This window comes from Chelonia mydas, chromosome 27 (genome assembly GCF_015237465.2).
Source record: "Chelonia mydas isolate rCheMyd1 chromosome 27, rCheMyd1.pri.v2, whole genome shotgun sequence".
NCBI classification, from domain to species: domain Eukaryota; kingdom Metazoa; phylum Chordata; order Testudines; family Cheloniidae; genus Chelonia; species Chelonia mydas.
Window position 1 is genome coordinate 5,793,173 of NC_057860.1, and position 255,321 is coordinate 6,048,493.

General features: G+C 48.0%; 4 protein-coding genes and 2 long non-coding RNA genes across 17 annotated transcripts; 5 read left to right on the top strand and 1 right to left on the bottom strand.

Moving 5' to 3' along the window:
• Positions 1-79,413: 79,413 nt before the first annotated feature.
• EFCAB13 lies at positions 79,414-89,408 on the top strand. Its single transcript, XR_005223490.2, has 10 exons — positions 79,414-79,474; positions 80,813-80,875; positions 83,269-83,373; positions 84,941-85,012; positions 85,554-85,658; positions 86,319-86,390; positions 88,077-88,181; positions 88,700-88,771; positions 88,971-89,075; positions 89,329-89,408. It is a non-coding gene; the product is annotated as an EF-hand calcium binding domain 13 (long non-coding RNA).
• Positions 89,409-91,140: 1,732 nt separating this feature from the next.
• On the top strand, positions 91,141-96,395 carry LOC122463899 (calmodulin-4-like). Its single transcript, XM_043536572.1, has 7 exons — positions 91,141-91,235; positions 91,878-91,949; positions 93,109-93,237; positions 93,771-93,842; positions 95,124-95,228; positions 96,078-96,149; positions 96,331-96,395. The coding sequence occupies exons 1-7, from the start codon at positions 91,175-91,177 to the stop codon at positions 96,393-96,395; spliced, it is 576 nt and encodes a 191-aa protein (XP_043392507.1). The 5' UTR covers positions 91,141-91,174.
• A 13,935-nt stretch (positions 96,396-110,330) lies between these two features.
• On the top strand, positions 110,331-123,122 carry EFCAB3 (EF-hand calcium binding domain 3). Its single transcript, XM_027824465.3, has 8 exons — positions 110,331-110,402; positions 112,594-112,737; positions 114,869-114,940; positions 115,681-115,807; positions 117,201-117,412; positions 119,460-119,644; positions 121,033-121,155; positions 122,634-123,122. Exons 1-8 carry the CDS (start codon positions 110,387-110,389, stop codon positions 122,925-122,927), a joined length of 1,173 nt encoding a protein of 390 aa, XP_027680266.3. The 5' UTR covers positions 110,331-110,386; the 3' UTR covers positions 122,928-123,122.
• LOC119564554 lies at positions 112,729-117,321 on the bottom strand. Of its 2 annotated transcripts, XR_006287692.1 has the most exons (4): positions 116,295-117,321; positions 114,862-115,775; positions 113,186-113,285; positions 112,729-113,080 (listed from the first exon to the last, which is right to left on the bottom strand). It is a non-coding gene; the product is annotated as an uncharacterized LOC119564554 (long non-coding RNA). The 2 variants fall into 2 exon arrangements; XR_006287691.1 differs by having other exon boundaries at positions 112,729-113,285.
• Positions 123,123-124,384: 1,262 nt separating the features above from the next.
• Positions 124,385-160,064, top strand: METTL2A (methyltransferase 2A, methylcytidine). 6 transcript variants are annotated; one of them, XR_005223498.2, is made up of 10 exons: positions 124,385-124,674; positions 127,045-127,136; positions 133,033-133,412; positions 135,504-135,553; positions 138,263-138,323; positions 139,935-140,074; positions 143,306-143,412; positions 143,629-143,694; positions 146,122-146,422; positions 147,631-148,686. XR_005223498.2 is itself a non-coding variant. In XM_043536834.1 (10 exons), the coding sequence occupies exons 1-9, from the start codon at positions 124,400-124,402 to the stop codon at positions 146,292-146,294; spliced, it is 1,344 nt and encodes a 447-aa protein (XP_043392769.1). In that variant the 5' UTR covers positions 124,385-124,399; the 3' UTR covers positions 146,295-146,298; positions 150,398-150,981. The 6 variants fall into 6 exon arrangements, 5 of the variants coding, with proteins under 5 accessions (XP_043392769.1, XP_037742757.1, XP_037742758.1 ...); XM_043536834.1 differs by lacking the exon at positions 147,631-148,686 and adding an exon at positions 150,398-150,981 and having other exon boundaries at positions 146,122-146,298; XM_037886829.2 differs by having other exon boundaries at positions 146,122-146,298.
• A 5,259-nt stretch (positions 160,065-165,323) lies between these two features.
• TLK2 (tousled like kinase 2) lies at positions 165,324-217,973 on the top strand. 6 transcript variants are annotated; one of them, XM_037886860.2, is made up of 22 exons: positions 165,324-165,856; positions 167,792-167,880; positions 177,377-177,448; positions 179,871-179,940; positions 181,110-181,153; positions 182,465-182,560; positions 186,221-186,388; positions 189,026-189,121; positions 190,595-190,687; positions 192,374-192,484; positions 193,472-193,608; positions 195,822-195,974; positions 202,234-202,300; positions 203,655-203,752; positions 204,149-204,230; positions 205,706-205,797; positions 207,309-207,398; positions 208,417-208,586; positions 210,147-210,285; positions 212,333-212,444; positions 213,470-213,577; positions 215,271-217,973. In XM_037886860.2, the coding sequence occupies exons 2-22, from the start codon at positions 167,800-167,802 to the stop codon at positions 215,442-215,444; spliced, it is 2,253 nt and encodes a 750-aa protein (XP_037742788.1). In that variant the 5' UTR covers positions 165,324-165,856; positions 167,792-167,799; the 3' UTR covers positions 215,445-217,973. The 6 variants fall into 6 exon arrangements, with proteins under 6 accessions (XP_037742788.1, XP_037742789.1, XP_037742790.1 ...); XM_037886861.2 differs by having other exon boundaries at positions 167,795-167,880; XM_037886862.2 differs by lacking the exon at positions 182,465-182,560.
• Positions 217,974-255,321: the final 37,348 nt, after the last annotated feature.

The window sequence follows — 255,321 nt, forward strand, 5'->3', positions numbered from 1 at the left end:
ACCTCCCTAGGTAATGCATTCCAGTGTTTCACCACCCTCCTAGTGAAAAAGTTTTTCCTAATATCCAACCTAAATCTCCCCCACTGCAACTTGAGACCATTACTCCTTGTTTTGTCATCTGCTACCACTGAGAACACTCTAGAGCCATCCTCTTTGGAACCCCCTTTCAGGTAGTTGAAAGCAGCTATCAAATCCCCCCTCATTCTTCTCTTCCGCAGACTAAACATCCCCAGTTCCCTCAGCCTCTCCTCAAAAGTCATGTGTTCCAGTCCCCTAATCATTTTTGTTGCCCTCCGCTGGACTCCTTCCAATTTTTCCACATCCTTCTTGTAGTGTGGGGCCCAAAACTGGACACAGTACTCCAGATGAGGCCTCACCAGTGTCGAATAGAGGGGAACGATCACGTCCCTCGATCTGCTGGCAATGCCCCAACTTATACATCCCAAAATGCCATTGGCCTTCTTGGCAACAAGGGCACACTGTTGACTCATATCCAGCTTCTCGTCCACTGTAACCCCTAGGTCCTTTTCTGCAGAACTGCTGCTGAGCCATTTGGTCCCTAGTCTGTAGCGGTGCATGGGATTCTTCCGTCCTAAATGCAGGACTCTGCACTTGTCCTTGTTGAACCTCATCAGATTTCTTTTGGCCCAGTCCTCTAATTTGTCTAGGTCCCTCTGTATCTTATCCCTACCCGCCAGCGTATCTACCACTCCTCCCAGTTTAGTGTCATCTGCAAACTTGCTGAGGTGCAATCCACACCATCCTCCAGATCATTTATGAAGATATTGAACAAAACCGGCCCCAGGACCGACCCTTGGGGCACTCCACTTGATACCTACCGGCTGCCAACTAGACATGGAGCCATTGATCACTACCCATTGAGCCTGACAATCTAGCCAGCTTTCTATCCACCTTATAGTCCATTCATCCAGCCCATACTTCTTTAACTTGCTGGCAAGAATACTGTGGGAGACCATATCAAAAGCTTTGCTAAAGTCAAGGAACAACATGTCCACTGCTTTCCCTTCATCCACAGAACCAGTTATCTCGTCATAGAAGGCAATTAGATTAGTCAGGCATGACTTGCCCTTGGTGAATCCATGCTGACTGTTCCTGATCACTTTCCTCTCCTCTAAGTGCTTCAGAATTGATTCCTTGAGGACCTGCTCCATGATTTTTCCAGGGACTGAGGTGAGGCTGACTGATGCACAAGATGATTTTGTTTTGATCAAATCAAAACAACTGGGGCCATTTTTAATTATTTTTTTAAAATTAATTTAAAGGAAATTTGGAACTGAAAAATTGGGATTTGGTTTGTTTGTTTTTGTCAGAGCCCTGATGCACTCTGCTTCCTGCAGCCACTTGCCTCTTTATTAGTGGCTGGGGAAGCCCCAGTCAGAGATCAGGCTCCGTCTGAACCCCGGGCCGGATGAACGAAAAGCCCCAGGGTGCAAAGAGAAGGGAAGCGCAAGGTGGGAGGGGATTCGCCTGCTCCTTCCGTGCCAGGCTGCAGCTGGCTTCTGGCCCCTCTAACGAGTGCGACTCCAGGTTCAAATGCTCTAAACTTTGGGGCAGATCCACACTGCGATGGTCAGCCCATGCTCTGGCCTGCAGGAACTGGTATTTCGGCTGAACGTTATGGGCCAGAACAATGGGGACATCTAGTGGCCACTTAGGGCCATGCTGGGCAGGTTTTAAGACTGCAGTTTGGAAAGCCTGCTGCTCGATTGGGGAGATCTGCAACCCTCCCTCTCCTTTCCTGCACGAGTAATGCCGGCGTTAACAATGTTGACATTTAAAAGCTAAGATTCTGGAGGATAAACAGCAGCAGCTGCCGAGAGGGGCCCCCAGGCTGCACCGCCGGGTGCCAGACCAAGCCAAGCCCTGGCAGTGAGGGTCTGGCTGAACCCAAATTGACCCTGGGTTTCTCTGCAACAAGCAGCCAGTGATGGAGAGGATGTGGAGTGCAGAGAAGAGTGAAACGGGGTAGATGCTGAGATAACGTTATGTATTGAGTTCCCCTTCTTGCACTAACCCAGGATTCTGCCTTCTCAGGCCTGGGCAGAAAACCACAGAGTTAAACCGCAGGGCAATTGTCTGAACACCCCAAGGGTAGGCCTTAACAGTCCCCAGTCGGCTTCAGAAAGAGTCCTGCACAGGGACTTAGGACACAAACACACAATATACACAGAGTACGTCGTGAATCGCATTTGGAATCCTTCCAGAGCCCTGTTAAACAACAGCTACCGGGCAGGGAATCTACTGGTCTTTACACAGCCTGCCTCGCTGTGTTACTCTGACCAACCTCTCTGCAAAGTTTCAGCATAACATTTCCCCAGCTCTGCTTTAGCAAACCAATTCCCCTGGGCTCTTCTGTTGGAGGTGAGTTCCCAGTCTCCATGTGGGGCCATGCCAGGAGGCGGGTGTCACTGGGACCTTTCAGAGCCGGGAAGAGGGGCAGCCTCTCTCTGGTTTTTCCAAACACTGCAGAGGCTTGTCAGTAAATCAACCAGCCAGGGGACCCCCAAAGCGAGCAGCATCCCAGCCAGAGGGTTAACAGCTTACTGGTCTCCTCAGTTGCTGGTGAAACAAACCTGTAGCCTGTGTCAAAGCAGTACAGGGACTAGGACTCACACTATGCAGTATGTCAATCAGCCACTGGGTCCACAGGTGCTCTCTTTAACAGTTACAGTTATAACTTCTCCACCCAAGGATCTGCTGGGCCACTCCCTGATAGCAAATGTGTGGAACATGCAAGACTGCTTACCCTCAATGAACACTGCGCCGCTTCGGAAACATAGTCCATGTAGCAGAATGGTCATGATAGGGTTACCCTCCCCCTCCCCCTTAGCTCCTGTTTGCTCAGTGGGAGTTTCCCATTCAGACATACATTGGGCTGCGGTTAAAGAAAGCAGCCAGTGCCCAGCCTGCAGTCCTGTGAGTGGATTTCTCTTTGGTGAGCTGCCTGGTCCCTTTACAAAACTGGCACTGAGGAAAAACCTGAGAATTGCAACAGCTGGAGGCGGTTCATGCTGAGAATGAGGAGCGGCAGCAATCTAGCGAGAGATTGGGCCGCTATTGTTTTGCAAATGAGACTTTAGATAAGGAAAATTGTTCTCTGATTGTCCTTAGGGGCCATGGCAGTAAAACCTGAGGCATGTGTCACCCCCTCACAAACCAGAAGATAACAGGTTAGAAGAGGTGCAAAGCGTCTCGCAGGCCACAGCCAAGCATTCCTGTGTGGCCTGTCTCAGATCAGGGTGGAGCTGTGAAATGCCCTCCAGGGTGTGCTGCGGGGGAGATTAGCTGGGGCTCTGCATAAAGAGACAAGTCAGGCCCCGGTGCTGGCGAAAGGGAATTGAACCCGGCTCCAGGCAATGTAGAATTAGCAACATGGAAGCAGCAGTGAGACCCTGCCATGATTTGCAGGGATAATAACACTGACTCGAGCAACCAGCTGCAAGGGACTGGTGGTGCTCCCCAGGGGTGTTTCCGCTGTGGAGGACTTTCTTCTGCAGCCGTTTGTACATTTCCAGCGGCCCAGCGTCATAAACGCCCCCAAGACTTAGCCAGAAAAGGCAGCGTGACTATGAAACAGCATCTCAAGGCCGGGAGGGGAGAGCCCAAAGGAGCAGAGGCCAGGGAAGAAAGCAGAGGGCATTTTGGCTGGCGCGGGGGCGGCTCTGCATACCGTCTGCAGGGGAAGAGAGTGGGACCTTGTGAAATGCCACCAGCAGAGTTCAATAATCTGCCAGGGCCAATAGAAGTAGCTACAGAGCCTTCAGCCGCTGTGATCAGTGGGCATGTGGCTTGCTGTGTCCCAGCTGTTGTTTTGACTGGCGGGGGGCGGGTAATCAGGTTTCTGGGCCTGCTGGGAGTCCTGTGTGTTCACAGAAGGGGGCCGGGGGAATAGCCAGGAGGACAGAGCGGGAGAGGGACGCCCACCCGTCCACAGATGGTGAGCCCTCGTCCTTGTCCCACAAAGGAGAGCTGCCCCTTTCAACGCTTTCTGGGCACTACCCAGGTCCTTTCGTTGGCCTGTTACCGGGGGCCTCCCGCCTCGCTCCTCGTGCGGGGATGGATCTGTCACATACCTCATTGCCTGCTGGGGGAGACTGAGTGGGAGCTGCTGAGCCGGGAAGCGTTCGCCATGATCGCCCTGGCAACTCAAGGCTGGATCCGAGCCCCACCCCGGCTGCTTTGGGGCACCCTGGCCATGCAAAGCTGGCCAGCTTCCAGACGTCTCCCCAGGAATGACACACAAGGCTCTGCGCTAGCGCCCAGCCTGGCCCCTGGCATATGGGGTGTTTTGGGGTGAGCATGGGGACCAGGGGGAGTGGCCACAACTTCCAACAGATCTTGTCTGTTGGAAAGGCCCCTGGGGGCCATGGTGCAGCGAGGTGTAGCTAGGACAGCCCTGAAGCTGCACTGCATTGCTCCCAGGCTCCGGCCAGTGAGAAGAAGGCAGAGCCCTAGAGCCCTGCTGGATACAACCTGGCCAGGCACCAGGACCTGCCCCTCCAGCTTCTCTCTGTCACCCGGTACACTGTGACATCAGGCCGGAACAGTGACATCAGGGAGCCAGGAGCGAGCTCGGGGCTGCACGTTCATCTCCTTCATGCTCACGAGGGGCTGTCACAAGGCTCCTCTGGACCCTGCCCTGGTCCCCTGCACGGAGCCAAAGCTGATGTCCTTTTCATGATCTTGTGGCAGGTGAGTAGGGCTTGGGGCATCCGCCCAGCCCTGCCACACGGTGCCAGCCGTGCCCCCTCACCCCGCCTGGCCAGTGCCACCCTCCAATATTCTGCTTTCAGCCACCCAGCCTAAGGCAGGCTGTTGCTCAGGAGTGTGAGTGCCAGGCAAAGAAGCTCCTGGAAGGTAAGTTGGGTTCTCGCTCGTAAACCCAGGGTGAGTTTAGCACTAAAGGTTTAACGTGGACCTGTGGATTTGGGTGGCAGGGCCTTGTCCATTCTCCCACGGAGAGCTGAGGATCTCAGTTCAATCAGGAATGAGGGACCTGGTGTGCTGTACGTGACGACTCCGAATTGGAACAGTTTGGGAGCAGTGGGTCAGGAGTGAGGGGCACCGGCAGAGCTGGGTGGGGGGAGCCCAGGGCTGGGGTAATGGGGGGCTGTGAGTCGGGATTGAGGGGCACCGGCAGAGCTGCGTGTGAGGAGCCCAGGACTGGAATAGCAGGGGGCTGCGGGTCGGGATTGAGGGGCACCAGCAGAGCTGGGTGTGGGGAGCCCAGGGCTAGGATAGCAGGGGGCTGCGGGTCGGGATTGAGGGGCACGGGCAGAGCTGGGTGTGGGGAGCCCAGGGCTGGGGTAACGGGGGGCTGCGGGTCGAGATTGAGGGGCACCAGCAGAGCTGGGTGGGGGGAGCCCAGGGCTGGGATAGCAGGGGGCTGCGGGTCGGGATTGAGGGGCACCAGCAGAGCTGGGTGTGGGGAGCCCAGGGCTGGGCTAGGAGGGGGCTGCGGGTCGGGATTGAGGGGCACCAGCAGAGCTGGGTGGGGGGAGCCCAGGGCTGGGATAGCAGGGGCTGCGGGTCGGGATTGAGGGGCACTGGCAGAGCTGGGTGGGGAGAGCCCAGGGCTGGGATAGCAGGGGGCTGCGGGTCGGGATTGAGGGGCACTGGCAGAGCTGGGTGTGGGGAGCCCAGGGCTGGGATAGCAGGGGGCTGTGGGTCGGGATTGAGGGGCTCTGGCAGAGCTGGGTGGGGGGAGACCAGGGCTGGGGTAGCAGGGGGCTGCGGGTCGGGATTGAGGGGCACCGGCAGAGCTGGGTGGGGGGAGCCCAGGGCTGGGATAGCAGGGGCTGCGGGTCGGGAGTGAGGGGCACTGGCAGAGCTGGGTGGGGGGAGCCCAGGGCTGGGATAGCAGGGGGCTGCGGGTCGGGAGTGAGGGGCTCTGGCAGAGCTGGGTGTGGGGAGCCCGGGGCTGGGACAGCAGGGGGCTGCGGGTCGGGAGTGAGGGGCACTGGCAGAGCTGGGTGGGGGGAGCCCAGGGCTGGGATAGCAGGGGGCTGCGGGTCGGGAGTGAGGGGCACTGGCAGAGCTGGGTGGGGGGAGCCCAGGGCTGGGATAGCAGGGGGCTGCGGGTCGGGAGTGAGGGGCTCTGGCAGAGCTGGGTGTGGGGAGCCCGGGGCTGGGACAGCAGGGGGCTGCGGGTCGGGAGTGAGGGGCACTGGCAGAGCTGGGTGGGGGGAGCCCAGGGCTGGGATAGCAGGGGGCTGCGGGTCGGGAGTGAGGGGCACTGGCAGAGCTGGGTGGGGGGAGCCCAGGGCTGGGATAGCAGGGGGCTGCGGGTCGGGATTGAGGGGCACCAGCAGAGCTGGGTGGGGGGAGCCCGGGGCTGGGATAGCAGGGGGCTGCGGGTCGGGAGTGAGGGGCACTGGCAGAGCTGGGTGGGGGGAGCCCAGGGCTGGGGTAGCAGGGGGCTGCGGGTCGGGAGTGAGGGGCACTGGCAGAGCTGGGTGGGGGGAGCCCAGGGCTGGGCTAGCAGGGGGCTGCGGGTCGGGATTGAGGGGCACCAGCAGAGCTGGGTGTGGGGAGCCCAGGGCTGGGATAGCAGGGGGCTGCGGGTCGGGAGTGAGGGGCACCGGCAGAGCTGGGTGGGGGGAGCCCAGGGCTGGGATAGCAGGGGGCTCCATCCCTCTAGCACATATGAGCCCCCTGACTGGCCGCCTGCCCCACCTGCCTGCTTCCTTGGGTTGAGCAGCCTGCCGCCAGCAGAGCTCTCACCCCATCTCCCTCCCCTCAGCAGCCGCAAGCCGCTCGCACAGGAGCAGAAGGGGGGAGCTAAGGAGCCCAGCAGCTCAGGGCATCCTGGCCCCCTCCCTCCTGTGAGCAATGGGGTCAGGACGGTAGCTCTGCTCCTTGCCCTCCCTGCAACACCCAGCCTGGGAACTGGGGGTAAGAGCCCTGGAGCTGCCTCCCCCAGCCCAGAAGGGACATCCCGGTACAGCCCCCTGGAGCTGGGAGAGGGGTGCGAAGAGCCCCAGGGGAAGCAGTGGGGAGACGGTGGGGCTGAACTCCTGGGCGCTGGGGGGGTTCTTTGGAAAACGTTGCCCATTATCCTTACAATTGGTTCGGGCTCATTATGAAGAACTCTGACCACTGTGTGCTTACCCCTGTCCCAGCTCTGTGTGTGCCGGGGTAAGTGCTACGGAACATAGATTTACAGCGAAGTAACAGCTGGGGCAGGACAGCTTGTCACACCCCCGGGGGTGTTTATTACTACACACAGTCATTCCTGAAGCTGCAGGACCCTTTTCAGAACGCCCCTCCTAAAGCCACACAGGAATTAAACCAAACAAAAGTTTCCTCAAATTTAAAGATCGCTTTATAGGTTTGGTTGAAGCCCCAAGAAGCTACCGCAATGCAAACTAATTGCAGTAACCCCTAGCTCCGATCTAGCGCCTTTCATTTGCCAATCTCAACGTGCTTTACCCAGGACGGGGGCAGTATCATTGTCCCCATTTTACAGATGGGGAAACCAAGGCACAAAGTGGGGGTGTGAATTGCCCAACATCACCCAGACGCTATTGGCAAAGCTGGGCATGGAAACCAGGTCTCCTGAGTGCCAGTCCAGAGCTTTATCCCCTAGGCCACATAATCTATGCAGGTGGCACCTCGCTGATTTAAGGGTCCACCCGTGCAGAGCATTATGGTACGAGCTGCGACTTTTCCAGCTGGCCACTAGATGGAGCCATTACACCTCAAGCACCCAGCCAGCAGGAGCCTTTACTTAGCTGCAGTTCAGGGAGCGAATTCTGGCAGGTGGATGGCGGCCTTTGCAACATTGCTGCGGGATGGCGCTTCACAAAGAGGTTGGCTGTCAGTGGCCTGACTTCTGCTTTGTCGCACTAGCTGGTGGAGGAGCCCTTTGGGAACAGCCTCCTCCCTGCGTCAGGACTGCACTGCAGCTCCAAGCACCCGTTGGCCTGACTCGCAGAACAAAGAGCCCCGAGTCATTGCAACCCAGAGGCGAATGGGAATTGGTGCGTTTGCACCGAGGCTGGGTGGGAACCAGATTTCCCGTCCCGTCTGTATTTGTGAGAGTGGGACACGCTTTTCCCCCCCATCTCAAATCGGGACAAAATGTCCAAGTCTGATTGCGAAGCAGAAAACCAAGTTGTTGTTTTGTGTTGGGCCGATCAAAGCATTTGGTTTTGATACGTTTGAAATGTTTTGTTCCAGTTTTGACCTTTTCTTTTTTTAAAACCTTTCTCTCAGTCTAATCGGCTTCGGTTTCTAAACAAAAAGGGGTTGCGAGCCAGAAATCCAGATTTTTTTTTGAAAATGTGGAAATGAAACCTTTGGACAATTTAGGAAAAAAAAACAAAACCCCAACATTTCTCAAGTTGGGAATTTCATCAAACCTGGCTCTGTTTCTGTTTTTTCAATGGAAAAACCGCTGGGTCGGAAAATTCCTGCTCAGTTCTTGTTTGTCTCCAGAGGGTGTGCCAGCCAAGTCCTTCCAGACACGTGGGGGCAGATCATCCATTTGTGTCAATTGCCCGCTCCACTGACTTCACAAACTGGGCAGTTTCTATATAGAAGTCTCGGTGCAGATGGGCCCTAATCACAGCAAGGGGGAAATGTACGTTCTGGAGTTCAACATGGGTCTAAAACCTCAGCCTCTAGAAATCCAAGTGGTGGCCAGGTGACCATTTTCCCCAGCTGAGGATCTGCCCCAGAGATCCCTGCCCCTGCTTGCAGTTTAAGGACCCAACCCTGCAATCAGACCCCTGCAACTGATTGCCGAATCAGGCTCTCGTCTCCTGCCAACGTTTACTCCCCAGGGTAGTTCTCACTGTAGCGAGCAGCCTGCATGCCCTATACCTGGGAGTGAGTGTTCTCAGGGCTGGACTTGGCCTTGCAACATCTCTTCCTAGCGGGTTCAGGCAGGCATCTCCCGTTGAAATTAATGGGAAATGTGCATCTAAAGTCCTAAGCCGCTCTGAATGCCTACCTCCTTGTTAGTCACCAACACATACACAAAGGAGTGACCTAGAGGGTGCAGGACAATTGCTGTATTACATTCCTTCCTGTTTTCACAATGATCGCCCCCTCCCCTTTGCATCATTAACCCTTGCTGGCCCAGCCCCTGCTCACAGAGCTATTGTTTATCCCAGGCTGAAATTCCAGATTGCTAGTGTCAATTAACCGTTTATTTTCTAGCTTGCTGCAAAAATCAATCCGTGGCCCCTGGGTGCTGAAGGCCATTGGCCTTCCCTGGATGTTCTAACAGGCTTTGTGTCGCCTTAACCCTGCCAGGTTTCTCCTGGAGGAAAAGCCTCACTCCAGTTCCGGTCAGTCTACTCGGGGAGGCTTGCCGGATTTCAAGCAGAGGTGAGTCAACCCTCCAAGTCCAAGGCAGAAGGATGGAGCCAGGGGCGCTCTTAGGCAGACACAGCTCCGGCCATAACAGGGGACAGGTGTAATTAGCAAAGCAAGGACATGGCTCTGGTTATCAGACCCCCACCTGGGCTAGGACATTGCAAGCAGCCTCCAGCCCCTCCCTGGAGAGAAGACAGGAGTGGATGGTAACAGGTCTAGAGAGGGAACCCTGGACACAGACTGACTCTCTGGCTCAGCTTGTGTTGCCCAGTGTCGCAGCTCAGGGTCTCCCAAAGTTCTGGCCCAGACTCAGCAGTCACAGAAGGGACTCTGGTGCCTGAAGCCCATGGGCTAAGTGTGACCAGAGGAGTCCAAGCTCTGCACTGGGCCACGTCCTGAGGTCGCTAGTGGAAACCCACATCTGAGGAGCTGGGGTGTTCGGGAACATAAGTGACATGTGAGAAATGAATGAATTCCGCCAACTGCAATTAACAGAGATCTAAGCAGGGTCATTAAACACGGAACTGCCATGCACTGGGGTGTGCGTGTGTGTGTGCATGCACGGGCATGAGCACACGCATGTATGTGTGGGCACACAAGCCACCACTGGCCCCTACAGGATGGAGTCGGAACAGCTCAGCTGTGAGCAATGGACCGCACCCTGCCGTCAGCTAATGGAGATTTGTAGGTGTCCGTCCATGAATACAGAGGCTCCTGTATCAGCCTGTCTCCCTCGGGTGGCTGCTAATCAGCTCCGGAGCAGGCTGACCTCCCCTGGGTGTGTGGGTGAGGAGGCTGCCTAGGGAATCCCCCATTGAGGCACTTCGCCCTGGGCCTCACTGAGGCTGCCGTGTGTCGGGCTGACGTGGGAGTGCGGCTGGCCATGGTTAGGGGATGTTTGGTTCTTGCCCCTTTGCTCAGATTTAAAGGGGCCGAGGAGGAGATGGAGCTCTGGGAGCCGCCAGACCAGCAGACCCTGCCGCAGCCACCCCGCTCCTCCGTCATGCAGGCTTGGCAGGAGAACTCCGGCCATGGAGCAACCAAGGGGAAGCAGCAGCCCAGAGGCTCTCGCCCGAAAGCAAAGTAAGCGGGAGCAGCGCGATGCGCCTTGTGGGCTCGGTCCATCCCTTCGGGGGCCTGGGGTCGTGCCTGGTGCGGGGTCCTTTCTCTTGCACCCAGCCCCAGTGATGTGTGGCTGTCAGCAGCCGAGCCCCCAGCACGGGGGCCTTAATGTTAAACTCCAGGCCTGGGAGGGGAATGGCCAGACCCGTCCTTCCATTGAAGCCGGGGGGCTTTCCCGTCCTTGAGGTCTGGAGGCCCCAGGCAGAGGTAACTGGGCTTCCCACCCACCTTCGGGTCTCCCATGTGCTGGCAGGCTGACGCTGGCTCTCTGGGGCTGTGATGGCCGTTCTCTCCGGAGATGTGCAGCGAGCCGGGATTGCGTCCGCACAGCTATCCCGGCCACCCGTGGGGAGGGAACCAGGGCACCCCGAAGCCGAATGCATGGGTCCCTCTTGCTGCAGCCACAGGCCCGACGCCGTGGGGCATACACAGCAGGCCGGAGTCCCACATTGTCCGGCTGCAACTCTTGATCAGTCTGGCCTCCCGATTCGGCCATCGCTTAGCTCAGGGTGATCCCATTGGCTTTTCCCCAGTGTGAGTTAGAGGGCTTGGGTTTCTGCCTGCGTGACAGTCCACAGCTTCCCCTGTGAAGATGCAGCTGGAGGAACGCGCGTTCTCCTGGCCTGGTCAGGGAATGGCTCGCTGAGCCCAGGCCGCAATGTTCAGGTCCAGAGCGGGATCCCTCGTGAAGTTTCCCCACAGCTCAGGCTCTTTGGAGTTGGGTTGTGGTTCGGCCCATGGTACAGACAGTCCCAAGCCAGGATCTGGTAGCTTGGCTGGGACCCAAACTTGCCCAAGATTTGACAAGGCCAGATCCAGCATCCCTGCATGGGCTCCTCTCGGGTAAAACGCAGCTGGCCTGAAAGACAAGGAGACACAAAGAGGCAGAAAATAATGCCCCGGCCCTAATCCCTGGGGTTTCTCGGTAATTCAGGCGAGATTCCGCGCCGGCGACGCCGACGAAGCACGTGAGACGCAGGGAGTGTGTACCAAAGGCAGATAAAGCAACTGAGGTGAGAACCAGCACGGCTGGTCCGTGTGCACACACGCACAAAAACACACGCCTGCATGTACACAGATGGAGACGCAGGGGCACACACGCGTTCACACAGTGATGCACGCATGCTCACACAGACACGCCCCCCAGCTCACATCGGCGTGCACGCACAAACTGCCGTGAGCACATACGACACCTCTGCTCCCATGGGGCCCCATGCACAGACAGATAGGCATTCGTGCGCCCAGGCGTGCTTACACGGTGAACGTGGCCCCCAAAAGGCTAGAAATGATTTTCCCTCACGGTGCTCAGGGGTCCCACCCTGCTCATGTTGCTCCCCCCTTTGTATTCCCTTCCCTGCTAGACTCTCCCCACCTCCCCTGTCACCACAGCCCTGGGCTACATGCTGGTTTTGTACCGGGATCGCTATGGCAGGTCGGGTGGGGTTGTTGTTTTGGTTTTTTTACTGAGATCCTTACACCAGTACAAGCCCTCGTGTGGATGCAGTTGTACTGGTGAATGTTGTACTGTGCAAGTTGCTGGCCTGTCCCTATGGCCCATGATGGGCTCCCTGCCACACCCAGAGTCTATTTCCAGTTTTATTCTCCTAACGCTTGGTTCTCGGGGGCTTTTCCCCTTTGCCCCTCTCAGTTCATTCTACCCTCCTCCTGAACCTCCTCCAGGCCATTGGCCTGGACGTTACCCTTCTCCGGGGCCTGCCAGAGGAGCCAGCCGCCTCTCTGCAGCTGCTCCTGCTAACGGAGCGCTCTCACCTTTGGGAGGGCAGTCCAGGACCCTTTCCCAGCTGGGCCTAATCATGGAACCGGGCCAGCCAACCCCCCAGCCGATGGGGTCAGCTGGGAGGGTAGCCGGTCCACCAAAGGCAAGGCTGGACCTGACTCCCCTTAAAGGGCCATGCTGGTCTAGCTTATTCCCCCATTAGCTATGCTGGTCTAGGGCACTTTTCCCCTCTATGCTGGCGTCATAGGTCCAGCCACTCCCCAGGGAAGCTGCTCCACACCAGGGGCCTCTGCATGAGCCGCTGACTGGTGCAGAACCTCTGTTGTTGGCCCTAGATCACCCCCTCCTTTGAGGCGATGCTGAAGCAGAGAGCAGCGAGCAGGAGGAAGAAGAAAAGTGCGGACAAGGGGTTCGGCCGGACTCGGCCACGGAGGAGCACGGCCCCCTCGCCCAGCTATCCCAAGCAGCACTTCTCTCAGGCATCCAGGTACCGAACGGCAGGTGTCCGGCATCCCTCCGGGAGCAGGAGACACTCCCTCTCCCTCTGTGCCTGGTGCGAAGCGTCTCTGGCCGGCCCGCGGCCTGATCCTCAGCGTTCAATGGCTGGGTGGGCTGAGCCGGAGCATCCCGTGCGAGATCAGGGGGGTGGCTCGGGGAAATGAGAGGCGGCCTTTTGCCCAGGGCCAGTGGTTCAAAGGCAGTGTAGCAACCAGCCAGTTCAGCTGCCGTGGTACTGGGGGACAGAGACAGGGAGACCCCACGGCTGTTTGCTGGCCTCTCTGCTCAGCTGGTGAGTCTCCGTCCAGACAGATATCCACATATCTCCCTGCTCCTGGCCCTGTTCGGGGCCGTCTGGGGGGCGCCGTGGAGCGGGAATTCCTGGCGGTCTCCTTCCCGCCAGACCCCTTTGGCAGCAGTCGCCACCGGCAGAGCACGGAGGAGGGCGGCTCAGCCTGATGCTGCTGCCCATGCTGGGCTTGTCCCCACCAGGCTGTGAGCCTTTCACAGTGACAAGGGGGTCTGAGATCTGCGTCCCCGGAACCATTTGCGGTCAGTGACCCGGGCCAACGCCGAGACTCCGTGTGCGTCTGCTTCTTTGACAGGAGGAGTAAAGTCTTAAATAACCTCTACATGAATCTGTATGAGGAGGTGGGGGAAGACGAGCCCTGGGCAGTGCAGAGAGTTGAAGGTAACCCGGACTTGTGGGTCGCACGCGTACTCCCTCATACCCCAGAAATTGAATCAGTTCAGAGAGGCTGATTGCAGCTGGCTGGGAAATGATTTCTTTGGTCCCTTCCACCAAAAAAAATGCTCGACAGAAATGAACGGGGTTTTTCATGTGCGGTGAAATTTTTCAGGTATTTGTTGAAAAACTAAATTTTTGTGGGGGGTGGAGAGGGCAGGAGCGTGGGGGGGTTTCACCATTTTAAATCGTAACAGATCTGTGTCCCCTGTTCACAGGCTGTCCGTGCACTCAGACGTGCTCAGGAAGATGATCTGAATCATGTCCGAGTTTCTGAGGGGCGGGGTAATTGGGAACAGTAAATGCTTTAAGAAAAACCCACGATTTTTGGAAGGGATGGTTCACTCTAGCTGGGGAGGCCGGGTGGCCTAGGAGAAGGAGGCCTGGGTTCCATTCCCTGGTCTGCTGGGTGACTTGAGCAAGTCACTTCCCTGCTCGGTGCCTCAGTTTTCCCATCTATCAAATGTAAGGCTTTGTAAAGCTCTTGGAGCTGGACAGAGGAAAAGCCAGCAGGCCCTAGGCAAGCGGCAGGTATTAGCTGTTGGGGGGTCGGGAGGAGACTTTACCTGGGGACAGGTATCCACAGCTTCCTGTTGCAGGGGGTCTTATACCTTCCTCAGAAGTAGCTGGCACTGGCCATTGTGGGGGGGCAGGATTCGGGGTTAGCTGGGCCTTGGGTCTGACCCAATCTGGCCATTCCTGTGTTCCTAAAAGGGCTGAATTGAAGTAAATTATGGACAACAAAGAGATGGCATTTTCCTGTTCCCTCTGTTTTCTTGGGTTCATTCAGGCTGTTCACAGGGCCGCAGACTTGTCTTCACTGCAGATTTAGTTTGGGTCCACACATACAGACCCTTAACTGGAGTGCGGACTGCTGGGGCTGGCCCATTGTGTGGACAGGCTACAGCTGGATTTAGCACAACTTGTCAGCAGCTACCACAACCGCTCTGCGCAGCGTGAATGTTATTTCTCAGTGTGGCCACTGTCACTCAAGCCAGAGGAGTGAACTTGAGTGGAGGGAACTCACGGTGACTCTGCAGTGAACTCTGCATCAGGATGGGGCCCCAGGGTATTTGCTTGTCTCTGCAGCAGTCTGAATCATCGCTCACAAGTAAAGATTTCCCTCTCGCTTCTCCCCATTGGCTTTTCCAAGCAGCCCCTTGGTTCTGGTAATGAACAGCCTATTTGCATGCTGCTGGGGAGTCTTTTGGCATTGCAGGCTGGTTTGAATCTCGGGTCTGAGTCCACAGAAATCAGTAACATGAGCCTGCGTTTACCCTGGCTGATGAGATCAGGAGCTGATTCTGCATTGCGTCTGGTGGGACCCGTGCTAACACCGTGTGCTCTTTGTCCCCATCTAGTGGCTAGAGGCTTATGAGGCTGCTACTTTCAGTGGCTAACGATAGTCAGTGAGTTAGCTCAGTGAGTCAGTAGAGGCTCCGGCTTTTGTACCCAAGGGCCCAGGCAGCTCCCTGAAGGATCGTGCTTCGTGCCATCATTCGCACCCTGTACATAGCGGGTGAGAAATGGGACCAGTCAGATCTGGTGGCCTCGTGCACCAGCTGGGCGTAAACGGGAGGCCAGAGGGAATCAGTTCCCAGAATCTGATCTGGAATTTCGAAGTGTGGTGTTAATGATCTCTGCTGATGGCCTGGGTTGTAGCCTCCTTGGTAAGGCACATCGGTTCCTAGAGCGAGCCTTGTGCAGATCCATGGCCTGCCCTTCTCATTGCCAGGCTCCTGGGAGCAGATTCTGAGTCCCTGTGGCTAGCTCCAGAGCCTGCATTCTGGCCAAGAGCAGGAAGATGCCCTCTGCCTTGGGCGCGTGCCCCCAGCCTTGGGCGCATGCCCTGACCCGCTATCCCCCGGCTTGCCTGCTCTAGGATTGCCGAAAGCCCGCTTCGTCTTCAACACCATCCGAAACGGGAGAATTCACGTCAACGACCTGCTCCTGACCCTTCACACGCTGGGGATCCTCGTGACCAGCACTGAGATGCGGAACGTGCTGAAGGCCATTGACATCGACGGTGAGTGGCCCCGCTTGGTGTCTCGCTGGCTTTTCCCAGCACCTCCCCCTCTGACCCGCTCTTCTCTGTTGCAGCAAATGGGAACCTAAGCTTCACCGATTTCCTGGAAGCTTTGGATGAGACCTCGCCCTTTGCCCAGACTGAGGGTGAGTGAGGGGAAAGGAGGAGGAGACAGGGAGGCCAGAGATAGAGAGAAAGCAGTGGGACAGAGCATTGCATTGCTTCTCTGTAATTATCCATCCATCCACCACAATAACCTAGCTGAATGTCATTGATTTTTTTTCCCAATACACCTAGTTATATTTCCTAGGGTAATCTGAACACTGCACAAGGCCCGGACCTCATTAGGGTGAGAATACAGTTGATACCAGCTGGATTCTACCCTGGTCTCTGCGCCAGTGTCCTGGGTGATATTTCTCCAGATACAAAGAGCAAAGAGACTTGCAAACCAACAGAACCAAATGAGGAAGAACTCGAGTTCACCTTGAAGGTCCCATGAAAGAACACACTGTGATTATATGTGTGTGCTCATGCACGCATGAGTGTGTACGTGGCCCTTCCAACAGTCTGCACTGAAATTTAAATGCACAGTATGTGAAAATAAACTACTCTGGTACGTAACTCGACCAGAGCTGGGCAAATACCGGATTTTTTATTTTGCAGGAAAATGCACAATTTTGAAATGTTGTTTCCATTCTAAAACAGAACAAACATATAAAATGATGGGATCTAAATTAGCTGTTACCACTCAAGAAAGAGATCTTGGAGTCATCTTGGATAGTTCTCTGAAAACATGTTTTCTCTGAAAACATCCACTCAATGGATGGAAAAAATTTTGAAGGAGAAAGTAGTTAAGGACATTGAGGTCAATGGTAAATGGGACAAAATACAACATGGTTTTACAAAAGGTAGATCATGCCAAACCAACCTGATCTCCTTCTTTGAGAAAGTAACAGATTTTTTAGACAAAGGAAACGCAGTGGATCTAATTTACCTAGATTTCAGTAAGGCGTTTGATACCGTGCCACATGGGAAATTATTAGTTAAATTGGAAAAGATGGGGATCAATATGAAAATTGAAAGGTGGATAAGGAATTGGTTAAAGGGCAGACTACAACGGGTCCTACTGAAAGGTGAACTGTCAGGCTGGAGGGAGGTTACCAGTGGAGTTCCTCAGGGATCGGTTTTGGGACCAATCTTATTTAATCTTTTTATTACTGACCTCGGCACAAAAAGTGGGAGTGTGCTAATAAAGTCTGCGGATGATACAAAGCTGGGAGGTATTGCTAATTTAGAGAGAGACCGGGAAATCATACAGGAAGATCTGGATGACCTTGTAAACTGGAGTAATATTAATAGGATGAAATTTAATAGTGAGAAGTGTAAGGTCATGCATTTAGGGATTAATAACAAGAATTTTAGTTATAAGCTGGGGACGCATCAATTAGAAGTAACGGAGGAGGAGAAGGACCTTGGAGTATTGGTTGATCACAGGATGACTATGAGCGGCCAATGTGATATGGCTGTGAAAAAAGTTAATGCGGTCTTGGGATGCATCAGGCGAGGTATTTCCATTAGAGATAAGGAGGTTTTAGTACCATTTTACAAGGCACTGGTGAGACCTCACCTGGAATACTGTGTGCAGTTCTGGTCTCCCATGTTTAAGAAGGATGAATTCAAACTGGAACAGGTACAGAGAAGGGCTACTAGGATGATCCGAGGAATGGAAAATCTGTTTTATGAAAGGAGACTCAAGGAGCTTGGCTTGTTTAGCCTAACCAAAAGAAGGTTGAGGGGAGATATGATTGCTCTCTATAAATATATCAGAGGGATAAATACCGGAGAGGGAGAGGAATTATTTAAGCTCAGTACCAATGTGAACGCAAGAAAAAATGGATATAAACTGGTCATCGGGAAGTTTAGACTTGAAATTAGATGAAGGTTTCTAACCATCAGAGGAGTGAAGTTTTGGAATAGCCTTCCAAGGGAAACAGTGGGGGCAAAAGACCTATCTGTCTTTAAGATTAAACTCGATAAGTTTATGGAGGAGATGGTATGATGGGATAACATGATTTTGGCAATTAATTGATCTTTAAATATTCATGGTAAATAGGCCCAATGGCCTGTGATGGGATGTTGGATGGGGTGGGATCTGAGTTACTACGGAGAATTCTTTCCTGGGTATCTGGCTGGTGAATCTTGCCCATATGCTCAGGGTTCAGCTGATCGCTATATTTGGGGTCAGGAAGGAATTTTCCTCCAGGGCAGATTGGAAGAGGCCCTGGAAGTTTTTTGCCTTCCTCTGTAGCATGGGGCACAGGTCACTTGCTGAAGGATTCTCTCCTCCTTGAAGTCTTTAAACCCTGATTTGAAGACTTCAATAGCTCAGACATAGGTGAGAGGTTTATCGCAGGAATGGGTGGGTGAGATTCTGTGGCCTGCATTGTGCAGGAGGTCAGACTAGATAATCATAATGGTCCCTTCTGACCTTAATATCTATGAATCTATGAGCAGCAGCAGTCAAAAAAGCGAACAGAATGCTGGGAATCATTAAGAAAGGGATAGATAATAGGATAGAAAATATCATGTTGCCTCTATACACATCCATGGTACGCCCACATCTTGAATACTGTGTGCAGATGTGGTTGCCCCATCTCAAAAAAGATATATTGGAATTGGAAAAGGATCAGAAAAGGGCAACAAAAATGATGAGGGGTATGGAACAGCTTCCGTATGAGGAGAGATTAATAAGACTGGGACTTCTCAGCTTGGAAAAGAGACGGCTAAGGGGAGATATGCTTGAGGTCTATAAAATCATGACTTGTGTAGAGAAAGTAGATAAGGAAGTGTTGTTTACTCCTTCTCATAACACAAGAACTAGGGGTCACCACATGAAATTAATAGGCAGCAGGTTGAAAACAAATAAAAGGAAGTATTTTTTCACAGAACGCACAGTCAACCTGTGGAACTCCTTGCCAGAGGATGTTGTGAAGGCCAAGACCATAACAGGGTTCAAAAAAGAATGGATAAATTCATGGAGGATAGGTCCATCAACGGCTATTAGCCAGGATGGGCAGGGATGGTGTCCCTAGCCTCTGTTTGCCAGAAGCTGGGAATGAGCGACAGGGGATGGATCACTTGATGATTTCCTGGTCTGTGCATTCCCTCTGGGGCACCTGGCACTGGCCACTGTTGGAAGACAGGAGACCGGGCTAGATGGACCTTTGGTCTGACCCAGTAGGGCCATTCTTATGTTCTGAACAAGAACAAACATTCTCAACATTTCCTGTGCAATGAAATTCTGGAAAAGAAAAATCCATTTCAGGCTAGTCGAAAAGTTTTGTTTTGCTAAAATAGAAATGTTTTGTACTGATTCTGATTTTGATTTAATTGGACATATTACATACCATTTAAAAAGGGAAACAAAAAGTCTTTTCGGAGCAGGAAATCGAACCGCTTCATCCCTGAAGGAAGCAGAGTGTTCAGATTTTCTTTCTAAATCAAATCGTGTCAAAATTGACACACATCCCCAAACCATTTGGCTTTCGACGGCTCGGCATTTTCCTTCAGAGAATTTCTGACCCGCTCTAAACTAGACGCAGCTCAGCAGCTGGCGGTTGTGTCCTGCTGCTGCACCATCTTCCTGGACCTCTCTGGGGCTCAGTAAGCTGCTGTTGTTCCCTGCATTGCCTGCAGCCTTCCAGAACACCTACCAAGCCCTCAGCAAGATGAGGAAGGGCCTGATCGCCGTCGACGACCTGCAGCCTGCTCTGAGCAGCATGGGCATTGGGTTAAGCTTTGAGACGCTGCAGGAGGCCCTGAAACACGTTTACGTGAACAGTGAGTCTCTCACCTGCTGGTGCGTGGACACGGTCCCTGTGTGGAAGAACGTGTGATCCCTTTAAAGTAAAATGCCAGCGCCTAAGGCCAAATCCTGCATTGGGCTGGAAGAGCCTTTTGCCTCCTGACCCCATGCGGGTAGCAAAGCAAGATCTTCCCTTAGTGCTCTCAACAGGTCCTGCTTTCATGATCCCTGGTGCTACCTGCTAGAGGGGTGAGTGAGGCATGCACACTGCAGCTGGAATCATGCATGGTTCCTGTTCCAGGGAGCAGTCACGCACTGCGTGGGCAGGGTGGCTTTCAGAGCCCCACTGCAGAGGTAGAGAATCCCAAAGCACATGGAGTTGCTAGGAGGCTGCTGGAAGGAGACAGCATTACAGGGCTAAATCCTGACCTGGTTTACACCAGTGCAAACTGGGAATGACTCCACTGAAAAACATGGCGCTGCCCTGGTCTGAAACCAGCGTAAGCGAGAAAAGAAGCAGATACATAAAGTCCTCTGTGTGTAGGAGGCTCTGGGATGGGAGGGAGATGCCCCTTCCCCTTCCCAGCGGCTGATGGGACTGGAAGTAACCTCCAAAGGACAGAATCTTGGCCCTCCCTGCTCCCAGCAGATGTGGCTGGGGAGGAGCCAGAGTCCAGTGCTTAAAGTGATCTGATAAAATTGAGCGTGGGGGGAGTGGGGACCTGTTGTAATCCGGGAACAGCAGGTGTGGTAAAACAGTGCCTGACGGGCATCCCTCAGCCACCCAGCTCGGGTTTTCATTTTTTTGAGTATATATTTTTGGCAGGGTCTGTGACCCCTTGCGCCCTCTCCACACATCACTTGGAGCACTGGCAAAGCTCCCCACCCAGGTATGGCTCCTGGATCTCATCTGCAATCTTTTTTAGGAGCCGCTGGCCGGTAGGCGTCTGGTAAACGTGCCATGTCCGGTTAGGGTGACCAGATGTCCTGATTTTATAGGGACAGCCCCGATATTTGGGGCTTTGTCTTATACAGGTGCCTATTACCCCCCACCCCCGTCCTGATTTTTCACACTTGCTGCCTGGTCACCCTACGTCCGGTCTAGCCATTTGCCTTTCACTCCTGCTCTAGGTTTCTCTGCCTGAAATACTCTATTGCTTGTGCCCCCATATACCACCCAGCCCATGCTTTCGGAGCTAGCTACCCCTCTGCCGTGTAGTGTCACCTCCCTCCTGGGGTGGGGCCCTCATGCAGAGATCCCGGCTCCAAGCCTGGCCGGCTCTTTTCCTTGCAGAGGACAGGCAGCTGAACATCTTGGATTTCCTCATGGCCACGAGTGACCTCGAGCATCACTACGAGGATGTGGGTGAGTGAGAGGCCAAGGCTGGCCCAACCCTGGAGCGCTGCGTAGGGTGGCTGCCATCTGGAGGCTTGAACCTGGGACCTCCTGAGCTGCTACAAGCTGAGCTGTCAAGCTCAGAACTGTCGTCGACTCTCGGCATCCGTGGATCTGGCGCAGAGAGGGACTGGGGCGTCGCACAGAGCCGAAGTCCCTGCGAGGCCAACTGGCCCTGGCTGCGGGTGTCAAACCTAGGTCCAGATTCACCCAATCCAGGCACCAATTTTATGCCACTGCACCGGGCTCGATGCACCTTTCCACGAGGTTTCAGTGCAGACCCAAGTGAGGCTCATTGGCTGTCACTCAGCTTCACGGTGGCACTTAGGCATCAAACTCAGAGCAAACCGGGGCAGGCGTGACCCCCAGCAGCTCCGGCTCAAAGCAGTTGCCTGCCTGTGCCCCTGTAGAGTGACCGTGACCCCCTTTCAAAGCTCATGCTGCCTGGATTTCACACCAGCCTGTTGATTTAGTTTCCTCACCAGTCCTACTCCATATGCTCCTGGCTCAGGTCTCAAACTCCCTCCCTGCCAGTCCCCAACCAAGGCCTCCCCTCCCGCACAAAGACCCAATGGGAGAACACCATCTGCCAATCAGCAAGCTATCCGGAGTGTTCTCCGGTGTTTTGACTCCCGTCCCCCAGCCCCTGGAGCTGTGTCTGCGCTGTGGGTGAGGCCCGCCTGTTGTCGTGGGGTCCCTTCAAATAGCTAGGCCTTGAGCAATGTCCTCCCTTTGCCAGTGATGCAGATGGACTCAGGCGAGTGCCCCTGCCCTGTATCTCCACAGAATCCCCGGGCCTTTACGACACTTTGAAGCCGAAGAAGTCTTGGCGTGAATCTGACTTCGATGCAAAGCCCAGGGTTAGGAGGCGGACGCGGTTGTCCTTTGACGTCAAGTACCTGCAGAAAGGTGATGCGTCTCAGCCGGATTCCTCCTTAGCTCGTCAGCAGAAACCACCCAGGGCTGGTAAGCAGCCTTCATCCCCGCGACCAAGGTTCCTTTCCTTCCAAGAAAAGCTCCCAACTAGATTTGATGTGGAAGACAGGCTGGAGGAATCGCCTAAAACCACCAAGAGGCGTTTGACCCAACAGAAGCCTGCTTGGAGCACTAGTATTGATGAAGACCTAGATGAATCTCTGGAAGAAGCGGAGAGCCCTTTCTGCCAGGAGAGGATCCAGAAGTCACTGCGATTCACTGGAGCCAGGGGTGAGCCTTTCAGCAAGTGTGCCCTGGTAGAGCACAGGTGGGCAGTCCAGCATGCACAAGCGTGTCCACGTGCATGGCTGGCATCCGCTTGAGCATCCGAGTGCAAAACGAAGTCGGCTCATTCGGAAACAAAATATTGTGTGTGAGTCCTAAAGTAGCCAGCTGATTGGCTTGGAAGGAGAATTGCCTAGTGGTTAGGGCATAGAGCGGGAGTCAGGGCTTCTGAGAACCATTCCCAGCGCTGCTACTGCCTTGTTTCGTGAACTTGGGTGAGCCACCTCCCAGGATCTCAAACCCCTCTGGCCCCAATCCGGCCGAACGCTTAAGCATGTGCATAACTTTAAGCATGCGAGCCGTGCCGGTGAAGTCAGGGGGTCTATTCATGTTTGGCGGGGGGCAGCACAGAATCCTAGATGTGGCCCAGGGCACTTGCGAGCCAGGAACCATCCCAACTGCCCTGGTAAAGGTCGCGCACTTTCTGCTTGGCTAGGCACAATGTTTATTTACAAATAGTACCCAGCTGGGCAAAAATTATAGGCAGACAGGGAAGAGGCCCGTAAGGATGTTCCCTGTGGCCCGTGCTTGGAACAGAGCATCCCATTCAGTTCACCTCTGGCATTAGTGCTGGAAACGCCTGCTGGATTGGCTCGTCCGTCTCCCTGCCAGGACCCGACAGTTCCCTGCAATACGTGTCCTAGGGACTGCATCCAGCCCCCATCCTGGATAGGGACCCCATTGTGCTAGGGGCTGTACAAACACAGCCCAAAGAGATGGCCCCTGCCCCACAGAGCTTCCAATCCAACTCCACCTCCGAGTCCATTTGCCTCTCACTCCAATCCCCTGCGCTGGTACGTGACCGTGCATCTGGAACAGATGCCTTCTCCTGGCTTTGTGCCAGCAGGACGGGCTTTCGGGACAGGGCACAGAATGCATTCTGCTCAGCATGCCTTTGTCACTCCTAGTTGTACGCACGGTCCGCATTTCAGCTGGGAGGGAGCCGTCGCAGGTCTCCCCAGAACTGACCTGTTCTTTACTCTGCAGGGCCAGCGGGGATGGAAGAGCCAGGGATGGCTTCTGCTGGTGGCGAGTGTGTCAGCGATTATGAAGGTAACTGAAGGAGCAAAGGCTGAGAGAATTCACGTGGATCTGATTTAAATCTACGGGGGAGGGGGAGCATTTCTCTAAAGGGGCCTCAACTCAGCCTCCAATTTATGTGAGCAGTTTTACACCCACCAGGAAGTTAATTTCAAACACACTGTCTAGTTGATGGCAATGTCTAACAGCTAGATGGCCGTGTTGCCTGAGATAGAGCGCTGGACTGGGCCGTGGGTGACCTGGTTTCTGTTCCCAGTTCTGCCACTGGCCTGCTGGGTGACCCGGGGCAAGTCACTTCCCCGCTCCGTGCCTCTGTTTCCCCATCTGTACAACGAGGATCATGATCGTGACCTCCTTTGTCAAGTGCATTGGGATCTACTGCTGAGCTCCATACGTGGGTGTCGTTATGACCCTATGTGCAGGCCCTGTAAAGCAGCTAGATGGCTCCAATCTGCCACCTGCCTAGATGGAGGTAGGAGATACGAACCTGAGCACCTGTGACATGACAGAGGATCTGGCCTAATCTCTCTACGCATACCTCCATCCACCCATCTAGCTATCTTCAGTATTTAGGTGACCGGAGTACCTGAGCACATCCCATCTTTAATTTACGTGCAATACGTCTGTGATGGAGGGCAGGCCAGGGGTGAAAGTAAGTTAGAGGACTTACCGGTACGCCGGAGTCCTGAGCAGGGGGCATGGCCTCAACCGGAAGAGGCAGGGCCTTAAATCCCTGGGCCCTTTAAATCAAGATTTAAAGGGCCAGGGCTCCAGCTGCAGTAGTGGTGGCTGGGAGCCCGGGGCCCTTTAACTCACCCCCGAGCTACCAGCTGCAGAGGCGGCTGGAAACCCCGCGGTTCGGGGGCGATTTAAAGGGCCCAAGGCTCCAGCTGCCGCTACCGCAGCAGAGCCTGGGCCCTTTAAATCACTGAGGAGCCCTGGGGGCTCCCGGCTGCCATCGCTACCCCGGGGCTTTGGGCTCTGGCAGAGCTTTAAAGGGCCTGGGGCTCCGCTGTGGTAGCGGTTGCCGGAGCCCCAAGCCCTTTAAATCCCCGGCTGAGCCCTGCTGCCCGAGCCCTGGGGTAGCGGCAGCCGGGCTCCATCGGGGATTTAAAGGGCCCCGGGGCTCCAGCCACCGCTACCGCCCCGACCTTTTAAATCCCCTCCGGAGCCCAGCCGCCGCTACCCCAGGGCTTCGCAGCAGGGCTCAGGTGGAGATTTAAAGGGCCGGGCGGTAGCAGCGGCTGGAGCTCCGGGGCCCTTTAAATCCCTGCTGCAGCCCCGCTCACTTTCACCTCCGGGGCAGGCCCATTACCCCATTGTACAGATCTCAAGGGGTCTCAGGTGAAGAGAAGCTCGGGGACTAGTCCGCGGTCATGCGGGAGTCGGAGGCAGAGCATGGAACTGAGCTGAGATCTCCTGGCTCCCAGGCAGTGTCACATTGCACCATCCCACCTCTCATCTCAGTGGGCATCGGCTTTGTGATTTCTCCAGGATTCCTCTTTTGCTAGAGGTTTGACAAGTCCAAGATGGCCTCACAATCCTAGCGTAGTCTACACTGCAATGCAAGCCCAGGGTTTGAACACAGGCTCAAGCCTGACTCCCGTCCATCTACACACAAATTGCATTAACCGAAGGATCGGGAGTGGAGCCTCCAAGCCTGAGTCAAGCCCTCTTGCTTTGTAATGTAGATGCAGCCTCATAGAATCATAGAATATCAGGGTTGGAAGGGACCTCAGGACATAGGCGCCGACTTCTGCTGGCGCCGGTGTGTACTCGACCCCCCTTTGTCCCCGATGCTGTCCCGCCCTCTTCCGCCCCGTCCCGCCCCCATTCCAACCCCTTCTCCAAAGTGCCCCCCCAACTCCGCTCCCTCCCTGCCCCTATTCAACTCTTTCCCCAAATTCCCGCCCTGGCCCTGCCTCTTCCCATGAGCATGTCACATTCCCACTCCTCCGCCTTCCCTCCCGGAGCTTGTTACGCCACGAAACAGCTGTTTTGCGGCAGCAAGCGCTGGGAGGTAGGCAGAGGAGCAGGGACGTGGCGTGCTCCGGGGAGGAGGCAGAGGTGAGGTGAGGTGGTGGGGCGGAGAGCTTGGCTGTCAGTGGGTGCTCCAGCACCCCATGGAGTTGGCACTTATGCCTCAGGAAGTCATCTAGTCCAACCCCCCTGCTCAAAGCAGGACCAATCCCCAACTAAATCATCCCAGCCAGGGCTTTGTCAAGCCTGACCTTAAAAAGCCTCACTGAACTCGTGCTCTGGGAGGCTGCCAAAAAGTATCCCGCAATCCCAGGAGCCAAAGTACTGTCTGAACAGTCAAGTTTGGTGGACAGTCAAGTTTTCCTACATTGCACCATGAACAAAGGGCTAGAGCGTTTTGGGAGGGCGCTAGGAAGTCTGGGATACGGGTAGACTTGGGCTCGCATAATGCAGTGTGGTCATTGGAGCACCAGGTTGGAGCCAGGGTTCAGTAATTCCTAACCTGGGTTTACAAACCAGTGTAGACCCTCAAACCCTAGGGCAACAAACCGAGGGCCTGCTCACTCAAGTTGTACTGACCCTGGGTTTCCACTGCAGTGTAGCCAAACCCACAGATTTAAAGGCCGGGAGGAACCATGCTGATCCGCTAGCCTGGCCCCCTGCAAAACACAGGCCAGAAAATCCACAGCCACGTCTCTGCCATGAGTAGGGGGCTCGCGCCCCGTCGGGGCAATGGCGAGCGCACACAGAGCGTTCCAAGGGAGAGCGGTCACTATGGTGAGAGCAGAATGCTGGGCTGTCACATGGAATGCGGCTCCCCTGTGGCCGGCACCAGCAGCAGTCTCAGGGCCCCGGGTGCTCCCCTCTGATGGCAGCGAGCCGGCCAGCAGCTCAGGATGGAAAAGGCGCAGGAGAAGCGTGGCAGGGCACGAAAGCGGCTCAGCGTGGCAGCCGCAAAGAGGAAACGGTCATGAGTGTGATAGCGAGCCCGACTGGCAGGACTCCTAAACTTCAGGGTGAGAAGGACCTGCCCAGCCTGGCTCGCATGGGACTCTTGGTTTAAAAGCTTGTGAGGGAACCCAGGGGAGGAGAGTCAAAGGTGTCTCTTGGGTACGACTCTGGCTCTCTTACCATAGTATCTGCTGCTCTTTTAACAGATTTCTCCTCACTGCCACCCTGTGTGATTAGCCCCATTGGAGCTGGGGCACACAGAGACTAGGGGACGTGTCCGAGGTCACACAGCAAGCCTGTGACAGAGCCAGCAATTGTACTGGGGTCTCCTAAGTTCCAGGCAAGCTGCCTAGCCACGGGTCATCCTTCCTCACTCACTTCTTCTGCCAGGACTTGAACCTGAGTTCCGCTGGGTTACAAAGCGAGTGAGACTCTTGGGGCCAAAGCGTTAGCAGATGCAAATGCCATAGACAAAGGACCGAAGTCTGCTCTCATTCACAGTGGTGTAAATCTAGGGTAACTCCATTCACTGCAGTAAATGATGGCAGGATTTGGCCCCAGGAGTGCTGGGGTTGGTGCTGGGATAAATGGGGGGAAAATGCAGTGTGGGGCTGCACTAGCTTATGCCCTCCTGTCAATTGCTTTTCATGCTTCCCCAATGCTGAGCCTGATTCCCCCACCCCTGCCCTGCACCTGGTGTCGTTGCTCACTTCTCTGCACAGGGGGTGCCACATGATACCAGTGCAGAACAGTTGTGTTTCATGCTCATTCTAAATCGGTGTGAATGGCATCCCAAGATGCAAGGAATCAGACACACTTAGTCTGAGATGAATTGGGCACGAGCATTTTGATAGACACCTTTTGCCTTTGCTGCATTTGAAAGGACACATAGTGAACCCTGGTGCCCTGGCATAGCGGTATGGTGCCTCCTGAAAGTCGTCCTGCTGTTTCAGTTAAATACAGCACTGCTTTTCACTTCCTGTCGAGAACCATTGCATAGCGTATCTGTACACTGTCATGCAGCTGTTGCATTCCACTCCAGAGATGCTCCATTTCAGTGGTGGATGATGTGTTTTATTTATTCTCACGCGCACACACACACACACACACACACACACACACACACAAAAATCCTCTAAGATAAAAGACTCTATAAATATAAGTTTATTATTACTCAATAACGAAATTGGTAACTTCACTGGACCCAACTAGTGCCGACTGGGAAATGTCTGGGTTTTGTTCTCATGGAAAATTTCAACTGCTCAGCAAAAAGTAAAAGGCTGAACTATTTCACCCCAAACGTTTTGACTCCAAAACCCAGCCATGATGCCTCATGGGAGCTGTAGTTCTGGAGCTTCATTCTCCTCTTATAGTCCAGGCTCCTTGATCAGACGACCTCTCCTGTGTTGCACCACAGTCTCCCCTCATGCTGAGGGGAGGCGGTGCATCATGGGAGCCCCTGGCTTTGGTGTATCATGGGAGATGTAGTCTAGCCCATAGACAAGACTATGGGCATGAGACAACTGAACTACAACTCCCAAGAGGCACTGAGATGGGCTAGCTGAGTAGACGTTCGCAAAAGAAAAGGAGTCCTTGGGGCACCTTTTCTTTTGCCAATACAGACTAACACGGCTGCTACTCTGAAACCTGCGCAGACATTACTTGGTTTGGGGATATTTGGCTTTTTGATGAAAACAGTCATTTTTCAGAAAAAATTCAATGTAATCAACAATCCGATTTTTCTGTCACAAAACAGTTTAGATATGTAACCCTTCTGCCCGTCAGAGTTGGCAGCAACAAGGGCCAGGTTCAATATCTAGGGGATCCATTCCAATAACACAATGCAAACCGGCTCGAGCCCCCACCCAGTGACCTGGAACAAATATATACCACCCCCGCTGGGCGCCTCCAAGAGGCAATACTTCCCCTCTCGCAAGCACCTAGTCTGAGTGTAGCAAAAAGCCTTTTAATAACAGAGAGAAACAATGTGGCATTATGTTGGGGAAACACCACCAACAGGATTCATAACACAACCCATGAGCAAAAAACCCACCCCAAGCAAATTGGGGCATGCCCTTTCCCTTTGGTTCTTGAGTCCAGCAACCCCAAATCACCCAAAGTCCCAAAAGTCCAATGACCCAAAAGTCTCTGTCCCTGGTCAGGGCAGCCCCAGAGTTCAAAAGTTTATCTGCAGAGCTTTACCTCCCAACCTGGGTGGAGATGGGGGCGGGGATAAAAGGCACCTTACATGATCTGAAGCTGACCGCCCCACAGCTCCATAGGCCTTCGCTCCGCTCCGCCAGCCGCCCCACGAACTGCTTTGCTCAGCTCCGCTCCGCTCCGCGGCCCACAAGCAGCTCCCGCCGTCCCACGAACTGCCCCATCAGCCGGTCCACAAACTGCTCCATGTCCCACCAGCAGCTCCCGCCATCCTATGAACTGCTCTACCAACCTGTCCACAAGGCACTCCGGCCATCCCACAAACTTCTCCACAATATATCTTCAGGCTCCCCCACTACTTAACACAACACTCAGTGATTTCAACTCTTTGGTGAATTCAGCTTATAGTAGGGGAGCCTCAGTGTTGGTATACCATTAGCCCAAAGGGAGCTCAGCAGCCTGTAACTAGACTCCTAATAAAATCAAAATTAGCTCTGATATTCCACAGTGGAGAGAGGAGGAAGTGCAATTAGCATGTAAAGCCTTCACCCAGGGGCCCATGCCACCAAGTATTAATACTTGTCCCCAGCCCCTCTCAATTCACAGAGTTTTGGAACCCATGACTCTTGCCTAGCGAGTGCTACTTAGTTGATGGTGAATCCCTCCATCATAACAAAAGGCCAAGTACAGTTCCAAGCACAGTTCCCATAATCAGGGTAATAACAATTTATTCTTCCTGCCCCAATCACAGAGACACTGGGGATCCCACAGCAGCCAAAGTGACCATTTGGGCAGCTATGGCCTCATTCTAGGCGGGGTGGGTGTGCCTCTGCAAATGAGATCAGCCCCTGAAGTTCTTCTCCACAACTTGCCACACCTCACCACCAGATGTCAGGGTGAAGCTCATCCTGACACTGCTTACAGATGGAAAAATTTTGAGCTGCCAAGGAAGCAGCTAGTATCATGGGCACGGACATAAATAAATAACAACAGCGATTGAATAACCTGCTGTGTGTTCTCTGCCTTGCAGCCTTACAGGACGCCTTTGAGATCGTCAGCAAGATCAAAGCGGATAACATTGAGGTTGGTGAACTGCGCTGTACGCTGCAAACCATGGGCATCCCTTTCAGTGACGAAGAGTTCCAGGAAGCTCTGCAGAAAGTGGAACTGGAAAGTGAGCTGTCTGTCTGTCTTTCTGTTTTAGTAGAGCATGTGTGAGGGGAGGCGTGCACACAGGTCAGAATACAGCCAGCTGGTGCGTGCAACCGTTCCAACCACCATGAGACCCCTTTGACATAAAGTGCCAGGGCTGGATTCTAATCTCAGTTACACCAGGGTGCAGGCTAGCCGCAGGGGTTTTCAGGACAAATATTTTGGTGGCTTCAGAGGGTTGGTGGCCGCTCTCACACTTTTTCCTAAAATACTTAATTAGCTTTAGGAAAAACAAATCAATATGCACGTATACATGTCCAAATCATTGTAATTTTTTTATCGCTAGCTAGTAAGTCTGTTGTGAAAAGTGATATTAACAAACACACAAGTATTGCTTTTCACAGCAGACTTACTCAGCCCTGTCAAGCCTCGGGACAAATTAAGCCCTGGATTTGGGGGGGGAAGGGGTCGGGGGAGGCAGCAGGGGCCAGGAGCAATGGGGGGGGGGCAGTGGGGGGCTGGAGCTCGAAGCCCTGTGGCCAGAGCCTGTTGCCCCACCACTCCAAGGCTGAAGTCGGAAGCCTGAGCCCAATCGCTCCTGGGAAGGTGGGAAACTCACCAGCAGCCTGGTTCTCCAGCATTGTGCCCCAGGTTTCTCCAAAGGCGAGGGAGCAGGGCCCAACCCCTGCTGTGCCCCAGCAATCAACACCAAGACAGAGCATCCAGGAGCAACAGGGAGGGAGAGGGGCCACTTACCACTCTCCCTCCACCACCCCCTCCTCCCCATAACAGCTAAGGAGGCTGTTACCACAAGAAAAGCCTTTGGTTCTGGAGCTTGAGTTACTCCAAATCTGCACCAGGGTTGCTGAGAGCAGGACTGGCCCCCTGGACTGCAAAGCAGAGGATCCAGAGTGCCCATTCACTGCAAGCTGTCATTGCTCTCTTTGACCAGACTAACACATTGTCTCTATGTAACACATGTTCCACGTGTGGACAGAATGCCTTAGCAGACGGAAATGCGAAAGTCCTATGTAGTGGAATTAAGCTCTGGCAATCGTGACCTGGGTTGACTCCGCTGGTGTAAATTGGAATAGCTCCACTGAAGTCAGTGCAGCGACACCTCTTTACACCAGCTCAGCATCTGGCCCGTTGCTGGGTTTGCCCTTTGCTTGTGTAGATCAGGAGCTGCCGTATGTTACGGTGAGGCCTTGTCCACGTGTGAAAAGCTGCACTTTATTATCAAAATTGGTTTTAAATCAGTCTAGTAAAACCTTGCAAACCTATAATGTTGACTCACTTAATCCAGTTTAACGCTTGTTTAAATTGGTTTAGCTTAATTCAGTAATTTACTGATGCAAGATAGGTTTAAACTGGGTTAAGTGCATTCAAGATGTGTTTTTAAAATCAATGCAGCTAGCCCACTGCAGGTTTTCTGAGATAGACCAGCCCTAAATTCTCCTCTCACAGCACTTTGATCCCAGTGTAACTCTGTCGACTTCAGTGGAGTGACTCCAGATTCATGCCAATTTGCGAACGCATCCAGGTCCAGAGATCTGGCTTCTAGGCACATGGCTGAGTTGAACAAACAACCCAGTTTATAGAGCTGGGTCACCATTCAGTATGGTGATCCAAACAGGTATATCCTGTCCATCGTTAGAGCACGTGCCTGTTGTTGATCATACAATAAAACTGCTGGAGAAAATGGTCAGACAATCAATAAAAGGCCAGATCCTCTGCTGGCATAAATCAGTATAGCTCCACTGAAGTCTATGCAGTGACACTGATTTACAGCTTCTGAGAATCTGGCCCAAAATGTCTATTTCAGATGCTAGCCTGATTCCAGTGTGTTCCACAATCAACCCCTCTGTTTGTCTCTCTCCTCCTGTCTCTGTGTCTTCCCCATCACCTTGCATTTTGACCCGTTCTGTACACGGCAGAAGATGGGATGGTGAACTTCAATCGCTTTATGATGGCTTTGGCCAACACCCGGCGCTTCTCTGAATTTTCAGGTGAGTGGGGACCTGATAGGGCGGGAAGATGGAGAGTCAAACTGTGCTGTGCTCCATAGCCCTGCCCTGCCCCCTGTACACTCACTCGCACTGGTGCAAAGTGGGTCCATCAGCTCAGAATGAGTGTGTTTCACATCCACTTTGCACTGGTGTAAATGACGACACACTGTGCAGGGGGTCGGCGATCACTCAATACTTAAAGTGCTTGCAAGAGCTCTGCCTTATTCGGAGTCTGGTTCCAACCGGCTGTGCATAACAAGATCTTCACAGGGCCCTGCCCAGACTCTGGCTGGGAATCTCAGCCCTTAATGGCACAGCCCTTGACACCATGCAGGGTAATGGAGAATCTGGTTCCATGGGATTTTCATTCTCTCCGTATAGAGTGGAGGGTCCCCACACGCAAGTGCTGGCAGGGAATGGGTTAAGTCCCCCTGCCTGGATAGCGAAGGGACTCTGCTAACAGGGCGAGGGGTCCCCGGGGAATGATTCACTGGCAGGAGGCGGCTGATTGCCTGACGGCAGGGTGGAACCCAGAGGAAGAGGAGCTGCTTAGGGATCGCTCCAGCAAACGACTGTTCTCTCTTTGCTTCTCCTGTCATTGGGCCCTAAGAAACGGGGCATTTTGCAATCACTCCTGTCGGTGCATAAACCGCACCACTGGGATGCTTGAATTCAGGTGAGGGGTGCAGATGCTGGAGTATTATTTATTATCCGCCTTGTAGTCATGGACCGGGACTCCATCGCGCCAGGTGCTGTACAGACACGGAACAAAGAAACAGTCCCTACCCTAAGTCCCAGTGTAGACAGCGTTAGGTCAGATTCTGCCCTCGAGCTAGCTACTGCCTCCCGGGGAGGTGTCTACACTGAAGCGCTGCAGCCGCGTCACTGTAGCGTTTTAAGCGTAGTTAATGTATGTTAAATTAGTAATTATATAATTAAACCTGCAGTTAGAATGTATACACTACCCTAGTGCTTCCCTTGCATTGCACACCCAGAAGGGCGTAGTCCCCATTTAGGCACCCAAAAAAGTGGCCAGATTTTGCAGAGTTCGGTACATCAGGTACCCTAGAAAACTGGGCCTCATTTAAATGCTTAAATGGGAGCTGAGACCTCTGGAAAACCAGGCCCCTCCTGAACATCTGGGCCGCTTGTTCCCTCTGCATGTCCGCAGTGCTGAAAGACGCCATTGCCGCCCTCAGCAAGATCGAAGGTGACAAGGTGGCTGTGAGTGAGGTACTGTCCTATGTGAAGAACATGGGGATCCATTTATCCGACAGAGAATTCCAGCAAGCGTTGAAGCTGGTTTCTGTGGATGGTGAGTGCTTGGGGTCAGACAAGAAATTGACTTAGGACCACAGTCCCAAGTCAGTGTTGGCAACTCTTGCAATATTCAGTGGCTTTCTTAAAGCCCCAGCTCCTTGAGTCATGTGATTATGTGAGAAGCCTGGCTTTCGTTCTTTAAAAAAGTAAGTTGCTAGCCCTCGCGGTTGCAGGGAAAAGCTTGAAAATGTGGCCTGAGTGCAACCTAGAGGCTTAGAACCCGGAAAGGAAATTAAAACCACCTAGCATTTCACCGGCTGTTCTGTGGAAAGTCAGCGTAGGAAGCCGAGGACAGGAGTGATGTGTTGGTCGGTGGTAGCCTATGTTGCTGTGGAGACATGCTTTGGTGTTCTGTACCAGCGGGAGTGTACTAAGCACTGAAACTCCTCATGCCGCTCTTCATACCACTTCTGGGATGCTCTGCCTGCTAGCTCCTGAGTGAGGCATCCTGGCCCAGGAGACGGCACTAGGCTAGGATGTGGTACAGGCTGGTTCTGTTCCCAGCTCTGCCACTCTCCTGCGACGTGGCCTTCCATGAGACACTCCTTTGCCTCTGTTTCTCCTCCCACCCTTCGCTAGACTGTAGGGGACTCTCTCTCTCTCACTGTGTGTTGGTCCAGGGGTGCCAGAACGGGGGGGCCAGGCCCCCCCTTGCTTTTTACTGATTGTAAGGACGAGCGATGGGGGGAGAGGAGCAAGCAGGGGGCAGGGTCTTGTGGAGAAGGGCAGTGTGAGAGCAGGGCCTTGGTGGGAATGGGCAGTGTGGGGGTTCAGAGATGGGGCAGGCGGGACCATGTTTCGGGCACCTGTGGCCCCCCCACTTTTAGGGCGCTTTCGCTACTCCTGTGTGGGTCCAACGCCTTGGAGGCCCTGTTGATTCGTAATCTGAGCTCTTCTCTCTATTGCAGCTAACGGGAAGGTGTATATTAAAGATTTTATTGAAGTCCTGACCAAAAGCCCGCGGTTCTCCGAGCTGTTAGGTGAGTGGGAGCTCGGGCGGATGGGAAGGAACGCATGACATGGGCGTGGGCTCTTTCTGAGTGGGCTCGGATGCTCGTTTGATTCAGCAAATCTATTTCCAGCGTTTGGTGACATTTGAAACCAGCTCCATTAGGTGCTTTTAACACAAGGGGCCTGAATTTCCCCTGCTGTACGCTCCAGGCAGTGAGGTGGGAAACAGGGCTGAATTCGGCTGTAAAAACCAGGTAGATTTTCAAGCTGTTGCATGCAATCTGGGTGTACAGTCCTGATTCCAGATCCTCAGCTGGGGTAAATCAGCCATAGCTCCACTGAGGTCAATGGGCCAGATCCCCAGCTGGTGGAAATTGATGTCGCTCCAGTCAGGTCAATAGAGCTACACTGATTTATGCATGATTTACATCTGACCCCTGGGGTCTTAAAATGACTCCTTTCTTGCCGGTTAAGGGGTGTCTGTTAGCAAAAACTCAGTGTTAGCCAGCAAAACTCTTCCTGTGGATCAGCAATCCCCCAGCAGGACAAGAGGGATTTTAAGGCTCTGGGACTGCACAAGAAATGGGAATTGGGCGAGCAGAGGCACATAATCGACCAGACTGTGCTCTCAGTCACACTGCTGCAAACCAGGCCTGACATTCACAGAATTATCCCTGATTTACGCCAGTGTGAAATCCCAATCAGGCCCTTGATTTCGAAGAGCATGAGGTGGTGGAAACTTTTATTGCTCTTCAATTAAATATCCAAGCAGGGAAGGTAAAAAGGTGGGTTTGCTTGTCAGAGGAACCTGTTATGCGTTTACTTGTCACCGAAGACGAGCCGAGAGCTTTGATCCGAATATAAAAACAGTCTCTGAACATTCCTAGCTACCTGCTCCCAGGGTGAGGGAGGTACTGCAGTGTGCATGTGTCGTGTACACGTCGTCACTCACCTTCTGCCCAATGGGATGTCGGAGCTGCTCAAGTGTGGGTGTGTGTGTGTGTGTGAGTTTGATTATGTCACCCTTTAGCGGCTGCAGCCTACAAAGGTGGCTGGGTCTAATATCAGTTGCAGCAAGAGAGATTCTTCTTTGCTGGAGTGCTCGAGGCTTGTGCTCTTGGAGCAGGCGGCTCTCAGTTCTCCGTCCAGTCCCACTCAGGAATTCGATGTCCTTTTCTTGACTAGCAAAGGCGGTCATGTTGGCTAACTCAAATTGGAGAGAATCCAGCAGAGGGCAACGAAAATTATCAGGGGACTGGGGCACATGACTTACGAGGAGAGGCTGAGGGAACTGGGCTTATTTAGTCTGCAGAAGAGAAGAGTGAGGGGGGATTTGATAGCAGCCTTCAACTACCTGAAGGGTGGTTCCAAAGAGGATGGAGCTCGGCTGTTCTCAGTGCTGGCAGATGACAGAACGAGGAGTAATGGTCTCAAGTTGCAGTGGGGGAGGTCTAGGTTGGACATTAGGAAACACTATTTCACTAGGAGGGTGGTGAAGCACTGGAATGGGTTACCTAGGGAGGTGGTGGAATCTCCTTCCTTAGAGGTTTTTAAGGCCTGGCTTGACAAAGCCCTGGCTGGGCTGATTTAGTGGGTGTTGGTCCTGCTTTGAGCAGGGGGTTGGACTAGACAACCTCCTAAGGTCCCTTCCAACCCTAATCTTCTATGATTCTATATTATCTACCTTGACTTCAACCTCATTTCACCCCTAGCAAACGTGTTCAAAAGTGTTAACCTCCGTCTACCCTAGAGGCAAAATCACAGTTGCTTACATGATGCCAACCACAACTTCTTTCCCTCATTCAAGACAAGGCCAGTGCAATGCAGCTGATGACAGTAAAGCCTGTATTGAGGGGTCAGATAAGAGCAGAGAACAAACTGGTCAATTTCCCATAAGCTAGTCAGCTCAGTGTGCAGAGTTCCCTGGTCTGGACCCGACACTGGGCGTTCCACTAGGGTATTGACCCTGGATTGGCTGCCATGTTCTATCTCCCGTTCCTACGGGCGCTAGTTTCCTACAAACGGCCCGGCTGCTGTGTGCTCTCTCCATGTCTGCAGTGATGCGGGACACCATTAAAGCCATGAGCCGGATTCGGGGGGATCTGATTGATGTGCAGGACCTGGAGAGAACCCTGACCAACATGGGCATCCATTTAAGCAAGACAGAGTTCCGGGAGATGCTGGAGTCTGTGACTGTTGACAGTGAGCATTGCTGGGGCTGCCCTCTTTGCCTGGGGGAACCAGGCGCTCCTGCTCCTCGGCCTCGCATCCCCAGGCAGCACGGAGCCATGGAGCATCTTGACCCCCCCGCTGCATGTGCTGACACACTCACACTCTGGAGGCAGAAGGGTCCCTAAGTCACAGCCCTGGGTGTTTATCAGTTTAAGGGACTAATTACCCATCTGGGACCTTGTAAGCACCAGTCAGAAGCCCCAATGTGCCTTACGTATGGCCGTTTTTGGAAGTCAGTCCCCCTGTGTCCAGGGCCACATCTGCCCCACGGCTGAACCTCCTTTGCCTTGCAGAAGATGGGAGAGTGAAGTTGGAACAGTTCATGACGTTGATGTCCAAGATGCGGCGCTTCTCTGACCTAGGAGGTGAGTGAGGGCCTGGATGGGAGAGAACATCCAGCTGGGGAATAGGGGGTCCCACGGTGCCTGGGAATAGGGGGTGCATGGGCTGACAGCCAGGACATCTGGGTTCTAGTCCCAGCTCTGGCACTTACCTGCTGTGTGCCTCGGTTTCCCCTCTGTCTGTCTTGTCAGGTCTTCAGGGCAAAGAGCGTCTGTTCAATGCCCAGCGTGATGGGGTCCCGATCTCAGGTGGGGCCTCTAGGCCACTGAAATGCCAATAACTGAGCCTGTGCTTCACAGAAAGGTCCTTCCCTGGCTCCCCCCATGCCTGCACAGCTGAAATGCTGGCAGACTTTTGTACCTGGAACCTACTTCTTCTCACGGCTTTCTGGGGCTGGCAGCACATGAGTTCTGCAGGCTTGGTCTCTATCTGCCCCAGGAGCCCTGTTCTTGGGGAGCGAAGCTGGGTTCCTACCAGCTGGAGCAGCCAGCATGTTCACCCTGTGGGGGCTGCCTTCTGTGGCTAGCTTCGCCTGCTCCATTTCTTCACTTTCAGGTAACAGAGCTGCTGGCCTCAGACGGACAGTGGGTCAGTGGTTAAGGTCGTAGACTGTGACTTGGAATTGAACCTGGCTCTTCCCTCCTCTGCCCCAAACTTCCTGTGTGTCCATGGTCATGTCACTTCACCTCTCTGTGCCATAGCGGGGCTGGAAGGGTAAATACATTAAAGATTGCCAGGTGATCAGGCACTAGGTTGATGGGGGGGCATGGACTAATCCATTTTGCCAACACACATGGCTCCAGGCTATATAACACGGCTCTACCCGCTCCTGCTGGCCGGACCTTACCTTTATTTTCTGTAGAGGGATGAGCCTGTTCTGTTTCCCCTGGGTACCGCTGTAGCCATCCTGTTCTAATCTGAGGAAAGAATGGAGCCCTCTCTTCTCATCTGGCATCAGGGCTGCAGGCAGGGCTTCCTAAGTGAGCGCTCTGGGCCGGAGTCACTGGCCCCCTTACACCAGTGCAGAGCTTCCTCGGCACGGGGGTAATTGGCTGCGTACAGCATCAGGCAATGGAGAAGCACCCCCGGCGCTAGGCCCCAATCCCAACGCCACCTCTCCCTGTCCGCAGCCCTGAACAACGCCATCAAAGCCTTCGGTCAGATCGAGGGGGACCAGGTGAAGATCTCGGAGCTGGAGTCATTTCTGAGCCACATGGGGGTCCACCTAACCAAAGAGGAGATAGAGGAGGTGGCCAAATCCCTTTCTGTTTCCAGTGAGTATTTCAATGACCTCAGTCAGAGGGTTCTGTGAGTCCCAGCATGTGCTTCGGCTTCCCTGCATTTGGCTGTCTGAACACACGGGGGCTGGCTCTTTGCGGGGAGGACAAACTGACTCCTTAAAGACAGATGTCTGAACAGGCAGCATTTAACTCTTGCCATGCCTTTAGCTATGACCTTGTGTTTCCCTGGTTCCTGCCGGCTGGAGTAGGAAATGGTCTGAGTTCTTGAAGCCTACCTCTGCTGCTTGTGGGATTCCTTCTCCTCCAGACGAATGGAAATTGATGTGAAGAACAGAGGAGGCCACAGAAGAAAATTCTGAGGCTTAAATCACCCTGGCTCGTGCCCCACCCCCTTGGGTAACCCAGGCCTGCTTGGTTTTGGGAGCAAGCTACCCCACTTTACATGACATGAGATGCAGCCTGCTAAGATCAAACCCATATTCATACACCAGATTGGATGATGTCACTCATCACTCTGGGCCTGATTCTGGTCCAACACTGGTGTAAACCCTAGATTAACCCCATTGGCTCCAGTAGATTTACTCTGGCTTGACTCCTGTCAGAGGTTAGAATCAGGCCCTTTGTCTTCCCTCTGTTGCCACTCCTCTCTCTGAACATCTGAACTGTGCTTTCCCCTGCAGAAGATGGGACCGTGGATATTAAAGAACTGATGTCAGCCTTGACGGGTACCAGGCGGTTCTCCAACTTCGTAGGTAAGAACTTCCCAGTGCAGAGTGGTGTGTGGAAGGCCATCCAGGGGATTGGGTTCTCTGTTTTCATATGGGTTTATATGCTGCAATTCACCTGTTGCTATGGGATGTTGTGGTATCCCGGGCCTCACCCCATCTGACCCTTACACCAGTGTAAGTTGGGAATAGCTGCATTGAAGCCAAAGCAAAGCTGGTGGGAGATCAGAATCTGGCCCCGTTTGTCGTCTTTGTATGCCAGCTGCAGCCTAGCGTGCAGTTTAATCTCTGAGTTATTAGGAGCATTGAACACGTAGGGCCTGATTCTCCATTAGCCAGCCCCTTGGGTGGCCACTGACACCAGTGCAAAATGGGCGGGTCAAAGGCCACACTCGCTTTGCACTAGTGTACATGACGGGACAAGGAAGGAGCAGGCCCGAAGTGGGTCCTAGGACTGCGGCACAGACTAAGGCCCTTTGCACCCCTCTGGCAAGTTAGCAAAGGGACCTTAAAGTGAGGGTAGCTGACCCCCCACTCCAAGGCCTCTTGCACTGCCAGCTAGGTGCCAAGCAGCCTGAGTGTTAACGGGAATGAGGCGTGCGAGGAAGTGTGGGGCCTGTTGGATCTGTGCTGATTTGGAGGCAGGGGCTCTTCTCTTCTCCCCAGCCCCCGCCGTCCATGTTTCCGTGCAGTGCCTTGCGTCAGAAAGGCACTCGCTGAGTGTGCTATCCCACTGGCACGTCCCTAGGCAAGTCGGCATCTTTGGTGCTGGAGCCCAACAAGCCAAGGTGGGCACCTCGTGGCTGGCGACATCTCTGAGTGCCGAGTCACAGCCAGGAAGGCGTCTCCAGCCGTCACGGCTGAGCTGCCTTGGATCAAACAGAGCTTTGTGCATGTGGGGCAGGGACTTATGTCCACAGAGCTTTGGGCATGCGGGGCATACGGGTGCGGAGTGTCACACACAGCCACTACAGCTGGAAATCGGCATAGCTACGCTGACTTCCATGGCCCTCTGGGGGTTTTCACCAGCTGGGATCTGGCTCGGGTCTATGCACCAGCTGAGCTCCATTGAGCAGGACGGGGCATGCAGGGGACTCCTGTCCTGCAGCCCCGAAAGCACTGCCCAGTAAGGGCTGAGGAATTTTGCACATGCTCAGCACCCACAGCCAAAGGCAGATCTTCAGTGGAGCTCAGCACATCCAAGGCACGTTGTGGACTGAGCTCCTGTGAAAATCTCCCCAGCTTATGGGTTCTGAGCCCTTGGGAACCTAGTCCAATGAGGGGCATCCCCCAGGGGCATGGTGAGGCTCACACTTGGCCTGAGTCCGATCTCCTCTACCCCAGTGTGTCTGGGGGCAGAATCCAGCCTCACGTCCTGTGACATGCCCGTCCTCCACCCCTTCCCCCACGCTCACGTGTGAGCTCTGGAGCAGGTGCGCAGGGCGCTAGAGACTGACTCCATCTCGGGGCAGAGTGCATGACCATATCCATGTCCACGGGGCATCTCCTCCCACGGCGACCTGCCCTCTGCAGGGTGCCATGCTGGGCCAAGGCCCCTGAAGTGTTACCCTCCCACCTCTGACTTCTGGGGACAGGTCTGCTCCTGCAGGGGCAGGGAGTGCTTCCCGGTCAGTGGCGGATTACTTACTGGGCCAAGGGACGGCCGGGGAGCATGGTAAGCCCTCCATGCCCCAGCCCCGCTCCGTGGCAGGAGCACCAGACAGGCGGGGGAAGCCCCCTGTGCTTCAACCCCGCTGCTCGGCAGGCACGCCAGGGGGAGGGGACTGCAGGCGGAAGGGGTAGGGGGGGTCCCCACTTGCTCTGGCCCAGGGCTGCACAACCCCCTAATCCACCTCTGTTCCCAGTGATCCGCTGGGACCCTCTGGATGGGTCTCAGAATGGCTGTGAGAATGTGCTGATTCAGCATCCTCCAGGAAGGCTTCTTCAGAGCCCCATCCCCAGCTGCTGGCTGCCCTTCCAGGGCGAAAGCAGCAAGGTGGGGACAAGTGGCCAGTACCAGCCTCCGGGCAGATCTCGCTCCGGGACATAGGAGTGCAGCCTGGGAGGTGTGACTGGCACCAGCTAGGGGGCCTAGATCTGAAGTCCCTGGTTTTGGAACATGAGCACTCACGTGCCTCCCGTTCTGTGACCCTCTGCAGCGGTGCAGGAGGCCATCAGGGCCATCAAGCATGTCAAAGAGGACGAGGTTGAGGTGAGCCACCTGGCAACCAGCCTGAGCACCTTCGGATTGCGCCTAGCCAATGAAGTGATCGGGCAAGTGCTGAAGTCGGCTCACGTGAATGGTAAGCAGAGCGGGGTGCGGCATGCGCTTTACTAATGCTTTGCTGGTGTGCACAGACCACCTCTCGAGGTTTGCAAACCTCTGAGATGCTCCGGTGGTTTGCAAATCTCAAGTGTTACCATCCCAGCATTACAGCTGAGGGGGTTGCCAAGGGGACAGTGGCAGAGTTCGGCCTGGAACCCAGGAGTCCTGACTCCCAGTCCTGTTCTTTCACACTGAACAACCCTCCCGCTGCACCGTGCTTCCAGGAGTTCAGTTGAAGATACACCAATAAAACCTCTCTGAATTCTTGCTGTTTGCAGTCCAAATGAAATGTTCCTTTTGTTAAATTTGCCAACTCACCTTCCAGGACAAATCCGCTGCTGCATGAAGGCAGCCAGCCAGTTTGGTAGAGTCATAGACTGATATCGGGTAAACAGAATCAGGAATATCTGACGTCTTCACACCAGATTTCACTTCTCAGTGACAGCTTTTTGTGATTTCAAAATGTGAAGAGTAGTGGGGGAATGAATTTGGGGAAGGGGGGATTGTTCCAGTTTTTGGATATAAACCAGGAAAGGAATCCGATTAAGAGCACTGTACATGTCCAGATGTTTCCTAGCTGCTTGTGACACAGTTATTGGGAATGTTCGGAGGACAGAACTGCAGATTAGGACTCCTGGGTTCTGTTTCTAGTTTCCCCACTGACTTCTTGTGTGATCCCAGGCCACTCACTTAGCCCCAGATCCTCAAAGGTATTTAGGCACCTAGCTCCCAGTTGAAATTAATGGGAATTGAGCACCTAAATACCTTAGAATCTAGGCCTTTATCTCTCTATGCCTCATCTTCTCTATCCGTAAAATGGATGTGATGACATTGGCTGACCCCACAGAGAGTCAGTATATAAAGTGTTACACGCCAAGTGTCCGAAGAGCTGAGTGTTACCGTTACGGGTTCCCCTAGAATGTGTGGGGGGAGCGTCAGATGGGTTAGGATTTTGTTACTTCCTCTGGTGGTGTGAGTTGGGGCTGAAAGTGTTACCAGATGAGAGAGCACAAGAGACAAAAATGGGGTTTGCCTGCTGAAGAGCAGCGTGAAGCAGATAAAACGGGGTGCCTGGGGGAAGGCTTTGACTTCATGGGATAACTTGGATGGCAGGACATTGTAAGAGACCACCCAGGCTTGTTCTCTGGCTGATCCCCTGGGCCAATCTCCCAGCTTTATATCCAGATCTGCATTCGAACTTTCCCATACTCCAGCGGTGTTGAGATCAGGGGCCATGGTGCTCTGTGCAAGGCCAGGCAGGACAATGCCTTCTCCCCAGACACCCACCTTAAGTGCTAGTTTGCCACGCTGCCAGGGTTCAGCCAAGGTTCTTCAGCTGGCAGCCACTTCTGTGAGGTTCTAAATTAAGTTCCTAGGGAGGCACGATAGGACTCAGAATGATGTGAGTTCAAAGCAGAGGCGATTCCAGCTTCCCCGTGCTGTGCACTCTTGAGATACCATAACTCCAAATGGTCCCTAGTTCCTCTTGCCAGGCAGGATGAGAAGATGTGTGCCAGCATTCTGGGCACTCCTGGGTCGCATCTGATGTTTGTTGGGAGCCTGTTCCCTTCCCAGCTGTCCTGTCTTTCTCATTGCAGAGGCCGGGAGGGTCAAATTCACCAATTTTGTGAGAGCTCTGTCCAGGAGTCAGCATTTCATCACATCGCCAGGTAAGAGCCAGTCTCCTAATGAAGGGTGGATGATGGGCAGGGAAGCTACATGGGCCTTGGGTGTCCTTGGAACAGCCCCGTTCTTTCCGTGTGCAAATATACCCCACAATTCTTCACTTTGCTGCCCCATGAGTGTGAGGACTCCCAAGACATCCAGCATGCCAGGCAGAGAAAGACAGGAGCCTGAAGCTCATCCCACAATGCCCTGCAGCTTTGGGTCCTGTCTGGGGTGAGTCTTGCATTGCTCACGTCAACTAGGTCATTTGGGCTCAGCGATCCTGCTACCTCAGCTGTCCCGCCTGCTTTTCGTCTTCAGTGCTGGTAACGAACGTATCCAGAGCCATTTCTCTGTAGTTACGTTGCTGTGCATTGGCATTCAGAGACAGGCCAGAAGGGACCAGCTAATCGGACCTCCTGCCCAATGCTGACCATAGAATTTCAGGATGGCACCTGTGGCCCATCCTCCTGCTCTCCCTGTAGCTAATCCGGTAGCCTTTGTTTGCAAGAGGTAAGTCCTGGCCACTTGCTGACTGCATCCGGCCTGTTGTCTGTGCGCCCACAGCCCTGCAGGAGGCCTTTAGCATCATCAGCAAGCTGGAGGATGAGAAGATTGGCGTTCAGGACCTGAAGTCCGTGCTGAGCAACTTGGACGTCAGTTTGTCCAGCGAAGAGCTCTCCGATGCACTCCAGTTATGTCCTGTTGACGGTGAGCATTTACCTCAGGGGGACGCCGTTTCTACTCACTGACGTGCATCCATGGTTTGTAGTAACAGAAGATCCTTGACAGTCTATAATCCCGCCGCTGTGGCCAATCACCTCCCACCATGCCGTGTGCTTCCTGATGTTATCATTCCTCTTTCCCCAGTGTTATGTCCTGGCTGGCGGGTAGGGGTCACTGCCACCTTCTTCCGGGGAGGAGCAGCGCTGCTCTGTAATGCTTCATAGACTCTATACTGCTAAGGAGACTCTCCCGTAGGTCCAGTGGCCAGGCTTTGGGCTTATGGCAACAGGGAGCATCTGATTTCGGTCGTTGCTATGACGTTCCGAGCTGCTGTGGCTGCAGGCGTGTTGCAGCAGGCAGAGACGGTAACGTTAGAGCGTTAGCTCGTCACTAATCACAGTCTCCATGCGTGTTCTTTATCCCGCAGACAGTGGGAAGGTGGATCTGAAAGATTTCATCAGGGGAGTGACCTCCACCAGGCGCTTTGCAGAATCTGTGGGTGAGTGAGCGCTATGCTGGGCAGAGAAAGGAGCTTTGGTAGGAGGACAGGTTCGCTGATGCGCTCTGGCAATGCAAAGCAGCCATGCAGTTGCTCCAGCCAAGGTCCCGGCTGCTTTGCATGGGAGCAGTCACCCAGAACAGCTGGAGCACACTGGGGAATTTAGCCCCTAGACTGCAGCTGACGTGTCGTCTAATTGTCACTCTTTCTGGTGAGTTCATGCAGGCAGGCCCTGCTGCGGTCTTCAGGAATGTTTGTAATTCGGGCTGAGCTTGGCAGGGTTTCCAGAACCAGACTGAACAGCTGCCTTCTGATCCTGTGGCAAAGCCTTTGCTCCCCTGGAGGCCTGAATCTGCATCTTTCCCTCTGAGGCTCCTAAATCTCTCTACTGCGCAAAGCATTTTCCAGGTGCAACACTGCAAAGATGGAGCCAGCCCCAATCCCACCCTCTCTCCCCCTTTGACCGATGAGCAGCCATTGATCTAAGGCCCTGATCCAGCACTCGTTGAAGACAGTGGGAATCTTTCCATTGACTTTTTAATGCAGCTGGCTCAAGCTGTGGCGAGGGGAAAGCGCAGGGGGGTCATGCGCTCTAGCTGGGCCCACTGCAGCCCTGGGAGGCCTGGGGCTGGCATTGATTTCCGTGGGGTGATAACGTTTGAACTACAGGTTTCTGGACGATTTTTAAGCCTCGGGAGCAAACGTACTCTGTTACGTGCTGTTGAAGTATCAAGAAGAGGCATCGTGAACCAGCCAATTACAAAACTCCCAGCAACTTCAGGGAGGCAGAGGCTATGGGGGAAATTCTGTCCTGTGCAGAGAGCCCAACGTGAGGTCCGCGCATCACTTAAGTCCCACTGAAGTCCTCCGAAGGGAATGGCAATGGTGCAGAGGCCTGTGCATAGGGTGAATTTCACCCTGTAATAGCAAGATCCCCTCTTGGCCCCCATTTAGCAGCACACTTGGGCATGTGCTTGGCTTTCAGCACGGGACTCGAGTGCCTGCTTAAGCACTTTGCTTGAGCACTTCCACAGTATCCCCGTGTTGATGACGTCAAGGACTGGTTCGATCATGGAGTCTGAGTCGTGTCCCCCCCAGTGCCCCACCCCGAAGTAGTCCTCCCCGTGTAGGCACAGAGACTTTCTCAGGACAGTGTATAGGAAGCTTCCTCTGCCATTGCTTTGGCCGTACCAGCCTCCAAGACTGTCTGGCCACCCACTTCTCTTTGCTGTCCCTGATGCCATAGCAGTTATGTTTCATGGGTGCCCCGCCATGCGTTGGCTGTGTCCCCGCAGGGCTGCAGCTCACCTGCCTGGCCATCAGCAAGCTCAAGGATGACCAGATTGACCTCCACGACCTTGAGTCCACCCTGAGCAGCATGGGGCTCCATCTAGCGAAAGAGACACTGAAGGAGGTGATGAAGACAGCCAGTGCTGACGGTGAGCATTTCAACCCTCCGCGTGGGCTTCAGTGGGGCACGTCTTGCTTAAAGGTATGTGGACTTATGTCCTATCCCCTAGGGCTGGCGTGCACATGAACGGGCTCAGGCGGGGCATACCTCTGCAATGGATGTATGGTACAGGGGTGAATTTCAGCTATACCTACGTCCCTGTACATGTTTGGCCTCGTCTAGCAGGAGAAGTCCTCTTGTGAGGTCTGCCCGTTTGAACCCATTGGTTTGTGATGGTCTAGCTGTGTTCCTCAAACGTTCATAGATCATAGAATCATAGAATTATAGAATATCAGGGTTGGAAGGGACCTCAGAAGGTCATCTAGTCCAACCCCCTGCTCGAAGCAGGACCAAGTCCCAGTTAAATCATCCCAGCCAGGGCTTTGTCAAGCCTGACCTTAAAAACCTCTAAGGAAGGAGATTCTACCACCTCCCTAGGTAACGCATTCCAGTGTTTCACCACCCTCTTAGTGAAAAAGTTTTTCCTAATATCCAACCTAAACCTCCCCCACTGCAACTTGAGACCATTACTCCTCGTTCTGTCATCTGCTACCATTGGGAACAGTCTAGAGCCATCCTCTTTGGAACCCCCTTTCAGGTAGTTGAAAGCAGCTATCAAATCCCCCCTCATTCTTCTCTTCTGTAGACTAAACAATCCCAGCTCCCTCAGCCTCTCCTCATAAGTCATGTGTTCTAGACCCCTAATCATTTTTGTTGCCCTTCGCTGGACTCTCTCCAATTTATCCACATCCTTCTTGTAGTGTGGGGCCCAAAACTGGACACAGTACTCCAGATGAGGCCTCACCAATGTCGAATAGAGGGGAACGATCACGTCCCTCGATCTGCTCGCTATGCCCCTACTTATACATCCCAAAATGCCATTGGCCTTTTTGGCAACAAGGGCACACTGCTGACTCATATCCAGCTTCTCGTCCACTGTCACCCCTAGGTCCTTTTCCGCAGAACTGCTGCCTAGCCATTCGGTCCCTAGTCTGTAGCGGTGCATTGGATTCTTCCGTCCTAAGTGCAGGACCCTGCACTTATCCTTATTGAACCTCATCAGATTTCTTTTGGCCCAATCCTCCAATTTGTCTAGGTCCTTCTGTATCCTATCCCTCCCCTCCAGCGTATCTACCACTCCTCCCAGTTTAGTATCATCCGCAAATTTGCTGAGAGTGCAATCCACACCATCCTCCAGATCATTTATGAAGATATTGAACAAAACCGGCCCCAGGACCGACCCCTGGGGCACTCCACTTGACACCGGCTGCCAACTAGACATGGAGCCATTGATCACTACCCGTTGAGCCCGACAATCTAGCCAACTTTCTACCCACCTTATAGTGCATTCATCCAGCCCATACTTCCTTAACTTGCTGACAAGAATACTGTGGGAGACCGTGTCAAAAGCTTTGCTAAAGTCAAGAAACAATACATCCACTGCTTTCCCTTCATCCACAGAACCAGTAATCTCATCATAAAAGGCAATTAGATTAGTCAGGCATGACCTTCCCTTGGTGAATCCATGCTGGCTGTTCCTGATCACTTTCCTCTCATGCAAGTGCTTCAGGATTGATTCTTTGAGGACCTGCTCCATGATTTTTCCAGGGACTGAGGTGAGGCTGACTGGCCTGTAGTTCCCAGGATCCTCCTTCTTCCCTTTTTTAAAGATTGGCACTACATTAGCCTTTTTCCAGTCATCTGGGACTTCCCCCGTTCGCCACGAGTTTTCAAAGATAATGGCCAATGGCTCTGCAATCACAGCCGCCAATTCCTTCAGCACTCTCGGATGCAACTCGTCCGGCCCCATGGACTTGTGCACGTCCAGCTTTTCTAAATAGTCCCTAACCACCTCTATCTCCACAGAGGGCTGGCCATCTCTTCCCCATTTTGTGATGCCCAGCGCAGCAGTCTGGGAGCTGACCTTGTTAGTGAAGACAGAGGCAAAAAAAGCATTGAGTACATTAGCTTTTTCCACATCCTCTGTCACTAGGTTGCCTCCCTCATTCAGTAAGGGGCCCACACTTTCCTTGGCTTTCTTCTTGTTGCCAACATACCTGAAGAAACCCTTCTTGTTACTCTTGACATCTCTTGCTAGCTGCAGCTCCAGGTGCGATTTGGCCCTCCTGATATCATTCCTACATGCCCGAGCAATATTTTTATACTCTTCCCTGGTCATATGTCCAACCTTCCACTTCTTGTAAGCTTCTAAGATGCTAAGATGCTAAGGCCAGAAGGGACTGCCTTGATCACCTAGTCTGACCTTCTGTGTAACGCAGGCTGGAGAAGAATTTCACCCACTGCTTCCTGAGTGGGCCCTTATCCTTCCAGAAAGAAGAGTGTCTTTGATCTCAGGAACTCAGTGTTAATCAGTGGAAGCCACCCTGCAGGCCAGCGTGAATTTAAGGCTAGAGGACTGTGTAGTTTAGGGGAATATTTTCAAAGGGACCAGGAGCAGTGAGGGGTGCAATTTCTATTGGAAAGAGAATGGGAGCCAGACACCTAACTCCCGTTTGTACGTTGGAAAATCTCCCCCACGCTCCTTAACGTCCCTCCTTGTTCTCCCTTTTCCCCTCTCTCCATTGCTCCAGGTTCTGTGGGCAGTTCTTTGGGACAGGGACCTTGCCTTCCTACCCATCTGTAGGGCAACTAGCGTGACTGCTACTGCTGTGTAAATAGGGATGCACAATTAATAATAGCGCTCTATGTGCCTGGGACACGCATCCCCGATGGCAGCCTTTGGTTGCCTTACCTTGATACAGGTTGTCATAAATATAAAGGGAAGGGTAAACACCTTTAAAATCCCTCCTGGCCAAAGGAAAAGCCCTTTCACCTGTAAAGGGTTAAGAAGCTAGGATAACCTCGCTGGCACCTGACCAAAATGACCAATGAGGAGACAAGATACTTTCAAAGCTGGAGTCGGGGAGAAACAAAGGGTCTGGGTCTGTCTGGGTGATGCTTTTTGCGGGGACAGAACAGGAATGGACTCTTAGAACTTAGTAAGTAATCTAGCTAGATATGCGTTAGATTCTGATTTCTTTAAATGGCTGAGAAAATAAGCTGTGCTGAATGGAATGGATATTCCTGTCTTTGTGTCTTTTGGTAACTTAAGGTTTTGCTTAGAGGGATTCTCTATGTTTTGAATCTAATTACCCTGTAAGGTATTTACTATCCTGATTTTACAGAGGTGATTCTTTTTACTTTTTCTTCTATTAAAATTCTTCTTGTAAGAAACTGAATGCTTTTTTTCATTGTTCTTAAGATCCAAGGGTTTAGGTCTGTGGTCACCTATGCAAATTGGTGAGGATTTTTATCAAACCTTCCCCGGGAAGGGGGGTGCAAGGTTTTGGTGAGGATTTTGGGGGGAAAGATGTTTCCAAACGACTCTTTCCCAATAATAAACCCGGTTAGACGTTTGGTGGTGGCAGCGAAAGTCCAAGGGCAAAAGGTAAAATAGTTTGTACCTTGGGGAAGTTTTAACCTAAGCTGGTAAAAGTAAGCTTAGGAGGTTTTCATGCAGCTCCCCATATCTGTACCCTAGCGTTCACAATGGGGAAGGAACCTTGACACAGATAATTTCCTCTTTAATTCAGAGCGTCCCTTGGAAGGGCAGGGAAATTCTAAAACAGCATTTGTAATAGCAGTTGACATGCTGTAATATTGCTACCATGGTGCTGTGGTTCTCAGCCTTTTCCATCACAACACCCCTCTCACGCAGCTGTGATTTTCCAATCTGAGCAGAGCTGGGTGACTGCAAACCCTTGACTCCTCTCCATCACCGGGGGGTCCAAGCTGAGAACCCCGAGATACTGCACAAAGGTTTTGTCTGTCTTTCTGTCTGCTAGTTTCTGTCCATCATTCTTTCCGCATCTGAACTTTGCTTTACCTTGCAGACAACGGGAAGGTGGATTTCAGAGAATTCATAACAGTTTTAACCCAGCTACCTCATTTTCCTGAAGTTACTGGTGAGTGCAGCTTTCAAGGAAATAAGGAGCGGGGGGATCAGATGTGGAATTTCATTTCAATCATTTGGGGCCAAATTCTGCTCTGTGACACCAGTCTAGATCTGGAGTTATTCCACCAACAGCAGTGCGGTTATACAGTGCAACAGTTGATTGCCCAGAACTTTCCCATCTACCCTGTCAGCAGGTGTTGATCCTGCTGGGAAAGGGTTAAGCAGAACTTACTCTGAGGCAGGTAGCGCCCGGATATAAGGGAGGTGGGAGTGGCTCTCTGCGGAAGGAAAGGATCAAGGGTATGGGCTGAGCAGTCCTCTGGGAGGAACCCTAGAAGCAGCCAAACATGATGAGAAGGCTTGAGCAGAACTTTATGGGTCTGACCCAAAGCCATGAAGTCCTTCCCTTGGCTTCAATGGGCTTCACATCAGGCCCTTTGTTGTTTTATGGTTGGTTTCTTTGGGTGAGGTCCTCAAAAGGGGCCAGTGCCCAGCAGGAGACACCACAAAGGTTCCTGATGTTCAGAAAGTGCCCCGCACCCACCCTCTGAAAATCACTCCCCTTCTGTGGGTGTCTCAAAATGGGGGCCCCAAAAATCACTGGTTTCTTTTGAAAACCTCACCCGAAAACCAGACCTCAGGACGGGGAGGTGAGTTCGGATTCAGCGCAGTATATGGGCTGTAATTCTGGGGGGGGCACCTGTGCATGTGGGGGAATGGGGAGGGACGGGATTGTTTGGCTCCTGTCTTCCCCAATCCTCTCAAGAGTTAAGCAAGACAAATTTTGCACTGAAGCTCTTGTGTGGACAGAACTCTTTGTGTTCCCCACGCATGTTGCAGTACTGAAGGACACCTTCGATGCAATGAGCAACATCAAGGACAATAACATCTGTGTGGACGTGCTGGACTCCACCCTGGCAAGCATGGGAATCATTTTAACGGAGGAGGAACTACGTGAATTACTGGCGTCGGTTACGATTGCTGGTGAGCATGCCAGCTTGCTTTCCACTGGTGAACTGTGTGCTTAGGCAGGCCAGAAGTGAGCACGTAGGGCCTTTCCAGATGTCCGTGTGTACGAGAGCACGTGCCAGCCTGTAAAAGAGAAACCTGATCTGTCATAAGCCTTCTGTTGTGCAGTTAGAATTCCTGATTAGCTAGTATATGAGATTGTAATAATAATACCCAGCTCTTCTATAGCGCTTTTCCTCCATAGATTTTAGAGTGCTTTACAAGGGAAGTCAGTAGCATTATCCCCATGTTACAGATGGGAAAACTGTGGCACAAAGTGATAAAGTGACTTACCTAAGGTCAGTAGCAGAGGTGGGACTAGCACTCAGCTCTCCTGAGGCCCAAGCTTGTGCTCTGTCCACTAGCCCAAACTTCTCTCTGAAGGTCGGGCGGTACACATCTCCTGCTTACGGAGGTCTTCACCATAGCTGTGACGGTAAATTCATACAGATAAAACCAGCCAGAATTCTGGGCCTGATTCCCTCTCGCCTTGTGCCGACATTTATACCGGTACGAAAGGCAGCCGTTCCGATCTGATAACATTGTACACCCCCAGCGCTGGCTGTCTGCGTCACCTCATTCACCCCCTGTGCTCACTGTGTTCAGCAGAGCAGGTGACCACGCAAGGTGCTGGGCGATGGAGTATTGGGCCCAGAGTGAGCTTCAGTGGACTGACTCATCGGGCCGGAGTCTCATTGATACGAAGGTCCCTTTAGATCTCCCTGGCAGGAGTGAAGGGTATTTTACTGGCACGTTCAGCTCCCTTTGCACTGCCAGAGTGGGGTAAAGGGACCTTCATGTCGCTGAGAAGTGAGCTCTAAGAGAGAAGTGTCCCACTGAATCTGGACCTTTTGCAGGGCCCCTCCCCCTGAAACTAGTTGTGATGATGATAGCGCTGTGCGACCCACACGTCTCTGCATCCCCCCCCATAATGTCTCTGCGGAAAAGGACCTAGGGGTGACAGTGGACAAGAAGCTGGATATGAGTCAGCAGTGTGCCCTTGTTGCCAAGAAGGCCAATGGCATTTTGGGATGTATAAGTAGGGGCATAGCGAGCAGATCGAGGGACGTGATCGTTCCCCTCTATTCGACACTGGTGAGGCCTCATCTGGAGTACTGTGTCCAGTTTTGGGCCCCACACTACAAGAAGGATGTGGATAAATTGGAGAGAGTCCAGCGAAGGGCAACAAAAATGATTAGGGGTCTAGAGCACATGACTTATGAGGAGAGGCTGAGGGAGCTGGGATTGTTTAATCTGCAGAAGAGAAGAATGAGGGGGGATTTGATAGCTGCTTTCAACTACCTGAAAGGGGGTTCCAAAGAGGGTGGCTCTAGACTGTTCTCAGTGGTAGCAGATGACAGAACGAGGAGTAATGGTCTCAAGTTGCAATGGGGGAGGTTTAGATTGGATATTAGGAAAAACTTTTTCACTAGGAGGGTGGTGAAACACTGGAATGCGTTACCTAGGGAGGTGGTAGAATCTCCTTCCTTGGAAGTTTTTAAGGTCAGGCTTGACAAAGCCCTGGCTGGGATGATTTAACTGGGAATTGGTCCTGCTACGAGCAGGGGGTTGGACTAGATGACCTTCTGGGGTCCCTTCCAACCCTGATATTCTATGATTCTATGATTCACTATTCTGTGCCTTGCAGAAGACGGGACGGTGAACTTTAAAGACGTCATGATGTGCATGACCGGGACCCAGCGGTTCACTGAGTTTGAAGGTGAGCGGGAGCTTAACAGTAGCTGAAAATGGATGGAAGGTCAACACTGAGCTGTGAACGCTCCCTGGAGAAGCACCAGGAAACTCCAGCTTGGGGAGAGCACTGGTGTTTTTCACACACTCGACTAGGCTGAGCAAGATTAGATTTCTTCCTTGTGGGCCGGTTGTCGGCCATGCGCTGGCCTCAGTCCAGGCTGGGATTTCCAAAGCCGCTTAGAGGACTTTGGTGCCCAATTCCCGTTAGAAACCCATGGAAATGGGGAGTCCAAATCCCACTCCAACTCCTCCGCCGTCAGGATGGTGGGGTGCATGCGAGAATACCGCGACAGCCCAGGGGCGCCAGAAAAACCATGTGCTGCTACAAAGCCCCTAGGTTGGGCTACAACGGACGCAGTGGCCCTGGCGCGAGGCGGCTCCCGCACACATTCAGCTCGGTGGCAAGAGACGCACCGGGCATGGTTTGCAGCCATCAGGGCCCCCAGTGACGAGACAGGTTTCGCTGACTCTGTGGCTGGTTGTGGAGCCTCGTTTTAAAAAAAAAAATAAGGGAAGAACAGAAAAAAAAAAGACAAAAGTAAAGAAATGAGAAGGGAGGGGGAGAAGAGGCAAAAGGAGAGCAACGTCTCCATTTCCAGCTGCTAGGAATTCATCTCTTCCTGTGAGTCTGAGGTGCGTCTTCTCCGACACGATACTCACTCATTAGCTGTCTGGCAGCTGTGCCAAGCCGCTGTCCCTGGAGGCAGTCTGCTCTTCCAGCTAAGCTATCTGAGCCCTTTGGCTGCAAGCACAGGTCTAGAGAACCAAGCTCTCTGTGTGCTGGAGAGTTCCCAGGAGGATGGGCTATAGCCCAGCCCACAGCTCTGGGAAGTCATCTTTAAGGAGGTATTTGGAATCGTAGCAGTTCTGTTGCCTGGCCCAAATCACTCTCTGTTGATGTAACAGCAGAGGAATTGCCGGACTGGATTCGACCAAGGGTCCGTCTAACCCGGTATCCTGTCTCTTTCAGGAACTAGTATCTGATGCTTCAGAGAAAGATTGAGATGGGGGCCGGGGGGAACAACCCATCATGAATTACAAAGAGTGATCACTTTACATAAGCTATTACCAGCAGGAGAGTGGGGTGGGGGGAGAGAAAACCTTTTGTAGTGATAAACACCCATTTTTTCATGATTTGTGTGTATAAAAACAAACATCTTCTGTATTTTCCACAGTATGCATCCGATGAAGTGAGCTGTAGCTCACGAAAGCTTATGCTCAAATAAATTGGTTAGTCTCTAAGGTGCCACAAGTCCTCCTTTTCTTTTTGAAAATAATCCAGGAAGTTCCTTCCTAGCCCACTCACCCCGTGGCTGCCTTCTGCCCTGCAGCAGGAGGGGATTTAGTGCTGAGAATCTGTTATCCAGTTTAATGGAGGAATCGATGTTCTCATCCATACACCTCTCATCAAAGAAGGTTCTCATGTGGCTCGTTAGTTTTCTCTAATGCTCGTCTGTGCAGGGAGTGATTCCTGAATATCTATTCTGGATTAACTCCATATTCTAGAATAAGAGCGTCCACACATGGAGTTAATCAGGAATAGTTAATCCGCTTTAAAATCACACCCTACTTTATTCCAGATTAAGTTGCAGATGTAGACACACCCTTACTGTTGCCTCTGCATTTAGAAACCAGGGCTCCCCTTCCATAATTGATTACTTCGTTTCTACAGCAACCTTATATCCACAGTTAACAGTCCATTATTTGATTCTGGGGCTCCCCTTAAAGTGATACCCCTCTAATTTGGTGATGGGAGCGTGGATAGGAGACTTCCAGACTGAAGGGGCTCAATTCTCCATTGCCCTGTACTTTATGGAGTAGTTTGCACCTTGTGCCAAGCTGCCCTTCGGATCATGTGACGTTCCACACCTGCTGTACCGCAGCGACTCCACCTGGCTACTTTAACAGAGAGCCAGGCTCAGAGATGCACTAGCTGCCTCTCTGCTCTCTCTGTCCCTGCAGCTTTGCAGGATGCTTTCAACGCGCTCAGCAAAATCAGCGGAGACAAGATTGAGGTGAGCAACTTGCCGTCGGCTCTGAAAGCCATGGGGATCCATTTAACCCCCAAGGAGTTGCAAGAAGCTCTAACGTCCTGCCCTGCTGACGGTGAGTATCTGAAGGGTTCGTCTCTTGGGGTTTGGCAGGGCAAGTATTCTTGTTCTGCCTGGCCTGGGCGTATGTGGTTACTGGCTGTGTGAGAGTATGAGGTGAAAGATGTGGGATCCTCTCTTCTTCTGGAACGGCCAGGGGGAGGGCTAGGGTTCCTGGGACCGTCTGAGGAGGAGGAAAACCAGTGGGAGGGTTAGGCAGCTGGGTGGTGCATCATCTCTGGTTTGCTGGAGACAGGCTGGTATCAATGCAGGACTGTGGGAGGCTTGGGGAAGGGAGTTAGGACCATGCTTAGAGGAAGGGGTCATGGGAAAATTTGCAGTTGAGACGCTCTGGGCTCAATTCCCGCCCCTGTAACACCAGGCCATTTCTGAAGTAACTCCCCCGAAGTCACTGCAGTTACTCCAGGTTTCCACCAGCTTAACTTACCTCCGAACTTGCCCTTCCGCCTGTCAGTCTCTTTACCCAGTGTTGTCTGTTTGCCGTGCCTTTCCTTTCTGAGCCATTCTCTGCCTTGCAGAATCAGGGAGGGTGAATGTGAAGGAATTCATGAAGGTTTTGACCAACATCCCACGCTTCTCTGAATATGTAGGTGAGTCGCAGAGAAATCGGAGAAACAGCTTGGTCTGGGGTGTTGATAGATTGTATAGTCAGTTGCTTGACCCCACTTTGGTGTGTTATGATGGAACATATTCAAGAGACCAAATTAATAACCAGTGTCAGTCAGGTTTATTAATGGGGTACAGGAAACAGTTTCTGTGGAATACTAGTCTCCGAGGAGCCGTCCCATGCAGCGATGTTACATTCACCTTACACAGAAGCTGTGTCCCCAGCTGACCCATTTCAGCTGGTATTAGTTATCTGATGATTTTACAAGTTACACATCTCCTTACACATCACTAAAATCCAACCCACCGGTTTGTCCCAGTTCCCTAATTTGTTGTTTTGTTCCTGCCTTCTCTTTGTTCTGAATACCGGCATTCCAGGTACTGCTCCCTGAAAATCCTTCCCTAGCTTGTACTAAGACATAGAATGAATGTATCTGTATTTTGACATGTTTCCTATATGCTTATTATGCCTAATGCCTTATGCAAATGCAAGGAGTTATGGGATAGTTAGCATAAGTGAACAGGATTATGGTATAGGCCAATTTAGGCTTCATCATTAATGCAATATTTGTGCTTAAGGTTATTGGTGCTTGATTCATATTTATATATGGTGCAGATAATACATATTATTAATATGAGATATATTTATGTGCTAGCCAGCATATGTTATTCGGGGGATAGGGCACTGGAGTGGGACTCCGGAGACTGGGGTTCTATTCCCAGCTCTGCCACTGGCCTGCTGGGGGACCTTAGTCAAGTCACTGCCCTGCTCTGTGCCTCAGTTTCCCCTTTGTCCTGTCTTTTAGAGTGTAAGCTGCTCAGGGGAGGGACTCGCTTACTACTCAGGGCCGTGAGGCTCTGAATCTCTAGGCAAAACCAAAATATGAATTTCTATGGAGCTGTAGCTCATCTAGTCAAGATTGAAGGCTCTGTTTTATACATATGGCCCTATAAGTCTGTTGTTATTTCCTCCACTATTAACAGACCCCTACTGACAGCACTGCTGAGGCTGCAGCCATTGCTTTAATCAGCCACCCCCTCTCTGTAACTTGCGTTTTACCATGGCTGTGTGTCTGCAGCACTGCAGGATGCCTTGGAGACCGTCAGCAAGATCAAAGAGGATAAGGTCCCTGTTTCTCAGCTGGAGCAAACCCTGAACAGCATGGGCATTCATCTGACCAAAGAGTCACTCCAGGAAGGGCTAAAGACCGCTACTGTTGATGGTGAGCATCTCCCATATCGGCCCTTCTGCTGGAGCGGAACGTGGGCTTGGAGGTTCCACGTTCGTATGCCGCTCAGCGCCCGTGTTCTCTGCTGTGCATTAGATCCTACCAGAAGCCGAGCACGCTGGCCCCGATCCAGCAAAGCACTTATGCACGTGCTTGATGTTCAGCACATGAGCATGAGTCCCACCAATATCATCCAGTCAGGAAACAGAAATATACCACGTGACCTAGGGATCCAGTCACGCCTGCGTGACAGTCAGATGCCAGATATTCCCCACTAACTTACGAAGATCAAGAATTGCTTGTAGAAAATAATCAGCAAATAACCTATGACTTATTTGCCCAGCAATAGTAGGGAGTAGTGTCTGCCTGGGGCTTTCTCAAATGCTTCCTATGCATCTCCCAGACAAAAATTGTAAATAAATAAATGAGGAGGAAAGCATGGGGGAAATTCTATAATTAATGTGTGGGGAAAAGAGGCAATACGGTCCAATGGGCAGCACACTAGACTTGGAGTCAGGAGAGCTGGGATTTAACCTATTTGAGCAATTGGCCTGCTGGGTGACCAGGGGCAAGTCCAGACCCGTATCAGCTATATGCCTCAGTTTCCCCATCTGTAAATTGGAGGTAATTGTATGTACCTCCTTTGTAAAGTTCTTGGAGATCTCCCCATAAAAAGTACTTTCTAAGGAGCTATTATTAAACTGTCTCTCTCATATGCCAATTTCCACAAATGCTATGTTTCTGTAAGTCTCTATGAGATGCGCTATATAAGAGCTAGGTATTCTAACAACAACAATAATATCCATCCATTGATGTTTAATTTGTATTTTACAGGGGATGGAAAGGTGAATTTCAAAGACTTTCTCACCTCCTTGGGTGATACCCAGAACTTCTCTGAGCTGGAAGGTAAGTGCGGGGTTTAGAAGAAAGGAAATAAAAGAGGCAAATTGTACAAATAGAAAATGATCCAGTCCATTAGCTCTGTCCAAGAACAACTTCCACAATCACCCATCTGCTACCAGCAGTGTACACCGGCAAAACTGTCTGGAGTACTGTGTCCAGTTTTGGGCCCCACACTACAAGAAGGATGTGGATAAATTGGAGAGAGTCCAGCGAAGGGCAACAAAAATGATTAGGGGTCTAGAGCACATGACTTATGAGGAGAGGCTGAGGGAGCTGGGATTGTTTAGTCTACAGAAGAGAAGAATGAGGGGGGATTTGATAGCTGCTTTCAACTACCTGAAAGGGGGTTCCAAAGAGGATGGCTCTAGACTGTTCTCAATGGTAGCAGATGACAGAACGAGGAGTAATGGTCTCAAGTTGCAGTGGGGGAGGTTTAGATTGGATATTAGGAAAAACTTTTTCACTAAGAGGGTGGTGAAACACTGGAATGCGTTACCTAGGGAGGTGGTAGAATCTCCTTCCTTAGAGGTTTTTAAGGTCAGGCTTGACAAAGCCCTGGCTGGGATGATTTAACTGGGAATTGGTCCTGCTTCGAGCAGGGGGTTGGACTAGATGACCTTCTGGGGTCCCTTCCAACCCTGATATTCTATGATTCTATGATTCTATGATTCTCCACGGTCAGCTGCAGGAGCAAAATGGGAGCCTGTTCTTAAAAATCAGGCCCGTTTGGTGAAATTCACCCTGAGCCAAGGCCAGTGCTCCACTAAAATCCCACTTAAGTTCTTGAAATGGCACTTAAGTGGTGCATGGATCCCATATATGGGGATGAATTTCACCCACAATGAATCACTCAGCAAATAGCACAAGGTCTCTAATGTCAGTAGATTTGAAATTCTCACCCGGCTTTGACAAGTCCCTCAGATCTGTCACTCCCAATGCGGTGGCTCCCAGAGTCTGCTCTTAATTGCTATGGAAAATGAATCACCAGCACGTGCTTTATCTGTTGTGTGCTAATGCACGAGCATACTTTTGTGTCTGCAAAAAGCCAAGTTTGCATGTCCCATGGGAGCACGTGAATAATTTGCGGGTAACACTGGATTGCCTTTGGCAATTTTTGCCTAAGAATCCAGGCGGATTTAAGAGATCTCTAGAGAAAAAGATTTGTAAATTTGTCTTCTTAGAGGTCAGTAATCTGGTCAGCCTGTCTTTAGTGCTATTTAACTGGTGACTCGTGGCCCATCTAACACTCTGCCCCTTCCCTGTGTGTTTTCAGCATTGCAGAATGCCACCAAAGTTGTCAGCGGGATGCAAGGAGGTAAGATTCACGTGGATGACCTGAAATCCACCCTGGAAAATCTGGGCATCTCGCTAAAGGAGGAGGAGCTCCAGGAGACACTGAAGGCCGTTGCTGTTGATGGTGAGCATTGTAATCCTCACTCTGCAGACACCAGGTGCAGCCGGTGTTGGTGTTCGCATGCATTGCTGCAGACGTGGTGCCCGGTACTCATTATACAACAAGGAGGGCGCGTGGGCTAAAGGATGGAGCACTTCTGTGTCAGTCAGGACTCCTGGGTTCTGTTGCTGCCTCGGACACTAGCTCCCTTGGTGAGCTGGGGCTTGTCACTTTGCCTCTGTCTCTCTGTAAAACTGGGAGAATGATATTTACTTGCCACGCCGTGGAGTCCTGGAACGTCCTCAATTAATGTTTCTAAAGGGCTTTTGAGACCATCTGTGGGGAGGTCCTTCATCAGCACAAATAAATACCTGTCTCAGCAACTCCACAGCCCTCGGCACTGTAGTATCTGAGTGCCTCACAATCAGCCATGGCCTTTTGTCCTCACGGCACCCCTGTGAACAAGGCAGGGACCATTCCCCTTTTACTGAAGGGGAAGTGAGACCCAGGGCATAGGCTCTGAGTTTTTTTCTTTTCCCCAGAGGTGCTCCAGCCCCACTCTGCCCCGAGACCCTGCCCTCACGCCACCTCTTCCCGCCCCCAAGCCCCTCCCACAGTGGCCAATCAGCTGATTGGGGGTGCCGCCAAACAGCTGCGGTTGGTGGCTGCTAAGCACCCACTTTTTTTTTCCCGTGGGTGCTCCAGCCCCAGAGCACCTACAGAGTCGGCGCCTATAGCCCAGGGTAGACTAAGCGACATGCCCAAGGAGACACCAGGAGTCTGTGGCTGAGCTGGAAGTTGACTCCAGTTCTCTTCAGTCCTGGGGCTTGTCTACATGGCGCTGCAGCCTGGACTGCGCCGTGTAGACAAGCCCCAAGTCCTAGGCACTAGACCAGGGGTGGGCAAACTTTTTGGCCCGAGGGCCACACCAGGGTTGCGAAACTGTATGGAGGGCCGGGTAGGGAAGGCTGTGCCTCCCCAAACAGCCTGGCCTCCACCCCCTATCCGCCCCCTCCCACTTTCTGCCCCCCTCAGAACCCCCGACCCATCCAACCTGCCCTGCTCCTTGTCCCCTGACTGCCTCAACCCCTGTCCACCCCCTCGTCCCCTGACAGGCTCCCTGGGACTCCCATGCCTATCCAACCCCCCCATTCCCTGTCCCCTGACCGACTCCACCCCATCCAACTACCCCCTGCTCCCTGTCCCCATGACTGGCCCCTGGGACCCCCTTCCCTTTATCTAACCCCCCCCCCCCCCGCCCCCTTATCATGTCCCCTCGTCCCTCTCCGCCCATCTCAGCTGTTCTGTCCCTTGCAGAGCACGGGACCGTGAACCTGAAGGAGTTCCTGACAGCTCTCACCAGCATCCCGCACTTCTCGGACTCCGCGGGTGAGCGAATCACAGTTACAGGAGCGAGGGCCCCTTAGAAAATCCTGATCGCGCTCGCCAGCCTTGGACTGTCCCCAGATCTGAGCTCACCACAGAGCACCCGCACAAAGCAATCTCCTGTGTTGCCCAAGCAAGGCCCTGAGCATCCCTCTTAACACATGGTCCTCCTGCAGGGAAAAGCCAGAACGAAGAAGGAGGCGCTGGCAAACTGGAAGGGAAGCCAAGCTCTAGGGGGGAAGTTTTAACACCTCTCCATTAGCACAGCTCTATGTTGTATTTGCAAGAGGCAGCACAGGGCAAATTTGCTCATTCCATTGGCCTATGTGGAGCGTCCCCCACCCCATCATACCCCAGTGTCACTGAGAGCAGAACTTGCCCCGTGACAGGAAAGATTTTCAGATGAGCTCGGCCCCTCGGGTGCACGTTGGTTGCTGGGTCCTTTGGAACAGCTGGTCCCAGCTGAGGCCACTGAGCACTTGGAAATCTGACCCTCCATGTAAACTGCCTGTGGTGCTGACAGTCCTTGCCAGCCCACGGGCGAATCCTTTGCAGGGGCCGTTTCTCCTCTCACATCTTGTGAAGATTATTTTCCATAAGAGACAAAGATTCTGTGGCCCATTTCTAGGTTGATTTTTCCCTCCATGGGATGCAAACACAGGGCCTGATCCTGGTCTTCCTGAGGGTGGTGTAAATCAGGAGTGACTCCATCAGAATCGGTGGTGTTCCACCCCGAAAGTACATGTGTAAGCGGCAGCACAATCCCTGGCATGTGTCTGGTAGAGGGGCTTCATGGGACCTTTTTAACTCATTCTTGTCTTCAGCGAGTAAATTCCCGAGCACATCGAGTCTCCTTGTTCTGCCCTTCCACACACCGGGGCAGTCCCTTACACCTGAGAGAATTGAGCATATAGCATTTTATACCCACTTTGCATCGGTAGAAAAGGTGGACACTCTGCTAGTGTAAATCAGCATTGGCTTGAGTGGAGCTGGTCTGATTTACACCTGAATAGGATCTAGCCCTAAATATCTATGCAAGGTGTGCAAGGCTGTGGAGAATTGAGCCCCCCATAGCTGTCTGATCTTGACCGGCAGTGCTGCAGGACGCCATCACGGCCTTCAGCAGGATCAAAGAAGACAAAGTTGATCTGCAGGACATGGGTTCCATTCTAGCCAGCTTGGGGATCAGCGTGTCAAGTGAGGAGCTGCAGGAGGCTTTGCAGAAGATTTCCCCGGACGGTGAGCATTACCGCCAGCTGCCTGTTTTCCCTGGGTGCCACCTTCCCTGATGACTCACCTGGGGAGCTGACACACAGAGGGAGCTTGGAAGACGGTGTGAGTTACACCAGCTTGCCCATTGCTTGATTCATTTAGACTCCCCTACAAATTTGGCCCTGTGTCTGTGTTGCCATGTTAAGGGCCGTGTCCATGTTAGAATACGTGGAGTCTGTGTGGTGGCAGATCTGTGGTGGAGAGTCTTAAAAGAACAGTATCCCAACCCTGTCCAGGAGCCTTTGTCCCTTGCTTGTGGGTTGGGTCAAACATCGCTTGTTGGCTAATGCTAATCTCCACGGGCTGAAAACTTAATAAGGTTTGGGTGGGGGAGGAAAGAATTTCGGTGGAGTTGCAGAGAGCAGAATTTGGCCTGATATGTTTAAGACACAATGGCATCCTGCCAGTATCGCATGTGCACTAAATGCACCTGCAAAATCTAGCACCGTTTTTGCCGGCTGATACAGAAATTGTACGTCTGCTTGTGTGTGTCAGTGTCACAATAACCTGGTTCTCGTGTTTTACACAATCCCATGTATTTATTTATAGGCACATTTTCATCCCTTATTTATAGAAACTTTCTTAAAGTCACAACAGTCTTGCATCTAGGGAGATTTACTGCCATATCTGCTGTCCTGACTATCCATCATACTGGGTGTTAACTTTAAGGCGTTTTCTAAGTTAAACAAGAGGGTCTGTCTTCACGCTGGGTGTTTTGCCCAATGTCCATTCTGTCTGCTGTGTCCTCTACCTTGCAGAAGCTGGGAAGGTGAACTTCAAAGAAGTTCTGACGAATTTGATAGACACCCAGCGCTTCTCAGAAACTTCAGGTGAGTGAGAACCGGTATCCTTCAAAAGTAGATCTCCCTAGGCACATTTGTGGAAATCAAAAGGGCAGGTTCTGGTCTCATGACTTGGGTTTAAATCCAGACTAACTCTATAGACTTCAACGCACATAATCTAGATTTATATCAATATAAATGAAAGGAGAATCTGGTGCCAAATATACTTATTATTTAGCTCCAGTGATCCAAGCAGATGTTCATTTCAGCTTCCTTTATATCTCATGGGAAGTTGATATTTTTCACCTTGTTCTCTAGCTTCATCTCCTGTTTAGAATGTTAGCAATACAGGTTACAGGTTAGCAGTACAGGGTAGAGTTGATCTCAGCAGAAGTCCATGGACCAAATTCTCTGTACGGTTTGTAGCTACCAAATGCTGAAGCCTAAGTTTTATGAACAGGAGTACTTGTGGCACCTTAGAGACTAACACATTTATTTGCACATAAGTTTTCGTGGGCTACAGCCCACTTCATCAGATGCATACAGTGGAAAATACAGTAGGACAATTTTATATACACAGAGAACATGAAACAATGGGTGTTACCATACACACTGTAATGAGAGTGATCAGGAAAGGTGAGCTATTACCAGCAGGAGAGGAAAAAAAACAAACAAACCAAAAAAAAAAACCTTTTGTAGTGATAATCAAGGTGGGCCATTTCCAGCAGTTGACAAGAACATGTGAGGAACAATGGGGGGGGGAATAAACATGGGGAAATAGTTTTACTTTGTGTAATGACACATCCACTCCCAGTCTTTATTCAAACATAAGTTAATGGTGTCCAGTTTGCAAATTAATTCCAATTCACCAGTCTCTCGTTGGAGTCCGTTTTTGAAGTTTTTTTGTTGTAATATTGCGACTTTTAGGTCTGTAATCAAGTGACCAGAGAGGTTGAAGTGTTCTCCAACTGGTTTTTGAGTGTTATAATTCTTGACGTCTGATTTGTGTCCATTTATTCTTTTGTGTAGAGACTGTCTGGTTTGGCCAATATACAGGGCAGAGGGGCATTGCTGGCACATGATGGCTTATATCACATCGGTAGACGTGCAGATGAACGAGCCTCTGATAGTGTGGCTGATGTGATTAGGCCCTATGATGATGTCCCCTGAATAGATATGGGGACACAGTTGGCAACGGGCTTTGTTGCAAGGATAGGTTCCTGGGTTAGTGTTTTTGTTGTGTGGTTGCTGGTGAGTATTTGCTTCAGGTTGGGGGGCTGTCCGTAAGCAAGGACTGGCCTGTCTCCCAAGATCTGTGAGAGTGATGGGTCACATAAACACCACCCTATACCGGAAATCTACTGACTGCTGTACTTACCTACATGCCTCCAGCTTTCATCCAGACCACACCACACGATCCATTGTCTACAGCCAAGCTCTACGATACAACGGCATTTGCCCAACCCCTCAGACAGAGACAAACACCTACAAAATCTCTATCGAGCATTCTTACAACTACAATACCCACCTGCTGAAGTGAAGAAACAGATTGATAGAGCCAGAAGAGTACCCAGAAGTCACCTACTACAGGACAGGCCCAACAAAGAAAGTAACAGAACGCCACTAGCCATCACCTTCAGCCCCCATCTAAAACCTCTCCAGCGCATCATCAAGGATCTACAACCTATCCTGAAGGACTCACATCACTCTCACAGATCTTGGGAGACAGGCCAGTCCTTGCTTACAGACAGCCCTGGTGACTTGAAGACATCTAATTTGTTTAAGTAATTTTTAACTCGTTCTTTCCCTATCTTAGCCTCTGATCCTCCCTCATTTTCACTGGCACATTAGGACACCACCCTGCGCTGATGCAGAGAGATGACCCAGTTAATGCTTTGCTTTATATTCTCTGCACATTTGCAGCCATGCAGGAGGCTTTGGATGTCATCAGCAAGGTTGAGGGTGACAAAATTGCTGTTTCTCACCTGGAGTCGGCTCTGGCTAACATAGGGATCACTTTATCCAAGGGAGAGCTGGAGGAAGCACTGAAGCACGCTACAGTGGATGGTAAGCAACCGTAGCAGGGCGGGTGCATCACCACATTTGTTTATAGGTGGCTAATCATGTGTATGGCACAATACGTGGAGTTGGTGAATACTCAAGCATCAATGCTGGCGAATGCAGGGGATCCTTTTAATGCAACATTTTCCACAGCAGCAAGGGAGATCCTTGCTCTGTCCAGTGGTCTGGTGCAGTTTCTCTTTGGCTGGGGAATTTAACTGTTCAGGTCTAGGTATCGCCCAGCATCTGGAAACACATGGGGCATGTTCTGAAGGGACCCTTTGTGGCTGTAGGGAGAGCAGAGGAACAAAGAGTCTCCCCTGTGTGTATGGCCAGCTCAGAGGCCTCTCCCTAATGCAGTCACTGTGTTCTGGGGTGCAAGGCACCCTGAGGAGGAAGGGCCATGGCCCTGGCCAAGCAGGGTGTTCGTCACGTGTGCAAATATAGCTCTGCTTGCTTACGTGTGGCCGGGTCGGCCCCTCCATGTGGACTTGGAGCATTGGCCTGGGGCCAAGTGTCTCCTCTCGGCCAAGCTGACTTTGTGCTGTTGACACAGTGGTCAGTGAATGTAAAGCGGCTGGAGCGACGTGCCAGAGAATCCCCTCATGCAGGGTGACCCTGTGATGGCACGCAGCTGGCAGAGGCAGCGTCGCCCCCTCCTGCACACGCACCGTCGCTGCTTCCTGCCCCAGACTCTCCCTCACTGCGGCAATAGATGTGGCCGGGGAGCAGAGGTGAAAGTAAGCCAGTACGCCCCGGTACGGCCTATCGGTAAGAGCAATTTAAAGCCCTGGAGTAGCGGCGGCAGGGCTCTGGCGAGGATTTAAAGGGCCCCGGAGTTCCAGGCCCTGCTACCGCCCCGGCCCTTTAAATCCCCGACGGAGCCCGGCCGCCGCTACCCCAGGGCTCGGGCAGCAGGGCTCAGCCGGAGATTTAAAGGGCTCGGGGCTCCAGCCGCCACTACCCCACCCGGGGCCCTTTAAATCCCCGCCTGAGCCCTGCTGCCCGAGTCCTGGGGTAGGGCTGGGGGGGCTCTGGCAGGGATTTAAAGGGCCCCGGAGCTCCAGCCACCACTACCGCCCCAGGACTTTAAATCCCCGCTGGAGCCCTGCTGCCCGAGCCCTGGGGTAGGGCTGGGGGGGCTCTGGCAGGGATTTAAAGGGCCCCGGAGCTCCAGCCACCGCTACCGCCCCAGGACTTTAAATCCCCGCTGGAGCCCTGCTGCCGAAGACGGCGGGGCTCCGGAGGGGATTTAAAGGGCCAGGGCAGTAGCAGCGGCTGGAGCCCCGGGGCCCTTTAAATCCCTGACGGAGCCCGGCCGCCGCTACCCCAGGGCTTGGGCAGCAGGGCTCAGCCGGGGATTTAAAGGGCTCGGGGCTCCGGCAGCCGCTACCACAGCGGAGCCCCAGGCCCTTTAAAGCTCTGCCAGGGCCCAGAGCCCCGGGGTAGCAGTGGCAGCCGGGAGCCCCCAGGGCTCCTCAGTGATTTAAAGCGTCCGGGGCTCCGCTGCGGTAGTGACAGCTGGAGCCCTGGGCCCTTTAAATCACCCCCAAGCCCCGGGGTTCCCAGCCACCTCTGCAGCTGGTAACTCGGGGGTGATTTAAAGGGCCCCGGGCTCCCAGCCGCCACTACCGCAGCTGGAGTCCTGGCCCTCAAGATTTAAAGGGCCCGGGGATTTAAGGTCCTGCCTCTTCTGGTTGAGGCCAAACCCCCAAATCAGGACTCTGGCATACCAGTGAGTCCTCTAACTTACTTTCACGCCCGCCGGGGAGGGGATGTGCCCAGGGATCAAAGGGAGCAGTGGGTGGCTGAGAACCAGGGAGCCCCGCTCAACCTATGGCCTGCCCCTCTGTGCCCGCACTGTGTCCAGACCCAGGGGAGAATTGTGCCCTGGTTCCTAGGGTCCTCTGCTGCTGCCATGAACGTGCATGCAACTCCCACTGAACCCCATGGCACTCCTGGGGCAGTCTGCCAAGCCCGAAGGGCATTGCAGGTCAGCTGGTGATCTGGTGGCTTCGGAGCCAGGAAACCTGCCTTCTAGCCCTGTTCTGTTATTCCAGGGCACGGGACCTTGGCTGCATGTGACTTGCCCATGCTTTCAAAGGTGGCCAGTGATATTGGGCTGCGGGCATCTGACTTGAGACAGTTTGGGCCTGTGTTTCAGAGGTGTTAAATGCCCAGGGCGCCTCCCAGCTCAGCACTTTGGGGGCGGGGGGTTCCTCAGAACTGAGTCCCCCCAAGTAGAACCCGCAGGTGAGGGTGTGTCACAGGATCTTCTCTGTTGCCGATCCACAGAGGATCTGAGTCTGTTACAGCCCCAGCCAGGGCTTTATGGCTCTCTAGCTCAAGCTGTAGTAGTTGAGACTTCACTCTGGAGGTCTCCGGACTGGTTCGATCCCAGGTATCTTGGCTCAGATGGCGGCCTCCCACAAAGTCAATCGCTGCGTCAGAGAATGACCTTCTCTTCCCTGAGCCTCTGTTTTCCCATCCCTGTAACCGACGGTACAGCTGGGCGCTCTGCCTTTCTGCCTCCTCTCTACATCTGAACTGTGCGTTATCTTGCAGGAGATGGGAAGGTGAATTTTAAAGAATTTCTGAAGGGTTTGACCAGCACCAAACGTTTTTCCAGAACCTTAGGTGAGTGAGGAGCTGCGGTGGATGGAAGATGCTTTGCATTGTGGAATTCTGGCTGTGTTTGCAAGGGTACCACAGTTCTCTATGGCATTTTAGGCATCTCTTTGGCATGCCCAGCTATCATCATCTGTATCATTTGGGGCCAGATGAGAGACCAATCACGGATTCCTGTACCCAGTAGATCCTCAAGTGGCCAGTGCAGCTGGTTTATGGCCCCTTGGTGGCACAACACAGCTGAGGCTTCCTGGTAAATGGTATTTGCTTCATGACTGGCAAAGAGCTTAGGACATGAAACACAAGAATCACTTGACTGACAGTGCCACACTCTTAGAATAGTCCAAACTGTGATCTTCCAACAGGGTCTTAGCACCAGGGAGGGAGAATACAGAGCGTCCTGTCTCATCCCTAGTTTTATGTCTAGCTCTTTTCTCCCATAGCTTGCATTTGGCCCTACGGTGAATTCCGCTCCCCCACAGAAGCACGTTGCAAACATCCAGTGTAGACAGAGCCACCCAGTGTCTGACTACCATCAACAGATTGTAACAGCAATCAATGCCAGGAGGATCTTGGTGCTGGGCCCTTCTTAACCCAAGAGATGCTCTCTGACCAGCAGCATGAGTCCAGCTGTGCATGGCTGAGCTGTTCCATGGAGCTCCTTTTCGTGCGAAGATTATCACCCAGACTTTCCAGCTAGGACAGACCTACAACAGGATGTTCTGATTAGGCAGGGTGGCCTTAACTCATTTCCCCTTGTGACTCTTCTTCCCATTCTCCATGAGAAGGGGACCCAGAGAAGAGAGACTTAGTGAAGGAGAAAAGCAGGATATTACCATTGAGCTGAGTTACTCTGAGCTTTCCTACATCCCAGAGTTCACCCATCTATTCACCACCCCACTCCTTCTTCAGGGAGGGCAGACAGGGGTTACAGAGAGAGGAAACAAAGGGCTGAAAATGGGCCATAAATAAACTCCATGCAGGATGTGGCTGTCTCCATTAGGGACGTCTCTAAAGGAGACAGAACTCCAGTTACACTTAAGTAGACAGGTCTGCTTCCAGGGCCTGAACCAATGTCCATCTGGAAGTATTTCCATTGCCTTGGCTGGGCTTTGGATCAGACCTCTAGCTTTCAGTGCTGCTAAGAGTTCCCATTGAGTTCTCTTTCAAAGCTAAGAATTAGGGTCACATTTTCTTCTTCTCCAAGCAGCGTTCCCAACCAATCCCCTCCTCTCCCCTGTCGGGAGTGGGCTGACTCTGCCAACTGGAGGCCTCACTACACCTTCTCTTCATGCTTGCAGAGATGGAAGGGGCCGTGAAAGCCATTGGCGTGATCAAAGAGGACACAGTGGACGTTCATCACCTGGAATCCATCATGCGCAACATGGGGATTCATTTAACCCCGGAGGAGATTCAGAAAGCGCTGAAGCACGTTATCTATGAGGGTGAGCGTTTCAAACAGCCTCCTGTTCTTTGGTGAGGCCTGTACTTTTTTCCGGGGATGGGGAGGTGCTGTTTGTACACTTGTGAGGATACCTGGGGTAGGGTTCGGGTGTGTAGGGGCTACTCATTCCGTTTAAAACCAGCTCCTGTGCTGTCATGAGCAAAATCCCTTCTCTGATCATTAACCTTTGACCTCATGCCCGTCGTTCTAGTGGTCAGACAAAGTCTGCAATTATTGGTCTATGACACAGTTGTCCTGTCCCTGGCTCGAGGATTTTAACAGACCTGCAGACACATCAGAAGGAGGCCTTGTCTTCTTCAGGGTCAAATCTGGGCTTTGGACATGGAGAAAGGCCCTTCTGTATCTCAGCCCCTCCGAGCTCCAGGCTGGGGGGAACCCCGAGAACGTTTGAACGCTAAAGAGCTGATTCACCACTGTGTTACTCCAAGGTGATGTGGGCACAACTCCATTGATCACAATGGACCTATCCTGGTGCAAAACCAGCATAATGCAATGGTGAATCCAGCCCTAAATATTCACTATTCACTCTGTTAGCGTTCAGGGGCTAAACTTATCCCTGGTGTAATGCTGTCAAGGTCAATGAAGATACCACAGGGATTAATTTGGTCCTACAGTTTTAGGACTTTCAACAATTTGTCCAGAATTTTCCATCCAAAACCCTTTGGCAGCTTTGGACTTTCCCCCGTCCTCCTTTTTGACTTCGTATCTGTTCATCATTTTTTCCTTCTCCCTGGCGTGGATCATCTCATTGCAGAAGATGGGAAGGTGAATTTGAAAGATTTCATGATGGGTTTGACCAAGACCCGGCGATTTTCCCAAGCTGAAAGTAAGTGGAAACTGTAGTGAACAGTAGAGCCTGGCAGCGGGCCTGGGATCCCACAGGGCCCGCTGCCATAATAGCAGGAGCGCGTAAAACATACTTTGTTGGGTGGATAAAAAAAAATCCTGTGGGAATTTGTGGGAAAACATTAAATCTCTTGGCTGTTTGTCCTAAATAGAATTTCAGCAACACAAAGCAAGTTTTTCTTTTTTTATTAAATAAAGATTTTAATACTTAAATTTAAGTGAGGAATAGAAAGAGATTTGATGTCTGTTCTAACAGGAGTTAAAGTATTTTTTTATGTAGTTTGAGCAAGATTTGTTTTATTCTTTTAGTGGTAAAAATTGTGTCTAAATTCCATTTATATATATGCGTATACTATGTTAACTGCCTTTTTTTTTCTAATGAGCACGGGGGAATCTGTCTCTCATGCGGGATTTGTGGGATCTAAGGTGTGAGCAGGTTACAAATGCAAGAAATGATGCAGGAGTAGGTGGGAGAGGGTATTGAGAGGCAGGATGAAAAAAATAGACCCGCACAGGGCTCTAGTTTAGTGTACAGGTATAAGGAAGAATAGATGGGGAGCCCTCTAGTGGCGCTCGCCGTGTTCTGTGATGCAGCTGGGACAGCAAGATGTGTGTAGCTAGGTCTTGTGTGTTTGTGTGCAGTTAGGAAACACAGTTATTAAAACCCAACAATGCCTTTGTGGTTTCTTCATGGTATTGGAGCTCTAGGCCTTATTCTGAGGCAGTTCTCTGGCCTGTGTTCTACATGGGGCAGACTACATGATTACACTAGTGCCTTCTGGCCAGTCTGTGAATCTGTTGTGGTGTAAAAAGCAAAAGTCTCAGCAGAAACTTTACTGCAAACAGAGCTGCTGGAAAAACACGTTTCAGGGGGAAATTTCCTCCCCCGCTTTTGTTGGTTTGCTTTGGCTTTTGTTTTTCATCAGAGTTTGGACATTTTCGGAACAGCTGCTAGAGCTGGTTGAAAAACAGGGGGAACAAGTTCAAGAAAAGGGGGATGGGAATTTGTTTAGGCCGTCTATTGAAATTTTGACATATTCAGAAGTTTTCCAATGAGAGGGTCTGGAGGGTGGAAGCTGATAGACGGAGCCACGTCTCTGCATTTCAAGTGGTGCTCTCAGCGTTGGAGCTGTGTTTTTTCAAGATTATGTATTTATTTGTGTTACCCGGAGGCTGCAGTCATGATCAGGGCTGCTGTAGAGTGAGGGTGCCATCCAGACGCATAGCGAGAAACGGTCCCTGCCAGCAAAGCGTCTGAATAGACAGAGTGTAGGAGAAACAGAGGTGCAGAGAGAGCACAGAACAGAACTCGGGTCTCCTGAGTCCCAGTTCATGGTCCAACTGCTGGACAATACTGACTCTCCTCCTGCTTTGACTTCACTGGTGTGATGCAGGCTGATCTGGATTCCTGAGCTCAGGGCATTAAAAATTGCACAGACTCAAGGGCTACCAGGCCAAATCCCAGCTCACTAGCCACAAAGGAAAAGAAAATCTGGCCCAATCAGTCTCTTCATGCCAGTTCCCCAAGTGCCAGGCTTGCAGGCATTTCCTTCTACAGAGTCTACCCCAGTTTGATTTACCTCTGCCAACTTTCTTGCTGTGTACCCAGCCTGCCCTGCTCTTAAAGGGGCAGGCCTGTTACACAAACAAAGCCACTTCTCTGCATGTTGCCAGGCTGTCGGATGGCTTCAGGGCCAGCAGCAATATCCAACAGATTTTATTTGAAGAGAAGTTTTGGGCCTGATTCTCCCCTCGTTTATGCCGGTGTCACTGCATATACTCCTATAGCATTACTCCTACCTACACCAGGTGTACCTGAGGTCATAATAGGGCCCATTGGATTAAATCCAGCACCTTCATAGGGCGATGCAAAATGGAACAATCCACCGAAAAGGACAGAACAATCCCATGCAGCCTATGTGAGGTGGTGTTTCAGAAGAAAAAACTCTGTTTTCCAGCCAAGGTTTCAGGACAAATCCTGCATTGTGGCAGGGGGTTAGAGTAGATGACCCTTGCAGTCCCTTCTGACCCTATGGTTCTATGATAGTCACAGAAACTGTTTCTTTCCTTCCCCTATTCAAGAGGACAGAGTTGATGTCCGGAACCTGGACTCCATTCTGGACAACATGGGGATCTACCTGACGAACGAGGAGCTGCAGGAGGCCCTGAAGAACGTTACAGTTGATGGTGAGCGTTGGAAACGCTGTGTATTTTGGTGCAATGCAGACTCCTGTGGGGGAGCCCGCAACCGTATGTGCATTATGCCTCGTGCATGCCTTTGGCAGCAGTGAAGAAGAGCAGTTCTGGCTGCCCCGGGGCCCCTCCATCATGATGGAGGAGCTGCAAGGCCAAACCTGAGCGCACAGCAGCCCCCGTGTAGCATGTCACAATGCCGCTCACTCAATTTTGCTCACGATGGAGGGGTGCTGGGGCCAAACCTGCGTGGTCTGTGGGGCACCCAGTACTGCTCCTCCTCACTACAGGCCATGGGCCTGGCTCCTGCACCAGGGTTCCCACCCAGGGGCCTGCCTGGCATTATCCCACTTCCAGCAGCCCGAGTTCCCTCTTAGGGATGGGGAGAGACTGCACTTGGATGGACCAGGCTGGAAGGTGGGGGCTGAGCGGGTGAGGCCCTGGGGTCAGCAGCTGCAATGAGGATGGCTCCATGGGGATTGATGGTAAATACTGGGGTGAAAAATTCTGGGGATGCCCCTGGGCTCCTGTAGGGTGTGAGTGTGTGTGGGTGGGTGGGTGAATACACAAGATTGTTGAAAGAAAATATGTGATCCATTTAAAACAACCCCCTAAAATGTAACTGGTGGAATCACCTCTCCAGTCCTCAGCGCCTGTCCTCTGGAAATGTAGGTAAGTCAGTTGGAGCAGTGGGATAAGCGCTCACCGGCCATTCTAGTCTGCAGCTCAAGAGGCAGGCGAATTACACCTGATTGGAACAGGAATGGGGGGTTGAGAAATAGCGCCACCCTGTGTATAGTTAGTAATAATTTTGAATATCTGTTGTTTTTGCTGTTTTTGTCAATAGCTACACAAGTGATGTGAGAAAAATGGGAGCTGCCCCTTTAAGAGTCGGGGAGCACACTGGGAGTGAGCTTCTGCTGCAGGGCTCGAATGTGCGGGGGGGGGAGGGGGGGAGGGTGCCGCTGCCGGCCCATAGCTGTGCCCTGGGGAGTTCTCAGCCTGCAAGAAGCTTCTCGAGAAAAAGTTTGGAGTCCCAGAATAAACAAAGTTTTGCTTGACAAGCTGAGTCTTGGGATTAAGAGTCTAGCCCCCACAGCCTCGTGACTCGGGTTTAGAGCCGGTTTAGGGCCATCTGGGCCTCTGGGCACACCACGGTACAGGCCTGCACCCCACAGCCCCACCAAAGAGATGACTAGGGCAGTTCAAACCTCTCTGAGCCATTGTTTCAGGCTCTCTACACACTCAGGCAGACTTCACTGCATCGGTTACACTTGGGTCACGTTTTTGAGGTTTTCTGCTTAACTTTTTTGCTAGGAACATACTTTTTTAATGAAGCTGAGAGTCTAATGTAATCACATGACTCCAGGAGCTGGGGCTGCAGTCATGGGTCTACAATGTCTGTGACTTAATCTGACTTTGTTCAAGTTTTGTGGAGGGCGGGTTATATTTCACTGTAACCCCCCCTTCTGAGACCAGCAGTACTCAAAATGCAATGAGAGGCATTATGTCAATGGGCACACCCCCAGCCTTGCCCACTTCTCCTTTGAGCTCTGATTGGCACATGCAATGGGTCTGCCTCTCTTAAGCACCATCTGTTGGCGACAAGGGCAAAATGCAGGTGCAGATGCCTTATTTGCATGCACAATTGAATGGTTCTCCATGTGCCGTTTAGAAGCACTTATTTTAAAATGCCAGCCACAGGGCCTGTATCTCCTCTCTTTTAACCCTGAACTCTCTTTCTTGCACAGTGGACGGGAAGGTGTATCTGAGCAAATTTCTGCAGGGCGTGAGAGCCCTCCGGAGATTCTCCCACAGTGAAGGTGAGCAGTGAGGAGTTCCTGTCAAAGAGGGCTGGACCATGATAAACACGGCATGCTGCAGATATATTTATTGTGAATTCTCACAGTCCTGGCCAGTCCTGCAAGGTGCGGGGCACCCTTAACTTCGCTTGACTTCAGTGGCAGCTGATGGCATTCAACATCTCACAGGATCAGGCCCACGGACTGAGGATGAGTTGCATGATGGCACAAAGATTCAATAGAGGTGGCACTAGGCTTGCCACCTTTCTAATGGCTGATAACTGGACTGCAAAGGCCCCTGCCCCACCTCTTCCCCCAAGGCCTGTCCCCTGCTCCGCCTCTTCCTCAAAGGCCCCAATCCTGTACGCCACATGCCACCGCGAGCCACACAAGCAGTCTGGCCCCAGAGGCAGCAGCGGCTGCTTCCTTCCATTTATGGTTGCCACCTTTTCCACAGATCAAAAAACCCAGATATCAGTGTGACGGGCAGCCCCAGGGGTGCCACCTGGAACTGGGGTACCGCTGAGCCCTCTGACCCACCAGCCTGGGCTCCCCCTCACTCTGTGCTGCTCTGACAAGCTGCAAAGCCCTCCAAGCTTGCACTTCCACCAGCATTCACACAGGAAGGGACACACTCAGCTGCAGTTACACGCAGGCTCTCTAACCGCCAGCTTCCCAGCCTTGGACCCCAAAGCAGTACCATTCTGCCCTGGTCAAATCTAGCCAGTATATGAGTTGAACACCCAGTCCGTCTCTCCCTCAGTGTGAAGAGAACAATGCACACTTGTGGTAACCAAGCAGAGATTTTCCCCAAGCACTCCAGTCAAAGCTCACTGGTTTGGATTAAAACATAAAATAAGTTTATTAACTACAAAAGGTCAATTTTAAGTGACTATAAGTGATAGCAAATGGATCAAAGCAGATTAACTAGCAAATAAACAAAAAACGCAAACTGAGCTTTACACACTAGATAGGTAGGATAAGAATTAGCAAATTCTCACCCTGAGTGATAAACAAACTGGCAGATTTTTAAGGCACAAGCTGCCTTTGCTTTGCAGGTTCGGTTTCCCAGGTTTTCACACACAGGCTAAAACTCCCTTTAGCCTGGCACCATCACTTCCCCCAGTTCAGTCTTTGTTCCTCAGGTGTTTACAGTGTGTTGTTGTAGGGAAAGTGAGGTACCATCACGATGTCATTTTCCCCCTTTTATATCTTCTTCCCACTCGCTGGAAAGCTCTTTTGCTGTGACCTGGGTCAAACAGTTCCCACTGTGTAGTGCTATCTCTGAGCGGTTTCCGTTGCACACAGTCCCTGGGGTAATCCTGGGGCTTGTGTGCATTTCCTCAATGAGCCGTTAACATTGTCTGGCCTTTTTACTGTTGTACCTGAAAGGCTACTTATGTGTCTTTTCAACCTCACAACATGCTTCATTAACACCTACATAGCCAAACTTCCTAACTTCAGATATGACGATAGCACATACAATCCAATGAGATATTAATATCTAGCAGATCAAGACTTTTAGAATGATACCTCACAAGACATACTTTATGCAAAACATATCCTAATTACATGACAGTGGTGAATAACAGGGTGCCAGGGTGTCACAATAAGGGCTTGTCAAATGACACTGCAAGCCAACACCCAGACTGTCCATGTGAAAACCGGATGGGTGACAACCCTAGGTGGCACTCTACCCTCTGAGTCAATATCCTACCGTGGCGCCGGAGGGGGAGGGGCCAGGTGCTGCCATGCTGCCAGAAGTGCCACCTTTGAAAGAAGACATAAATCCAAGGTCCTGATTGGTTAGAGTTCCTTGCCGGCAGCTATTTGATGTGCATACTAACAGTTCTATTGAGCCTGTAAACTTAACAGGTTCTATATTTCTTACGTGCCACTAGATGGTGATATTTATATATACAAATTGTATGCATCCTGTTATATATTCTAGATTTGATTTTGACAAATGGAGAGGAACTGGTTGAGATTTTGAAAGTGGAAGGCAGCGTGGGTGAAAATGATCATGGAATGGTAGAGTTCATAAGTTTAAGGAATGGTAGGAGGGAGAACAGCAAAATAAAGACAATGGATTTCAAGAAGGCAGACTTTAGCAAACTCAGGGAGTTGGTAGGTAAGATCTCCTGGGAAACAAGTCTAAGGGGAAAAACAACTGAAGATAGTTGGCAGTTTTTCAGAGACATTAAGGGACAAGAGCAAACACTTCCTATCTTTCCCACACAGTGGAATAATGGGAAGAGACCACCCTGGCTTAACCAGGAGATCTTCAATGATCTGAAACTCAAAAAAGAGTCCTACAAAAAGTAGAAACTACGTCAAATTACAAAGGATGAATATAAACAAATAACACAAGTATGTAGGGACAAAACTCTACAAATACATTAGAAGCAGGAAGATGACCAATGACAGGGTAGTCCATTACTCAGTGGTGGAGCGGGGGGAAATAATAGAAAATGTGGACATGGCAGAGGTGCTTAATAGCTTCTTTGTTTCAGTTTTCACCAAGAAGATTGGTGGTGATTTGATGTCTAACATAGTGAATGTCTGTGAAAATGATGTAGGATCGAGGCTAAAATAGGGAAAGAACAAGTTAAAAATTACTTAGACAAGTTAGATGTCTTCAAGTCACCAGGGCCTGATGAAATGCATCCTAGAATACTCAAGGAGCTGACTGAGGAGATATCTGAGCCATTAGCGATTTTCTTTTAAAAGTCATGGAAGATGGGAAAGATTCCAGACGACTGGAAAAGGGCAAATGTAGTGTCAATCTATAAAGAGGGAAATAAGGACAACCCGGAGAATTACAAACCAGTCTTAACTTCTGTACCCGGAAAGATAATGGAGCAAATAATTAAGCAATCAATTTGCAAACATCTAGAAGATAATAAAATAGTAAGATTAGTGATAAGTAAGAGTCGGCATGGATTTCTCAAGAACAAATCGTGTCAAACCAATCTGATAGCTTTCTTTGACATGATAACAAGGGTTGTGGCTAGGCAGGAAGCAGTAGATATGGTATATCTTGACTTTAGCAAAGTCTCTGATAGTGTCTCGAATGACCTTCTCATAAACAAACCAGGGAAATACAACCTAGATGGAGCTACTATAAGGTGAGTGCAAAACTGGTTGGAAAACCGTTCCCAGAGAGTAGTTATCAGTGGTTCACAGTCATGCTGGAAGGACATAATGTGGGGTCCCGCAGGGATCAGTTCTGGGTCTGGTTCTGTTCAATATCTTCATCAATGATTTAGATAATGGCACAGAGAGTACACTTATAGAGTTTGTGGAAGATACCAAATTTGGAGGGGTTGCAAGTGCTTTGGAGGATAGGATTAAAATTCAAAATGATCTGGACAAACTGGAGAAATGGTCTGAAGTAAATAAGATGAAATTAAATAAGGACAAATGCAAAGCATGGTACTCCATTTAGGAAGGAACAATCAGTTGCACACATACAGAATGGGAAATGACTGCCTAGGAAGGAGTACTGCGGAAAGGGATCTGGGGGTCATAGTGCACCACAAGCTAACTATGAGTCAACAGCGTAATAGTGTTGCAAAAAAAGCAAACATCCTTCTGGGATGTATTAGCAGGAGTGTTGTAAGTAAGACACAAGAAGTAATTCTTCCTCTCTACTCTGCACTGATTAGTCCTCAGCTGGAGTATTGTGTCCAGTTCTGGGCACCACATTTCAAGAAAGATGTGGAGAAATTGGAGAGAGTCCAGATAAGAGCAACAAAAATGATTAAAGGTCTAGAAAACATGACCTATAAGGGAAGACTGAAAAAACTGGGTTTGTTTAGTCTGGAGAAGAGAAGACTGAGAGGGGACACAATAAGAGTTTTCAAGTATGTAAAAGGTTGTTACAAGGAGGAGGAAGAAAAATAGTTTTTCTTAACTTCTGAGGCTAAGACAAGAAGCAATGGGCTTGAATTGCAGCAAGGGTGGTTTAGGTTGGACATTAGGAAAAACTTCCTTTCAGGGTGGTTAAACCCTGGAATAAATTCCCTAGGGAGGTTGTGGAATCTCCATCATTGGAGATTTTTTAAGAGCAGGTTAGACAAACACCTGTCAGGGATGGTCTAGATAAAACTTAGTCCTGCCTTGAGTGCAGGGGACTGGACTAGATGTCCTCTCGAAGTCCCTTCCAGTCCTATGATTCTATATAAAGATACCATTTTCTATAGACAGCTCTTGTAACACTGATGATTTACAGCATTTTAAAAAATGGCACGTATTGGAAGTATTACCCAAATGCTCTGGCTTAATTACATTCTAACAGTCTATAATTCCCTTCTGGTTGCATCTGGATACAGTATTCCTCATTCCGTGAGCAGAATTCGGCTTTCCCTTAGACCTTGCAACTTCCCTGCCTGCAGTAGACTTGCATGCTATAAATGAAAGCAGAACTGGGCTGTCCAGCTGTTGTGCAAGATTGGTACAGCTGCAAAGGACTTTCAGTTCTTGCCCCATGTTTGCACCTGGTCATCTCTTTCTCAAACTTTCAGCCCCCAAGGAGAATATTTTGGAAAGTTTGAGCAAACTCCTTTTAGCCATGTTTGAACATGGAAAGTAATACCAATGCAAAGTGACTGACTGCAAAATTCAAGTAGAGCTTCCTCTTTAAAATGAATACTGAGCAGGTTTAGTTTAATCTATAGTAAAACCAGCCAAGTTTAGAAGTTGAAATGTTGTCTGTAAACAGCCCTTAATGAGGACTAATCAACCTTGCTAGGTTTGTGGGGGTGAGTTATACGTGATTGTAAAATCATTTCTGAGTATGCTTAAGTAGCATCAGCAAAGAATTTTTGCAGAGGTCGGTTAAACCTTAACCCTTTGGTGACATTGCGGTTCGTTATCTCTGCCCATCTGACTGGAACAGTCCTGCTGCTTGGACCCCTGACATGATGGAGATTATAAATATCTCGGTGAAACTGACATGGCAAAAAAAGATACCTTTTATCCAGGACACACAAAGAAATGAAGACCATTGCAGATTCTAGGACTCGATATCCACAGCTAGTGCAGCAAGCTGAGACATCTTGCAAACTCAATGGCTCTGAAATTGGTTTTAAATTAAGTTTTTGGGCTTGAGTTTTACTTACACTAAACATGCCCCATACCATTGGCAATCTGCAGTTTTGGCAATATAAAGGGACATTAAAGTTACAGAGCCTGATTCTGTACTGCCCTGCACCTTACACTGTCATGTACACCAGTGCAAAGTGGAAGGAAACTGCTATCAGGCTGATGTGGTAGCATTTCCCCTCCTTTGCATGGGTGTAGATGACAGCACAAGATGCAGAGCAATGGGGAACCAGACACACAATGTAAAGGAGCCCTGGTGTATATGAGAATCAGGCCCTGTGACTCCATTTGTCCCTTTAACTGCATGGCCTGATTGCTGTCTTCATGTAGTTTTGTGCCTTCTGTTCTTATTATTGCAAAGTCTTCAGACACTGGTGTTGCCAAAATCTGTCAATGCACCTGCAGGCAACTGGAGATGTTTTTGGAGAAAGGCTGCAGGATTTGGCTCCACATTAGGTGGATGCAGGGTGACGTTATTTCTAAACTCCTGGTGATTAAAGCTGATGTCAAGCAAACCCCTTCCCAGAGTGGTACAAGCCAGAGCAGTAACCAGTGAATTTCCAGCCAACGTGCTATGAAAAGTCAGGCATTTTGCTATTATTTGATATATTTCTCTCCATCTATCCCAGGGGGAAAGGTTGATATCCAAGACCTGGACTCTCTTCTGGCTGAAATGGGGATGCACTTAACACAGGAGGAGCTCCAAGAAGTACTGAAGCATGTCATTGTGGATGGTGAGCAGCTTGGCATAGTGCTGTGTTGTCTGTAGACCTAAACAATCCGTGAGATCAAAGATTTTGCGGGGGGGAATGTGTTCAAAGTCAGAACAAGAAGCTGAAATTTTAAAGTTTCCCACAAAATGAAAATTCAGAACAATATCTGTTCAGGACCATTGAAACATTTCATCTCAACGTTCTCATTTTGGTTCATTTCATTTTTACTGCTGTATGATATTAACATCATAGCCGTAATATAGAAAACTGTAAAATAATATTTAAAATCATACTTTAATATCCTAGACGTCAAACGAAAGGTTTCAACGTTGTCCAAACAAAACGCGACAACTTTTTCCCATCAAACTTCCGTCGAAATTGACCCGTTCCCACGAAATGTTTTGATTTCAACAGAACAACATTTTTCAGTGGACAACTGTTTGGAACAGACCGCTGTCTCTTTCTGCCTGCCTGGCACTTTCTCTTTGCAGGAGACGGGAAGGTAAATGTGAGTGACTTTACGAAGAGTGTGATCAGCACACGGAGGGCTTCCCAAGCTGAGAGTGAGTCAAGACCTAGTGATAAAGTTGGATGAAATGTGGTAGACCTATGCCTGATTCTCATTTCTGACTCAACAGAGGCTCTGCCTATGAGCCACAGTTCAATAGTGCATTTGTAACCCAGGCTCACTTTGGCCGTGTCCAGAGGTTTAGGATCTGCTACTGCCTGGTAGCTAACAGATCTGGTCCTTCAGCTCAAGTAGTGGAGGATTTATGCTTTGAAATTGAACATTTTAATTGTCACTAGTGACGATCTAGCCATCAAGAAAGGAGTTTTCATTTTCCTGGGTGCCCCGAATGTGAAACCTGTCCCAGTGACCAGCACAAGGTCTGAGCAACGCATACGTCCTACTTAAACTCTCCACATAGGACGTAAGTAGTGTCCAGGCCCTCTGCACCTGGCAGAATTTCACCCAAATCCTCTGCTGCTTTGAGGGGAAGCCCAGGGACAAACCAGCCAAGAGAGTTTATTTATTAGGCCCATTGCTAATAAATTTACTGAGCAACACACCAAGCAGATCCAATCGCAGTCTGTCCACACTGAAGTCAGAGGTGTGACTGCAGCACATACACACCAAGCCAAGGATAGCGCTCATCTTTCTCGCCCCGATAACAATCACAGTGAAGCCGCTGCAGTACAGGCTAGTCACTCGAGTACATACCCAGCATCCTGGCTGGGCTCGTACAGCCCAAGTGGCTGCAGCTTCACGGCTATTGTTATTCACGCTAGCTAGATCAGAGCTAGTGTGGGTCTGTCTACATGTGCTGCGATCACGCCTTGGCTTGCAGAGTGGATGTACCCTTCTGTCCAGTGTCCAGTCAATGTTTCCCAGCCATGTGAAACCTTGCTAGGATTTTAGCATTTAATCCTTTGTCTCTCGCCGTCCAAGGGGACAGGGTTGCTACGAGTCACCTGGACTTCATTCTGGGCAACATGGGGATCTTTTTAACTGAAGAGGAGCTCCAGCAGGCGCTGAAGCACACGGACATAGATGGTGAGCATTACAGATATCTCTGGAGACGCATGTGCTTTCGTACTGATGCTTGTCCCAAGAGGGAGTTGGGTACATCTGTATAAAGGGATCTACTTCCCCTTGCCAGTGCAAACCAGGAGCCTCTCTTTGCTCAGTGCACTCTCACCCCATTCCTGTGGCACCATCAGCCAGATTTCCCTTTCCACGTGTATCCTCTGCACTTGAGTGGTTCTCAAAGCCTCCTGCATGCTCCTTCTCTCACCAGGGCAGGAGTGGGCGTGTCTGAGGACACACGGGCTTGTGTATGATCCTCATCACTTAGCAACATGTTCCCCTGTCAGGCTTCTCGCCACCTACTAGGCTGTAGTAAATAGGGCAGCTGCATAGCAGCACTCTCAGTAACACAGGATTTGTCCTTTGCGTGTTTAACCCGCAGGACTCTGTACCAGTCTGTCCCAGAATGCCCATCTTCCAGAATGTCTTCTGGCGATGCAAATGCAGATAAATCCGTTACAGCCACTTGCAGGGCTCAGAAGAGCCTTTTCCCTCCCCTGCCTCTCATTTCCTTTCCCCTCCCGCTCACCCAGGGTTGGAGGGGAAAGAGAGGAGAGAAATTTGTACCACATGAAGTTAAAATATCTAATGCTAATTTCACTGGCCCTAGCCATCCCTTGCATTTCACCATGTGTAGCCATTCACACCAGTGCAAATTGGGTGTGAAATGCTACCGGAATGACTTACTTTGCATCACAAGGGGCAAAGGAGAATTGGGCTCACTAACTTTCATTATTTGCACAAATTTAGGCCAAAATTTTCCATTTGACAAGAAATTCCAGCATTTCAGAAACATGGGTTTGTTCCAAACTGGAATGAAAAGTTGAAATTTGTTGCAGAACGGAAAATCCGAAAGAATTCTATTCAGAAACATCGGAAGATTTTGTTTCTCTAATGACAAATCACTTGGTTTTGACAATGCGAAAATGTTTTGGTTTTGATGTGGTAAAAATATCCCTTTCAATAATGTCAAAACATATACTGTATTTTATTATATTTAATATTATATATACAATTAAATGAATATTTACTATAATAAAAAGTCTAAACAAAATGAAATGATAAAGTTGAAGCAAATGGGTTTACCTTATTGCTCTGAGATGTTTTGACATTACTGAAACAAAATGAGAGTCAGAATTATTCATTTAGATGGTTTCCAATGGCAAATGTCCTTGAAATTGACATGTTCCCATGAGCTGTTTTGATTTTGACCAAAGTGCCTTTTCCACTGGGAAAACTGTTCCCTGAGGTTGTGCCAACCAGCTCTCCTGTTCTGCCTTTCTCTCTGCCTGTTCTCCCCTGCAGTGGAGGGGAAGGTGAATTTGAGTGAATTCATGAAGAGTGTCCAGCGATTGTCCGAAGCTGAAGGTGAGTGGCGACTGTCGAATGAAGATGGATGGTGGATGATGACCGGAAGGTGTCACATTCTGTTCTGTTTTAGTTGCCTTTCTCTGGGCGTATGTAAGACAGTTCTACAGCATGCAATCTCCTGGGTCTTTTCTCTGTACGTAGCTGGAGGCTGTGATATGATTCGATGTGCTGAAGAGTTTTGAGTCACTGGACTGATTGATGGTGCAAAGATTGACTGGGCTGCATTCTTCCCTCTTAAGGGTATGTCTCCACTGCAAGCCAAAGGGTGGTTGCCGCCCTGGTAGACGCACCCAAACTAGCATGGCTTAAAAATAGCAGTGTAGAAGCAGCAGTCTAGGCTTCAGCCAAGGCCGTACAAGCCCATCCAGGGTGCTGAAGCCCTTGCTGTTGTATCTACACTGCTACTTTTAGCCATGAATGCAGGTAAAGCTAGCACGGGTATGTCTACCCACGCCACTGATTGCAGTGTAGACACACCCACAGACAGGCCTGTCCTGATGTCTGAGCACAGGGTTAGGAAGAGATGCTGGGGAATCAGTAGGTGTCACTCTCCCGTGGATCTTGGCTTTTGTACTGCACGCGTCACCGTGGTATCTGCTTCACCACAGCCCCGGCGTGGTGTTAAAGGGTTGCTGGAGGTGCTGCCTTTCTGACCAGAACTAAAATCGAGGTCCTGCTGGAGCTGTGCAGTTCCCCCCCCCCGGCCCTGATTTCAGTTTGTGAGCTCTGGGCATGTCAGGGCCAGTCGTACAGTCACTACCCACAGAGCAGGGAGCTCTGGTCCAGGGAGGCTTCGTAGGATCATTAGCTGAGATTTTCAAAGCGGCCTAAGGGATTTAGAGGCACAGCTCCTATTGCAGTGAATGGCAGAACTGAAAACCTCAGCCATCACCTCTGTGGGCACACCTCGGGGCCAAAACCTGCAAGGGACAGGGCGAGGCCTCAGAGGGATGAGAACCAGAGCAGTCCGAGTCAGGAATGCTGAGCGCCTGCCACTCCAGTTGACATCATTGGTGGGAACCTTTGGGCTTGATTCCTGTTTACACTGAGGTGGTTTTACACCACTGTGGTAGGGGAGAGGGGCCTTGAAATGAGTGTAAATAAAATGAACACCCACCTGGATGCCCTTTTACACCACCAGCAAGGTGGAAAGTGGCCTTAGGTCTCGTCTACACACACTTCATGCACTGAGTTAACCGGTTTGGAAACTGATTAAGTTAAATCAATAGAGCCCCCTTGAGTGGACACTCTGAAATCCAACTGAGAGCCTTACACTGGTTTCCTTAAGTGGGTATTTTTTTTTTTTTACTGACTTGTGCCCTGTTTCTGTATAGCTCTCTTAATCCGAAATAAAAGCGTCCACACACAGGAGTTGCATCAGTTTAGAACAGGTGTCTCAAACACACGGCCCACAGGCCACATGCAGCCCATGGAATTATTTCCTGCGACCTTCCCTAGGCACCAACTCCACCAGCAGCCAAGCTCCCCTCACCCCCCGCCCCCCTTTCCTCCCCCCAAGCGTGCCGCGTCCCCGCTCCTCTGCCTACCTCCCAGCGCTTCCCGCTGCCAAACAGCTGTTTGGCGGCACTTAGGACTTTCTGTGAGGGAGCGGGGAGGAGCGGGGCATGCTCAGGGGAGGAGGCGGAGAAGAGGCGGGGCTGGGGCGGGGATTTGGGGAAGGGGTTGGAATGGGGCAGAGAGGGGGCAGAATTGGGGGGGGGGGACTTTGGGGAAGGGGTTGGAATGGGGGTGGGGAAGAGGTGGGGCAGGGGCAGGGCCTCATGGAAGGGGCGGAGTGGGGGCGGGGCCAGGGGCAGGGATGGAGCTTTAACCGAAGTAATTCTAAAAGTAAATGCATGTTTTGTCGTTTGAGTGAGGTGCATTACTGAGTGTTTACATTTTATTACAGTTTTTAAAAAGTTAATACATTGACTTTTCATAGCATGCTATATTACTCTTCATTTTTTTCATTTTTGACTATACTTTTGCATCGTTGTATGAAAAGGTGTCAGTGATGCGGCCCTCAGGCCAATGTACTAGTCCTCATGTGGCCCTCATGGTGATTTGAGTTTGAGATCCCCGGTTTAGAAGCTGACTTTGCTCCATCAGTGCACAGATTGTGTGTATGCCAGCCCTTGGATCTGTTATGTTTTGCACACCTCTACTCCTGACTTTACACAGCCATAAAAAAAATCTCATGCCAGAATAGGAGCATTCAGTGACCTGGCTAACTCTATGCTGGATAAAGGCCTTCCGAGCCCCCGGATTTCCCACCTAGTGTCAGATGGATAACGCTTCCAGCATTTACTGTCGTGAACCGGTGCACAGAATGACGTCTTCCTCAGAGACATGACACCATGTTATGCATTCTTTCCCCCCTCTATCCAAAGGGGAAAAGGTTGATGTCGATAACCTGGACTCCATTCTAGCCAACACGGGGATCCATTTAACTGATGAGGAGTTTCAGAAGGCGCTGGGGGGTGTTACTCGTGGTGGTGAGTAACGTGGCATGTCCCTCTCTGTTCTTCAGCTGGAGCTGGGAGGGGAGGGGTGTGCACACGCAGGTTGTCAGTGACCGGGACTTGGGCAGTCGGGCTTAGCCCTGGTCTACACTGGGGGGGATTGAGCTAAATTACGTAATCTAGACTAGACACGATAAATCAATCCCTGCTGGATTGCTCGCTGCCCACTGATCCGGCGGGTAGTGAAGACATACCCTTAGTGGTTGGGTAGGAGTCAGTCGTCAGGAATCGGAGCCCAGGGTCAGAGCCGGAATCAGAAGTCAGGAATCAGCGCCAAGGGGCAGGAGCAGATCACCTGGATGACGTATCCCAGCAGATTAGGAGCTGCTGCAATGAATCACACAGACCCAGTGTATCATTTTAAAGTAAGATTCCCCGGACGGCTGGTTTAATAGTGTAGCTTGCAGAACACAGCCTGCAGTGTATCTAACGGCACTCTCTAGACCCAGCCGAAACTGGAGTGGACTGACGTGAGCCGGCTGCTGGACTCCGGACTCTCCAAGACCAGCACGGCCCGCAGAGTGGATTCTCCACAAACGCTACGGCACAGAGAGGCCAGGCTGGGGCCACGGCAGGAGCAGGAGCTATCACAGTCCTCGGCAAATGCTTTGGAGCCGCTGTTGAGCTGCTGTGCTGGGCTGTGGAGCTTGGTTGCCCGGAACCTGGCTCTGCTGCAGGCCCTGATTCCAGGGTTGCGCGTGTGCACCAGTGTTCTGACAAGCACACGTGCGTGTGTACAGGGTGTACACGCGCACACACACACGTGTCAGAACACGCAGGCCTGGAGTCAGTCTGCCTAAGAGATAGCTGATCCATTTCAGCTCAAACCCTCCACTGTGTGGGGGATGATCCCCTCTGGGATTGTTCATTTTTAGTCCCTTTCCCATGTTCCCATAAGTCCCATTTCCTCTTCTCCTAGCACGTATTGTTGGCCCATTTCCTGCTTTTCAATACGGAGGGACAGCAGCATGAATAAATCACTGAACCCCCCTGCGTCGAGACGCAGAGAACTCGCCCCCTTTCCCAGCCCCACCTCGCTGTCAGGTGAAATGAACTGGGAAAATCCCAATTTCCCTTTGCAAATTTTCATGGGTTTTAGTACTAAATACACAATAAATACACTTTAAAGCTTTCCTTATGCTGCCAGAGCAATGTTAATAGGCCACAGCCTTTGGGCATGTCTGCCCTTGGAGCTGGGGGTTTGATTCCTGGCTGGAAGAGAAATACTCACAATAGCTCTCATGGAATGTGAGAGAAATACTCGTACTCACGCTAAAAATAAAGTGTAGCCGAGGTAGCACAAGGGGTGGGAGGAGCTAGTGACCCGGAGTACTGGCCTGGGGTCTCAGACAGGTACATACTCAGGGGGCTAGCCTCTCCTGCTGGTTGTGCCCCGTGGTCACACCCGGTTCTCAGCACGCTAGCTCAGTCAGCGCTGGCATGAGTCTGTCTCCTCCAGCCAGGAATCACTCCCCCAGGGCCAGGTGCAGACGTAGCATCTACCTTGCCGTCTGTCTCTGATCTGCGTTTCGTCTTGCAGCGGACGGAAAGGTGGATTTGAAACACTTTATGGAGAGCGTGATGGGCACCCAGCGGCCTTCCTGGTGTGAAAGTAAGTCAGGGCTACTGCAACCCAAGTGGCTAAGGACGGGCGGGTGGACAAAGCTGCGTGTCAATGGAACAGTGACTACACCTGTCAGCATGACATTCCACGCGTGTGGGTGGCACTGGATTCCTGCTTTACGATTGGCCGGAAATGTTGCTTCAGTACTGAGACCCATGTGGCTGGTGGCACAAAGATTCACACATGCTGGGATTTTCAAAGGGACCTCAAGGAGTTAGGCGTCGACCTGGGAGTCGATGGGCATTGGCATCTAACGCCCTGGGGCACATTTGAAAATCCAGGCCCAAATGGCAGCCTCCCCTGAGATGCCATTACCCTCTGGCACTTGTTGGGAGCTGGGGACATTCAGCACTTTGCAGGATGTGGTCCTAAGACAGCCCAGAACCAGTACCCCTGCATGGTTCCATCTTTGGGAAGAGTCATTTAAAGGCACAGCCAAGCCCCAGCCCCTGAGGTCCGTACACCATTATTACTTTCTTCTTACTCTGGCAAACCTCCCCAATGATTAAATCTTCCCCACCTATCCTAGGGGATACAGTGGATCTCCAGAACCTGGACTCCATCCTGGACAGCATGGGGGTCCATTTAACCAATGGGGAGCTGCAGGAGGTGCTGAAACATGCTACTCTTGATGGTTGGTCTTTCAAAACTCACTCTGTGTTCTTTGCGGGAGGGGGGGACCCTGAAATCAGCAGAATTGACAGGGAGGGTTTGAAATCCTGCTTGTGCGTTGTGCTTGTCAAAACCCAGTGGTGTGATGTGTGCACAATAGGCAACAGGGACAATCAATCTGTTTAAAATAAATCCTGGGCCCAGATTCTGCTCCCACGTACGAAGGGGTAAATCTAAGGCATGCCACTGCCACCTGCGGACCGACTGACTGATTCCCATTTACATTAAGGCAGCTTTACCCCACCTTGGCAGTTTAAAGGGGCCTTAAAGTTGGATTAAATTTATATTTGCACCCACAATTAGAAGAGTTTAAAGTGACCACAGTGTAAATGAGAATTTGACTTAGGGGGGTTCATCTGGATTGACATGCCTGGAAAGGGGATCATGATCTGACCCTTTTAAATTTCATACCCTCCCTTTTCCGATCCTAGAACTCTGACCCTTTCAAGAATGCCAGCCGTTTTTCTTTTAGAAAGAAGAAAGTTCTTAGTCACTTATGTCAAAGTGTCTCCGTCCAGTGCTAACCGACCTGAACTACAGCAATCAGGTCAATTCCCATCTGTCTCTGTGTTCTTCCGTGTGTGTTGCTTCCTTTGACTCTGAGCTGTGCTTTGTCTTGCAGCCAATGGGAAGGTGAATTTGCGCGAATTTATGAAGGGAGTGAAGACTATCCAGAAATTGCCCCCAGGTGCGGGTAAGTGAGAAGCTAAAAATACAGATGGATAGATGGAACTGCACTGAATGAGGCAGGAGACACATGGGGGGGGGGGGGAGTGCTATGTGATCAGGTAATTAAAGGCTATCTCCTAATGAATCCACATAAGGGGGCAGAGTTAAGGTTACTTAAGCAACCTCAGTTGCTGCTTTCCTCACTCTAGAGTATCTGACTTAGTAACCTTAGGCTTTGATCTTGTAAATATGCACAGGTCCAACTCACTCGCATGAAGTCTCAGTGAAGTCACAGAGTGAAGTTAAGCAGAAGCTTTAGTGTTTGTGGGATTGGGGGCTTAATAGTGTACCTTTAACTGAAGTTTTTGAATGTAGCAATAATAATCCATATGATACATTAGTGAGCTCTCCAGGATACAAACCTAAGAGAAACCGTGCTCGCAGATAACTACTTATCTAAAATGTAGGGGCTGTGCCGTGTGAAACAACGGAGTCAGTTAACTATCTTGGAATAATTAGCCAGAAGGGCAGGATTTTTAATGGATGGATTCTTTCCACTTCAGGTTTTTTCTTGATCATGTTGAGAGTTCTTGATTTATTCGGTGCCCAACTTGAATAGCATATGATAAGTTCTCTGTGGATTTGCAAAGAGGCCGAACGATTTCAATGCCAGTCTAAGGACACCAGAGAAACACTACCATGTTGTCAAACATAATGAATAACCAGCACCAAGAGCCAAATTCCCTGCAGGTTTCAGAGTAGCAGCCGTGTTAGTCTGTATTCGCAAAAAGAAAAGGAGTACTTGTGGCACCTTAGAGACTAACAAATTTATTTGAGCATAAGCTTTCGTGAGCTACAGCTCACTTCATCGGATGCATTCAGTGGAAAATACAGTGGGGAGATTTATATACACAGAGAACATGAAACAATGGGTGTTACCATACACACTGTAAGGAGAGTGATCGCTTAAGATGAGCTAATACCAGCAGGAGCTCCTCAGACGTTCTTGTCAACTGCTGGAAATGGCCCACTTTGATTATCACTACAAAAGGTTTTCTTCCCCCCTCCTCCCCCGCGTCTCCTGCTGGTATTAGCTCATCTTAAGTGGTCACTCTCCTTACAGTATGTATGGTAACACCCACTGTTTCATGTTCTCTGTGTATATAAATCTCCCCACTGTATTTTCCACTGAATGCATCAGATGAAGTGAGCTGTAGCTCACGAAAGCAAATTCCCTGCAGAAACTCCCTTAGACTTCAGTGGAATTGCACCACCAGCTCATAGACTTTTAAGGTTTCAGTATCACTTACCACGTAGCACAGACAGGAAGGATGGTTTGGTGGCTAAAGGATAGCTCTGGAAGCCAAAACACCAGGCCTGCATTCCCCACCTCTGCTGCAAACTTTGAGCCAATCGTCTAATGATGTGTGACCTTGAACAAACCACTTAAACGTGCTGTGCCTCAGTTTCCCTTCCCAGGGGGAGAGTGAGATTTATTTGACAAATGTGTGGAAAGGGCAGTGAGATCCTCACATAGAAGGTGCTAGAGAAAGACAAAGGATTATTGATATTATTTCTATATCATCAAATCTCTTGCGCGTCCTGTCTGCCCAAAGGGGAATAGGGCCTAGCTTAGTTGTGCGGGATGACTGTTAAATGTACAAGTCATGAACCAGTGCGGATTCCAGTGTTATTTCCTCTCCGTTCCCAGAGGACAAAGTGGATGTGGGGAACCTGGACTCTGTCCTGGCCAGCATGGGGATCCATTTAACCCAGGAGGAGCTGCAGGAGGCACTGAAGCACAGCCCGGTTGACAGTGAGCATGTCCACTCCCACTCTGGCTCCGTTTGTGTTGTCAGAGCCCCTTGTGTGGGTGGAGGCTTCCTGCTGCCAGCATGGTGGTGGGGGTGGCTGCTCCTTCCTAGAACTACCTGGGCATGTCAAAGGTGCTAACTCCACCCTTGCCTCACCCGTCTTCCCCCTTACACCCTCAGGCTGCTCTCTCTTGCAGCCAGCTCTTATGGCCTCAGCTGGGTAACTGGGAACAACCAGAGCATTGAGGTACCCAGGCCATGGCCCTTCCCCTCCAGTTATTCCCCCCATGTGCCTTCTGTGCAGGAGGCTGCAGTGGGGCAGGACCATAGAGCCAGAACCCCATGTGGCCATTTCCTGTGTCCCCAGAGGTTCCTGAGTAGCTGGAAGCTGCCTTTGTGACACAGGGGTGCTATAATGCAGGAGGAACAGAACCTGGAATCCCAGGCCTCACTCGCTCAGCTGCTTCCCTGCCCATGGCCAGGTCCGGCCCTTGTCTCTGAGTGGTGCTTTCCCTTGCAGGAGACGGCAAAGTCGGCCTGAGTGCGTTTATGAAGAGTGTGATGAATACGCGGAGACCCTCCCAGGCGGAGAGTAAGTGAGAACAGACGCAAGGCTGATGTGTCCCCACCCTGACACTTGGAGAGAGGTGTCGATCCGGTTAAAGTACGCGGAAGGACTTGCATATTCTCTGCCCCAACCAACCCTGAGGTCCTCACGCCATTATTGCACTCTCCTGACTCAGTCAAGCTGCCCCGTGGGCTAAACTGTACCTCTTTCCCATGTGTCCTAGGGGATAAAGTGGATCTCCAGAACCTGGGTGACATCCTGCGTAGCATGGGGGTCCATTTAGCCAGTGAGGAGCTGCAAGAGGCGCTGAAACATGTGACTGTTGATGGTTGGTATTTCAAATCTTGCTCTGCGTTCTCTAGTGGGGGGCTTGAAATCAGCAGAAATGATGGTGAGCATTGGAAACCCTGCATTCCTCAGTTTTTCCATGTAGAATGAAGGAAGTTCTAAGTAAACTATGGCAATTTATCTCCTTTCTGTGCTAATCAACCTGAATTTTAGCTGATCAACCTGCCCCTCAGCCTCTGTGTTCTTTAGTGTCTGTCATTTCCTGTGACTCTGAGCTGTGCTTTACCTTGCAGCTGACGGGAAGGTGAATTTGGGAGAATTTATGGAGGCAGTGAGGACTGTCCAGAAATTGCCCCCAGGGGAAGGTGAGTGACCATCCAATAATCCAGAGAGAGGTTAGAAGAGAGTGACCTGAATGAGGCTGGTGTTCTCTGGAAAAAATAGGGTGTCATCATGTAGTTAAAAACCACCTTTTAATGAATCTGCACAAGGGGCAGAGTTAAGGTTACACCAGAGCCCTTAATTCTGGCCCTTCCTCACTCTTGAGTGCCTGACTTTGTAACCTTAGGCCCTGATCCTGCAAACATGCGCTGGTTTTGCTTTTCTCATGTGAAGTCTCCTTGAAGTAAAGTTAAGCACATTCAGGACTGTTTGTAGTGTAGGGGGTTGGAATAGCATTCATTTACCAGAGGACTTTGTACAGAGTAATAATAATTCTTGTTTCAGAGTAGCAGCCGTGTTAGTCTGTATCTGCAAAAAGAACAGGAGGACTTGTGGCACCTTAGAGACTAACAAATTTATTTGAGTATGAGCTTTCGTGAGGAATGCATCCGATGAAGTGAGCTGTAGCTCACGAAAGCTTATGCTCAAATAAATTTGTTAGTCTCTAAGGTGCCACTAGTACTCCTTTTTTTTAAATAATACTTGTGATATGCTAGTGAACTGTCAAGGATACTAAGCACAGAGGGATTGTGCTTACCAATAACTCCTCATCTAGGACAGATTACTATTATTATTATATTATGATTCATATATTGCTAAATCTCTCTCTCATCCTGGCTGCATGTAGGGGAGTAATGCATAGTTTAGTTGTCTGGGATGATTGTTAAACATTCAAGTACTGAACCAGTGCAGATTCCAATATTTTCTCTCTCTTCGCAGAGGACAAAGTGGATGTGGGGAACCTGGACTCCATCCTGGCCAACATGGGGATCCATTTAACCCAGGAGGAGCTGCAGGAGGCGCTGAAGCACAGCCGCGTTGACAGTGAGCATGACCGCTCCCTCTCTGGCTCTGTTTGTGCAGCCGGAGCTGTTGTCAGAGCCCCGTTGTGTAGGGCGAGGCCTCCTGCTGCCAACGTGGTGGTGGGCAGAAGCACTGGGGGAGTCTGCTCCCTCCTAGTGCTGCCTGGGCTTGTCAAAGGTGCTAACCCCACCCTCACCTCACCTCAGCTGCTCTTCCTCTTTAGATCTAAATGCTGCTCTCGCTTACATCCAGCTTTTTTGTCCTCAAGGGGGCAGCTGGGAACAGCTAGAGTGTGAAGATTCCCAGGCCATGCCCCTTCCCCTCCAGCTATTCCCCCCTACCCCTCTCTACAGGAGGCTGCAGTGGGGCAGGGCCATACAGCCAGAGCCCTATGTGGCCATTGCCTCGGTGCGCAGGGATTCCCGGGTAGCTGGAAGCTGCCTTTGTGCCACGAGGGAGCTATAAAACAGGAGGAACCGAACCCAGAACCCCAGGCCCCACTCGCTCAGCTGCCCATGTCCTTTTGTGGCCTTTGTCTCTGAGTGTTGCCTTCCCTTACTTACAGCAGATGGCAAGGTCAGCCTGAGTGCTTTTATGAAGAGCATGATGAGTACACGGAGACCCTCCCGGGCCCAGAGTAAGTGACTACAGATGCTCTCTCTGCACATTCATTATTGGTGTGCCCCTGCCCAGACAGTAGGAGACAGGTATAGACGAGAGTTAAAGTGGGGGGACCTTGCCCATTCTTTGCACAAGCCAAACCCTGAGGTCCTGACTCCATTATTACTCTCTCCTCACTCAGGCAAAGCTCCCCATGGACTAAATTATAGGTCTTTCCCATGTAACTTAGGAGACAACGTTTATATCCAGAACCTGGACTACATCCTGGACAGCATGGGGGTCCATTTAACCAATGAGGAGCTGCAGGAGGTGCTGAAACATTTGACCGTTGATGGTGGGTATTGCAAACCACACTGTTTTTTGGTGGGGCTTGAAGTCAGCAGAATTGATGGGGAACCTTGGAAATCCTGCTGTGTGTTCGTGCTGTGTGCTTGTCAGAAGACAGTGGTGAGATGTGTGCACAATACAGACAAGGGACAATCAGTCCTAGCCTCAGCTTCTTCTCCCACTTACGCTGGTGTAAATCTGGCGTAACCTCACTGCTGTCAGTGAACTGATTGACTGATGTCCATTTACACAAAGGCCAATTTCCCCCACGCTCGCAGTGTGAAGGGGCCTTAAAGTCAGATTGAATGATATGTGTGCACTGACTAAAGTAATGTGAAATGACCGTTGCGTAAATGAGACTCTGCTCCAATGGAGTTAATCTGGATTTACGTCACTGGATACAGGAGCAGGATCTTGCCCTTTGAATGTCGTGTCCACCCGTTCCCAGTCCCAGCACTGTGACCCTTTGCCAGGATTCCATCCAGTTTCCGTTTCGAATGAAGACAGTTCAAAGCAACTTACGTGGAAGTGTGTCTTCCAGTGCTACCTTACCTGATCTATAGCAGTGAGCTCAATGCTGCTCTGCCTCTTTGTCCTTCTGTGTGTGTTTGTCATTTCCTTTGACCCTGAGCTGTGCTTTACCTTACAGCTGACGGAAAGGTGAATATGGGTAAATTTATGAAGGAGGTGAAAAATGTCCAGAAATTGTCCCTGGAAGGAGGTGAGTGAGAGTCTAATAATACAGATGGGTGGTAGATGAACGTAGTCTTAATGATGCAGGAGCCCTTTGGGGAAAAAAGTGTTATGTGATTGTGTGATTAAAGACATTTCCTAATGAAGCCACACAAGGGGGCAGAGTTAAGGTTACATCAGCTACCTTAATTATGGCCGTTTTAACTCTTGAGTACATGACTTCGTAACCTTAGGCCTTGATCCTGCAAATGGGCATAGACTGGACTTCTCACATTAAGTCTCATTGAAGTCCCATGGGTACCATCCATTAGTGATTGTGGGATTGGGGCCCTATTAGCGTTCTTTTACCAGAGGTTTTCGTACGTAATACTAATACTTGTAATGCGTGACTAAGCTCTCAAGGATACAAAGCTAAGAGAAACTGCTCTAACGGACAACTACTTATCTACGATATTTTGGCTTGAAACAAAGGATTCCGTTAACTATCATGAAAAATTAATTAGAAGGGCAAGATTCTTAATGGTTTGGATTCTTTCCACTTCATGCTTTTTCTTAATGATGTTAGGAGTTCTTGCTTTATTAGGCGCACAAGCTGCATAACTTACGATACAGTCTGTGTATTTGCTGATATCCAGGATGCTTTAAATGCCATCGTAAAGGATGTCAAAGAGGATAAGGGGTTTGTGACTAAATACGTTGCAGAATTTTTCTAACATAGTAAATAAGGGATGTGTAGGGCTAAATTCAGCCCTGCTATTACTCCCCTTGGCTTCTGGGGCATTACACCACTATCTCATAATAGTGAGATAGGTTTCAGTGTTATTTAGCAAGTCGTGTACAGAGTGAAAGAATTGTTTTGCCCATATGGATAGGTCATGAGGCCAAGGAACTTGGGTTCTCTTCCAATCGCTGCTGCAAATGCTTGAGCAAAACTCTTTGTGTCAGGAACTAATCATTTAGTCTGTCTGTGTCTCGGTTTCCCCTCCTGTAAAATGGAGGTAATTCTTCCCTGTTTCCCAGGGCAAGCGTAAGATGTATTTCACTAATCTGTGTGAAGTGGTTTTAGATAGTCAGATGGAAGGAATGTTTTTTTATTATTGTTGTTATATTGTCGACTCTCCATCCCCATCCTAGCTGCACATAGCAGAATAATGCCTAGTTCAGTTGTTCGAAATGTTTCTTTAAAGACCAAGTGCGGTCTCCATCTCCAGAGGACAAAGTGGATGTGGGAAACCTGGACTCTGTGCTGGCCAACATGGGGATCCATTTAACCCAGGAGGAGCTGCAGGAGGCACTGAAGCACAGCCCAGTTGACAGTGAGCATGTCCCCCACTCGGGCTCCCATTCTGTCTCCATTTGTGTTGTCAGAGCCCCGTTGTGTGGGTCGAGGCCTCCTGCTGCCAATGTGGTGGTGGGCAGAGGTGGTGGGGGAGGCTGCTCCATCAGCTTGTCAAAGGAGTTAACCCCACCCATGCCTCACCTCAGCCATCTTCCTCCTTAGACCCTCAGACTGCTCTCACTTACACCCAGCTTTTATGGCCTCAAGGGGGCAGCTGGGAACAACCACAGCATTGAGGGTCCCTGGTCATGACCCTTTCCCTCCAGCTATTCCCTGCATAAGCCCTCTGTACAGGAGGCTGCAGTGGGGCAGTGACATAAAGCCATTGCCCCACGTGGCCATTTCCTCTGTGGACAAGGGTTCCCTGATGGCTGGAGGCTGCCTTTGTCACACTGAAGCAGTGTAAAGCAGGAGGAACAAAGCCCAGAATCTGAGGCCCAGCTTGCACAGCTGCTTCCCTGCCCATGGCCGTGTCCGGCCCTTGTCTCTGACTGGTGCTTTCCCTTGCAGGAGACGGCAAAGTCGGCCTGAGTGCGTTTATGAAGAGCGTGATGAGTACGCGGAGACCCTCCCAGGCTGAGAGTAAGTGAGAACAACTGCTCTTTCCCCACATCCATCCCTGGTGTGCTCTGTTCTGGGGAAAGCCTGGTGTGGGTGCCCTCCTGCATCTGACCTCAGCAGCACATGCAGATCCCTTATCATTGTAAAATCAGTTATTCTGAAAACCCTGAAGTAAAACAAAGGAACACAGCAGCTTCTTCAATCCCATTCTCCGGTCCCTCACCTGAGCGTTATTAGCCAGTCGGTCTCAGTTCCTTTGGCCTCTTCCAGGCCCCCACTCTGCAGGCCATCCACCTGAGAGTCCCAACACCCCCTCTCTCCCACGAGTCTTCTCCACTAGCCCAAAGTCAGGTCTCCCCCTAGAGGCCTCCCTGCAATGTTCCACTCCCTGGCCGCCTGCCCTATGAGTCTAATCCCTGCTCCTGGGGATCTTTCTCCAGAGTCAACCCCTCCTGGGCCCAGTATGGCCTGACCAAGCTGGTTCTTCCCCTCATTCTTCAGGGCCTCTGCATGAGCCTTCCTGCACTTTGCCAGGGATCCCCAGCTCTCGCCAGCCCTCCCAACAGGTTTCCTCAGAACGCATCACCGACAGCTCCCCGTTACTGCTCTCCTTCAGGCCTCCTGCAGCTCTTTCTTCGGGGAACTGTCTGCCACTGTGCCTTTCTCTCCTGTGTTCCCAGGGTCTGTCTGCACTGCATTGTAAGCCCCGGGTTAGTAGAACACACGTTAGCAGCTCCTGGCTTTGTTAGCCTAGGAGTCCCCAGGTTAGGAACTGTTGAACCCTGGGTTCCAGCGTCTACACTGCATTATGTGGGCCTGAGTCCAACCCACCCATATCCCAGACTTCCTAGCACTCTCCAAAAACATGGCTGCTTTAGCCCTTTGTTCATGGTGCAGGGTGGGTAAACTTAACTGTCCTGAGAACAAAGTAAGTCTGCCTGGGGGATTCTGGGATATTTTTGGCAAATTCCCAGAGCACACATCCAGTGGGGCTGCATATATACTGCAAAGCTATAGGGCTTGAACTCTGGATCCCAGCTTGGCTCAGGCTCTGACCATCCACCACGATGGGCTGCTGGGTCCAAGCCCTGGGTTAGCACCATTTGTGTGTAGACAGAAGGGGGGTTAGGCTTGAGCCTGACTTTAAATGGCAGTGTAGACATGGCCTCTGACAGCTCTCATCTGTATCTTCCTGACATTGTCTCTCTCTTTCTCTGTCGACCCACTATATGTTATTACTCTTTCCTTACTCAGGCAAAGCTCCCCATTGACTAAATTAGACCTCTTTCCCGTGTATCCCAGGGGATAAGGTTGATCTCCAGAACCTGGACTCCATCCTGGACAGAATGGGAGCCCATTTAACCAATGAGGAGGTGCAAGAAGCATTGAAACATGTTACTGTTGATGGTTTGTATTGCAAATCTTCCTCTGTGTTCTCCAACAGGGGGCGTGAAATCAGCACAAATGGATGGAGAGCGTTGGAAACCCTGCTGCATGTGATTTGTGCATGTAAAAAGAAGTAACGTGATGTGTACACAATAGGGACAAGGGACAGTTGATCCAAGGCCCAGATTCTGCTCCCACTTACACTGGTGTAAATCTAGGTAATGCCACCATCACCAATGGATTGATTGACTGGGTCTCATTTACACTAAGGCCACTTTACCCTATCCTGGCAATGTAAAGTGGCCTTAAGGTAGGACACATTTCTATTTTTGCACCACATCTAGAACAGTGTAAAGTGATCATTGTGTAAATGAGAATCGGGTCCAACGGGGTTAATCTGTATTCACACCAGTGCAAGTGGGCTCAGGATATGGCCACTTGAATTTCATAAGAATGGCCAGATGGGGTCAGACCAATGGTGCATCTAGCCCAGTATCCTGTCTTCTGACAGCGGCCAGTGCCAGATTCTTCAGAGGGAGTGAACAGAACAGACAATCATCAAGTGATCCATCCCCAGTCATCCTCTCCCAGCCTCTGGCAATCAGAGGCTAGGGACACTCAGAGCTGGGTTGCACCCCGACCATCTTGGCTAATAGCCATTGTTGAACCTATCCTCCATCCTTCATACCCTCCCTTTTCTGATTCTAACTCCATGCCTCCTCCTCTCAAGGATTCCTCCAGTTTTCTTTTAGAAGGAATAAAGTCTCTTGTCTGACCGGAACTTAGCAATGATGTCCATTCCCTTCTGCCTCTTTTCTTTAGTGTCTGTTTGTCATTTCCATTGACTTTGAGCTGTGCTTTACCTTGCAGCGGACAGGAAGGTGAATTTGGGTGAATTTATGAAGCAGGTGAGGGCTGTCCAGAAATTGCCCCCAGGGGAAGGTGAGTGAGAACTTAATAACACTTATGATTGGAAAAGGAGAGTACGCTGAATGAGGCAGGAGAAAATACTATGTGACCATGTAATTAAAGATGGTCTCCTAATGAATCCACACAAAGGGGCAGAGTTAAGGTTATGTCGTGGACCTTAATTCAGACATTTCCTACCTCCCTCTTGAAATAGGAGTAGATCAAAGTGCAACTACAGAGCTTTTAGTGAATGGTAGCAGGGTCCACTCCGCCAATTAGTGCATGGCAGGCTAGAGAGCTGTAGATTTACATACCAGCTTACTGCGCACTAATCGTCTGTATAGACAAGCCCTCAGTTAAGTATTGTGAAAAACTTCTTAGAAGCGGATTCTTTCCCCTTCTAGCTGAATAATGTATTACATGTTTCCTGGGTATTTGCAAAGATGTAGGATGATTTCAGTGCCATCCTAGAGGATATCAAAGATGATGATGGTCACAGAGCTATTTGCCTAGTTGTGTTAATTGAGCTGCACGTTATGTCTGTGGCTGGCGCTGGGCTTCCAGCTGCTCCACGCAATTCTTCTCAAAGTCATGGGCTCCCACCCTTACAGCGTAGCGCCAGGCAAAACGGTCCATTGCCTGTTGCTCAAAGGTCGAGTCAGAAATGTTCGCTTGGGGCAGGTTTTGTTTCAGGGTGTCTTCGAAGCATTTCATCTGCCCCCCACGCTTACAGTTGCTTTAGCTTAATTCAGAATATAAGACCTGTTTTCGTAGATGGGTCTCGGGCATTCAAATTACATGGTGAGTCCATCCCAATAGGGGACAAATCAAATGAGTCTCAATGCCAGCCCAACCAGCTTTCACCTCTTTTATCAAAGAGGATAAGGGGTTTGTGTCTAAGATACGTTACTAAAGTTTTCAAACATAATAAATAACCAACAACTAGGGCTAAATTCATCGCTGCTGTAAATCTCTTATACTTTGCGGGAATTACGCTACTAGGCCATAGAATGTAAGCTCTTTAAAGCAGTGACCTTTTCTTTCCTGTGTATGTACAGTGCTTAGCACCGTGGGGTCCTGGAACGTGACTGGGTTCCTAGGCACGACAATAATATTTTTAAGGTTTCGGTACTCCTTAGCAGGTCGTGCAGAGAGGGGAAGGACTGTTTTGCACATATGAATAGGTCTAGAGGCCAAGATACTTGGGGTCTATTTCTTCCTGTGCTGCAAACACTTGGGCAAATCACCTAATTGCATCTGACCTTGAATAAAAATGTAATTGCTGTGCCTCGGTTTCCCCTCTTGTATAAATGATGATACTTCCCTTCCGCCCAGAATGGATACAAGTTTCATTTCACTCTTCTGTGTGTAAGATAGAGAAAAAAACAAAGGGTTATTGTTTTTATTATTAATGTTATCCTTATATTGCCAAGTGTCACTCCCCAGCCTGGCTGCATGTAAGGGAAGAAAGCCTGGTTTAGTTCTTCAGGATGATTCTTTAATGTAGGACTAATGAGCCTATGCAGAGTCCAATCTTCTCCTCTCCGTTCCCAGAGGACAAAGTGGATGTGAGGCACCTGGACTCCATCCTGGCCAGCATGGGGATCCATTTAACCCAGGAGGAGCTGCAGGAGGCGCTGAAGCACAGCCCCGTTGACAGTGAGTATGTTCACTCCCACTCTGGGCCGTTTGTGTTATCAGAGCCTGTTGTGTGGGGCAAGGCCTCCTGCTGCCAATGTGGGGGTGGTTAGAGTCTGCTCCCTCCTGCTACTGCCTCAGCATGCCGAAGGTGCGAACCCCATCCCCCCCGCACCTCAGCCAACCTTCCCCCTTAGACCCAAAGGCTGCTCTCACTTACACCCAGCTCTGATGGCCTCAAGGGGGCAGCGGGGAACAACCAAAGCTCTCAGGTTCCCTGGCCACAACAGTTCCCCTCCAGCTATGCCACCCTATGCCCTCTATCTAGGGGGCTATGCGGGGTGGCATAGAGCCATTACCCCATGTGGCAATTCCCTCTGCCTGCAGGGATTGCCGAGGAGCTGGAAGCTGCTCTTGTGCTGTAAAGCAGGAGGAACAGAGCCCAGAATCCCAGCCCCCATTCGCTCAGCTGCTTCCCTGCGCATGGCCGTGTCTGGCCCTTGTCTCTGAGTGGTGCTTTCCTTCGCAGGAGACGGGACAGTCAGCCTGAGTGCATTTATGAAGAGCATGATGAGTATGCGGAGACCCTCCCAGGCCGAAAGTAAGCAAGAACAGACGTGCTCTTCGCCTGTGGCCTTACCTGGACCATCAGAGAGCAATGTATAGTCGCTCTCCGTGTTTTTTTTTTCTGAGGACGCGGCTTCTCCTGCAGCTGCTTGTTCAGGCCTGTCTGTTCTCCTTGGGGAGCTTCTTTCCAGAACTGGCCTTTAAATACTTCAGGGGCTTTGATCTCATGGCCAGAGTTACAGACCCATCTTCTGATCTAGTGAGAGTGGGTGCGACCCCATTGACTTCAGTGGAGTTACTGCTGTTCACGCTGAATCCAGCCATGCTCCCCACTCTGTGGCTGCCGTCTATCCCACCCTTCTTCTCGTTCCCTCTGAGAGGATTTCTCCCCTCACTGTAGCCAAAGGGCTTGTCTTCACGTAGAGCGCTGCACGCACACAGCGGTCGCGGTTTAGATCTGGCCTAAGTGACTTAGGACCACAGGCTGGGATTTCAAAGGAAGCAAAAGTCGTTAAGTGGCCAACTCCCACTGAATTTCAGCAGGATTTAGGCACCTCCCTTCCTTCTGCTCCTTTGGAAATATCAACCACAAATCCCATTGTCTGTCAGTGCTTCCAAGGCCAGGTCTACACTACAGACCTCTAGCAGTATAACTATATCATGCAGGGGTGTGAAAAATTAAACGTAGTTATACTGACCTAACACCCCCTTGTAGACTGCTTCTCCCACCGACAGAGCTGCCACCTCTCGGGGACGTGGAGTCACTCTGCTGACAGGAGAGCTCTCTCCCAGTGACTTAAAGCGTCTTCATTAAAGTGCTCCAGCAGTGCAGCGGGGCCGACACAGCGTTTTAAGTGTAGACCTGTCCTCGGTCACCTAGAGTGCACTTTAAAAGCCTTCGGTGTTGAATGTGACTCGGCTCCCATTGGCTTCCCTGGGCACCAAGTCAGGCCAATGCTGAGCACTTTGCTTTTCACAACCCCACCCTCCAAGGGCAAGCCAAGATTTTCAAAACTGGCTGCCCAAAGGTAGGCAGCTGGGCCCCGATTTTCAAGAGTGCTCAGTGCCCACAAGTGAGCTGTGATTTCCAGCGAGCCCTGCTCCTGTCGGAGCCTCTAAAGGAAGTGGCTGAATTTCCAGAAGCGCTCAGCGCTCACCCACGTCCCTGGAATTGAACAGGAGAAGATGGTGCTGATTTATGTTCCTCCATATGGACTTAGGCCCAACTCCTCAAAGCTGCGTATGCCCAGAACTCCCATTGAAATCAATGGGAGTTAGACACCTACATTTTACCTTTGAGGATCTGGACCTTTGGGCACATAACTTCAGGCCCCCCCTTGTGAAAATACTGGCCCCAGTTTTTAATGATTTTGCACTTAGGAAAACCCTCCGCATTCCTATTGAATGAATGGAGTCCAGGGGGGTGGCCCCCTGACTCTACATGGGAGGGTGAGCTCCTCATGTCAGTCAGGCTTGTAGGATCCCCAGACCACCGGCTTTCACGCAGCTCCAGCATGCTTGGAGTCATACATTTCCAACAGAACTTGACTTACCCTTGGTGGAAAAGATGTTGATATCACATCTTAAACCGCCCCACTGAGAACACAGGGAACAGGATCCTGGAAAAAAGCAGCAAGCACGGGGTTACGGGGTTTAAGGGAATGATACAGCAAATCCGACTCGCAAGAGTAAGGCCTCCAGAAGTCAGTGAGGCTACTTCTGTGAGTAGAGACTGCAGGACTGAGCTCAACATTTGTTACCACCAGCAGTTTTTAAGAGCCAGAGTCTGCCTCTAAACATGAGCAGGCAGTTCCCCCTGAGGTGCTGGCGATTTCAAAGTTCTTATTAAAACACGAGAACCAGCCGAGCCTGGCAGGACTTTGATTCCCAGTGGCATTAACAGTTTTACAGTCATACAGGAGAGGTAGGATGGCCCAGCGCTCAGGGTGCTAGCCTGGAACTCCAAAGACCTGGGGTCAATTCCCTACTCTGCCCTAGACTCCCAGTATGGTCTTGGACAAGGCACTTAGGGCCAGATTTTTAAAGGTAGGTAGTCATCTAAAGAAGTAGATAGGTGCTTAGTAACAGTTTTAAAAAAAATTGCAAATCCCACTAAGCCCTGGCGTGCATCTGTAGGCCCCTAAATGCCTTTTAAAAATCTGGCCCTTTAAAAAAAAAATCCTGCCTCAGTTTCCCCATCTGTAAAATGAGGAGAATAGCACTGCCCTGTCTCTTTAATGTTGTGAGGCTGAATACAGTAAAGATGGTGAGGTGCTCCAATAATCACTTTAGATCAACACGTCTGAACAAGAACCTCACTTCCTGATCTACCCAAAGGGTCGAGCTCACCCCTGAGCAGAGGGCTTGCGCCATATAAGCCCAGCTGGAGGTCTTTCATGGGACTGAAATGGCACTTAGCCCTTGTGCTGGCTCTCTTCTCTGCCTGGGGGAATTTCACCAGTGCCTTCAGCACCATCAGCAAAAGCCAAAAGGATCCTTCACTTAGTATATTGCACTTCATTATTCAAACGTAGCAAACCATCAACTCACATGGGTGTGAATTCTGCTGTCAGTCTCTACATCCACACTGGTGTAGCTGAGAGCAGAATTTGGCCCAAGATGAGTGGGTTGGGTGCTGGGGTGCAGTTACACTGGTGTTACACCATTTTAACTCTGCTGGGCCAGATCCATTGAAGTCGGTGGAGCTACACTGATTGATGGGATCTGGCTCCAGTGGAGAGACTTCTGATTTGCAACAGTGTCTGTCAGAGGAGGATTTGGCCTCAGTGGCCTTAATTGAGAGTTTTTACATCTCAAAGAGGTGATGCCAAAAGGTCTAAGGGGACTCTGCTATTTCAAATTATGGGCTTCCCGGGAGGGAGCGGGGAAAGTGCACCGGGTAAGAATTCGGAGTGGTTGTCATAGCTACAAGAAAGCAAACAGTAAAACCCCTAATCCTTCTATCTACTTAAAGGGGACAGAGTTGATCCTGGTCACCTGGACTCCATCCTGGTCCACATGGGGATCTACTTAACCAATGAGGAACTGCAGGAGGCGCTGAAATTCGTGACGGTGGATGGTGAGTCTTTCAGGTCTCCCTGTGCTCCGTGGTAGCGTTCGCATCGGTGCCAGAAAACTGGGCGAATGCCTGAGCCAGATTTTCCCTTACAGCCGATGGGAAGGTGAATTTGAGCCAATTCATGCGAGGAGTGAGTGCTGCCCAGCCAATGACCCAAGGACCCGGTGAGCAAGAGCTTTATTAAAGAGTCTCAGAGGGGTAGCCGCGTTAGTCTGTATCAGGAAAAACAACGAGGAATCCTTGTGGCACCTTCGAGACTAACAAATTTATTTGGGCATAAGCTTTCATGGGCTAAACCCCACTTCATCAGATGCATGGAGTCGAAAATACAGTAGACAGGTACAAATACACAACGCATGAAAAATAGGAGTTGCCTTACTGAGTGCGGGGGTCAGTGCTAATGAGGCCAAATCAATTAGGATGGATATGGCCCATTTCCAACAGTAGACAAGAAGGGGTGAATATCAACAGAGGGGAAATTACTTTTTGTAGTGCTAACAAGGCCAATTGAATCATGGTGGATGTGGCCCATTCACAACAGTTGACAAGAAGGTGTGACTATCAACAGAGGGAAAATTATTTTTTGTAGCGACCAAGCCACTCCCAGTCTTTATTCAGGCCGAATTTGATGCTGTCCAGTTTGCAAATTAATTCTAGTTCTGCACTTGCTCACTGAAGTCTGTTTTTCAAGTTTTTTTGTAGAAGAATGGTCACTTTTAAGTCTGTTATTGAGTGTCCAGGGAGATTGAAGTGCTCTCCTACTGGTTTTTGAATGTTACAATTCTTGATGTCTGATTTGTGTCCATTTATTCTTTTGTGTAGAGACTGTCCGGTTTGTCCAATGTACATGGCAGAGGGGCACTGCTGGCACCTGATGGCATATATCACATTGTAGATGTGCAGATGAACGAGCCCCCGATGATGTGACTGATGTGGTTAGATCCTAGGGTGGTGTCCCTTGAATAGCTATGCGGATAGAGTTGGTAACGCGGTTTGTTGCACTGATAGGTTCCTGGGTTAGTGTTTCTGTTGTGTGGTGTGTAGTTGCTGGTGAGTATTTGCTTCAGGTTGGGTGGTTGTCTGTAAGCGAGGACTGGCCTGTCTCCCAAGGTCTGTGAGAGTGAGGGATCGCCCTTCAGGATAGGTTGTAGATCCTTGATGATGCGCTGGAGAGGTTTTAGTTGGGGGCTGAAGGTGACAGCTAGTGGCGTTCTGTTACTTTCTTTGTTGGGCCTGTCCTGTAGTAGGTGACTTCTGGGTACCCTTCTGGCTCTGTCTGCTGCTAAGCACCCTGGTCACTGTTCCTTTGCTCTCTGGCAGTTCCCCATGGTGACGTACTTAGAGATGGTAACGTGTGGGTAGAGGTTGGTGTCTCTTGAATGGCATCTGCTGTCTGTCTCTCAGGCATGCCGTAAAACAGGCAAAAAGCCTCTCTGGGTCACAAGTGTTGCTGGGGGTTACGGATTGTCTGGGCACATAGCGTGGTGAGGTCATAATCACAAGGTCTAATGCCCATCGCTGAGCTGGGTTGGGAGCCGGTGAGTTGAATGAAGCTTGTGGCAATTGCCACGTCCCGGGCATCCCAAAGTCGATTGTGCTTTGTTAACCATCGTTTAACCTTTTTTACACTACCTCTTACACAACAATGGGGACTTAGGGCACTAGTCAGTCAGGGTGGGGCAGTACTGAGGCCACAATTTCAGGTGTGTCATGGCAGGTTTAGCTGCTTGGCAGAAGCCCCAGTGAGATCGGTATCTCATGGGGGGTAAGTCAAGGCTCTGGAGAGCTCGGAATACCTCAAGCCCAGGGCTGCTTGAACTTGGAGGAGTGTCATGATTCTGGATGCAAGTCACAGAGCTGACGGCCCCGATCCATGAGGTGAGATAGCCAGGAAAGAACAGGGAAACTAGCTTTTAGTTCCCCTACCCCTTATCTAGCCCCATTGCCCGTAGAATCTGAGTGCCTCCCAGGCATTAATATATTTTCCCTCATGACCCCCCTCGGGAGGGAGGAGAGTGCCATTATCCCCATTGTACAGATGGGGAAATGGAGGCACAAAGCAGCTAAATGCTTGCATAGCAGCACATCACTCAGGGGTTCCTACCTGAGTCTGTATAGTGGCCTTCCTCTTGCCACCCTCCTCCTTAAAGCTGTCTCCGGTCCCAAGCTCTGGGATCAAAGGAGGTTTAAAGTGGGAGGGAGCCTCTGACCCTCTCTACCTGTTTGTGTTACACCCCAGAGAAACCTCAGACGACCTTTGGCTTGGTCTCTGAAACCAATATGACACTGAAGTCCCTGCCGAAGAAGATGATGTTGAAACCCCTGCCAAAAAAGACCAGCGGGTGAGTGTGGAGGTGTCTGGGCTGCCATCACCATGGATTGCCAGGTCCTCTGAGCAGGATCCCTGCCTTCACTCCTGCCAGTAAAACACCCAGCATGCTTGGGCAGTAATCAGCATTAATTACCCTTTTTTCCAGCTGAAGGAGCTGGCTCTGCTGTACTCTCCCATGCCCCCCTGTGGCTGTAATACTGTGTGTGTGTAACTGAGTTTCTGTCTTTCCTTTTTTTCTTCTTGTTTGTATAGAAAATATAAACACATAACTAAATGAAACGTATAGAAATACATGCACCAGATAGAAATAACCTCTCAGTAACAAAATTCAACCTTCATTACTTGCAAAACCGGGGTGCGGGGAAGCTGACCCCATACAGGTCATGGAGGGCATGTTAGTAAAGTGACTAATTAGATAAATGATACCATAACCTCTGAGTAACAGGAACTAATATATACTCAGCTGCAAACGTATGCAATTGTTTCATGTGTGACCACAGCCTCATACCTTTTCCAAGTGTTTCTATTAGGCAGAGTCACTTTTCCCATCAATGCAGTAGTAGGGAGGTCACTAAGCCAGTCTGTAAATGAAGGAGGAATTCTCAAAATAACTCTTTTGGCCACTAAAATAGTGACTGCAATCCACTTCTTACTGGTAACACGAACTCATTCATCACCCCTCAAACACGTAGGCTTGGAGAAGGAAAGAGAGCACACACAAAGTTTTTGAGAGAGTACTGAATATGGTGTTCCAGAACATGTGCATTTCTGGACAGGTCTAGAAGATGTGCAAAAGGTTGGCACGTGGCTGTTTGCATATCCAGTATTCGCTGTGCATTGCCTTAAACACATGTTCTGGAGTCCAGTCGTGCCTGTTTAATGTCTTGTTCTGGAAGAATCACAAGGATAAAGAACTTGAAGTATCTTGCACATTAACCCAGATAGCCTTTATTCTCACAACGGAAACCTGGGAGGATACGTTCTTTTTCCCATTTTCCTTTGAGACTGAGATTGAGAGGGTACTGTAAAGCATTACGCCATCTAAGTAATTCCTACAAAATGACTTTTGTTTCCATATTTGTTATCATCCTCTTCTAGAGGTGAAAGAGTTGAAATGGACCAATTGTCCCCTCTACCTGCATGAATCCTTGAACATAGCTGCTGAAAGAAGGACGTGTGAGGCAGTAATAGAGGATATTTGTTACATGTAAAATTGAAGGAGGCCAGTCTATCATCTTGTATTACATCTTTAATTTCTGTTAATTCTTTTTCTATCCAAATTGTCTTAATCATAGAATCATAGAATATCAGGGTTGGAAGGGACCTCAGGAGGTCACCTAGTCCAACCCCCTGCTCAAAGCAGGACCAACCCCAACTAAATCATCCCAGCCAAGGCTTTGTCAAGCCGGGCCTTAAAAACCTCTAAGGAAGGAGATTCCACCACCTCCATAGGTAACCCATTCCAGTGGTTCACCACCCTCCTAGTGAAAAAGTTTTTCCTGATATCCAATAAGCATGGAGTTGGCCTTGATCCTGATGCATGTGTTATCCTGTAGTGGTACGAGAAGAGAATTAGTAAGATCGGATGCTGTAATCATCTTAGTGCATTGCAGGATGCCCCATGTAGATGCAAAGATTGGACTTTTCCTTAAGGGTGTGGGTAGCCTCTTAAGGCATATAAAAGAAGAGAGGGAACCAAATGACATAACTAAGCTTTTTCTATCTCAAACCAGGCCGGTGTGTATGCAGAGCAACTGGAGGAGAACCACCTTACAATAGGACGCATTTGGAATGCTAGATAATACAGACACAGATCTAGCAACCCCCGACCTCCCGTTGTCCACTATTTTTAAGGGTCTTGTGTGACAAGTGAGGCTGGTTTTTATCTCATAAATTGCATGATTAGCCTATTTATTTGAGCAAAGAGTGAGGGAGGGAAAGACCTTGAAAGGCAACAGGCTAATGATATAAAATCAATCTTGGGCAGATATTCATTCTGGCTATTTCTATTTTCCCCAGTAAGGATACAGGGAGGAGACGCCACCTTTCTACATCCTTGGACAGTTGTTTTTATATGTAGTCCATATTTATAGAAACAATTTTGGAAAGATTAGGACAAAACACCTAAGTAAGTTATTTCCTTGCATATTGGAAATGGAAAATGCTGAGTCTGAGAAGGATCTGGTCTTTTGGATACATTTGTTGCTTGTGATTTATTCCAGTTAATGCAAAAACCAGAGCTCTCCAGAAATGTAAGCTATACTCTATAACAATGAGATTAATGAGGATGGATTCTTCAATAGTACAAAACTGTCATCTGCATATAAACTGATTTTGTATTCTTTCCTGTTTATAGTCACACCTTCAGGGTGTACATTGCCAGTGGTTCAAGAGAGAGATTAAAAGGGAGAGGCAAGAGGGGACAGCCTTGTTGTGTCCCTCTTTCTAGTTGAAATATGGGAGAAATAATTCCATTAGTTGATAGTGCAGCGAGGGGAGAGTTGTATAATACACTCAGACAATTCAGGATATTGGTGCAAATCCAATTTTTGTTTTGTTTTCTTAGGACATCCATTAGATAAGACCATTCAACCCTATCAAAGGCCTTCTCTGCATCTAGAGATAGGGCTATGGAGGGAACATCTGACAGCAGAGCTTGCTGGATCAATTGAGCAATTTTTCTCATATTCTCAGCAGCCAGGCTTCCTTTCATGAAACTACACTGATCTGAGTGTGTAATTGATGGGATGCGGCTGCTAAAATTTTTGCAATTAGTTTGCAATCTGTGTTGAATAGAGATATGGGACAGAAGTTGACACTGTTGCTACCATCCTTGTTCTTCTTTAATATTAAAGTAATTAAAGCAGTTCTCATGTTGTGAAACATGGTTCTCTTTTGGAATGTTTCAGTGAAGACCTCTGAAAGAATAGAAGAAAGCTGATTACAGAATGTTTTGTAGAAATCTGCCAGAAAGCCAGGGGGCCTTGCTGGAGTTTGTTTTTTGTAGCCTGTTCAATTTCTTGTGTTGAGAAAGCTTTGTCTGTAAACAACACTTGTTCTGAAGTTAGGGTATTAAAAGGCAGGTCTTCAATTAAATGATCCAATTGATTAGAGTCAGATTGGTTGTCTGATTTCTAGAAAGCTTGATAGAATTGCGTACATTGATTATTTACATCTGTTGGTTCCAGGATGGCCCTCCTGTCTTCTTGTAATAAGAAAGAAATATTGTTGTTGGCTAGTTCCATCTTAAATCTTCTGGCAAGTGGCTTACCTGCGTTATCTTTCCCATTCAGAATATCTTTGTTTGATCCTGTTGAGTGTAAATCGAACTTGGCTGGATAAGCATTCATTATATTTATATTTGGCATTGATAATGTAGGAGGTTTTCATTATTTGGGTCCATCTTGTGTGTTTTCTCCAACTCATCTATTTCCGTGGCTGAAAAGTCTAGTAACTTGAGTCGTTCTCTCTTCTTTTGGGAGGCCTATCTTACGCCCTCACCTCTTACAGTAGCTTGCAGAGCTTCCCAAAAGATGTAACTGAGGTAACCGAGTGCTTATTTTCTGGTATGAAGTGAGAGATGACAGAATCAACTGTGCAATTAAATTTTGCCTCTTTTAGCAGCAGTATGTTCAGCTTCCAGAGAAGACTTTAATGAGGTGTAACCAGCATCTATGGTAAGTATAATTGGAGCCTGATCTGAAATTATCAATAGTGCTTCCAGGCATGCTGGAATCAGTTCTGAAGACACAAGAAGAATTCAGTTCTGGAGTAAGAAGAATGTACTGCAGAGAAATACGTATATTCATGCTCCGTGGAGTGTCTTAGTCTCCAAACACCTTTTAAATCAAGTTCATTAATTGGTAACGAGGGTTGTCCTATTGTGCTTTGAGTGCTGGGTCTCATGTATTTGGATTTGTCCAGACATGTCTAGCATAGTATTCCAATTGCCTCCCAGTATTACAGGAGTGTCTTTTTTATTAGAAAGAATGTCTGCAATGTCTTTGAAAAATTCAGAATTATCTCCACTTGGATTGTAAATGCTTCCTAGAATTAACTTTTTTGAGTTGAAACATCTTCAGGAAGAATGTTTCTTCCTTCAGAATCAAACCAAGACTGTATACATTGAAAAGTTAATACTTTTATGAATTAAGATGGGTACAAAAAGATCTGTAGTTAAATATCATGTGCCTTACAAATATACTTTGGAACAGAAAACAAAAAAAAGTAAGACTTAAAACAAGCCAGAATGGGCAAGTTCAGATCCTGATGGCTTCAGTTCTATCTCTCCTCCCCTCCCTATATTATCTAATAATATCCTAAACATCTCTAAATGCATATTTTAAGTCAAATCTTACCCTGTAAATACCATCGGGTAGTCTAAGAACATGTATAATGTATTCCTACCTACAGAAGTTTTGATGTATAGTTATGTATGCATATGTATATGCAGACTCACCACAAGAAATTTACAATTGGTTTGGTAAATCAAATACAAATTAGTACAAAATCTAAATACGAAAAATACAACATAAAAAAAAGTTTCATATTCATAGTATGTCAAATGCCCTGCGCAAATTGAATAACTAGTGCTATTTAAGGTTAGGTTATAGTCTGTTTTACATGTCGTGAATACTGACTGTTCCACAAGGGACTTGTGGTTACCCTAACACAACCCATCAGAGGAAAAGCTAGTGAAGAGATTCTGTCCCGCAGCGCAAGCTGTGATGATTAGTGCAGATAATACTTCAGCCAGTAGATGGTGCTATATGCCCCAGCTTAGTGTTCACAGTGTTAAACGGTTACTCTGCGCCTTGCGATGCTATACATTTGTTATTGCTCAGTTTTAAAGGAGATCAACAGAAGAGTTCATCCTACCTGGTTATTTGCTAGGAATTGGAAGTTTGTGTAAGTGACTATTAACATGTCTACAGGGATACCTAGAAAAACAAACTTATTTTTAAACTTGTTGAGGTTTGCTTTGTATTGGTTAAAAAAAAAACCCATTCTGCTATTTGTTGGTCAAATCTGATCTCAGTCTTTGAAGTGTCTGCCAAGCTTCAGAAGGGGCTTGGCAAAATCTGGTGGTGCATGCTGAATCCATGGGGAAGGTGAATGGGTACTTGATCCTGTATCTGACGTTGGTCCCCCTCAGGATTTGCTTTATGGAATGCAGCCCTCTTTCTGTTAAGCTCAGCTGAGAAGTCAGGGAAAAGAGATTTTGTGGCCTTTGTACATAAGGGTTTCAGCTTTTCTAGCAGCATTCATTAATGGTTGTTTACCACTGAACTTCAGCGGCTTGAAGACGATGGGCTTGGGCTTGGGCTTGTCAGATTCCCACCATCTAATACCAGGCATTCGATGAGCCCTTTCAACGTCTAATGGGGGAAGCTGAGGGTGGATTTTAAATAGGTCAGGGAGCAGTTTCTGAAGAAATCTGATAATATCCGCCTTCTCCAGACCCTCAGCAATGACCAACAGGCGAAGTTTGTTTCTTCAAGTTCTCTTTTCTAAGTCATCCTGGGTTTCTTCCAGTTTGTCTAGTCCAAGCTTTAAGAAGGAGGCCATTTCTTCTTTAATTTCACTGGTTCAAGGGCAGCCTTTGGCAGCTAATTTTCCAAGTGAGCCATTTTGGGATTTTGCATCACACACATCTTTAGAGAGCCCTCGGATATCTTTGGAGACTGAATCCAGGCGGCCTGTGAGGAATTCTTTCAGTGTCACAATATCCTGGGCTAGGTTCTGCTATGGCCTTCTAATCCCCCTTCAGCTGTTTGGGTGATGCAGGCTGAGGTCTTTAACTGCTCCTCATTTATTCATTGGGATCCATCTTCAGCAGCTTGAAGTTTATCCAGGGGTTTAATTTAACCTTTTATGACAGAAACTTATTGCCAGTTTGCTAGGAAAGTAATGATTAGAGATGAATTGACATGCGGAGGTCCGGGATTAGGCAGCCATCTTCCTCACAGGTATCATGTGATCCTGGGATTTCATTCTTTCTAACGCTGTAACTTGCAAAAGCTGGGACCCTCCAGATCAGCTACCTCACTACTGGTGCTTTCTCCCCACTGCTTTCCAGGGGAGGAGAGGGAGCAGGCTCACTGGGTGGGTGCCCAGCAGTGGCAGAGTTAAAGATGAATGGCTTGGTTTTTCCCAGGTGCTGAGCACCCACATCTCCTGTGGAAGTCAGTGGGAACTGTGGGGAACTCTGTCCTTTGGGAATCTCAGCCCGTAAATGCCAAAGTCTTTATGCAGCCCTGAGGAAGTTGAAGGGATTGCATAAGAGGGCAGAATCAGACCCTAGCAGTGTCTCCAGAGTGACCCTACAGCATCTCAGTGGTATTCACATCTGTGTACAACTGATGTGAGAGCAGAATCAGATAATAAACTCTTCTCTGTTCAATGAATGCAACCCCTCTGAAGTCAGTGTGGTTGCACCAGTGTAGCTGAAAGACACATTTGGCCTCCTGCATCATATCCTGCCCTGAAGCCATGCGCTCAGGTGCTCTTCCATCAACAGGAGCTGCATATCTGCAGAGGAATGTTGGTTTGCATCTTTTAATTGTCCTTCTTTCTTCTTGAATGTTGTATGGCAGGGAGTTATCTGGCATCCTCCTAGACAGGAATAAGTGCAAAGCAGCGAAGAACCTGACCATGGACCAGCTAGAAGGTAACAATGCCCCAGTTATCTGTCTTTCACCTTGAAAGGCAGGTTGACAAAAAGACTGTTCAAGGTTTATTTTTTAGCTTGCTAGATCTTTATTTTTTCTACTACAATAGCAACTGTGGGGACAGCCCCCACCTGAGGTCAGGGCCCCCTTGTGCTGGACATTGTATATACCCAATCCCTGACCCAAACACCTTACAATCTCAGCTGACCAGACAGACAAATGAAATAGGGCTGTCAAGCGATTAAAAAAATTCATTGTGATTAATCGTGCAATTTAAAAAAGTAATTGTGATGAATTGCATGATTAATCGCACTGTTAAACAATAATAGAATACCATTTATTTAAATATTTTTGGATGTTTTCTACATTTTCAAATATATTGATTTCAATGACAACACAGAATACAAAGTGTACAGTGCTCACTTGCACTGTAAAAAAACAAAAGAAACAATATTTTTCAATTCACCTCATACAAATTCTGTAGTGCAATCTCTTTATCGTGAAAGTGCAACTTAGAAATGTAGAATTATGTAAAAAAAAAAACCGGTTTTATTTTTGAATGCAATGTAAAACTTTAGAGCCTACAAATCTACTCAGTCCTACTTCTTGTTCAGTCAATCACTCAGACAAACAAGTTTGTTTACATTTTCAGGACATAATGCTGCCCCCTTCTTATTTACAGTGTCACCTGAAAGTGAGAACAAGCATTCGCATGGCACTGTTGTAGCCAGCATCACAAGATTTTTACATGCCAGATGCGCTAAAGATTCATATGTCCCTTCATGCTTCAACCACCATTCCAGGGGACATGCGTCCATGCTGATGACGGGTTCTGCTCGATAATGATCCAAAGCAGTGCGGACCGACTCATGTTCATTTTCATCATCTGAGTCCGATGCCACCAGCAGAAGGTTGATTTTCTTTTTTAGTGGTTCAGGATCTGTAGTTTCCGCATCAGAGTGTTGCTCTTTTAAGACTTTTGAAAGCATGCTCCACACCTCGTCCCTCTCAGATTTTGGAAGGTACTTCAGATTCTTAAACCTTGGGTCGAGTGCTGTAGCTATCTTTAGAAATCTCACATTGGTGCCTTCTTTAAGTTTTGTCAAATCTGCAGTGAAAGTGTTCTTAAAATGAACATCATCTGAGACTGCTATAACATGAAATATATGGCAGAATGTGGGTAAAACAGAGCAGGAGACATACAATTCTCCCCCACGGAGTTCAGTCACCAATTTAATTAATGCATTATTTTTTTAATGAGCGTCATCACCATGGAAGCATGTCCTCTGGAATGGTGGCCTAAGCATGAAGGGGCATACAAATGTTTAGCATATCTGGCAAGTAAATACTTTGCAATTCCAGCTACAAAAGTGCCACGTGAATGCCTGTTCTCAGTTTCAGGTGACATTGTAAATTAGAAGCGGGCAGCATTATCTCCCATAAATGTAAAACAAACTTGTTTGTCTTAGCAGTTGGCTGAACAAGAAGTAGGACTGAGTGGACTTGTAGGCTCTAAAGTTTTATATTGTTTTGGGTTTTAATGCAGTTATGTAACAAAAAAATCTGCATTTGTAAGTTGCAGAGATTGCACTACAGTACTTGTATGAGGTGAATTGAAAAATATTATTTCTTTTGTTTGTCATTTTCCCAGAGCAAAATATTTGTAATAAAAAAATATAAAGTGAACACTATATACTTTGTATTCTGTGTTGTAATTGAAATCAATATATTTGAAAACATAGAAAAACATCTAAAACTATTTAATAAATTTCAATTGGTATTCTGTTGTTTAACAGAGTGATTAAAACTGCAATTAATCGTGATTAATTTTTTTAATTTTAATTTTAATTTTGTAATTTTAATTTTTTGAATTAATTGTGTGAGTTAACTGCGATTAATCGACAGCCCTAAAAGGAAGTGTCACTCCCTCTTTTGCAGATAGGGGACTAAGGCACAGGGGGAATAAGTGATTTGCCTGAATTCGCACAGGAAACCTGTGGCAGAGCCAGGAGCTGAACTCAGGTCACATGAGTCCCATAACCACAAGATCCTCCTGCTTTTCCTCTGGTTTCATGATTCTCTTACCATAATACCTAGGCATTATGTCCCTTGGTTTCCAAAGAGCATAGTACATGAAGTTTGAACATCCCACCTGACATAACTGGTGGTACTTTCCCTATATGCCCACAGCTTTCCACCAGGCCTATAGTTTCTTCAGTAGGGACGTAGATGGCAGTATTGACCTAGAAGGCTTGGAGACGACTGCAAAGAAGCTGGGGATTAGTTTAACCGAACAAGAGGCCTACGATGAGCTGTCATATGCTGATATGGATGGTGAGTGTACACAATCATCCCTGGTTTAGTCCACAGTGGTACATTCCAAGGATCTGTGTTTGTGAGTGTGTGGTGTTGTGCTCCCTTGAAACTCCTGGCACTGGGGGAGAGCAGGGTGTGGTGCTAGACACTGTTCCTACATGTCACATGAAGCAGTCCCTGCCCTGGGGAGTTTACAGTCTAAATAGGCAAGACAGAGGGTAAGAGGAAGGAAGGATTAGGTCGGCAGTTGGTGACTTGCCAGAGGCAACCCAGCGAGTCTGTGACAAGCTGGGAACTTGCACCAGCTCTTCCGCGTGCCTTTAACTCATCATCTCCTGCACCTGGTTACAGAACGTGACTCCTGTAGGGAGTACAAAGAAAGCACATTAAGGCTACATCAAGGGTGAGATCTCAAAGCCTAGAAAACCAGGAGCTGAGAGAGTTAAAGGTGCCACAACATCCTGACCTCTGCCCCCTGGGCCCTGGGCATTGGGATGAGGGGGTCCATCGCTTGCTGTCTGGCAGAGGTTTGTGCTAACTCCAGCTGGAGCAGTGGAGGGCCCGGTCTGTTACAAAGTGAGAGACCAACTCAGTGTGAAAGCAGGGCTCTTGCAGGGGAAATGGGCAAAGTGGTGGGCAGGTGGGGGCAGCTGTGCACAGGGCTAGCTCCAGGATGGGCAGGGAGTGCACGAGGCTGACAACATGCTGATCCAAAGGGGTAGGGGCCAAGGGAGGATGGGACTATGCCCGCCCCTTCATTAGGCAGCTCTGTGAAGGGCACCATGTGAACGGGTGATGGGAGTTTGCCCTGCAGCTGTGGCTGCTCCCTCAAGAGGAATCCTGGCTGAGTCCACAAGAATTCTTCCTTGGGCTGCCCTGACATTAGCACACATCACTCACACACACACACACGAGGAGCCCAGACTAGAACCCCAGTCTTTCTGCTCCCAGAACCGCCCCTCTGCCAGCCAAGCTAAAGGACACCTCCCTCAGCAAGCATCCAAAGCAAGTCCCCCTGTGTCCTCTCTGTGACAACACAGACTCATACGTACCCTCATACTCTCCTCAGCCCTTTCCAATGCAGCCAGTGGCTTAAAGCCACATTTGGGCCCAAAATGTATTGGCCCCTTTGGTTTCAAACTGGGATTCACTAAGGTTTTCTTCTCTTGTAGTCCTCCCCGCCACAGCCCTCCCCCCTCCCATGCACACAGGTCAGAAGCAGGCCAGCCATACAGCTATCACTAGGGCCCTACCAAATTCGCGGTCCATTTTGGTCCATTTCACGGTCATAGGATTTTAAAAATAGTAAATTTCATCATTTCAGCTATTTAAATCTGAAATTTCACCGTGTTGTAATTATAGAGATCCTGACCCCAAAAGGAATTGTGGGTGGGTGGGTTTCACAAGATTATTGTAGGGGGGGGGTCGCGGTTCTGCTACCCTTACTTCTGTGCTGCGGCTGGTCACAGCTGCCCTCAGAGCTGGCCAGCTGGAGAGCGGTGGCTGCTGGCCGGGAGCCCAGCTCTGAAGGCAGAGTCGCCGCCCGCAGCAGTGCAGAAGTCAGGATGGGGTCTGGTGTTGCCACCCTTACTTCTGCGCTGCTGCCTGCAGAGCTGGGCCCGCAGTCGGCAGCCGCGGCTCTCTGGCCGTCCAGTTCTGCAGGCAGCAGCGCAGAAGTAAGGATGGCAACACCACGAACCCAGTAAAATAAACTTGCAACCTCCCTTCAACTCCCTTTTGGGTCAGGACCCACAATTTAAGAAACACTGGTCTCCCTGTGAAATCTGTATAGTCTAGGGTAAAAGCACACAAAAAAACAGATTTCATGGGGGGGAGACCGGATTTCATGGTCCGTGACATATTTTTCATGGTTGTAAATTTGGTAGGGACCTAGCTATCACTCTCTGACACAGGCTCTCTTGAGCAGCATGGCCTCAGAACTTAGACAGACCCATGCTGATGACAACCAACGGAGTGAGGGAGGTATTATTATGCACTTGTCTAGCATGGATCTTAGCAACAGAGTCCCTTCTCCACCAGCACTCAGGGGAAGGTGGTTGTAGCCGACCTGGCCTGGAGTAGGCCCATCACTACCCTGTCCCTGGGGTGAAAGGTGCTTGATCAGTGGGAAATGCTGTTTACCTTGCAGGAGATGGGAAGGTGAACTTCTCTGATTTTCTGACCATTGTCAGCGACAACAAGCGCTTCATCCAGGCTATAGGTGAGTGCGGTGAGCCGGGCCCAGCCAATGGGATTGGCCACGGTCCCGCAGGCGATGTTAGTGTGTGGCCAGAAAATCCCACTTGCGTAGGGGCATTGGTGTTTCCTGAACCTTGGGGCAATTGGGAGTTCACGTGATGTGGACTCGGACATCAGCATCTGGGGTCCCCCAAAGAACGAGCTCGCGCACAGCAGGTCCCCATTCAAAACAGCTGTACAAAGCCTTGACAGCTCAACTCAGGGGGAGGAGGCAGCTGCTGAGCTCCATGCTGAGGGGCCTGGGGGCACAGAGACGAGTGCAGGCACTGGCACAACTCCCCAAGGTAGCCTGGCTCATGAGGAGGAATCACCATGAAAGGGGAGTGATGACGGGGAGCCCAGGAACCCTGGGGCCTATAAGCAGGGTTCAGATAGCCAGGCTGTGCTCCACATACTCAATCTGAGTCTCTCTGGCTGGAATACCAGGACCAAATCTGCCTCTTCCAAAGCGGAGGGGGAGCAGCATTATCTGGAGATACTATGCTTCCTTGGGCGATGGGAGAGGGCAGTGAGAAGTACCCCTTGCTACAGGTGTAGCTAGCACTTGCCCCAGTGCACCAGGCAGGAGACATGCTCCCACACATGCATATACCGTACTTTTCCCAGCCAAATGTTGTTGGAGGTACCTGGTGCTGACTGGGGTCTCTGAAGGAGATGGGTTGGTGGGGTGGGCGCTCTGATTGACTTGCATCTCCTCCCCAGCCCCCGAGAAAGGCAGCATGGAGGACCTTGATTCCGTCGACGCCTCAGGAATCCTGTTCTTTGAGGTCCTGTCAAAGCTGGTGGAAATGTCGGCTCTGCCAAGGAAGGCCATGCTTGAAATAGTCAGGTGAGTGCTAAAAGCTCTAGCAAGGTCTCCAAAGCGGGGAAAGGAGATCTCCATTTCATAGGCTCGGCGGACTCAAACAGGGCCAGACTTACAAAAGTATTTAGGCACCTAAAAATGCAGCTAGGCACCTAATGGGGTTAACAAAAGCACCTAGGTGAGTTAGGTCCCTAACTTGATTGGAAGTCAATGGGAATTAGGCCTCTAACTCATTTAGGCACCTAGTGGAATTTACAGTAGTGGTTATCTGCATCTTTCCGTACCTAAATACCTTTGTAAATCTGGCCCCAGTTCTTTAGGCACATAAGTGAGCAGTGTACCTGTGTAGGCAAGGGCAGCCATATAAATGAGGACAAAACAGGGCCCTGTAGATATATTTCATACCTCCCCCCTCTGCCCCCTGGAGAACAAAAACACACCTGTTCTATCTGCCGTATGGCACACACCAAAAAGCACATCCCTCTTCTCTACGTAGCCCTTATGACCTTACCTCCAGAACAGTGCCTAAGCCTCCCAGCCTGGCTGCTTGCATCAAGCTGGAGCATTGTCTGCCGGATTCTCCTTGGCAAGCTACGCCTTTCCAGGGTATGAAAGATGAGGATGGCTGCAGGCTGTGTGAAGGAAAGCTGTGGGTAGCGGGGGCCGACCTCCGGGCTAAATCAGGATCGGCAACCTATCTTTAAAGGTGACCTGCAAAGAAAAAGAGGTGCTGTGGTTTGCTTCCTTATGATGGGTAGAGAAGGCCTAGAAAGGATTTTTTCACCCTTAGGAGTACGGTTTTCAAGTCTTGCCTGTCCGGGTCTGGTTGGAGGACTTGGAGGTATGGTCTCAGAGCTTTCTCTGCCCTTATCAGCAGGGCGGGGAGCTGAATCCTGAAGACAGAGAGCCCTTCTCCCAAGTGTTTTAAGATGCTTTGGAAAAACAAGGGCGCTAGACTCGGTTACTCTTCCTCTCAATGAACCGTCTCTTCCGCCATGAGCAGTCTTACAGAAATCAGCAGGGTACAGTGCTATTCAGCCTGAACCAGAGTACCCCAATGGGATCCAAAGAGCGTTAATCTATCTGAGTAGAAATCCCTTCCTTCTCATGGTGAATCAGGATTCTGTTTCTAGATATTGCAGGTACCATAATCCGACCAGTTCTCTAGCTGTCCACAGAGTCTCCAAGGAGACGTAAGAGCTGAATTTATGCTAAAGTTAAAAAAAAATTAAAAATAGGAAAAAAAAAGTTTCAAATCCTCCCCAGCCTCCTCTATGCAACATAAAGCAGGAAAAGGACACAAGCTCCATTCCCCTTTGCTAGCCCCCTTTAAAGAAGGCGAAAAGGGCTGTTCACTGGTTATAGCTGTCCTGTGTGCAGAGTGTTTGGTGACACTGCGCCATCTTTTGTCTTCTAGTTACTACCGGCAGAAGTTCCTGGCGTCCACTGGCAAGCGGGCCTGGATAGATGCTGGCAACTTAATGGATCATGGGAAGGGACTCCACACGCTCAAAAAAGCCCCGACTCCTCAGAGAGGCAAAGTCACTCCTATGTCTGCCTTTGCAGGTGCTGCCCGCATCTCAGTGATGAATGACAAAGAGCTGGAAGCCTATGTGGAAACCCTCAGGGGTAAGAACTGCACGTGGCTCAGCCACTTGTGTTTGTGTGTCTGAGTGGCACCTCCACTGAAATTCCCAAAGAGGCAGAAGGCCCATTTGTGGGTCACTGCTATTCACTGCAGCATCCTAAGTCCCCACTCCCTACCGGACTTTTGGGCTTTGGATCAGGGCCTAGGTTAGCAAACATTTTTTTGCGACCTGCACCCACGCAAAATAGACACTGCTTGGACTCCTCCGGGGACTACACAAAGACATGAGTGACAGGAGGAAGCATAATCTTGTAGTGAAAGTGCAGGACTCCTGGGTTCTCTTCCCAGCTGTGCCACAGACTCATTGGGTGATCTTGGGCAAATCACTTCAGATTTATAGAAGTGGCCACTGATTTGGGATGCCTCCAAGCCAGGACTAGAACCCAGATTTGCCAGTTCCAGATCACTTATTCGATGAGAAATCAAATGGGGGGGGGGGGACTCTTCCAGGCTCCATCCACAAAATAAGCTCCACCCCTGTGAATCACCAGACTGACACCTTTCAAATGATCAAAATATGATCATCTGTTCTCTGAGCTGCACAGGGCACCTTGAACATAGTTCCCCCTTCAGTGGGGCTTGAGTATGCCTCTGGGCTCTTTAGATTTGCTTCTTTCTTGATTGATAAAAAAAAAAAAATAGTCTCTCCCAGATGCCACCCATTGATGGCACCAAAATGGGAAGTCACTCACAATAAATTGTGTAGATCTCCTTTCTTACATGAGGAATGAAATCGTTGACACATGCATTATCAGAATGGTCACCATGTAGAATAAACATAAAATGGGAGAATTAAAGTTAGCTTAAGTTTGGTTAAAGAAATATGGGTTGTAAAGAAAGGCCTTGAAAGTAAAGAGTTATAAGGCCCATAGGAATGAAGTAGGGAGGCCGTCTGGTTCAAAGGATAACTAATGAGATAAGGGGAAGTCTCTAAAAAGGCTTCTGACCAGTACGGGTGACTGGTTTTAAATAAGACAAAGAGAATCTGTTTCAAAAAGAGCCAACATGGCCCTTCCCACCCCACACACCAATGTTATCTCAAAAAACAGGGTCTATGTTAACCCAGATACAAAGGAAAACCTGTGTGTCAGCAAGAAGGAGGGGAAGAGATAAGGAGGAAAGGCCTTGGGGAGAAAGGAGGTTGTAATCTTGTCTGGATTAAGACTGGTAATAAGGGTGAACTGTCTCCAGTTGGCTTTTACCTGAAGTCAGTAATTGGCAATGACATCACTCGTTTGTTAAAGGGTATAAAAAAGTAAACTCTTCAAGGGTTCGTTGCTAATACTACCTGCCCACATCAGAGCGAACCAATATGCGTCTAAGCACCCTTGGGTGTTTAGCCCATTTGTAAGTATCTTGATCAAATGCTTATAAATGTTTTGTTACTGTTTGGATGTAGTAAATTGCTTATTATTTAGGCTTTGTAGGCATGTTTAGAGCAGTTGTATAAATACCTTTCAGCCTCTGGATTTAATAAAGGAATTCATGATAATATCCTGCGTAAACAATAATTCCAACATACCACTTAGCCCAAAGGAACCTTAAATAACTGCTTAGTTCTTCTTGGTGGCTGCTCAGTGTATAATAGCTCATGGGCTACCAAGGAGTCCATCTCCAGTTCTTAGGACCTATGGCTAAGACTTTCAGAAGTGGCCTCTAATTTGGATGTCTCCATTTATGGTTTCCCAACTTTAGATGCTTGTGGGTTGATTATTCAGAGGTCCTGAGCACCCACAACTCTTTGCCTACAGCTGGAATAGTGGGGGCTCAACACTTCTGAAAATTAGGTACTAGATCTGTAAAGTTGGGCACCCAAAATCAGAGGCTACTGGCTCATATTTTCAATGTGTTTTACGGAAAGTAAGGTACAAAAAAAGGAGAAAAAGTGAATAGGGGAGATCTCAGAATGTGTGTAGTCCTGCCTTGGTTGGATTAGTCATAGAATGGGAAGAGCCAAAGGCTAGAAAACAGATGGTGGGTACTGTGTCCAATAAGTGATATCCGTTGTTTTCTTTGCCCCTTTGCTAGCAAGCACTGTCCCCTCCGACAGTCCTTATGCTCAGGTACCCATCTTCCCATTGCTTCCCAACCGGGATGGAATGACAGTACCGAAGCCAAAAAAAGACTTACAGAAGCTGGAGCTGCAGAGAAGGAAAGAGCCTATATCATCGTTTGAAAACCACTTTTTCCATAAAAGAAACTGGCTGCGTGAGGTAAGATAAGGAAGCAGTTAATCTATGTAATAACAGATGACGCACAAGGGCAAGTCAAGTCTGAGTTGTTGTGCTGCAGACTCTTCCCCATTGAAATGTGTGGGGTTAGCACACATCCTTTCAACACTTACATTCCCTTGGACTAAGTGGGTCAAATTCAATGATGTCAATGGGGCATGACTCTGCGTAAGCCTGGAGTTGTCTAAGGTGATGTAATATACACATTGAGGGTGACGGAAGGAAGTGTAAATTACACAAACTTAACTTCCTTTTAGACCTTTTTAGAGTCATCACTGAATACGGCCAACAGAAAATTGTTCCCAGAAATGTTCTTGAAATTAATCTGTGAGTACTGTATAGTTTACCCTGCAGTTGGTGCAGCTGGCATACTGTGGCTGTATATATGTTCGAGATTAGATAAAGTGGGGAATTCTGGTGGTTTGTATATCTGGCATTCACCAGAGGTATAATGGATAGAATAGCTCTCCCCTTTGCAGCCCAGAAAGCCTGATACCTCTGGGTGACTATTCCAGGTAAGACAGGATACACTTTTACAGGGAAGCAAATACCCTTGATTTCTCTTAAACATATTAGGCTGGCTGAAAAGGGTGTGGGTTTGATTCCTGTCCTAAAAGATTTGAGGCAGGAGAGTCTGTCTGAATTCCCCCATGTTCCCATCTGCCACAGACATAAAGAATATATGATAACATGATAACCTGATGGGTTGTCTTGGTGGGATGATTAAAGGAATGAACCCTGCCACGAATGCAGAAGAGAACAGCCGGCTGTCCGTCCCACAAAACAGCCTTGGTTTCTCACTTCCCAATCTCAAGATATGATCAAGTGACCCAGACCGCACAAGACACTTACTGAGGATGTCTACTTTCTCTGTTGTCCTCTGCAACACACACCCTGAAACATGTGGACAGCTGATGGGAAATCATGGCTGTGCATGACAACACTGAAAGATCTTTTCCAAGAAGCAGGCTGTGCTCCCTCCTCTTGGGGACAGTACTGGAGCATAGCAGTACTGGAAGTAGATAGGGCCAAACCCTGCTCTTGTATATTGCAGTGTAAATCTAGACTAGTAACCCCATTGACTTCAATGGATTTAGTCTGGATTTACACCAGTGTAACTGAGAGCAGAATTTTGCCTTGTACATATGCTCTGGTACCCTTGCATTGCTGAGCTAGAGGTAATCAGGTCTCATGCTTCAGCCTGACTGCTGCAGGAAGGGATTTCCCCAAATGTGATACACTAAACAATTGGCCAGGTGCAGTAGAGAGGGTTTTGTTGTCCCTGAAAGCAGTAGGTCACAGCCACTGCCTGAAGCAAGAGGCCTGTCTTGATGGACCATTGGTAAAGCCTCTCTGTCTTTTTCAATCAGGGAACTGCGTTCAAACCTCCTGCTTCCTTCAGAGACCGGAAAAACGCCCTTAGTCTCAGCCCTCACTTGATGGAGAGGCAACACCGTTTGACTATAGAAGACCTGCGTGAGATACGACTAGATGTGAGTATGAAGTCTACCACCCCTTCCAAAGAATTCCTCCCTCCTTTGTCTCTGGTATTTTAGGAGATAACCGGTTTTACACTCCATCAGATCCTCGCCAATCAAACGCAAGGCATTAGGAAGGGCCTATGGGGTCCCTTTCATCACCAGGGCACTAGTTTGGATGCCGACTGGGTTGCTAGCAATGAAAAGATGGCTATTTTGTGGCCTTTATAAAAAGAGTTCAGTCCTGGTGAAGTGGGACCACATCACATGAACCAGCATCCATCCCAGCTGGCCTCATTGTTCCCCTTTTCGGAGGTCAAAGGAGATGGCTGTGGCCACCTAATACTACCCTTTCACTTAGCAGCCATCCCGTCAAGGTAGGGCTGAGACACGAGTGAGGGGCAGCATACGGATGTTTGCATTGCCATACTGCCCAAGCTATAGAGAAAGGACTTCAGCTCCCAGTGCTGTCAATCTGACTCCTTCCAGACAGAGAATAAGCAATGTCTCTCTGGAGTTTTGCTTGTTGAAATATAAAGCTGCTTAGTATATGGAACAAATTCAGACCTGATGTAAGCAAATGCTACTGCCACTGAAATTGCTGAACATGTGAGGTGCTCAGCATCTCTGAAAATCAGACCACTTTTATAGGGACTTAATTTTAAGTACTCAGATTGGAAACTCTAGCCCTGAGGTCCTCACTGCTCTGCATGGACATTAAAGATTCCATCTGCTATTTTCTGTAACAGTTAGAGGAGCTGACTCAGTCTATTTGACTTCCCTCCCCTCAAATTGTTCGCAACTTTTCAGACTGATTGCTGCCCTCTACCCCCAAAGGTGGCTGCATTTCAGTGGTGCTTTGAAGCCCTTTGAGACAAAAGGTGCTACAGAAATGAATGATTATCAGTAACTCAGATAGTACAAATTACTGGGTTACTGGTTCTCCATACCCCTGTTCCACCCTGATTGTCTCCTGGCAACAATTCCTCCTCTCCCAGAGGCATATGCAAGAGTTAGGAGCAGCAAGTACAAATACCTTTGGATATTACCACTTAGATACAGTAGCAAGGGGATGGGGACCTTAGAAATATTGTAGGAACTGGGGTATATGCACAACCCTTTATAATACAGTGACTGTAGTTACACTGAAGTTCCAGTGTAATTACAAGGTGTAACCCATACAATTAACTTTCTGGTGAAAGGATTTTAACTAAGGATCTGTATTACTTCTTAGCAATTTCAAAGAATTGCATGAAGTGTGAAACCAAAGGCATAATAATAAATAAGTCAGTTAATCTTTCAGTTACATAAATTGGTGATATTTACTGGCATCTAATTGCCGTCAGTGCTTGATAAAGGGCATCCAGGATCTTTTTTTGACAACCTCACACTTCCCATCTGTGAGACTTCTGCAGTAGCTGGTTTCCATTTGGGTAAAGATCTGGCTCCATGCTATTCTGCAGCCTATTTCAACCTCCATCTCTTCTCCATAGGTGAAGAGGGTAACTGAAATGTACAAGAAGGGGATGGCACTCAAGGAGAGGAACAGGATGCTAAGACTGTGGCGGAGGTTGCATGGTGGCCAGATTGGGCTGGAGTCAGGGAACCACAGTTTCTACCACACTTTCTCCACCTACTCCTGGTCGTGGAACACTCACCAGGAGCTGGTGACACCTAACGAACTTCAGCACTACGATAACAAACTGTACCGCAGAGAACATTCCTCATCCTGCTCTGATGACAGCGAAGTAAAGGGTGGGATAAGGAAAGGGAAAGAAAGGAAATGAGAAGAAAGAGCCATGCTGCTCCATTTTCTTAATATCACTGTTGACTACTGTCATCCTCCCCATCCCATTCTTTTCCCTTATAACAGTCTCAGGCTCTTACACAGGTCAGACTGTCCGAGGGTAGGAAAGAGAACCGTTTCCCCTTTGCATACTGGCTAATACAATGAGAATTAAAAGAGAAACATGTTTTTCTTCTATCGGTCTCAGCTCTTTCTCTGTAACAATCACTGAATTCAGGAATATCACTATAGGGGTTACACAAGAAGATAGATTTTGGGAGTGGGGTGTCAAGATTCCTCTATTCTATTCCTAGCTCTGCCACTGACTTTCTGTTCCTTGGTTTTCCCATCTCTGAAATGGGGCTCACACCTACCTCAGAGGGTGGGAAGCTGTAGGGGATTCAATGACTGATGACCAGGGCTGTCAATTAATTGCGATTAACTCAAAAAATTAACTGCAATTTAAAAAAATTAATTGCAATTAATTTCATTGTTAATAGAATACCAATTGAAATTTATTAAATAGTTTTGGATGTTTTTCTACATTTTTGAATATATCAATTTCAATGATAACACAGAATAAAGCGTACAGTGCTCACTTTCTATTATTGTTATTACTAATATTTGCAGTGTAAAAATGATAAACAAAAGAAACAGTATTTTTCAGTTCACCTCCAAGTACTGTAGTGCAATCTCTTTATCATGAACGTGAAACTTACAAACGTAGATTTTTTTTGTTACATAACTGGACTCAAAAACAAAACAATGTAAAACGTTAGCGCGTACAAGTCCACTCAGTCCTACTTCTTGTTCAGCCAATCGCTCAGACAAAGACAGGTTTCAGAGTAACAGCCGTGTTAGTCTGTATTCGCAAAAAGAAAAGGAGTACTTGTGGCACCTTAGAGACTAACCAATTTATTTGAGCATCAGCTTTCGTGAGCTCACTTCATCCGATGAAGTGAGCTGTAGCTCACGAAAGCTCATGCTCAAATAAATTGGTTAGTCTCTAAGGTGCCACAAGTCCTCCTTTTCTTTCTTCAGACAAAGACGTTTGGTTACATCTGCAGGAGACAGTGCTGCTCGCTTCTTGTTTACAGTGACACCTGACAGCGAGCACAGGCATTTGCATGACCCTGTTGTAGCCGAGGTTGCAAGATATTTCTGTGCCAGACGCACTAAAGATTCACGTGTCCCTTCATGCTTCAGCCACCGCTCCAGAGGACACGTGTCCAGGCTGATGATGCTCGTTAAAAAACAACGCCTTAATTAAATGTGTGCAGCTGTCACATGGGGGAAAAAGGAGCAGCCCGGCCCTTGCTCCCTGAAACCAAAGGCTGTGGAGGGGGGCTGGGTGAGCCCACTGCTCTGGGTGGGACGGGCCCCTAGCACCCCTTGCCCCACGTGGGACACAGGACACGGGTGGGCGGTGACCTCACTGCTCGTGGGGCTGATCCCCCGCCCGGGGCCCGGCACATGCGCGCGCAGGCGGCGGGCGGGAACCGGCGCGAGGGCGGGCGGAGCCCGCTGTTCCCGCCCTTCCCAGGCCGCCCGCGGGCCAAGGTAGTTCTCTCTCCGGTCGGCCGGCGGGGGTCAGGCGGCGGGTTCCGGTTCCGGGTCGCGCAGCCTGTCATGGCGGCGCCCAGCGGGCCGGACGAGGAGGAAGAGGCGGCGGCGGCCCCTGGGAGGCGGCAGCCGTTCGGGAGCCGCTTTCTGACCGACCCGAGCCGGCTCTTCCAGCACAACGCCTGGTGAGGGGACCCCCGCCGCCCCGAGAGCCGCCCTGGGGGGAACGGCCCCCCCTTTCTGCGAGCAGCTTCCCCCTGTCTGGGGGGCACCCACCACGCGCAGCCCGACCCCCAGCCCCGGGGGGCGCAGACATCCTCCTGCCGACAGCGCCCCCCCAGCCCCGAGGGGTGCTGATCCCCCCCCTCTCTGTGCACTTGCGCAGACTCCCCCAGCCCTTGGGGGTCACTGACATCCCCTGCGCACAGCCCCCCCCTCCCCCCAGCCCTGGAGGCACCAACCCACCCCCAGTCCAGAGAGGCAATGATCCACTCCTCTGTGCGGTCACGCAGCCTCCCCCCGCGCGCAGCCTCCCCCGGCCCAGTGGGCACTGACACCCCCCATGCGCAGCCCGACCCCAGCCCCGAGGGGCACCGATCCCCCCCTCTGTGCGCTCACGCAGCCTCCCCCTGCGCACAACCTCCCCCCGCGCACAGCCTCCCGCGGCCCAGTGGGCACTGACACCCCCCATGCGCAGCCCGACCCCAGCCCCGAGGGGCACCGATCCCCCCCTCTGTGCGCTCACGCAGCCTCCCCCTGCGCACAACCTCCCCCCGCGCACAGCCTCCCCCGGCCCAGTGGGCACTGACACCCCCCACGCGCAGCCCGACCCCAGCCCCGAGGGGCACCGATCCCCCCCTCTGTGCGCTTGCGCAGACTCCCCCAGCCCTTGGGGGTCACTGACATTCCCTGCGCGCAGCCCCCCCCCAGCCCTGGAGGCACCAACCCACCCCCAGTCCAGAGAGGCAATGATCCACTCCTCTGTGCGGTCACGCAGCCTCCCCCCGCGCGCAGCCTCCCCCGGCCCAGTGGGCACTGACACCCCCCACGCGCAGCCCGACCCCAGCCCCGAGGGGCACCGATCCCCCCTCTGTGCGCTTGCGCAGACTCCCCCAGCCTGGGGGGCACCGACCCCTCACCACACGCAACCAGATCTCCAGCCCCAGGGGCACTGACAACCCCCAGCCCTGAGGGGCAATGATCCACTCCTCCGTGCACTCACGCAGCCCCAGGGGGGCGGCGCAAACATCCTCCCTCCCACACACACACACGCAACCTCCCCCAGCCTGGTGGGCACTGACACCCCCCACGCGCAGCCTGACCCCCCCAGCCTTCAGGGGCACCCTGCGAAACTGGGAGAACCGCCCCCCTTTCCACGTGCGCACAGTTCTCCCCCCTAGGCCCCAGGGGATCCAAGCCCCCACCCGCCTTTCTGTGCAGACCATCCTGCCCCAGGGGAACCAAGCACCCCTGATGGGAACTGTTCCTTCTCTCCAACTGCACACCCCGTCTCCCTCCTCACTTGACGGTAGGGTGACCAGATGTCCTGATTTTATAGGGACAGTCCTGATTTTGGGGTCTTTTTCTTATATAAGCGCCTATTACCCTCCACCCCGTCCCGATTTTTTTACATTTGCTGTCTGATTACCCTACTTGGTGATCCAATTTTGGATTATGTGACTCAAAGGCGTTTCATAAATGTAAATCCTCAATTTCCTGTCTCCAGAAATGAGACATTCTTAGGGATCTACTGTTCTGTTTCTTTAAGTCTTTTGTCTCTATCAAATAGTATTGAAAGAATAACCCATTTTAGGTCCTGAATAATTCTGCTAGGCCCCTACATTTCTTTGTCGTGTCTCCTTTGCATCATCTTGCTTCGCTCTTTTTAAATTATCACTTACTTTAATGCCTGCGTAGCTGTGTATGCACATTGAAACTGTCAACATGTTTTTAACATCTGAAAGTTTCCCTGTATCCAGTGCTATCTCTAGGGTATTCATGCATATTGTTCAATATTAAATCTGTGTATGAATTAAAGCAATTTAGTACATGACAGGAGTATTGTCTGCTTTGTCAATAAAGGGTGCCTATTTGTATCAAATGTGATAGTGATTTTGTGGTGTGGATTTGTGTCCATTGAAACTGGATGGGCATCCAAAACCATTCACATACACCTCTGAACAGCCATCACATGTTATGTGATCAGCTTTAGATCACTACCTAACTGGCCCAGAGTTGAATTGGAGACCTACAGATGAAAACCCTATTATTACCAGTTCAGTGAGCCGTCTAATTCCCTCCCTTTGTTTGCTTATTAAGAGTGGTTTTGGTTCTTAATTTACCAGATATTGAAATGCTGTTACACTGCCAGCAGCTCCCCTCCACCCCCGCCATCTTAACCTTCCTAGCTAAAGCAGCAAAGAGTCCTGTGGCAATAATGTCTGTTAGTCTATAAGGTGCCACAAGACTCTCTGCCGCTTTTACAGATCCAGATTAACACGGCTACTCTTCTGATACCTTCCTAGCTAAGTAGCTTATTTTATTTTTCCTAACAGGGATAATGTAGAATGGTCTGAAGAGCAGGAAGCCAGTGCAAGGAACAAAGTTCAAGAGAACAGCAGGCAGCTTGTTCCACAAGACAAACAAGGTACTTCTAGATGTCACTCTATTTCTTACAAATCTTGACGTATCGATACAATAGCTGACTATTCTAGCCAAAAACAAAGATTCATCTTCATTTATTCCCCCCCAAAATTTTCCAAAACTGCTGATTTTAAAGACTCAGGGTCTGTTTAGTATGTGCCACTAGATGGCTTTAGAACTTTCCCATAACTCATCCCATTAGACTTTAATGATAGGTTTCAGAGTAGCAGCCGTGTTAGTCTGTATCTGCAAAAAGAACAGGAGTATTTGTGGCACCTTAGAGACTAACAAATTTATTAGAGCATAAGCTTTTGTGGGCTATAGCCCACTTCATCGGATGCATAGAAAGGAACCTATAGTAAGAAGATATATACATACAGATAAGTTGGAAGTTACCATACAAACTGTGAGAGGCTAATTAGTTAAGATGAGCTATTATCAGCAGGAGAAAAAAGCTTTTGTAGTGATGATCAAGATGGCCCATTTAGACAGTTGACAAGAAGGTGTGACTTCAAGTGATCTTGGCTGGGAGGATCACTTTGGCCTTGAACTCCCTTGTTGATGTTTTATGTATTAATAGGAAATGCCATAAATCATATAAACAAACTTCTCCACTGGGAGAAGGGCAAGGGGCTGATTCTGTTCTGCCTTCACGGCTGTCTATCTGTCTAGCAGCTTAATGACTTCTAACATTTAATCTTCAAGTTCCTTGCATCATGATATGTTGCTTGTGAAATAAACTCAGTTTTTCTCCTGTTAAGCTATAGGCAGTATTAGAGGTACCCATATTTATCTGCATTAAGTTAATGGTAATAGTTGAAACAGAGACTAAAAAAATATTAGTTTATCCAAGATCATGCATTGAATGATTGGCATCAAATCATAGGATTGGAAGGGCTCTCATGAGGTCTTCTAGTCCAGTCCCCTGCACTCAAGGCAGCACCAAGCACTATCTAGACTAGGGGTGGGCAAACTTTTTGGACCGAGGGCCACATCGGGGTCGTGAAACTGTACGGAGGGCCAGGTAGGGAAGGCTGTGCCTCCCCAAACAGCCTGGCCCCTCCTCCTATCCGCCACCTCCCACTTCCCACCCCCTGACTGCCCCCCTCAGAACCCCGAACCCATCCAACCCCCCTGCTCTTTGTCCCCTGACTGCCCCAACCCCTATCCACATCCCTGCCCCCTGACAGGCCCCCCAGGACTCCACTCCCAACCCTCCCTGTTCCCCGTCCCCTGACCGCCCCCCACCTCCACCCCATCCAACCACCCCCTGCTCCCTGAATGCCCCCTGGGACCTCTGCCCACTTGGGTCAGAGCAGTGGTGGCCTGACTGTGGGGGAGAGGGAACAGCAGGGGAGGGGCTGGGGACTAGCCTCCCCGACCGGGAGCTCAAGGGCCGGGCAGGACGGTCCTGCGGGCCGGATGTGGCCTGCGGGCTGTAGTTTGCCCACCTCTGATCTAGACCATCCCTGACAGGTGTCTGTCCAACCTACTCTTAAAAATCTCTAATGACAGAGATTCCACAGTCTCCCTAGGCAATTTATTCCAGTGCTTAATTACCCTGTTAGGACATTTTTCCTAATGTCCCATCTAAACTGCACTTACTTCAATTTAAGCCCATTGCCTCTTGTCCTTCCTCAAAGATTAACGAGAACAATTTTTCTCCCTCCTCCTTGTAAGAATCTTTTACATACTTGAAGACTGTTATGTCCCCCCTCAGTCTTCCTTTCTCCAGCCTAAACAAACCCGGTTTATTCAGTCTTCCCACATAGATCATGTTTTGTAGACCTTTAATCATTTTTGTTGCTCTTCTCTGGACTTTCTCCAAATCTTTCCTGAAATGTGGCACCCCGAACTGGACACAATAGTCTAGCTGAGGCCTAATCAGTGTGGTACTAAAGTTCTAAGCTGGTTCTTTCAAATTCCCTTCACTTGCTCAGACCTTGGTGCAGGAGATATTGGCGTATCCATCACTTAAACTCACAGTAGTTATAAAATCTGAATCAAGCTGGAGAAGCATAGCTCTGCAGCTAATGTTTTGGTTAAAGCTGCTCTAAAGTTCACCCAGCACCTTTCCTCTCCTACTCCTCTCCTTTCCTCTCCTACTCCTACTCTCTGCTGTATCTTTCTCTCAAGAGCAAGACTAGGGATTTGGTTGATGTTACTTGTTATATCCCACCTCACACTTGGATGTAGCTAAATAGGAATAGTCTATGTTGGTATTTCTACAGAAGGCTGCTCCTGGGTATCGAGCTGGACTTTCTTCTTTAATTAAAATTAAAGGGGCGTGAGTCTATTACGTCTGTAAGGCAAAAATGCGAATTCGGATGGGGCTATTCAGGCCCTTTCCATGTAGCATTCCATTGTGTTCACAATAGCAGGCTTTTTACTATGGCTAAGATTGACCCTCCTAAACGCTTGGGTCTAGATTCTCAAAAGTGCTCCGTACCCAGCAGCAGCAATTGTGATATCCAACATGCTGCGTTCATTTGAAAATCAGGCCATTAGAGAATACGAGAAAACTATCCACTAGCTTTGCTTACTCCTAGAGTAGAGGAGAGATGGTAACTCTGGCACCTCTGTGGGACTTAATATACTGCTATAATTCAGTGCATGGTACTCCGTAGTGGTATTCTAGACAGAATGGAATCCCTGCTGAAGCTCTTGTGATCTAAAGCATGGGTAGCTACACTACAGAGCAGTACAATGCAAAGTTGGATATTAGTCGTTACAGCTGCAGGATCTTGTGGAACGGGTGGGCCTTCAGAATTTATTTTGAAGGAGAGGGGAGGGTGTCTGGGAAAGGGTATTAACTAGCTGGGGGCATGGAAAAAGCAGTGTGGCTTCTGCTCTTTCCCTTTGGAGACAATAATTCATTGTGTCCATGGAGTCTCTGATTCCCTCCTCATCTTCTGTGGCCATTAATTTTTGCTTGGGGACATATTTCATCCAGGAGATTCCTCTCGTGTGAAAGGGTGAGTATGGGCTGGACTTTGGGGGTTGTCCTCGCAAGGAAGAACAGAGAGATCAGGACTTCCAACCAAGGAAAGAGATCTGCAGGAATCCAGCTCACACATGGACGTCGTCTCATGCTAGACTTCTGACTAAAGGGAATATTTTTAATATTCCTGATCTTGAAGCAGGAATTATGGGTGAAGTTCATGGCCATGCTGGGAAAACGTCAAATTAGATGATTATAATGGATCTTTCTGGACGTAAAATCTATTTTGTGAGTGATACTTATCAGCTGGTCCTTGATTTCTTGTTCTTACGCTTCTACTAATAGTCTGCACTGATATGAGGTCTTTGTTCTTTTACAAACAGTAAGTGCCACAACATCTCTGAGGTAGGTAAGGCTTTATACAGGACTACTAGAAGGACCACCACACCTCTGGGATAGAAAATAACCTCTGTCCAGTAACGCACAGCACTACTGCATTATTCTTCAGGACAGGAAATGCATAGTATCTTATGCAGTGGCTATCACAGGAGGCATTTAGGTGAGAGGTTCTCAACCAGGCGTACACGTACCCCTTGGGGTATTCAGACGTCTTCCAGGGGTTACACCAACTCATCTATATATTTGCCTAGTTTTACAACAGGCTACACAAAAAGCACCAGCGAAGTCAGTACAGACTAAAATTTCATACAGACAATGACTCATTTATATGGCTCTATATACTAGATACTGAAATGTAAGTACAATATTTATATTCCAATTGATTTTATAATTATATGGTAAAAATGAGAAAGTCAGCAATTTTTCAGTGATAGCATGCTGTGACACTTGTATTTTTATGGCTGATTTTGTAAGCAAGTAGTTTTTAAGTGAGGTGGAGCTTGGGGATACGCAGGACAAATCAGACTCCTGAAAGGGGTACAGTAGTCTGGAAAGGTTGAGAGCCACTGATTTTAGGTAATTAGAATGTAGATCGCCAAGTTGAAATCGTGCCAAGATACCAAGGTTATCTTCCCCTACGTGTATGAACATGTGGAATTTTATCAGTACCTCATGTTTTCTCATCTGAAAGATGGCACCGCTAGCACTGTACTTCCTTGCCTCCACATTAAGGCATTGGTTCCATGGAGCTCAGGAAAAACCACTAGCTCCTGAATCAACAATACTACTACTTCTGGAACTTTAGTGGTCCTTGTCTCCCGTGTTAACACTGAATAGGCTTGACTCTGCTTAGTTTGAGATCTGATTGGATCACAGCATGAGGTTTTGGTTAAATCTGTCAGATGTTAAAATCTCTCTTGACTTGGATCTGAGGACATGGCTCTTTGAGGCTGTTATAACTAAGATAAAGTTAGAGGGATTATTTTTATATTTAGTAGTTTGTGCTTCAAGATAAATCCTGCTAAAAATACACCCAGAACTGACTTTTCAATTCTTTGCCAAAACAATTTTTTTTTCCCATTGCCGAAGCCTTCTTTTAGACTGAGACTGCATTTCTCCCCAGACATTTCCAGCCTTCTTTTCTTTATCCTCCTTCAGACCTCTCTGATACAGTAAGGGAGATTCCAGCTTAATTTTCTGTGTCGCAGGCTGGCTCAAGAGTAACTCCAGTTTTAATGGATGCCCCTGCTTAAGCCTTCTATCCTTGGTGGGTGGTAGAGAAATAGAGTGAGAACTGTAGAAGAGGGTGAGTAATCATAATCGTAGGTGAATTTTCTGAGTTCAGTAAATAACAAGTCACTGTCCAAAGTTGTTTAAGGGCTTGCATGTTGTTGAAATGCAGCTGGAGTCTGTGGCCCTCAGCCATAACACTTACAAGTTGATCAGCAGCATAAGGGCACTGAAATTAGTTATCTCTTCCCAGCACAATAGGCCAGGACTTCTCATGCCAAAACCTCACTTGAGAGAGAGGCTCACCACATTTGGAAGATGCTAATCAGTTCCTCATGCTGAGTCCATTTCCCAAGAGAGGAAGCAGCTCCAAGAACGGTATTAGGTATCTGAAATCTGTGCAGTCATGTCATGGAAATTTTCAGGCCATTTCTGATCCCATTAGAAACTAACTCAATCACCTCCACTCCACATCCGCAACAGAGAGGAGTTCTTCCTGGTCTTGCTCAGTATTGTGTTACTCATTTTATTAAATTGATCCAGGAGGTCTGAGAGATTAGAATCTGCAAGTGATAACACTCCCCACTAAGGTTTCTTGGCTGCATGGGGGAGCAGACATTTCCCTTAGTCTTCTTTTCCTGTCTGTAATCTCAGAAATGTCTGATGCTCTAAATTGCACAAAACACTGGAAAATAAAATACTGGGAGCAGTCCTGTGCTGGCCGTAAGACTAAGTTATAATAATGTTTGTAATTTCACACAATTTCAAAGCACGCTACAAATACTACCCAAGCCTTGCACAACCTCTATGAGGTAGCTGAGTACTACCCCATTTTTCAGATGGGAAGCTAAAAGGCCTGATCCCAAAATATACTAAGCACCTTCATCTCTCATTGATTTCACTGGCAGTAGTAGGTGCTCAGTACTTCTCAGGGGTGAGGCCCTAAATGACTTTCCTCAGGTCCCAGAGAGAGTCCGTGGAAGTGACAGGTAATAGGACCCATAGGTTCTTTATCAGTTCTCGACAAATAGGCCTTTTCTATTTCAGTGCAGTGAAATCCAGCTAGAAAGACAGACAACTTCTTTCACAAACACCTTCCTTTTTTATTTGTAATGAGGTAGTGTGGTGTCATAGCTGGGGAGAGGGCTGATCGCTCCTCATGCAAGGCAATTAGACTCAAATCAGGATGCTCCTCGATGAATAAGCCTAATTCTTAAATAAGTTGCTAAATACAGCATGGAGCTTGTGACCCCCGTTTGATTAAACTGATTGCAAGCTAAGAACTTTGACTTGTCTTCTGTTGACCTTTCTTCTGTGTCTTTGTTTACAGATGAATATGAGCTCAATGCTAATGAATACTGGAATGATTTCTATAAAATCCATGAAAATGGCTTCTTCAAGGACAGACACTGGCTATTCACTGAATTTCCTGAACTGGCACCAAACCAGAACCTAAGTCAACCTGAGGCTTCTGCATACAAAGATGGTAGCACCAGAAAACCCAGAAACACCGGGCTGGGGAGCTGTGAAAAGGGTCTTTCTTCATTGGAAACCAGAACAGAAGAGCATCATCAATTGGACTTGATGAAAGACAGTAGTAATATCATCAACAGACTCGACACAGATGGAGAAGGAATACTGAAGTTGGGTGACCTGAAACTAAGTGATGGTGACTTCCCAGGATCCTCTGCCACTTACCGTATACTAGAGGTAACGTCAGTGAGTGAGAGAAACAGCATCTTTCCCAAGTGAATCAAACTTGCCGTCAGAATCTTTGTTCACGAAGGAGACAGACTTCAAACTAACATGTCGTTGTGTACAGCCTCACCAAATCCTGCAGCCAACACAACTTTGCATACAGAACCAACCGTCTTTCTTACAAATCTATCCCAAAGCTCTTTACAGAAATGAATAACAGGAGAGAAGCTGTAACATAGGCAAGGAGAGAGCTTAATTTTCAGCTGAAATTTGATATGAGGGAAAGATTCAGGAAGGTTGCTGCAGAGGAGAAGGCTCTTGTACCAGCAGTAATGAGACTAAGCAAAGGAATAGACATAGTCACAGAGTTTGAGGCTAGAAGGGACCACCAGATCATCTCATTTGACCCCCGTCCCCATATTCCACAGACCACTAGCATTACCCAGCACCTGTACAATAAACCCAACAACCAAAATTAGACTAAACTGTTATGTGCCACAGGCAGAGAATAGGATTGTCCAAGACCCCTGTAATGGCAGAGAAATGATTAAATGAGATATGCCCAGATAATCCTGACAAGTGATTTGTACCCACATGCTGCAGAGGAAAGCAAAAAACCCCCACAACAAGTGGGGTGTGGGAGGATAGAGAAAGGACCACAGCTGTGAGATGGACTGGAGCAGCTCAGTGGAGGGTGTTAAAAACAAAGAGGAAAACTTTGAACTGAATTAAACCTGTTGGGTTTTGGTTCAGATTGGTCTTTGTGACCAACTGGTTCCCAAAGGGATCCGTATCTGACTGTGTCCCACACTGAGGCCTTCTGAGATTCAAAATGCAAGTTTTTACTATCTGATGTTAAAGTAACGGCTGAGATCTCAGCATGAATTCTCGTTGTGTAAAGAGCTGGTTTGTTAACCGTGTTCAGGAAGCTTTCCTCTGTCCCTGACTTCTGGGTTCTGCTCCTGAGTCTGTCTGACTTGAGTGACATAAAACTCTGAAAACTATTGCAGACAAAACAAACCTTTGCAGTACAGCTAAGGAATTCTCAGGTAGTTGTGAGGTCTCAAAATGGTGATGCATAAGGGGTATCAACAGCATTCCTAGAACAGATTGTAGAACTCATCGGGCTAATAAACTATTAAAGCTGAAATATTTGTGCTGAGTTTGCCCACACAACCTGTCACTGTGGATGATCAATCATCATATATCTGTGGCTGGTTCGGTTTAAGAGTTGCGTTAACAGCAGTGGCCCGCCACCTGTTCTGTTGGAGCCCTGTTCTCCCAGAGGTGAGTCAGCATAAATAGCTTTGCAGCTCTCTGCAGGATCCTAGCACCTAAAACCCTGTTAGAGGCAACTTTCCATGCTATTATACCATCTCTGCTTTCATATCCCACCGGTATGCTTTCTGCACCCGCCGTCATTTCAAACATCCAATAGTACATTCCATTCTGCTTACTTCAGTCCTTCCACAGAAGTCCCTAAACATTCAGGAACAAAAGCCACTGAACTAAATTGTATGGCTTCTCTTCTCTTCAAATGAAGGTGAGGGGCAAGGGGCAGTAGCACCGCAGGCCCAGTTATAAGTAGGGATAGTAAGAGAGCCATCTAGAAAGGGAGACTGAAATAATAGGGTGCAACTATAACAGAAAGAAAAAGAGAGCAAAGCAAATTTCCTTCTCCTCCCCCATCCTTCCTCATTGTCTCTGTATGGAAATGAAACTGACTAACTCCTGGCCTTTGAGGCTGCCTGAGTGACTCATACTGGTTGTTATGCTTGCAATTCCAGCTATAACAACTTTCAAGAATATCAGTGATCCACACAATCTGCCAGACTGTTGGTAGAATTAGGTAGCTAGCTTGGTGGCTTCCTGTGGATGCTCGGCTGCAGGGCCTGATCCTGAAAGGTGCTGAGCATCTTCACCTCTTATTAATGGGAGTTGCAGGTGTTCGTTGCTGTTTGGGATTGGTCCCCAGTAGGTTGCTGGAACATCATTTTGTGGCTCAAGGGTGATGCTTTGTAACAGCTGCTAAGTTCAAACTAGAAAGCAGGAGTCAGTGAGGAAAACAGTACAGGTGTGTAACTGGCTGCTCTTTTTCTGCAGGTCGGCTGTGGTGCTGGAAATACTGTCTTCCCAATTTTGCAAACCAACAAGTAAGCAGCTTTGATTATTTACTACTTGTAGAGAAAAAATTAGTAACTGGAAATGTTGTGTTCCACTCCTTTTTTTTTTAAATGCATAGACCCATTGCATATAAAAGAGGCTAAACACAAACACACCCACTTGTCAATTCTGTCCACACACTTTTGAATGATTGAATTGAGGTTAAAAGGTTGCTGAGACTCCTTAGGATGCGTTTGGTGGTCATGAAATTCTGCACATCCACTCATCTGTGGCTTTCAAAGCACTCTACAGACAAGCTTCCCAATCTCTGTTTTCCCTCCTTTCCCCCAAGACTTTAAGCATCATTGTACAGATGGGGATAACGGAAGCACAGAGGCGCTAAGTAACTCAACCAAGACCACACAGCAAGTCATTGGTAGAGATGCGGATAAAGCCCAGTGCTCCTAACTCCCAGCTGCACGCTCTAACCATTAGACCCACTTCTTCCCTAAAACTTACTCTGCAAGTTGAATTGATTTTAAATCAACAATTTTAATCCTAATTTAAATCAGCAAGCAGGAAACCTTGATTTAAGTCAACAATTTTAATCTTGTTTTGCATTTGTACTACTTAGTTCTTTTCCTAAAGAAAGATTGCTTCTCATTGGCTGGTAACCATTAAAACGTTGATTTACTAAACTAAATATAGCCTTTACACTAAATTTGGTACTGCTTGTTGCTAACCAGGAGGATACACGATCGCAATACACATTTATTTAAGAAATTATATAGCTTAATTTACATTATTCAGATTCATAATTTTTAAATTTTTTTATTGTGTTGGAAAATGGTGAATTTCTTTTTGACTAGATGAAGATTAATTTAGATGGAAATTGGAATTCAATTAAAATGCACAAATCCAGCATTTAAAATTTTTTTTATTGCTTAAATACAACTACCTTATGTATGGTGGATACAAAAGAAAAAAGAAAGAGGTAAATAGTGAGGTCGCAGAATTACATAAGATACATAAGAAAAAAGAAAGGGGTGAACAGCGAGTTGGCAAAGTTTGCAGATGATACTAAACTACTCAAGATAGTTAAGACCAAAACAGACTGTGAAGAACTTCAAAAAGATCTCACAAAACTCAGTGACTGGGCAACAAAATGGCAAATGAAATTTCATGTGGATAAATATAAAGTAATGCACATTGGAAAAAATAACCCCAACTATATATACAATATGATGGGGGCTAATTTAGCTACAAATAATCAGGAAAAAGATCTTGGAGTCATCGTGGATAGTTCCCTGAAGACATCCACGCAGTGTGCAGCGGCAGTCAAAAAAAGCAAACAGGATGTTAGGAATCATTAAAAAAGGGATAGAGAATAAGACGGAGAATATCTTATTGGCCTTATATAAATCCGTGGTACGCCTACATCTTGAATACTGCGTACAGATGTGGTCTCCTCATCTCAAAAAAGATATACTGGCATTAGAAAAGGTTCAGAGAAGAGCAACTAAAATGATTAGGGGTTTGGAACGGGTCCCATATGAGGAGAGATTAAAGAGGGTAGGACTTTTCAGCTTGGAAAAGAGGAGACTAAGGGGGGGATATGATAGCGGAATATAAAATCACAAGTGGTGTGGAGAAAGTGAATAAGGAAAAGTTATTTACTTGTTCCCATAATATAAGAACTAGAGGCCACCAAATTAAATTAATGGGCAGCAGGTTTAAAACAAATAAAAGGAAGTTCTTCTTTACACAGTGCACAGTCAACCCGTGGAACTCCTTGCCTGAGGCGGTTGTGAAGGGTAGGATTATAACAGTTTAAAAGAGAACTAGATAAATTCATGGAGGTTAAGTCCATTAATGGCTATTAGCCAGGATGGGTAAGGAATGGTGTCCCTAGCCTTTGTTTGCCAGAGGGTGGAGATGGATGGCAGGAGAGAGATTACCTGCTAGGTTCACTGCCTCTGGGGCACCTGGCATTGGCCACTGTCGGTAGACAGGATACTGGGCTGGGTGGACTTTTGGTCTGACCCAGTATGGCCATTCTTATGTTCTTAAGATTCTTAACACATGTTTAGTATTTAAAACTAACTGATTTATTAAACAAATGAAGTATTGCGTGTAGGTAGAGAATTGACCTGATTGTTTCTGGTCACCATTTCTTTCAGGAATTTAAAACTAGTAGTTTTCATCCTCTTACGCCTCGTTTTTATTCATAGATTAGGACTTGAAAAAGCAGGAAAATTTTGTTTTTTATTTTTCCAATCAATTTCTCAACTTTGAATGAACTAGTCATTGAACTGAAATAGTTGAATAAATTTAAATGAAGAAAATATTCACTCTGCACCTGCATAAGAAACTGCTGTACCTGCATAAGAAACTGCAGTTTCTTATGCTGCACCTGCATAAGAAACTGTCAAAAGATAGTTTAGCACTTCGACAAAATCTAGTTATAGGTGCTTAGCCAGTGACTACCACCACTTTAGTGCTTTGATTTTCTTTAAAACTTTGGCAGCAAACATATACTGCTTGAATATTTTTTACTTAAATTATTTTAATAGATTATAGCAAGTGTAGGTATTAATGTAGGTTGTCATAATTTCAAATTTAATTTTAAATAGGCTTATTTTTAAAAATAAAAACATATTTAAATTAACAATCCAGGTTTTTTTATGTTCAGTTTTTATCCACCCTGAGAACCATATGAGGCACGTGACTGTTTCTTGTTTCTTTTGCATTTATTTCAGTGATCCAGGGCTCTTTGTTTATTGCTGTGATTTTTCCAACACAGCTGTGGATCTTGTCCAGGTAAACTAAATATTGCATAAGTTCTAGATGAAGTCACAGCTAGGTGGAAGCAGCTGATCCTGTGCAGCATTTGCAAAGAACTACAATTAGCACTGCCTTCGTTAGTTCAGTTCTGCTGGTAGCTTGATAGTTAGCTAGAACTGGATGCTGCCTCTCAGTGCAAGCAGATTAGGGGATCTGGCCATTGGAGGCTGCAGGAAGGAAGGGAACAGGATTAAATTTAAAAAAAAGGGGGGGGGCAGTTTAACAATGATGCTGGAAGACTAAGTCTGCTTTCCCTTCTCCTGTTACCAGCATCGTTTTTCCAGACCAGATGCTATTTAATGGGGTAACTGCTGAAGTTTTGACGTCTTTCAAACTATTTTTTACAGCCTCAATCAATTAATGTTATTCTTGATTCATTTGTATCATCGATGTAACCACAGGTCTGGAAGCAGCATTTAATTGCTGCTGCACAGGCAGCTGGCCTGATGTCATGGTGGATGTTGACTTTGTTGTTTGGGGCAAGGGTTGACTTTGGCTATGGAATAGCAGGTATTAACAAACAAATCGGTTTAGAATGGAGTTTGGGAAACTTCGCTAGAGTGTTAAATTGACCAGCCAGTTTGATAGGAGAGATTGTGAGGGGGAGAAGGAAGGCAGCAAGGGGCAGCTGCTCCAGCCTGACTGTTGGTGCTCCCCACCTTCCCAAGTAGCAACAGAGTGAAACTGACCAGAGTCTGCATGTCACTGGGAGTGGGGTTGCTCCACATCTCTGTAGAACAGTCCCCTTCTGCTTAGGAATCTAAATATGGTTTTGAGAGCCTGGCATTAGATATCCTGGTTTGAAATGTTTAACCTAAGGGCCCAGTGCTATCCTACTGAAATCAGTACAAGTTTTACCATTGATTTCAGTGGAGCAGATTTAGGCCTTGACCCTCTGTGCAGCTATAAAGGGGAGAATTCCAGCTTAATGGTATAAATCGCCCATTTCTGGCCTTGATCGTTTGTGTGAGGTTTGACCTTAAAGCTGTCACTGGTCCCACAGTCTGGCACTGCTTTTTTTGGTAGTAGTGAAGGACTGAATAGAGTGAGTCCAGAACTCTCTTATAACTCTGCCGTATCTACTTAATAATTTTCCATAGTTCCCCTCCACTTCCCTTTCTGACATCCCTCGAATATTCTAATTATAATAGCTGTACACACAGGGGTTATTCTGAGATGGACTCAAGGCCTCTGGGGATATGTCTACACTGCAGCAAAGGGCATACCTCCCAGCCTGGATACGCAGACTCCGCTCTAACTCGTGCGCTTAAAAATAACATGTGGACATTGCGGTGTGGGTGATGATTCAGGCCAGCCGGTCAGGCAGGCTTGGACTTTGGATGGCTACCCCGAGCCATCGCCCGTGCCGCAGTGTCCACGCAGCTATTTTTAGCACTCTACCTTGAGCAGAGCTAGTGTGAGTCTATCCTGGGCTAGGAGGCACTAATCCAACTGCAGTGTAGACATACCCTGGCTCTTCCAGCTTTTCCATGTGAAAGTGAAATGGAGATTGTGCAGCCAGGTAGCATTGGTATTTGTGTCTGACAGTGTCTGTATCCTCTTGTGTTGCTCCTCTTTTAATTGCAGACCAATTCAGAGTATGACTCTTCTCGCTGTTTTGCCTTCGTTCATGACCTGTGCAAGGACCAAAGCCCATACCCAATGCCAGAGAAGAGTCTTGACATCATTATTCTCATCTTTGTCCTATCAGCTATTCTCCCAGAGAAGTAAGTCAGCCTCTACTAAAGCACCAGCAATTCACTGTAATGAAAGGAGAAAAGGCTGCACATGACAAATGCAGTCAAAGGCCCTTCATGGGGGATATTAAAGTGATATTGTCAGGTTAAAACTTCTGTAGTGAAATAATCCTTACCTGTGTTACTGAAACTCTAAATTTAACCTAATGTACTCATCACCCTGTGCTGTTTATATACTTTGTGCATTTCATTCCACTTGGACAATGAACAAGCAGTAGGGTCAATTTCACTTTATGGATTTGCCACCTTAGAGCAGTGCCCCAAAGTCTGAGTTGCAAATGCTACCAGGGAATGTCTGAATCCAAGTAAACTATTCCCATGGGCTTCTTTTTTTTGCTCCTGAAATGGCTTCTATTAATATTAGGCTACATGAAACTTCATTTTATTTACATGCCTGCATTTTGGTCCTAAACTCACCGGGCAGTGTCATTTTTACAGATGAGCAAAGTGAGCACAGAATTTACGGGCAGTGTCCCCATTAACTCTGTGCTCACTTTGCTCATCTATAAAAATAGGTGTAGTATAATATTTACCTACCTCACAGGAGGTGGAGAGCAAGATATCTTACCTATATTCAGAATACATCAGTTGTATGTAGTGCATCTCATGGCAGGACAGAGAGACTCCTGGTAACAGTAGGAGCACAAAGAGGATTTCTTATTCTGATCTCTGGTCACATACCAACCCTGTGACTCTTTTGGCTTTCTTTCTATGGGTGTGACTAGCACAGCATGTGCTGCTGAATGTCCCCACGCAGGCTTCCCACAGTTTGGCCTGGAAAGTACAATCATGGAAGGGACTGCTGACTCCACGACATAGTACAGATTATAGTAATGCTTTTTAAAATGGGAATACTTGCCAGATAGTAACATGGTGTGAAGGTAAATGCAATTTACAAACCAGTATGTACTTAAATAATTACCTACTGTTCATTGTGTGGTTAGTGTTCAAGAACCTTGTCTGAGGTGACAAATCAGGACGCCTGAGTAGCCAACGCGATGTCATAATGCCAAATGCCTCAAAAACAGTGGTCTCTTCTTCCCATCTGAACCATGTCCAGGCCAAGAAGACATTAAACATCAATTTCTGCGGATTACCATTGATGCACAATCATCATCCACGGTACTTGGGGATAACCCTGGACTGCGCGCCCAGCTTCCATTGCCACCTTGAACAAACCAAAAGGAAAATGAAGGCCAGAGTCCACATCATACAGAAGCTTGCAGGACCATCTGGGGAAAGCGACGCCTGCATGCTCCAAATGTTGACACTAGCCCTGGTCCATTCTGCAGTGGAATACTGTGCCCCAGTTTGGAGCGGAATCCCACACACCATTTTAGTGGACACTGAAATTAACGCGGTTCTTCGCATAAGTAGTGGCACCCTCACATCAACATCACGTCCATGGCTATCAGGGCTGGCTAACATTGAGCGAGCAAATATCCAATGAGGCGCTGTGACAGTTATAGAGTACATGAAGATCATGGCAAATACCCCACTACCACTCTACCCTGACCTAGAACACCTGCCTTGCCACCGACTAAAATTAAGAAAATCCTTCTAGTCTCATGCCGTAACCTCCTGGCAGACGATGGTCTGAAGCCTGGGTGGCTGCAGATGTACCAAACAAAAATCTAATCGACAAACCAACTGTGCAAGTGCCGGGTTTCTCCTCCCTACGGTGCATATGGACAGCTATAAACCATATCCACACTTGACGTGGAAGATGTGCATAATTATTCCATAGATGGAAAGTAAGGAATTGCTGAAATGCAACTGTGGTATGGTGCAAACTGTCAGAAACATCATGGATGACTGGCCAATCCAAGTTTATCCTGGAGGTGTTGCAGCCATTCCCATGGCTACCCCCCCCCCCCCCCCTGCTCTGGGCTGAATAAGAGACCCAAAGATCCAACTGTAGTCATCCGTTTGCTTTCACTGTTTCACTATCGCCATACAGAAGAAGACGAGGACAACTGTGTGGCTACATTGTCTATATGTAACAGAGAAGCTGCTTGTGGTTAATAAACACATTATGATTAGTGGGCACTGCTCTGTGGCACTCATGGACTGTCTTTGAGTTCTGTGTTTCTACAACAGAGTCCTGGTCCGTGACAGCGGCTCCGAGACACCATGATAATAAAACAAACAAAAATGAGTGCATTCGTAATTGGGCACCCATGGGATAACATTCTTCGTGGATGGCTGACACCTAGCATGGCAAAGCCACTTTGAATGGTTCAGGCTCTCTTGGAGAGGTTGTTGGGCCACGTCTTATAGAGCTGAGCCCATGCCAGAGCATATGGAGGTATGATCAGCCAAGCCTGGGAATGGGTTCCTGGGAAAGCTGAACCAGGGTATCTTATGTTTTGGGATCGCTTAGGCCCATGTTTCAAAGCTGCTAAGTACCAACAGTGTCAGCTGAAGTCCATGGTGGCTGCAGGTGCTAGCACTTCTGAAAATTCGGCCCAAGGTGCCACAGGTTAGATACTCACAGAAATTTCCTGGGTACGTTCATAGATTCTAAGGCCAGAAGGGGCATTATTATCTGACTTCCTGTAAAACACCGGCCAGAGCATCTCGCCCAATAATTGCTGTATCAAGCCCATGACATGTGGTTGAGCTGTTTAGCATATCCTTTAGAAAGTCATCCAGCCTTGACCTTTAAGGCTTCAAGTGATGGAGGATCCGCTACATCTCTATGTCCATTGTTCCAGTGGTTAACTGCCCTCACTGTTAGAAATGTTCTAGTCTGATTTTTGTCTAGCGTCTAGGATTGCTGCCCAAACTCTCACAGGGAATCCATGCAGAACCATGGATAGCACTTGAGGATTCTGTGCTAAACCACGTGACCACGTCTTCTCATGTGATGCCATCTTACAAAAACCTTTTCAGATAAACAAAGTTATAGCCTACAAGTCCACGTGTATAGACACAATCCAGTTTATCAGCACAACTCCTGACAAAACCACAGCAATCTTCATATTCTCCACTATAAACCCGCCCTTTTAAAAACCTTAAATCAACTGAGCTGTTTAGAATGAGAATTTTTCACTCAAGTCATATTTTGTAAATAAAAGCCTAAACAGAAAGGAACTCTGTCTCTTTGGTAAGCTCAACTCATTCTAATGTTCTGAGGGATGAAGGAAGCAAGCATAATTTTGACGGCTGTTGAATTTTCCTAATTTGCCCTTTTCCCAGGATGCAGTGCGTCATTAACAGACTGAGCCAGCTTCTGAAACCAGGAGGAATGATTCTGTTACGAGATTATGGTCGTTATGACCTGGCGCAGCTTCGATTTAAGAAAGGTATTTCCTCCTTCCCGTGCTCAAACCCTTGACACATCAGGTATGTGAGAGTGTCTGCAGGGGAGGCTGCCATGTCTAGGAGACAGGCTGATAACTTCCCCTTCAGCACAGTGTGCAGTAGGGGGTGGGGATTGTCATCTGCCTTCTTGTGCAGTTGATTGGCTGATTTAAAATAAGTTAAGTGGATAATACTGTCCGAACAACTCTTGCCCCCAGGTCGGTGTCTGTCCGATAACTTCTACGTGAGAGGCGATGGGACCAGAGTTTACTTCTTTACGCAAGGTAGAAGATTAGATATTGTATTCCTGACCTTCTCACCTTCCTCATTCCTTTGTGTGGGGAATTTCTGCAAACCCCCAGAAGTGAACAGCTGACTCAGACGTACCCTCCCTGGACCAGGCTGAAACGATAGAGGTTTATCAGTTGCATGGAGAACTGGGCCTGTAGATCATTTTGAAATATGGCTTAGTGCATTCCTTCATGTAGCAGAGAATCCTTCCCCATCTGCCTCACATGCAGGGGGCCCTCTTGCAATGGAACTAGTGTGCTTGCTGCACTGAGGGGTGGGGGGGAAGAGGGGCAGGGAGCAGAATTTGAAGAGGTGTGGGGAAGGGCGTTCCCTGGATACTGTTGCACGGGAGAGGTTACATAGGGGTGGAGCCAGAGGGGCCAGCACTCTGAGGATCTTGCCTTCTGCCTCCCCCAATGTGGGGGCACTAAAGACTACTCTGGCTGCTGGGCTGGGGTAGCCTCAGCAGAACAACTCGTTGCTGCATCATGGGGCTTGTATTCTTCTCCACCAGTCACCCCTGCCCTCCAAACCCCCAGCCAAGTTAGTGAGATCGGGCACCTCTATCCTACTGCTGGTAATCCTTAGTCAGGTCTAAAATGATCAGTGGATGTAGGGCAGTGATACTACTGCAACGAGCTGTTCAGTTCACTGCACAGGGCATATCGGTTACAGCTAAATAATCCTAAAATGGGTGTTTCAAAAGGAAGAAAATGGCTGTCTGGCAAAGGTTGCAGCATGGCAGGTATGGGATAAAAGAGCACAAGCTGGGACTTGTTAGCCCTTTGCTACAGAAACACTGTAAAATCACATGCTCCCAGAGCTGCAGTTACACTGGATCTCTCCCCACCACGACTAGGTCTCTGGCTTTACATGCAGCCAGTGCGTCAGGGCACCCTGGTACAAAATGCATCATGCAGCCTATCGCTTGTGTTTGGACTACTTGGCTATAGCATTGTTCTGGCCTGGAGGGCACTTGGTGTCTTGATCATCCACTCTTGATGTGGCTTTTCTGGGATGTTTTTGGATTAATGACCACAACCCATATCAGTAGGGCCCTACCAAATTCACAGCCATGAAATACATGTCACGGGCCATGAAATTTGGTCTCCCCCTGTGAAATCTGGTCTTTTGGGTGCTTTTATCCTGTACTGTACTGTACTGATTTCACAGGGCAGACAGGGGTCCTGACCCAAAAGGGAGTTACAGGGGAGTCGCAAGGTTATTTTGTGGGGGGGGTGGGTCGCGGTATTGCCACCCTTACTTCTGCACTGCCTTCAGAACTGGGTGGCCGGAGAGCGGTGGCTGTTGGCCAGGTGCCCAGCTCTGAAGGCGGTGCCCTCCCACAGCAGAGTAGAAGTAAGGTTGGCAATGCCAGACCATGCCAACCTTGCGTCTGCGCTGCTGCCTTCAGAGCTTGGGAGTGGTGGTGTCTGCTGACTGCGGGCCCAGCTCTGCAGGCAGCAGCGCAGAAGTAAGGGTGGCAACACCACACCCCATCCTTATTTCTGCACTGCTGCTGGCGGTGACTCTGCCTTCAGAGCTGGGCTCCCGGCCAGCAGCCGCCGCTCTCCAGCTGGCCAGCTCTGAGGGCAGCTGTGACCAGCCGCAGCACAGAAGTAAGGGTAGAAGTACCAACACGCCGCCGCCACTCCCCCCCCCCCCCCCCCAATAACCTTCCGACCCTCCCACAACTCCTTTTTGGGTCAGGACCCCTACAATTACAACACTATGAAATTTCAGATTTAAATAGCTGAAATCATGACATTTACTATGTAAAAAATCTGATGACCATGAAATTGGCCAAAATGGACCGTGAATTTGGTAGGGTCCTATATATCAGACATACAGGACTGTAAGCTTAACCCTAGAGCTTTACAGCATAGGCCTGATCCTGTAGGGTACTGCGTGTCCTCCATTCCCAGAGACTTCGGGATTTGAGGGTGCTTAGCATCTTGATCAAGCCCCTTGAAAAACACATTCCTGTCTCAACTATCCCTAATCTTGGAAAGTTCGTCCCCTCAGGCATTCATGCATGGACAATGCCCACCTCTTCATTCTAGGGTTGCTGCTGTCTTCTCTTCCTCCTCCCCTTTGCTCTCTGTGATGCCGATCATCCAAGCACTTCTCTTCCCCCTCAGTAGAGCAGAGCAGAACATGTACCCCAAGGTCGCTGTTAACTCTTGCCGTGAGATGACCACAAGGGTTGGCAGACAAGGTAGAGGTCATGACACATTCAAAGCCGGCTATCATGTGGTCCTTCCATTTGACTGTGGAATCAAAAGCACTGGATTTTTCCAGATTCCTTGAACATTCAAAGGAATCTTTTGGCTCCCACTTAGAGCAGTTTAACCTACAAGCAAGCGTTGATCAAATTAATGCTTCTGCTGTCTTAACTGCCTCCTCCCCACTCCTCCTAGATGAACTGGATGCTCTTTTCACCACGGCTGGGTTGGAAAAAGTCCAGAATCTGGTCGATCGGCGCCTACAGGTGAATCGAGGGAAGCAAGTGACAATGCATCGAGTGTGGATCCAGTGTAAATACCGCAAGCCCTTCCCTGCAGGACATAAGGAGAATGGGCGTGTTCATTAGCAAGGTGTGTCTATCACATGTGCTGTATTTGGACTTGCTGGGACTCTCCTCCTGTGAAGCATGTGGCACTGAGCAGACCTGCCATTTCATGCTGAATTCTGGCGCCTTCTGAAATGACCAGACTAGTCGTAAGTTCACATGCTTTGTGTGCAAGGTGGAGCTATGCTCAGGACAACTCCACAATAATATCTAGTTACTAGTCTTTGTTTTTTAAATTAATGGTGACTAACAATTTACCTAAGAAATGGGCACTCACTGTCTCTTGTTGAGCCCGAGCAAAATGAGTAACGAGTTCTCTGTCTTCCGAGTGTCTACATGAAAAGGAACAGGAGTTTGGACCTTATCTTCAGGTTTTGCAGTTTGCAGCACAGTGGGGTTCATTTCAACCATCCACTCTATCCACCCAGATCCTCTTGCCCCATCACCTTTTTGTCACTCGCTGCTCTAGATGTTGAAAATCAAAGTCACATGGGTTGCCCTAACAGTTTTCAAAGTCAGGCTGGCTAGTGAGTGCAGATCCATTCCAGCCCTGTGCTACTCATGCAGGCTCACATAGGATCACGTTCCATCCTACGTAACATAATCAACTGACTCGATGTGGTGGACGGTGTCTAGTAGTTAACTTAGTGGAAGCCTACCACAGGGTTCAAAAGCTGTCCTTGTGTTCCACATCTTCGGGAGCCAGTTTTTTTTTACTCTGTGGAATCTGATTTAAATAGCGTGCGAGGTTACAGTCTATGTTACAATTATAAAGAACTGATTTACAGTAAACTTTTCCAGCCATGGTTTACACCACTACTTAAGCCTTTCCAAGCAAGCTCGTGTGCTGTACTGCAGCTGATCTGCACTGATCTGCGGGGGGAGGGATAGCTCAGTGGTTTGAGCATTGGCCTGCTAAACCCAGGGTTGTGAGTTCAATCCTTGAGGGGGCCATTTAGGGATCTGGGACAAAATTTGGGATTGATCCTGCTTTGAGCAGGGGGGTGGGCTAGATGACATCCTGAGGGGCCTTTCTAACCCTGATATTCTATTCTATGAAGATATCCAGGTTCAATTCAGTCAAGCACGGGGCAAAAATAGCATGCTGTGATAGGTGTCAAAGTATAGACCAGAACAGACAATCATTTCTGATTGTGGATTTTCACGTGTATAGAGTGGAGAAGGTGGGGGAAATTCCATCAAGCCTATGTTTAATTATCAGAATCGGACGAAGATGACCAGGTTTTGGGGGGGGGGGGAAATGGCATTGGCGAGGGGAGGGACTGGAGGGGATTTGGGATGCTTCCAAGTAGCTGCTGGCTTGTGACCCTCCTACTCTCCATCTACCTTCCCCTAGTGCCTCCCCCTCTCAGGATCTCTGTTGGAGAGAATCCAGCCTGACACCTTCCTAATGACTAGTTTTGGCTGACATTGCTGCGGGGAGAGGAGCCAGGGCTGTGCCTATGCAATCTGGTGCACCTCACATGCCATTCCACTCACAGCGCATATATTTTGATGGTGAGATGATCATGGGCTAAGAGTACCTACACAGGAAGGAGATGTCAGCTCGTTAGGGGCTGTTTCATCTCACTGACAAAGACCTAACAAGAACCTATGCCTGGAAGGGTGAAAGAGGAAGTAGAAAGAGAAGAATTTGCTCCTGGTCCCTTAGAAGTCAATGGGAGCTTTGTCATTGATACAGGACTGGGTCCATTGGCTTGACTGGTGCTGGGAGAGCCCACAGGCATCGCGATGACATCTCCTGCCACCATCGTCATGTTTAGGAGCTGGCCCTGTTGATTCGTGACACTGCCACCACACAGCCAGCCTGTCCCTCTGCAATTGTCATTCCTAACTCCGTCGGGTGATGTGTTCCAAGGCTGAATACAGGTGCAAAGGTGACCCAACAAGTCCCTTGGAGCCTCCCTTTGAGTGCTGTGCAAGCTGATACTATTTTTGTGTTTTAAAGTCAGACTCCAAAACAGTTCTTTGGAAATACCTGGTTAATGCTTGAGAGAACAGCTGGAAGAAAATCTCTTGTTAAAGGTGCTACAATCCTGCTCCTTCTGTTCAGGGTTGAGAGAACTTTCAAACCACATGGATGGAGGAGAAGACCAGACTCAAAATGCCTATTTCTAAGGCAAAAAACCTATGGAGAATGCATCTTTTCTTCACAGATATTTAGGCTTGGCAGGATTCAATTTTGAATGTTTATGATTTAGATGGATATTGATATTGAATTTTATGCGTTTTTATCAGTTTTCACAGTTGTGGGAAACTATGGGGGGTAAGACTATAGCAATTTAATGACCATAGGTGTTGAGATTCAAAAAGTTAAAGCTTTATAACTGTTAAAACACAAATTGTCCACCTCGCATATCAAAATATACCAAGTAAAAACCCTTAAGTCAAACTCTTAAGTTCTCAAGCAGCATTTTTCTTTGTCTATCTCTAAATTTCAGTTATTATTGATGGAAATATTTTTTTGTCTGTGTGTGTGTGTACAGTGAAATCATTTGCCAGTGTTTACTGATAAAGATCTAATCCTTCCAAGCCTACAGATGTTCTAAGTAGCAGAAAAAAGCACAAATTTAATTGTCCCTTTCCTTTACAGATCCCCTTTAAAGCGGAGGGATTGCCCCTTGCCATGGGATGGCCGCATTGCTAAGCTATAGCCCCGAGAGAACTCCTCAGTGTTTCAGAGTAGAAGCCATGTTAGTCTGTATCAGCAAAAAGAACAGGAGTACTTGTGGCACCTTAGACTAACAAATTTATTAGAGAATAAGCTTTCGTGGGCTACAGCCCACTTCATCGGATGCATAGAATGGAACATATAGTAAGAGATAGATATAGAGATAGATATAGAGATAGATATAGAGATAGATATAGAGATAGATATATATACACACACACACACATACAGATAAGTTGGAAGTTACCATACAAACTGTGAGAGGCTGATTAGTTAAGATGAGCTATTATCAGCAGGAGAAAAAAGCTTTTGTAGTGATAATCAAGGTGACCCATTTAGACAGTTGACAAGAAGGTGTGAGGATACTTAAGGAAATAGATTCAATATGTGTAATGACCCAGCCACTCCCAGTCTCTCTTCAAACCCAAGTTAATGGTATCTAGTTTGCATATTAATTCAAGCTCTGCAGTTTCTCCTTGGAGTCTGTTTTTGAAGCTTTTCTGCTGCAGAATTGCCACCCTTAAATCTTTTACTGAGTGGCCAGAGAGGTTGAAGTGTTCTCTTACCAGTTTTTGAATGTTATGATTCCTGATGTCAGATTTGTGTCCATTTATTCTTTTGTATAGAGACTCTCCGGTTTGGCCAATGTACATGGCAGAGGGGCATTGCTGGCACATGATGGCATATAGGTAGGAGAACAATTCAATCTCTCTGGCCACTCAGTAAAAGATTTAAGGGTGGCAATTCTGCAACAGAAAAGCTTCAAAAACAGACTCCAAGGAGAAACTTCTGAGCTTGAATTAATATGCAAACTAGATACCATTAACTTGGGTTTGAAGAGAGACTGGGAGTGGCTGGGTCATTACACATATTGAATCTATTTCCTTAAGTATCCTCACACCTTCTTGTCAACTGTCTAAATGAGCCACCTTGATTATCACTACAAAAGTTTTTTTCTCCTGCTGATAATAGCTCATCTTAACTAATCAGCCTCTCACAGTTTGTATGGTAACTTCCAACTTATCTGTATGTGTATGTGTATATATCTTACTATATGTTCCATTCTATGCATCCGATGAAGTGGGCTGTAGCCCACAAAAGCTTATGCTCTAATAAATTTGTTAGTCTCTAAGGTGCCACAAGTACTTCTGTACACAGTATTTCAGTTAGCCTTTAAAAAAAAATTGGTTACTGGACTTGGAAGAGGTTTTAATATTTATAGAGTTAGTGCTTTACAGTCATTGAATAAGACAGGTCTCTGCCCTGAGGAGCTTACAGGGGAATGGACAATACCTAGACAAAAGTGTCTGCTTGCAACTGAGACTGGAAGTATAAATGTCTGCTTTTAAGGTAACGATTGCATCATTGCTCACAGGAGCTCCTTTTCCTTTGAGTCCTGGTGATGCTTGTCTCTTTCCCTCATCCCATCCAGGAGATCAAGTCAGGTTTAGGAAAGAAGAATCCTGTAATTCTCCAGCATGACATCCCTCTGCCTCTCGTCTAACCATCCCTGCCTTTGCTTAAATGTCGCCTTTCCAGAGACTGCTGGCACCTGAGCCAGTTTCCTGCAGTCCCTTCCCCCTGATCCCCAGAGGGAGCTGTTCCTCTAGGGGATAGTTTTATCTCCCTTGAAGGAGAGTTATTTACTGAAGTAAACAAGCAGTATAATTGGGGGAAATTAAAGTAATTAGAAAAATTCCTTATTAATCACCCAAGGGTTTGTTGTAACATAAGGAAGGCTATTTCTTTCGTTATAAATTATTCATTTAAAGCTGATGGATCCCATAAAAACAGTTCACACTCTTTTAAAAGATATAAAATGAAGTTTCTTATGATTATTCTACTAGCTAAAAGGCTCTTACCACATCTGTCTGGTTTTAACTCAAGCTTCATGCAAAAACTTGCAACCATGTAAGCATGCAGCCATGAATGTAGCTGTATTTTTTTTTAATCTTGTTTGTTCTGTTTTAGCATTTAAACAGGAACTTGGAATAAAAAAGTACTGGTTAAACGTGATTTTGTTTTAGATGTTACTGGTCCATCAATGGCTATTAGCCAGGATGGGCAGGGATGGTGTCCCTAGCCTCTGTTTGCCAGAAGCTGGGAATGAGTGATGGGATGGATCACTTGATGATTACCTGTTCCGTTCGTTCCCTCTGGGGCACTTGGCAATTGGCCACTGTCAGAAGACAGGATATTGGGTTAGATGGATGTTTGGTCTGACCCAGTATGCCGGCTGTTATGTTCTTGAAAGCAACAGGCTTAATGGCCTTTATTTGAACCAGGTCTACTACAGACCAATGGATAGTGCCCTACCAAATTCACGGTCTGTTTTGGTCAATTTCATGGTCATAGGATTTTTAGAATAGTAAATTTCATGATTTCAGCTATTTAAATCTGAGATTTCACAGTGTTGTAATCATAGGGGTCCTGACCCAAAAAGGAGTTGTGGGAGGATTACTAGGTTATTGTGTGTAGTTCTTGGGCTGTTCCAGTCCTGGCCCTACGGAGCAGAGAACGCTGATCAGACTGAATTCCATGATGGTTTTATGATGTATAGAGATAAGATCATTAAACTTACTGTCACTAATGTCTTAGAGCAGGGGTTCTCAACCTTTCTCTTTCTGAGCCCCCCCCCCCCCCCCAACATGCTATAAAAACTCCACGGCCCACCTGTGCCACAACAACTGGTTTTCTGCATATAAAAGCCAGGGCTGGTGTTAAGGGGTAGCAAGCAGGGCAGTTGCCTGGGGCCCCACAGCACAGGGGCCCTCATGAAGCTAAATTGCTCAGGCTTCGGCTTGAGCTGCGGGTGGCTGGGCTCAGGGACCCGGGCTTCAGCCCCATGTGGTGGGGCTTCAGCTTTCTGCCCTGAGCCCCAATGAGTCTAACGCTGGCCCTGCTTGGCGGACCACCTGAAACCTGCTCATGGCCTCCCAGGAAGCCCCAGGCCCCTGGTTGAGAACCACTGTCTTAGGGAATTAAAAGCTACGTTGGGTAGGTGGTTAGCAGCATCATGTTAGCTTAAAAACATTCTAAACATGTTGGTTCTGAAGCCCCTTGGTTGGAGAGATGGAGAGAAACTCAGTGTATTGGGCCACATAGCCCATGCCTGTCTTCTCCTTTTACCTCCACCCCAGAAGCTACATTGTAAAATTGAATGTATCATTTCAATGACGTTTTATAGTCTGCAAAACTAATAAGTGACGCTTACTGGTCCTTGACAACAAATGGACCATCTCAAAGTGGGTGTGGTTGAAAAGACGTCCTGATTGCAGAGAGTGCTACCATTGCCTGGAAATGAAGGCCTATTCCAACACATCTGCTGCCCTTGGAACAGCAAGACTCGCTATGGTGCATATTACAGCCACCCTGGTGAAAAGGAGAGAAAAACTCACATCCGCCTGCTCCAAACCCAGAGCTCCACTACTACATAACCTAAAGGAGAATCTCCACTAACTAGTATCAATATAGGGCATGTGCCATACAACTGAGCAGTTCTGATTTCATCCAGTACCGGGGGAGAGGGGAGCTGGTAGTGACTTCCCTATATTTAGGCTGCTTAACTTTCCACTACAACGGATTCTTGCAACCTTTTCTTTGAGAAGGGATCCCACAGCAGGTCTTTGATATTCAGTAGGAGGTGCCCTTAAGCCATGGGCATGCCTTTTCTTTGGCCCATGAAATTCCACCTCAGCTTTGGCCAAGATCTAAAATGTTCAAAACCATCATTTCCTGTCTCTCACTTGTGGGCCTTTGGAAAACTCTGGCAGCCTACCAAAATCATGGAGCATTCCGAGTCTGGGCTCATGCCTCCACCGAAGCAGCAGCACAGGCTGCATGGGGAACACCAGGGAGCTGTTGGAGCAGCTGTAGTAGAAAAGGGGGAGGAGGCAGGCTTCCCCCTGTAAATGTCCAGATCCAGCACAAGGCCCCATTGGCCCTTTAACCTGCCCCCCAGGGGCATCATATGGGGCTGGAACTCCCCCAATTCTTGGACAGAGGGAGAGAGAACTGGGCCAGACTCTCCCAACAGCCCATGGATCCAGCACAAGACAACAGCAGCCAGGCCCCTCTCTCTCTCTCTCTCGGGGCAGCACATGGGTGTGTGCATCATGATACAGTCTTTAATTACATGATCACTTGCTATTTTTCCACAGGACCCCTGCCTCATTCAGTGCATAGGATGGATGCACAAAGGGGTAGATTAAGGTTGCATGGGCAACTGTAGATCTGGTAATTCCTAGCTTTTGAGTACTTGACTTCTTTGCTACCTGAATAAGTCTTTATAAACACATCCACCCACACATGCAGGAACCCCAGGAACTTTACAATATGATGATTTAACTTCCCACATACACAGTAGCTTCTGCCCAAAGGTCTAAGAACATAAAAAGCAGTTTGTTTATTTTAGCCTTCCCACACCCTGTAACGTAGTAGGGTATTATTATACCTGTTTCACAGATGAGGGAATTTAGGCACAGAGATGTTAAGTGATTTCCCCATGGTCACATACTGGCTCTGGAGAGAATAATATCCTCTTGGGTGGTCTGGGAACCTAATATTGAATGAGAGGCTTTCTTTCACATAAAGGGCAATTAGATCACTTTAAATGTCTGTGCAGACGAGTAAATGGAAAGAAGATGCAGTCACCATGTTATGTTCATATCCCTTGTCTCTGCCATCTTGGTAGAACAAGTGCTTGCTTGGATCAGAGAAAAGTTTAGTGACTGTACATTGGGTAACTGGAGCTGTATGTCCCTGTCTGTGTAAACAGGTGAAGGGGAGGGAGCAGCATAACTAAGAATCTCCATTGTGTATGAGGGTAGACGCTCTCTCAGTGGCCTCTGGAGGAAGTCAGGTGGTGGCATATTATTTTTTGTGAATCATGTGCTGGACTCATAGTCCAGAGGCAGAAGTGTTCTCTTTATCCACAGGCCAGGCATAATATGGGTAGCAGCATAAAAATATCTCCTACACTGTCCCACTGATGGGCCTTGATTCTGAACTGGGGAATCCCTCGTAGGGGAGTCTGGTGAATTTAGTTTCTGTAACCTATCTAGTCTCCTGAGACACCCTAAAAGAGTGCTACTTAGTGCCAATTGTGGTACTGAGATTTTTTCTTTGTTTTTTTGTGATTTGGCCATTTTCCCACTAGGCTCTACACTGAGAGCAGTGTTGCCAAATCTCACAATTTAATCATGAGTTTTGCAATACTCAAAAGCCTCAGCTGCTGGAATCATGTTATTACTGGAAAAATCTGTTTTTTGTTAAAAAAGTAAGTTTCTAGACCTCATGGTTGTGGAGAAAGGATTGAAAAAAATGAAGTGAGTGCCTCTGAAAAGCTCATAAACAGAAGAAAAAGAATTCAAAATATATTATTATTATTTTATTATTTAATCTCATGATTTCTGACAGCCTGACTCATGATTTTTGACCACTTTCAGTTGGCAGTATGATGTGAGCCAACAAACACATTTCACATGGACCTCCGCACAGCCATCACGTTTGAACAAATTTTGGTTGCCATTAACCTAGGTTGGATTCAAAGCTGTGACCTTGAGGTAAAAAGTCTCCAACGAGAGACTGCTGAATTGGAATTAATTTGCAAACCGGACATCATTAAATTAGGCTTGAATAAAGACTGGGAGTGGATGTGTCATTACACAAAGTAAAACTATTTCCCCATGTTTATTTTTCCCCCCTACTGTTCCTCACACGTTCTTGTCAACTGCTGGAAATGGTCCACCTTGATTATCACTACAAAAGGTGTTTTTTCTCTCCTGTTGGTAATAGCTCACCTTACCTGATCACTCTCGTTACAGTGTGTATGGTAACACCCATTGTTTCATGTTCCCTGTGTATATAAAATCATCCTACTGTATTTTCCACTGCATGCATCGGATGAAGTGGGCTGTAGCCCACGAAAGCTTATGCTCAAATAAATTTGTTAGTCTCTAAGGTGCCACAAGTACTCCTGTTCTTTTTGCAGACACAGACTAACACGGCTGCTACTCTGAAATCTACCCTATGGCTAATCCTATTGCTTCATGTTCAAAATGCATGAATGGAAAAGTATTTGGGGAGGACTCCATGATTGCCTACTAAGCCAAACTCAAGGAGAGGGATATGGCTCTGAAGGATGGACCATCAAAGCGAGCAGACAGATGGACGGTTCTTCTGAAACATGTAACAAGTGCCATATATAAAGTGCAACATGTAACAAGTGCCATATATGACATCACAGAAGGCTCGTCGAAGAATACAGTGATTGCCATTGGGGAAGATCAAAAGGAGGCAAGAGCAATATTTGGAAGAGATCATCTGGAGAGATGGATGCTGCAAAAGAGAGGATTCTGGCAGAGAAAAAGATGGTGTAGAAGGGCTTACGTATCCTCTTGAGTGAGGACATGTAGTTATTACACACATTGATAAATTTCCTATTGCTATACTATCCAGCCTTTACATCATCAAGAAAATACATTTATCCAAATTAAGGAATATATATTCTGTCTCTCTCTCACCACTCAGTTCTTGTCCACCTTCCCCCAAACCATCAAAACCAGCTTCTTTATAAAGACCAGAACTGGGGGCCTAGCCAACCTCTACAGTTCGTTAAAAACAAAATACAAAGAGTTGAGTTTTGCCTCACATTCAGTTAGGAGCTGGATGGGAAACGGTTTTCCTGTCCTGTAAAACCGTTTGAGATCTCAAAACATTTTCCCATCCCAAATCCGGATGAAAAGCTGAAATCTCAAAACTTGTTGCCAGCTGAAAATCTGGAAAAAAAAATCAGTTTGGGTCCATCAGAATATTTTTGTTTTGATCATTTTGAAACATTTCATTTCGATTTCAACCGTTTTTACCATTTTTTTTTACTTTCTACTAATTTTAGCTTAATTCTAAACAAGAAGTCCTTTAGAACCAGAAAACTGAAAATTTTCATTTAAAAAAGTCAAAAGGCAACAATTTTGACAGATTTTTCCAAAATAAAATTTCTAGTTTAAGAAATCTGTTGAAACCAGCCCTTTCCCCTAAAAAGTTGATTAATTGGATTTCTGATTAAAAAAAAAAAGTTTTTTTGAAAAATTCCCCACCAGCTCTACGCTCAGTCCAGAGCTGGCAGTTTTCCAGCAGCAGCAAATGCCATTGCGGATCGCCCATCAGTGAGAATGTTCAGGCACCTGCTACCACAAGGTCTTACCTTAGGACCCACAGTCTTATTAAACGTTTATTTTACAGTAGCACCTGAAAGGCCCAAACAGGATGGGTGGGCAGAGTGATGTACTAAGATACAGAGTGAAGTTGTAAGCTTTCTAAGGCAGAAACTCTAACACCTAAACAGAGCAAGGATGGAGGGTGAGGTTATCACATACAAGCAAATGACCACTGGGATGAGTAGCACTGATGAAGCATTATACTGGAGGCAAGTGCTGTGATGAAGTGTAGGGAGAGGGTGTCTGATATAACTGAGATGTAGGCTGTGTCCACATTAGATAATTGTATTCAAAAAATTCCCATCTGAGCTACCTACTTCAGCTGTATGGGTGGGAATTCTGATGTAAAATTCCTTAGTGTCAGAGCACTGAGGGTTTTACAGATAGTAATCAACAGCCTGAATTACACTTGTAAGTGTTTCGGAGTCAGTGCAGAGCAAGAACCATGGGTGTCGTATGCATTTATCCATCCACCCTATCTAAAATGTGTCATGCCTTATTCTGCACTAGTTTCAGAGTAGCAGCCGTGTTAGTCTGTATTCGCAAAAAGAAAAGGAGTACTTGTGGCACCTTAGAGACTAACCAATTTTAAATTGGTTAGTCTCTAAGGTGCCACAAGTACTCCTTTTCATTCTGCACTAGCTAAAGCTTCCGTGTGTCCTGCAAGAGCAGCCCCCAACTAGAGTGTGCTGCTATGGACTAGTCTGGAGTTGGCGAAGACATGGATAGCCATGGTTTCGTCTGCATCAGAGAAGGAAAAGATGAAATCTTGTGGCCAGGAAAGGATGGTTGTGGCCCAATTGTGCCAGGTGCTGTACAAACACACAGAAAAGGACAATCCCTTTCCCCAAAGAGTTTCATCTTGCTCCAGTCTAACAGACAAGACATTAGCAGATGAGATGAACAGGTAAGTGGGGATAGGGGGTGTGGGGACATACGGTCACAAGAATAGGATGTGTGCAATTCTTAGTCAATTGGGTGGTAATCACAGCTCACCACCTATTCATCTTGTCTGGCCTTGTGCATAACACAGGCCACAGAATTTCACTCGGTGCCTGCTCTGAGCCCAGTAACTTGTGGTTGATCTACAGCATAATCTTTTAGAAAAACATCCAGACTGGGTTTAAAGAATCCAACGGATGGAGTATGGACCACATTCCTTGGTAAGCTGGTTCTGAACCCTGCTAGAAGAGCAGGGCAGTTGCTGGCCTCCATGAAACAGAGAGTTAGGCCCAGATCTGCAAAGGGACTGAGACAGTGTGATGCTGAGCATTGCCATGCCTAACTTTTAGGCACCTAGAAAATCACAGGAACAGCCCTGCAATCCACAGAGCCTGAGTTAGGCGCCCAGACTCCTATACAGTGAAAGGGGAGAGAGAGGCATCTTAGCCCTGGTCTACACTATGAGTTTAGGTCGAATTTAGCACCGTTAGGTCGATTTAACCCTGCACCCGTCCACACGACCAAGCCTGTTTTGTCAAAGGGCTCTTAAAATCAATTTCTGTACTCCTCCCCGGTGAGGGGAGTTGCACTAAAATCGACCTCGCTGGGTCGAATTTGGGGTAGTGTGGATGCAATTTGATGGTATTGGCCTCCGGAAGCTATCCCAGAGTGCTCCATTATGACCACTCTGGACAGCACTCTCAACTCAGATGCACTGGCCAGGTAGACAGGAAAAACCCCGGGAACTTTTGAATTTCATTTCCTGTTTGGCCAGCATGGCGAGCTGATCAGCACAGGTGATCATGCAGAGCTCATCAGCACAGGTGACCATGGAGTCCCAGAATCACAAAAGAGGTCCAGCATGGACCGAACGGGAGATACTGGATCTGATCGCTGTATGGGGAGAAGAATCTGTGCAGGCAGAACTCTGTTCCAAAAGAGAAAATGCCAATATATTTGCCAAAATCTCCAAGGGCATGATGGACACAGGCTACAACAGGGACACACAGCAGTGCCTGGTGAAAGTTAAGGAGCTGAGGCAAGCTTACCAAAAAATAAAGGATGCAAACGGTTGCTCCAGGTCAGAGCCTCATACATGCTGCTTCTATGATGAGCGCCCCTACCACTACCCCACCACTGTCCGTGGACACCTGCAAGGGGGAGTCTCACGCAACAGGGATGAGGATTTTGTGGATGAGGAGGAGGAGGAGGAGGTTGAGGATAGCGCACAGCAGACAAGCCGAGAATTCCTTCTACCCGGCAGCCAGGAACTGTTCATCACCCTGGAGCCAATACCCTCCTAACCCTCCCAAGGCGGGCTCCCGGACCATGAAGCCGGAGAAGGCACCTCTGGTGAGTGTACCTTTGTAAATATAATACAGGGTTTAAAAGCAAGCCTGTTTAATAATTAATTTTCCCTGAAGACTTGGGATGCATTTGTGGCCAGTATAGCTACTGGAAAAGTCTGTTAACGTGTCTGAGGATGGAGCGGAAATCCTACAGGGACTCTAAAAGCCTTTGCAGAAGGTTTCTGGGGAGGTCAGCCTTATTCCGTCCTCCATGGTAGGACACTTTTACCATGCCAAGCCAGTAGCAAGTAGTCTGAAATCATTGCAGAACAAAGCATTGCAGCGAAGGGCCCAGGCTTTGGTGGCATTCAAGCAACATCTGTTCTTTATCTCTTTGTGTTAGCCTCAGGAGAGTGACATCATTCATGGTCACCTGGTTCAAATATGGGAAATTTGTTTAAGGGGACATTCAGAGGTGCCCGTTCCTGCTGGACTGTTTGCCTTTGGCTGAAAAGAAATCATCCCTGCTGTTTGCCACACGGTGAGGGGAGACCCATTCATGCTGAGCTGTTCGCGTTTGGCTGACAGGGATCTTCCCTGATACTAGCCACGTGGTGTGTGTGTGGGGGGGGGTGGTGGTGAAGCGATCATCCCAGAGAATTGGGGGGGAGGGGTTGTGCTGCACATTCACCCTAAAGCCACAGTCCCTCCTTTTAAATGGCCAACCCAATGGGCTTTGCTTGGTATGGGAAAGGAGGGGGCTGCTGTTTGAAACTGTTCCCACGTGTTACAAAGCCTGAAGAAGCTGAAACCCTTTGCCTTACCATGGTTGCCTGCAAGTCGAATTCTGTTGCCCAGCCAAGCATGTGTGATGTCTCACACCAAACCGGCAGGCACTCAAAAAAGAAGCAAAATGTGACCTTGTACCAAAAGCACATGCGCTGTGTAATGTGAATTGCTTGATTCAGTGTGAAATAGTCTTCCCTTTGTTCTCTAAAATGTATCTTTTAAAATACTACTCTCCCTTTTTTTCCCTCCTGCAGCTGCAAATGTTTCTACGCTCCCCCATCATCTCCGTCCCAGAGGCTAGCGCAGATTAGAAGGCGAAAAAAACGCACTCGTGATGAAATGTTCTCAGAGCTCATGCAGTCCTCCCGCACTGAAAGAGCTCAGCAGAATGCACGGAAGCAAACAATGGCAGAGACCAGGAAAGCGTTAAATGAACACGATGAGAGGAGGGAGGAGCGCGATGAAAGGAGAGAGGATGCAATGCTGAGTCTAATATAGGAGCAAACTGACATGCTCAGTCATCTGGTGGAGCTGCAGGAAAGGCAGCAGGAGCACAGACCGCCGCTGCAGCCCCTGTATAACTGCCTGCCCTCCTCCCCAAGTTCCATGTCCTCTTCACCCATACGACCAACAACGCGGGGCGGGGAGGCTAGGGCCACCCAGCCACTCCACCCCAGAGGATTGCCCAAGCAGCAGAAGGCTGGCATTCAATAAGTTTTGAACTGTAGTGTGGCCTTGTCCTTCCCTCCTGCCCTCATCCACCACCCCACCCGGTGCTTCCCTCCTCTCCCATCTCTCCCGGGTTACCTTGCGAGTTTTCCCCCTATTTGTGTGATGAATTAATAAAGAATACATGATTTTGAAACAATAATGACATTATTGCCTCTGAAAGTGGTGATCAAAGGGGGGAGGTCGGTTGGCTTACAGGGAAGTAGAGTCAACCAACGGGGCGGGATTTCATCAAGGAGAAACAAAGAGAACTGTCATACCGTATCCTGGCCTGTCATGAAACTGGTTTTCAAAGGTTCTCAGATGCGCAGGGCACCCAGCTGTGCTCTTCTAATCGCCCTGGTGTCTGGCTGTGCGTAATCGGCCGCCAGGCAATTTGCCTCAACCTCCCACCCCACCGTAAACATGTCCCCCTTACTCCCACGGATATTGTGGAGTGCACAGCAAGCAGCAATAACAATGGGAATATTGGTTTCACTGAGGTCTAACCTAGTCAGTAAACTGCGCAAGCGAGCTTTTAAACGTCCAAATGCACATTCTACCACCATTCTGCACTTGCTCAGCCTATAGTTGAACTGCTCCTTACTACTATCCAGGGTACCTGTGTATAGCTTCATGAGCCATGGCATGAAGGGGTAGGCTGGGTCCCCAAGGATAACTATAGGCTTTTCAACATCCCCAATGGTAATTTTCTGGTCTGGGAAGTAAGTCCCTTCCTGCAGCTGTTCAAACAGACCAGAGTTCCTGAAGATGTGAGCGTCATGCACCTTTCCCGGCCATCCCACGTTGATGTCGGTGAAACGTCCCTTGTGATCCACCAGTGCTTGCAGCACCATTGAAAAGTACCCCTTGCACTTTACGTACTGGCTGCCAAGGTGGTCTGGTCCCAGGAGAGGGATATGCATTCCGTCTATTGCCCCACCACAGTTAGGGAACCCCATTGCAGCAAAGCCATCCACTATGACCTGCACATTTCCCAGAGTCACTACCCTGGATAGCAGCAGCTCAGTGATTGCATTGGCTACTTAGATCACAGCAGCCCCCACAGTAGATTTGCCCACTCCAAATTGATTCCCGACTGACCGGTAGCTGTCTGGCGTTGCAAGCTTCCACAGGGCTATCGCCACTAGCTTCTCAACTGTGAGGGCTGCTGTCATCTTGGTATTCTTGTGCTTCAGGGCAGGGGAAAGCAAGTCACAAAGTTCCATGAAAGTGCCCTTACACATGTGAAAGTTTTGCAGCCACTGGGAATCATCCCAGACCTGCAACACTATGTGGTCCCACCAGTCTGTGCTTGTTTCCCAGGCCCAGAATCGGCGTTCACGGCATGAACCTGCCCAATTACCACCATGGTGTCCAAATTGCCAGGGTCCATGCTTTAGGAGAAGTCTGTGTCCATGTCCTCATCACTATCGTGATCGCACTGTCGTCGCCTCCTTGCCTACTTTTGCAGGTTCTGCACATACTGCAAGATAATGCGTGAGGTGTTTGCAGTGCTCACAACAGCAGCAGTGAGCTGAGCGGGCTCCATGCTTGCCATGGTATGGCATTTGCAGGAGAGCAGAGTTGCAGCGGAAGCGGTAGATGACGACGGATGCCACGAGAATAGATATTTATACAGAACAACGAGAGGACCTGTGAGGTGGATTCATGGCACCAGGAGAGCAGAGTTGCAGCGGAAGCGGTGGAGGACAACGGTTAGCATCGCGCAGATTTCCCAAAGAAGAACACAAGTACCCGGGAGCACATGACAGAAAACATGGAGAAATTCGCTATTGCGACAAGAGCAGCAGAGCAGAGTTGCAGCGGAAGCGGTGAATGATGACGATGATGGTTAGCAGTCCTACTGCACTCTCTGCTGACAGCAGTATGGCATTTGCATAGAAAAAAGGTGCGAAACGATTGTTTGCCGTTGCTTTCACGGAGGGAGGGGCAACTGACATGTACCCAAAACCACCCGCGACAATGTTTTTGCCCCATCAGGCATTGGGATTTCTACCCAGAATTCAAATGGGCGGCAGAGACTGCGGTAACTGTGGGATAGCTACCCACAGTGCAACGCTCCAAAAGTCGACGGTAGCCACAGTACTATGGACACACTCTGCCGACTTAATGTGCTTAGTGTGGACATATGCAATTGACTGTATAAAATCGATTTCTAAAAATTGACTTCTGTAAGATTGACCTAATTTCGTAGTGTAGACATACCCTTAGACTGTGAGCCACAAGCCAGCATGTTATACAGGGAGATACCTAAGCTAGCCAACGGGAGATGTTGACCAGAAGGGGATGTGCTAAGCCATGCCCCCTCTCAGAGGTAGATACAAAACTAGGAGGGAGTCCTTGCCTTATAACCCTTAGCCTGTGGCTAGGGTACCCCCCTTTCTTCTGAGGGGGAGAAGGAATTTGAACAGGGCTTTGCCACTTCTCAGATGAGTGCCCTAACTGCCAGGCAATGGGATATTCTGATGTGAGTCTTCCTCAATCCCTCCTCCTATTGAAATTGTTCCCGTTTAATGAAAAATTGAATAATTAAATATTAATTGGGGCTGAGAAATAGTTAGAATGACTCTACAGTCTAGCAGTTGGAGCACTCACCTGAGAGGAGCTGCAGACTGTTCAAATTCCTTCTCCCTCTCAGGAGAAGCGGGGACTTGAACTAGGGGTCTCCCACCTACAAGGTGAGTACACTAGGCTAAAGGTTAGAAAGGAGCTCCTTCCTCTTGTTTTGTGTGAGCTCACCTGAGGTAGCTTCTGGGCACACCTACCACACTGGGTCCCTGCATATGACTTAGATGGCAAAATGCCTATCTTCCCTGCTTTGTGAATTGCACTGGGGCTTAAGCAGGAGATAGCCATCTGGGCAACTAGCGTGAAGCAGGAGTGCACATGCCCAGAGCCAGAAACATGAGCGCCTAGGTTCCTTTTACTGCAAAAACTTAGGGGCTGAGTGAGTTTAGGCGCCTACAGGTTTAGGACAACAGCCAAGCAGGAGTTTTGTGGATCACAGTGGTGCCTAACGGAACTAAGTACCTTTGTGGATCACACCCATAGAGCTAAGTACTCTTAGTATAAAACGAAAGTGCAGCTTGTCGCATCCCTCACTCTTCCCCCAGGGGCTCCACATGTTGAACAAGTAATATGAAGACACTGAACCCTAAGAGGCTCCACAACTGAGGAAAAGCAGCACGTGGAAGAAGAGCAATATCCTAAATCTCATCAAAGGAACGAGCAAAACCATACTGAAGTGACCACATCCATCCCACTACATGACTCAAGGCTGCTGGTATAACTAAATAGCTTTATAGAGAGGTTATTGGATCCTGCTGGAGTTGGCCTGCTTATTGATACAATTCTCTCTTGCTGATTTTAACTTTTCAAATGAAGTTTATTTATATAACTGAATGTTAACTCCAAATGTCACTAAACTGTGATCATTAGTTCCAATAATGTGGATGGCTTGAGAAACATAAGTACTACAGAAGTCTCTTTTTAGAAAAGAACTTTCAAAATAGTTTTTAGAGATCCCTGTCACTGTTTATGTCCCCATGGTGCATCTCTTGGTGGGAGGTGAAATTTTGCTGCTACTTCCTCAGATTGGATCTCCTGCTGCGAAATAGGTTAAAGCACAGGAAATACAGTTTACGAGAAAAGCCAGACATTTTCAAAGTGATTTGCAGAGCAAGTTTCCCCCCTCCCTTCCTCAACTTACCGATTTTAACCTCTGTTAAATTAACCATTTTAAAATAAAATATTAGAAATTTCTTTACAGTGCTGCAGGTCCCTGCCTTTTCTTGTGCATTCAAATGGGATCTATCATGCCCTTAGTCCTACTCTATATCGTCAGATTTGCCAAACTGGCAGAGATTCCTGTTTGACTGTACATTTCTCTTTACTCTATTTGCAGTAAAACAAGTCTGACTTCAGTGACTGATTCTCCTTTGACATGCAGACATACTGACTAGAATACCTTTTCCATTACATTATGATTTTGGAAGGCAAATCTTTTATCCAAAGCCCCAGCAACTTCCTTTCCCGTCCTTAATCCACGCCTGCCTCCACTTGGACAGGCATGGCCACTTCCTTTCTGAAACCTCCTCTCCCCCCCCCAATTTGTTTGCTTTTCAGAAAGCTGATTCAGCCTTAAAGCAGAGAGTTGCTATGCCTTTCAGTGGCACTTTACATTCTCTCTGATGATGCCCCCAGGATTTGGAAGAAAAGGGAATAAGAACAAACTACAGGGTAACCCACCACAGTAACCAGCCTAGTCCTTGTAACGTTGGCGTTTAGCAAGAGGCAATTGCAAGAGCAAGCCCCTGGCTTTAACAGCGCAAGGGAAGACGACAGTTAACATAAAGTAACTTTGTTTTCTTCGACTGCCCAGTCTGCTTTTTTATGTGCAATATCCCATATTTAATCAGAAGCTTGTCAAAAAGATTTAAGAAACGGCTCCTTGGGGTGGGGGCATGCTTGTTTTCTGCTGTCTTTTTCTCAATTCCCCAGAGGCGCAATGATTGGGAGGTTAGGGATGTTCTGTATATAAACCCTTCCCGACAGGCCCCTTTGCTCCTCACCGGGAGGGAGTCATTCCGTGGGGAAGAGGAGACTGTCTTTGCAAACAAGGTCCCTTGTTGCTCAGGAAGAGGGAGGAATTCCCTCTGGGTGGAGATGGAGAGGAATTTTCCCTTCACGCCACAGGGAGTCAAGAGGAAAGCAGGGAAAGTGGATTCGTGCTGATCATCCTTATGCATCAGCTCGTCTCCTCCCTCTGTGCCTGGTCTGTTGCTGCCAGTGCTCATTGAAAGCCCCCTCTTGGCTGGGGGAGCAAAGCATCCTACCCCTGAGTGTTAAGCATATCAGCCACCTGCTTTGCCCCCCAGCAGCAGTCTTGCAGTTCATTGGAGGGTGAAACACCCTGGGTGGGTGTAAATCTCCACCAATCCCCTCCCTTCTGCACTAATCCAATTCTGCTGACCCCCAGCCCCAACACTCCGCATGCAGGCGGGTCCCCTTCCTCACAGCATCCAGAGACCCCCATCCCAGACACTAGCTCCTTCACTTGGGGCAGGCACTAACCTCTCACCCTACCGAACCCCTCCTCCATGATGTAGCCCCTCCCCTCTACACTTGACCCCACTTCTCCTATCAGGTGCCCTGGCCCCCCATGCACACTCCTCTCCACCTGCACAAACTCCTACCCCCTCTCAGCCCCATGCACGGCCCCTCCCAGCCCCCATTAGCCCCTCCCCTTCCTGCATTCACCCCCCACCCCATGCACTCGCCCCTCCCAGCACTGACCTCCCCTCCCCCCCTCCCGGCACTGACCTCCCCTCCCCCCCAGCCGTGCAAATCTCGCGAGAGAACACGCGCTTTCACTAGTGTGTCTTTGCACCAATCGATCCCTATCGGGCCGGGCCGAGTCGGACCAGGGGGCGGACCCGGCCGCACCGACACCCGCCCCACCCCCACTAATCGCCGACTAGTCGGGCTGACCGTGCAGGGAGGGGGGTGCCCCGGATTCTCGTGCCCCCACCTGCGGCTCATCGGAGCCGCCCCCCCCTTCCCCGGGGCCTTTGTCCTCTGAGACCGTCGCCGCCCCCCTCCCCGGTCTTCGCGCACCTTAGCCGGGAGGGGAGTCTACGCGAGGCCGGGGATCCGCGGCCTCCCCGGCGCGGGCGAGGGGCTCGCCCCGCTTCCCCCCGCTCGGAGCCGCCGAGCTCGCGTGGAGCCCGCTGCCCACAGCGGCGGGGCGCCTGGCTCAGGAGAGGCCGCGGAGCCGCCCCGGGCCTCCCCCTCCCGCCCGGGTGGCCGCAGCAGGTTCCCCCCGCCCTCCTCCTGCCCCCGGCGGCGGCGGGATCCGAGCGGGGCCCGGGGAGCTGCTGGGCCGGGCCGGAGGGGAGAGGAGCGGCGGGGGAGCAGCGCCAGGTGAGAGCCGCGGGGGGCTAAGCCCGGGGACGGGGGGCGGGGAGACGCCGCTGGAGGGGCCCCGGGGCGCGGCCCCTGCCCCGGGGGACCGGGGTCAGCGTGGCCTGAGGGCGGCCGGGCGGAGGCCTGTGTCCCGGGCGGGCGGGGAGCGGCCTGGGCCCTGGCGGTTGCTAGGGCGCTGCTGGGATGGGGGAGCGCAGGCCCGGCCCCGGGGGGGACGGGGGTAAGCGCCAGGCCAAGGGGCCGGCGAGGGCGGGCCGGGGCCGGGCCCGGCCTGTGGATCCCCGGCCTGGCAGTTGAGGTGGTAGCTGCCTCGGGTGAGAGGGAGGCCGGGAGGTGCAGGAGCCGCCGCCGCAGCAGCTGGGATCTGGGGGTGGGTGGGGGGGGGGGGAGGCTAAACTCATCCTTGTAAAAACATGGTCCCCAATGCCAGGCAGGGCCCCCCAGCTCCTGGGAAACACTGAGAGTCTGGGCTGCCAGCAGCTCTCACCCAGGGGCATCCCCGGGCCCTGGGAGGCCGATAAACCCATGGTGTCAAACCCCTGTAATACTCAGTACCCCTCTGTCCCAGCCCATGGGCACTATGGGGCTGGGACCCCCTGTCCAGACGGTCCCCAGGCCACTCTGCACCCTTATTTCAGATGATTGAAGTATCTGCATCTTTGTGGGCTTGCTTCGCTGTCATCCCACTTCTCCCATCTCTAGCTTTTCTAATTTCCAAATGAAAGGAGACCACTGACAGCTTCGTTAAATGCAGACCAGAGGATTTGATTAACCAGACGTCTCAATTTGTTCGGGGGTTTTATGGCTTGTTCAGGGTCTGAGTGTGTGCGTGGAAAATGCCCCCCCCCTCTCCCCCCCATGGATTCGCTCAGCGCCTTGGAACTTAGATCTGCAGCATTTAGAGGAAATGAGATTTATGGGGACAAAATGGACAGTACATTGAAGGAACAATTGTATGGTGGCTTTTCTAGAGGGCACTTGCTGCCCTTCAAGAACTTTCCATGGAGCATATGATCTTTATACAGCAAGTCTGTATTCTCTCATTTTTTTCTGTCTTTAGCTTATGCGGAGAAATGAAACTGGAACAGATATTTCTGGAACTTACCAACTTGCTCAAAATGCAGTTGGCAAGATGTGAATCACAGTTCTAATAAATTCTGCAGTTCCTCCCTTTTTTTCCCCTCAATTAACTCTCAAATTGTACATTTCAGGAATTAACCCAAACTACCCAAGGATGTGGTTTTTTTAAACATTTCATATAATGGCACCAATTTTAATGGATCACCTGGAAGTACCCAGAAGCATCCAGCTATATGGGAGGAACTTGCGTGCTAGAAGTATCTGGTACATTGCCCAGTAAAGGGAGAGGTTTTTAAAAAAAGTGTCCTTCTCTCCCTCCCATCCCTTTCCTGGAAGAACCCAGGTTTTGTGTCTGAGGTTGTTATCCCCAAACGCCATACAGCTACCTTTTTGCTTTTTTGATGTCTAGTGCTTTAGGGAGTGGCAGAAATAGAGAATTGCAGAGGGTGAAGGGTGTCTTAGCCCTCCGGTAGTCAGAAAACTCTAAAGACTTCAGCCATGAACCCTCCCTCTTCTCTGTTTCCTCTGCAACAAATTTAACAATCTACCCAATAGGAGAGGGTGGAATCATTGTTAGCAATAGAACCGGGATTATTCAAATTAAGAAATTTCCAATAGCTGGTAATAGTGGCAAAAGATGGAGCTCTCCAGAATAGGCCCTTATTAAAATAATAACTTGATGGCAAGTCCCATTTTACTGCATGACCGTTTTAAATCTATATTGCATGACAGAAATTATTTGTATACAGTCACTTGGTACTACAACTATTTTTGTGCATCATCAGTGCCACAGAAAATACGTTCTTTCCCTTTTCCTTGCATTGCGTAATATGGCATATTTTTCTCTCATAGCAGCAGAAATGATGGAAGAGTTGCATAGCCTGGACCCACGACGGCAGGAACTGTTGGAGGCCAGGTTCACTGGAGTAGGTGTTGCCAAAGTGAGTAAAAGTACCTGTGATAGCAGGCACAAATCTTGACCTATTTTGCACACCGCAATTTTTTTTTTTAACATAAGTAGTGCTGTTCCACTAAGGGAAAGTTGTTCATTATTAGTTTTGTTTTGTCCACTAACTTATTTTAAAGAGTGTGTAAAGAGGAATGTACAATACTAAAAATAGTATGAGGCATTTGCCTCTGTGTGCATAGACACTACAGTGTGTGTGAGTTTGATTTGTAATGAAGAGTTAGTTTTTAAGGTTAGCTCAATTTTTTTCAGTATAACAAAGGCCATGCACCACATCATCACTCTTTTGGAGGAGGCAGTGTAGCTCACCTCTTTCCTATCTCAAGGGCTTGTTTGGGAACCGAATATGGGTAGCTTAGGTGGACACAGTTATGATGAACTTACGTGTAACCAGGGTTAAGGCCATTCAATTCTTCTTTGAGAACCACTGAACTTATGTGAGCTCAGTTATATTCAACTAAAATTTGCTTATTCAGAGGTAAGCTTGCATACTCTTGGGTTTGCAACCTGCTAGCAAAATCCTACCCTTCTTTTAATGTATGACTTTGTACCTGATCAGTAGATGCATTTCTTGAGTCAGGCATTCAGTAATAAGTTGTGTAACTCTCATCCTTTTGTTTGAAATATTACTCTTGGGTTTGATCTCCATATGTTTGTGTGTATAGTGTGTTAGCTCCTGTAGTATTGTCTCTTCATTTCTCCCACCATTCTAGTTCTTAAGGTGACAGTGGAACAGTGATAACATTCCAATTTGCACACTTTAAACACACTGAGTTTCAGACCGTATCAAGCTAGAAAGGAAATATAACTAGATAACCTGTTGCTATAAAAGGTTTAGCCACCTGTTAGAATCATATTGGGAAGAGGGAATTCAGTAGCTGATTTACCTTTCTCTTATGAAAAGTACAAAATAAATACATCAAAGCTTGGAATGGTGCTATCCACGTTTATATTTTGTTTCTGAACTCATTTATGCAGCAGTTGTATTATGAAGCCCTGGAAACAGATCAGTAAGTAAACAGTTTGCAACTTAAAAGACGCTTACTAAGGCCTGGTCCAAACTTAAGTTTTACTTTCAGTTAGGTATGTGATTTTTTTTTTTTAAACTGAAATAGTAATATAAGTAAAAACCCTAATGGGATGCAGTTTTTCTGGTATGAAGATGACTTGTACTGGTATAGTTATTCCCCTTCTTGCATGGGGTGAGCTATACTGATACATTGTGCCCATGCTTGAGCGGTGGTGGTGTTGGACCTCTTTAACTATACAAGTATACAAATATAGTTAAAGCAGTGCAAATTTCTAGTATAGACATACCCTTAGATTGTAGGCTTCTTGAGGGCAGGACCCCAGTCTTTTTATATTCTGTAATGCCTAAATACTTTGAGGAGAGTGTTAACTTAGGAAGCCGCTTCTTACAAAGAGATAATTTTAAGGAGATCTAGGAAATTATACATTAGGAGAAAAATGCCCTTCCGCTGTTCAGGTTAATCTTGAAAGCTACCTTGCTAATTCTCATGCCATTGAACCATAAGTTGATGATCTCTCTAAAGAGAACAGGTTTCAGAGTAGCAGCCGTGTTAGTCTGTATTTGCAAAAAGAAAAGGAGGACTTGTGGCACTTTAGAGACTAACCAGTTTATTTGAGCATAAGCTTTCGTGATGAAGTGAGCTGTAGCTCATGAAAGCTTATGCTCAAATAAGTGTTAGTCTCTAAGGTGCCACAAGTACTCCTTTTTCTTTTTTCTAAAGAGAACAGCAATTTCTCATTATTTCTCAGGCTTCACAGCAGAGGCAGCATGTACAGTCATAACTTTGTCTAGTATAAAATATGTACAGTACCACAGTCTGTGGGTGTAATGTTAATCCCAGATACTATATGCCCCACTGGGTCAATGCTTTTTCAAAATCTCTGCCTGTCACACTTGGCACTGGCATCTATATCTCAGTGTTTCAAAGTGAGTATGTTTGGAAACCCATGATATGGTTTTTAATAGACTTAAGGAAGATTTTCGCTCTCTCCAGTTGGGTGTGGAAGGAAAGCCACTTCAAATGAGTTAGTGCCATCTAGTGGGATTGGCACTGGCCTCTTGGGATGGAAGGTATTCTATTGCTGTTTGTTGCATAAAAGGAAGAAAGTAAATGTAGTCTCAGATGCTTTCCTATTGGGTGAGTAGGCCAGGCAGCTGTAACATTGAATTTCCTGCCTTTTATTAATTTGGCTTATTGCTTGGTATTTATTCATAAATATAAAGCACAAATCAGGCTAGTGCAAAATAAACAAATGCTAGTTTGTATTCTTACTAATAATTACAGCATATATAAGTTTTTTTACTTTTGTTCACTTGCAAAAATTCAAAGGGGAAATAACACTGTTTGTAAGAGTGTTTCTACCTGAAAACCAGTGTGGACTTGCACTGAATTTCCTCAGCCTCAGAAATTAAAGAACATGCCTTTTTAGAAACTCTTGAAATAACTGAAATCACAGGTGCAAGAAAGCAGTGTTTCTAGGCAGTTGATGGAACTCCATCTACATGAAACAACCATGTAGCTAGACATCTTCAAAGCAATGGTGACTTGTTGGACACCTAGCATTGCTATACAGTTTAAATGTATTCCTTTACCAAATTCATGCCTATGTTGATTCAGGAAGGTCTTGCTTTGTGAATTCCTGACATGAGCTGGTACTTGGTTACTTATTTAATAGCTCACATAGCTCAGGTTTCATTTAGCAAATGAACAGTAAAGTTCAATTGTGAGGCATACTTCTAACTAAACCTCTGTTTTCCACTTTGGGTCAGTCAGTGTTGAAGACAAGCCGTAGTTTGAATTCCTGTGGATAACATTTAGTTCTGTGTCTTCTCTTCTTCATTACCTTCCTTTATCTCACTGTTGGTAAGATGCAAAGTGGGATGATTCCAAAGGATTTGCACCATTTCAAGGTATTTGTACGAGATATGAAGAGGGATAGCTAGTTGGGGGTGAGAAAGTGAACATACACTCCTGCCTTCATCATTCAGGCTAAATCAGGACGGATCATTACTGTAACATGCCTGTCATCCACCAGCCTGCTATTGGGAACCAATGTCCACAAGTTAAACGTGTCCCGGTTCGCTTTGTTGCAGCTGTGCAGATTCACTCTCTGTTAGAAAAAAAAATTCTAAATTTAAAAACTGCAATACTTCAAGACAGCACTGACCCTCTTTATTTGGCTATAGTAATTATCTAGGTCCAAATGTGTACACTAGAATTCAAGAAGCATTGGTCTCTGTCTGTCACTACTGTCTTTGAATTTGTATGTAGGATACAATAAAGAGGGACATGGAAACAAATACAGCCTGAATAGTGTTTGTGTTGCAGGATATCTAGATAAAAAAAGAAAGTATATTGTTTCCATAAAAACAAAAATATTTTTCAACCTGTTTTTGCTTTGTGAACCCTGTGTCTATCCAGAATTGCGTTTCCTTTATCACCGAAATAAACTAGACCTCTCAGTTTTAGTTGCAAAGTTACCAGGTAGAGGACTGAAAGTTGAATGGCTGCATTTTTTCCTCAGAGGGAAATAATGCTATCCCAAAAAGTTATCTACCATGTAATTAATGCAAACATTCATAGAGTAGGAGTTCTGAGTTATATAAATGGATTCATCGGCTAGCAAAGGAAGTGCCTAGGGTACTTTGTCTCCTTTTTACCCTGAAAACTTGATAATTATTTGGATGGATTTGAAATAAATAATAAGCATATATAGCTACTAAAGCACAGAAATGGAAGTCAGATCTGGGTTCTACTTCAGCTCTGTCTCTGACTCAGTGTGACCTTTAGGTAAGTCACTTGACCTGTTTCTGCCTCAACTTTTCCCATGCATAAAATGAGAATACAACCTTCATTGCTGGGAGGTAGTGATTGAATTAATCAGTGCTTGTAAAGCACTCTGAAATTTGTAGATGAAAGCTGCCATAAAAGTGTGCAAAGCATTAGCATATGTCTATGCTACGGACACTATGCTGAGGTTTTCCTGTCGCAGGAACCCCAACAGTGTAGGAGCAACGTTAGCTCAGTTGACGGAAGCACTCTTCTGTTGACATAGCTGCGTCTACACCAGTGGTTCTCAACCCGCAGCCCTATCAGCACACAGCTGCGGCCCATGTGACATCCTCAGAGCCATACAGGTAGTATACATATTGTGTGGATGCGGCCTGCGTAACACAAAGAGAGCTGCATACACGACCCAGAGTGGTACATAGGTTGAGAACCACTGCTCTACACTGAGGGTTATGTCAGCATAACTATGTCAGTCAGGGGTATGGTTTTATCACACCCTTAGCAATGTAGCTATGACAACAGAACTTTCAAGTGTAGACCAAACCTGAGAGATGGAAAACCAGGCAACTAATGAAAAGTGAGTCAAAGTTGTAAACTTACGTACCTCTCAAACGCAGCGGAGGTGACCTATAGAAACTTTGTTGGTAGCATATTTATCTTTTTAACTGGATGTTTGGAAAGGTCCAGATTTAACCAGTATTACAGAAGTTTCAAATATCACTTGCGTGTGAAGGATGTCTTTCTTATATAGAGATAAATAAAGCATGAAATAAGGAAGAATATTTGTGAAACATGTTTCATCTTAGGGCTGGGCTACTTACTAACTAGCACAAAAGTAATTAGATCAGCTGTAATTCACACCTTTTATTAAACATCAGGGGGTAGCCTTGTTAGTCTGTATCCACAAAAACAACAAGGAGTCCGGTGGCACCTTAAAGACTAACAGATTTATTTGGGCATAAACCCACTTCATTGGATGCATGGAGTGAAAATTACAGATGCAGGCATTATTATACTGACACATGAAGAGAAGGGAGTTACCTCACAAGTCGCACCTTTTGGTTATCTTGGTTCAAATGTGTGTAAGTGACCCTAACTTGCAGTGGAATTGGAAAGGATCAATTGTTTGCATTTAAAACTGAGAGAACAATTTTATATAGCCCCTTCGCTTCTCTGTGGACTTGCAGATGTGGAAATTGCACAGGTTTGCGTCACCCGAGAAGGATCATCCTGGTTCGGTCTAATCAAGTGTGCTTCTGCAGTTGAGTTGACAGGAGGTTTTAGCAGAGGTTGCTATTCAAAATTATTCTGTGACTCCCTGTAGATTTCATGTTACCTTTCACCATGAGGAATGCATCCACTACATTCAAGCAGATGGTAAATGTAGTACAAATAACTTTGGGCTAGTTCACTGTGGTTGAGATTGATGAGAACCATCTAAACCAAGTTGTGAGAGGATCACATATAGTGTGTTGCAAATTGTTGTTTGATGTCCACTTGGAGGTGGCTGAGGTAATACATTTATTTCACATTGGGGAATGGATAGACTTAAGCTGGAGCCAGACAAGGTGGATGCTGTTAAGCTAGTCCACTTCACTAAACAATGTCAGATGAGGGCTTTCCTAAGGGGAGTGGGTTACTTCCATCGTAATGTAAGCAAATACAGCTTGACTGCGACCCTTCCCATGGTTCTTACAAAAAAGAAAATGACTGACAAGCGTGTGTGAGTTGCCAAATGTGAGCAGGCTTTCAAAACCCTTAAGGAAGATTCTTGCAGGTCAGTAGTGCTTTTGCAGCTAAATTACAATATGAAGATTGTTGTGTGCAGATACTTCAGACGTGGGCCTTGGAGCAGCACTGTCAGGTGAATCACAAGTGGGAAAGAACACCCTGCTTTTATATCATCAGGAAATTGCTTCCTCGGGAAGCAATGAATGCCGTTATGGAGAATTGCCTTGTCATTGGGTAGGCCTTCCAAAAACTCTTTTTATTTAAATGGCGTATACTTCAAGATGGTGACTGACCCCCTATTTCCTTGCACTGGTTACACTAAATGAGTAGACTTAAGGCAAAACTTCTCCAGTGGAGTATTCTCTTGAAACAATACTCTTAAATTAGTCATCTGTAACACAGCCAAAAATGCAGTTCCGTTGGACTTCCTAGTAGCAAGGAAGATCCTGGGCAAACGTCTCCTGATCCAAAAGTGACAGGAAGGAATTGGCAAGTTCCTTCTTGAGGGTTAATTGACTCTACAATACATTGTCACCAGACTTTTATTTTGTTTTATATACTCTATGCCAAGTGTTGTTTCCCTGCTTTCTTTGATAAGGTCTTCTATCTTCTTTGGATTAATTCTGTACCTAATTTTAGTATATTTTTTAATTTTAAACAGTCACAGGATGAGTGGAAATTAAGTGCTGTACATTTGCTCTTATGTCAGACACATAGAGCTAAATAGGAAAAAACAGGAATGAATATAGGAGTTGGAACTACATATAGTTAGAATGGGGGGAAAAATCTAATATGTACAGACTCTTACTGATTATCTAAACCTGTTGCTATAAGTAGGTTTGGTAAGCACTTGATTTCTTGTGTCACCAGGAAGATTAGTGGGTGTCTGATTAGATGACTTGGGGAAACTCAAGTAGCATTGTGAGAAGAGATTTAGCTGAGAACTTCACGATGTTCTTAGGCTTTCTGGGTCATCAGAAATCTTCACCACTCCTGTTTAGCATGTATTCTAGTGGTCAGAAAAGGCAATGTGCTGTAACAGAAGACTGGGAGTCAGGAAACCTGTGTTCTATTCCAGAGTCCTTTGCTGACTTGCCTTGTGATACATAAACCAGTTGTTTAACTTCAGTTCCTTGTCTATAAACTATGGTTAAAGCTTTGCAAAGTATTTTGAGGACCTAAGATAAAAGGTACTATATAAACCACTAGAGGAGGGTTTCGCTGAGGAACACTTTTGTAGAGACAGGCTTCGATACATAATCTTGTTCCCTGTTAATCATTGTTCATCTTCTAGGGCTGCATTTTAAATACAGTGTATCTTGCTATTCATGTAGAACTGGAGCCTGAGTGTTCTTTGATTTTGGCCGTGGTATGGGATAGAAGAATGGACTACTTGTTCATTCTCTCTTTCCCTGGATGATATTGGTGTTGGAGGCATGAGGATATTTGTCTCTTGTGATTTCCAAGAGGAGTGCTGCTTTGAGAGAAGCCTCATAAAGAAATTAAGGTAAAACTAAATTCGGTACTGCATTCTGAATTCCGTCCTTCAAGAAACTGATTAGAATTGAATAACTATTTTGTTGATTTGTGAAGCAGACTCAATTCCAGCTTGCTCTTCCATAGCTGTACCTAGACCTTAATTAGACCTGCCATGTTCAGATGCAGAATACTTATTTCTGGTGATGGTGTCAAAGGTCAGAACAACACTGCATGACTTTCAGATTCCATGTTGAGTTTTCAGGGTGAGCAGTTAGGAAAACAACTTTGTTAACTCAAACTGAATAGTGCTGGTCTATGTACATCATTGAGGATAATTACACATCTGACATTTCTAGAGACCCTTTTCTGACTGCCCACAGCCTACATCATATTATCCCTCTGGGCTTTCCTAGTATACAAGTCAGTGGGATGAAATGTAGAACCTCCTTCAACAAATGAAATATCCTCCTGCAGCGTGCCTTGAAAAGCTCAAATGTGGCATTTTAGGAGCAGCTGTTTTCTGTTGCTTAATCTCCATGAGTGAAATGGAGGCAGTGAGATTGTGGAAAGAGTGGGAAGAACGTTCACTTTCATCTTCATAATATTAGAAACCTTTAATGTGTCTGAGGCAGGGCACAAATCTGAGACACTTCTGTACCTAATAAGCTTTATTAAGGTGTAGAAGCAAAGCTTTAACATTGTACCAAATGCTGATGTCTTGTTGAGGTTCAGGTTCGTAAAAGGAAATGATGGATTTTAGAGAACATCATTTGTGAAGTTTATAAACAAGCTTTTTTACATGGGCAAAGAGATTAACCTTTGGTCACTACTTGCCATAAGTGCCATATTAAGTTTTACAGCCACATGAAGGCTGTGTCTGTATCTAAGGTTAGCATTGGCACTTCTGTTAAATCCTGTTGTCAGGGGTTTATCACTTGGTCGTTTTAAAAAATGCACCCAGGTGGTAATTGGAGTACAAGTCTGTCAAGAACAACTTACTGTGAATAAATGTTTAAAACCAGTTAGATTTTAAATTGTCATGTGTTTTGGGGGGGAAGGGAGGAATCCATTTTTTTTTTTTAAAGCTTGAAACCATTTTTTATGCTGATAAATGGTTTTGGGGAGGAAGTAAAGGGCCTTATTTTGAGCTTTTGGGTTCTGACTGGGATGTATCACAACCTTAACTTTATTTAAACATAGTGCTGCTAGTACTCCTGGAATATTCTGTATGTAAAGCTAAGGTGGGGGGAAGGGTTTCCTCACAAATCTGGCTGGGTCATGCTGTTATTTCAGCACAGTCTCCATTTCACTCATATGGAGAATTAACTTGGTATAATAATGAACTACTATGATGGTGCCTCTTCTGTGATGGCGTATCAAAGCTCTTGTTTTTGGGTGCCTCACAAGTAGAGCAGATATAGCTCTTACACCAAGGGAGGAGGTTTCTCTTGGCCAGACAGTGAGGCTTATTCTTTCAGTGAGCAATGAGGTGGTGGTAACGTTGAAATCTACAGTGCTGCCTTTACACTGTTCCGGTTGGAAAATATGCTTAGTGTTGATTGCCCTTTCTACTTGCTAATTAAAATCATCTTGTATCTTAAGCCTTTATATGCTGTTGCAACCCAACCCACCATCCTCCAGATTTAAGGGGTGAAAAGGAGTAAAAACAAAACCAAAAACCCCACTGGAGGAGTGGTTTTGTCCTGTCACTCCTCAGTAAAGATTTTGGATCGTTAACTATGAATCTTGATTTTTATATCTTTGGAAAGATAGCCTAACTAATTTTCAACTAATTATTTGTGTGAGGGTATTACACCAAACTGCAACAGTAAATTTGCACTCCAGTTTCCTTTTAGATTGGATTTACTGCAGCCTTTGGACCAGATTTACAAAGGTATTTAGATGCCTGATGTTGCAGATAGACCACTAATTGGCTTAGGCACTTTTGCAAATCCCACTAGGTGACTATCAGCATCTTTTGGTGCCTAAATACCTTTGTAAGTCTGGCCCAAAGTCTGCTTTCGGACACTAACTTTTGGTGTGATGGGAGCAAACGTCTCTAGTTTAGGGTCAGTCAAGGATGACTGAAATAGTCTAGCAAGAGAAGTTCCCTGAAATCTCAACCAGTACCACTAACACATGACAGCAGTAATAGCCAGCTTGCCAAATGGAAAATACCTTTAAATTCTTAGTGCTGGGTCAAGCAGATGCTTGCAGGAAGAGCTGCTTTGCTTTACTATTCAGCAATTCAAAATGTTTTCTTTCACAAGCTAATTGTTTTAGACCTTTACTAATGTTACCAGGGTTGTTAGAATGTGATGTTACAAATGGGCATGAGAATGTCATTGCAAAGTGTTTTAAAGGCTGAGCTGAAACTAAGACATGTCCACAGCTTTCTTGCCTTATATGAAAACTTTGTTTGTGTTTTTCCACCTATAGGGTCCATTAAATAGCGAGTCTTCCAATCAGAGCTTGTGCAGCGTGGGCTCTCTGAGCGATAAAGAATTGGAGGTAAGCAGCCACTGTTCCTAATAGTCATCAGTTATAGGTTAAACGTGAACGGGCTAACAAAGCCCAGAATGAATTACATGAGCTGGAGATGAAGATTTCCGAGTTCAGGGCTTTTGTGTGGAACAGGTTACTAGAAGAGTCTAGACTGAGTCCAAGTTGTATGGACATTAGAGCATCCTGCAAGGCCCAGCTAGTTAAGGTTTTCTCATCATAACAGGTGCTTTTCTTTATTAAAGATAAAGGAGGGTGGTTTTACTGCAGTTAGAATGGTGGTTTGTGAAACTAAGCCCTCAATTGCTGTTTTCAGTACTTGGTAGCTGTTTTCAGTTGCAGTTTTGGGCAGACCAAAATAAAAGGGAATCTGCTTGGAAAAGTCCAAGTCTTTACCCACCCTCCTTCGCACTTTATGTGCGTGTGAAGTTTTAGAAATATGTACAAGAAGATAAGGATTTATATAAACTGACGTACAATGAAAAGGAAATAAGGCATGGTAGTATTACATGCTTCCTCTTGGTTACTTTCAGTATATTTGGATTAAGAACTTCAAAAAACCAGCTAAAACAACGAAGTTGAACTGCAGTTACTTTTTAATTTAAATTAAGATTGCCAGTTAGTAGTGCAGGATCTAAATTTAAATAGTTTGTTTAAACCCACGATAAGATAACTTCCTACTTCACTTACCAGCCAAGTGCTGAGTTTTGGATTATATTTCCCCTTTAATACATTACAGTACAGGTATCAAGTTTCTGATGCAGTCAGTACTGTAGGAATACACAGTATCTCGAACTCTGGACTTGACAGGTAAGTAAATTAGGAAATGGTCTTCAATTATTTGAAGATCATGAGTATTAAATATCTACATATTTTTGTTTTGCTCTGGCTTTACAGTCTACTTCTAGTGAGTTTCACTTAGATTAACTAAGGCGATCCAGTTGTCTGCCACTCTTCACTTTTCAGTCTGTGGTGTTTTAGCAGTGGATAGGTGATCTTATATATCCTTGTGCAATTGGGTGAATGCGAATGACTACTTAAAATTGAATTTGGTAATTTAAGGATAATAAGCTAAAATACACTTGCATTCTCCTGTTGTCTTATTGACACTGTTATAGAGCCTTTGGAATCACTATTGCACTAGGGTATTTGTGAAATGCTCCTGTCAGCAGTGGAGCGTAGAGTCCTTTGACTTTGTATTGAGTCAGCAGTTTCTTGTACCAATATTGTATCTACATAGTGGCCAGTATCAAAATGTTGTCAGTGAGGATCTGTTCATTGTACTGATGTTATCATTCTATAAAGTAGCACACAGGTACAATAGCTACTCTTCGTGTGTTGTTGTTTTTTTTTAAAGCACCAAACCACCGTTTCTGCCCTCCCACCCCAAACAAAACCAAACATCTCCATTAGGGACTGCTGGGCTGGCATGTTATGGCCTCCTCCATTCCCGTGGATCTTAGGTTTAACTTCTGGCTGTGTTAGCTTCATTCCTTTATCTCTTCAAAGTGGGTAGGTTGGTTTCTGTGTTTATTGTGTGGACATCAGTTGCTAAGAACCATGAATCTTAAGTTTGCCACAAAAGTTTTGGCCAAGATTTCCCTACCCTTTATTGTGCAATGGGCACTGTGGCTTTCCTCCTCTGTAGTTCAGTGGTGGCTGACATGATGTGTAAACATATAGCCTGGAAAAATTTTGGGCCCCTTTGGGATAAAATGTATGTGATAGAAATGACCAGTTTTTTATCTGAAGCAACTTTGATAGGCTTTTTCTAATACATAGAACTTCAAGTTGTGTTTCCTTGTGTCTCACTTTGTTGTGAAGTCCTGCTGAAGGAACACTTCACATCTGAAACACTTCACATAATGTGTAAATGATTTTCCATGTAACTTATTCAAGACAGCACCTAGGTACTAAGAGCACTAGAAATCAGTTGTTGAATGGGCTGCAGTCAGTTGGGTGGGATTTTCAAAAAGTGCTAAAGTGACTTAGGAGCATACGTCCTATTGAAAGGCAAAGTAAACAGCCTGGGCCCAATTCCCAACTGTCCTGCATTTTATGTAGCCATTTAGAATAGTGAAAAGTGGGTGTTAGACAGCGTTGTTCTGATTTGATTGAATTTTATGCTCCATCTGCAGCAGACTAAAAGACTACATGATGTACAGGGCAATGGAGAATCAGTCCTACTATGTCTAAGATAGAAAATAATCTTTCCCTGTTCCCACCCCCTTCTGATTTCTGACATGTTCTCTTATCTTTGCTGTGCATAGGTCTGAAGGTAGTCTCTCTCTAAGTACTGAGTGCAAAAACTAATGCACTTGGGAACTGGAACGACCATTGGGGACCTGCAGCCTATTTATTTAGTATTTTGGTCATTTTTTAAATTCTGGAATAACAGCAGAAATGTTAATTTTGAAGTATTTTTTAACAGACTCCTGAGAAGAAACAGAATGACCAGCGGAACAGGAAAAGAAAAGCAGAAGCATATGAGACCAGTCAAGGTAACCCATTCTTCTGACCCTTCACAGGATTTCTGACCAGCTGATAATTGGCCTCACTTTTTAAAGAGTCGTGGTGTCTAAGGAGAGTAATGGTTCATCTCAGGGGTGTGTCAGGCAGCTTATTAGGAATTTATTTGAAGTACTTGCAGTGATCGTGTAGTACTCCTTTGGGAGTCGTTGTTTCCATTGTAAGAAAAACATTCAGTCCTACAACAACTTACTGCAACATTTGTGTTTACTTCTAAACTCTAGAATTCTTATTGGAGATTTATGATGGGGCCACCTTGCACAAGGAGAGACTGGATGTGGGTCCTCATATGGGTTATGTGAATATCCTGTGCTTAGTCACATGGGAACGGTCTGCAGCTGAAAACTCTCTCATTTTTGCTGTGCTTCGAAAAGCTTTCGTTCATTTTCTACATCTTGTTCCATGTAACATTGGAAACCTACTTTAACAACCAGCTAGAGAACAAGTTGTACTCAAAAGTATAAAACAGCAAATGTCGTCTTAAAGAAAAGAGAGAGAGTCTGATTTCAGTCCGAGCTCTCACGCTCCTCTTAGTGGGTGAACATTAGGAGGATGGAAGGAATAGTTATTCTGGAAATAGGAATCTGCTCCTACAACAAAATAACAGATTCTATGGATAGTAGACTGTACCTATAGTGTTTGGAAAGAGAGGTGGAACAACAGTTAATCTATAATGAATCCGTATTAAATCACCATTATCTCTCTAGCTCTCATAGAATGATTGTGGGAGGCTTAATGTACTCATAGTGAGTACAGTAAATTATGTAAAGGCAAAAGTAGATTGTGTATAGTAACCTTTATTATGCTGTTACCTTCAAGGAAGCTTTGAGAGATCCACATTGCACACTGTGAGAGCAAATATTTCCCTTGTTGTTTGCAAAGAAACAAATGTCATCTAATTGGGTCTATGTCAATTTTGGAATTAGTCAAACTGTCAACTCTCCTAATTTAAAAAAAAAAAAAGTGTAGGGATTCTAATCCTGGAACTAACTATTGCTGGGTAGAAGCTCCTCTTCTGTAGTAGGTGCTGTAAGAAGCACCTAAGGGTACATCTTTATTTACGGGAATAGGTTCTCAAAATGGCATCAGATGTTTACATTTACAAATCAAGTTTTGCCTTCCTTCTCTGTTTCCCTTTCAGGAAAAGGCACGCCTAGGGGACATAAAATTAGTGATTATTTTGAGGTAAGCCTACTTAAAATTGAATTTTCAGAGAAATCTGTTCTTAAATCCTTGTTTGAGGTATCTTTTTTTTTTTTTTTTAAATGGAAAACTACACTGTAACTTAAGTTACTCTCACCACTGCATTAAATCATAGCTTTTGATGTAAGTCATTCACTGTATCAATCTGATAGGCTTATGAGTTTGATTAGGGCAAAATATTTGAATCTTGTTTCTAAATTAAGCTAATTTCTATTTCTTTAATTTAAACAGTTGACTGACCAAATGTTATAAATAGCAATCACTTAAAACCGTTTTGAAGCTGACTTCTATTGGGATCTGAACCTTGCCTCATGAGACTGAGCCCCCTTTTGGCAAGCACGCTGCAGTTGTATTAAAAGCCCCAGTCCTGCAAAGGGGTCCGCCAATAGAGTCCCATTAACTTAAGTAGGACAGATCCTGTTCAGAGTTAAGCAGGATCTTAAGTCTTTTCAGGATCAAGACTAAGAAGTTAGCCCCACTGAGAGACCAGCTCCAAGCACAGAATGGAGATATCAAAACAGTGATGGGTACCTCTAAAAACTTTAAGAAAACTCATTTAATATATATTCTTGGCACTTTTTTTCTTTCCAAGCATGTACAAACTAGAACTTGTTACTTTTTTCATCCCTAACAACTTGTTCTTCACTTTATTCTGAGTAGTTAGTTGGCTTGGAGTTAGCAGTGCTTTTGCTAGCACCTCTTCCTTACTGTCTTCAGACATTGCTGAGTTAAAGCATGGCACAGTCCATAGTACAGGAACATAGGAACTTCCATACCAGATCAGACCAGTGTTCCAGCGAATCTGATACCCTGTTCCTGACTGCAAGAGATGATTCAGAGCAAGGCGTATATCTTCTTCTCCCCAGCCCCGCACACACATGCGTGTGTACAGAGTGCACAATTAGACATACCTGCCATGGGGAAGATCTTCCTAAACCTGGATTGTTAGAAGTTGACTTATCCTGAACCATATGCCTTGATTTAAAATAAGAAATTATATCTAATGTAGCTGTGGATATTTAACCATTGAAAGCATTCACAATCCCCTCTTGGTATTATGGGCATAACAGATAGTTTGTGCTCATTTTCTTTTGTAAATGGCCAAACCTCAGTCAGTGAATTTTTTATTTTTTGTTGTCTTCAGTGTCCACTAAAACAGGTTGCTAGGGCTTATAGGGAAGGTCTTTATACTTTAAGAAAAATATGCAGCTTCTATCTCCTCCCTCCACCCCAAATCTTGCTTAAGCATAGTATCTTTATGAAGTGATTGATCATATGTATCTTTTTGGTCAGTTTGCTGGGGGAAGTGGTCCAGGAACCAGTCCTGGCAGAAGCGTGCCACCTGTCGCCCGATCCTCGCCACAGCATTCCTTATCCAATCCCTTACCAGTAAGTATTCCCTCTGAGGAAGGTGCTAAATGATGCAGTGGATATGCCCCAGACAGGAGATTTTTTTCTGAACAAATAGGGCAGAATGTTACCACAGTTACTGAAAGGGACTTGGATTTTGTTTAGTCTCTGAATTAGATTCAGTGATCCTTCAGTCTATACAGAGCTAATAAACTGGATCATAGCTGTAAAACCAGCTGTCCAGGGCCTGATGTGGGCATGTTTGTTTCCAAGGAGCTAGTCCAATCTTAAACAGTTTATCTTACATACTTCAAACCCCAGATGCCATTTCTTGATACAGTATAGACGAGTTCTGTCTTAAAAGGTTGTGGATTGGCCTATGTTCCTAGTAGTAGAAAAAGTAAAAACTAACATTTTCCATTCTGTCATTCTGATTACTCTGCTTGTCTGTTGCATCCCTCTTCCTGCACAGTTTTGTCTTGTCTATTTCGATTGTGAGATTTTTCCAGAGAAGGGCCTGGCTTTCAGTGTCTGCATGGTGCCTAGCTTAGTGTTATCTTGCTCTTCGCTGGGGTTCATAGAGCTGCTGAAATATAAATACATCCTTGTTAGTGCTGAAAAATATTTTATTCCACACTGATTTTTCAGATGCTTGTAGCTTTTGGGGGTAATCAGTAAAAGCTTTCCAATGTGTGTGCATGCCCATTCCCCGACTTCTTTCACTGAGAATTTCATTGTGCCATTTGGTCCCTTTTGTAAGGTTCAAATGTGAAGAGAACCAATATTTTAAAAAACTTTAAAGATATTTCAGAAGCTGCTTTTCTGTTATGATCATGTAAGTACCGTTTAAAAACCACCCTTTGAATATGGCCTGGACCTAATCCTCAATTTTTCTTGAGCATTAGGAGAACAGTGTGGCAGTTTGGAGTCTTTTCTGGAGCATAGTATACTGACAGTAAACCAGGTACAATGAAGCAAATGAGCTTTTCTGGCTAGTCTATTTTGAAGTCATTTGCATACCTCCTAAACTCATATTTGTCTAAATCCCAATGCTGAGTGCTCTGGGACCGTGCATTGTACCCTGCAGAGTGCCACAAGAGAGAGAGATTGGCCCTCAGAGTCCATCATTCATCACTGAATGAAACCCTTCCAGTGCGGCCTTAAAGTTAATGGGGAATTAAAACATAACAGCACCTCCCTTCTTTAAAAAGAAAAGTTAAATGCAAAAACCGCTTAATGACACCTCATGGAAGACAGTTTACATGCACAACATTCAAGACAATTCTTCCCAGAATCTGGGATCCTGTGGTAAGTGCATAAGGGGCAGTCATTCCTTGAGTGCATTTTTTTGCATTTTAATATATTGAGTATATAGAAACCTGGAAAGAACCCGTCCCATGCAGTCAAAACTGATGTCACAGGCAGCATCAGCTAAGTCCATTGTCTTTTTTTTTACAAAGGTGCTTGTCATGAGTCTGTTGGCAGAGCACCCTCTTCAGGAGCTATGTGGGGAGCACAAGCATGCATGTCTAATTGTCCCACACCCATGCGCACTGCAAGGTGTGTCAGTTTAGCAGGGCTGGCTGGTGCTCAGGCCTCTGACTGAGGCTGCTTGGCTATTTCTTCCCCTCATGGTCCCAGGTGAAAGAAACAGAACAGTCCACAATCACCAGACAAGGTAAAATAAAAGCATAAAGGAAAAGGAGAGCCTGTAGGTGGCTTAAATGAGGATATTGGCCTCTTAGTTCAGAGGGGCTGGGGCGGTATCTCAGTTCACCCCCGAGTGCACTGGTCTCCAGTGGAAGTCTCTCATTTCCCATCTTAATGCAGGGAATCAGTGTTCTGCTGTCTGCAAGGGCTGGGGCTCAGTTGGCTCTCATCCTCTCTGGGAAGCTCAACAGCCTGCTCCCTTCTCAGAGTAGCCCCCTTCTGAGTGGAGTTTCCCCCTTCTAACTCCTCCTCCAATGCTGGCATGATTTGCAGGTGTGGAAGGACAGGACCACCCTAGCCCGAAGCAGCTCCTTAACCGCTTCCATGCTGGTGCGGGGTTTATATACCCCGTCACAGTGCTCTTCAGATTCCTTGTCTTCAGTTCTGGTTCTCCTTTCTCCTGCAAACATACTTTAACTTTATGCCTGTATTGTGGTAGGAGCATGCATCTGTAAGACCATTGCTTTGGCTGCAAAAGGAAAAACCAACAACAGTAGGAACAGGGAAAAAGAGGAGAAAACTGAATATCGCTCCCAGTTTAGGGAATTAGTGTGTGGGTAAGGAAGGTGTTAAGCACCTTTTATTAAAAGACTCTAGTGGTTATTCACACTGCAGGGTAAGCTTGTCTGTGCCCTGGGCTAAGGGAGGAAAGGTAATATCTTTTAATAAGGTTGCTCAGCTTTCCTAGACTATCCCTTGCCTACTTCAGATCCCTTTATCCCTCAGTTGCAGATTTCACAGCCCTCTGCTCAGATTTCAGCTCTTGCAATGTCCCCATCCCATAAAGCTCTCTATCCGAAAGGAAAGTAGTGTTTGTAATGCTGGGCAGAAAAAATGTTTTGGATGAGCAGTTTAAAAAAAAAAATTTTTCTTTAGTTCATCTTTTAAAATCTGTGTCCTGCCTTTGCTGCAATTGCCTAGAAGGAGAAGAGGCTGCTGGGTGGGAAAATGTGTAGCGATGAGCAGGGAGAAGTTTCCATGTACAGTATTTTAATGAGGCAACGTGCAGTGCCCTGCTTCGGAGAACATCTGATCAAAACTAAGTGTAGGGCCACCACAATTTTCTGCGTCTGATTCAGCCGCGTTCTGTGCTGGTGCCACTCTCCTGACCCTGAGTACTGTATCAAACAAAGTTAGATGAGCAGTTCTCAGACTTAAAGACCTATCCCATCACACCTAAAACAGTCTAGTACTTGGCATTCTGCTGTCGTAATTAATCAGTGTAACTAATATCTTTTCTTGTTCTGATGGTACCAAGCCATGCACAACAGTTAGAAACCCACTGTACAAGATGTGAAAGTGGTTTCTCCTTAGCTGCTGCATATGGGTACTTCCTGAAAAGCTTTGAAATAGGGCTAGTGTTTACCTATCTTAGGCAGTTTATTTTTGCCATTAAAACGGGGGCCAGGTTACGATGACTCCTGGATCCTGATCATGGTTCAGTTGCTTATCTAGAGCAACTCTGCCTCGATTCACTTATCTGTAACATGGGTATACCTGCACCTCTTGTGAAGTTGGGTGGTTGTAAATGACTTTGAAAAGTACGAAGCATTTGTAGAATGAGGATGATGATACTGACCTAAAGTCCATTGAGATCTATAAGAGCTAAGGATCATTGTTCTGAGCCTTTAAAGAGTGCAAAGGCCTAAATTAAGATAGTCTGGTTAAGGCTTTGAGTTTCCAGCTCTTTGCTTGAATGGCCCCAAAATGTGTAGACGTGGAGAAGGGCAGTATTTCCGTTAACTAGGGGAATCCTGTTCTGCACGTTCACATGCATTGCAGCACATTTCAAACATGTTATTCCAGTCACTCCTATTGACCTCTGCTATCAGAGCGATCTTTCCAGGAGCCCTGCTTTTGTTAACAGATCCTCTCTTTGCTGGCTCTCCGTTCCTGAGCTGCTGCTTTGCTGACAACAGTTTTGGCAGAACCAGAGAATCCTTTTTTTTTTTTTTAAAGGTTTATTGTATTTTTTTAAATGTATTACAGCGGCGAGTGGAGCAGCCACTATATGGGGTAGATGGCAGTTCTGCAAAGGAGCCGCAGGAAGAACACTCTCCTCTGCCAACGCTGATGTCTATGATGCTGGCAAAACAGCGGCTTGAGAGTGAGCAGCTGGTACAGAGGGGAGCTGGCCTCTGTTTTGCTTTTGTTTCGGTGAGCAGTTTTTAAAAAACCCAAGCCCAGGGCAGAGGCTGTGTTAAGGGATTGGGAATGGGATGTGGAGTCTTTCAGCTCTAGGGCTCTGGTTTACATCCAGCCTGGGTTACTAGTGATTGTCTTTACCATCTAACAGCTGGTTCATGACCTATGTGAAAAGTTGCTGGATCTCCAGGCTTGCCTTCTGGAGAAATCTGTCTGGTGTAGATGCTTTTATTTCAATTTAAGAAGCTAAATTGATAAAGCCGAAGTAGATTCCTGACTGATTTTAGGCTAAACCAGCTACTCTCAAAGCTGGAGTAACTGCCAGTACGGCTGAGAGACCAGGTGGGTGAGGGAATATCTTTTATTGGACCAACTGCTTTTGGTGAGAGAGACAAGCTTTTGAGCTTACACAGAGCTGCTCTTCAAATCTGGGAAATGCACTCAATGTTGCAGCTAAATACAAAGTAAACAGATTGTTTAGCATAAGTAGTTAAACATATTTCAAGGGACAATTCAACGGTGAAGCGGCCTGTTAACACCTCTCCAGTCATGGGGAAGTAAAGTGTGTGTGTGGGGGGGAAGCTGGCAGAGGGGGTAAGTGAGTTATATGGCTGTAATAAGCCATAAATCCAATGTCTCTATTCAGTCCAGAATTTTTCAGTATCTAGCAAAGTTGTGCATTTAAGCTCCCAGGCCAAACAAGGACACTTTGCCAGAGAAGGAGATCACATCATGGAATGGGCCACCCAAATACCCCAAGTGAACCTGCTTCAGTACAGAAATGAAACCCCCTCCAGCCGCACACCTCTAGTTGTCATTTAATTGCAGCAAGTGAGGCTTAGGTTGGGCATTAGGAAAAACTTCCTAAGGCTATGTCTCCACTGTGCCCCTTACATTGGTGCTGCTGCAGCCAGGCCATTGTAAGATGCACAGTGGAGACAAAATAAAATCACCCTGAACGAGGGGTGGTAGCTTCATCCACAGGGGAGCAGCTCCCACTCCCGTCGAAGTGCTGTCCACACAGGTGCTTTTTGTCATTAAAACTTTTGTCGTTCAGGGTTTTTTGTTTTTCACAGCCCTGAGCGACAAAAGTTTTAACAATGAAAGTGCAGTGTAGACAAAGCCTAAGTGTGAGGGTGGTTAAGCACTGGAACAAATTGCCTAGGGGGGTTGTGGAATCTTTGTAACTGGAGGCTTTTAAGAACAGGTTAGTCCATCACCTATCAGGAATGGTCTAATTATTACTTAGCCCTGCCTTGAGTGCAGGGGACTGGACTAGAAGATGACCTATTGAGGTCCTCTTCCAGTCCTACACTTCTATGTTCATCACCCTACACTGGAACCCATACAGTTTATCATCAAACAATTACAACCCATACTCGATGGGGACACCATCCTGAAAGAAATCTTTTCTGAATCCCCCTCTTCTGGCCTTCAAACAACCACCCCCCACCCAGCCTCACTAAGCTCATCATCAGAAGCAAGCTCCCCACAGACCAGAGCAGAACAACTCAAAGCAGCATCAGACCCTGCCAGCACAACAGATGCAAAACCTGTGGACATATCTCCGCTGCTGCAATTATCAACATCCCCCACAGCACGCCATGGGTTCAAGATCCATGGGTTCTACACATACCTATCACGTGTGGTGCACTAGTGAACTAAATACCCAATAATAACAGTGGGTGAAACGAGACAACCACTGCACTCTCAAATAACCTTTCACAGAAAGATAAAAGACCTGTGGGTGAACACAGCACAAAGCAATAACTCTATATCTGACCTCTTCTAATCCTCAAAGGAAAACTGCAGGACACCTTCAAAAGATGAGCCCCTCCTAGCTTCTTTTTCTTTTCCCCACTGTGATGGAGAGGTGTTAACTACTTACGCTAAACAATTTATTCCACCTTATACTTACTGTGATACTCTTGAGTACATTTCCCAGACCTGAAGAAGAGCTCTGTGTAAACTCAGAAGCTTGTCTCTCTCACCAAAAGCGGTAGGTCCAATAAAAGATATTCCCTCACCCACCTTGTGTCTCTAATTTACTGGGACCAACATGGCTACAACAACACTGCATAAAGACAGCTGAGAACATTGATGAAATGTTACTGAAGTTATATTAAAGTTCATAGAAATGTATCTTTTGCAGGAGTGCCAACCCCAAATGTTCAAAAATCATGTCCGGCTCCCCAAAAATCATGAGATTGGCTTTAAAATCATGAGATTATGTCAAAATAACAGATTTGGTGTTTATTTGCCTGCTGCTTTTTGAGGCTGGGGGGGGGGGGGGGGTCACATTTTGAAGCTTTCTCCACAGCCACGAGGTCTAAAAACTCACTTTTTCTTAAAGAATGAAGGCCAGAATTGTTGCACATCCACTTGACTCCAGGAGTTGGGGCTTTAAGGAAAACAATTATCATGAGAGTTGGCAACACTGCAAGTTTTAACCGATTGAGCTGGGCTTTCTGGGAAGGATCGGTTTCCCTTCTCATAGCCCAAACCTCGGAAGCACTTTTTAAATGGTTTTAGCTGAACAACATTGAGACCAGAAAGCATCTTCCATATAAAATGAGTGTGTGTTTGCATGAAGAATTGCAGTCACGTTAATACCTGGTAGTAGATAATTATGCTGGCTTTCTGTTGCAGGCCCAGCAAGGCAGCCCCTCTTCTACCGGATCAGGGAACACAGAGCATTCCTGCACCTCCCAAAAACAGATTTCCGTCCAGCACAAACAGACACAGGTATGGGCCAACAAACTGTAAAGCACATTTCCCCCTTCCATCTAAGCTTTACATTTGGTGCAGTTTCGGCACTGGAGAAGAGAGGAGGGACATGAGTCTTGGTAGGTGGCAACCTACTGACTTCATCAAAGGACTGCGTTTGGACTGTCGGATCTATTTGTGGCACTACCACTCTATTGTCACCTTGAACGAGTCCCATGACCTCTTTGTGCCTGTTTCTCACTGTAAAATGGATACTTCCCTACCTAACATACTCGGGGTCTAACTGATTTTCATATTTGGGGTCAGGAAGGAATTTTTCCCCAGGTCAGATTGGTAGAGATCTTGTGGGATTTTTTTTACTTCCTCTGCAGTGTGGGTCACTTGCTGAGTTAAAGTAGATTAAATGGTGGGTTCTCTGTAACTTGATGTCTTTTTGAGTCAAGATCTGAAGTCTTCAGAAGCTCAGCCAGAGGTCATGGGCCTGTTGCTGGCATGGGTGGGTGAAGTTCTGTGGCCTGTGATGTGCAAGAGGCGAGACTAGATCAGTGGTTCTCAACCTGTGGGCCACTTGCAGCCTAATCAGCACAGAGCTGCAGCCTATGTGACATCCTTAGGACCATACAGGTAGTATATTGGATGCAGCCCACAATGGTAAATAGGTTGAGCATCACTGGACTAGATGATGATGGTTCCTTCTGGCCCTAAAGTCTGAGTCTAAGAAACAATTGCCAACTGGTACGGGCTGTTCTTCCCCACTGTACCCATAATTCCTGTTTATGTTACAGGGAATCAAATACGTAAGTTTTCAGAAACAAAGACTTGTATCTGTTTCTGCTGTTAAAAGGGAACAGTTCAATTAGAGGAGGTTATTTAAAACGAGAGCATACAAATGGAAAACAAACATCAGATGTAATACTTCCCCACAAGGCCATCATAGGGCTGTGTGAAGACTAACGTCCTGTCTAAGCCAATCTGAGATCTTCAATGTGCACAGTCTTACTCTGTCTACCTACTGAAATTTTAGCTTGGAACTGAAATACATTTGAAATCATGGCTGAGAGGCTGTGTGTTTTACACCTCCCCTCGTGCTAGCTGTCTTATTGCCTGGGAGAACATTGAAAACTGGAGGCCTTAAGGGCACTAAACAAAATTCGGGAATGCAATACAAGAATCTATATTTACAACAGAAGGTGGGGCTTTTGGAGCTCTTCAGATGCCACTGCGATTTCAGTGTTCCCCATGGCCAAATTTTCTAACACTTGTCTGCTCGTATTGTCTGACCTTTATGCTAGGGGTGTGCACCCTGTAGAATGAGAAGAGTGAAAATAAATCCTGGCTTCACCAGAGTTCTAGAATGCACAAAGCCCCACTTTCTAGAATAAACTATTGAGAACCATGACAAATGACCAAGACGAATATATAGCAAGCTTTCTGTAGCTGAAATATTACCTGTTTTCTTCTGACTTTGTTTTGTGATGTTTGTCTCTGCAGTCTGACCTCACAATGGAAAAAATATCTGCACTAGAAAACAATAAAAACTCTGACCTGGAGAAGAAGGAGGGGAGGATAGATGACTTATTAAGAGTAAGTGTGAACATGAAAAGGCTCTTGTAAAAACCTGCTTTTTGTAGCATCCTGGTATTGCAAAAGTGGAACATGTGCACAAATCAGGATTTTCTGTACTACATTTGGGGAAACTGACACTCGTAGAGAAGGAGATAACGTGAATACCTTTTCAAAGGATAATTGGCAAATTGGTTAGGCTGAGAATAGGAGTTCTTGAGGTAGAAGCTATGGGCAGGCTTGCCAGTATATGTAGAGATACCAAGTATAGCAGTTAGGCTGATCTGATGGGTACAGCTATTCTATCTCATTATTTGTAAGTAAAAGAACTTCTTCTGAAGAAACTGTCTCATTCTAAATGATGAGATCTAGTAGACTTGTCACTTGACTCTCAAAGGAAGCGATGGAAGCTATCCTCTAAATTAGAAAGCATATAAAGCACTGGAGAAAATACGCAGTGGGGCCGGGAACCCTACCTGGAAGACTCCATCGGACATGTAGGCATGTTGTCTACCAGAAGAAAGCAAGAGTCAAGGAGTAGAAAGCAAAACTGAACTTTTCCTTTTATTCCAGACTCTTCTGTATTGAAAACATTCCATAAAAAAATGCTGTTTCTGACCACACTAAGGCCCTTATTCTGCAAAGACTATACTTGGGTGTCTGGCCTCCATATCTAGGAGAATATGTATGTGAAAGAGAGATGCTTTTTATGGCGTGGTCAAAAACTTGAAAGATTTTTGTGGAACACTTTCAAATAAACCAGGATGACAAATAATTCTGTTTTCTAGTGACCTCAAGAGTAACTCCTAATTTTTTTTTTTTAAGAGGCCTACACCACTTGAGGCTTAATTGGATGCCAAATGACAGATTTTTCTGTTTTTTAGGTATGTCCTTTTCTAGCCTACAAGGGTAACACCCATGCAACCTTGATGTTCTTGAAACACATCCCAGTTTCCAGAAAGAGAGTCTATAGCAGGGCTGACCAGCTGTGCCAGAGAGCAATCCTACAGCTGAAAGTGCAAAGGATGTCATCTTGCTGCTTCCCGTCAGTGTTCAGTAGAGAGGAAGGAGGGTCCGGTGATTATTGTGAGAGCCTGGGACTTGAGACGCTAGTTCAGTTCACTGCTATGCTATAGACTTCCCATGTGACCTGGGGCAAGTTACTTATGCTGACATAAGCTGTAGTGTAGACATAGCCTAAATTATGTCGCTTGGGTGGGAGGGTGAATAAATCGCCCCCCCTGAGCGACATAAGTTACACAGACCTAAGTGCCAGTGTGGACATAATTACACCAGCCCCCACAAGTGGCAATAGCTAAGCTGACAGGAGAGCTCTCTCCCGTCTACTTAGGGCGGCTACAGTGGTGCAGCTGCACCACTGTAAACTCTAGTGTAGCCATGCCCTATGTCTCTCTGCCTCAGTTCCCGACCTGTGAAATAGGATATCCCTTCCCTACCTCCCACGGTGTTGAGAGGTGCTCAGATACTCTGGTAATGGGACCAGATACATACTATAGAGAGTGTATTCACGTGATCTTGTATCTTGGCAACAAGTTGGCTGCTAATTTGCTTTTCTCTGACCTGTTCCCTGGAGCCAGCTGAGTAGAGTACCTTTCAAGGTGATACATGGCTTGGCTTTTTCAGGGCAGCCTTGAACATGGAAAGTCTGTATTTTGTCTTCACTGACCTTGTGTACTTTCTTTTTAGGCCAACTGTGATTTGAGACGGCAGATTGATGAACAGCAAAAGATGCTGGAGAAATACAAGGAACGGTTGAACAGATGTGTGACAATGAGCAAGAAGCTCCTTATAGAAAAGGTGAGCTGCTAGCTTTCCAAGACTCTGTATCCAGAGCCACCCGGCTTTGGAAAACGCACTCACTCTGTCATGCCTGTCCTGAACTCTGGAAACTTGCTCTTCAGAATGGAGTGAAACTTGTAGTCATTTGAAATACAGAATTAGAGCTGTGCGTTTTGAATTATTTCTCTGAAATGGTAATGGGCAGTGGCTTTCAGAGTGCAGAGCCTTTTGGCTTAATTTCTTTTGTCAACCTCAAAAGGAAACCAGCATCCATTCGTCTGAGCAGAATAGCCTGAGTTTTTGCATCTTATAATTCACTTGGCATTACTTGCTGTGGATGGTCACGTAGGTATAAAGTAGCATCTGTGATCCTAGCAGTGCAAGAGAGTATTGGAGGAGACTACACAAGAAGGCACCATGGCCCAGTAAATGGGAGCTAGGACTCAGAGCTAGGTGTCAGATGTGTTTTGTGACTTAGGGGAAATTGTTTAACTTTAGCCTGTTTCTAGCTGTAAAATGGAGAATGTCCTTGTAAGGTGCTTTGAGTCCTAGTGATGAAAGCACACTATAAAAATACTAGGTTATTGCTTACCAGCTTTCAGCCTGCTTCAATGTTAAGACTTCATTACAGTTAATGTTTTTAATTTAGTCCTTTTTTTATATATTGTTAAACAATTTACATCTGATGTGTGAAGGTATCAGGAAATATTGTGGCAGTATTGAAAACTTGTTTGAATTGCTTTAGTTGCGGCACTGATTGATCTTAATTGGGCATGACCTCCCGTCTGTGAAAGTGAGGGATTTGTAACTAGATGGAGCTGAATGTTTGTAGAACAGGTGCTGTGGAAGCTTCCCTAACTGAGCTTTGCCAGTTCATCTTGATCCTTGTCGATGGCAATATTAAGAGTTGGCTAAGAACAGAGTATTTAAAATACTGCATAACTTTCAGCTCAAAATTGATCATTAGTGCTGCTGATTCAACACTACTGTCTTATCTTCCTTCAGTCGAAACAGGAAAAGATGGCATGCAGAGATAAGAGCATGCAGGATCGACTGAGACTGGGTCACTTCACTACAGTCCGGCATGGGGCCTCTTTCACCGAGCAGTGGACAGATGGCTACGCTTTCCAGAACCTCATCAAGTAAGAGTAGAAGCTCTCTTGTCTTTTTTTCAGGAGGCAGAAAAGAAAATCCATCTCTCGTGCCTCTTATCCCAAAGCACTTTTGACTAATATGTGAGCTATATGAGGTGATCTCTACTGTCCTTTAGATTGAAACTGAGCTACTATTTGACAATGCACAAACAATACTAGACAATATTTTTAGGCCAGACAGCAAAGAATATTCTTCCAGTAAAAACTCTATTGCAGTTTCGGGAGTCAGAATCTAATTACCAGAGTTGGTGTAGCCAGAACAGTGGGCTAATGCTACTTCTCACAAAAAAGGCCACAGTGACTATAAGTATTCATGGCCTCTATCTTACACCCATTTGAAATACAGAAAAGATAAAGATTGAATGAGTTAAAGGGACACAAATTATATAGTGCTAATTATTACCTTACCTATGCCTTCAGTTAGAAGTGAAACTCGATTAAAACAAATTTACTTTTAACTCTTTTTGCAACACTCTCGTCTTGGAACATCCGTGAAGTTAGTCTCACTTCTGGTTCTTAATTCAGCAGTGCTTTGGCTGCAAGCCAAAGGAGAAGTATGTATGCGTTCTTTAACAAATAATGGAGACATTTCTCTTTGACTCAGGTTTTGTTTAAACAAGCTTCCCCCCCCTCCCTTTTTTTTTAATACAAATATCTAAGTTTTTTGGCTAAAGCCAAGTTGCTCCTTTTATGCCTAGCTTAACTGATGGTTTCTCTTTGACAGCAGTGCTTGTCTATGGTGAAAACAGATTTGCTTTATTAAGCAAATTCTTTGAGAGCAGCTAAAGATATAGAAGATGTTCTAATAGCAGTAAAATTCACACCTGTTTCCTCTTGGGGAGAGAGACCCTCCCATATTCTCAATGCACCTGGCCAACTGTGCAATGCTGGGGCAGGGGGAATAGGACTGAGGAGGAGGGCAGGAATCCAGTCCTGATTCTGTCTTCAGTCTGCTTACACCTTGGATCTTGAGATGGATTTTCACAACTGTGTGTGTTATGGTTGGGTTCACCAGGCTGTGTGTATTATTTTAAAGAAGTTTTAAAAGAGAAAATCCACAATACTTAACTTTTTTTTTCTGGCAACAATGTTCGGAGAGAAAGGGAGCTGCATAACCCAGGAAATGGAAATGACAAAACCCGTTTACACAAGTCATCAATAGAAGTACCCTGTAAATTCCTGCCTGGCCCAGGCCATTAAGTTGGACTTCCATGCAAATATATCTCTCATGAAATAATGTTTTATTTACAAGCATGCAAAGACAAGAGCATGCACAATCCTCTAAGATTGAGTCACTTCTTTGTAGTCTGACTTGGGAACCCATTTCATCAAGCAGTGCACAGATGGTCCGGGGCTTTAGAATCTCCTTTAAGGGAAGAAGTCCTTTGTTTTCTTCTGCAAGAGACAAGAAAATAGAGGTGCTTTTGAAAGTTTTACCTGCAATCTCTAACTCCCATTTTGTGACTTAACTGCCAGAGTGTAATTGAAAGCTGATGGAACTTAGTCTCCTAAGTAATTTTGGTGCTTTTCAAAATTTTACCCTGTTTTTTAAATTAAAATGACAGGCAGTTTTAATGATAGATTTCTTCTGCAAGAAAAAGGTCCATCATTGGTGGAACTGAAAAAGGTTTGAATTGCTTTAAGAAGTTGCCTTTAAAAGCTGGGGATCATTTGACCATAACCGTGCAGTAGAGGGCTCACTTTGCAGGGAAGGCAGTGATCTAGAATAGATCCTTTTAGGGACCTATGAAAAGTGAGTGGGGTAGCTGACAAAGCCAACCTCCTGTCATGGCTACCTATAAATCATGGTTCATTCCTGGGTTTTCTTTAAGATGATCTCAACTCCTCACTAGTAGAGAGATCATCACTTGCATGCTTATTATGATTTGGGCACAGGATTTAATCCGTTGGAGGGTTTCTCATATTTCAGCAAATGAAGACTCCCTCGCTCTATAAATTGACTAACCTTTATCAAGTTGAAGGATTTGACACCTCCCTCCCACAGTTGGCATGTCTTTCCATACCTTGTGTTAAAACACTTGATTTACTCATCTTAGGAGAAGTGATTTTGAAAATCATTTTGCTAATCTGGGGGGGGATACTAACAGCTATGTACATGTAATTAGTCATCTGTTTCCATTACTTGTATTTTTATAGTCTCTCTGCCCCTTTCTCGCCCCACCCCACTCCCTCTCCCCAAGGCAACAGGAGAGGATAAATTCCCAGCGAGAGGAGATAGAAAGACAACGAAAGATGTTAGCAAAACGGAAGCCACCTGCCATGGGACAGACCCCTCCCGCAAGCAACGAGCAGAAACAGCGCAAGAACAAGACCAATGGAGCAGAAAATGAAACGTACGTTACATGGCTTTGTATTGGGGCATTCCAGAGCAGCAGTGTTTTTATAGGATATAGCTATCTTCTGGGAAATGGAATACTGCATTCACTTCTAAGCTTTAATGTTTATCTCATAGACATTCCTTGTAAAAAAAAAAAAAAAAAATATTGTAGAATAAATCTAGCATTCCAGAACTTGTGGCTGCAGCCCTAAATATTTTCCATTGGAGTGAAATAGGGATCAATGTTGCTCATAGTAAGTTGGGAGAGTAGAATTTCTTTTTTTCATGTGCAAGCAGTATTTTTTTAAGCCTTGCAGCTGCATCTGTATCTAGCCTCAGACTTGAGAGAATAAATGGTGCAAATTTTTTGTTCTCTGCTGAAATTTTCCAATCAGATTTATCAAATAATCTCTCCAGATTCCACCACAACTGTGCATTTCACACCTCCCAATAAAGAAATGGTGTATGGGTTAGCAGTATTTATCCCGTTGGGCTTTCTTTGGAGGATTTCAAAATAAATCAGATGTATTGGGGAAAGATTCTCCACATAATATAATACTTAAAGCAGTCCTTTCTATCTCCAAAGCACTTGCCAACATCAGCTAATTCCACTGGCGGGGAGGCGAAAGATCATGCTCTCTCCTCTTTTCTCTTGTGCACAATATGTTATTTTCAGTGAATTTATTGCTCTCAAACATGCCATCTTGACCCTGCTGGGGACTAAAGCCATTTTTCTCCAGAACAATTTAGCACAGATAGTGGTGAGTCCAAGCTTTGTTGCCTCCCCGGTAGGTGTTGGTCCTTCTTCCAAGCCAGGATTATCTCTGAGGATGCGAGGGGTGGAGTTCAGTCTCCAAGCCCATTTCCTCCTTGTCTCTTCTATTGACACTACCAAGGTGATCAGTTACCAAGTGTGTTGGTTCTCTTGTGATCAGGAAACCTACCTACTAGGAAGTAGACTAATGGCTTATCTACACCAACCTATAGTATGCGGCAAGCTGGGGTGTGAAGCCACCATTCACTAGCCCTCCACAAGCTAACTGTCTGTGTGCACCCTGCTGACGTGCATTAACAGTTACTTCGTGTGCTGTGATCTAGTCCTTCTTGAAACAGAACTAGTTAAAGTGTATTAACTGTTAATGCATGTCAGCAGGGTCCACATGGACAGTTTGGAGTAGGCTAGTGTGGGGTAGATTCACACCCCAGATTGCCACAGTCTGTACATTTGGGTAGACAAGCACTCAGTTCAGTTGATTATCTGGGGCTTCCATGAAGCACTTGGCTACCAATAACCAAGGCAGCAAACAAACTTCTGACCTGATGGTGAAAGGCTCCATCCCCTATAACCCAAGCTTCCGAGCCATCTGTTCCCTCTCCCTGCCACTACTCCCAGACATCTCTTCATTCCTGCCATGTTTCTATCTCCCCTCTTCCCTTCAGATTTCCTTTCATTTTGTGCTCCTTTCATTCCTTTCCTCTCTTTACTCATTCAGTCCTTATCCTTGGTTCCTAGAAAGGTCCATTCCACACTCGAGTCCCATGTAATCTTCCATAAATTCAGTAAACCAGGATCATAATTTTGAATGGCTTTCTATATTTCATTTTGCTAAAATTGCTTTGTGGGGATTGCATGACTTAGTGGAGCTGATGAGAGCCCAGGGCCCTTTTCAGTTTCTATTTCAGAGTGTGCCTGTCTAACAAAAGCTGCCACTGCCTTTTGGCACTCATGATAAAGATGTCAAAGAACTAAACGAGCCATGGAGAGAAGTCTCCTCATTAACGGGAATGGTGCTTCCTCTTTCATGGTTGATGTGTGGAGTCTGGTTGAACTGTAGTGGAACGTGTTACCTGTGCTTTAGGCAAATAGTGGGCTTCATAGCAAAGATGAATCCAAAACCATTAACTGTGGCTTATGTCACACATGTCAGTTGCTATATACTCCTTTATGGTAACACCAGTATGTATCAGCACACTCACTGAGTCTGGAGGTGCAGACTGAATGTCTATATGTGATTTTTTTTTTTTTAAATCTTAGGAAGAATAAAGACTTTTCACAGCTTGCAACTATAAACTTGAGGGCACAAGAGAATGTTTATGGCTCTTTCCCACTTCCTCTAGAAGATTTGCCACTTAGAATGTATGGCTAGTAAGACCAGGCCTGATGTTTGGGAGGGGCAAGACTTTTAATCAAGTGGTTTTTGTGCCAGATGCAGAATCTTAGGCTAGGTCTACACTACTGCGATAAGTCAACCTACGCTACGCAAGTCCAGCTACATACCTTAGGTTGAGTTACCATGGGGTCTACACCGCGGGGGGTTGACGGGGAAAAAAATCTCCCGTCGACTTACCTTACTCTTCTTGTTGGAGGTAGAGTACAGGGGTCAACTGGAGAGTGCTCTACAGTCGATTTGGCGGGTCTTTACTAGACCCACTAAACCGACCGCTGGTGGATTGATCTCAAAGTGTCTATCCCTGCTGTAGTGTAGACCTGCCTTTAATGTAGTCAAGTTATGTATGTCCAGATGGGTCTGCTGTTTGTCATGCCTCATGAATAGCACCGATATTCTTCGAGTTTAGGGTGGCTTTTTAGTGGTTAGCACAGTTGCTGGAGACATCTTGTAAAGTTGGCTGGCACCAGGCGCATGTGGTCAGGGTGGAGTTTGTTAGCCTATGAAAACTTTGCTTTCTAAATGAGCTGGAGCAATTGGTATAATCAGGGTAAGCTCAGTTTTTATTAATTCGTTATGTTGTACCCTTTGGTTCTAATGGAAACAATCCCTGATATTAACCAACATTGAAGCTCTCACTGCAGTGTATGGAGTCCAAGGCAGTTCAGGGCTGAAGTTGATATTCCACTAACCTTTCCCCTTAGGTCTCAGCATTGCAGTATGTAAGAGATACGCAGGCTTCCCCCACTGTTCTGATAAACTTTGCTAGAGTGGGGCAGTCAGAATTTTGAATGTTCTTGTTTCGTCAGTGTACGTCAACATAGTATGAATGTGTGTTTGATTTTTAAAAGCAGTTGCCTGCTAACTAAGTATATTATGAGTATATGTCAGCAGTGGCCAAACTTCCTGACCCTCCAAGCTACATGCGATAATCTTCAGAAGTTCGAGAGCTGGGTGCACCTGCCAGGGCTCGGGGCCTCTGCCCTGTGGCAGGGTGGTGGAGCTAGGGGCTTCAGTCCCACAGGAGGCGCCTGCCAGGGCTTGGGGCTTCAGCAAGAGTGGGGCTGAAGCCCTGAGCCCCATCAGGTGCCTTGTGCTGGCTGCAACTCCTAGACACCCTGTCTCACCCCGTCCCCCCCCCCGGGCAGAAGCCCCTAGCCCCACCATCCTGCTGGAGGGCAAAGCCCCAAGCTCCCCCGCACCCCCCAGTCTGATAGGTGGAGGATGTGGGAGGCTACACAAGCCTCATTTTAGGCACCCCTGGTTGTATTTAGGCTGGGGGGGGGCACTTTTGCCCTACACAATAAGTGTGTCATATTTTGATACTATCAAACTCAAACTATTTACTTGTAGGTGATTCTTTTAATTTGTTATTTAAATTTCTCCACCCTTGAAATAGTATTGTTTTGAAAGAGGGTTGTGCACATCATCTCCTCTTAAAGTAACTTTGTCAATCTTGTAAAATTCCCTTTGCATGCTTTTCAACTTCAAAATACCTTACAAAAATAACTTACTGCAAAAACTAGGATTTATTAACCTCATTGTATTACCTTGGGCTGCCCCAGAAATGCAATTTCTGGCTGACAGTGTAGACAGTTCTGCAGGCTGAAAGTCTGGGGTTTTACCTACAAACCATTTCAAGGGTCATGGTGGATTCTCTATCACTGGCAACTTTTAAATTGTGATGGGATGTTTTTCTAAAAGATCTGCTCTAGGAATTACTTTGGGAAGGTTCTCTGGCTTGTGTGATACAGGAGGTCAGACCAAATGGTCTCAATGATCCCTTCTGGCTTTGGAACCTATGGGGAAAAAATGGGGTTTTCCTTCAATCGCCAGTAATAATCTTTGAGTGTTTCCCAAATTCCTCTTCTTAAAAAATAGCCATTTGCAGTGTTTTAAAAATTGCCAGCCTAGTGAATTGTAAATGCCATTCAAATTCAGTGGGAGTTGGGTGCTAAGTCTTTTGGGGTCCTTTTAAAAATCCTACCCTCTTTAGAACTCAGTCTGGGGGTTTTGAGCACAGATGTGTCATCTTGTTTAGGGTGCCTTAAAAGGGAGGAAGGGTGTTCCTGTGATAGGAGCATTGAGCCATGATTTACCCAAGAGTAGTTATGAAATTCAGTCACCTCCTAAAAATAAGCATCTATAATGTAAACATGGACAAGACTGTAATTTAGGGCAGGAAGCTGAATTTGTAGGGGGTTTTGTGGTCCAGTGTGTTTAGTAGCGTAGCTCAGGCTGTCACAGAGCCCACAGCTATAATGGAAGTAGTGTATTTCAAGTGTGTTTATATTAAATAGGACAGTGTTTATTTTCCAGCCACCTTGGCTTTTTTAAAATATTAGAAGCTAGCATGTAGCTATTTCTGGAAATACTAGGCCAGTGATAGTCATTCTATCGCTTGTCTGAAATGGGTAGATTGTCACTGTTTAACCCTGTCTATCTGTCTCTTACACACAGCCCACATTTGGTTTATTCAATTGTTCAGGTACCCCAAATCCTGCAATAGCAACCAGTTGTCAAAGCTTGCTGAAAACAGTGTTCAGTCTGTGAAGGCTTCTTTAAAGCAAAGTAAATTTGAGATTACAGAACAATCTGGATTAACTGGATCTGATTTAAATGTAGGTCATTTTGTTTCTTGAGAGCTTGTGTTGTAATCTGTTCTCCAAGGAAGAACTACCAATATGCCACACAACTTTTTGTTCTGAGTCCCTCTGTAAACATTGATGGTATTGGTTGTATTTTTTTTAGTACAGTATGTTAATTTGGAATGTAGTGATCTTTCGCAGTAAAGTGGATTTACAAGGAGAACCTGCATCCTGAATATTGGACTAAATGCTTTCTTGTACAATGGTAAAGCAGGCAAATTCCAATTATACTCACTGTTCAACTGTAGCTGAATTATAGCTACCACTAAGGGGCACCCATTCAAGGAGCAGGTATATTAATTGGGAAATTGAGTAATCCTGGCTCTTACGTTTTAAGGGCTAGCCATTGTTTTAGGAAATGTTTGTGGAGGAGGGCAGGTTGAGATTTATAAGGTCCTTCTAGGCTGCTATACACCCTCCTGCAATTGCCTGGCCTGTCCCACTGCTATGTCAGGCTGTCTCCTGCATGCCAGGAGGTGTACAGGAACAGAAGAAGCTAGAGATGGGCAGGGTATGGCATAGATCCCAGAGCTGTTCTGCACAGAGATGTCTGTGTAGCAGCATGAAGCTCAGAGAGTGGAGCTGCCTTATAACACTCGGTGTGGTGCTGAGTTTCTAGGGAAGTGAGAAGCATAACATTGTGGAGCTGAGGAGGTGGCTAGAAGTTGGGAGGGAGTTGAGGCCTCTGTCAGGGGGAACAAGAGAGTAGACAATTAAAGCTGTGTATTCCTGTCCACCTCGCTCCCCATATAAATCTTGTGGGTATAACATTGACAGCTGCAAGTAGTAGTGTGCTTTCTACACAACAGTCAGTTGGATCCTGAACAAATTCTGAAGAGATTGAAATTCGTGTAATATAGCATCCCAGGGGTAGTTCTCTGTAGATTTGTAATGAGATCTGATTGAATAGGTTTTCTTTTGCATTTTTATTTATTTTAAACACGGTTAAATTTCAGAAATAAAACAAATCAGAACATTCAAAAAGTGAAGGTTTCTGACGCAATGTTCAATATTTACAACATCTCCTCTTGGTTTTCTTTGTTAGGAGTAAACCTTAATAAATTAAATATGTACCATGAAATAGACTTCAGACATGTGCAGTGCTCTGTTACAGCGTGTCAAGACTTGAGCACTATCTTCAGTATGAGAGAGACTGAAGAATGTGATATACAAATTTCAAACAGTCTGTCAGTTGCTGAAGGATACAGCATGCGATGCTCCTTCCTATAAGTGAGCAGATTATTAAATAAGTGTGTATTTGGCATGGTACACTGAAAATAGTCCATCCGCTGGACAGGAATTGCACTAGAATGGAACTTTACTTACCAGTGCCATGGTAAATTGGCTGCATTGAAGCTTATGTCCTGTTTAGACCAGCCTGGCTACTTGAAACTGTAACAGATACTGTGCTTACAAATGTGTTGGATATGTCTGTGACACTGTTCTCTTATGTATGCAGGTTAACATTAGCTGAATATCATGAACAGGAGGAAATCTTCAAACTCCGACTAGGTCATCTTAAAAAGGTAAAGAACTCTTTACAGCAAAGCTCTAAGAAGCATTGGGCCAGCTACATATGAACAGTAGTGGTAGCTATCTTTGTGTAAGAGCTATTGGCCTGAATGCAGAAAAGGAGACAGGCACCTAAGTCCCAGTTTTGCCTCCACTGCGAAGCACAAAACTCTTGCTGAACCCTGTAAGCTTCTCAACTGACTCAGCACCTACGTTTTCAGGGTAAAAGTTCCCAGGCGCCTGTGTTCCTGCCTCTGGGCACATATATTGCTGCCTCCCTCTAGGCCTGAGGTCCCCAAAGTGTGGGGCGTGCCCCCCTATGGGGGTGTGGAGGAAACTCCAGGAGGTAAGAATGCTCAAGCCATATTTATCCTGCAGCTTCCTCCATTTTTACTACCAGTGGAGGAATCACAGGTCCACTTATTGTCAGTGTAACATGTAGCCCAGAACAGAAGAATCCATTTAGAACGTGACCTTTACAGAAAATGAAGTAATGCTCTAGGATTGTCTCATTGTCTGAGGCTGTGCTTACCCTCCTCCACTTTTGGGAACTGGCTCATTTTTAATCAGTGAAAATAGAATACAAGTTGAAAAGGAGTGGAGTCTAATGTGATAATCCATGTATAATTTGAAACCTGGTGGATGCTGTCAATAAAAGCTTATATATCCTGATTCAACCTTCTGTGTAAAAGGGCAGAATCAACTACTTAGAATCTTCCTTCCTTTCAGGGGTGAAGTTAAAACTACGTGCAGCACAGAAAGCCAAATCTCTGGGTAGCCCACATCCTCCCACTTCCTGGAGACATTTTTGTTTTCTGTGGCTTTTCTGGAAACCACTGGGCTTTTTATAAATCTGAAAAGATATCAAGATGCTGCTTAAGATATAAAGCTACAGCTCTGTTCCAGAATCTGTGTAACTTTTAGGAGGGTCTTGGCTGTTTTAATCATCAGTGATACTTGTTAGACTCCACATGACACACTTCAACATTTCAGAATTACCTGCTGTTCAATCTTCCTACACAATTCTAGGATACCCTTTTTGTTTGCACTGAAAGTGTATCATTTAATCAGTGTGTTCCTAACTGCTGGAACTGAGGAAAACATAATTCACATATTGGCTGGGGGAAAGGTGAAGAACTTTTATCAACTCCCACCTGTAGTTCCGAAGCATAGTCACAAGCAAAACATCCCAATAGTTCTCCTCCCCTCTCCCCCCCCCGCCACTTGCTATCTTGAAGTTGACTGTAATCATTGTTTTCATTTTACCAAACCAGTTATGTACTATTAAATTCCAGTTATTGTGTCCATAAATCAGGTGAAACTAGCTACCCAATAATGTCTTGAACTTTGTCATCTTTTTTCATACAGGAAGAAGCAGAGATCCAGGCAGAGTTGGAACGACTAGAGAGGGTTAGAAATCTACATATCAGGGAATTGAAAAGGATACACAATGAAGATAATTCACAGTAAGCACTGGGAGGCATGTGGGGGAGAGAATAGGCATCAAATGGTAACTTCTCAAGGAAAGCTAAATTCTCTTAGGATACATTTGTCTGGTAATGGGAATGCACCATGCTTAATTCTGCTTTTAATATCCTGCCACCCACTGAGATATACAGTGCTGTGCTGACTTAAAAGCATTTGTGTGTCAAATATGTAGGATTTAGTACTTTACAAATGACTTGGGAAGCTTTTGCAGTGTCAGTGGTAAATGACTATCCAATCATTTGAAAATTGGACATATATAACTTAACCACCTTTTTGAGTCTTAATTTGAAGTGTCCTCTCTGAGCTGTGTAATAGCTGTGACTTCTTATTAGTAGGTGGCATTACCATTGTCAATGTTAAATTGTCCTCTCCAGATTTAAAGACCATCCAACGCTAAATGACAGATACCTTTTGCTACATCTTTTGGGTAGAGGAGGCTTCAGTGAGGTATATAAGGTAAGTTGGAAGAATTAGTCTGTTATATTGTATTTTGAGTCTGCACAGAAATAGTAAGCAAAATCTGACATTTGTTCTCTCAAATGGAGAGTGTATGTGGTTGTGGGGGAAGGAATGTAGAAATACATGTCGCATCTGGCTTTGATTTAGACAGCAGACCTGATATTTAGTTTCTGTTCTCCGCAAGATTTTATTGAAACGTGCATTTGTTGGAGAATGTCACACTGGTATGACCAGGAGAATGACATGAAATACCTCTTGAGACTTAAACAGGTGTTAGAAATCTGCTTTAAAAAGGTAGATTTGAAATGGCTACATTGCTTTAAATCTGACACATTATTGTAAATGAAAGGAAAATAACGTCCTAGACTTAACAAATGAAGGCTGTGCCATATATCCCTGGAAGTGTTTTGTATCCCGCCATTGACGTGCTGAACAAACAATCCTTAACCACATGGATAAGGATTATTTACATGATGTTGTTTTGCAAGATCAAGACCTATGATGTTTAGGCTAGGCCATGCTGCTAATTGGAGTGATTAAGAGATTAATTTTAAATAAATTGAAAGCATCTGTTTCCCCAAGCAACCCATATGTGCTCTGTAGTTCATAGACTAATATAAGAATCAAATTCATTAAAATATAACTGTATACGTTCAAGTATTGGACACTTATATGGATAACTAGACTATCTAGAGCCATCATATTAAGTTTGAAAAGGGATATTGAACCTCATGTTTCAGGATTTAGGGTAATCTCTAACATTAGGGGTTAGAACAAGATTGGGTTGGGACACGATTATCCCACACCTGCATACAATAGGATGTCTTACGCTGCGCTCCAAAGCGTCTGGTGCCAGCCACTGTCAAAGACAGGATCCTGGATTAGGCGGAACACTGCATGGATCCCGCAGCACAATTCCAACATTTGTGTGTGCTGGGTTGCACTTTAAGATCCAAAGGGGTGAAAAATTTCAGCATGAGCCATGTAGCTGAACTATTTGGCTCTCCAACCACAAATAGGTTGAAACTTCTTCTACCTGGAGATGTAACATCTAGCAATGTGTATTAAACTAATATATGTCATATGCATTTTTTAAAATTAAGTACAAGTGACTTTGGTGGCTCAAGGCGTCATGGCAGAGAGCCTTCCTTGCCAGTTCAAATCAAATATAGGTTGTTACTATCTCATGGCTGTTTGGCTTGTGTGAAATGATTAGTGCACTCAGTCTAGATCCTAGTGGACGGACTAGTGTTCCAAAATCACCAATTGTCTTACACTAATTGACTCCCTTATTGGCAGGTAAATTAAAGGACAGACTCTTAAGTTGTATTCAGAGTAGTTGATAGCATAGTTGATAACGATCTACAGCATATTGCCATCTATTCTTTGCTTTGGGACACTAGTATGGAATCTCTTGTTCACATTTGCAATATTAATTTGGAATTTCAACTCTACTGATACTTTCTTTGTAGGCATTTGATTTAACAGAACAGAGATACGTAGCTGTGAAAATTCACCAGTTAAATAAAAACTGGAGAGATGAGAAGAAAGAGAATTATCACAAGTAAGTGGTGCTGTAAAGCCGAAACACCAGATAGCAGAACAATGCATTGCTGTGTTTTCCCCCTTTTTTGGCCTGAGAATTGGTTCCTATCTATTGATACTGACTAGAACATGTTTCAGAGTAGCAGCCATGTTAGTCTGTATCCGCAAAGAAAAGGAGGACTTGTGGCACCTTAGAGACTAACGAATTTATTTGAGCATAAGCTTTTGTGAGCTGCAGCTCAAGTAAATTTGTTAGTCTCTAAGGTGCCACCAGTCCTCCTTGACTAGAATGTGTATTTTAATTCAGCTAAATGTAAAGGTGTACATCCAGGAACAAAGAATGTAGGCCATACTTTCAGGATGGGGGACTCTATCCTGGGAAGAAGTGATTCTGAAAAAGATTTGGGGATGCTGGTGGATAATCAACTGACCATGAGCTCCCAACGTGATGCTGGGGCCAAAAGCACTAATACGATTGTGGGATGCACAAACGGGAATCTTAAGTAGGAATAGAGAGGTGGTTATACTTCTATATTTGGCACTGGGCAACCACTGCAGAAAACTCTGTCCAGGTCTGGTGTCCATAATTCCAGAAGGATGTTGATAAATTGGAGGGGGTTCAGAGAAGAGCCACGAGAATGATTAAAAGATTAGAAAACATCCCTTATAGTGATAGACACAAGGAGCCCAATGTTATTTAGCTTAACAAAGAGAAGGTTAAGGGGTGACTTGATTAGTCTGTAAGTATCTACCTAAGGAACAAATATTTAATAATGGACTCTTCAGTCTAGCAGAGGAAAGTATAACATGATCCAATTGCTGGAAGTTGAAGCTAGACAAATTCAGGCTGGAAATAAGGTGTAAATTTTTAAAAGTGAGAATAATTAACCATTGGAAAAATTTACCAAGGGAGGTGGTGGTTTCTTACTCGCTGACCATTTTTAAACCAACATTGGATATTTTTCTCAGAGATTTGCTCTAGGAATTATGTTGGGGAAGTTTTTTGATCTGTTACGCAGGAGGTCAGACTAGATGATCACAGTGATCCCTTCTGGCCTTAGGATCTGTGAAACTATGAATTCTCCTCTCCTTCCTCACTGTTTGCTGCAAAAGTGAAGCCACTTCCTCCCACCTTGTTAGCATCACCTCAAATGTCTGAAATGAGCAAGAAAATTGAGTGGATGCTTGCAAAATAAGTGCATGGTTAGGGTCTGGACCAACAGTGGTGCTGTAAGTTTTCTTTCCCCTTAATAAGGGGATATCTCTCTATAATGACTTGGCCTCACTCATGCTGAGAACAAAAGTCCTAAGCTCATTCCCAGCTCCCCAGAGACACACGTGGGGAGTGTGCTTTCAAAAAACTGTACACCCTGGTTTCCTAGAATGTTTAATACTTTCTGAATTGTATGAATAAGCGTCCATTTGAATGTGGAACACTGAGAGCTGTGCCAAGATCATTATATCTAAAGCGCTTAATGGAGAACCCAAAGTAAAATCTCTGTTGCTAATGCCCAGAGTCTTGCCTTTCAGACATGCATGTAGAGAGTACAGAATTCACAAAGAACTGGATCATCCTCGAATAGTTAAACTCTATGACTACTTCTCGCTGGATACTGACTCGTAAGTGATGTGTTGATGTGTCTTTGCACTGTATTTGCCAAGTTCCCCACAAAGCGTTTAGTCAAAAGCCTTCCAGCAAAGCTTCGTGATCCTGCAGTCAGGGTGGATCAGTACTTTACACAGTGGCTCTTGTCACCACTGAGTATCATTTGGACATTAGCTTAGAAGTCAGAAAAGGATTATCCATTTATATGGATAATGAACACCCACAATTGCATAATAGGGGATAAAAATGTATAAGGGACCTCATGCTTCACGGAATAAGGCAGCCATGAAGGGTGTGTCTGTACGGCTACACAGTGGTTGGCAAGCTTGGGTGCAAAGCTGCAGCACTCCAGCCTGCTGTGCTCGAATTGTCCATGTGGACCCTGGTGCTGCACATAAGTTTTTTGGTGCACTTTGCCTACTGTTCTCTGAAACAGTAGTATGCAAAAGACATTAACGAACTTTTAGTGCGCTGCAGCAGGGAATGCAGTAGATGTACGCCCCAGTTTGTCACGTGCTAACTGACCATGTTAAGGCCTATCAGTTAGGGCTTGTGTGGCCCTATGGGCAGACGGTTATGTAGTTGTCAATTATGGGGTTTATTACACCTTCTCTGAAGGTTTAGTGCTGTATCCTGTAGCCTAGACACACCATTAGTCTGATCTGTTATGGCATTTGTTCCTGTGTTCTTACACCCATTATTCAGCAGATCTTAGTTCTAGCACAATCCTATGCCCAAGTGAGGGGCTACAGGGGACGTCCATAATGAAAACACATGTACAAGAAGACTAGCTATTTTTAATTCATTCATGTTGCTTTGCCTAGAAAATCAGTTTTGCTCTGATAAAAGTAGATTTCAGATTTGGCTGTACGTAGATCCAAACCTGTTTCCTGTATGTCTGTGATGGAGGCATCTAAATATGTACAAGTTTGATGGGGAATGACCTAGTTGAGGAGATTTACACGGAAGAGTAAATACAAAATATTACCATTTCTCTCAGGGAACTTAATTTTGGTGTTCTCTTGCCTTCAGCTTTTGTACAGTGTTAGAATACTGTGAGGGAAATGATCTGGACTTCTACCTGAAACAGCACAAGTTAATGTCCGAAAAAGAGGCACGATCCATTATCATGCAGATTGTGAATGCTTTAAAATACTTAAATGAAATCAAACCGCCCATCATACACTATGACCTTAAACCAGGTATGTTATGAAGCAGAATGGCATGTGTTTACCCTCTTACCTCTTGTTAGCAACCTCTCCAGACCACTAAGGAACAGTTCCAATTGGCCAAAGCCAGGGACTGGACCAGGTCTGTTGGTACCCATTCCAAAACCTGGGTGCTTAGCTTGCAGCATAGAAGGGACTGAAATGCTTGGTTTTGCTCTGTAAATGGGTATTGGCTCCTGGAGTTGCAGCATTAAGAGGGAGTAAAATTCCAGAAAGGAGCCTTCCTGTTCTGGACAAGCCCTTGTGCCATCATGTGTCAGGACTTGGTTTCTGTGACCTGGTTGTCCTTTGCTTTCCTGTGCCTCATCTTCCTTCATATAGATGCCCAGTAATGGCCGGCACATTTCTCACTCTTGTTCTTTGCTTTGTGATGCTCAGTAAATGGCACCAAAAACTAACTTGGAAAAACTTGCTCAAAACTTGTTACTTTTATGGGTCCTCATAGAGGTTAGATAGTGCTCTTGGAAGTCTGACCTTCCAGACTCACCGATGCCCAGCAAATCAGAAGTGTCCTCCCCAAATGTCATCAGACAGTTCCCATCTGATAGACCATGCAGCTGAGAGAGCAGAGCTTCCTTGCTTGCCTTATCTGTTTGGGGTTGGATATGCTGGGTAACACCTATTTTTTACCCCAATAAAAGTTTTCTGTACTGGCGACAGTTCACTGGCATTGTGTATCCTAGATCGGTGTGGTTTCTTGTACTGATTCAGTAGATGGTGCAATTGCACCAGTTTATATTTTGTTGCCCTGTTTCTGTTCTTACGCTTCCCAAACCACTGTTTACTGGTGTCTGGTTGAACGTGCTGCAGGGCTCTCCCAGCTGATCTACAGACACTGTGTAATTCTGCTTCTTCAAAAGTTAATAGCTTTGAAGCAGATTATACAGCTTAATCTGCTGGAAAGTTATGTGCTGCTGTTTCATTTAATCCGTAGAAATAGCTGATTCTTAAATGGATCTGGCCTAAGAATTGGCTGTTTTTCCATGGTTCTGCAAATCGCTAGGGGGCACTATGTCATAGAGGAGAGAATTTCTGGCTGCTAAGAAGCCAGGGCAAATTAGGACTTCTGGATGGAATGAGTCACAGCTGTGTATATGTGCATGTCTGTCATCCACTCTCCTTTCCCTTACCTGCCCTCCCAACTCAACCAGTCTCCCTTATTGTTTTGACCTCTCCCTCAAGCCAGGAACCACCAAGGAGAAACGAATTGCATTGGAAAGCCAGGGTCTAAAGCCAAAAATGGGGAGGCAGGTGGGAGGTCAGAGACCCATTTGAGGATGGGGAGCATAGGTGCAGGCGCTTGGTGTGTTCTAGGTGCCAGGGATCCTCTCAGGAGGACTCCACTGAGTCCTCAAACATCTTCTCCAGCCTAAAGGCTGCTTTAGCTGGCTGCATTTTGCAGGTCATGGTGCCTTTGTACAATGTGTCCATAATTTAATACCCCGTGTACTCCACTGCAGTTCTGGTGCTGCTTTTCCCTCTCCTCTTTCCATAATAGATATGTCTCTAAAAAGCTATTTTCCCTTCTTTTAGGTAACATTCTTCTAGTCAATGGTACAGCATGTGGAGAGATAAAGATCACAGATTTTGGGCTTTCCAAGATCATGGATGACGACAGCTACAACTCCGTTGATGGCATGGAGCTGACATCGCAGGGGGCCGGTACTTATTGGTAAGTATTCTATGTGGCTGATACCAACTGAGGGTTCTAGAAAACTTGCAAATAACCATTAAAATCCTGATGCTCCAGACTTGGAGTTTACTTTGAATTCACTTTCCTTGTTGTCAGTCTGTGTGGTGTCCATTGTACTACAGTGTAGCTCTGTAAAGCACTTTGAGATCCTTAAGGATGCTCTCAAACTAGCTGCACACAGTGTTTCTAGGCTGCCAGCCTTTTCATCTTCAATGGGTTAGTATTTATATCTTTAGATAGCACCTCTTATTCAAAGGGCCTGACAGGACAACTATAAACTGCATGTACAACTACTGCTGAAATGCAACCAACTCTGGGGTGGAACTTGGCAGCTGTTTAATAGCATGTATTACCATGTAATTTAGGGTAGGAAGTGAAGAAGAATCCCATACCCGCTTGAAAATGCAGATAGACTTAGGAAGGCAGGAAGAATTTTCCAGTTGGAATTTAATCACCATCCTAGTGGTAACAGACTTACCTTTATAAAAAGTGCAATAGCGCTTTCAGTGCTATGCATGCCCAGGACTCCAGTTTCAAATTTCACATGAAAGACAATACCTCCAGCAGTACAATGGCCCTAGCACCACATTGTGGTATTGCATCAGTCCTGACTCAGAGGTTTGGACCTACAGTAAAAGCCGCTGAATGCAAAGACAGAAGTTGCATTTACAATGTCACTATTCACAGTGGTTAGCATAAACATTGTTCATGTCACCATAATTTTTTGCAGGCATCTGTTATAATCTCATGTGTTCTATGGGTTTGTTCTCCTCAAATTCACTCCAAGCTGAGTCTCTAACAAGGACACAGCATCTAAGATGGCACTTTCAGAAATGTGTATTTTGGCTGGATGTTTCCATTGTGAAATTATTGTTAAAAGGACAAGAAATACTAGATTCTAAATGAATGGGGGAAAGAAACCTTTGTTTTCTCAGCATGTGTGACTGGAGTTAAACTCTGCTCTGGTGAGGGGGAAGCATTCACTGCAACAGAGACTTTGCACAAAGGATGGACAATACGATGATGATTTGGGGTATTTATGGATTTTCTCCATCCTTATGCTGGGAATTTGTGGACTTAATGTGCACAAACGCATAGCTGAGGGGTAAAATCCCACCACATGACAAAGGGCCGGCCTTCCTCTTGAAACCAAAATAGCTGTGGGGTAAAGAAGCAGGTCACAAGCGAAAAGTGATTAGCTTGGTCTGTCTGTGATTAGCCTGGTCCCCAGTGGGCGTGCTTTGTGCATCACACCGGAGGGCATGATTGGCAGCCAGTTCTGTAGAGGTAATCGAGTGGAGAGGTGCATTGGCAAACCTGTGCGGGGGAAGCTGCCAGTCTCCCTGCCTGTGGCCAGCCAGTTCTGTTCACATGTTTCTAACTGTTTCAAATCACTGAACTCTCAGGCAGTTGCAGTGGTTCAGATGGGAGCACGCTATGCAGCAGGTTCAGGTGCAGCCTCAGGGTTCACTTGTCAGTGAATCAGGAATTCATTCTTAGGACCCTTCTATACTGGGGTGTATGTTAGCTGCACTGGTGCAGACCCGCTGCGGGTGCACCCTGCTGGTATACAGCAGAGTTCACACTGTGTGCCTACATTAGGGGGTTGTGCTGGCATGGCTACATCAGTGTGTTCCACTGGTGCAAACTTCCCTTCTCTGGACAAGCTATCCAGGCTGTCACGAAACTCTTTCCTTGCCAGCTACGCCGGGAGTTTGTGAGGCCAGGATGTTGTCTGTAGTGGTGGAGAAAAGCCTGAGATAAAAGGGAAGGTGTTGAAATCCAAGGAGTCCACTTACAAGGCCTTTGTCAATAGGGACCCTATTGCAGGGAAGTGAAAGCCTTTAAGTGACCTTCCCAAAGTCACACAGGAATTCTGTGGCAGAGTGGGGAACTGAACTCCGATCTCCTGAGTTCCAGGCTAGTGCCCTAACCACTGGGCCATCCTGCCTCTCCCATTGAAACAAAGTGACTGAACAAATCTGGATGTGCTATTGATGACCCTTTGTCCCTTCCTTCCAATCAGGTATTTGCCACCTGAGTGTTTTGTGGTTGGAAAAGAACCTCCAAAGATTTCAAATAAAGTTGACGTCTGGTCAGTGGGTGTCATCTTCTACCAGTGTCTTTATGGCAGAAAGGTAAGGAAGGAAGCTAAACTGCCTCATGCAGAGGTTTATGATTCTTTGGAGGGGAAGAGTTGGAAGACTGGGGATAGAAAATAATTGTGCTAATGATAAAGAGCCTGAATGTTTTAAGGTAGTCCAGAAAAACCTAACCAACGAGAACACATCCTGTTATTCCACTGGCTTTGATAAGCTTTTGGTAACTGAACATTCCACATGCAAAGTTTGATGGACGTGCCGCTTTTGTACAGTGTCTTAAGTCAGTGGTTCTCAACCAGGGGAACGCCTACCCCGGGGGTACGCAGAGGTCTTCCAGGAGGTGCATCAACTCCTCTAGATATTTGCCTGGCTTTACAACAGGCTACATAAAAGCACTAGCGAAATCAGTACAAACTAAAATTTCATACAATGACTTGTTTATACTGCTCTATATATTACACACTGAAATGTAAGTACAATATTTATATTCCAATTTATTTTATAATTATATGGTAAAAATGAGAATGTAAGCAGTTTTTCAGTAATAGTGTGCTGTGATACTCCTTTTTTATGTCTTTTTTTGTCAGCAAGTGGATTTTAAGTGAAGTGAAACTTGGGGGTACATGAGACAAACCAGACTCCTGAAAGGGGTATAGTAGTCTGGAAAGTTTGAGAGCCGCTACCTTAAGTCACACAGACACAACAGGCCAAGTGCAGCACTGGCAAAGCTGGAGGAACTCTTGACAATTTTGTTGGGAGATGGCCCTCTTGCATCAAGGCTGAAACTGCAGATCTATGAGCACATGGAGTTTCCTCCGTTTTCTGAACTGGGGACACACTCTGGAGACAGTCACAACTCAGCCCCTTTGAATTTAAAACAACTGTGACAGAGCAGTCTGCTAAGCCAAACAGACGGGGGACCTGCAGTACCTTCATGGCACTCCTCAGCGGCTTCCCTAGAAAGATACTGAATTAGATAACTTCCCACCACAAACAGCAGCATCGTCATAGGCTTCAGAAGACACACTGTCAACTTAACAATTGTCCCTCTTGTTTCGTAGCCGTTTGGCCACAACCAGTCACAACAAGACATTCTGCAGGAGAACACAATCCTTAAAGCTACTGAGGTGCAGTTCCCTCCAAAGCCAGTAGTCACACCAGAAGCAAAGGTAAAATCTCTCTGCAGCAGGTGTGTGTCACTACCCGACACACTGAATGGCCTGGGGTTTTTAAAAAACTCATTGTGGTTACCTAACACAGTAGTTAATCCATGAATCTCACAATGGTCTGAGCCTCTACTCTGAAATAAGTGCCTTCCCTGGATCCACAAGAGCCAGTCAGCTCTCCATAATGAATTGAGTTTGCAGCTTGCTGTCGTTTTATAATCTCAGGTCTCGCCCATAGACACTGAACACCCTCAGGCATTTTTTTGGAATGATTTGCTCAGTGTCGTTGGCCCAAATTCCCCTTATTCTCTGCATTGTGCAGCTGTTGTCTGCCTGGTAGCAGCCCTCTTACCCCAGGGATGCCTGAATTTCATTGCTGCATAACTTGTTCAGTGGTTCAGGATCCTTTGGAATAAGAGAGACTTACAAATGGCAGACTTGTCTGTCCCTGTCAGACCGGACTCCTGGCTTGAGAGAGATTTGCACATGCGCAGGATACAGTGTGCCTAAATTGTCCATGGTGCACTGGTCAGCAGGTTGCAATTTAACAACAGCCGTCAGTGATCACACTGATGTCACTGTCAACACATGGAATGATCTCTGGTTTGGAATGTGGTAGCAGGGAGAGGTACCCGGCAGAGAGTCTTATGCTTCCCTCATCACCACTGAGCAATTATCCTGTTTGTTTAATTCTTTAATGTGCGTTCACCAAGGAGTGACTGAAACTTGGCTAATATCGAGAGAAAAGAACAAGCTTGTTACACAAATAGATCACTCCTAGCATGTTATACTGGGAGATGGGAGACCTCAGTTCAAAGTGGGACTCTGTGTGGGTGTGTATTCTGAACTGTTTGGGTTTCATAGAATCATAGAATATCAGGGTTGGAAGGGACCTCAGGAGGCCATCTAGTCCAACCCCCTGTTCAAAGCAGGACCAATCCCCAACTAAATCATCCCAGCTAGGACTTCGTCAAGCCTGACCTTAAAAACCTCAAACGAAGGAGGTTCCACCACCTCCCTAGGGTAACGCATTCCAGTGCTTCACCACGCTCCTAGTGAAAAAGTTTTTCCTAATATCCAACCTAAACCTCCCCCACTGCAACTTGAGACCATTACTCCTTGTTTCGGTGGGAGGCAGGCTTGCTTCCTCCCACTCAAGGAACCATCCTGGTGCTGTGTGCTCTGAAGTCACCCACTCGGGAGATGGACTTCTCACTGTAAAGCATCATTTGAGTTTAATTTAAAGTGGCCATCTACAGCTTTGTATTATGAACACACACTACAGCAAAACCCCCGCAGCACTCAAGTAATTATTCAAAAAGGAACCCTGCACCCACAAAAGCTCTGCACCCTTCATCTTCCTGGGAAACCTCAGACCTTCTCCAGAATCCAACCAAACTGATGATAAAATTGTGTTTAATTCTGACTCTAGGGCTTGCATAGTAAGGCAAGCGGTCAATTGGCATCATCCACACTGAATTCCTGTCACCCCCACAGATGGTTCCTCCCTCCCCAAAGCTAGGCATGAAGCACAATTTTGGGGGCGGGAGTTGTCGCTGTCCATGTGGTCACTTAATAAAGAATGTCAGTTCCCAGAGTTACCAGTCTGGCACAATTCACCAAGAACTATTATAAATAAAACTCCCCCTAACTCCTTTAGTCTCCTAACATTTGTTTGCCTTTTGGGCGTTCACAGGCATTTATCAGACGGTGCCTGGCCTACCGAAAGGAGGACCGGATAGATGTTCAGCAGCTAGCCTGTGACCCATACTTGCTGCCTCACATCCGCAAATCTGTATCCACGAGCAGCCCAGCTGGGGCTGCAATTGCATCAACCTCTGGATCATCCAATAACAGCTCTTCAAACTGAGAGAGACTAATAGGCCAAAAACTGCTTGAGAAACCGACACAGACTTTCAGAAACAGCTTTGGAATAGAGGAATCTGCAAGGGTCTCAAGAAACCTGTACCAGGTGCTTTTTTTCTCTTGCTTTTTTTTCCATCCATAGAGCATGACAACATCAATTCTCATCAAGGAAACCTTCAGCATCTTAGGCAAAGCCACGCGGATAGGAGAAACTTGAGGTTTATTCAGTAAATGACCACAGAGGATGGCTGCTCTGAGCGAGGGGGAAAAAATATGGTTCCATGTACTGTGAACTTCTGAACACGCAGGCTTGGGGAATCCATGATGCACTGTGTGCTTCAGAGGAAGAATGTGGACTTTGGGGAAAAAGACTGGGCTAGTCCAGTGTTGATATTTAAACATTGTTCTTTTCTTTTCATAAAGTTTAGGTAACATCTCCTGAAAAAGCTAGAAGCACCAAGGTTCAGCTGGGGATGGTATGACTCTTTGCCCTTTGGAGGGGAAAAAAGTTGATCCTGCCTGTTCATGGCACTAGAGTTAGTGTTTTACCCCTGATTAATTTCAGTTTTTTAAAGAAAAAGTAACAATTTTTTTTTTCTGAAGAAAAGTTTTCTGGTCATAAAGTGAAACCCGTATTAGCAGGTACGTGGCAATGTTAACTCCACTGATGGTGCAGCTTTCCACTTCCTTGACACGGCTTCTTCCTTGTGATTCCCCTTCTTATGAGGGGGGGGCGAGAGAGAATACACAAGCGGGGGAGAAGAGGCCTCTGTCAATCTCTTGCTATCAGATTGGCATGCCGTTTGGAGCCTTGTTGGGTTTTCCTGCGGCTGCTTCACCACTCTCACGCTTGACGGTTGTCCCTTTTTAATTTATTTGAAGTGCTGGGCTTTTAAAATAAAGATTGTTCTGTCCATGTGATGCTCCCCAGTCCTATGAGTACAGTATCTGTTGACTAATCAAGACAGATGGGAGGGGAGTTCAGAAGGAAAGCTCAGTCCCTCTGACGTGACTTTTCGGGGCTCACGCAGTATTGTACATTTTGTTGTTAAACTTATTAAAACCTAAAGGTGAAGACTCATAAGCTCTCCCCAGTTAGGTGATTTACTATGGAAACCGCTTTCTCCCTTGCTTACCATTTTTCTTTTAAACTCACTGATTTTTAACTCTGTCGATGCCTCAAACAGATGAAAAACCCAGGGGAGGCATGTTCTAAAAATGAACAGGCTTCCTGATTATTTTTGTAATCTGTTTGAGGTGACCTCCAAATTGGGGCAGAGGTGTCCAGCTGTGGAATGGGAGCCTGTTGTCCCCATCCTGCCCCTTTTCCCCCAAAGGAAGACCTGAAAATCAAAAAAGTACAGCGCTTGGACATGTGGCAGCCAGGTTGAAATGTTCCTAACATGTGTGGCAAGAGTTTTTAGCCAGAAATATTTAAAAATGCAGCATCCAATAAAAAGATCTGTATTGGGAGGGGGGAAACTGAGCAGTGTGTTACCACAACTTTAGGGTGTTGTAAAAAGTGTGTGTGGTGTAACCTTACTCATGCACAAAACTTCCCTTGTTTGTTGTGGATTGTTCTCTCCCTCTCTCTCTCTCTCTCTGCACAGCGCTTTCTGGATTCCTTCTCACACTATCATAGTGCGTTTGTTCTCTTTGGCGTTTGGTGCCTGAATGGAGTTCTCGTAGCTATCTGTGTTCTCCAGAGTGTGGCTTTTGCGAGAACTGCCACTTGTTTGCCTTACTGTAAGCCATCCTGCACAAATGGCCGGGTTAGCCCATTCAGCAGCCAAGGAGTAGTTGGTTGAAATGCGAAGTAGTCTGTTGAAATTACACTGGCAGTCTGGCGAAGTACAGAATTCTGCTACAGCTTTGATTTTCTTTTCTTTTTTTTTAATGACTCTTGGGCTTCAGTCTGATGCATTCATCTGCAGCTGCATTAGGGTGGTGTTGAAACTCTTGTTTTTAAATAAAACTACATCTTTGAATCCTCAGCCACAGTCTTAGCCCTTTCCATTCCTGCTGTTCTCTTAGAAACAAGCTATTTAGTAAGCAGCACTTTGACATCATGTTCAGCCTCCATCAGGGAAGTCAGATCTGACATCTCATCCTGTCTGCTGAAGTTGGTTATTTGGCCTCCATCCGTAGAGGGGAGAATTCTAAAAGGGTTCTTTGTATCCCAGTCTGGTTGTTTCTTGGACATAGAGTGTGTTCTATCTCTGTGGGTGTGATTAGTTTTGTGTCGGATGCATTTATTCCTGCTGTGTGACACCTGAACAGGGCAGCGTTAGCCTTTTCTGGTGCTACTTGCTGTATCCAGTAAAGAACCCTGATAGAATTCTAGCTGCCACACTTTTTGTTGTTAATATGGGTTTCACTTCAAGTAACAGGACCTTATTGCCACATGTGTTCATTTACTTAAAAAGAAAAAAAAAAAGTGTCTGAAGAATTTGTAACTTAAACCAGGCCGGACTGTTCTGGCTCTACCCAGCAGACGAGACGTGGATATTAAAATAAGTTTTAAGAAACCGAATTGCTTGACTCTTTTGACCTTGCTGTTGGTCAGTGCTAACTTGGACTTTTCTGCCCTCATCGTACAGGGGTCGTATTAATATATTACAGGGGGTGGGGGAAGGGATTATATTCCCAGTGCCAGTTGGGTTCCATTCACACCAGCGGGAAGTAACCAGCCATAGTTGCCAATACCAAACTGAGGCACTTGTGAGATTTGCCTATTTATTGGCATTCCTAGCTTACACAGCAACTGATCCTCGGGATCTGGAACACCAGGATAAAATGTCAGAGCCTGTCTTCTCCCAAACCATTTTATCCTTCTAACTGCAACTGCTACATTGCTAAGCCAGTATGACAGACTGAACCCACACACACACACCCCTTATGTCCACTGATGAAAAGTCTCACCAAAAATGGGGTCAGAATTACTTTGTAGCTTGGAGGGACAAGGGTTGAGGTGGCTTGACATGGAACAAGTGACGACCAGAGAGCGCGTAAGAGCCCATTCGTAAGGATCCTGAAGAACTCTGCCTTTTGGATTAGTTAGTGCTGGGCTTATCCACCTTAAAGTACAATGGAAAACCAACAAATAAAATACCTAGGCAACTACAGACGTCGTCTAAGCACATATCTGCCACGGTATCAACTCACCTTCCCAGCTCTGCTTCATGAGGACTTGGTGCCACTCATCCACCAGAAAGAAGCTGATTTCTTCAGATGAGAACGTGATACAGCCGAGAACTCATTCATTCTGCAGTGAACCCAGCCTATATTCTGTCTCCCCTTCACTGGAAGTTGAAGTAGATTTCCAGTTGAGCATTGCACACGGAACAGCAGCTCCTGTTACGTAAGGTCAGTCGATTTTACGCAGTCCCCACGTCTTCAGTTTGCTGACCCATACCTGCATTTTCACAGCTGATTGGGCCACCAATGCAGTTCTGGCAGTGGGGCAGTATCCATATCGGATCCATTCATGTAGGACTTGTGTAATCCATATATCTATACAGCAGGCTCGTGCATTATGCTTAAAACCAAAGAGGGTGTTCACTAACTTAGGGGTCTGGACTCTTTAATTGGTTTGTCTTATAAGTTGAATAGGACCCACATGCCATGTAATAAGAGTCACTGCTACAGAAGGTTAAGTCCTAACCCTGCCCCTGTTTAGATGACACTCCAGCAGGATCTGGGTGCAGGGTGTGGTGCACAAGAGCATATTCACATGCACTCTAGGAGACCTCATGTTTGCTGTTGCTCATTATTTTTATTACAGCAGCACCTACAGCTGACCCATGAATCATAGAATATCAGGGTTGGAAGGGACCTCAGGAGGTCATCTAGTCCAACCCCCTGCTCAAAGCAGGACCAATCCCCAACTAAATCATCCCAGCCAGGGCTTTGTCAAGCCTGACCTTAAAAATATCTAAGGAAGGAGATTCCACCACCTCCCTAGGTAATGCATTCCAGTGTTTCACCACCCTCCTAATGAAAAAGTTTTTCCTAATATCCAACCTAGACCTCCCCCACTCCAACTTGAGACCATTACTCCTTGTTCTGTCATCAGCTACCACTGAGAACAGTCTAGAGCCATCCTCTTTGGAACCCCCTTTGTTGAAAGCAGCTATCAAATCCCCCCTCATTCTTCTCTTCCGCAGACTAAACAATCCCAGTTCCCTCAGCCTCTCCTCATAAGTCGTGTTCCAGTCCCCTAATCATTTTTGTTGCCCTCTGCTGGACGTTTTCCAATTTTTCCACATCCTTCTTGTAGCGTGGGGCCCAAAACTGGACACAGTACTCGAGATGAGGCCTCACCAATGTTGAATAGAGGGGAACGATCACGTCCCTCGATCTGCTGGCAATGCCCCTACTTATATATCCCAAAATGCCATTGGCCTTCTTGGCAACAAGGACACACTGACTCATATCCAGCTTCTCGTCCACTGTAACCCCTAGGTCCTTTTCTGCAGAACTGCTGCCGAGCCATTCGGTCCCTAGTCTGTAGAAGTGCATGGAATGCTTCCGTCCTAAGTGCAGGACTCTGCACTTGGCCTTGTTGAACCTCATCAGATTTCTTTTGGCCCAATCCTCTAATTTATCTAGGTCCCTCTGTATCCTATCCCTAGCCTCCATCGTATCTACCTCTCCTCCCAGTTCAGTGTCATCTGCAAACTTGCTGAGGGTGCAATCCACACCATCCTCCAGATCATTTATGAAGATATTGAACAAAACCGGCCCGAGGACCGACCCTTGGGGCACTCCACTTGATACCGGCTGCCAACTAGACATGGAGCCATTGATCACTACCCGTTGAGCCCAACGATCTAGCCAACTTTCTATCCACCTTATAGTCCATTCATCCAGCCCATACTTCTTCAACTTGCTGGCAAGAATACTGTGGGAGACCATATCAAAAACTTCGCTAAAGTCAAGGAACAACACGTCCACTGCTTTCCCCTCATCCACAGAGCCAGTTATCTTGTCATAGAAGGCAATTAGATTAGTCAGGCATGACTTGCCCTTGGTGAATCCATGCTGACTGTTCCTGATCACTTTCCTCTCCTCTAAGTGCTTCAGAATTGATTCCTTGAGGACCTGCTCCATGATTTTTCCAGGGACTGAGGTGAGGCTGACTGGCCTGTAGTTCCCAGGATCCTCCTCCTTCCCTTTTTTAAAGATGGGCACTACATTAACCTTTTTCCAGTTGTCCAGGACCTCCCCCGATCGCCATGAGTTTTCAAAGATAATGGCCAATGGCTCTGCAATCACATCCGCCAACTCCTTTAGCACTCTCAGATGCAGCGCATCCGGCCCCATGGACTTGTGCTCTTCCAGCTTTTCTAAATAGTCCCGAACCACTTCTTTCTCCACAGAGGGCTGGTCACCTCCTCCCCATGCTGTGCTGCCCAGTGCAGTAGTCTGGGAGCTGGCCTTGTTCGTGAAGACAGAGGCAAAAAAAGCATTGAGTACATTAGCTTTTTCCACATCCTCTGTCACTAGGTTGCCTCCCTCATTCAGGAAGGGGCCCACACTTTCCTTGACTTTCTTCTTGTTACTCTTAACATCTCTTGCTAGCTGCAACTCCAGGTGTGATTTGGCCTTCCTGATTTCACTCCTGCATCCCCAAGCAATATTTTTATACTCTTCCCTGGTCATTTGTCCAATCTTCCACTTCTTGTAAGCTTCTTTTTTGTGTTCAAGATCAGCAAGGATTTCACTGTTAAGCCAAGCTGGTCACCTGCCATATTTACTATTCTTTCTACACATTGTCCCTGTAACCTCAATAAAGATTCTTTAAAATACAGCCAGCTCTCCTGGACTCCTTTCCCCCTCATGTTATTCTCCCAGGGGATCCTGCCCATCAGTTCCCTGAGGGAGTCAAAGTCTGCTTTTCTGAAGTCCAGGGTCCGTATTCTGCTGCTCTCCTTTCTTCCCTATGTCAGGATCCTGAACTCAACCATCTCATGGTCACTGCCTCCCAGGTTCCCATCCACTTTAGCTTCACCTACTAATTCTTCCCGGTTTGTGAGCAGCAGGTCAAGAAGAGCTCTGCCCCTAGTTGGTTCCTCCAGCACTTGCACCAGGAAATTGTCCCCTACCCTTTCTACAAACTTCCTGGATTGTCTGTGCACCGCTGTATTGCTCTCCCAGCAGATATCAGGGTGATTGAAGTCTCCCATGAGAACCAGGGCCTGCGATCTAGTAACTTCCGTGAGTTGCCGGAAGAAAGCCTCGTCCACCTCATCCCCCTGGTCTGGTGGTCTATAGCAGACTCCCACCACATCACCCTTGTTGCTCACACTTCTAAACTTAATCAAGAGACTCTCAGGTTTTTCTGCAGTTTCATACTTGAGCTCTGAGCAGTCATACTGCTCCCTTACATACAGTGCAACTCCCCCACCTTTTCTGCCCTGCCTGTCCTTCCTGAACAGTTTATATCCATCCATGATAGTACTCCAGTCATGTGAGTTATCCCACCAAGTCTGTTATTCCAATCACATCATAATTCCTTGACTGTGCCAGGACTTCCAGTTCTCCCTGCTTGTTTCCCAGGCTTCTTGCATTTGTGTATAGGCACTTGAGATAACTCGTTGATCGTCCCTCTTTCTCAGTATGAGGCAGGAGCCCTGCCCTCTCGCGCACTCCTGCTTCCTCCCGGTATCCCACTTCCCCACTTACCTGACATGGTCAGGATCCCATTGTAGTAAACGCTGGACAAGCATAGGAAGAGGGTCCGTGTCCCAAAGAGCTTACAGTAGAAAGAAACAAAACCAAGGGAAGGCGAAAGGACGCGTAATCCCCATTTTAAAGGTGGGAAATGGAGGCACAGAATGAGCCTAGACTCTGATACCGTGCTTTTCAGCTGTAGATCTCAAATCACTGTATGAAGATCGGTATCATCCCCATTCATGAACTCCATTAGGCTCCTTGGAAAAAATCCCAGCTGAAGTGATCTGCCCAAGGGTCTTGGTCTTAGTGGAAGAGGTAGGAGAATGAACCCTGCTCTCCTGCATCCAAGCCAGTGCCTGACCCCCATCCTCCTCCTCCTATGTGTGCGCACCCGGGCCAGCAGTGTCACTACAATGCAGTGATGCCATTTTATACAAAAGGTGAACGTTTGATTTGTTCCTTGAAACCAATTTTCTGTCAAATCTGCTTCCATGCCTGCCTCCGCAGTGCTGAGAGTTCTGGTCCAGATCAGCACTGAGTGACTAACAAGCTGTTCATAGAATCACAGGGCAGAGTACAGGAAGGTCAGGCTATTGCTGCAATTACGCTATACAGGGGTGAGCAGCTAAGCAAACACCGTGAGCTATTTAGCCTTTCCTTAAAAGGACAACGCCCAGAAAAGGGGTAACTTGGAAAGGAAGCGGCTAATGTTTCCACCTGGCCTGGACAGGACCAGTGTTTGGGATGGACCTTTCTCTTAACCATGTACCAAACGTGTGTTTGTAGTGGGGAGAAGAAACCCATCCATTTCAGTTAATGGCCTTGGTAAGTAACACACAGCTCAGCGGCACGTCGAATCAGTGGAAGTGGACCTATGCTGCTCCAGCTACTCTCGCACTCACCCCTTCGATTGTTTTTTCAGACAGCCTTGCTCCTTCGCCACTACACTGTCAGTAATCTGGAAGTCTTCTCTAGTTTGCTTCCTGACAAACTTGCCTTCTGACCTTCAAACCTTTCTTTTCTCCTACTCCCGGCTGTACCTGTGAGGAGTTCTTCTTCGAGTGCTTGTTCATGTCCATTCCAATCAGGTGAGTGCGTGCGCATGTGCACGGCAGCTGGAAGATTTTTCCCTTGGCAGCATCTGTTGCGAGGGTGCACCCTGGAATCATGCCTTCATGGCGCTCAACCTGCCAACCGGCCACCCCCTCAGTTCCTTCTTATCGCCAGTGACAGCTGGAACTTCCCATAGCTCTTGCTTAGCAAGCGCCTCTGTCCGTTTCGTCTATCGTTCTTCTGTAGTTAGTGGTGGTAGTACTTCTATAGTTATAGTGTGTTGGGGGTTCCCCCCCTTCCGACTCCCTGGAGCCTGGGTTCATAAAGTGAGGTCTGTGCTAAGCACATGCCAAAAAGTGACCCACACGCCGCATGTTTAAGCTGCCTAGGTAAAGGTCACCAAAAGGACTGTTGCAGAATCTGCCGCACGTTTCACCGCAGAACTTTGAGCCGCTGCTTCCACTCTCTTCCAAAGTTCTGCTCATGGAGGCAGCTCTCCACACCCACTCAGACCTGGGATCGGGGGATCCTGCGCCTAGCACCACCTCCTTGTTACGGAACACCCCAACACTGTCCTGTCATCCTGGGACCTGGTGCTGAGAAAGACTCTTTGCAAGACTCTCGGCACCCTCATGGCCCCGCCGGCGTCTACTCGGCAGGTAGGCACCAGTCTAAATCGCTGGTACCTCAGAAGAAAAAGAAACCAGAGAGGGATCGTTCTCCCCCAGCCAAGTCTAAAGAGCCGATGACTGAGAGACTCCAGTTGTGCCTCAGCACCTCGTCGCCTGTAAGGGTCGTGTCGACTCCTGCCCCAATGGGGCAGTTGAGTCCGGGCCCACCCCGCTCGCTGGAACCTAGGAGTCGGCAGCTGCAGCTCCCATTGATCCCGGAGGCATTTGAGGCAACTCAGGACTTATTACACCTCACGGTGCTGTTCTCTCCTGCGGCACCGACAGCGACCCCGACAGTCCCAGCATGGGTGTCTTCTGTCCCGGCACCGAGGGGCACGGCACCATCTGGGTCATCAACAGCCCAGGATCCCCAGAATTCACGTGACCCCTTAGGCGCTGACAGAAGGGAACAGACACCCTTTATGGGGGCTTCTTCCTCTTCCTCAGCAGATAAGGCATTGGCGGGCACCACTATAGCCCCAGCCCGGAGGACAACAGGGTGTTGCAGCAGTTGCTGCGGCGAGCTGTCCAGGGCCCGGGTATGCAGGCAGGGGAAGTAGCGGAGGACGCAGATTACGTGGTGGATATCCTCACACCCTCCAGACCTGCATGCATTACCCTGACTCTTATCAAGACCACATCGGACACGACCAAAACTTTATGGCAGACCCCGCCCTCGTTGCCCCCCACAGTTAAGCGCGACGAAAGGCGCTATTTTGTGCCATCGAGGGGCTATAAGTGTCTGTCTATATTTGCACCCACTGCCTGATTCCCTTGTCGTGGACACTGCCAATCAGCGCAAGCAGCAAGGTTACCAGGGACTCTCCCCTAAGAACAGGGAGGTGGAAGGTCTGTTCTACGGGCGATTGCAGTTCTGCATTTCAAATCAGCCATCCATTGTCAATAGGTACCGCTATAATACAAGCGGGGCAAAGGCCAAATTTGCAGAGTTGCTGCTGCAAGACTCCCGTGCTCTGTGTTGGTCGAGGAGGTAAGCTCATCTTCTCTGCAGGCGGTGCTGGACGGAGCTGATGCGGCCATGAGGGTGATGGCTACAGGGGTGGCCATGAGGAGGGGCGCCTGGCTCTAGGTCTCTGGTCTCCCTTATGAGGTCCACAGACAATACAGGACCTTCCCTTTGAGGGTGGAACTCTGTTTTCTGAGAGGATGGATAAAAAGCTTCACAGCCTGAAGGCCTCCAGAGCCACCCTCAAATCCTTGGGCCTTCACACCCCCACCACGCAGCAGAAATATTTCAGGCTGCAACCTCCGCCACGGTTCTTCCAACAACAGAACCATTGGGTGCTCCATACAGTAGAGAGGAGATACTCTATCCAATCCTATGCCCTCCCACTCTTCCCCCCGCCCTTCCCTGTCCATCTTCAGGGACCCCTCTCACAAGCAACTCCTTGTACAAGAGGTGCACTCACTTCTCTCTGTAGGGGCAATGGAAGAGATTCCTCCAGAGCAGAAGGGCAAGGTCTATTCCCAGTGTTTTCTAACACCGAAAGCCAAAGGCAGCCTCAGGCCCATCCTAGACCTGCAGGAGCTCAACAGGTTCATGAAGAAACTCAAATTCCGCATGGTCTCCTTGGCTTCCATCATCCCTTCCTTGGATCCAGGGGACTGGTATGCCCCCTCAATTTGAAGGACGCGTATTTTCATCTTGCAATCATTCCATCCCACAGAAGGTACCTCAGGTTTGTGGTGAACAGCCACTATCAGTTCACAGCCCTCCCGTTCGGTCTGTCAAGTGTTCACCAAGTGCATGGCAGTCGTGACCGCGTTCCTGCGCAGGTGGCAGGTACAGGTGTTCCCATACCTTGACGACTGGCTCATCAAGGGCCACTCCAGGGCTCAAATGGAGGCGCAAGTCAACTTCATAAGAACGGCGTTCGATGAACTGGGCCTTCTCCTCAACGTGGGGAAACTGGATAGAGTTCATAAGGGCAGTACTGGACTCGTCACAGGCCAGGGCATACCTCCCGGAAACCTGTTGTGTCGCATGGCGAAACCTCGAAGCGCCAGCAATTTTATTCCTTCCTGAATCACAGCCCGGGCTCCATCGCGGATGTGTTCCTCCTCCCATGGGGAGGCCATCTCCTCTACGCATTCCCGCCCATCCCTCTCGTTCACAAGGTGCTCCTCAAGATATGGAGGGAAGAGGCGTCAGTGATATTAATAAAAAGAAAGAGTTCTTGTGGCACCTTAGAGACAAATTTATTTGAGCGTAAGCTTTCGTGAGCTACAGCTCACTTCATCAGATGCATTCAGTGGAAAATACAGTGGGGAGATTTATATACACAGAGAACATGAAACAATGGGTGTTACCATACACACTGTAACCAGAGTGATCAGGTAAGGTGAGCTATTACCAGCAGGAGAGCGGGGGGAAAAAAACCTTTTGTAGTGATAATCAAGGTGGGCCATTTCCAGCAGTTGACAAGACGTCTGAGGAACAGTGGGAGGTGGAGGGGGGGGAATAAACATGGGGAAATAGTTCTACTTTGTGTAATGACCCATCCACTTCCAGTCTCTATTCAAGCCTAAGTTAATTGTATCCAGTTTGCAAATTAATTCCAATTCAGCAGTCTCTTGTTGGAGTCTGTTTTTGAAGTTTTTTTGTTGAAGAATTGCAACTTTTAGGTCTGTAATCGAGTGACCAAAGAGATTCAAGTGTTCTCTGACTGGTTTTTGAATGCTATAATTCTTGACGTCTGATTTGTGTCCATTTATTCTTTTACGTAGAGACTGTCCAGTTTGACCAATGTACAGGGCAGAGGGGCATTGCTGGCACATGATGGCGTATATCACATTGGTGGATGTGCAGGTGAACGAGCCTCTGATAGTGTGGCTGATGTGATTAGGCCCTATGATGGTGTCCCCTGAATAGATATGTGGACACAGTTGGCAACGGGCTTTGTTGCAAGGATAGGTTCCTGGGTTAGTGGTTCTGTGGTGAGGTGTGTGGTTGCTGGTGAGTATTTGCTTCAGGTTGGGGGGCTGTCTGTAAGCAAGGCTGGCCCCGCCAACACTGGTACACATCTCTCCTGTAAATGTTTGTGGAAGCCCCAGTCACCTTGCTGCTAATCCTGGACTTAATAAACTCAGGATCACGGCCATCTCCAGCACCCGAACCTCGAGTCGTTGCACCTCACGGCGTGGAAGCTCCATAGCTGAACTCCATGGAGCTCTCCTGCTTGGACCTGGTTAGACAAATCCTCCTTGGTAGTAGGAAACCCTCCACCAGAGCTCCCTACCTTGCCAAGTGGAAGAGATTCTCAATCTGGTCGCCGCAGCATCATTTGTCCCCGACGCTCGCCTCTATACCACTTTTATATTGGACTACCTTCTCCACCTCAAGCAGCAGGGACTATCCGTGTCATCCATAAGGGTTTACTTGGCCGCCATCTCTACCTTCCATCCAGGTGCAGCGGGCCGGTCGGTCTTTGCTAACCCTATGGTCAGCCGTTTTCTGGCTATATCCTCACGTCTGGGACCTCAATCTGGTCTTTTTCAGACTGATGGGGCCGCCCTTTGAACCACCGGCGACATGCTCCCTGCTCGCTCTCTTGTACAAGGTGGCATTTCTGGTAGCTAGAACCTCAGCCAGGTAGGTATCTGAGCTCAAGGCCCTAACACTGGAGCCTCCTTACACGGTGTTCTATATGGACAAGGTTCAGCTCAGGCCACATCCAGCTTTCCTCCCTAAGGTTGTCTCCCATGTCCACATCAACCAGGACATCTTCCTCCCAGTGTTCTAGCCTAAGCCACACTCAAGTGGCAGGGAGAAGAGGCTTTACTCATTGGATGTCCGCGAGCACTAGCCTTCTACATCGAGAGAACAAAACCGTTCAGAAAGTCCATTCGACTGTTTGTGGCCGTGGCAGACAGGATGAAAGGTCTTCATCTCCTCTCAACAAATTTTGTCGTGGATCACGTCCTGCATCCGGGAGCGCTACACCCCGGCAGGAGTACCTGCTCACGGCGCACTCCACCAGGGTGCAGGCTTCTTCAGCAGCGTTCCTGGCACAAGTTTCCACCCAGGAAATATGCAGAGCGGCAATGTGGTCCTCCATACATACTTTCACTGTGCATTATGCAGTTACCCAACAGGCCAGAGATGATGCAGCCTTCATAGAATATCAGGGTTGGATGGGACCTCAGGAGGTCATCTAGTCCAACCCCCTGCTCAAAGCAGGACCAATCCCCAATTAAATCATCCCAGCCAGGGCTTTGTCAAGCCTGACCTTAAAAACTAAGGAAGGAGATTCTACCACCTCCCTAGGTAACGCATTCCAGTGTTTCACCACCCTCCTAGTGAAAAAGTTTTTCCTAATATCCAACCTAAACCTCCCCCACTCCAACTTGAGACCATTACTCCTTGTCCTGTCGTCTTCTACCACTGAGAATAGTCTAGAACCATCCTCTCTGGAACCACCTCTCAGGTAGTTGAAAGCAGCTATCAAATCCCCCCTCATTCTTCTCTTCTGCAGACTAAACAATCCCAGTTCCCTCAGCCTCTCCTCATAAGTCATGTGTTCCAGACCCCTAATCATTTTTGTTGCCCTTCGCTGGACTCTCTCCAATTTATCCACATCCTTCTTGTAGTGTGGGGCCCAAAACTGGACACAGTACTCCAGATGAGGCCTCACCAATGTCGAATAGAGGGGAACGATCACGTCCCTCGATCTGCTCGCTATGCCCCTACTTATACATCCCAAAATGCCATTGGCCTTCTTGGCAACAAGGGCACACTGCTGAGTCATATCCAGCTTCTCGTCCACTGTCACCCCTAGGTCCTTTTCCGCAGAACTGCTGCCTAGCCATTCGGTCCCTAGTCTGTAGCGGTGCATTGGATTCTTCCATCCTAAGTGCAGGACCCTGCACTTATCCTTATTGAACCTCATCAGATTTCTTTTGGCCCAATCCTCCAAATTGTCTAGGTCCCTCTGTATCCTATCCCTGCCCTCCAGCGTATCTACCACTCCTCCTAGTTTAGTATCATCCGCAAATTTGCTGAGAGTGCAAACCACACCATCCTCCAGATCATTTATGAAGATATTGAACAAAACTGGCCCCAGGACCGACCCCTGGGGCACTCCACTTGACACCGGCTGCCAACTAGACATGGAGCCATTGATCACTACCCGTTGAGCCCGACAATCTAGCCAACTTTCTACCCACCTTATAGTGCATTCATCCAGCCCATACTTCTTTAACTTGCTGACAAGAATACTGTGGGAGACCGTGTCAAAAGCTTTGCTAAAGTCAAGAAACAACACGTCCACTGCTTTCCCTTCATCCACAGAGCCAGTTATCTTGTCATAGAAGACAATTAGATTAGTCAGGCATGACTTGCCCTTGGTGAATCCATGCTGACTGTTCCTGATCACTTTCCTCTCATGTAAGTGCTTCAGGATTGATTCCTTGAGGACCTGCTCCATGATTTTTCCGGGGACTGAGGTGAGGCTGACTGGCCTGTAGTTCCCAGGATCCTCCTTCTTCCCTTTTTTAAAGATGGGCACTACATTAGCCTTTTTCCAGTCATCTGGGACTTCCCCCGTTCGCCACGAGTTTTCAAAGATAATGGCCAATGGCTCTGCAATCACAGCCGCCAATTCCTTTAGCACTCTCGGATGCAACTCGTCCGGCCCCATGGACTTGTGCATGTCCAGCTTTTCTAAATAGTCCCTAACCACCTCTTTCTCCACAGAGGGCTGGCCACCTACTCCCCATGCTGTGATGCCCAGTGCAGTAGTCTGGGAGCTGACCTTGTTCGTGAAGACAGAGGCAAAAAAAGCATTGAGTACATGCAGTAGAGCAGTGCTCCAATCAGCGGATAACTCCAACCCTGCCTCCATAACTTCGGCTTGGGAGCCACCTGATTGGAATAGACATGAACAAGCACTCGAAGAAAAAACAGTTACTCACCTTCTCGTAACTGTTCTTCGACCATGTGGTGTTCATGTCCATTCCAATACCCATCCTCCTGCCTCTCTGTCGGAGTAGCTGGCAAGAAGGAACTGAGAGGGTGGTGGGTCAGCGGGGCCCTATATTGGGCGGCACGAAGGCATGACTCCAGGAGGCGCCCATGCTGGCCCGACGGATGCTGCAAGGGGAAAAATCTTCCACCTGCTATGCACGTCCGCAAACACACACCTGATTGGAATGGACGTTAACAACACATTTAGAAGAACAACAGTTATGAGAAGGTGAGTAACCGTTTTTTCCTCTGGACACTGTGGGCCCCATTTTCAAACATGGGCATCTGAACACCATGTACAAACCTCTGCATGCTCAGATGGGTACTGTGGTCTATGTATGTCCACCTTTCATGCTCAAGTACAGATATAAGCCTTTAGCTGCAGGCTTTGGATACTCCGTTTGGCTCCTAGGTTTGGAGACAGTTTCCCAAAGCACAAAGCAGAGGGCTAGTTGGGATCAAATCTAGACCTGTCTGTGCATGGTCGCTAGCCACCTGCGGGTAACTCTTCATTCAGCCTTCAAAGCGTCTAACAATTTTGCCTGCCAGGTGACAGGTAAAAGACTCTCCTTGCAGGCCCCTGCTATATTCCTTGAGGTCCAAAAAGCAGGGCAGGTGGATGGAGGTTCTAATTCCTAAAGCAAAATAAGCACTGAAGATCGGGGGGTAGAAAGTTAAAGGGTGGTCTTCTCCCCAGCTCCACTCTCGCTCTTCCGGTGGGAGGCAACTTGCAATATTGTGCAGCTCTTCCAAAGGTTGTTCTCTCTCCCCTCCCTCCTATTCTTTGATCCGTGGTGATGTGGTTAACCCTAGGGTGATATTTAAATGGAAGTCACCCAGCACTGTAAGCTGCCCCTAAACCTCTCAGTAGATTGACAACTCTAGAGCGTAATGACCATTTCAGGCAGTCATCACGCAGAAAGATCCTTGGCTGTAACAGAGGATGTAAAATGTAAAGATGGCTGTCCAATCTGGGACTAAAAAGGCAAATGCAGAAACTCACTACTGTGCGATTCCGGGGGGAGACAGGGAACCTTGATGGCCTTTTGCTCCGTCCTCCACAGTCTGGAGTGAGGCTCCTATCTTGGTACCCACCCCTGATGTTCATGTAAAATCCTGGTTCAAACAGTAATGGTGAATCCAGGCCAAGGTAGCAGTGGCCAAAAGTTATTACCAGTTTGCAAGCTCTTTGGCTGAGCATATCCCTACAGCCGCTCCTGAGCAAGGAACAAAATCACAGCACCCTGCTTAGCCTAATTCTTAGTCACAGTACAGAAGTGCCTAGACCCCAATTGAGATCAAGGGCCCCATTGTGCTGGATGCACATACACAGTAACTGAGATGGGGGATGTTGTGGTAGGTGCTGTATACATGGAGGATGGGATGCAATCAGCGCTGGCCTGACTGCTCCCCCTGAAGTCAATGGTGAAAATCTCTTTTGCTTCACTAGGAGCAGAATTAGGCCAATGCTTAGCACTTTCGAAAACTCTACCTGTAGTGGGAGCCCATCCTTGCCCCCAAAGAGTTTCCTGGGAGGTGAAACCGAGGCACAGAGAGGGGACGTGACTTGCCCAAGGTCACCAAGTAGGCCAGTGGCAGAGCTGGGAATAAAACCCAGGTCGCCTGCCGTCTCGTCCAGAGCCTCTACGCACTGGACCCCGCCACCTCTCCAAGCACTGATTATTTAGCATTGTTGTTAGACTGGTTTGAATGGGCTCTGGTGCCTGAACAGCATCCTCAGCTAGGTCAAAGCCTCCTCTCTGCCCCTCCACGTCCGAGGACAGGTGCCTCAATGGAGAGGAGGTAGGGCCAGGAGGGAGAAGCAGGGGCTGCAGCCACCTATACTATCCCTGCTCTGTGGATACCTGGCTGACTGCTGTCCGTCCGGCTTATTTAACTAGTGCTTGAGTCAGGCAGGGAAAGGGTTGTGGAGGCGGTTAAGAAATATTTCTTATATTTTGTTTGAATTCCTCTCTGCCCCTCTTCCAGGCCCTTTTGGAGATCTATGTCTGATGTCCGGCGGGGAAGATGATGGTTTACAGACTCTGAGGAAAGGGTCCCACCCCTCTGGCAGTCCCTGGCCTAGTCAGCCCCCGCACCCCTCTGAACGTGATGGAAGGGCAGGCATCTCTGTGTTGGCCCGCGCTGATGGCTGGAGAGCACTGGAATTCCTCGCTGCAGCTCTGAGCGAGCCCATCTGTTTTTAATAAATTATTTGAAGCATGAACTCGGCCGACTTTTAAGGGCTGCAGGAGAATGAATATCCTGTTAGAAAACAGCAGGGGGGAAAAGCCCCAAGAGCCACACTGGGGGGCCAAACAGGCCCAGTCCCACACAAAGGGGGACCCTGTCTGACTGTCCCCGCCACGCTGGGCCCTCAGAACCAGCAATTCAACTGCAGGGGGAAGGAAATGCCAGCGGCTGGAAGGGCGCCTGGAGCTCAAATCCCCCAGCTGGAAGCAGAGTTACCAGACAGCAGCAGCATTAACCCTAAATCCCTGGGAATCACAGGAGTTTCCATCTGGCTGGGAGTGGCCACCCCCTCAGGTAGGAGGCCACTGGGACCTAGGCCGGAACATCCAGCCCTGCCTGGCTGACGCCACTTAGCTGCAGGAGATGGAAGAGGTCGGCTCTGCTCTGTGTGTGGTGACAGACTATGCTATGCCTCCCTTGGACAGCGGAGGTTCTGGGAGCTAGGACAGAATCCAGCCAGGTGTTCTCCTGGGGGTGCAGGGGGCCACACCTTTGTTGGGCAGACCACCGCCTCCCAGAGCCTGAGAAGGCCTCAGCTACCAATGGCTGGGCCAGATGTTGTGATGAGCTTTAGCTGCAGAGAATGAGTGTTAAAACGTTGGACACAGAAGGACAAGCTCTCGCCCCAGCTGCGGATAGAGTGTAGGACAGCACTGCTCTCCTAAGCTGGGGGAACTCTTCCTTTGTATTTTGCTCCCCTGGGCAGAGAGATGATGGCTCCTGACTGTCCCCACCCCATTTATGTCCCTCTCAGGTCAGCGCTACGCACAAGCCCTGCGACGGGGGAGAGCAGTGATCGTGGACGTGGCTCTTAGAGTCTGACCGAGGGCAGCGTGGAGAGTGATGAAGGCCCTCGGCTGAGGCGATGGCAAAGATGAATTTTTCTTCTCTTCTGCCATTATGCCCCTGAAGCCGTGGCCAGCGGAGCTGTTCTCAGAAGCCGACACCGTGTGATGCCCGGCTGCCTCCGCTTGGAATCGCACACCGGTCCCAGTCACACTGAGGGATTTTCTGCCAGCTTCCTGGCCAAGATCTGAGGGAATCTGGCTGCCACAGCAGGAGCAGAGCAGTGTCGGCAGGAGTCTAATAGGAGAGCGCTGGGGGAGTTTGTTTCATGGCTGAATGCCCTGGAGGAGCTGAGAGTCACAGCCTGATCCTTGGACCAATGCCCCTTGTGGCTGGTAAACGCAATGGGCAAGGTGGGGTCTACTGATGGATGAGACGAATGCCTCCTCAGGGTGCTGCCTTCCCTCAAGTGAGCAGTAGTTAGGCCTTGGCTCAGGAAGCCTCAGCTGGACTCTAGCAATGTTGCCAGCTCCCATCCCTAGTCGGTTTGGTGTCCTCTGGAGTCTTCCATGTTCCTTTCATTTCTTCCCAGCGAGATTCGGGCCTTACCAGAGAGCAGGGGCCGTGCTGCTTTCACCCCTGGTGGGGATGGACAGTGCTCAGAACTCCATTCCCCACCTGCTGCAGAGGGTATCGTCGGCCGCACGACCTCGCTAATTGGCCTGCAATTGCTTTGGGGGCAAAGGGGGAAAAGTCTGTTCCCTTTTTGGGGTAGTCTGTTTTTATTCACGGTGGGGCTGAGCCCCCAGCCCTGTTTAATGAGGCACCAGCTGAGCAAGCTTGGCCAAAGGACCCTGTGGAGACCCATGGGTTAGAATCAGGTGAAAACCCAAGGATTGCATGGATTCAGAGAGGGTACTCCTATTTAGGGACAAGGTGGGGCAGCACGGGAAGCTCTCTGCTACCTGCACTGTAGATAGCAAGGACCTCACCTCATGAATCCGTCAGCTTTCAGCAGCTCTAAATCCACTACGTCTGCCCTGCTGCTGTGTATGCGCTTCCCTATGCCCTGGAGGTCCTGTACTAGCTTCTGGCCTCCAGGAACCCCAGATGTTTGCATTGACCCCTGAGCTCTCATTTCAGAACAGCCCTACCCGCTGTGGCTGGGATCCTCTCCTCCAAGCTCCAAGCCTGTAGGAGGGTTGGAATAAACAAGTCCATGGAGTGGAACGTTGGCTCCGAGTCAGTGACTGTCTTGCTACGATCTGTGTCCAATGTTTCCATTCCGATGAGAAGCTGCAACCATGCACGCCACGTCCATGTGGCTCGTGCAAGCCAGATCCAGATTTTCCAGTCACACGGTGAGAAGAATGGGGAGTACTGATGCTCCAGCCATACCCGGCTAAATCCCTGCTGTCACAGCAACACACCCACCTGGCCTGAGCAGAGGATCTGGGCTCCAGTCCCTCCAAAGTCCTGCCCAAGCACCCCGAGGGGAAGCTTCCTTCCTGGGCACTGACTTGGCCATCACTTTAACCCTCCAAATGTGAGCCCCTCTGGTCTGGCATCGGAAGCGTGACAGCTCAGGAAGAAGAGAGCAGAGATAACATAGTGAGAGCTCCGGGTACTTTGCAGCGGGGAGGCTGGGACAGCCTTCACTTAAGGGTTATGGTCGTTGCATCGCAAGGAGCGGGGGCATAGTAACGAGTGATTAAAGCTCAGCTCGTGCGCTCACACTGGGGCGGTGACCATTTACACAAGCTGAGGCTCAGCTGCCCTCTGATTTAGAGTCCTTTCTCCGCCACAGGATTTTGTGGTGCGAACTTGGCCAAGCTCGAATGAGGGCAGCAGCTGCTCACCTCCTAGGATTGCAGACCTTCCTGGACTGCAGCCTGGCCAGGGCTCTGTGGCTGGTGAGTGACTGGAAGGCGCTAGAGAAGGAGCGTGTTAGTATTGAGCACCTTTTCAGCGCGATTTGCAACAAATAACACACCAGAGCCTGCCAGCCGTTAATCCACGCGTCTTGTGTGATTTCATTGACAAATTGCTTAATACCTTGTGAGTCGTGAATAGTGTCCAGACCTCCCCCCCCAGCATGTTCCAGACAGGTCTCCACTTCACTGCTGCCAGCTGGAGCGATGTCAGGCCAGTAAAAGAACTCAGAGCAGCAAAGCATGTGACTGTCTCCTGGGACTAGAATAAGGAGACTGGCCTCTGTCCTTACACGGGGCACTGATGGCATTGGCGTTCTCCCCACTCAGTGACAAGGGATTCCCTGGGAGCTGCCCTGCGGATCAAACCAGTACTCCAGCTAGCCTGCAATCCTGTTCACACCAGCTGATACCAGCTGTTTCAGGGAATGGCGGAAGAAACCCCATTGTAGACCGTTACAAGAGAACCTGCCCCCAAGGAAACTTTCACCCAGCCACCAATATTTAGAGAGCAGCTTAAGCCATGAAACAGGCACGTGCTAGCCTTACCAAAGTGTTGGGTGGTCTGGTTTTTTCTTTTTTAAAGTAAGTATCATCTCTCCTAGATAGCTATTTACATGGAGAATTAGATTAATCCTTATTTGAGTCCTGCTATGCCCTTCGCTCCCCTGATCTCTTTGCAGCAATGAGTTCCATGGGATAACGAGGCCCAAAGTCACTGTGTGAATATGCTACAGAATTTGCCATGCAATATATTTTGAATATTGTATTCTATCTGTTTATTCTAAATTCAGATTTAGTTGGGACTGGTCCTGCTTTGAGCAGGGGGTTGGACTAGATGACCTCCTGAGGTCTCTTCCAACCCTAATCTTCTATGATTGTATAAGACTGGCATCTGGACATAGGATGTGAGCCAGGACCTTGGGGGAGACCAGGACACAGAGGATGGATGGGGTGGGGTTCAGGATGCACAGGGGGCAAATGCAGTTTGGGAAACTAGGACACTGAGGGGCAGATGAGAGTGGGAGCTAGGAAAACAGGGAGCCAGGAGCAGATCACGGGGCAGATGGGATGAGGGGACAGGAATCAGGGGCATATGGGGCAGGATGCTAGAAAAGGAGGCTGATGGCATGTGGGACAGGACCCCAGGAGTAGACAGGGTGGAAGCAGAATAGGGAAGGGGCAGACCCCCGGTGGGCAGATGAGGTGGAAGATAGATGGTGGCAGGACCCTGGTTGGCAGACGGGCTAGGACACAGAATGGGAGATGAGATGCAGGAAGGCTAGGCCGGGGGGGCAGAACAGCAATGGAGAAGGGCAGGAGGGCTCTGACAGGGAGCAGATGGGGGAACCAGGGGGTGCCACTTATCTGGTCACCACCCACCCCAGGGGGACCCTTGTTCTGGGACTTGTCCCGGGAGAGGCAGCCAACAGCTGGGCCAGGCCCCCCAGCCGATGGGCCGTGCAGAGGCCTCTGCATGTGTTCATGCATGCAGGGTGCATGAGCTGGACACTCACCATTAAATCGCTTCACTCCAGTCCCCTTTCAGAGAGAGCTGGGATCAAAGCACATGAAGGACGGGTTAGCGGGCGGCAGGGTGAATGCGGAGAGCACGCGCCACGGCAGGGGGTACATCACAGCCACCTCGCCACGAATCTGCCACCCGAGGCAGCTGCCTCTCGCGCCTGTGCCTGCAGCAACTTCTGTGCATACCATGCTGGAAAAGGCACCGCATATACCTAAAGGCCACGAAGGTGCGGGGAGAGGCAGTCACCCCTCCAGAACCCCCCATTATCTCTGCCACTGCTCCCCATACCACTGGGAGGGAACCCAGCCTCTGGGTCCCCAGGCGTTTCAAGCCTCCAAAGCCTGAACGGAGCCCAGCTGCTGCCCCAGACTTGGGGTCCCTAGGCACACTTTCGGGGCACAGACCCTCTGTCTAGTACCCCTCCACCCCCTGAGAGCTGGAACACACAGTCCAGCTGCTTACCCCATCGGCTCAATGCTGACCCTTCAGACTCCCTTGTAGCTGAAACACCCCCTCTTCCAGTCCCCCCCCCCCCCCCCACAGCGGGAGCTGCTGGTTTACAGTCGCTCTCCCAGGAGGCCCATGGTACATGTCAGGCATATACCACATGCTTTGCACAGGATCGATCATCTTTGCTCTTTTACTTACCACGTAAAGCACAAGGGAGTACAGAACATGACAAACCTCCTAACCACAGCATCCAGCACTCACCCTTCCCTTGGGGACCATCCGTGTTCAGGAAGGATCCTCCCAGCTAGGTTGCTTCTCACTCGTCTTGTCTTGAGCTGGGTGGGAAAGGGCCCCCAAATAGATCAGCTCCTCCTTTTTTGTAACTTTCAGTCTCCTCTGTGAGGTGACCAGAAACCAGAGAAGTCACCCTGTGACTTCATTGCCAAGCAACCTTTCCCCTGCTAAAGCAGTTCTCCTGGTTGGGAGCCAGTCTATATTGGTAGAGCGCTTTCATTTCAATGGGAGAGCACTTCAAGTCAACGACCCTCTTTTGTTAAACTTCTGCCACCAGCCCTTGGAATTTCAGTCCAACGTGGCAGCAGACAGCCAACAGAGAAGGCAAAGGGGTTGCAGCTTGGTAAAGATACACAGAGCACGTTTAGAATCTCACCCAGAATTAACAGTTGTACAGACATTCAACAAATCCTAACACCTCCTCTTCATCCCCTGCACTGGAGGGATGCACAAGTGGGCAGAATTAGAATTGCACAGACAACAGTAAATCTGGCATTACACACACACACACACACACACACACCCCCAACTTCTCATGTCTCTGTCCTCCCATGAGGCTCGGAGCAGCAAGTCAGACCAAGGGACTGCAAGAGACTGTTTGTGTGGATTTTTTTCTGGAGCAAATGGAAGCAGGAAGCACCAGAAATCTTGGAGGGGGGCGAAGATTCTTCTCTGAAGATTTCTAGTCAGTTTTGCAGCCCCGTGCACATTCAGCTGAGGATAGCGTACACAGCCAAGCTGCTGGAGATCGGCCTGTCACTCATCCCCACAGGCTACCCAGGAGCAAAGTATCCGTTAGCTCAGGCAAGTCCAGGGCATGCTCTCCACATAGATGTCCTGGTGACACATACACAGCTGATTCGAAGCACAGCAGGTGGGAAGATTCTGCCAGGGATGGTGTAAGTTCTGTGGTATGTGGCACCATTTCAAGCCCTGGCAGACGTACAGCTGTCTTAATGATGCCTCTAGGAGAAAGCAACTTGGGAAGCAGCATGGTCTGTTGCATAGAGCACTGGAGTCAGGACAGTCATGGCCCTGCCACTGACTTGCTGGGTGATCTTGAGCAAGTCACTGCCCACTTTGTGCCTCAGTTTCCCTCCTTGTAAAATGCAGTAATGCAGATACTTCCCTCCTTTTCAAAGTGCTTTGAGATCTCTGCCAGAAAAGCTCTACATAAGAACTTATCCCTGAGAAGTGTTTAGAAGTAAGAGGGTGGTCATGGGAGTCAGGACACCTGGGTTTTGTTAATGTCTCTGCCACCCACTGTTACCACGGGCAAGTTACTTCAGCACTCTCTGCCTCAGTTTATCCATCTGTAAAATGGGTGTGATAATGCTGCCCTAAATCACTGGTCACTGAAAGCACATGAAGTTTCTGGATAGCAGTGGGAGTATTAATCAGTTGCTCTTGGATGTGAGAGATGAGCTGAATCGGAGAGAGCTTGCTTAGATGTAGAGCTGCTTACAGCTCGGCAGCTAGGGCCTGTGCTTTAGAAGAACAACAACATGCTGAGTTCTACTTCCGCCGACCAGCCTGTGTACTGTGTGCGCGTACCGTGCCGAACATCTGACAGCCCCAATGGCTGTCGCTATGCAGCCATGGAGGCCTTCCAGCCAGGTTTCACCCACCGTTACCAACCTCACAGACACACTGTGTCTCAAACGCTCTGAGATCTTGCAATGACCGTGTCGTTATCAACATTCCTCCAGACTGGGGAGCAGCTCAGCCTGGAATGCTGTAGGCTGGGGCTGCTGTAGAGTTCAGGGAGCACCCAGCTCCCCTGATTCTTCCTCCCTTTTCTTCTGGGAGCAGCAAACCTGTTGGATTAAAAGGAACCAAATAAGCGAAAAGCTGGTGGCTTGCCAAGATTACAGGTCTCACTTCTCCACTCTCCTGGGGGGAGCTCCTTTGCTGGCATTGCACGTGCATCCAAAAGCACTTCCACTTCCAAGGCAGCTTCCAGCCCTTCCCAAAGTCTCTTTGGTTTTTCACTTGCCTTTTGCTCTTTTCTTGCCAAGTGAGAGAGAGAAGAATTGGTTTTGGATGACGGGGCTAACAGAGGGAGTTTGCCTGGGATCTGTCTGAGAGGAGGTACGCTAAGGGCTGCATTAGGGACGCTGTGTTAGTGAGTATCTGAGTGTCTGTTGTGGGGACAGTTTGACCCTGTGCTTGACTGGTTGTTTGAAAAGTGTGAACTGGGAGTGCTTTGTTCCAGGTGAGCCTTGAGTGGGCCTGACTGTTATAAAAAGCCAGTCAGCTGCGAACAGCAGAGAGGCTAACAGAGGGAGTTTGCCTGGGAATTCGCCTGGGGAGAGCCCACTGAGGCTTACATCTTGCCGGCTTCTCCGAGTAGTTACTACAACTCCTGAGGAAGCTCGTAGAAGGAAGGTAATATGGATGGGGAGCATTCAGCTGTTGTTACCTGCACTGGATGTGCCATGTTTGTCTGTCTTCCACAGGAGAGAAGCGACTTTGTCTGTACAAAGTGCAAGAGGGTTTCCATATTGGAAGAGAAGGTTCAAGGTCTGGAGAAACAAGTATCGACCCTGCGTTGCATAAGAGAAACGTAAGATTTCCTGGGCAGACATCAGGCTATGCTTCTACGGACACAATGTTCTGAAGATTCAGAGCAGGCTGCACTGCGGGAACAGGAGGACGGTGAAGAAATTTGGCAGCATGTGACCTCCAGAAGAAGAAAGGGGAGCGTCCATGTACCAGCAACACAGATACAGGTAAGCAACCATTTTCATGTTCTCCCCACAGGTACTAATGCGGAGAGTGGACTAGATGATACATCTGAGGGAAGGGAACAGAGGGAGACTCCGCTGATTGGAACGCATGAAATGTCCTGTCCTAGGGTTGGCGGTTCCACGACCACTGCTCCCAAGAGGAGGAGGCGGGTGGTGGTGGTCGGGGACTCTCTCCTCAGGGGGTCTGAGTCATCTATCTGCCGCCCTGATCGGGAAAACCGAGAAGTCTGCTGCTTGCCAAGAGCTAGAATTCACGATGTGACAGAGACTGCCGAGACTCATCAAGCCCTCGGATCGCTACCCCTTCCTGCTTCTCCACGTGGGCACCAATGATACTGCCAGGAATGACCTTGAGCGGTGTGACGAAGTGGGACTGTTCTTAATGTTTCCTCTGAATATTGTGGGGATGCCTCAGTTTCCCCTATGCAGTTCTTAAGTATCTAGGGGGTGGGATAAGGGTGTATGATCGTTGCAGAGCCCTAGAGGGCAGGTGTGTGCAGGAGTCTGGACACAGAGAATGGTCAACACCCTGTTTCCTGGCAACTGATGGCCTGGCCCTTCCCCCCCTGCAAGGCGAGAGCTAAAGGGTTGGAGAGCAAAGGAATCAGGTGCCCTCCTGGCCCGGGAAAGGGACAAAACCCAGAGGAGGAGGGGCTGAAGGGTGAGTCAGTTTGGGGCTGGCTGGGGACATGGAGTGAAGTGCAGACGTGGTTGTCTGGTTCACTGCCCCCCCACAATGGACCCGGCTGAGGGGTCCTGTTCTCTGTACCTACAAGCTGTTTTAGACCATGTTCCTGTCACCTAATAAACCTTCTGTTTTACTGGCTGGCTGAGAGTCACGTCTGACTGCGGAGTTTGGGGGCAGGACCTTCTGGCTTCCCCAGGAGCCCGCCTGGGCAGACTCACTGTGGGAAGCGCACGGAGGGGCAGAGGATGCTGAATGCTCCGAGGTCAGACCCAGGAAGGTGGAAGCCGTGTGAGCTGTGTGTCCTGAAGACAGGCTGCTCACAGAAAGGAGACTTCCCCAGAGTCCTGACTGGCTTCATGGGGAGCAGTTCCAGAGCATCGCCCAGGGACTCCGTGACAAGTGGATCACTGCAGACTACGTAGCTTTGGGAAGAAGGATAAAGGAGTTTGAGGCGCAAGTGGTGTTCTCGTCCATCCTCCCCATGGAAGGAAAAGGTAGAGACTGTCGAATCGTGGAAGTCGGCCAACCTCCTCACTCTGGTATTATAGATGGCCAGTTTAGCTAGGGCCAGGAGGAGGTTGACCAGGAGATCCCGTGAGTTTGTGAGGTCGTGGATAGGGAGTGCATAAATAAGAAGGTGAGGGGAAAAGTGCAACCAAAAACATAATAAAATATTGGTGAGAAGCCGGAATAGGGGCTGCAGCCTGGCACACTCCAAATATATGTGTGCCAGGGTTTCCCTCACGCCGCAAAAGGGGCAGGTATCCGGGATAGGGGTGAACCGTGCCAAGTACACGCCTGTGCTCACGGCTCCATGAAGGAGCCGCCAACTGATATCCCTGGCGGGCCTCGGGACCAAGGTGGAATATAGGCTGGCCCACCGGGGCTCCTCACCCTCCAAAGGTGGCAGGAGGTCCTACCATTTTGTATTGGGGCGGGACACGAGGGAGAGGGCATGAAAGGTGTGGAGCAAGAGCATGTATAGATGTTTCCTTGGCGCGGTCTGGAAGCAGAACAGCTGCAGCTCGTGCAGCTGGCTCACGGTGAAGGGGTGGGGGGGTTGGTTGGGTCCATGGGGCAGGAGCCCAATGAAAAGGTCCGGTGGGCCTGGGGTGGAGGGTGGGCAGGGCGCGCCCTCGTGCAGGACCCGATCGAGGTAAACCCGGGCGGCAAAGCGGCCTTCACCTCCTGAAGTACGCACCAGGGCGTACGAGGTCTGGAGATCCGCATGCGCTGAGCAAGCGTCAGGGGATCCAGCCAGTCTCCCTGGTCGAAGTCCAGGAGGTCTCAGACTCTTGTGACTTCTGCCAGGACCAACCTCTGGCGCACCGAGGGGGACTCCGCCACCTGCACGCGAAGCTGGGGGTTGTGTACCAGGGGCTCCGCAAGGAGATCTGCCCCCTCGGTGGCCGCCACAGACCTGGTCGTTGAAAGCAGTTTCCAGGTCCAGAGGAGGTCCTGGTAGAAGACCAACAGCCCAGAGAGGTCTTGCGGAAGACCCCTCGGGCTATAGGAGAGTAATAGAAGACAGATATATTAGTCCCAGGCTAAGTAGGTCCCTTTTCCCTGAGTAAGGTAACAGGGAAGGTTCCAGAACAATCAGGAACCTTCTGGAGACCATTAAGACAGGCTGATTAGAACACCTGCAACCAATCAAGAAGCTCCTAGAATCAATTAAGGCAGGCTAATCAGGGCACCTGGGTTTTAAAAAGGAGCTCATTTCAGTTTGTGGTGTGCGTGTGAGGAGCTGGGAGCAAGAGGCACTAGGAGCTGAGAGTGAGAACGCGGACTGTTGGAGGACTGAGGTGTACAAGCATTATCAGACACCAGGAGGAAGGTCCTGTGGTGAGGATAAAGAAGGGGTTGGGAGGAGGCCATGGGGAAGTAGCCCAGGGAGTTGTAGCTGTCGCACAGCTGTGCCAGGAGGCACTCTAGACAGCTGCATTCCACGGGGCCCTGGGCTGGAACCCGGAGTAGAGGGCGGGCCCGGGTTCCCCCCAAATCCTCCCAACTCCTGGTCAGACACAGGAGGAGTCGACCTGGACTGTGGGTTCAGAAAAACAGCCAAGCTGAGGGCTGCCGTGAAGCTCCAAGGTGAGCAAATCTGCCAATAAGCGCAAGACCCACCAAGATAGAGCAGAAACTTTGTCACAACTGGTGTGAGCAGTGGGATCTGGTGTCCACAGCGTGGCGGAAGACGGAGGGTGTTTGGAAGGAAGAAAAAACAAGGGGGGAAAGGGTCTATTTTTATTTTTTTTCACCACAGTGGAGGAGGGAGTGCGGGCACTGACACAAGCCACGACTGCCCAGCAGGAGGCTACTCGTGTCCAGGCAGCCCCCAACAGGAGGCAGAGCGGCTGCAGCAAGAGACTAATCGCCTGCTGACGGACCAGGCTGCTCAAACCGGGCTATGTTGCGGGAACTGGTAAACCAGGTAAAGGCCCTTACAGCGCTGAACCGCGGCCGTGATGGGACGCAGATCATTCGGGCCAGCAGTTGGCTGCAGAAAATGATGCAGGAGGATGATGTAGAGGCATACCTCCTGGCCTTTGAGAGGACAGCCCTGCGGGAGATTTGGCCCCGAGAACAGTGGTCTGGCATCCTCGCTCCATTCCTGTGTGGGGAGGCCCAGAAGGCCTACTATGATTTGCCTGAAGAGGCTGCGGCAGACTACCCCCAGCTGAAAGCAGAGATCCTGGCCAGATCTGGGGTAACGACCGCAGTGCGGGCCCAGCGATGATATGAGTGAAGGTACCAGGAAAACAAAACCCATCGGTCCCAATTATATGACCTCCTCCATCTCGCATGAAAGTGGTTACGAACTGAGTCCCAGAGTCCGGAGGAGATACTAGACGTTCTGGTCATCAACCAGTACATGAGAGGACTACCGCCAGACCTTCGCGCCTGGGTAAGCCAGAACGAACCCTCCCCCTACGACGAGGTTGTCGTGCTGGTAGAAAGGCGAAGGACGGCGAGGGAGCTGACCCGACCAGTTAAGGAAGAAGCATCCCGGGTTACACTAGCAGCACCAAGCCCTAGAGCTCGGGTGACTGGGCCGCCAGGAGAGCCCAGGTGGAAAAAGAGAGGGGCTGAAGGCCACCAGAAGCCACAAAGAGTCGGAGCACTGAGGGGGAAGAGGATCGTGATTTTAGACTGCCCAAACCAAGAGACCGGGGAACGCCTAGGGCTCCATGCAGACGTTACGCCTGTGGGAAGTGGGGACACATAGCTGCACAGTGTCCCAGTGCCAAGGAGTCTATGCAGTGTAACCTGGGGAACTGGGCAGACCCATGCTCCCTAATCCACCTTGTGGGGGTCTCACTAACCCCACATATGCACACTAGACCAGTGAAGCTAAATGGGGTAGAGACCACAGCACTGGTTGATTCGGGGAGTGCTATCACGCTTGTCTCGGGGAAGCTCGTGAAGTGTAGTCAGCTGCTGTGGGCTAAGCGTATGGAGATAACATGCGTCCATGGGACAGTTGGTTATTACCCCACCATCCCAGTAAAAATCGAGATTCAGGGGAACACTACTGAGGTAGCAGCAGGTGTAGTCCCTAAACTCCCACACCCAGTGCTCATAGGGAGGGACTTCCCAGGGTTTGGAGACTTACTCCCGGTAGGGGAATTGGAGAAAGGGGGAAGCCCTGAAAGTAGTGAGGCATCCACAGTAGACTGTCAACCCCCAACCTTCTCTGAAATATCCCCAGATTTGTTCTCCACTCCCAGACAGCGTAGAAAGATGAAAAGGGAAAGAAGGGCAGCTAAGGCCTTGGGAACCCAAATACTGGCCCAAAGCCAGAGGGTCGCTCTCGTAGGTAGGCGGACCTGAGCAGCTGAACAGGAGGCCACCCAGGAGGGAGAAGCACCCGAGTCTGACCCACATCCTAACGCCTCTGAACCAGTAGAGGCAACAGAGACTGGCCCCCTAGATCTCGGGCAGATTAGCCCCGGGAGAGGAAATTTTGGACGGGACCAGGCTGAAGACCCAAGGTACGACAACATTAGGAAGGAGGTGGCCGAAATAGATGGGGTCCCCGTGGAAGGGAAAACCCAGGGACCAGGACCCTACTTCATAATGAAGAAGAATCTCTTATGCCGGGTTGCACCAGTACAGGGGCAGAAGGTACAGCAGATCCTAGTACCTCAAAAACACCAGAATGCTGTATTAAGTCTGGCCCATAGTCATCTTTCTGGGGGGCATTTGGGGGTAGAGAAGACCCTGGCACGGGTCCTGCGACGATTCTTCTGGCCCAGAGTACATAAAGAAGTGCGGAGGTACTGTGCGTACTGCCCAGAGTGCCGGCTGCACAGTCCTCGTCCCCACTTGAGGGCACCTTTCGTACCCCTTCCCATCATAGAGGTCCCCTTTGAGTGAATAGCCATGGATCTAGTGGGACCCCTGGAGAAGACAGCCCGGGGCCACCAATATATACTTGTCGTTCTGGATTATGCTACTCGCTACCCAGAAACCGTCCCCCTGCGGAACACGGCCTCTAAAACGATAGCTAAAGAGTTGGTGGGGATCTGTGCCCGAGTGGGGCTACCAAAGGAGATACTAACAGACCAAGCTACCCCATTTATGTCAAAGCTAATGAAGGACCTCTGTATGCTGCTCCATATACATACCCTGAGAACTTCAGTCTATCATCCGCAGGCCGATGGGCTGGTAGAAAGGTTTAACCGAACCCTCAAGGCAATGATAAGGAAAGTGGTAAGTCGAGACGGGAAGGATTGGGACATCCTACTACCTTACCTTATGTTTGCAATCCGGGAGGTACCTCAGGCCTCAACTGGGTTTTCCCCCTTTGAATTATTATACAGACGCCACCCCCGTGGCATACTAGATATTGCAAAAGAAATCTAGGAAGAGGAACCCAATGAGGGGAGAAATATAATTGACCATGTGTTGCAGATGTGAGAACGGATAGCCCGGGCCACCCCTATGGTACGGGAACATTTGGAAAAGGTGCAGGAGGCCCAGCGAACCCATTACAATCATCAGGCAAAAGTCCGACAGTTCCAACCAGGGGATCAGGTGATGGTGTTGGTACCCATGGCAGAAAGCAAGCTTTTGGCCCAATGGCAGGGGCCCTATAAGGTGGTTGAACCCATGGGGGAAGTAACCTACAAGGTGCGGCAGCCAGGACGCCAGAAACAAGAACAAATTTATCACATTAACCTCTTAAAGCCTTGGCACCAACGAGAGGCGTGTGTAGTGGCCCAAGAGACCCCGATCCAGGGAAATAATATGCAGGAGCAGATCAGGATATCCACTGATCTGACACCAAACCAGAAGAAGGAGGTAACTGAGATGATCAACCGATACCAGGACATGTTTTCAACCAAACCGGGCCGGACTATCGAAGCATATCACCACATTATCACAGACTCTGGGGCAAAGGTAACTTTAAGTCCCTATCGGGTCCCAGCAGCAAAAAGGGAGGAGATCAAGGCAGAGGTAAAAAGGATGTTGGAGCTGGGAGTCATCGAAGAGTCCCAGAGTCAGTGGTCAAGCCCGACTGTGTTGGTGCCCAAACCCAATGGCACCACTAGGTTTTGTAATGACTTTTGCCAGCTGAATGAGAGATCCAAATTCGATGCACACCCCATACCCCGTATCGATGAGTTAGTTGACCGCCTGGGCAATGCCCGATTTTTGACCACCCTTGATTTAACAAAGGGATACTGGCAGATTCCCCTTGCCAAAGATGCGAAAGAAAAGATGGCATTCTCTACACCAGAGGGTCTGTTTCAATATACTGTTCTTCCTTTTGGACTGCATGGGGCACCTGCCACCTTCCAGCGTCTTATGGACAAGCTCCTATGGCCCCATACCAGTTATGCAGCGGCATACCTGGATGATGTGACTATTCACACCCCTGACTGGGAAACCCACTTAGGAAAGGTGGAAGCAGTTCTGGACACGCTAAGACAGGCTGGCCTCACAGCCAACCCAGCCAAGTGTGCTGTAGGGCTAGCCGAGGCTAAATACCTTGGCTACATTGTAGGAAGGGGCATGGTCAAGCCCCAACTAAACAAACTAGAGGCTATCCAAAACTGGCCCTGGCCAAATCGGAAAAAGCAAGTCCGGGCATTCCTGGGTGTGGTGGGGTACTACCAATGATTTATTCCCCATTTTGCTACCAGAGCGAGTCCCCTGACAGACCTGATAAAAGCCCGGGGTCCAGACATGGTGAAGTGGACAGATGCCGCAGAGAAAGCATTCATGGATCTACAGACAGCCCTCTGCAGTAACCCCGTGCTTATAGCCCCAGACTTCAAACAGATGCATCTGAAGTAGGATTGGGAGCTGTCCTATCGCAGATGATTGGAGATGAAGAACACACAATCCTCTACCTCAGCAGGAAACTCCTCCCGAGAGAGCAGAAGTATGCCGTGGTTGAAAGAGAGTGTCTAGCTGTGAAATGGGCCGTAGAAACACTACGTTATTACCTTCTGGGACAACGTTTTATCCTTGTGACCGACCATGCACCCCCTCCAGAGGATGCAGCGAAATAAAGAGAAGAACGCAAGGGTGACCAGATGGTTCCTGTCCCTACAACCTTTCCAATTCACCAAACAACACTGGGTTGGAAGCCACCATGGCAATGCAGATGGCTTGTCACAAGTACACTGCCTGATGTCCCAAGTTGCCCAATCCCGTAGTGTTGAGCGGGGGGGGGGAAATATGTGACAGGGTCGGGCCAGATAGCTATAGGAGAGTAACAGAAGGCAGATATATTAGCCTCAGGCTAAGTAGGTCCCTTTTTCCCTGGGTATGGTAACAGAGAAGGTTCCAGAACAATCAGGAACCTTCTGGAGACCATTAAGACAGGCTGATTAGAACACCTGCAGCCAATCAAGAAGCTGCTAGAATCAATTAAGGCAGGCTAAATCAGGGCACCTGGGTTTTAAAAGGAGCTCACTTGAGTTTGTGGTGTGTGTGTGAGGAGCTGGGAGCAAGAGGCACTAGGAGCTGAGAGTGAGAATGCGGACTGTTGGAGGACTGAGGAGTACAAGCATTATCAGACACCAGGAGGAAGGTCCTATGGTGAGGATAAAGAAGGTGTTAGGAGGAGGTCATGGGGAAGTAGCCCAGGGAGTTGTAGCTGTCGCACAGCTGTGCCAGGAGGCACTCTAGACAGCTGCATTCCACGGGGCCCTGGGCTGGAACCCGGAGTAGAGGGCGGGCCCGGGTTCCCCCCAAATCCTCCCAACTCCTGGTCAGACACAGGAGGAGTCGACCTGGACTGTAGGTTCAGAAAAACGGCCAAGCTGAAGGCTGCAGTGAGGCTCCAAGGCGAGCAAATCCGCCAATAAGCGCAAGACCCACCAAGGTAGAGCATGAACTTTTTCACACTATACACAAATGCAAGAAGCCTGGGAAATAAGCAGGGAGAACTGGAAGTCCTAGCACAGTCAAGGAATAATGATGTAATTGGAATAACAGAGACTTGGTGGGATAACTCACATGACTGGAGTACTGTCATGGATGGATATAAACTGTTCCGGAAGGACAGGCAGGGCAGAAAAGGTGGGGGAGTTGCACTGTATGTAAGAGAGCAGTATGACTGCTCAGAGCTCTGCAGAAAAACCTGAGTGTCTCTGGATTAAGTTTAGAAGCGTGAGCAACAAGGGTGATGTGGTGGTGGGAGTCTGCTATAGACCACTGGACCAGGGGGATGAGGTGGACCAGACTGTCTTCCGGCAACTAACGGAAGTTACTAGATCACAGGTCCTGGTTCTTGTGGGAGACTTCAATCACCCTGATATCTGCTGGGAGAGCAATACAGCGATGCACAGACAATCCAGGAAGTTTTTGGAAAGGGTAGGGGACAATTACCTGGTGCAAGTGCTGGATGGGCTGGAGGAACGAACTATAAGGTGGCTAGAAAGCTGGCTAGATTGTCGGGCTCAACAGGTAGTGATCAATGGCTCCATGTCTAGTTGGCAGCCGGTATCAAGCGGAGGGTGGTGAAGCACTGGAATGCGTTACCTAGGGAGGTGGTGGAATCTCCTTCCTTAGAAGTTTTTAAGGTCAGGCTTGACAAAGCCCTGGCTGGGATGATTTAGTTGGGGATTGGTCCTGCTTTCAGCAGGGGGTTGGACTAGATGACCTCCTGAGGTTCCTTCCAACCCTGATTTTCTATGATTCTATGAGCCCTGTGGTTCCGCTGTTGAGGGACGGGAAGGGGAATCGCACGGATCACTGTTCCCCCAGCGACGGCCAGATTCCATCTCCAACTAGCACGCTCTCAGCAATTCCCTCCTCCCCACTCTGCGGTCCCTTCCAACCCTGATATTCTATGATTCTATGATGTTTGGTTAACATCTCTGGTCTGGTTTGGTGAGGGTCCAGCCTGGTTCTGGCTACTTTTATTCTCTTCTCAGCCCCAGTTTTTAATTCACGTTTCTTGGTAGGCTTAGCTGGGAGAACCACTGGGATAGAGCCCATCTCCATTCAAACTTCTCTGCTGGATCAGCCCAGTTGTGTGCACTGACTGTTTGCAGTAGCATCAACTGACTCAGCAATGCTTTGACTGTCTCCTTTCGAGTTTCCATCTTTCCACAAGGGAGGGACGCTGCTAATCAACTCACTGCCCCGTCCCCAGGTTTCCCCATTTTGGCAGCTCTCACATAATGTTAAACTGGGACATCGGAAATCTCTTGTTGGCTGGTTCTTTCAGCCACTAGACTATTAGGACCAGACCCTGATCTTAGCTCCTTTCAAAATCATGACTGGTGCAGCAACCTGCACGGGACATGGAGGGAGGTGCACAGGCTGCAGAAGGGAAGAGTTTGGAGGAGGTGCCAGAAGTCAGTCAGTCTGTGTGCACAGGGCTGGAATGCCAACTGAAGTTGCAGCACCTCTGTAAATAGTTGTCTTAATAAAGAGCCAGTTTCGTTTTGTGAGCATTGTGTCCTTTCATCTTATTACCCACATGCTCTGCCTAAAACTACTAGCGCCGGGCAGCTTCCACCTGTGCAAGTCCCTTTTTTCAGCCTGGCATGGCTTCATTGGGGTTCTGCTCCGATGCAGCTGTACTAATGGTGGGAACTCGAATGCAAACAAGGCCTCACTTACACTGGAGTGCATCTGGCATGACATCCTTGCATGTAGGGCTGCCGCCTCTTTGGGGAAAAAGCAGCTTACGGAAGTTTAGTCACTACTGCATGAGAGTTTGAGCAAATTATTAAACAAGGCAAGGTCCATGCCTGTGACTCATTTGCAATGTAAGCGGGTGTGTAATTGGTTTAGAAAAGGATGCATGCTGATGTGGTGCTGGTGAAAGGCCTTGGATCAACCATCCTGGTAAATAAAATCTGCTTAGCTACAGGGCGAGCGAGCTCCCCCCACATGCTGCCCTTACCCCTCGTAAAGCTTCCCTTGGTTCGTCCCTGGATTCAGTGCATGCGCGCGGGGAAGGACGGGAGCCCAGGGAAAGCATTGAGTAGTGGCAGCTTAAGCGCCTGGTGTTTGTGAGGAACACCCCTGCTGTTTGAGCCCAGCCCTGGCTGCTGCTGCCAGCACTGGCAGAAGGGCTGAATATCTAAGCTGCGTATGTGGCCCCCATGACTGTATCTGAGGGTGAGGGCCCCCGAAGCAAGTTACGTGTTGCAATGATGAGCACCACAGCGCCGAACAACTTTTAGGTGCCTAGAAAAATCACAAGAACAACGCTGCCATCGACAAAGCCTGAGCTAGGGCCCAAGGCTCCCTATACAATGAATGGGGGGAAGAGGCACCTGAGACTGTGATCCACAAAGCCTGCGTGCTAGGTGGGAAGCACCTAAGCTAGCCCGTGGGAGATGCTGATGACTGGGGTGCTTGCTGGGGACAAGGGGGCTTCCTCGAGCCAGGCGCTGTAGGTACGGTCGGATTCTTTCCGGCATTAAGCAGCGATGCTGGAGGAGCCCCACCCAGCCCCGGCAGGAAACCGATGGCCAAAGCCGGTTGTTGCTCACTCGATTCTCAGCTCTCTTTGGGGCCCTGTCAATACCTTTCATTTAGGCTTTGCCAAATGATGGGGGTGGGTTATGGCAGCTTGGCACCAGTTCAGTAGCTGCCCCCCCACATCAGCTGCTCGTAGCAGAAGACAGTGGCAACCTATGCACCTGTGAACCCAAGTCTGCATGCAGAGAGAGCCTTAAAAACAGTTAGACAAATTTTGTTTTCACGTTGGAAAAAAACAAACAACTTTTGCCTTCTTCATAAATCAGGCAGATTTCAGACCAAGCCAAAATCATGGGCTCTAACAAAGGGCTTAAAAAGAGAAGCTGCTTGCAGCCTTAAATGTAGAAAACCTGCAGCCTCCACATACGGATTCTCTGATCATACATGGCTGGATCTTTTTCCCTCTGGACGTTACCGCACAGGAGCTGATTCATCACGCCTTGGCCAGCCAACGCTCTCTTAATTGGCAGCGGAAACATTCGGAGTGCAAAGGAATGCAGAATCAGGGCCCAGCCTAGATTGCCTGGTTAGTGATTGAGTTTGCAAACTCCAGTTTCCTGCCGTCCGAGCCATTTGGACGGTTTCGGCCAAGCAGAGGCGCACAAGGGAAAGTTGGCAATAGAGCAACTGCTGATGAATTTCTTAATGTGCTCGATAAGTCATGTGTCATCATTCACCTATTTTTTTGGCCACGGATTATTCAGCTTCCGTGAGATGGAGTTCTTCTCTCTTTGCCATAGCAATAGCTAAAGTCATGCGTGTGTTTCCAGAAGCGACAGTGCCTTGGCTGATAGGAGATCAGAGCTGATGAAATTTTCCATCCAGCCCCTTTGCACCATTACCATTGTCCAGCATTGCCATGCCGCTGAAGTTGCTAACAGAAGTCCGAGCAAGAAAACTACCCCGGTAGCTTTGTTCTATTCCCTGGGAGTGTAATAGCATAGGCAGTGGTCTTGTTGCTCTCATGTATTAAACACAGCCGAGCCAACCCCTGAACAACCCCTGGTGCTGCAGGAGGTGTGGGTGATGACTGCACAGCGAGACAGTTGGGAACAAACGCTCCAGGCTCCACGCTATCAGGGAACTGTCCTTTGGAGTGAAGTTTAAGAACAGAGGGTCCTGACCATTGGTGGTCATTAAAGATCCGTTGACTCTTTGGCACTGATGTTGGGTGGTCAAATTCCACCTCTGGGATGGAGAGGGTCTTTGGCACTCATGCACGGCTTCACACTTTCTAAGCTAGCAGGTCATCTTTAAATCAAGATGAGATGTTTTCCGAAAAGCTATTTTCTAGTTAAAACTGGAATGATTCCTGGGGGGGGGCGTTCTCTGACCTCTTGCCTGGCACAGGCTAGACTAGAGGATCACAGTGGTCCCTTCTGGCTTTAGCATCTAGGAACGCTTTCCTCAATGTCGATTTGCGAGCTGTCATTTAGCAGTTTGATTTGGTATTGCCGTAGCACTGAGCACCCCTGCTCCTAGGCCAGGACCCTGTTGTGTGAGGTGCTGGACAGACACAGAGCAAAGAGCTTCCAATGTAAGTAAGCGTTACCACTGGCTCCATGTCCTTGTGGAAGGGCTGTCGATTACAATTCTGCTGTGTTGTTTGTTCCTTGGCTTTTTTCACATACTCAAAACTTGGCTGTTACCCTCTCTCTTCTCTATCCTATCAGCAGTGTACGGTGCTTACATGATTTGGTCCTTGGCTTGTGTGTGATCTCATGAATTGAGGCCAATAAAAATAAAACTCAGGGTGGGGGCAGATTGGAAAGTTCATCCCACTCCAATACTGCACTGGCTCAAGCTTGGGAGGTGAATAATTTACCTTGAGAATCTCCTTCAGGCGTGGAATACAGAAGTATCACCAGACACAACTACCCCGTCTGAGCCTTTCCTGTCCCGCCCTTCACTGTGCAGACTTGATGTGCTTATCAGCTGAGCCATGAGGGGAAGGGAGGGGTAAAGCACTATCCTAGCGCTCCAGAGACACAGGTTCAGGTCCTGCCTCTGCCACAAACTTGTGTGACCTTGGGCAAGTCACTTATTCTCGCTGAGCCTCAGTCCCCTAGCTGTAACAGGAGGATAATATTTTGCAATCGCACAGAAGCCAATGAAGTGCAGGGTTTTGATACAGTCAGGGCAGGGATGATATGAGGAGGCAGAAAGGGTTTTCCCCCCATGAAGCTGCAAAGTTCTGTCCAGGCCTCTCCTTCGATGCTACACCCGAAGTTGGTGTTTGCTCTGTCACGAACGTGAATTCCCAGTGCAGGGTCTGTGCGATGGGTGACACCATAAGCGCCCAGAAATCCTTCCCTATTTACACCCCCGCTGACAGAGAAGAGGGCAACTAGGCAGTGCTGCTGGCATATTCCTTCCAAAGCGCCATGCCAGCTGAGATGCTTCTGAGCCCTGCCCAGAGCGCCAGCACCAGCTTTGCAAGAGGGAACTCCTGTGATGCAGCTCCTGGCGCAGGCCCGGGCCCTTCTTTGGGCCTCAAGACGTAGCGCTAACCCCAGCAGAACGAAGGCTCATGCTGAGTCACCGGCTGCAAAGTGCGCTACTAGAAAACAGGAGCACCCGTCAGGCTCAGCGCTCTGTTTGCACCAACCTGACTTCATTTCTGGCCCTCAACTGGAGCAGAGCAAGCCAAGATCAACACCCACCCGGCAGGCAATGGCTACACTGAGATCACCGTTTCGAAAGGAAAGGGGAAATCAAGTGAGGCTGTCTCACAGGCAGCTGGAGATCACCTCGCTCAGGCCCAGGGCGGTGCTTGAGTGCGCTTCTGTGTCTGGAGGGAGGGGCGGAACCGCATGTCCTCTGTGGGATGGACATCAGATATTACCAGGCATTGCCATGTCCTGAATAACCGTCTAGGAGAGCAGGCTGACTCCGAGGGCTGCTGGACACTGAAGTCAGTGAGGGCTCACACTCTCTCCCTGTCCAGCCCTGGATTTGAAGGGCTCTGTACTAACCACTCCTAGAGGAAGCAGAGAGCATGGTCTAATGGTTAGAGATAGGGATGGGAATGTTCTGGATTTCTTTCCCAGCTCTGCCACGACCCTTGGCGAAGACCCTCCTACGCTCTCTGCCTCATTTTACCCATCAGTAGAACAGGGACAGTAATACCGGGGGGTCTGAGGGGAGGGAGGGGGAGAGTGTGTGTGACCTCCACATGAAAACTATGATAGGATAGAATGAGGGGGCCATTTAGGGATCTGGGGCAAAAATTGGGGCTTGGTCCTGCTTTGAGCAGGGGGTTGGACTAGATGACCTCCTGAGGTCCCTTCCAACCCTGATATTCTATGATAAATCATCCCAGCCAAAGCTTTGTCAAGCCGGGCCTTAAAAACCTCTAAGGAAGGAGATTCCACCACCTCCCTAGGTAACCCATTCCAGTGCTTCACCACCCTCCTAGTGTAATAGTGTTTCCTAATATCCAACCTAAACCTCCCCCACTGCAACTTGAGACCACTGCTCCTTGTTCTGTCATCTGCCACCACGGGAATCCACTGAGAACAGCCGAGCTCCATCCTCTTTGGAACCCCCCTTCAGGTAGTTGAAGGCTGCTATCAAATCCCCCCTCACTCTTCTCTTCCGCAGACTAAACAAGCCCAGTTCCCTCAGCCTCTCCTCATAAGTCATGTGTTCCAGCCCCTTAATCATTTTCGTTGCCCTCTGCTGGACTCTCTCCAATTTGTCCACAACCTTTCTGGGGGGGCAAAACTGGACGCAATACTCCAGGTGTGGCCTCACCAGTGCTGAATAGAGGGGAATAATCACTTCCCTTGATCTGCTGGCAACGCTCCTACTAATGCAGCCCAATATGCCGTTGGCCTTCTTGGCAACAAGGGCACACTGATTCATATCCAGCTTCTCAGCCACTGTAATCCCCAGGTCCTGTTCTGCAGAACTGCTGCTTAGCCACTTGGTCTCCAGCCTGTAGCGGTGCATGGGATTCTTCCATCCGAAGTGCAGGACTCTGCACTTGTCCTTGTTGAACCTCATCAGATTTCTTTTGGCCCAATCCTCCAATTTGTCTAGGTCACTCTGGACCCTATCCCTCCCTCCAGCGTATCTACCTCTTCCCCCAGCTTAGTGTCATCTGTGAACTTGCTGAGGGTGCAATCCATGCCATCATCCAGATCATAAATGAAGATGTTGAACAAAACTGGCCCCAGGACCGACCCCTGGGGCACTCCGCTTGATACCAGCTGCCAACTAGACATCAAGCCGCTGATAGCTACCCGTTGAGCCCGACAATTTAGCCAGTTTTCTATCCACCTTATAGTTCATTCATCCAACCCATACTACTTTAATTTGCTGGCAAGAATACTGTGGGAATACTTGCTAAAGTCAAGATATATCACATGCACCGCTTTCCCCATATCCACAGAGCCAGTTATCTCATCATAGAAGGCAATCAGGTTGGTCAGGCATGACTTGCCCTTCGTGAATCCATGTTGACTGTTCCTGATCACCTTCCTCTCCTCCAAGTGCTTCAAAACAATAGTCGTCCTGTATTTTATCCGCCCTGTTGTTCCACCCATGTATTGCATGCCCCCTAGCCTGGTGCAGCTCTTCCTGCACCCTAAAATACCCTTTTGATTGACACCCAGAAGGGGTCCCTTGGGATGGGGGGAGCAGAGCTCAACTGGGGAAGGGGATGATCGAGCCCCATACTGCGAGTGCCAGCACATGGTGTGTTTGGGGATGGATCCCCAATGCAGGACTGCTGACTCCTTAGGGAGGGGGATCCCCATGGCGTCCTTGCAGGAAGCTTGTTCATGGAGGAGCTGCTCAAAGACCTGCTGGAAACCATGGAGGTGGGAGAGTGTCTCAGATCAAAGGTG

Coding starts and splice junctions, on each gene's coding strand:
- LOC122463899 (XM_043536572.1), top strand. CDS start 91,175: ATGGGGGTCCATTTAACCAATGAGGAGCTGCAGGAGGTGCTGAAACAT. Junction 93,843..95,123: donor GAGACCCTCCCAGGCTGAGA/GTAAGTGAGAAC, acceptor CGTGTATCCCAG/GGGATAAGGTTGATCTCCAG. Junction 96,150..96,330: donor GAAATTGCCCCCAGGGGAAG/GTGAGTGAGAAC, acceptor CTCTTGAAATAG/GAGTAGATCAAAGTGCAACT.
- TLK2 (XM_037886860.2), top strand. CDS start 167,800: ATGATGGAAGAGTTGCATAGCCTGGACCCACGACGGCAGGAACTGTTG. Junction 207,399..208,416: donor TTCTCGCTGGATACTGACTC/GTAAGTGATGTG, acceptor TCTTGCCTTCAG/CTTTTGTACAGTGTTAGAAT. Junction 210,286..212,332: donor CAGGGGGCCGGTACTTATTG/GTAAGTATTCTA, acceptor CCTTCCAATCAG/GTATTTGCCACCTGAGTGTT.
- METTL2A (XM_043536834.1), top strand. CDS start 124,400: ATGCGCGCGCAGGCGGCGGGCGGGAACCGGCGCGAGGGCGGGCGGAGC. Junction 124,675..127,044: donor CTCTTCCAGCACAACGCCTG/GTGAGGGGACCC, acceptor TTTTCCTAACAG/GGATAATGTAGAATGGTCTG. Junction 138,324..139,934: donor CAGCTGTGGATCTTGTCCAG/GTAAACTAAATA, acceptor TTTTAATTGCAG/ACCAATTCAGAGTATGACTC.
- EFCAB3 (XM_027824465.3), top strand. Junction 117,413..119,459: donor CTATGTGGAAACCCTCAGGG/GTAAGAACTGCA, acceptor CCCCTTTGCTAG/CAAGCACTGTCCCCTCCGAC. Junction 119,645..121,032: donor AAAGAAACTGGCTGCGTGAG/GTAAGATAAGGA, acceptor TTTTTCAATCAG/GGAACTGCGTTCAAACCTCC.